Source organism: Fundulus heteroclitus, chromosome 15, assembly GCF_011125445.2.
Source record: "Fundulus heteroclitus isolate FHET01 chromosome 15, MU-UCD_Fhet_4.1, whole genome shotgun sequence".
NCBI lineage: Eukaryota > Metazoa > Chordata > Actinopteri > Cyprinodontiformes > Fundulidae > Fundulus > Fundulus heteroclitus.
The window spans coordinates 1852386-2140743 of record NC_046375.1 but is presented as its reverse complement, the minus strand read 5'-3'; the positions used below and the strand labels follow the sequence as shown (position 1 = coordinate 2140743).

The following is a 288358-nucleotide window of genomic DNA, read 5'->3' as shown; positions in this document are numbered from 1 at the left end:
TCTCTTTGAGGTCGGTTGTGTTTTTCTCTCCTCTCCAGCTCTTCGCCCACCCTACCCCTTCTCCTGCTTCTATGTCTTGTCTTGTCTTTGAGCACTTTCTTCATCTCACCCGAACTCTGAAAAACAATGGATCTGGTAGGCTGGTCTCTCAATGCTATTGATGAAATTCTTTCGACGGGTAGGCAGCGTAAGGGGGACCTGTCCGGTCCCGATTTGACTCTTTTCGTGGGATACACCCTATATTCTTGGATGGAAAACGGTGTGTCTTTCGACTTTGTCAATCCTGGACGTGGAGACGTATAGATGTTTGGATTCATGATACTTGGATTTCTACTTATTGGATTTGGTGGATTTTTGATGTATCGGCAAATACAGTGGATGTCGGTAGCCATTTAGCCTTGATCAGACTGCCGGCTGCATATGACGCTATCACTAAGGCGGTGAACGAACAGACCCGGAATGTTGGAGGAGCGGAGCCGAAAAGCTGGATGTGCTGGAACGCAGAATGGCTTCGGTGGTTGAACTCTAAGGGAGACGGGACAAAACCTGGAAGTGAAACGCGGAAAAGTCCAACTAATTTGGAATATTGGATCTCGCCATTTGGACCCAGCAGACCCAGCAAAGACTTAAAGCTGACGGGAAAGTCAGTGCAGCTTGTCCTCATAACAAATAAAGTACTTGGATTATGCCTCCCCTATCAATAATCACTCCCTGGTTGTTATGTCGAGAGAGCTCAGAACCCTCCCCCGCTCCCTCCTCCCCCGCTGACACCTACGAATGCTTTCTGAACTATTGGCCGGTTGATAACATCAAGGACAATGGCCTCTGGAGAGTGTTCACGAAAATATAAAGACTTCACCTAAACAGACACACATAACTGATGCCCACAACTTATGAACTTACACGCGACTAGTCTCCAATGTTAACCTCTGCTTATATGTGTCTCGTCATATTTGTGCTTCTCGTGCCAGAGGTTTTTGATATCTCAAACGGTATCCTGTTATTAAGATAAAGTGTGAAATATGTGTTTTTTCCTCCCCCTTCCTAATTGTGGTTACTATCTTTCCACAGAGTAATGGCAGCGCCCTGTGGGCGCCGTGTAAGGTGGTGTCCTTGGCAGCATGGCCTCAGTAAATAGTTTCCCCCTGAAATGTTTGTGATGTATGTTATGGCAATTGTACTGAAACAGTAATTTCCCTCTGGGATTATTAAAGTATATCTGATTCTGATTCAAAGCGCTTTTCATGAACACAAAAAGATCCTTGACTAGACTTCTTTAGTTTCACTGGAAGAAGCTTAAGTTCAGTCAAAGCTTAATTGTTTATAGCCATACAATAAACAAAATCACAATACTTAATTGTTTTTATTCATAAGAAATAAACTAGGTAAATACTTGGGTGTTCATTATTATTATCATCATCATCATCATCATCATCATCATCCACCATCAAGAAATAAAAGATCTTACAAGCACAATCAAAAACCTAAAGAGCTTTGCCGCAAAAACAGTCAAGCTGAAGGTGTTACAAGTACAATGTGCTTTATCGACACCAACTCCTTACAGACTGTCCAGTTGGTCATGAGTTGATGTGTAAAGTACATAAAACATCCAGCATGAGCAGAAAAAGTGGAAAAGTGTAATACAATCGGTCCTGGTATGATCCTAGAAGCAGATGCTGTAGTTTTAGTTCAGCATAACCCCAGAGCACAGCCTCTGCTGCTTACACCACCATGTTTTAACTCCAGTTAATACAATCCAGATAGCCAGGAGCGCTTAAAACCTGATTATCTTGCTCTGGCCTTCCGCAACACAGACTGCAAGTCTGATGCTAAGTAAACAAAGTGATTTGCTGCTGAATTAATATAGATGCTGGATAATCCAATTAGAAAATAGAGTGCAGTTACAATGGCTGTCAGACTCTGTTAGACTTCCTTGTCAGTGCTCCCTGGAGACCAGAAGAGGCAGGTCGCCAGAGGATGCAGAAGGATAGGCAATGTCGTTTTTTTTTTTTTTTTTTTTTTGGAGGTAAGGATGTAAATACGACACATTTACAGTTTTAATGTTATTAGGAAAGCTCTTTAGTATGTCACCACTTCTACATATCAAAGATAGTTGATTTTTAACCACGCTAAAGTTATACTGTTGCAAGACTATTACTGAAAATTATGATGACATTATGATTAACACTCATTTTCCTCACTCTTTTCTTTATCAATACAAAATGTCCCCACTTATGCCCTCAGCCTCTTGGCCGCTAAAAATCATACATTAAGTGTGACCATTAAGGGCAGTTAGATTCAAACCAATTGCTCAAATAGATCATTGTTATGTGTTATGATCGTGAATCAGGCAAACCCAGTATTCAAGCCAAACAAGTGAGGTTAAGGCAAAAAACAGGATTTTAATAATGAAAACAGGGACAGGCGGGCTCAATAGTCAAAAGGGCAGTTCAAAATCCGGTACACAAAAAGCAGTCCAAAATAGGCAGAGGTACAGACAGGGCAAAGCAAGCTCGGATAACCATGGGACAGAAACTAGTCGGTAAACCGGTAAATCAGTCAGACAGGGCAGGAAAAACAGATCAGGGAACAGGCTGGCTCAGAATCAAAAAAGGCTCTCGGGTTATCATCAACAGGTCAATCAGAATATAGAATGCTGGAACTAAACTCACCGTGGCTCGTTAATGATCTGGCGGAGAACTAAAGACCGAGGCAGAACTATATAGTGAAGTGCACAGGTGAAATGGAGTGAAAACTAATTACCGGGAAACAGCTGGAACTAATCAGAGGCAGAGAAGTGACTGACAGTGAACTGAACTGATAGGTTGGTGACTGCTGACAGGGGAGTGAGCTGGCAGGTGAACAGAACTGAGCTAAAAGCTTACAGAACCCTAACAGATAGTATAACACAAAGAACAAAATCAAACCACAACAAAACTCAAACTATTCCATGAATCAAAACTAAGACAGAACCTAAAATCATGACAGAACCCCCTCCTTAAGGCCGGATTCCAGACGGCCTAAAGCAAAAAAAAAAAAAAGACAGACTAGATCGGGTGGGTGGAGGGAGGTGCAGGACGGAGGGCTAGAATCAAACAAATGTCCAAATACAAACTAAAACAAAGCAAGACGAATCAAGTTCTCAGGCGGGCGTCCAGGAGGACGGCCCCGACGAGTCAGGTTCTCAGGCGGGCGTCCAGGAGGACGACCCCGGCGAGTCAGGTTCTCAGGCGGGCGTCCAGGAGGACGACCCAGCCGTGTCAGGTTCTCAGGCGGGCGTCCAGGAGGACGACCCAGCCGTGTCAGGTTCTCAGGCGGGCGTCCAGGAGGACGACCCAGGCGTGTCAGGTTCTCCGGCGGGCGTCCAGGAGGACGACCCAGGCGTGTCAGGTTCTCCGGCGGGCGTCCAGGAGGACGACCCAGGCGTGTCAGGTTCTCCGGCGGGCGTCCAGGAGGACGACCCAGGCGTGTCAGGTTGTCCGGCGGACGTCCCGAAGGACGGCCTCGGCGTGTCAGGTTGTCCGGCGGACGTCCCGAAGGACGGCCTCGGCGTGTCAGGTTGTCCGGCGGACGTCCCGAAGGACGGCCTCGGCGTGTCAGGTTGTCCGGCGGACGTCCTCGGCGTGTCAGGCTCTCCGGCGGACGTTCTCGGCGTGTCAGGCTCTCCGGCGGACGTCCCCGGCGTGTCAGGCTCTCCGGCGGACGTCCCCGGCGTGTCAGGCTCTCCGGCGGACGTCCTCGGCGTGTCAGGCTCTCCGGCGGACGTCCTAGGCGTGTCAGGTTCTCCGGCGGACGTCCCGGCGGACGACCCCTGTGAGACAGGTAATCCGGCGGGTGTCCTGTAGGACGGCCCCGGTTAGCAAAGATGTCCGGCGGCAGGTGGCGGAACAGGTCTCTCATAGACCGGCGGCGGAGCATGTCTCTCGGAGACCGGCGGCGGAGCATGTCTCTCGGAGACCGGCGGCGGAGCAGCAACCTCTGAGGCCGGCGGCAGAACAGGACCCTCAGGAACCGACGCCTGGAGAGAGAGAGAACAGAACCTGGCGCCGGACTAAGAGCTAGAAGAGACGCCTGGCTAAAGAGTTCAGGAGGCACCTGGCTACAGAGTTCAGGAGGCGCCTGGCTACAGAGTTCAGGAGGCGCCTGGCTACAGAGTTCAGGAGGCGCCTGGCTACAGAGTTCAGGAGGCGCCTGGCTACAGAGTTCAGGAGGCGCCTGGCTACAGAGTTCAGGAAGAGCCTGGCTACAGAGTTCAGGAGGAGTCTGGCTACAGGCTTCAGGTTCAGTCGGCCCCTGGCTACTGGCTTCAGGTTCAGTCGGCCCCTGGCTACTGGCTTCAGGTTCAGTCGGCCCCTGGCTACTGGCTTCAGGTTCAGTCGGCCCCTGGCTACTGGCTTCAGGTTCAGTCGGCCCCTGGCTACTGGCTTCAGGTTCAGTCGGCCCCTGGCTACTGGCTTCAGGTTCAGTCGGCCCCTGGCTACTGGCTTCAGGTTCAGTCGGCCCCTGGCTACTGGCTTCAGGTTCAGACGGCCCCTGGCTACAGGCTTCAGGTTCAGACGGCCCCTGGCTACAGGCTTCAGGTTCAGACGGCCCCTGGCTACAGGCTACAGGTTCAGACGGCCCCTGGCTACAGGCTACAGGTTCAGACGGGCCCTGGCTACAGGCTACAGGTTCAGACGGGACCTGGCTACAGGCTACAGGTTCAGACGGGACCTGGCTACAGGCTACAGGTTCAGATGGCCCCTGGCTACAGGCTACAGGTTCAGATGGCCCCTGGCTACAGGCTACAGGTTCAGACGGCCCCTGGCTACAGGCTACAGGTTCAGACGGCCCCTGGCTACAGGCTACAGGTTCAGACGGGGCCTGGCTACAGGCTACAGGTTCAGACGGGACCTGGCTACAGGCTACAGGTTCAGACGCTCCCAGACCCTTTAACACCCAGAACCTCATCAATAACCCTTCCAGAACCTCCGACAAAGACAGTTTGGTCAGCCACTTGGGAAATTGGCTGTCAAGCCAAAGATGAGGGGGTAAGAGCTTCAGAAGAGGTCCAGGGGCCTCTAAGTCTCCATGGGGCTCTGGGTGCTTGTCTTCTCGGCGAGGCCCCCGACGGAGCTTGTCGTTCGGGCGAGGGCCACGACGCCGCTTGTCGTCTGGGCGAGGGCCACGGCGCCGCTTGTCGTCTGGGCGAGGGCCACGGCGCCGCTTGTCGTCTGGGCGAGGGCCACGGCGCCGCTTGTCGTCTGGGCGAGGGCCACGGCGCCGCTTGTCGTCTGGGCGAGGGCCACGGCGCCCAATGTCCCGATGAGCCCCCGAGTTGCGGCCTGAAAGAGGGCTCGTCTGAACCCCCTCATCGTGGGCCAGTGGTAGACCCTCCTGGGTTCCCACGTCGCAGACTGGCGGCGGACCCTCCTGGGTTCCCACGTCGCAGACTGGCGGCGGACCCTCCTGGGTTCCCACGTCGCAGACTGGCGGCGGACCCTCCTGGGTTCCCACGTCGCAGACTGGCGGCGGACCCTCCTGGGTTCCCACGTCGCAGACTGGCGGCGGACCCTCCTGGGTTCCCACGTCGCGGGCCGGCGGCGGACCCTCCTGGGTTCTCACGTCGCGGGCCGGCGGCGGACCCTCCTGGGTTGCAGCGTCTCGGGCCGACTGCGGACCCTCCTGGGTTGCAGCGTCTCGGGCCGGCTGCGGACCCTCCTGGGTTGCAGCGTCTCGGGCCGGCTGCGGACCCTCCTGGGTTGCAGCGTCTCGGGCCGGCTGCGGACCCTCCTGGGTTGCAGCGTCTCGGGCCGGCTGCGGACCCTCCGGGGTTGCAGCGTCTCGGGCCGGCTGCGGACCCTCCGGGGTTGCAGCGTCTCGGGCCGGCTGCGGACCCTCCGGGGTTGCAGCGTCTCGGGCCGGCTGCGGAGCCTCCGGGGTTGCAGCGTCTCGGGCCGGCTGCGGAGCCTCCGGGGTTGCAACGTCTTGGGCCGGCTGCGGAGCCTCCGGGGTTGCAGCGTCTTGGGCCGGCTGCGGACCCTCCGGGGTTGCAGCGTCTTGGGCCGGCTGCGCAGACAGTGCTGCCTTATAGCTGCCGGAGGCCGGCACTGGAGCTGAGGTAGGAGGCGGGTCCTCTGGGACAGGTGCAGGTGCCGGGGCGTCGGCTGGACCCTTGGGGACAGGATTGAGTCCACTATAGAAACCCTGGAGAGCCGCTCTATAGTGCCCCTCGACCTCCTTTAATTTTGCCTCCAGCTCCTCTGAATACTGGCAGAAAAGAGCCTCCCTAAGGTCTTTAATAATAGGGGCAAAAGCTCTTAACTGGTCCTCCAGAGCCAGATCCTCAGCATCACGGGCGCCACCAGGAGGCGCTGTGGGCTGCTCAGCTCTGGGGAGCACCGGACTCCGATCCACTGGGCAGGAAGTGGCAACAGACGGGCGCGGTACTGACTCGCCTGTCGGCCGAACAGAACGGGTGAAGGAGCGACCCACAGGTTTCCGTCCCCTCCTCCGACGGCGGGACGGCAGGACTTGCTGGAGGTTTGATTCTGTCGGTAGAGCCGGGATCGGCGGAGCCCAAAGCGTTCCCTGCATCTCCTCCTCTGGAGGGAGAGAGAGAAAAAGATCCGGGCGAAGATCCCGCACCACCTCCGCTTCGACCTCCATAAACAAAGTTGGGTCTGGATAAAACCCATGGGCAGAGCCGACAGCGGTGTCGCTGGGTGAGTGATCCCCTCTATTCTGAGCAGAACCTGAATTAGTGACAAAAAGCCCTCCCAATCGTAAGCTCGGAGCAGGCAGCGGGTTACTGCTGCTGCGGCTGCTGGAGAGATGGCGTCTGGGACCGATACCAGGGGGACAGAACGCCAATCTGGAACCCTCCCAAGCCATAGCGTGTGGAGGGGAAAAAAAAAAAAAAACCTCTAAAAACTTGTTGGGCGATAGGTTTTAGTTTGGGCCAGATCATTCTGTTATGATCGTGAATCAGGCAAACCCAGTATTCAAGCCAAACAAGTGAGGTTAAGGCAAAAAACAGGATTTTAATAATGAAAACAGGGACAGGCGGGCTCAATAGTCAAAAGGGCAGTCCAAAATCCGGTACACAAAAAGCAGTCCAAAATAGGCAGAGGTACAGACAGGGCAAAGCAAGCTCGGATAACCATGGGACAGAAACTAGTCGGTAAACCGGTAAATCAGTCAGACAGGGCAGGAAAAACAGATCAGGGAACAGGCTGGCTCAGAATCAAAAAAGGCTCTCGGGTTATCATCAACAGGTCAATCAGAATATAGAATGCTGGAACTAAACTCACCGTGGCTCGTTAATGATCTGGCGGAGAACTAAAGACCGAGGCAGAACTATATAGTGAAGTGCACAGGTGAAATGGAGTGAAAACTAATTACCGGGAAACAGCTGGAACTAATCAGAGGCAGAGAAGTGACTGACAGTGAACTGAACTGATAGGTTGGTGACTGCTGACAGGGGAGTGAGCTGGCAGGTGAACAGAACTGAGCTAAAAGCTTACAGAACCCTAACAGATAGTATAACACAAAGAACAAAATCAAACCACAACAAAACTCAAACTATTCCATGAATCAAAACTAAGACAGAACCTAAAATCATGACAGTTATGTAGAAAAGGAATGCATGATGAAGATATAATCAAACAAATGCTGCATCCAAGCAGTCCTTTGCGACTGCACTGCAAAAAGGAAACTAAAAGTAGGTAAAATTTTCTAGAAAGTCTATTTTTCATTGAATTGAGCAGGTAAATAAGACTATTTGCCAATGGGATTAGTAGTTCCACCCCTGCAATAAGATAATTAGATAAACTGCACTTGAAAAATGATGGAGATGAATTGTTCCTACTTTAAGTGCAAAACTTTTATTCCATTGGCAAATAATCTTATTTACCTGCTCAAATCAAGAAAAAAATGCACTAATTTCAAGAAAAATTTACTTAATTTTAGTTCCCTTTTTGCAGTGTGCAATAACGCACACAAATAATGCAATAGGGATTGCGTTTCGGCATATAGTGCAACTCTAGTTTTAAAGTTTGCAGTTTGCTAAAATTAATCAACAACATATGGGCAAAAGCTGAGTGGGGTGCAGGCTACTAAAAAAATAAAAACATGCCAAGATTCGTTCTTGGGAAAGACCCATGGGCTGACAGAAAAAAATTGTGGAGCCATTAAAATAAGTTCAGAATTGACGAGATTTAGGAGTGTTACCAGGACTGATGGGTAAACAGCCAGGCTTAGGCATCATGAGAGGAGCAGCAGAAACCAGCAAGTAGTGGAGATGAAAGAAAGGAGTAAATCGACACAGAACAGGAAGATGTATAACTCTCGCCAGATGGATGTAGTTCCTCTGAGCTCCACACGGCTCCTCGCATCCATCTGGAATCGCTGCCATTGGGAGGGATTTCAATACCACATAAAATGGATGAGCCAATCAGGATCATCGGGTGGGATTTTCATAGATGCGATGTATCAGAGAAGCGACTGTTTGGATTCAGACAAGAATGGAGGCTCACAGCCAGGAAACAAGTGGTGACATTGATGCCATTTCATTAGCGCTGTCCAATCTATCTAATATTAATTATTTAAAAAAACACCAGAGAGCGACTTATTAGGCTTTTGTTCGTGGAAAGGATGTTTCGGTTTCAATGTGAGTGGTTCAAGTAGCACGTCAGTAAAGATGACGATTTATCCAATAACATACAAAGATTTTTGATAAAGGCCCCTCCTTCTGAAGCCCATCTCCAATGGTGAGAATCCCAGATGGACGGAACGAAGCCCATCTGGCGAGAGTCGGGTTATAAGATGCAGGGACCAGAGAAATATATATAATGTTAAAAAATAAACTCAATCAAAATGACAAAAACCTTAATTAACAGAAATACACAAAAAAAAAAAATAAATAAATAAATGAAAACCCAAATTCCAAAACTACCACTGGAGTATAAACTTGGCTTCATTTCGTGCATGCCTCCATAGCGAGCTGGAGATGGCATTCTGCGCTTTGACATCTATCCATTTTCAGGTTAGGTTAGTTAGCCTAGCATTCTGTTAGTTTATTTAGCATAAAATTACCTTGTTCAGCTGCAGCCTAGACCACGCTCAGCCCTCACCAGTCACACATTCCCGACCGGGTCCGGCAGGCATGGCGTCCTTTAGGTGCATTTTATGTTTATTAGAAGTAGGCGGACTAAGACTCTGGTGCGGGGATTAGATGGTGTTTAAGTAGTTAGTTGGCACAGCAGCCATTCTCAGTTGAAAGCATGAATAGTGATTTAAATGAGCAACTACATAATCATAATTCTAGGTTTCTGTTAAAAACTCATACAAAACCTTTTAGATAACTCAATCCTGCTGTTTTCTTTAATTGGAATTAGCTGGATTGCTTAAGACATCTGAGATGAAATTTTTGTCAACAGGCCCACTAGAAATAGGTTTACTGAGAAAATTAAGTTTGCTCAATATTTTTTTCTGCTGTATACCTTGAAAATTTGACCCACCAGAAAAAAAAATGCACAAAAAACAGAGACAAATGGTACACTTTATGGGCACTTTTAAGGCTGAGTGAGATGTACTAAAAATGTTGATATTTTAAGAATGAATGCCGATATACGATATCCATCTTGATACGTTTCTCTTTTCATAAAGTCATTAGAAAAAGGCGTCTCTGAATTAAAGCTTTATCCCAAAAGTCACATTTTTAACAAATAGCTCCAGATAAATGAGGGGAAAAAAACCTACAGGAATACATCAGAATAGACTGTGGATGCTTTTAAAGGTGGCCTTAAAACCCAGCGTTTAATTGAACTCTTGCCCTTTTACTTATTATCTTTGTTTATTTTGTCTTTTTTACTTTTTATTTTTCATGCTCTCCATGTGTTTTTATTTAGCACTTACCTGTTTTACTATGTAGCACTTTGGGATTTGTATAAATATAAAGTGCATTACAAATCCAATGAAGAATTATTATTATTATTATTAATTATTATTATTACTAATAATAATAATAATTCTAATGCAACATAGACCATCTTAATATATAGGATAGTCTCATCTTTTATCTATTTTTTTAATATATTTTTAAGATCTCGATATATTGCCCAGCCCTAGGCGCTGCATTTAGTCATTTCTACTTTCCAAATAAGTCTTCTGTTTGATCTTATACAAAAGCAAGCTAATGTTAATCCTCCTGCTTTCCAATTTGCCATCACAGAGATATTAGGGTCATTATCGGTTACTTCTCTTCACCAGTACCTTCAGGACAAAAAACAAAGATGTTGCTCTTCTCATTGACGCAGCAAACTTTTGACTTCTTCTTAAAAACATGCAAGGACACCTCTCGAGGTTTAAGGGCCGGCCGTGACAAGAATTTCATTAAGCCAGAAGAAAAGGCAATTACCCTGTGAGTGTAGGTAACACTACGTTTCCAAAGTCCTGCTTCTGAGGGCAGACTTCAACATGAAGACCATTGTGCTCATTAGTGTCCATCAGGGCAGTTTGTACTGCATCACATACAACCTTTACTGTTGTTTAAAATGCAGGGAAAGATGGGAGTTGTTCAGAGAAAATGGTAATACAGAGGAATATTTAAGTAGCACCCAGAGGTGATAAAACTCACTCACATTAATTCAGTGTTACGATGGCAGCTGTCTCAATCCAATCCAAGATCTACTGTAGTTAAACGGAGATGTGTGTTTCAAAGTATCAGCAATTCAGATTTTTATGTTGTGCTTCTATTACCCTTCTTTTTTTTCTTTTTTTTTAAACAGTGAATTTTTTAGAAACAGTCCAGATGAAGCATAAACACAAATGAAACGTGAATAACACTTTCAGACATTATCTGGCTACATGAGGCAGAGTTAAGTAATTTACCAGGACAGATTTTTGGGCCTTTTGTGCAAACTGTAGCATATTTCTTTAAATTCTCTTTCCAGAAATTTGCAACAATAATTCCTATTATAACTGGAAGGCGCAGACCTATTCAGCTTTAACAAAGTTAAACAGTGTAAGGTCAAGTAAACATAGTAACTACCACATATTAAATCAGCAGTGCTGTTCCTCCAGAACGTACTCATCGCTTCAGTTCTTCCCCTATTTTGTTTTGTTATGGAGTCATTCTGAGACCAACAAGGTTTTATTTCTTTAAAATATATCCAGATTGCTGCTCTGACACAGAAAAAAAAGATCTGGGTGGGTCTGATTTTTAATAATCAGGAACCAAAACGTGTGCAAGAAGCTCTGAAATAACATTTTAGCTACGTTATCCTCATCTGACACAGAAAACAGTTAAAACAATCGTAACTCCGTAGGCAGATTTCAGAAAGTAAAGCTGAACCTGCCCACAACATACTAAAAGTGCCTTGTATCCTCGAAGTGTGGCCACACAAAGTAAATGTTTGCTCAAAGAAAACCTGGCAAAGCTTTAAACGCTGTTCACAATCAACTTTTGCTCCATGCAAATATAAATAAATTGAGTAATAATGTGTCATTTCCCAGCATCCAGACCTTCAGGGTTCTGAACTGACCATACGGAAAGCCCTGGTAGAAAGAGCTTGCCGTCAGCACCGTTTCTCTTAAAGTCCACATTAGTTGGCACTTTCAGAACCACTGGCTCAAAACTAATTATTTGCATTGGTTTGTACTTAATCTGCCGTTTGCGGCTTTTTCCTGTGATTTCTTTCATCATATTGAGTCTAGCCCTAGGCATTTCCTTTCTCCAGTCAAGTGTGCTTGAGACCCAAGCAAGCGTTTTATTGGAGTTTGAGCAGAAGGGGGGGTGGTTTAAAAGAAATACATCCTAGATCATAAGGCCTCGGTGCCTCCCACCCAACATGTTTTCACCTTCTCTGGGGATCCTATGCTGTGAGATTTAAGACATACACCTGTAAACATCCAGCATCTTTGCCACCCACTGAGAGGAGCACATTCCACCGCCAAGGCTGGTTTGTCGTCCACCACCAGCAAAATAACCTCGTTAGTCTCTTTTCATTTTTCCTCCCACCTCCTTCTTTAAACCCCCAGTCATTACGTCTCAATGATCTCCTCTCAGTCCAATCGCTCCCCTCTCTCCTGCCCTCCCTGCCAAAACGTCTCTCTCTGCAACAGTAATTCTCATTAATTATCATTGCAGGCGTGTTGTGGTGCCAGATAGACCCAGGTGGTAAGCCCCCAGCTGACCCTCCCTGGTCCCTGTTGGTGAGTGGAACAAGCAGGAGGCTAGACACCCAGCAGCACAAAAACAAATAGTCTGAGAGAAGGGAACAGATTCACAGCTTGCTCTTCTGGGAAGATATAAGTCCAATTTACCGTCTCATCTTACCTATGGCTTCAAATCCTACAAGGATAAACAAAAAACTACTACAGAACTGTGAAAACAGTTTATGGCGCAACTTCCAATTTAAACTGGTCACACATTTTTTAAATCCTGCTTCAAGGTATGCCGGAATCGGTACAAAAGAACCATCATATACCCATTTCCTGACTGGTTTTCATACCTTTTTATGGTTTAACACCTTAATGTATACCTTGGTTTTCCAATTCTCAACCTAGCACTTCAAAACTCAAAAAGCTTGTTAAAGTATCACTCCCACGCCGAAGTGTTGTATAACCATGAATCATTTTTAAAAAAGAAACTTGGGGCTGATCTCTTTGTTCTTAGAGTTATATTTACAGCCAAATGTATCAGGTCCCTTCAAAGCAGAAAAGTCCATGTCCAATTTATCTCCAGGAGAGCATCTCTCTAACGAACATTAACCTCCTCCCTCTAGTACATATACGCCTCTCATTTCAATGTAAGATATTCTGCCTTAAGTAAATAATGCTGCAGAATGGCCTTCAGTAAACATCCAATACTGTAGCGTGCACCATTTAATCTTTAGCCAAGGTATTTCTGTTCATTCTAGCTTGTGTTTTCATTATATTGGCTTAGAACCCTTTTAACCTCTTAAGACCTGAGAATTTTGGTCCACTCATAAGCTTTTAGACACCTGAATAAGGCCTGGAAAAAGATCTTTGATCAGCTGTAAACCTCATTTACAAATCTGTCAGGAGAAAGAAAAACGTGTTTGAAGAGAAACTGATCATTTTAAAAAGGTATTGAAAAGCTTTTGTTTAGACTAAAATTCTTATGCCGGGTTGACAGCACAATAATTTGCCCCATTTGTGTGCCAATCTTCCCCTTTCGATATACCAATATAAAATAATATTAAAAGAGTGTATCAAGTTTTGATCTATTATTTTGTGCAATTCCCCACTTGAAAGGGACAGTCCCTCCACATGAAGATTTTAACAGGATTTCACTCAAACAGCCATGGGATCGGTTCTTTGTCTTTTATTTACCATTCTTTGGTTGGCAGTAAACAGGTGAAAAACCTCAAAAGAAAGATTACAAATACAAGTTATTATCTGAGTTACAGCCAAATTAAATGCACAAAGTCATTCACATATAACCTGGATAAACACATTACTTTCATTGTAACCGTACAACTAAATATGTTCTACCAAACAAAACAGTTGGTATTTTAATTTTCAAAATGTATACTTTATCTTTTAACCAAGTACCTTTAGCCAAATACCTTTTTTACCTTCAATTGGTTTAATATTCATGTTAATTAAATAGATCTCATTATATTTTAGCCAAACTATGTTTCAATCTTTTTTAGCCAAGTTACTAGATCTTACATTTCTTTTTAGCCAAAATTTCAGACTCTGAAGACTAAACTGAATTAAGAACTTGGTTTATTAAGATTTCTACAATGTTTAAATTACTTTTAACCATTTCAAACAGTCTTTATGAAACAATGAATTTGGCTCTTACTTATCCTTTGTACCCCACTTGTTTGATAAAACTAAACAACATTGGAAGTTACAAATACTACAGCAAAAAGTCCAATCAAAGTCAAAACATGGCCAATATGGCGCTTACCGGCTGTCCTTCACAGTTTTGTGGAGGGCTTGATCTTGCACAAATACCTTGATTTCAAAGATGAAGTTCCTTGGTTTTGTGGTGCTCTTTAATGCTCCTTCCACTGTCTAAAGACAACAGAGCCAGGTACTGGCATGCTCAGATTGCTTGGAAGATTTGTTCCACCTGGTTCACCACTGATTGAATGGGAGGAGCTCCCAGGCAGTTTGTCAGCACAGAGTGATTTGGTCCACTCGGTAGGACAAAGGACAAATGAGCACACAGCGCGTTGAATGTGATGTGTAGCCAATCAGAAAGCGAGGTGGGAGAAACAGAATAAAGAAGAACTAGGCTCGATCTGAATACCCTTCATAATAGCTTATAGCTCCTGCTCTGAGCTCCTGTTTCGTGACCTTTCATGGGGTCAATGATAAGAACTCTATCATGGGGAGGAAAGGAGCTCCGGACTGCTGTGCCGAATTCGGACAGCCTTTAACTGCGACGTCATTACGTGACGAAGCACACATGGATGATGTGAGTCCAATCAAGGCCTACAGCCTTCTGAGAAAGAACTACAAAATGCACTCCCTCTTCTCTCCAGAAATTTTCGTTGATTTACGTGACGAGTTGTGCTGATAGAAAGAGAGAAAGGATTGTGGGATACCTTAAGGCTTCTTAGCGCCGGTAAAGGATGTCGCCTGGGTTCCTAGGCTAAACTAAGGAATTATGTAGAAGGATTGCTTTTCCACAGAGCTTTATGTTAAATGCTATTTAAAAAAAAAGAGGACGGAGGTCTCTGTGTGCTGCCTCTAGAGGTGGAAGGGGGGCCTCTATACAGAAACTAATTGACAGATTATGACAGATTATGTAATGTATAACCTTCTCTTAGTGGAACATGAATTTCATTTTATGTTCTATTGTCCGTTGTACAGTCACCCAAGCAGTGTTTTTTTTTTTTTTTTGAAAAGAAAAAAGAAAAATACAGTAATCCAGATTTATTTTGGTTCGCGGAAGGGGAAATGTTGGGCTGGTAGGATGTGTAGGAGTCTTGATTCGCTGACTCCAGCCTCAGTCCTTTTGCTTATAAACCTCCCTAAGCATCCAAGGGTTATGTTACCTCTGTTGTTGCACTTTTTCTACAACACTTTTTCCTTCCACTCAGCTCTCTCTGAATATGCTTTGATACCGTACTTTGAACAACCACTTCTCTTGTTTGCAATTAACTTTTCTGGCCTACCCTCAGTGTGGAGGGTCCAAGTGACCGTCTTCTGGACATCTGTCAAGTCAGCAGTCTGCACAGTGCTTGTGTCATCTTCTGACCCAGACAGAGGCCATTTGGCGGCTCAGGAAACCTTTGCAGGTGTTTGGAGTTAATTAGCTGATGAGGCGGCGACACCATGAGTTTAAAGATTTTACTTTTTAACTGTGTTCTACTTCTCTCGGACACTAAGGTTTTCATTATCTGTAAAAATTACAAGAATGACTTGAAATATTTCAACTTTTAACGAATCTGTATGAGTTTTACATTTTGACATAATAAATATTAAAACCTTTTCATAATATTCAACTTTTTTGTTGCACTAAAGGGTTTCATTATCCTGCAAGCATGTACAATGGAGAGAAAGAACAATTTTCTGCACAAAGCACAACATTACTTATCTTTCATCATCTATTCAACACGTAGTGCGTTTGCCCGAGTGTCTACAGCGCCTCTAACAAATGTATCCTTCCAGACAAATGCACTTTAATACAACCGGACTGAACAAGTACAGAATATCTCTAAGGGCAAAATTGTATCAAGTGCGATAACAAGACTGCAGAAATCACACAAAGATTCCCCACAGACAAAAATGGAGAACACTGCAGATGTTTTCAGAAGAAAATAAAAACTGCTCTGGGATTAGAAATGATTAACTTTTGTGGAACGCATCACACTAAAAATATATTTCTTTAATGCCTTTATACCACTAATATCCCAAATTAAACATGAGCTGACAAACTGAACAGTGGTTGTTTTTTTTAATCCCATCTAACAGCACCATACTCAACATGGCTTATGACCGCCACCTGCTACCCAAAGGTCACCACAGTCTGCCCATTTTCTTTCCTGCAGACTTTAATTTTAGCAGATTCTGAACCGGCTGTTATGTTAAATAGAACCAAATTGTTCTGCATAACTATAGTGAGACCATCCCTGCGGTTTAATAAAATGGATTGCATAAATTTGAGCAGCACGACAGAGGAATTTTCCTCCTCTATGGATAAAAAAAAAATATCACTAATAAAAAATAATTAAAATGTATGGCCTGGAGGAGACTGTATTTTCTTGTAGATGTTCTGGAGCATCAGTGCATTTTAAGGAGGAAATGTGTGTTGAAGCAGCAAATGGAAATGCAGCTAACAGTGCAGGTGTTCAATTATTACATAAAGATGGGATGAGCAGCAGCAAAACATTGAACAAAACACAAGCCTACAGAAGGTTCAAGCAAAATCTGTATGTAATTAATAAAAGAGTTAAAGTGTAAAGTTAACTTTTGATCCCAATTTTTAAAATACTAAATTTAAAAAGTTTACTTTGAAAGACAATACATGTAGAATAACATTTTTCTTGTTGGCCACAATGTTCTCCTTTGCCATTTTTATTGGTGAAAATACAATTTACAGCAGACAGAAAATATTTATGGCCTCTATAAACCAATATTAATCCTTTAAAAAGGTCAGATATAGCATTTATCAAATCACATTTTATTAAAATTGACGGCAAATATCTAAAAAGAAATTCTCAAAGTTTGTGCTAAATACTCTAAGGTCACAACATTAGAGTATATGAAATATAAATTGTGCATAAAATGTTGGCTTTTAATTTTTTTCTTATTTCAAGACTGCATATGTTGGATGTTTATTTTACTGTTGTTTAAATGATTTATTTTGACAAAATTTAGGTAACGCACCTTTTAGCATAAACTATTTTACTGCCTTAAAAAACTTGCAACAGAGACTCCAAAGTCAACTCAATTTATTTTAAATTAAATTATCTAGATTACATATTTATCTATTAGTCTAACCCCACACCTAAAGAGTCCAAAACTGCCACTTGTGTAAAGCTAGAGAAAGGACTAAAAGCCTACCTGTGTTCACGTGATCCGGTCGCTGTCACGTGATTTCAGCTCCAATCAAATCCTTCCATTTTAACAGAGTTGTGCTGCTCAGCCTTCTCCCCACAAAGTCCATACAGAGCCTCTATAATTAAAACCATCTTCCAGCCTCCAGTATTTGCAGTTTTAGGGGATGTCGTTGTTGTTGGGCAATGCAAAAGCAAAAATGTCCCGTTAGCTATGCTAACAACACCGCCAGCCCCAATTAACAACATAAATTACACCTGAGCTTCTAGGCCACGGGGTCTCCAATCCGCGGGGACAGGGCCAAACGACTGACTCTGCCCTCAAGCCATTTTGATTGGATAGTCATTCTGACTCCGCCCACTCCGTCAAGCAGCCTCTAGGGATGTTCAACACTTGGCTCCAACAGCCTTGGCTAGACAAGACAGACAAGAGTCAATGAAATATTTTTAAAATACCTAAAAGATACAGGAACAATGAATAGGATTTAGTTGTAGAATTTAGTTTTTTTTTTGTTTTTTGTTTTTTTTTGGGGGGGGGGGGTTGTTTTTTTGTTTTTGTTTTTTTGTTTTGTTTGTTTTTATTATTTGCTGTTTTCATTGTGTAGTATTCCAAAATTGTGCACTTCACACTCCAGATCAGTAGGTTGCGGAAATGCACCTTTTACGTTGGCCTGCCAATCCGCCATAAAACAACAGAAGAAGAAGAAGAAGAACAGCCTTGGCTAAAAATGCTAAAGAATTTAACTATTTTTCCAAATGTAAAGGTCTATTTTTTTTAATGATAGCTAGCAGGTTTCCCCAGGGGTTTTAATTCAATATATACATAACCTTTCCACAAAGAATCATGCCTGTTTTTATCAAATCCTTGGAAATTAGTGACCTAATTTTCTTTAAAATTCAATATTACAGTTAGGAAAACGTATTAAAACTAAGCAACAAAAAAATGTTGTTCTGATCCATCACAGTAATCAGGGTAGAATAAAAAGAAATTTTAACTATATTTGTTTATTTTGTCAAATAGTGATCCTTCAATTTGAAAATTGTAACAAATTTCCTCTAATAGGTCTGGTAATAATAAAATATGTTAATTTGAAGATTCATGCTTTGGAGGCTTTAAGGGGGTCACTGTGAGTAAAGAAGTCGTCTTCTTTGTGGGTTCGATTCCAGCATCCTCCTGTCACGTATCAATGTGCCCTTTAGCAATTAAGTCACTTAACCACAAGTTGCGTATCAATCTGTCAATCGGTCGTATTGGTGTGGAACGTGTGTGTGTGTTAGTGAGATTGGGGGAATGTGTCTCTATTGTGAATCGTTTTCAGCGGTCAGAATGACTCTTTGGTTTGTAAAAGTTGCTGTCTGTGAGGTCCAAGTGGACCACACTGCTATGCATTCAAATATATGGCAAGACGCTTGTGTATTTCTACAAAATGCAGTCTATTAGTTTGCTACTATACAGCACTAGTTCAACATTTGACCATAATACCTCAACATGTTGTTGTGTTGGAGATTATGAGATTACTGGTCTACAAAGATGGTGGCTATGGAAATTACAGATAAATGGACTCTGTGTTGTTATGAGAACCCAGTACTGAATCTGTAAACATTCCTCTGTCTTTTAGATTAAATATGGTATAAATATGAGTATTTTTATTACTAAAGAAGTCTACAATAGAAACACCACATTACCAGATAAAAGAAACAGGGGAGACCGTGAACAGGTCTATAGTATAACAGTTGAACTTCATCAACTTTCACTAGTAACACTTTTTTGCCAACTAGTGACACATTTGGCCAGCTTGCAGGAGCTACAGTCCCTCTAGTAAGCCGAAAGGTAGCACTGGTAGCTCAAAGGTTCCTGCTTAGGCTTCTAGATGCTGCAGTAGACAATTAAGACGAGGTGAGAAGTTCATTTGCTGGGAAGAAGACCTCAGGGTGTCAAGAGTGTGTAGCAAGTGCCAGGATCGGCTACATCTGAGAAGAACGCTAAAGCTACGCTGTCACCTGTGCAATGCTTGCTAACCACTGGCAGCAGATTATCAAGAGTACATGACTGAGTTGAAGACAGTTTAGAATTAAAAAAAGCTTTGCATTGGAATCCAGTCAATATACAGCCTTCAAACTATTAATGGGGGAAAAAAAGCTGTGCTAATAAATCCACTATCAAGTTGTTTTGCATGTTTTAATTATTGGAGCAGAGTGCAGGGACAGTTCCTGCAGGGCTGACCTCAAAATCAGGAGAAAAAAAATAGCTAATGCTTTAATATGTTTTGTAAAAGCTGCCTTTATGTATTTATTTATTTATTTATTAGTTTCTGCTGTTTTCTCTTTTTCCTATATGATAATTTGAGCAGGAAAAAGCATTGGTCAGAACAGGTTTAATGCAACTAAATGGGCCTGCTGCTACTGCTATTGTTGCATATGTGACATGTACCACAGACACATAAATAAGCTAATAATTCAAATAAATAACTGGTAGATTTAAGGTATACTGAATCAGGTTGGAGGACGCCTGCAGTGATGGCTGTATTAATTCAAAATGCACATCTTATACATGTAATTAACTGCATTGATGACTGTATGAACAAATGCTGGAATTGTCTCTATAAAAGATTCAAGTTTTGAGATTTAAAAAGTATTTCAGCATGGGATCAGCAAGACTAGATAGTTCTTCTTATGTCTGCATTCTCCCATTAAGAGATAACAGTCTTGTTTGTATGCTCTGACTGAAACAGCTTGTTTTAATTTGTGATTACACAACATCACAATAGAGAAGCTCAGTGTGAGAACAGGAGGGAGATTAGATTAAGACCAAAGCTGAATTAATGTGTAGAAATGTTTCATTTTATGTTGGAAAAGCAGACCAATCTCTCAGCTTGTCCAAACTAACAAATACATATATTTACAGAGACTTTAAACACATCCCTTTAATTTATTTTAGGTTTAACTGATTTGAACTATATTAAGAGTGTTACCGTTACTGGCATCCCTTCTGTCGTTTATTTTCACAGCATGTTTTTCCAGCGGGACAGCACATATTGTGTTATTATAAGAGTTCAGACGGTTGGAGCAAACAGAGAGAGGAATCTCTGACCATTTCTCTGTGCATAATCCCTCCGGATCCTTTCGGTTCCTCTCTCTTGCTCTCTGTTGAGATTCCTCTGCAGGTTTTCTACAGGGTTTGGGTGTAGGGACTCAGAGGTTTTGTTTGCTGAGAGCTATTCCCGTGTTTATTTGGCTAGATGTTTATTTAAAGGTTATGTATCATTCCAAAGTAAACTATAGGCATATTTATATGATGAAATATTGCATTTACCTTTGACTGCAGTGTATTCAATTATGGTAAAATTGTAAATGGCTTGCACTGGTATAGCGCTATAACTAGTCTGACGACACCAAAGAGCTTTACATTACATCAGTTTTGACCCATTCACACCCTGACGGTGGTGAGCTAAGTTAGTAGCCACAGCTGCCCTGGGTCAGACTGACAGAAGCGAGGCTGCCATACACCGGCGCCACTGGACCCTCTGACCACCGCCAGCCATTTGTTATGAAATATTAGTTGTTTTCTGGTGCCAAACTGATGGGCCCCTGCTGGCTGGTTTGTGACGCTTTTGTGTATTTTACCTAAACTCCCAGTTCGACTTTTGTGTCCAGACTTGGGATTTAATAAACCTTTTTGTTTGGATCATAATCTGGTCAGGACTCCATAGTTTGTGTGTCTTATATAACGACATAAGGACCGTAACAACATCTGACTAGATGCAGCACCTCCAGGCAAATCCAACTGAAAAGTGAAATGTTTTCAACTGAACTGAAGTCCAGTTGTTTATTTATTTTTATTTTTTTAAACCTGTTTTTGGAGCTGGGTTGCATTGAATGTACAGTTCTGCAAATAAACTGCCAAGATCCGCAGGTGTTTCTATTCTGATTATTTTGGGGTTGTTTGTTTTGAGGTTCTCTACATTAGTTAATTTCTTGTTTTTAGTCATTTATTTATTTATGGTTTTCTGTTAGTGTTTTTTTTCTTGTTAAAGTTGTTCCCCTTTGTGTCTAGTTTAGCTCCCAGTTGTTTGTATTTATTAATCCAGTTCTTTCAGTGTCCCCTTCACAGCTGTTTAGCACTCTTTGACAATTATGCTCACCTGGTCTTAATGTCATTCTCCACCTTTTCCTCAGTAATTAAAGGTCCATGATTTTCATTGTTCCCTGCTGGTTCCTCCCATTGAATCAAGCCCGGTTCTAGTCCTGTTCTCCACATGGCCTTGCCGTAAGGTTCTGTCCTCTTTTATCATTGAAGCCTTTGTTTGTGTTTTGGCCATGGTAGAAGCTCACAATGACAATGAACTCTCACTGATTGTCTTGTAAAGTTACAGTTGTTTATCTCAGTTATCACAGATGCCGTTGCTTTAAATTCTTTTTTACTATTTCTCTGATTGCAGATAATGGGCAGGTTTAAGTAAGTAACTATTTTCTTGCTGCCATTTCATGACTCATGAAGATCGACAAACATCTGCCCTATTGGAAAAGCACAATCTCTTGTCTCTTCCATTTTGATGAGTGGCATAGAGAAATGTGCTTGTATGTCATGACCTATTTGCACCCCTGCAAAACAGGAAGTAATCGATTGTTAATTTAGATGTAAAATTGTGTAAATAGTAGTGGAAGGGCAATCATTTGTTGAGAGTAAAGTTTGAATTTGTGAGCATCATAGAGGCAGTGATTTTATACCAACATCAAATAAACAAGGAATTTTGTTGGTCTATCCTGTTATAAAAAGGTAAACAAGATGTGTTGGAAACCAGGTAAAACCTGCTAAAATATTGAATATTCAGACTGATTTTAGTTCTGCTGTTTGCAGCTGTACGAGCTACTGCTAAAAAGCTAAATGATTCATCACAATGTAATCAGCCTCAGCCTCAGCCTCAGGGGTTGTATTACAGCGAACGGCCATTACACTGCATAAGTGCAACAGTAACATCTTACCTCCTACAGTATGCTGATTGAAGCACTTTGGCCATAACAAGGCTATTTCCAAGGCGATTGCGGCTGATTTGTGGCATTCGAGGACATACTGTAAACAGATCTCGTCTGTTACTTAAGAAAAATGGGCTAAAATGGGTTTTTGTAATGAAAACACTGATGAGAACCCAGCCGGTGCCTCTCGGTTTGCAGAAAAACGAAAACAGGACAGACTTTGAGGCAAGCTTGTTTTTTTGAGCCCAATCTGAATTTCACTTTCAGCTCAAGCAGGTTACTCTATCACCATCAACGGTTAGAATTATATTGCTTTAGAATTGGTGCATGCTCGGTCTCTTAATGATAATCTGGGAGTAGAAGAGAAAAGTGATGAAGATGTACATGGTAAGGAATGTTTACTATATTCATGAATAACAAAAATACAAGTTTAATCGGGCACATTTTTTCCTTTGCGATATTTATGACAGCCTTATTTAATAATATGACCAAGCAGAGTCTAGTTAAATAAGTTTTACTGCACAAGAAAATGGGATTAACCAATAAGAATGGACATGATGATTCTGGAACCAGCACCAGAACCTTCCAGATATTTTAATCAATAATTTAAGTAGAATCATGACAACATGAGAAATAGGACAAAGAAGAACCAGATATAATCAATTTCCAATCATCTTCCCAGGAACATTTCCAGTTCCCAGCCCAGAAGACATAAAACTATATTTTCCCTCAGAGAACTCTGGGTTAATCCGTGTCTCCTAGGGGGACTTGCAAGGAAAACCTCCAAACGGAGGGATCCTCGTCAGATGCCTGAAACATCTCAACGGGCTCTTTTAATTGGAGAACATTGTTGGTTCTACTGCAAACTTCCTCTGGAAGAAAGAGCTCCTCACCCTATTGCTAAAGCTGAACCTGGCCAACAGTCTTTAAATCGCAGCTAAAATCATCTGTTCAGACAGGCCTTTCACTCCTAGCAGTTCAACTGTGGATAACATTTTCTTTTGTTTATTTTGTGGTTTTACTTTTCTATATAGCTCTTAAAACTGCTTTGAATTGTGGTGTTATGCACTTTTTTTTAGTTTTTATGTGATTATCCTGTTAATTTCTTATGCATTTTTATATTTTATCTATTTTGTCTTAGCATCTTTTTGATTTGATTTTAGGTTGTAAAGCACTTTGTGAACCATATGGATTGTTGTTAGTGTTATGTAAATAAACACACATATATATATAATGGACAAGCCCCCTCTTATGTTATGTCCCCACTCTGCTGGGTGGTGCGGGTTAAAGGAAGTAACATAGAAGCATTAAATGTGTCAAGTTGGCAAGTTGTTATGTGTACTACTGAAGAACCTGATATTCAGCCAAACACAGAGTACGAAACCTTAAAGAAAAGCTACTAAAATATACCTTCAGCCCCAAACAGAATACAGAAGCTCAGTGCGCTAAATACCAAGTCTAAAACAAACCAACTTTCCAAATCGTCAGAAGCCACTCAGAGGCTTGACTACTTTAGACAGAGAGAAAACAGAATCACAAACAGACTAGATGCACAGAACAAGCAATCAAAATGCACAATGGGGCAAACAGTGTGCACAGTTCAAGCTGCCCATAGAATAAGACTCCCTGAAAGCCTTTTGTAAGTGGTTGATTAGCAGCAGTGATTAGTCCAGTGTTTCAAGACCTGTCCAATGGGTGATATGCAGGAGGGAGGTGGACCCAGGGTCTTGAAGGTGTGCTGACACATTTGGATCTGCATGAGGAAGGCTTCCAATATCAGAGGCCGTAACATACCTTAATCTTCACGTCTACGTCTTGAAGTCCTGTCCTTGGACACCACAGACAGAATCAAAGACAAGAAGCAGCTCTGATGGATACTACTTTGTAGAATCTTGATGCAGCTCTTGCTTTGGGTATACGAGGGGAGACAGCCTTTAAAAGAAACCAAGATTTCCAATATTCTTACAGCACCATCACAGAATAACTTAGACTTGGACAACTTTATTGTCATTTTGTATGTACAGTGGGTTAGGGTGGAATAAGGCAACATTACAATACAAAGTGCAACAGTGATCAGATGTAACAGGGCAGGAGGAAAAACAGTGTGCAAGAACAGTGTGCAGAGAATGTTCAACCATTGTCTATGTGCAAAAATAATGGTGCAAAAAGGCATTTGTATGCAAAAGTATTGTGCAGTGCAAATAATATGTACAAAAATACCGTAAATGTTCAGTTGTACACATTTTAAATGGGTTACAAAAGTCCGGCAATGTTGGTAGTGCAAAATAAAGATTCAACTGTGATGCAGAGTCCAGTTCAGAGTTCAACAGTTTAACAGTCTGATGGCAGCAGGGAAAAAGCTTTTGCAGAACCTGGTGGACCTGCAGCGGAAGCTGCAAATCCTCTTCCCAGACGGCAGCAGGGAGAACAGTCCATGATGGGGGTGTGATGGGTCCCTGATGATGTTACGGGCTCAGGACACAGCGCTCTGATGAGATGTCCTTAATGGAGGGAAGAGGAGACCTGATGATCCCTTCTGCTGTCCTCACCACTCTCCTCACGTTCCTCCAGTCGGAGGTGCTGCAGCCTCCACACCACAGAGAGACAGCTGGTCAGAATGCTCTCTATGGTGCTTCTGTAGAAGGTCGTGAGGATGGGCAGGGGCAGGTGAGCTCTCCTCATCCTCTGCAGGAAGTACAAGCGCTTCTGTGCCCTCTTCACCAGTAACGTGGTGTTCATAGTCCAGGTGAGGTTGTCCGTGATGTGCACCCCCAGGAATTTGGTGCTGCTGACCACCTCCACAGCTGAGCTGTTGATGAGCAGTGGAGCGCGGCGAGGCCAGTTCTTCCTGAAGTCGAAGATGATCTCCTTCATTTTCTCCACATTCAGGATCAGGCTGTTGTCTCTGCACTGCAATAACTAATGGCCATGGTCATAAGCCTTCGCCACTTCCAGTGCACTGTTTCACAGCTGGTGTGGAAATCTCCTCACAGAACCAAGTTCGCCAGTCAGTCCTTTCTAACACCATGGAACAAATTTAGACACACTGAGAAGTGTTTTCCTTGGATTTTTAAGTGTGAGGTGCTACAATCCTAAAGGTTTTTCAAATCATTTGCAAAACCTTGTCCACACCAAGGTTAGGCAGATAATCCGGCTTTGAGGTCAGGCTTTCTATGGTTTTAACTGGATTTGACGTCACACTGTGTTCTACTATCTCAAAGGTCAGTGGGGACAAGAAAGTTCTCGCTTTCTTTTTTTTTTACCAAGGACAGAACTTATTGTGACTGTAAATAATTATAAAGCAATCAATGCAATGCAATTATATTTCTCAATTACTTATTGATTGTTTTTGGGGACAAAAACTGCTATTTCATTTAAAAAATGCTGCCATAACATTTCTATTTACTGCCAAACAATGAAATCGTCAATGTGAGTTATGAGTTGTTTTTTGTTTGTTTTTTGTTTGTTTTTAAGGGGGTGCACATCTAAATCCAGCCACCATTTTTCAAAGCTCGATAAGTAGCATTTTCCTGAGTTCTGATTTTTTAAAGATATATTTTTTTACTTCCTCATCTATGAACTTCACACTGGCTAAATCACTGTTTTTGTTTCAGTTCTCTTGTTGTGAATACTAACGCCAGCAAACCTTGAACACTGTTGCACATCCAATTTGTTGATTTTAAGGATTCTGTGGCCTTTATTCACAGTAATCAGACAGGAAATAGGCAGCGAGACAAGGTGGGGACGACACGCAGCAAAGGTCCCAAGGTCGAGAATTGAACCCAGGGCGGCTATCGTCTCTGTTTACAGGATGCCTGCTCTAACTCTGAGCCATGCGATATTTCTTAACGAATCGCAGAAGGGAAAGCATTTGCAATCTTGGTCCTATGATGCCTTGCAACATTATACAGAGAGACTGAAGCGTGACACTTGCTGCGGGCAAGTGGTCGTTGGTTTTTGTCGTGCTGCAGTGCTCTTAAAGCATAACTTCATTCTGCTTGTAAAGAATATGCAGCATGGCTTCCTCTCCCCAAAGTCAAAGAAAACTAATGAGGCTGTTCTGGGTCTGAAGACAGTTTGTGCATCTTAGCCAGAGGCACAATCTGCCGCTGTGAAGAAGAAAGCTGTCTCTGAACACTTGCTTTTACCTGAATTTCTGGCTCATCATGGTAAAGATCATGTCTATTTCTGGCTGTTTCTCTGGAAGTTTGAATTTTTTTATATAGCTTGGGATAGGGTTTGTTTAAAATCTTTTTCATAATTCATAACAGTCACTGTTGACATACATACATTGATCATCAGCCTGAATGTCACCTGTATTAATCTGAGGGTTAGGAAATATTTGAGCCTTTCTTCTTTGGGTTGAACTGATAGAGTGATATAGAACTTCAATTCAATTTTATTTATATAGCGCCAATTCATGAAACATGTCATCTCGAGGCACTTTACAAAGTCAAATTCAATCATATTATACAGATTGGTCAAAGATTTCCTATATAAGGGAACCAATTGATTGCTTCAATGTCCCGACAAGCAGCATTCACTCTTGGAGAAACGTAGAGCCACAGGGAGAGTCGTCTGCATTGTCCATGGCTTTGCTGCAATCCCTCATACTGAGCAAGCATGAAATGACAGTGGGAAGAAAAACTCCCCATTAACGGGAAGGAAAAACGTCCAGCAGAACCAGAACCAGGTTCAGTGTGAACGCTCATCTGCCTCGACCGACTGGGGGTTACAGAAGACAGAGCAACTTTAGTCTTTTATTTATTTTAGAAATAAGGACCAAAGACACAAGTTTCAAATTCATTCTTTCTCCAATCCACAGCATATGCAGGCTCAGATGTATACATATGCCAATCTAATGTTTAATGATTTAATGCCTCTTAGCCAGACCCTTGCTGAATAATTCGGTAGAGCTTATTTGAATTGGCCGGTTCTCTGACATGAACACAGTTTTTCAGCATCGATTCATATTTTGTGGGAAATTCCTGATGATGACAAGCAAGTGTGCAGGAGCAAACAACGCCGGCCTGTCCTTCAGGGAAACCCCCAGCTCCCTGACACACGGTGCAGAGGTTTCCAGTCCGACTGGGTTCTGTCCGAGTTAGATAATTTTTATCTCATGTGAAGTTGAAGATAGTCTCCTTTTTATTTATTTATCCTCTTGGTGCATTTCTATACCGAAGAAACAACCCCACAGTATGATGCTGCCATCGCCATGCTTGTCGTTGTGGCCAAACATCTCAACATTTGTCTCATCTATCCATAAAATGTTCCTAAATAATACATCTGGCTTGTCTATGTGGACAGCTGGCTGAAGTTGTCCATTCTGGGGACAATGTCCCATTCCAAGTCGATGTAAAACGTCAAGGCTGGGTTTTGTCTCGACAAATCCTACTTTGCAGTTGTTTGAACCGGTTGTTCCCACTCCTGTGTGTGAGATCTTTCCACAGATCCTTGGATTTTCGTTGTTGATGGTCAATTAAATGTGAAACAAGTCATTTCTTTTTCTTTCTTTTTTTTTTTACTTTTTATGGCAGGGACAATGTACCAGCTGGGCTACAGGCCGAGAAACAGATTAAAGGCACTTCAGATCTTTTAGCACCCATTAATTAATTATCAAAGTGGAGTTGCATTATTAACATGAAGAGTTAGAAACCAGTCCTTCTTTTACCCGGTCATTAAAAGAAGCACGTCCCGCAGTCGTTTTCCCCTCAGAACCGTGTTTTCCACGTGACGAACGGATCAGTCAAGCTGCCATTGTTCCCACGCCGCAGGCCGATACAGAAGCCTTGTGTTGTCAGGACGCCACCGTAGCTGCAGCCATTTCAAACCCCTAAAGCCGCTGCGTTGAGATTATTGGCAGCAGCATCACAGCGAGACCTGTCACTGCGGCTTAGGTGTCCTTCAGGGAGCCTGATCGCGCCGGACGACCTCATCCCTGACTCATGGCGGTGTGCAGCGAGGTTTATGTCATTCCAGCAGACAGCCAGCCGCGCTGCGGAGCATCACAGCAGCGCTGCTCGGTCTGAATGAGCACAGTTTATGCTCCCTCTTTTTCTGCTTCACGAAAGAGTTGTTCTTAAATGGCCCTGAGGCTGCCAGCAAGGCCGCACTCGCCTCCCCCTCAGCTTAGCGCCCTGTAAACATGCAGTCTGACTCAACGGTACAGATCCAGGAGAGTGTATGAACTTTTATGGGCTTAGAGCGGTAGATCCTGTTTAAAGCTATTTTGTCCAATAAATGGGGTTCCTGGTAAGCTATTGGGGTTATACTGGAGGTGATCCAGGTCAGGAGGAGGTTGGTAACAGAGCGAGTGTAGAGAGACACGGCTCTCAGGAATTTAAAGCGACGTTAACTTACATCACTTATTTAGAAGATCTGACTGTTTAATTTATGCTCAGTCACTCACACGCCACTAAGGACTCTTTGGCTCCTTTTAGGCTTTCAGCTGATACCTCAACTCCACATCTTTTCATTTAACCCTGGTTACCCAGCTGTATTTCTATTTTCACCTCAGTTTATTGTGTTTTGTAAAGTTAACTCTGGTGGCACCAACCCGATTGGTCCAAACTATTGTTTTGGCTCACGCTTCATCTAGGGATAAAAACTGTTGTGTTTAAACAGGTTAACCTTACAATAAAAATCTAATTTAAATATGAGATAAAAACAGGAAACCCTGGTATTAAAACATTAATGACAGAAGCAACCAGGAAATTAGAAATGTACCAGTGGAAAAGTCTGTGTCTGCAGAACTGAGGCTGGTTAACCAGAGTCACCAAGGTGCTGTGATGAAGTTTACATCCAGTTACAGAAATATTGTCACCACCGTCCATGTCAAGGGTGAGCAACCTTTGCAACCCTAAGAGCCATTTTTCCCTTTGGTTCAGCTAAACAAAATGTGTATAGAGTCACATCATGAAAACACCTTAGAAATAAAATGGTTTGTTTCTGTTATGCCTACTGTAGGGAATTTAGATTTGATATATTTTCTGCAAGGGGACAATCCATTTTTGTTGCAAATTACCTTAAACATTTTTAATATAGTTTACATCCTATTGACAAAAAAAAACACCCTTATTAGTAAAACTATAACTATTCTTTATGAAAACCGCAAGCATATACTTATTTCATAAATATGCCAAGAGCTTCCACTAACTTTTTTAAGCATTGCTGAACTCTTTAGCTTTTTTGGTCAAAGGTATTAAGACCCTCAGGGGAAGGTCGGTTCAGTTAAATTTTATTTATATAGCGCCAATTAACGATACAAAGTCAAATTCAATCAAATCAAACAGATTGTTTAAGAAGTTTCCAATCTAAGGAAACCCAGCAGATTGCATCCATTTACCATTTCATCCAGGAAATGGTAAATGGACTGAACTTATATAGCACATTTGTACGCTAGAGCCACATTCACCCAATCGCTCTTACTAACACACTGCAAAAAGGGAACTAAAAGTAAGTGAAATGTTCTTGAAATTAGTGTATTTTTCCTTGATTAGAGCAGTTAAATAAGGCTATTTGCCAATGGAATAAGATTTTTGCATTTAAAATAGGAACAATGCATCTCAATCATCTTATTTCAAGTGCAGGATATCTAATTATCTTATTTTGGGGGGTAGAAAATACTAATTCCATTGCCAAATAGTCTTATTTAGCTCCTCAAATCAAAGAAAAAAATTCACTTACTTATAGTTCCCTTTTTGCAGCGCATGCACACATTCATTTGCATATCAGTAGGGGATCAGAGGGTTAGGCAAGACAACTACTCAGCCCATCGAGCCGCAGTCGCCCCAATGAGGCATTGATGCGTTCTGAGAGGAAGTTTCAACACTGGACTATAAGTCGCATTTATTTTTAGATGTCTTTCAAACAATTCAACACTAAAAACTGACATTTAATCTGGTAAGGCATTTTATTCAATTAGACAACTGCAGCCTACTTCATGTTGTCAGACGGGTTCTGTCTTGGTTCTACAGCTGCAGCAGCAACCAAAGCCCCTCGAGAAATTGAAGGAAAATAATTTGATTAATCACAGCAAAGTCAAAATAGGTGATTACTTTTTTTTAAAACATAGGTACAGGCTGATTTAGAAAGCTTTTTCATTGTTTTAAAACATTTAGTGAGTCTCTTTGTCTCATTAAAAGAAAATTAAAACTCTACAAGCTTTAAATGTGACAAAATACAAAAAAAAAAACAGAACAGAGCTGTAGTAATTAACATATTTATATTTTTGTTATTGTGTACAACTCTGAAGAGAACAGTGAGCACGCAGCTGTCTTTTTAAACCAGAGTGAACAGATTTAAGCAAAAGTAGAGAGGAAGAGAAAACACATTTGTATGCAATGATGGCTGATGCCAACCCAAATCCCATTTAATGGCTGAAAATGTTAAAGCGCTTGTTATTTTCGGGCTTGACAAGTGCAATTACGATTTCCCATTGTTATTCCCACCCATTACCCTTGGAAACCGAAAGGCGAGGAGAATCTTGACACACGGTGCAGATGAAGAAGTGTAAGCCAGTCTCTCAAAAATACAAAAGATACCTGGAGTGCCGGCAGCTGCGCCACGCACTGCTGTGTTGAAAGCTCGGTGAAAACACCGCTGCACTTGACTACCAATCTAGCGCCGTCGGGAAGGGGTGTCGATGCTGAATGAGCCTGATATCGGCTGAATGAGAAGTAAATGCCCCGCTTAAGTACCTGTCAGCGATGCAAGCCGAGCGGCAGCTGCGTTACGATTCAGCCACGGCTTTTCGCTGCCACTCCAGATGCACGTGAGGGAAGAGGTCGCTCAGAGGAAATTAAGAGCTCACACGCTGCAGATATATGCGACATTTGGCTGATGGCGTCGAGAACAGGAAGCGAGATGACCCTCAACTGTGAATGACATGACAATCAGGGTGTAATGACTCTTTTATTTCATTTTAGATGCAGAGACACGGTGTGGGTGGCATATTTCACTGCCTGAATTTAAACAAAAGAGATGTTACATGAAATTATATGAAGTTGCAATATGCTACATAACAGAGGACCTACCAGTCACTTAACTCCTAACTACATTTTAATGCACCTTTAAGCCCAGCGTCCATTCCTCTAATGCCACTAAGCAACCAGGGCTGTCAGAGGCCATCCAATCAGCACGTAGAGTCCAACTGTGTGGCATTTAAGTAGAGATCTAGCTCCCTGAGGTTTGCTGGAGATCGTAATTTGTCTCAAGGCACAGGGAAAGGGGACTCAACATTCAAGACTCAACACATTGGTATAAAACCCAAAAACTCTTCATTACAGTCCGACGTTGACGCACTTAAAATCCAAGCAGACGTTTCAAAAACAGAGGCAGCTCCAAACGAAAACTCTGGTCTGAGTGACGGGGGGAATATCGGTACTAATAAACGCTGGAGCGCGTCACATAAAAGGGAAAAGATGAGCTGGTTAGAGGAAGGTGCAGATGGCGAGGTACAACAGAAGACGACGAGGAACAGGTGGGTGCTATTAGGGTGCGCCAGGGGCTGATTGCAGGTCGGAAACACAACCAGGAAGTAAAACCCCCTGACACAGGAGTAGATAACATATCTGTGAAATGTTTAAGCAGTGGAGCTGGACGTGACCTGGAGAACTACAGCAGAAGCTTAGATCGGGATTAGGTTATAAAAACATATTCATAGCTTTGGACAAACCAATAGAACCCGTTGTCCTCCACTTAAGCTGACAGTGGGGCAAAGACAGCATTTATCTGAGGAGGAAACACCAGGACAGGTGGAGTAAGAAGCTGGAGCTCCCAAAGAGCAAAGTAAGGCAAGACAGATTTGCTTGTATAGCACATTTCAGTACAGAGACAATGCAAAGTGCTTTACATGATTAAAATATAGGAAAATAAAACTGAATAAAAGCAAGCAGAAACAAAATAGAACATGGGAGAATAGAAATTAAAAGCCAACATTAAAAACAGTTTGACTACAAAGTTTAACTAATGACGTTTCAGTAAAACCGTTTCACTTGAACAGTCACAGGCAGTGCTAAACAAATGTGTTTTTAATCTTGATTTAAAGAAACTCAGGCTTTCAGCATTTTTACAGTTTTCTGGGAGTTTGCTCCAGATAAGCGGAGCATAGGAACTGCTTCTCCATGTTTAGTTCTGGTTCTGGTTCTGCAGAGCAGGCCGGAGCCAGAAGACCTGAGTGGTCTGTGATGTATTTAGGTGCTAATTCAGGGATTTATAGACTAACAGAAGGATTTTAAAGTCTATTCTCTGAGATCCAGGGAGACAGTGGGAGTAGCATGCAGACACTGGAACCAAACATCAGGGAAACAGGTGGAGTGACTTGGAGGTAATAAGTGGCAGCAGGTGGAGCTGATCAGGTGCTGGGAGGTGACTGAGCAGATTGGCTAGTGACCGATGGCTGAGAGAAGTGGAGCAAAGAGTGGAAAATCAGTCCAGAAAGTCCAAACAAAAACCTAAATCATGACAAACTGTGCATCCCGTAGAGTCAAACATTTTAAAAATAAATGTAAATGTTTTTAGCCTGATGTACTTAAAGGAGCCTTGGGTCTTATCTTTAGTCTGCCCAGAGTCGGACTGAGGCACGGTAACCTCTGCTTCTGAATTCAAACTGTTTTTTCTGGACTGTCTGCAACAATCACTTCAAACAGAGACGGAGCCCAAAATGTTCCAGGTTTCCAGGTAATGATTTCTGCCGGTGAACCCGATATTCAGCCGGACACAGAGTTATGTTGTTTTTCTGGATTTTTTAAAAAATTTTTAAGGTTTATTGTGAAGTAAGCAGACACAGGCGACTTTTAAAAGAAGAGTCCAGGTGGCTGAGCACATCACACCAAAGATGAGACGAGAAGAGACGTTCTGGCAGGGATGAGTTGCTGACGCAGGTATACAGGTGAGCCGAGTTGACTATTAGTGGAGCTGATGTAGAGTAAGGTGGTGGCTGGAGGGAGACTGAGCTGATTGGATGATGACTGGTGGCTCAGAGGTGACAGGCTGGTAGGAAAAGTCCAGAAAAGAGTCCAAAGCAAACCTAAATCAGGACATTTCTGAGTTTTCAGAACCTGCACAACAAAAAGGTAGTCTAACCTATGAAAGTCCTGTTGCCATGATCGCGCAACACGCGTTGATGGTACGACTCCCTCTTTACCTCGACTATCGGCTGAGATCTGCGTACGTTTGTGTCGAGTCATCGCTTCCTCGCCAGCTGCAGCACTTCCCTGAAAAGCAGCGACTGTCGCCGTTCATTGTCATGTCTGTTTGCATCTTCAGCAGCTGTCTCGTCTCTGTGTTAAAATATATCTGCCTCCTGCTTCTCTTAAAAGGAAAAAAAAAAAATCACCCAACTTGTTCCTCCTCTTCATCAACCTCTTTTCTTCTGCCCTTCATTTCTCCCTGCTTCTTCCTCTTCTCCCCCCCCCCCTCCTGTAAAGATCCTGTGAGCCCATATTCCTTCTCCTCCCTTTAATCAGCATTCATCATGGTGTGGCCTATCTGCTCTAATGAAGTGCTCTGGCGTTCAGAAATGTTTCAGCACCACTGCTGCCATGATTCTGGTTAGTTTTATATCAACGTGCTGAAAAATCCCCCACAAGTATTCGAGCTTGACCCTGAAAGTTTTCCTCCCGATGAAAGAAACCATGCAGTGATTAGAAGATATTTTGTTTTAATGCTTTGCTTTCGCTCCCGATGAACCGTAATAATAGCAATCAGTTCACGTTATGAACCAAACACGACTCTCTAAGTGCTTATAGCCTGTCAGGAGCTAGTCTATCATCAAATATGAACAAAAGAAGTTTTAAAAATAAGTTAAATATCTTTCTACAAACAGGGTATAAAACATTATGTAAATAATGTAGGATTTTCCATGTTTTAATTCATTTTTTTGTGCATTTAGATAATTTTACCCTCATATATGTTTTTCTTTTTTAAAGTAGTGCAATAATATCCCGTAATGTTCTGGAGGATTTTAAACGTAGCTATGATGAATAATAGGTTTAAAAAGCAGGAAGCACACAAACAACAACAACATGAAAGCAGAATAAAACAAGAAGGAATCAAAGTAAAAAAAAAATCTTTAAATATATTTAATTCAATTTACAATAAAAGTATTTTATAAAATGAAGTTTGTTTAATTTACTTTTGATAAATTAAAATATCATAAAACAAAGAAAGGCTTTTACTTTAAGAAAATGAATTTATATGGTACAATATATAACATAATACAATTTAAAATTTTTATTTTTTTATAACATAATTATATTTCACTTGATTTAACTGTATAATAAAGCAAAACCAAAATTTAATTAAATAAAACACATAAAAATTTGCTGCAGGGCAAAAAAGAAAAAAAAAGAAAAAACTTGAACAAAAAAACTTGAATTTCACCATGAAAATCATCAAAGTTTTCCAAATTCAGATCCTTTCCTGGACTTTAAAGCTCACAACGATGCTTTGTCTCATGCAATAATAAAAATAATTTGTAGGAGTCAATTATTATTAATGTTTTTCCACCAATAGCACATCACATTGGCTTTTGTCAGGTCCGTCTCTGCTGGTCAGGTGATTTGAAGTTGTGTATCTTTTTGAACTTCCTGTTTTATTTTTGGCACCAGTTTCCTGTCTCATTTGAACAGATGACATCACTTCCTGTAATCGCCCTCTGCCAGAACTCTAATGTTACCCACCTGTGTCTTTCTTTCTTTGTCTGCTTAAACCTAACCCTCAAACCGCGCATCAAGTTAAAACTGGAGAAACTCTCCTTTTGAGTTTTCTAAAGCTCGTCTTTGTAACGCCACATCTGGTGGTATCACTTCCACGCACAACTGAGCTTATGATTTAGGTTTGCAGATTGTATTGTAGCAGCTAGCTTAGCAGCAAAAGAGAATGGCGGGCGTTTATTTCGTATTTTCTAAATCAGGGGTGTCCAAACTGTGGCCCGGGGGCCATTTGTGGCCCCTGTGCTGATTTTTCAAGAAAGATTTGGCCGACCAGCGCTGGTGGCTTTTTGCAGATGGAAACTTCTTATTTTTAGTTGGGATAAATTCATTATAGACAAGTCAAAATCTTACAATTGAGTGTTTAATTGAATGTTCGGTACAACACAAAACATTTGTCTTTTAATAATTATTATTATTAATAACAATAATAAAATTAACATATATTCCAGTGAAATTTGTTCTCCGCATTTTAACCCATCCCCTTGGGGAGCAGTGGGCTGCCAGATTGCAGGGCCCAGGGCGAAGTAAAGGGTTAAGGGTCTTGTTCAGGGACACAGTTTTTAAGTTTGCTTTGATTTCCTTGTGAATAGGGCGACTTTTACTTAAATGCAGATTTTGGTGCATTAAAATCTGATTGGAATTCATTTAATAAAATAGGCTAAATACAGTTTAATATACTTTTCTTAAAATGATCATGTTCTGCAAGGCAGGGTTAGTATTTTTGGTTATGTTTTTTATTTTTAGTCATTTTTTGGCCCTCGAGCGCTTTCAATTTAACAACTTTAGCCAAATAGCCAAAATGTTTGGACACCGCTGTTTTAAATTATCCAAACTCATCTAATGCAGCAATACAGTTGGAGAAACGTTAACACGGTCATCATTATGAAGCTGCAGCAAATATAAACAGATATTTGTGAACCAATAACATCCGATAATAATCCATTAACATCACTGGATAATATTCAAGCGCATCCCTCCCCAGTAAAACATCAGCAGCAGCCTGTAGCTCACATACCGACTCTCTGTCATTCTTTATGACAACAGATGAAAACTATTAATAAGACTGGAGTCTCAGACCACGAGTCCAAGTCTGGTCTTTAAGGCACAAGTCTTTTATTTTTACAAAGTCAGACTCTTAAACTCCGAGTCGCCCTCTCTTACTCACAAACTACTTTGATTATCTCCACCAAGACAGATGTGACATTTGCACAAAGATTTGTAGTCGCTTGAAGGCTTGCAGGAAATCCCTCACAAGTCAGTATAGGTCAATGCACACAAATATATACACTTTCTGTTAGTGCTGACTCAGCTTATGTGCTTTTTTTTTTTTTTTTTTGCACAGCTTGTTTATTGGTTTGCCGACTCTGCATCTTTCAGACAAAATGAAGTAACTGTTCTACAAAATGTACAAACCTTCATATTAAAATCTCAAGAACTAAGCTTGACTGCTTAATACTGCCATCAGTGGAGCAATCTCCTACTTTGAGCGGTTTTGCTTAGATTTAATGTGCACACAAAAGGAAGGAAGGAAGTTTGGATTTGCCAAGCCTGTGTAACAGTGACTGCAGCACAATTTGGGATAAAAGGTGGAAGGAGATGAAGGGATGGCAGCATTTATGAGCTTTATAGGTCTGGACCGATCACTGAATTTAACTTTAATTTAGAAATGGTTTTAAGATTAGCAGTATAATGTGATTGCCTCCATTAAAGTGAAATAGTTGCAGTTTAAACCTGTTGTGCATTTTCAGTTTTTTAACTCTCCCCATCTTCTTTGGCCACAGTCTGGTTTTAAAATCAATTTTCCTAAAGTCTATCACGACGCAGTGACTTCCACTTTCTGTGCTTTTTTAACGTGAATCCTGCCTTGCTGCTCTGCAGCCACAGCCCGGCCCGCTCTGCGGATCATTCCTTCATGCATTATTTATCTGATCTCGCAAATAAACATCCACCTAAGTGCCCTATGCTGAAGCTGCATCTCCTGTTGGATCCATCCTTATTTATTTCCAGCATCGGATTTAAATGTTTGAACTCTTACTCATACCTGATTTTGTCCAATTAAACTACAGTGGCCTGCAAAACTAATTACCCCCTTGGCTTGTTTCATGCGTAGTTGCCTCCCAGCCTGGAATTAAAATAGATTTTTTTTTTTTTTCAGAGGTTGCACCATTTCATTTACAGAAGCTGCCAATAACTTGGAAGGTGTGTTTTTTTAATTGTGAAGCACACAATAAACAGGACAAAATAACAGAAAACCTAAGCGTGCAGAAGTGTTCGACCCAAGCAGAGCGTGGAGAAGGTGCTCAGCCAAGGTCCCGCTCCCTCCTCAGATAGTTGATCTAAACGCACAGCCTCAGACATGGAGCACTTTGTGGGGCTGTCAACTGCAATCAAGTTATTTTTTATCAAGTTATTTTAATGTGTTCCACATATGTGCTTTTACTTCTGATTTACACGTTTTATAAACTCCTCTCTCTGATTCTTTTCACAGTTTCTTAGTTTTTCTTCTCCATGGTTGCCATTTCACCATCATGTAAAAAAACAACTGACCCATTTTAATACCATTAACATGTGTTGCTTTGCATCAACCATTTATGGCTGAACCTGAGGCGGAACCAGGTACAGCTGTGATCAATAAAGGTGTGTATGTGCATGGTTTCATAAATCTAATTATTTTTAGGCCTACGCTACTTTCTTTTTGTTGGTGTACGTACACTTTTAGTGTGGTTTCCACGCAAAGTTTTATAAATGAGAGCCACGAACTGTTTCTTTTGAGAGCTCCCAGTCCTGGACTTTGGTCTTAAATCCAGCAGACTGTAGAGAGTCTCATTCTAATCAGCATTTTACAAGTGTGTGTGTGTGTGTGTGTATTGATCATGTTATTAAATTTGCTTAAAACAATAGGTTATTGATACTGTTTGTTTTCTGTACTTTCAGCTCCTCTGCAGAAAAGTGTGTGCGGTTTATATAGAACCATCAACAGAAAGTAACAGATAAAAACCACAATAACTACTCAAAACTAAAAAAAAGAATGATATCCATCCATCCATCCATCCATCTTCTCCCGCTTATCCGGGAGGCCCAGACGTACAGCGCCCGCTTCACAGCAGACGCTGCACCAATCCGCCTGTCGATCTCCCGCTCCATCTTCCCCTCATTCGTGAACAAGACCCCAAGATACTTGAACTCCTCCACTAGGGGCAGGACATCCTCCCCAACCCCGAGAAGGCACTCTACCCTTTTCCGGTTCAAGACCATGGTCTTGGATTTGGAGGCACTGATTTTCATCCCGGCCGCTTCGCACTCGGCTGCAAACCGCTCCAGTGAGAGCTGTAGATCACGCCCTGATGAAGCCAATAGGACCACGTCATCCGCGAATAGCAGAGACGCAATCCTAAGGCCACCAAAACGGATCCCCTCAACACCTTGGCTGCGCCTAGAAATTCTGTCCATAAAAGTTATGAACAGAATCGGTGACAAAGGGCAGCCTTGGCGGAGTCCAACTCTCACCGGAAACGAGTCCGACTTACTGCCGGCAATGCGGACCAGACTCTGACACCGGTCGTACAGAGACCTGACAGCCCTTATTAAAGGGTCCGGTACTCCATACTCCCGGAGTACCCCCCACAGGATCCCCCGGGGGACACGGTCGAATGCCTTCTCCAGATCCACAAAGCACATGTAGACTGGTTGGGCAAACTCCCATGCCTCCTCCAGGATCCTGCTGAGGGTGTAGAGCTCCAGTCTACCGTGTGTATATCTCTAGATTCTGTGTATATATCTATTTTGTCTGCACCATCAACACCAAGTCAAACTCCTTGTAAGTGTAAACCTACTTGGCAATAAACTTGACTCTGATTCTGATTCTGATTCTGACCAGGACAAAAACCACACAGCTCTTCCTGAGTCCGAGGTTTGACTATCCGATGTAACCTCCTCTCCAGAACTCCTGAATAAACCTTACCAGGTAGGCTTAAGAGCGAATAATAAAAAAGACTTAAAAATACAAAATAAAAATATAGTTGAAATACATGAAAACAAACAGCAGGTATGCCGTAATAAACCCTACTAAATAAAAAAAAAAAAGCATTTTTCCTGCTTAAGAGGAGAGATTGTGTCTGGGTACTGAGGATTGTTCATAACTCTAAATTTACATTTTTCTATTTACATTTTATGTCGATATAATTGATTGTTTTATTATCTCAATTCAGGGCTTTTTTTTGGTATTTTATTTTTTTAGATCCCATTGAGTTTGTTTTTGGTTTATTATAGTAACATGTGCCCGTTGTTTCTGTGTACAGCCCTTTGGTTCTGTGGGTGCGCTGTAAATAAAGCTGGTTTGGTCAAAGTTCATAAAACTTCTGAAACTAAGCAGTGGACAGCTGATCGACCAGGAACAAGACGTCCTCCTGTATAGTTTTAAACCCTGTGCACACGACAATGTTGTTGTTTTTTGGCAGGATTTGATCAGTGCAAATCAAGAAAGTGTTCACACTGCTTCATGTGTTTCATGCAAAACCTTAATTTTAACAAGCAGATGAAAAAAACACAAACACCACATATTTCCTTCCCTCTTTGGAAATATTTTTCGTGCAAAATCTCTTGCATTTGTGTTGCTTGACTTGTATTTCCTAATTGGGTCTCCTTGTTAAATAAAAGACACACGTTCAACGTGCGCATCGCCAAACGACGCAGGCGCTTGTGAGTGAAAACATAATGAACACATTGCACGGATTCGTCGACCCGTCACCGTTAAATCATCGACACGTCAACCAGACACACTCTGTCAGTCCTCTGCTGAAGACGTCGTGTGCGTCGTGTGTCATCTGGCCTTTATTCCCAACGTGACATCCATCATTTTCATCAGTGCAGTTAACTAAATGCGGCCCGGGCAGCCGAGTGTGAAAAGCTCTGCCTCATATCTGTGCAGCTGTTGTCACCAGATGACGGATGGCGGGGCCCTTAAGGCTGAAAGTGGCTGGACAACAACTAATGTTCACTAAATGCAGCAGCAGGAGCTTTTTTTTTTTTTTGCTTAAGGATGCAGAGGCTGTTTAAGAATGCATGGCTACACATCCATGTTGTCCCTGCTCAAGTTAACTGTAGTTAAATTAACATATCTGCAGAAACCTGCGTCAGGCTGCCAGGGGATGCAATCAGTGGGTTTGGGAGCGCTCGCAGTGGACAACAAAAAGGTTTTAAAGCATTTTCTATGAGACTTGAGCATGCAGCGCCTTGGATGAAGTCCCCGAGCAAAGATTGAGTGTGCTTGGGGCCGGAGATGTGTTGGTCTGTCTGATTTATTTACCATGAACTGGGTTAACATGGCCAAACATTATGATGTCAAGATCATAAAGGTCCTCTTTGGTTTTTACCCCAAGTTACCGATTACTGGTTTCAAACTGAAATACAAAGAAAACAGAAACATAGATGCAAACTAAATGTCACATTTCTGGTAATTGTTTATTTTTGATTATCATTTCCTGTGAGATCAGAGCTTTCTTGGTTTAATCAGTTTGTCTTCTCACCTGTCTCTGCAAATGCTGCACTTCCTCTTTTTACCTCACTATTTTAGATACCTAAATCATAGCATTTATATTTATAAATTAACTCAGATTAATCAGATTATTAACTTTAAGTCTAGAATATCTCATTACATAAAAAATGGACCCATTTGTTTTTACCTGTCTGTGGGGTTTTCACATCTCTGGACCCAACAACATAAGAGTTTGTTGTTATATGGACCTAAATTAATTCAAATATTCAAAAAAAAAAAAAAAAACATTCAATGAGCTATTAACCTAAATTAAACTTTGACAACGCAAGATCAAACGAGCAAAATGAGACCACAGAGTGCTCATGTTTTCTTTTCAGGACTGAGAACAAATGAGGCGACAGCATTCACTGGCGCTTATTGCTCAGACGAAATGCCAAATCTTTTCAGGTGCAGCAAAGATCCCGAGGTGTTGACTCCAACTGTCTGCAGGATTGGGATAATCCTGTTGGGTGTCTGTGGGACAGGAGGGAAAGCCTACCCTGTGCAAATAAGCCCCTGATGTCTTGTGTTGCCTGGTATAACAAGATGCTGACAATGTGTTTTCTCTAAGTTTCTCCCTGTAATTAAAACCCGTCCAGCTCCATCATGTTCTACTTATAGGAGATTAGGTCGTGTTTGTTCCCGGTAAAGCAGGGAAAGGCAGACAACTCTGTCACAGCAGCCTTCTCTGGTTCCTTCAGTGGTTTTTACCAATGAGTCCAGGATATGAAGACCGTCCTGTGAGTCCTGGGCCTGCTTCAGAGTCTCTCCTCAAAAAGTAGGACGCGGCCTACAAACCTCGAACGGGGAAGCGGCCTCACAAGAAGCCCAAACCACATCAGCTGCCTGCTTTGGATGAAGAGGAGCTGCAGCCCTACAGAGTAAGGTAGTTTAAGCCGGGATGCTGTATTTTTGGTTATGATCCAGATCACATGACCGTAGGACAGATGGACGACTCTTATCACAACAGAGGGGTGCAGCTCCTGCGTTACTGCAGGCAAATTCCTAATGCGTCAATTCATCTCAGACTCCGCCCTATCTTCCTGAACAAGAATGACAAGTCCCCACCTGGAGGGAGCAGATCACCCTTTTAAAGTCCTGTTTGGTCCCTGCGTAAACACCTCAAGAGAATCACATCATCTGCATAAAGCAGAGAGATAACCCATCGTCTCCATGTCTTCGCCTTCAGGTCCTGTCCGTGAACAACACCAACAGGATCAATAACAAATGGTCCCAGACGTCCAACAGATCCCACATGAGCTCATGCGTATAAAACCCAGACCCTAGACATGCAGACTCCCTCTACAAGTACCCGGTTCAATCCCCGGTCCTGGCACTCTGGGTCCCTGAGCAAGACCCTTAACCCCAGATTGCTCCCCGGGCGCCACACATGGCAGCCCGGGGAGCAATCTGTATGTTTCAATGACAATAAAGATGATATTACTATTATTACTCTTACTATTACAAATACAAAAGACTGGCTCGCGTTCAGAGGCGCGGTGGATTTAAGGTAGGCACCGTTATAAGATCCCGCCTGTGCTAAAGTCCAGTTTTGAAAATTTCTTGATGCTAAATACTCCACAGTCAGCTGTTATTTGTATTTTGACAAAGTAGGAGCATTTGGGAGCGACAGCCATTCAGTTATGAAGTGGGCTTTAGGGGGCACGAAGTGGTAAAGGTATAGAGGGCATGTTTCAATACTTTATAATGGTGTGAGATAGAATTGAAAAGTATATGGGGCACGAAGTGGTAAAGGTATAGGGGGCATGTTTCAATACTTTATAATGGCTATTTCACACCATAACCCTTATATCTTATACCACTTCATGCCCCCTATACTTTTCAATGCTATTTCACACCATTGTAAAATATTGAAAAGTGCCCCCTATACCTTTCAGTGCTATTCAACACTTTCTCCCACCACACCTTAATAAAGCACTGAAAAGTCCCCCGTATATCTTTTACCACTTCGTGCCCGTTGTACTTTTCAAAGCTATTTCATTGAGCAGGGTCAGCGGATGCTGCGTAGACAGCTGCAGAGCTCCAAACTTCATGTGACCTTTATGTTAGCTCAAGAATAGTGTGTAGAGAGCGTGGTGGAGCAGGCCGAGCAGCTGCATCCAAGCGTTACGTAGTCAAGTTTCAACCAGAAGCGCTGGATGCGGTGGTGGAAAGCACGACTGGACACTTGAGCAGTTGAGATTTGTTTGTTCTTTGGAGTTATGAATCAATCTGGCAACCCAATGGACAAGTCTTGGTTTGGTGTTTTGCCCCTGACTGGACTTAGATGAATCGAAGCATTGGTGCATAGAGGATTGTGGAGTGGGGGTGTTTTCCAGAAGCCGGCTTCAGCTGGGAACTCTTAAATGGTTCAATATACTATGACGAATCGGACAATTTAATGCCCCTAAATTTTGGGAACCAATTTAGACTTCCTGTTCCAACATCTCAGAGAACCAGTCCACTAAGCAAGGACCATAACAGGAGCCCGCGGGCACCAAGTAGCCCCTAAGGACCACATGTGGTGCCCACGAGCTTGTTATAAAAAAAACAAAAAACAATCACAAAAAATAGCACAATAAACCAGTGAGCTGCAGTTAAAAACTTACTTCCTGTTTATTCACACGTGCGTTTATATAGCTTTTAAAATGACAATATCTATAACAAGGGACCAGACTTAAACAAGGGCAAAAGGTGCTCCAAAAATTGGAAAAACTTCATTTCAATAATGTCAAAAATAGTCAACATTAGGTTAAACTTCAATAAAAAATAACTCAAATAATAAATAACGTGGATTTGGTCCCAACTCAACTGAGGCAAACTAAACAGAAACAGTAAACTGACCTTCAGACAAAGAACAGAGGCTGCTTAAATAGGGGTGAAATAACCCAAACTTTAAACATGAGGTAGGCACAACATAACAGAGGAATAACAAACCAAAACTATGAACACAAAAACTAGCATAAGCAGATAAAGCAAGGTCGTCTTTAACTTTACTTAAAATAAAATAACTAAAGTCAACTTCAACAAATAAAGTATGTCCCTGGCTTCCCCCTCCAGGTGATTTGTATTTGCAGGACCTCAAAAATAAAACAAGAGTAAGTAAACCATTCAGACAGATATTAACTAAAGTGCACCCATTAGAAAATATCTAAATAAAATAACTTAGCTTAACTCATGTATATTGTGTAATCTGGAACCAATAAATGTAAATTATGAAAAAACAATACTAACACTTGGTGGTAAAAGCATCCACCACACAAAGCAAAAATGTGTTTATTTTACATAAAGTTAACGTGAACTCTGACTCTTCTAGGTCAAAAGTCAGGACTGGTAGCCCTTCGTATGACACAACACAGATGAAGTAGCTCTCAGTTTTAAAAAGGTTTGTGACCCCTGGTCCATGATTACATGGATGAACAGGTTTGGCGTAGAAGAACTTGAGTGACCTGACCTCGCCCTTACAGAACAACGAAGACAATGCTCTCCTGGAAAAATGTCAAAAATTCTAACAAAAACACTTTTAAATTTGCAAGAATGTCCCTCAAGAATGTCAAACATTCTCACAAACAAACTTGTAAATCTCCAGGAAAAGAGGATCTGGATTTATCCAAGCCGCTGTAAAAAATTATCATTTAATTTCCGAAGACTTTGTTTTTTCAGGACCAACTTGAGGATCTAAGCCATACGTCCCAAACCACAAAGCTACATAAAACCATCCAAATAAAGACAAATAAATACATTATAAGTTAAAAACACAAACATGTCGTCTCTGGAATATTGGTTTGTTAAATAAGTAAATCTACAAAGCTTTTAACATTTTGCAACATCATACAGTGTCTATATCAGCTTTGTAGACCAAATAAAAACCTAATTTTCTCCCCAGCTGTAAGCACAAATTAATATTTTAGTCCAGCCAGACGTAATTCCACCATGAATCTCCTGTGATAGTTATTCAGGAGTTTAACAGCAGGGTTGTTCCTCCCCTCAATGGTTTCCCTGTCATCTTAACACTCCTGAGGTGTGGGACGGTAATGGCGAATGATGCACTGTTCGGCTGGGAATGTGTGTCTGCTAATCGCCTAATAATTGGAAGTGATGGCGGCGCGTAAGCTGCAGTGATGAATTACCGACAGCAGAGCAGCGCAGGTAGGTGGCGGATGCTGCAGGTGTTGAGATGCTGACTGCTTGGTCTCCTGCTGCTGTTACACAATATAAAGCCCACGGAAATGCAAAGACAATCGCCTCACGCTGGGCAATTAGAGCTTCCATGAAGGACTGTCATGTTTCGTCTCAGTGATTAAGGTGTTGAAATATCAGAAAGCAGTGTGAGCTAAAAGAGCAGCGCATCATGGCAGGAGATATTTCAGTTCAGACCGCCGAGGAAAGCCGGTCTCATCTTCAATCTCCCGCTCCATCAGATGCAGCATTTACGTAATATTGAAAGTAAATATATTACCAGAACCTATGGTGGTGTTTTCACAGACATATATACGAAGATGCCTCATTGGGCGCAGGTTTGCATGTAGATGTCACCGCCATATTGTATGTGGCAGAGAGTAGTGAAATATATATAGATTAGTTGAAAGAGATTGGCAGAACAGATAGCTATTAATCGATCTTCCTATATATAGATGTGCATATATAGATTTTGAAGTATTGTAAGTAAATAGGTGTGTTTATATATACAGGACTGTCTCAGAAAACTAGAATATTGTGTTAATGTTCTTTATTTTCTGTAATGCAATTAAAAAACATGAAATGTCATACATTCTGGATTCATTACAAATCAACTGAACTATCGCAAGCCTTTTATTGTTTTAATATCGCTGATTATGGCATACAGCTGAAGAAAACTCAAAAATCCTATCTCAAAATATTATGTATATATATATATATATATATGTATATATATATATATATATATATATATATATATATATATATATATATATATATATATATATATATATATATATATATATATTAGGGCTGGGCAACGATTAAAATATTTAATCGCGATTAATCGCATTGTATTTACAAACTCCAAGAATGAATTCAAAAGTAGTGTAAAATGCACTTTTATTTTAATGTTCTGCTGCCATATGAACAAAAGTGTTGTAACATTTGTAGCACTTATCAGTAACACATATTTAGTGTAAAGCTCAACTTAAACATGTAAAACAAAAAATAGCAATAATAATAAATTAAAGCTTATTGCCACTGACAGGGAATTCTCTTTATGGGGAAAAAATCTACCAAAAACAGGCAATTTCTGAGGTAACAGCAGGGAGCAGCATTACCATTTTATGTTCAATACCAAAGTTTAACTTGGCAGTGGTTACAACTAACTTGTTTCTGTCATATTCCATGCTGGAAGAACTTTAAACTGAAATGCTTGCTAACTCGATATGCTTGCGTTGCTTGCGTTTATTTGACGCTGACACGCGTTTTTTTGTTGTTGCTTTCTCGCGTGCATATAGTGAATGGCAGGGAAAAACAGGCAAAAATACATGGATACTTTGAAGCGAGAAGCGACTTCACCGACGGCGTCGATGCAGACCCCCCCGCTCCGCTCCGCACAAAACTTCTTCCGGCCGCCAACTCACCGCCTCGCCTAAGCAAATTCCTGCGGGAAACACCGCCTTCCGCATGTCGGCTTTGTTTTTTTCCGGCCAGCACCTTTCTTCCTCTTTGAATCCGAGGCTGGGCTGACAGCGAGGTTATTGGCGCATTATCGCCACCTACTGTTCTGATTCAAACCCCTACACCGCAGCAACAGACCTTCACAAAATAAAAGCATGTGAGCAACATGCGTTAATGCGCGTTAAAGAAAATATCGCCGTTAATAGTCTAATGAGTTAACGCGAAATTAACGCGTTAACTTGCCCAGCCCTAATATATATATATAAATATATATATATATATATATATATATATATATATATATATATATATATATATATATATATATATATATATATATTTCCTTAAACTGCAAAAAGGGAACTGAAAGTAAGTAAAAGTTTCTTGAAATTAGTGTATTTTTCCTTGATTTGGGGAGCTAAATAATCCTCATTCCATTTGCCAATGGAATGAGTATTTTTACCCCCAAGATAAGATATTTAGATATCCTGCACTTGAAATAAGATGATGGAGATGAATTGTTCCTGTTTTAAATGCAAAAATCTTATTCCATTGGCGGATAGTCTTATTTACCTGCTCTAATCAAGGAAAAATACACAAAAATTGTATTAAATATACATACATATATATATATATATATATATATATATATATATATATATATATATATATATATATATATATATATATATATATGTATATACAATTACTAATATAACAAAAAAGTCATAGGAGAATAAAGTAAAAAAAAAGACAAAAGTGGTAAAACGTCATATTACGAGAATTAAGGGGGAAAATTTCCAGAATAGTCACAGTTTGCAGAACTATCTTAGTCCTGGAGTAATAGGGCCAGGTTAGATTCTTATAATTATTTTTATTCTTTACGAGTATAAAGTCAGGAGTATGAAGCCAAATGGATACGAAAATAAACTCATAATATTACAAAAATAAAAATATTACGAATATAAAGTATATTCTGATATTAAAGTACCTCTGATACTGTTTAAGTGTCTGAGTCTAACAGCAGATTTGCCTCATTCAACATGGCGGACGCTCTGACGCATCGCAGCATAGGCAGAACCCGCCCAATAAGACGTCTACGGGTATTTTTGTTGGGAGCTATACCTAAAGACCGATATAATGCAGATGAGAGATATATACTGAGTTTTCTTTTAATGGTAGCAAAGAAAATGATAACCGTGCACTGGAGAGATGTGAAACCACCAACTATAAGTCAATGGGTCCAGAGACTGAAACGAGTCTTCACGATGGAGCGAATGACTGCAAACCTGCACCACAGACACTTTTGTACAAAGACGGACTTATATATCACAATATCTGTGTGTCTGATGGAGAGGATGATGGGATGAAATGTTGCTGGAAAGAGATGTCTGTTTGAATTCCTCTATGGAAAAATCCTACTTAGCCACAGATTACAGATTATACATGTCGTCTACTCTGCCTGTTGTCATAATTATCAAGACTTTTGTTATTTTATGTTTATTGAGCTGTCTCCTACTTGAATTTCTGTCGGGAAATGTTATGTAAAATTATTAAAATGGTTAAATAAAAAGTAAAGAAAAAAAAAGAAGCAGCATTTCTCTGTTAGTCGCCTCTGCAGAGCTCAAACGGGAAAGTGACTTTGTCCTTTCGTTTTCTTTTCGCTGCCGTCCTCAAATCGCTGAGTTTTTTTGTTTTGTTTGTTTCAGCCGTCATCCAGCAGATTCAAGCTCGGTTAAACTGATGAGAGGACCACTTGACTTTGAGCAGAATTGGGGGGATTTATTTCACAAGAAAGCTGCAGTGAATTGGTAATTAATGTCTGCCCTTTACCCCTCCTCCTTTGAAATAATTGTCTGTCCGTCTGAAGCTTTTTATTCTCATTCCCATAAAAGTGAGTATTGAAAGTAGCCCTAAAATTCAAATCATTCAACTTGAAACAGCAGAACACTTGACGACTACAAGTCTGGAAGGCCCTCAAGCGTCACAAAAGCCATTTTATCATTTTTAAAATCACACAAAAGGCCCTTACTGCAGGCTTTAGTGCCTCCTAATAAAGCCGCAGAATAAATTAAATATTCCTGAAGGACATTAAACTTTCAGTTTTAGGGAAGGACCTGTCACAAAATAATAAAAAAAACGATTTATACAATCAGCTTTCTATATATTTAAAAAAAATAGTTAAACGGGAATTATATTTATGCACATTAAATGGAGAATGTCATTCCCAGCTCTCCTTACCAGCTTACCTTCATCCTTTGTGCCACATTTCCAAATCTTTACTTCTAGTTTTGTTTTGCAGCTGTAGATTTCCCTTCTTTTTTTTTTTTATTATCAAAATCTAGTTTCTAAACAGAGGCAGGTCCTGGGCCATAACCTCGTTCTGCCCTCGCCTCTCAAGCTGCGCAGCGATGCGTAAAGCAGGTAAACCACCAAATCCCTCCTATAGTGCAGATGCACACAAGTAAAATAACAATTATTCAGAGTACAGCTAGGAAAGAACAAGATTCTCTTTGCTTTATCTCTCTTTACCTGGTAATCAGGTGCACCGCCCTTTCTGATGCCGCCCTGAGCTACTGCCGATAAAACATAAATATAGACCGTCCTGCATGTTTTTAGTGTATTTCCCTGCAGGCGGCTGCAGCACTGGATGACATCATTTCAATCAGTTGTGCTAAGGCTCAAAGGGCTGTGGAGGACCAGGGGTGAGAACCATTAGTTTGTCACAGCAAGAGGGTTGTGGGTTCAAATCCTGGTCCAGGACTCCAGCTACCCTCCCAGATACTGAAAACATGCATGTCAGGCAGTGTTGTAGTACTCAAGTCTGAGTCATTAGCTAAATTTAGAGACTCGTGACTTCACTTGGACTTGAGCACTGATGACTCAAACTTGGACTCGGACTCCTACATTCAGATCATTCTGACTCGGAAATTGAGAAAAAGACTCAACTTTTTTTTATATCATTAGGCTATAATTTTAATATGTCATTAGAATATTATTTGGTGTATGATTTTAATATCTAAATTATTAGTGCAATGTGGTGGAGTGTGGATTTTTTTTTTAGTTTAAAAACATGTAGGCTATGCTTACTTTAGTGCGGAACTTGGACTCGACTTGATCAATAAGGACTCGACTCGGACTTGACTCGGATTTTTTTTTAATGACTCGGACTTGAACACTGGAGACTCGAACCTGGACTCGGACTCGAGGCATAGTGACTTGACTACAACACTGATGGCAGGTCAAAAGGCCATTTTAGATTGTCCCTAGCTGTGATGGAGCAGTGCCCTGTCCACTTTGTGCTCTATATTTTACCAAATGATCACCACTATATGCCCAGATAGAAGGATGGATGGAACACTGCTGTGATACGATGAGATTTTCACATTTTGCTTCCTGTAAAGTGAAAAGAAATTCACATGTTCAGGTTTTTTTTGTTTGTTTTTTTGCTGTGGATGTGTTGCTTTGCTGCAGGGCTACTTGCTGCTATAGCCTGAAAAATCTGTTAAAGGATTCAAATTGTCGCTCCCAGACAGGATTTGGGGATGGAGAACATTTTGGAGATACCAGGAGAGGAGAGAGGCGTACGCCACAGGAGCCGGGAGGGATATGTTTAACAAAACCGTCTTTGAAACTTTTTAAGCTGCTGCTCACCCTAAACAAAACCCACTTTCATTTTCACTATTTTCTCAATAAATGATTCAGGGATTTTTTAACAGCTAGTCATAGCCTTAAAATGAGTCAGATATCCGGTTAGTTGCTTCACTATGACAAGCATTTGCTTTCTCTGCTATGTGAACATAGACGTTGGAGTGGTTGTTCCCTTCTAAGTGCATGAATTTGCACCCAAATACAAGAAATGTACCTGTGCAAAACAGAAGACATGAAATAGTCTCATCAGAATGACAAAACAAAGCTGAACTGGGACAGAACCAGCTGATGTTTTCCTCCAGAAAGCTGTGAAGACGTTCTTTTTCAGGTTTCCCCGACTCAGACCCCATAAAGACAGCAGGAAGATGTCATTTTGTGTGTTGGGGGTAGGATTCTACGACTAAAACGTCTCTCCTAGACATTCAATATATATTTGCTTTTCTTGTCTGGGTTGCAAATCGAATTATAACATGGAGAAATAAAGATGCATAAATGAAGGCAAGGATGTGCTTTGTGCAGATGCAAAAGGCGAAAAAGCTTGGTGATGAAGAGGAAACATTGTTGTAAATTATGAATATACAAGAATTAATTTGCATGAAATGTGCACCGTATTACCCAAATGCATCACTGAAAAGGGATTAGAATAGAACCCGCTGTCAGATGTAAGTTGTTAGGATGCTGCTTGTGGTTCTGGACCTTCAAAGAAGCATCAGAATTATCTCTATTGATAGCTTCAGCGTCTTTCAGCTCACTCTTTAGGCTTTGTGCTCTGAAACCGTTCAGTTTTGTTTTGTTCTCTTCTCACCCAGCAGTTACTTTTCTGGATGGGAGAGAAGACTTTGATCCATGCGCTACATTTCCAAATTTAAGTGGCTAAAAATAGACGGCGAGCTTGCTTGAGAGGCTAGCAAACGTAGAAGAGAACGGTGGCTGGAGACCAAAGCAAGCGTCATTATTTTACACCTGAGAACTCAAAAACCTGTCTTAATCATGAGAGATCAGATCACTTAGATATTTAACATATGTAGCAATAATCACTCCACTGTTGGAAGATCTGTTTTTGAAAAGAAAATCTACATAGTTATAGTTCAATCTACAGATCTTGTAGGTCCTGAAGAATATTCATAAATATGTTGGAAATTTAAAAATCAGAACTATGTTGTGAGATTGCCTTTGAGAAAAATAGATTTTATATTTATTTAGTCCTAATTCAAACAACAGATTTAACTACATTTGTAAAAAGTGACATTTTTAAGAAAGTTGGCTTCAGATAGACATAATTTATTATATATTTATCTACCAGACTTTGGTTATTCTGAAAAACTCCCTAAATGTAGATGCAATTGTCTTTTCCCTCTTTTTATTGTTTTCTAGTGACTTAATTAAGTAAAGATCTATTAGACTGATTTTTGTATCAGTCCAAACAGCGATTTTAGGTAAATTATGATGACATTTTGTGAGAATTACAGAGATTTTTTTTTATAAATTTGAACTTAAACTTTTGTTTTGTGAAATAAACTTAAACTTAGACAAACTTTATTGTCATTTTGTTGCATACGGCTTACAACAATGTAATGAGATTGCAAGTGAAATAAAATATTACAATATAAAGTGCAGCAGTGATAAGAATGTAACAATGCAGGAGAAAAACAGTTTTTTTAAAAAAAAAAAGTGTGCAGAAGGATGTTGTTCAATGTTGGCAATGCAAAATAATAATGGTGCAAAAATGCACAATGTCCAGTTGTGTACTTTAAATTTAACTGGATTATAAAAGTTCAGCAACTTTAAAGTCTCCTTTAAATTTTTATAAGAAACCACATTTTTGGTTTCTTATAAACAAACTTAGACCACATTTAAAGCAAATGTTAGAAATTTGACTGTCAGATTTAATTCGATTCAAATTTCTAGGTATTTTTCTGTAATCAAACGAAATCTTCAATAAATTTAAATTGAAATCTGTCTATTTAAATAGTCTTGCTGCTGTTCTCAGACTGTGAACAATTCTTCAACTTTTGTCTGAGAAATCTGTATTTGTAAACACATATTCAGATTTTTCCTGCAGGTTGTGTAAATTGCCCTTAAGATCAGTTACACATCATTTTTTTCACCCCATTTTCTTGCTGGCCATGTTCGGTCTGCCTTATCTCTCCCTGTTTAAACAGGAGAGATAAGGTTTCTGTCACAAACAGACTTTCTGTGTAAATGCAAAACATTTTCACAAAAATAGTCCTGAACAATTAAGAGGCCACAGTCTGTTTTTTTATTGCTTTGAAAGATACAAAGAGGTAGTTGTTAAATGTTCACACTGTTCCTAATTCAGCAGTAAAATCCAAGATCAAGACGTTTTTTTTACTTAAATTAATTCATTTTAAAAAAGGACTAATCAATGCGAGGTTTTCATCAACATATTGTTGACCAAACAGTTTTTATTGGATCTGAGCAGCAGATGAAATCTTTAATCAGTTTTTCTTGTTGGTATTCTCAGTTTTCCTTCATCCCTACCTGAGAATGTTCAATATGAACCAAACCATCAATATGAAGTGGTGACAGTCTTTATAACAAACTCAGATAAAGTTAGACGTTTCTCATATTTAGATTAAAACCAAAATGAGGAGCAGAATGTCTGAAGTGCTCACATCATAATTATGACCAAAGTATTCGTAGAGTCCTTTATTCTGGCGCTATTTTGTGAGAAACTCCCTTTCTTCCTGCTTCTTGCAGTCTCCTCTGTGTAAATTGACATATTTTCCTTCCCCTTATTAAAGAATTTCAAAATAATCTGATTTCTGTCAGGAACAAGCGGAAAGGATTGCAAGGGAGCTACAAGTCTCAACCCAATTAGTGACCTCGTTGGCTGAGCACATCTTGTCTTTTTCTCCCTGCTCTCTTCAGCACACTTTCCATTCACCACACCGCCCCTCACATCCCTCTATCCTCTGGACCCTTTCTTTTCTTCTCCTCTGGACCTTCTATCCTCAATCCTCCCTGCTTTGTCTCCTCTTTCTCCCCCCTCCGTCTGCACAAATGAGTCCATTTGGCCCGGGGGATGAGACCGTGGTGGTTAAATCAGATCGGGGCGAGGTTATATTTGGAGGGTTGCAGAAAAGAAAGAAAGAGAGAGAGAGAGAGAGGAGCAGAAGCATCAAACATCTGGGTGATCACTGCATGGCCTATTTTACATCAGAAAAATGCCTGACAGCTAATTTTGGGGGCAAAGTCAGTTGACAAAGTGACGAATATTAGCTCAGAAAACTCATGTGAAGCTTTCTCAGTCATTATTATCAACACGCATAGACAGAGGAGATTCACCGCTGACTTGTGACCCCCAGAGGATGGGCGATTTGGCATAATAATTAGTTTAATCATATAGCCGGAAGCGACCGTTTCTGGATTTTTTTTTTTGTGCTGCTTGATTTCAATGTCTCCCTTGTCCTTTAATTTGAATACAGGACATCGAGTGATTGAATAATTATTAGAAACTGGATCCCCATTTCAGAAAACTATACTCCAAATATCACTGATTCCATTCACATGAACAGAAGACATGATTGTAATGGCGTTAAAACGATCTTCATCAACATGTAGCTCAATGTGGATCTTGACACATGACGCTTGTAAAGATTACACCAAAAAAAAAAAAAGTGTATTTGCCGCTTTAAGATTTCTGCTGTATTTGCTTTTCGGTCACTCTTAAATGCTTTAGATCAGGGATGCCAAACTAATTTCTATATTGGGCCACTTTGACATCGTTAAAAGGGCCGTTTGCACCTGTATAGATGATACTTTTAAATTGATAATTTCATTTCAGTTTATATAGAAATATAAAACAAATGCACAATGACATAAAAGTAGCACCTTGGGCCCAGTTTATGCAGTTTATCTGCAAAAAAAAGTTCATATTGGGGTGAGTTACACTTTAAACTCATCATTCTGCATCACTTTTTCTCTTTCTGGACATTTCTGGGTTGTTTTTAATGTGTGGTGGGAAAACTAGTGGCAGGATGCTGTTACTACACAGTTAAAAAAAGCTCAACATTCACTACAGGAGGCACAGTTTTAGCCACTTTATACACTTTAAAAGGATATATGTGTCTACTTTATGACATGATATCCCTTTTTGGCTCTGGAGGGCCGGATAAATTGCCTTGACGGGCCGGATTCGGCCCGCGGGCCTTGAGTTTGGCACGTGTGCTTTAGATCATTAAACTAATTTTAAGATAAGACAAGCTGAGTGAAGACAAAAAGCAGTTCTAAAACAAGTTGATTTATTAAAGGGCTAAAAAGCAATCTCAGGTCCTGGTCCTACATGGAGGAGTAAAGTACCACCCAAACCTAAGAACTGGTACAATTGTCATTTAATAACTGGCAACACATCTTTTACAGTTCCCACTCATCTTTTAAAAGAACTGGTTGGTTCAGCCGTATTAAAGGGACTTTGACTAGGCCACTGCTAAACCTTTATTTTGTATTTCTGAGTCATTCCATCTCACCGGTCAACTGAAGGCTGTTCTAACCTGTCGCTGCTCCAGCGGACCTAGATGACAGCGATACCTCGTTAACATTTTATTAATTAATTTATCAATCGCTCCGAGGTTCAGAATCTCAAAATCGGACTTTGCTTGTGCGTTTGCGTCGGTAGTTGCGTTGCGTCTTGGAGTTTGGGGTTGAAGCCCTTCAACACTCAGTGTGCAGCTCTTTGTGGAAAATAAAAAAAAATAAAAATCAGTGGCTGCTAACCACCAAGTCTTGCTGCGGGTCTTGTGTAGTCAGTTGATGTTTTTTGACCAGGACTAGCTCCTGCAGCCACTATATTTTTATTTATTTTTTTACCCCTCTCAGCTGCTTCTCTCCTGCTCTTTGTCTCAGGTCTATTCTAATCTTTTGTTTCTTTTTTTCCATTTTAAATGTTTATTGATTATTGTCTGTACAGCACTTAAATAAAGTAGTAGCAGTAGTCTGTGCTATTTTTTGTACCCCTTACCCAGTTTGTGCAACACAATTGTCTCTTCGCTTAATTCACTTGACTTTGCATAATTTCTATAGTGAAATTAAACGTCACTGTTTGCAGTCCAGCTATTCAAGGTTTCAAGAGCTAATGAGACTCTTGATTGTGGTCATCAGGTGTATCTGAGATGAAGTGACCCAGCAGTAGTAACTGAAAGCAGGATCAAGTGTTGAATTTGGATCAAACACGTGTAATATCATAATTCTTAAGCTGCTGTTAGGGAATTTGTGTTTCTCAAACACCTGAGCAAATTCAAGTTTTGGTACTAAACTTAACTTGTAACAGGGATTGAATAGTTTTCGGCATCAAAGTGAACAGAAAAGGTAGCTTTTGTAAATGGTTTACAGGGATTACCCTTCAGGTTTTAACCAAACGTTTTTACATCCTGTGGCTGAACAGTATTGCTCATAAGGCCAGGCTGTCAACCTGCAAATTTCAGCTCCACATCTTGACATACACCCCCCCCTCCTCCCTCCGATCTTTTTCTTGCCCAGAGAGATATTTGTCTAAGCCCGCCACATTACCTACCGGAGTGATACTCTCCCATTTCATCACCAGCTCCACTCCTTCTCTGCAGCAGGATTCCCTGTGTGATGACTGGATGTTACGCAACAGGAGGGATGTTTTTACAGTCATTTTTGTGTTACGAAAGGGAGGAACCAGGTTGGGGTGTTTGCTTTGGGCGTGTTGACATCTCCAGAAACGTCTTTTACTGCTGAACTGCCTCGGATCGAAAAAAGGACCTTTCAGCTGTAGTTATTTTGGGGAGTAAATATTTTACCCTTAGCTTTGTTTGCACTGAGTCAACGGAGCTCCTTCTACAGCTTTTGGCATTTTTACCTGGCATTTTTCTCTGCTTGCATTTCCACATTAAGGGGTGTAAAATAAGAAAAAGTCTGAACGTTGACACAATGCCTTCTTTGGTGCAAAACAATTGTCCAGGACTCTGTTTGTGTTGTTTCTGATACCAAGGTAACAGGTTACAGGTCGGGGGTTTGCAACAATGCCAAACATTAGGGCTGCAAACTGGTTTTCTCAAGCACCTAAACAGGTTAATCTGCTGAGGATGGGGACTTTCCCCTGCTTGGGGTAGCTATCTGTGAGTGTATGGGACCAATGCATGCAGGTTAAAAAAAAAAAAAGATTAAAAGTAATAACATACTACATCAAAAGTTGCAATAATCTCAGATGGTGCATGGATCCGCACCATGTGAGCAACCGAGACCTTCATCATTACATTTTATGACGTTCAAAGCAAAAATGCAGAGGGTAAGAAGTAAAAGAATAATCTTTTCTATTCCAATAATTGTTTCTATTCCTTCTTTTAGGTGGCAAATTATCAGGAAGTCACACAGAAACCGAGAGGAAACTACATTAAAACATTGCCAGAGCGAAACTCTGAGGTCATTCAAGGCTGTAGCTGTACATGTAGAGTTGGACACGAGTTTGGAAAGAAATGAAAAGGCTATGATCAATTTTATGTCATGAGTGTCGGGATCCTGAAGCGGTATTTTGTGTATTTGTGAATCTTTTTCTTAAACAGAGGGTCCCTGCTGGTAGCCCTGCAGAGACAAGCCCTTTGTACTCTCGCTCTTATTCCTAGAGTTTTATTGCTGTTCCTGAGGGAAGGTCATCTGTCCCACTTACCTTCTGCTCCGTTGCCCTTGTGCTCTCCGTGCTCCCTGGTTCCTGGTCCTGGATCTCCTCAGCCACGCTGTGTGTGATAATGCTGGAACCTCATTTCTCTATGGTAGTCCCCTGCAGCTCCTGCCTGTGATTAATGAGTCCAGCTCCAAAGTCTTCACCAGCTTTGGCCCTCTAGGGAACCCCTTGGTCTTCATGGTCTGCAAAAGAAACCCCCAGAAACAGCTTGGAAGTTACCTCAAAGTGTGCCAATGAGTTTTGTGAACATTATAGGGTAATAAAGGGATATTTAGGTGGACCTGCAAGAACTTCATGTTTGCTAACATGAACAGAGACAGAGGACCCAGAATTCAGCCAGACGCAGTAGGTGACATTTGAAGGCCGTTTATTACCAAGAAAGGCGATGGATATTTTTTAATTTCTGAAATTAATTTGATTGTTTAATGTTCCAAAGCTTAAAATATTCATAACGTGTGGAACTGACTGAAGATCTGGTTGAATCTTTCTTTGTTCAGTGAATGAAGTAGTAAATGCAGGCATAGCAAATGCCTGGATGGATTATTAATGAAATACAACATACACTTTTGAATATGACTTTCCCCATATTGGAGAATAAAAACCTGTTTAAATCACTCAGGAGTTGTTTTGATATTTAGACAACCTAGTATCCCAGCCGTACCTGAACGCAGCATGCACACCAGTTGGGAAAATCCCCAAAAAATCAGCTGTATTTTATAATACCTGCAAAATTTGGGCTAATTGGTTGCTGCAAGTAGCCATTTAGACAGCAGCTGATTTTTCTCCATACCAGTGATATTTACATTCAGCTTTTTTCTGGTAATTTAATGAGGTGGAAAGCAGCTGTTTACCTTATTGCTGTCTGAAGATGCGTGCGCAGACTTAGAGTTTTGGTCTGGTCCACCTTTTTCTTCACTGCGTGAGAAACATCAATGCTCACAAACAGCAGAGTTTAGAGATAACTGGGGCACTCGTACCAAAGGAAAGTGAAGCCAATTAACCTAACAATGATGTTCTTGAAGTGTGGGAGGAAGTCAGACAAACAGAAAGACCGCATGCTGGGACTTGAACCCAGGACCTTCTTGCTGAAAGGCAAACGTGCTACTACCTGAACCCCTGCAGCCAATAACATGGAATGGGTTTTGTTAATGGATTTGTGATTCAAAAACTAACCTGTTGAGCACTTGCTCCAAGGCAGAATATTAAAGACACTGTTTTAGATTTTTTAGATGATATAATATTTCATTATAAACCTTACAATTAATGAGAGAGCGTTTCATTGTGGAGTCTGCAGTCCTTACCAACAGCTGCATCACAACAAAATATTGGGAGGTGGTAGAATTTGCACTAACAACTGGCGCAATAAACCTAAATTTATGGCATTGGAACAAAAACTACACGTGTAGTCGCTGCAGTTTTGGCACTTCATGTATTTAGCTTCTCTTAATAGTCGCATCAAAGGAGCTTATGAATTTAAAATCAGACATGCATTATGTAGAGAACAAATTTCTCACTTTCTCTAAGCCGGCTTACATTAGTGTGCTGGATAATTTAGTTTTTTATTAGAGGGGACTGCTGACATCAGCAGATTTACTCTGTGCCTCCAGCGTTGACGCAGGGTAGCAGTTTATGATGGGAAATGAGAAATACTGCTAAAATGCTCTGTGTCATAATTGTAATTGCTGTGTAAAGGCTGATGTGGACAGCTCCTCCTGCTGCTACTCAAAACAAAAGGTTGCAACTCCAAAATAAATCCCATCATGTCGGGGATTTAAGATCTGCATTAATGGTACAGTATGGAGAGGTTTTTTTTTTTTTTTGCTTTAAATGAGCTTTCAAGTCGCAAAGGAAATACAGTTATACTTTCATGGTCACCGGCTTCTTATTCAGGAAATGCATGCCACCGACAAAAAGGACACTTTCATGCAATGATGCAGAAAAGAATGTCAGCTCTAGGAGCTGTTTCCACAAGAGACTCCAGGTTCAGTGTTGAAATGCCGCACATTTCTTCCAAGATTTAATTTTCTGTTTGTGTCTCAGAAAGAAAAAACTAATTATACACGTCATCATTTAGAGAAGTTGTCATCCCAAAATTAGAGCATCAGTATGGCAGCATGCGTCTGCCACCCACAGATTAGGCTTTCCATCTGTATGCTTCTCCTCCCGCTGCTGGAGTTTAGGTGAGGTGCAAGATGTACGTGAGAAAGCTTGTGGTTCCAACAGCTCCCCTTTCAGAGATTCGGACTTGTTCGACAAGCAATTTCCTTGACAAAATGTTTACCAGCCAACAAATAAGTTTGCATTCCAGTCACACAGAGGATACAAATTCACTGGAGTGAAAGCAGAAGCACATGCCCATCAATAATAACACAGGAGATCTCCAAGATGGATGTGTTTCTCTCATTTGACTGCCTTTTATCTAAATCTGTATTCGGTTTTAAACGGTGTGCAAACAACCAACCATTGGTACAACTATCACACAGCCTTGCAGACAATTTTATCGATAAAACATGTATCTCTAAAACAAAGGTCACAGATTTTATTATTAATTTGGTCATCCATGCATGTCTAAACATTGTCAGGTCTTCTTGTGTTTTATTTACCGTTTAGTAAAGCTTGTGAACACTAAGTATTGCGCTAATGTCATGGAGGTTCTCAGCAGCAATCAGCTGTTTATTGTAGGCTCCCTTAGTTAGGCGGTTTTAAAAACCATTGCAAAGAAAAATGTTCACTAAATTAACATGACATTTTTAGTCTTTACCTGAAATAGACAATTATGCAATTTTAGATTTAAGTATTCCCAACACCTCTTTAACAAAATTTGTAATTTTGAATTACAGAGAATTAACCAAACAGTAGGAGGAAGACAGGGTACCTGGAGAGAACCATGCATGCACAGGAAGAACATGCAATCTCCAGGCAAGGGTTCAAATTTAGGACCTTCTTTCTGCAAGGCAACAGAGCTAAGAACTGCAGCCACTATATTTATCCTAACCTTAAACAAGAAAAAATTACCAATATTAGGTAAGTTAGGATTTCCAGAATGTTGCTGAATGCCAGAAAAATTAACAGCCTAATTTTAAAATCCTTTGTTTACTTTTTTCAGATTTCGACATTGATACATGTCTCCTAAGAATTTGGTAGAATCTAACAATTTCATTTGAGTGCCACAAGATTCTCACACTAGTTTATTATTTGAGTGCTGGCTTCTTCCTTGCTGAACGGCTTTTCAGTCCAGGTCCGCACAGGACTGGTTTCACAGAAGAGAGCGTCTATTAAGAGCTTCAGCCAACATCCTCACCATGTATTTAGCTTTTTTTCTGGGGTTGCTACTAATATTTCACACCAAAACACATTATTATCTGGCACACAGAACCCGTCAACTTCCTGATCGCTGGACCTTATAGTACAGTTTGTGTCTGAATATAATTGTTTGAGTATGGACCCTTCAGACATCTATAAAATATGCAAATAGAAATCCTTTTAGAAATGCTAACTGCCCTAAAACAAGATTTTCTAATTTATTGTCAGACCCTGAAGGATCTGGTTTCAACTTTATGGTTTAAGGATTCTCTATAAAAAGACAAAAATGTATGGACATGTTTACCATTTATTGTTTATTAAACTGTTAAAGTGAGGAAAGCTGTACAAGTAAGCCATGTGTATTTATAATTCATAGAAATATCTTTTGGGCAAAGATTACATGACTGTAAAAGTTCTGGAATTGATTGGTGAAACTGAGAAAATGCTGTTTCAAAAACATTGTTTTGTTGGACACACTGAAGAAATAGTTCGGTTTTTAAAATTTTGATACATTTTTCACAGCCATCTTGTATAAGCTTTTTAAATATTGATGGAAAAATATAAATGAGAAAGAGCAAGAACATTATGTTTTTTTTTTTTTTTTGTTGTTGTTGTTTTTTTTTGCTAATCTGCTGATTAATGAGTAACAGGCCAGAAAAACAAAAAAGAAATCAGCAAATCAGAGGACTGAAGGCTGCGCTGAGTCATGTGACATGGCCAAAGGGTAAGCCAATAAGGAATGCAGCTGAGAAGGGAAAATGTGCATTTGCCTTTTGTATCCATCCACTAATCAATGCGTATCAATAGGTTTTCTTTTTCTGTATATTGTGTTGGAAACAGTAATACTTCTAGAAGTGTATTTGTCTTTTTGCGACAAGTAAGCTGTCTCTGCATTTTCTGTAGCTCAGATTAAGGGATTGCTACAAAGTTAACTCCTGGATGTAACTGGTTGGACCTCATCAAATAAATATATTTTGGCAAATGGCATTAAGTAATGAATGGATGGATGGATGGATGGATGGATGGATGGATGGATGGATGGATGGATGGATGGATGGATGGATGGATGGATGGATGGATGGATGGATGGATGGATGGATGGATGGATGGATGGATTGATTTTTCTTTTATATATGGGTTATACAGGCAATTTTCCAGTGGGTGCATAAGCGCTACGGAAAAAAAATTAGCAGATTTTGCTAAACCTTCATCTAGGTTAACAATCCATGGATGTGCCAAATATTTCTTCTGTTGCATAAAAATAAAACTGAAGAAATCAAGGTCAGCTTTCTATCACCTGAAGAACATTTCCAGGATTAAAGGACTGATGTCTAAGAAGGATCTGGAAAAACTAATCCATGCATTTATCTGTAGTAGAATTGATTAGTGCAACAGTGTTTTTACAGGTCTGCCTAAAAAGTGGATCAGACAGCAGCAGCTGATCCAGAACGCTGCTGCCCGCGTCCTCACTAAGACTAAGAACGTAGAGAACATAACCCCAGTTCTAAAGTCCTTACACTGGCTCCCTGTATCTCAGAGAATAGACTTTAAAACACAAACTCCCAGAAGACTGTACAAGTGCTGAAACCCTGAATTCCTTTAAATCAGGGTTAAAAACCTATTTGATTAGAGCTGCCTTTGAATGGCAATGTTGCAGTTTGTTGTCCAACTTCTCTTATATCTTGGCTTACAGCTACTATTCCACTGCAATGTGCTTTCCTCTGTAACGTTTTCTTTCCTTATGTTCATGTGCAGCACTTTGAATTGTCTTGTTACTGAAATGTGCCATACAAATAAACTTGCCTTTGCTTTCCTTGCCTTACAAATGAGGCTCAAACGCATATCGGAAAATGGGCAACACACATGGGATTGTCCTCTATTAAAAAGACTGCCTTGATGGTATTTACATATGTAGCTTTGATGCATAGGCATTGTAGGTAAGAGGTGGGACCCTTGCAAGAAGTACATTGTGAGCCATGGCCTACTTGTATTCATCTAGACTGAGCCCCACATACAGATGTTGACTTAGAGGTTTCTGTCTGGAAACCATCTCCTTTTTAATTTGGTCTCAAAGACCCCTGGGTGCATGTTAACCCAGGAACTTTGGAAACAAAACAGTCCCACAGCATCCCACATGCTGAACCTTACACAACAATGTTACTTAGTGAGACTCCTAAAAAAACAAAACACTCATTCTGAAATAAGTTAGGAGGTCAGAGAACCGAAAGCTGCACTATAAGTCATAGGTTATGGGCCAGGGTTAAACCCTTTTGTTTTTAGAATCTTGTGTGTACATTTTTTGGTACCTACAAAATACAGATCAAGACTTTAAGAACTTTGTTGCACTATGAGACTAAAATAAATGCATAGGTGGGTAGTAAGTAGTTACATTTACTTGGTTCCATTTGCTTGAGTTTTACTGTGCTGTATGTCTTACTTTTACTTGAGTGAATATTATTAAAACTTATTGCTACTTTTACTTGTGTAAAATGTCTGGCTACTCTATCCACTGTGAGTAACTTCACTGAATAAAGAACAAACTTGTTTCAACCAAAAATGCACCAGAGAGACACGTCTGCAGTTGGTGGACGTGAGACTTCTTGTTTGTTACTCAAGCTTTGTTGTTGTAATGGTATTTACTATCTGCTGAGCTTATTGAACCATTCACAGGTCAATTAACCATACAATAAGCAGTAGATATTGTCATTGGAAGTACTTTGCACTGTCCTAAGTCCTAAGTACCCGAGTAGCCTTCTTACCAAATACTTTTTTACCCTTAGCAAGTTATTTCTTGGTTGGATACTTGAGTATAAATGTGTTGAAGTGGTGCTGCTCTTACTTGAGTAAGATTTCTGGCTACTCAACCCATCTCTGCATAAACAGTACATATTTACTTAACTTTTAATTCATATTAAAAATTATCAGGATATGCTGACCAAATGTGTGAAGATCACAAACACTTTGAAAGCTTGTGGATCATATCACCTGAAATAAATTTACACTGAGGATGGTGGTAAAACTTTAACTTTATGGTTTGAGGATTTTCTATAAAAACGCAGAAATGTATGGACATGTTTGCCATTTATAGTTTATTAAAATGTTAAATTGAGGAAAGCCGTATAAGTAAGCCATGTGTACTTATAGTGCATACAAAACATCTTTTAGATTAGATGACTGTAAAAGTTGCGGAATTGTTTCAGCGAAACAGAGAAAATGCTGTTTCAAAAAATATTTTGTTGGACGCCCTGTAGAAGTAGTTCGGCCTTTAAAAATGTTATAACTTTTTCATAATCATCTTATATAAGCTTTTCAAATATTATTATAAAAATATGTATGAGAAGGAGGATTAAAAATTTTTTGCTTAACTGCTGATTAATTATTAACAGGCCAGAAAAACAAAAAGAAATCAGGATATCAGAGGGCTGAAGGCTGCACTGAGTCATATGACATGGCCAAAGGGTAAGCCAATAAGGAATGCAGCTGAGTAGCGAACATGTGTGTTTGACTTTTGTATCCTTCCACTAATCAATGCGTATCAATAGATTTTCTTTTTCTCTATATTGTGTTGTTAATAGTAATATTTGTCTTTTTGCAACAAGTAAGCTGTCTCTGCATTTTATGTTGCTAAGATTAAGGGATTGCTACAAAGTTAACACCTGGATGTAACTGGTTGGACCTCATCAAATAAATATATTTTGACAAATGGCATTAAGTAATGAATGGATGGATGTATATATATATATATATATATATATATATATATATATATATATATATATGGGCCGTATAGGCAATTTTCCAGGGGGTGCATAAGCATTGGATAAACCATAAATTAAATTGTTAAAAAATATACTGCAATGATTTATAACAATAGTACCTCAAGTAATTTTTCTTAATATCCCTTAATAGTTTTTTTTCACCCCGTGTCGAATAAATACTGTAAAATAAAGGTGAATGTTTCTAAATTTTCAGCTTAAGAATCTTTCCCCTGCTGGAGGTGACTAACTTCACAATCTTTTCATTAATCATCGGTTGCTTTCCAGCTGTTTCCTATTCTGTGTTGACCACGCCCCTCGGACCTCCCGTCATTGACAGGTCGAAACCTAATTGGCTCGTCCCCGCTGTCAGTTCCGCCTGCGGCCACGCCCACCCAGCGCTGCTTCCTGTGTGTGTGAGAGAGCCGTTGGACTCGGTCTGTCTGCGGAGAGGCGGCGGTATGGACGGCAGCTTCTTCACGCAACTTTTCAACGGAGACTTTAAAGCGTCCTTTTTTCGCTCTAGTCCACTTATATGACTTAGGAATGGGGTTGTAAGAGGAGTACAGCAAAGTTGAGCCCGACGTGACCGCTTAAAATCTTTTTGTTTTCTTTTTAGTTCGACTTGTCAGAGGAGAAAGGGGGGGAAAAATGCCAGTTGCAACTCTTCTACCTTTCACCGCTCCGCCGAATAGGAAGTCCGCCAGCCCGACTTCTTTCAGGCTGACGGAGAAATTCATTCTGCTCCTGGTGTTCAGCGCTTTCATCACCCTCTGTTTCGGGGCTATCTTCTTCCTGCCGGACTCGTCGAAGCTCCTCAGCGGAGTTTTCTTCCGCTCCCCGGCCGTGGAGACCAACACCCGCACCGGTCCGGAGAGCAGCTACTCGGGCTCGGCGGCGAGCGACGACCGGGTCCTGGCCAAGATCAAGAAGGACCACGAAAAGGCGCTGCTGGAGGCCAAGGACACGCTGCAGAAGCGACCCGAGGAGATCGAGCGGGACATAATGAACGACAAGAAGAAGGTTAACAGCGCGGGTCAGGCCGGGGACGATGGGAATAAAATACCTTTCATTGAGTACCACCGCCCGCCCGGGGCGACGGGACACGAACCGCTGGACCCCGAAACTAAGGAGAGACGGGCGAAAATCAAAGAGGTAAGGACCTGTTTGGCTGTAGATTTAGCTGAGTTATGGAGGGGAGAAGGGGCTTTTTACGTGAACCCAGGGGCGCCTCTGTAAAGTTTCCAGATGTGGTGCCAGCAGCAGACTGGATGTCACCCTGAAGATGCAGCTGGACCTCCTTTCTAGCTGAGGAGCTGTTCTGGTTCAGACCTGTTAATTTGTTAAAGTTCAGACTACAAATGCCACTTTTCCAGGTTATACCTTCTTGGTTCTGGAGGTTCTGCTCCTCGTCCAGACATCAGCCTCATGCAGATGCTGCAGATGTTGTTTCCTGCTGTTCCTCCACAGCCCACAGGTGCTGTGATGCAGTGGAAACAGGCCCCTGACCCTGAAGTATTGGCTGGATGTACTGCTGGGTCATTAAAACCGGGCTACCACCATAACACTAATGACATCACCTGCTAAAATATGGATTTTTGTCTATTTGTGGAACCCTATATATCATAAGTTATATCTCAATACCACCAAACCTTTAGATTCATAACCCTATGTAGGGTCCTGACCCCGTCTTTAGAGACAATTGACCAAATGGATGAAGGTCTAGAGCAGGCATGTCAAACTCATTTCTATATTGGGCCACTTTGGCATCAGGAAGTCATTAAAAGGGCTGGTTGCACCTGTATATGATACATTTGATTTCATTATTTCATTCCAGTTCACGTAAAAATGTAAAATATTTCACAGTAACATAAAAGTAGTGCCTTAGGCCCAGTTTATATAGTTTATCTGAAAAAAAAAAGTTGATATTGGCGTGAGTTACACTTTAAACTCATCATACTGCATCACTTTTTTTTTTTTTGACATTTCTGGGTTGATTTAATGTGTTGTGAAAAAAACAGTGGCAGGATGCTGTTACTACACAGTTAAAAAAAATTCAACATTTGCAACAGAAGGCACTGTTTTAGCCACTTTATACACTTTAAAAGGATATATGCCTCTACTTTATAACATGATGCGCCTTTTTTGGCTCTTGAGAGCCAGATAAATTGCCTTGACGGGCCAGATTCGGCCCGCGGGCCTTCAGTTTGACACGTGTGGTCTAAAGACAGTGAAAGCCTCTGATCTCACCGCTAAGTTAATAAAAAAAGCAGGTAGAAGTAATTTGAGTGGTGCCTTATCCACCTGAAAGCCATCAGTAGGAGGGTGAAGGATGAAAATGGCCTAAGCTGAACTCACTGCTGGGGAAATATCCCCCATATCATTATACCGCCACCAGCAGCCTAAACTAGTTGATACCAGACAGGAAGGATCCATGCTTTCATGTTGTTTTACACCAAATTTGGACCCTACCATGAAGGTTTGTGTGGGTAAAAGCCTCGGCCACCTGTTCTTGTCTCACAGGAGGTGGGGTTTGCGTTGGATGATGTTCAGAGTCGCTTAAATCCAAATTCTTCAACATTCAGACATTAGTAAACGAGCTACTGAGCTGGTAGTTGAGTCGGATTCGTGTGGACCACAAAAAAAAAAGCGCATAGATGATTCAAAACATACAAGCTTAACGTTGGACTTGAATACAGTTTCACATAATTCTTAGTAAGTGATCTAAAATCGTTTTTTTAAGTTATGGTAATGCAATAATATAAATATATATTTTTTTATTGTGAGCTAAAAGTGAAAAATGGTGAGAAAAATGATAAATATGATCACGTATTTTATTTGTCTTGGTTCTTAAATAAAAGTTCTATAAATTTTCGGTGTTTATTTATCTGTAGACCCTTTAATCCAGGGGTGTCCAAAGTGCGGCCCGGGGGCCATTTGCAGCCCCTGGACTGACTTTGTGCGGACCCCCCAACTGCATTTTGTCAAATGATTTGGCTCCACCAGCAAAGGTTGTTAATTAGGGGGGAAAAATATTTTAAAAAATCTTCTTTCAATTGAAAACATTAAGTATAACATAAAGTATTTGTCTTTTAATCACTACACTTTTTACTTAATTTCATAGCAAATAGGACCACAACCATCCAATGACTTAAATGCAGAGTTTCGTGCACAAACTCTGCTTTTATTTGTTTATTAAAATTGGTTAAACACAGCAAGTCTTTTCAAAGAAAGGCCGATCCAAATCCTGTTCTTATTGCTGAGAATAGACAAAAAACATAAAATAAATAAAAAGTCAATCGATTCCAAAAGGCTTTGAGAACTGGATGACCGAATGTTAATTTGGCAAACGTGCAAAACTATTTGTAAGTTTTGGATCTATTTATGCATTCTATTTCCAGCAGAAAATCTGGCTAATTTAAGTAAAATGCGTCATGCACATATTTTAGTGGATTTTTGTTGTAATTTTAGCTTTTATATATTTACTTTTTTTGCTTTGTGGCTCTCATGTACTTCTGACTTTACTATTTTAGCCCACATGAAGGAACGTGCGGAACCTCCCTGAATTTACATGAATTTTTGAACGATAAACTGTCACTCGGAGGTATAACAAAATTTAATTGAGGCGTTAAAGCATTAAAATGGCATTAAAATGATGCCTAAGACTATGTAGGGGTGCATATGAGTAAATTGAAACATCATCAAAAACCAGCTTCAGTAACTTCAGTTTAAAGGTTAAACCCACGTGTTAGACTCATTACACACAGGCTGGCATTTAAGTGTTTATTTTTAAAGATTTTGATGATTATGTCCAACAGTTAATAAAATGTTTAATACAGAAATGCGACGCTATGGCCTCACAGTCGTGGGGGAGCTCTGAGGCCCAAAAGTAGCCTGTGACAAACTCTTATAGTTTAGGGTTTTACACCTGGGCCCAGTCTGGTGTTGCTCTGATTAATAGATCTGCTGACTTCTGGTACTTTTGGTACTAATTGACGTAATAGATCAATTGGTCGATGTTGTAAATTACTCATCCTGATAGTTGGATAGATGATAGTTTGAGATTTATCGACAAGCCACCCACATGGCCGCGTTCACCTCTTATTTCTCTGTAAATTTGCTTGTAATTATTCCCATAAATAAAAAAAAAAGTGACTCGTTTTTATGTTTGCTGCTCCCCATTTTGACTTTCTTCCAACCGAGGAGCGTTTTGTGCTCCAACAGCCGACGGGATTGTTGAGTAAAATCCTCCGTCGTGTTTCTTAGCCGGTTTACGTTTGCCAGAGGGTTTGAAAGTTTGGCTCGTTGGCGCAGATTTAGCCAGTTTGTCATCATGCTGAGACGTTTCGTCGTCTGGTCCTGGGTAAGGAATGCGGGAAGAACCCCCCCCCCCCCCCCCCCCCCCCCCCCCCCTTTCCCTCCAGGCTGCTCCGCCCGTTCCAGGGGTTTCCTCATACCAAGTCAGGCTGCTGTAAAACCAGTTCAGCTTTCCTTCCTGGCATGTACTGACATCAATCATCCGCTTTCACCACGAGCAGCGTGGCTCTCCAGCGCTCACACCGGCGGCGTGTTTATCCAGAGGATTGAGACGTGTGGTCTGATTATCTCGTCCTTCCTAAAAAGCCTTTCAGCGGGCGTAGCAGCCGTGTTGTGATGTCTCTGCAGACAGCGTTGGGGGAAACGAGTGGAAAGCCCTGCGCTGAAGTCCCAGGGGCGGTGTCAGGTGGCGGGCCCGTAATCTACAGCCGGCCTTCTCGTCCGGATGATTGTGATGAGCTTGTCCCTGATGCTGAGAAGCAGAGGGTCGAGTTTAGAGAAGTATTCTGGATTAGTTTTAATTGGAAAAGGGGATTTCTTGAGTGCGTTTCCTCTAAATATCCTCATTTGCATGGGCAGCTTATACGGGGTTGCTGAGCGAGTCCGAGATAAGAAGCTAACGACCGGACCGAGTCGCTAATGGACGTGTTCTGATGATCGCATTTTGTCCGTTTATGAAAGAATGAGTAAAACCCAGATATGGGTTGGCTTTTACGGCTCAGAGCTGCCGATGCGTTTGGAACATCTCTGACTCCACGTGTTACAGGGCTGGGCAATATATCGAGATTTAAAAAACATCAAGAGATTTTTTTTTTTAAAAGTGATATGGTAAGACTATATTGTTTATATTGAGATGGTCTATGCTGAGGTAAAATTATACTTTAATATATTCCAGTAGGTTATTTTTTAGCTCTTTCTCATATTTATCTACAGCTGTTGGGCCTTTGAGACATTTGGGATAAAGTTCTGTATGAACAGAAAAACATATCATGATAAATATCGTATATCGGCATTCGGCCCAAAAATATCAAGGTATTATTTTTGGTCCATATCGCGTAGCCCTGTATACAAAGCTACGGACAATTAACAAATAAAAATCTAAAAAGGGGCGTCTTAATTAGGGGTCGAGTATTTTCCTAGTGGAAATACCGTGTATATAATCCCTATTAAGTTTGAGTCTAAATGTCTGAGGTGTTCAGGAACTTTATATTTAGTTTCTTTATTTTTGGTGTTTATTTGCAATCTAGTTGAAAAAAATCAGTCTCTGAATAATGTTGCCATTGGAGGAGAGCTGGACTAAATTAAGTCAGCATAAAAACAACAAACTGTTTTAGCTGTAGTGTCAGAAAGGTCAGATCAGTCACCCCAAGCTTTAGCTTGATGAATAAAAACAATTAAGCTTTGGATTTAATGTATGAAAGAATTCTGGTTTTCCTTTGCCTGTAAGGTTTTTCTCTTGGTGCAGCACTTTGAATCGTCTTGTTACTGAAAAGTGATATATAAATAGACTTGCCTTGCCAGAAACGGTGTCGCTAATCGCTGCGACAGGTTGAATTGAAATGAATACGCAGCTTGTTTACATCTTTCCCTTCTTGTTGCCCCTTTAGGTCAGTATTTCTTCATCTAATTAGCCAGAATATATTGCTGGGACACAAAGTATAAAGGCACAAGACTTTCTGAAATAAATATCCACCAGTTTTTGTTGCAGTGACAGTTTTATTTTAAAAAAAGAGTTAAATTAGATTTACTTTTCTTCCTTTACATCACAGAAACCGTAGACTCCGACTTTCTTCTCTTGCTGATCTGTGCTCCTCCTAATTCATCACTTCCTGTCCTGTCCAGTTGTGCTTTGTCATCAGCCATTTTGGCCTTTTTGTGGGTTGGAAAATTTTTTCACCTTTTGTAAACTTACAACTCCAAATGTACCATTTTGATACAAATATTTCTGAGACCGACACCTCTGTCAGTATTTTTCTGAACATACAATTTACAACATACAAATGAACAGAGGTGGGTAGAGTAGCCAGAGATCTTAGTCAAATAAGAGCAGCACTAACTCAACATGTTTTTACTCAAGTCAAAGTAAAAAGTACCCAACTAAGAAATTACTCAAGAGTAAAAAACATTTGGTAAGAAGGCCACTCAAGTACTGAGTAAATATTTATAACAAATGATTTAATATTTTAAAATGATGTTGGTCAGGCAAAAATATTAAACAATACAAACAATAACAATTACAAAGTAACACATTCAGGCAGAAGAAACACACTTTTCTAAATAATGTTTTTCAACATAAAACTTTTATTTGTGTATATACAGTAAATCAGGACAGTGCAAATAACTTCCAATGACAACATCTACTGTTTACTGTATGGTTAATTGACCTGTGAATGGCTCAATGAGCTCAGCAGATAGAAAATACCATTAAAACAACAAAGCTTGTGTACAAACAAGGAGTCTCACCTTAGTACAAACTGTAGACGTGTCTCTCTGGTGTATTTATTGGTTAAAACAAGTTTGTTCTTTATTCAGTGAAGTTACTCAAAGTGGATAGAGTAGCCAGACATTGTACTCAAGTAAATGTAGCGATACTTTTTCATAGTATTTACTCAAGTAAAAGTAAGACATACAGTGCAGTAAAAGTACTCCTACAAGTACATTTTGTTTAAAACAAGAGTTTATTGAAGAGATGCTTTTGGCCAACAGCTAATTACTTGATTTATTTTATTTTTTTTAAAGTACATTAAACTACGTGTCCCCAAATATATTACAGGCATGCAGGAGCCTGAAGCATGGGACTCAAATAATTAGTATAGGAGAGCAGCAAAAAGTCAGTTTGGCGCTCAAGGTTTAAAAAAACAAAACTTGCAGGTCCTCGAATGTATATCAGTAATCAGTACCGTATATTAAATGTAAATATCCAACCCAACAAGATTCCCACAGGAGTCATAACAGGCGTAAATTTAATATACTGAGCAGCACTATGTCTGGGCTTTAAAATCCTGTCTTCATACGGCGTTGAACTACTTTTTTATGCAAATTCGATTACATATTTTCAAATTACATTACAGGCACTTTGAATCCTTGCTTTTCCCCCTGAATGATCAGTAATCCTCTTTGAGTTGACTTCAGAACCAGATCCAGTAACGCTGTAAACTATCCAAACCGTCCATGAGAACGAGACGTGGAGGTCACCCCCTCATCCGCGTCCCCTCTTTCACGTCGGGATCTACTCTCTAAAGAAATTAAACTGTGCGATTCGTTGTTGAACGAGAGGATCCGGAGCGTGTGGAGGTCACCTTGGGCGGCGTTCATTGCGCGACTTTTAATCTGTGTTTGATCAAAGTCAACACGGCGGCAGATGGAGAAGACAGGACTGTTGTCACTGAGATTAAAAGAGGACGGGAAAATAAATCTGCAAAGGGGCAGATAAACGTAGTCGCAGATTTTAAAATCATTTTCCCCGAATATCATGTGGACAAAAAAAAAATCTAAACGTGGCGTTAACCTGTGAGGGGAAAGTGTCTTTGACAAACCCGTTAGGCTTAGCAGGGGTATTGACACAAAGCCGTTGGTTGCGCCTCGTCTGATTTAAACGCCAACGTCAGTCGTGAGAAATTTCAGCAGCGGCTGCTTTTCATTTTTCTCCGTCAATATTCTTCAGTCAGAGCTATTGATCAGAAGCTCACAGCTGTGGCTGACAGTTGACAGGCTCTGTGAAATAACCTGTAACTACATATGTTCTGCCTGAATAGAGATAATTGGATATGCTGGGCCTGGTTTTAAGTATTCAGACGCTATTTTTTTTTTCCTCAGACGGGTAAACATCCTGTCCTGCAACCTGCCTTCATTTCAGCTTGACTGCCTTCTAAACTGATATCTTTCTTTATACTCGTTACATATTTTCCTTTGAAATGTTTGGTCTCTTCAATTCTGGAAGATATTGTGTTATATATTAAAGAGACACACTCTGCTGCCTGGTAGTTTAGTACCAGGCAGCAGTACTAAACTACCAGGCAGATTAGTAAACAATATTGAAAGATTATTTAAATTTTTTTTGGCTAAGATATGTAGTTGTTGGTTTTTGTAAATCTCTGACCTGTGAGTTCACATTTTTCTATCATAAACTATCATTAACAGTATAACTGGGAGATATGGATTTAAAAAAAATCAAGATTTTATTAAACAATATCCAATTAATGATTTTTTTTTATTATCTCCCCTCTTTTGTTTCACAAAAAGAAAAAAAATGATATTGAAAATGTGCTTTTATTTAAGGCATTTCATCTGGGAGTTGACCTGAATTCAAAGTGCAACTAAATACAAGCTGTGAAACATGCTTGTAAAACAAGACGGCGGCCCTGCTGTTGTAAACAATGAAAATATAACAAAATGTTTGCTGCTAGTGAGCTAAGAACAGGGTTCACTTCACGTGTGCAACTTCAAACTTACATGAAAAAAAGTGGAAGTTAATAAATTAAAGCGTCTTGGAATATGGTGAAAAAAAAGTTTTTACTTTACAATATTTTAACAATGAATTTTCCTAAACATATATTCACCATTGCTGCTATTCTCTTCATGTGCATTTGCAAAATAAAATCCCTATTTCCCAAAAATGAAATCTTAATAAATTGTAGATTCGAATTAATCGATTAAATTGATGTATTGACAGAGTTCAAAACATTTTTAAATGGTCATTAATTATTTGCTGCGATGTCTATTGGCAAAAAAGTAAAAAAAAATGTATGGAACACAAAAACTTAATTACAATGCTAACTGTATTTAGCATCTTAAACGAAGAAATTAGCTATGCTAACTTTGCTAATCATGCTAACAGTACGCAACACCAGTTTAAAGGTCAAAAACAGAAACCAGAGCAACTTTGTTGGTATCTAATGAAGTAAGCCAGTAAACAACAGACACAATTTCTCTCTTGCTCTCTGAATCTGAGGGCCACGTGAAGTTTGGAGGTCCGTCACGATAGACTCAGAAAGTTGGCGACCTCTGGTGCTTCTTTTTATACCCCTGTGGCCATGCAAGTGATTTATAAACCTGGTTTTCTTTTATATGGATGGGGGAGTGAATACTTTTGGCTGTAAACTTCCAATATATCCATGGAAACGTTTTTAATCTCAATCAGTTGGACTATATTAAAGAAGCTGCTGTTGGGGACGTTACTCGGTGTAAAATAATCAATGAACAAACAGATATGGTCTGTGCCAAAGTAAACTGCGTTATTTGTAATCTTTATTTTGGTTATTTTTCTGTATACGTGCAGTTGATCCGTGCTAAGACGAGACGTTCAGGCTCAGAGTAAACCTCTCTGCAAATCTTTCCTCTTGATCTCGCTGCCCTTTCTGTTTGGCTAACCAATAACCGTGTTGACCCAACACGGCTACACAAACCCTCTCTCATACGCTCGCCTTGATCTTTGCTGGCCCGCTGTTATTTAGAGATGGATCCTGTTTTTTTTAAAGGAATATTTGTCCATACAGCTGGAAGACGGCAGCTTCTTATTAAACCACGCCGTCACCAGATGACTCGCTTTACCAGGGACCTGTTCAGCGCTGCACGGTGCTCTGTTTGTCCGCATCGTGTTTGTTACCAGCGGAGGACAACGGGGCACCGTGTGAATGATTGAAAAGCTGGGCGTACGGGACCACCGCAGCTCTAGAATCGCTGGACTCAGAAATCAAAGGCTCCCTGGAGGATCCTGGCTCCCCGCGGTGCCGCCTGGTCGCTCTCCCAGAGGCTTTCCAGGCAACGGCAGCTGGGGGTAATAATGGAAACCGTTGGCTGATAAACAGAAGAAAAGTGGAGGTGGACGAGGCCGGTGCATGATGGTGGGAACAGCTGCGTTATTTAAACGGTTAAACTGCTTTTCAGCGCGGCAGTAACATGCTTTCTCACCACGTTGAGGCTGGACGAAATTGAAGGAACGTTGAATGAATCTCCGAGGTTACAGGGACAGAATGTTTAAACCTTAAATCCTGCTGAATAGGGTTTTTTTAGAAAGGAAAAATGGTTGCTAGAAAGATGATCCCTTTATTATTATTATTATTATAGTCTCTCTTTGTATCGAGTTCATTTCCATCTATAGAGTATTCACATAATGTTTAAAATTAGCAGCTGTGCTGCCTCTTCACCAACTGCAACAATCCTTGCAATGCTTATACATTTGGATCAGGGAACCGACAAACAGAAAACAGACTGCTGGGTTTCAAAAATAGCACAGCAACAATAAAAACATGTATTGCTTCAAAAACTTTTTGTCACACTGTTGTGGCTTTGTTTCTGGTATATATGGATGCATATAGTATGGTGCTGTGAAAAAGCATTGTTCCCCTTACAGATTTATTCTGCTTATAGTGTTTTCAAATGACTTCATTTATTATTGGAAAGCAACCATTGAATCCAACCTTGCTCCATGTAGAAATATAGTTTCCCCCTTTGTCAAACCATGAATTGACAGCAATTGACCAGTTTTTAGAAAGTAGAGTTCAGTCTGGCTTCACAAAAGCAGGCCTGATTACTGTTTGAATATGAAATCTAGAAATCACTTCAACAGAACTTGTCTGACAGCATGAAGTAGGCTCTTTATTTGATTATCGATGTTGACATTGTTTGTGATGCTCTGAAACATTTCAGTGTGAGGATGAGAGCAAATGTGTGCCTTGTTAACATGAGATTAGCTAATGTTATTATCATGAGATTAGCTAACGTTATTAGCATGAGATTAGCTAACGTTATTAGCATGACATTAGCTAACGTTATTAGCATGAGATTAGCTAACGTTATTAGCATGACATTAGCTAACGTTATTAGCATGAGATTAGCTAACGTTATTAGCATGAGATTAGCTAACGTTATTAGCATGAGATTAGCTAACGTTATTAGCATGAGATTAGCTAACGTTATTAGCATGACATTAGCTAACGTTATTAGCATGACATTAGCTAACGTTATTAGCATGAGATTAGCTAACGTTATTAGCATGAGATTAGCTAACGTGTTTAGCATGAGATTAGCTAACGTGTTTAGCATGAGATCGGCTAACGTTATTGGCATGAGCTATTAACATTAGCTGCGCTCATCATATATTATTAAAATGGCTGAGAGTCGCAACAAACTCTTAGCCATTAACTCTCAGAGACATAAGACTCTCAGGTCTTATTTCTTTCTTCTTTTTACAAACTTGTCAGATGGTGTATTTAGGAGATTGTTTCGCACAATCCCCCTGAGGAATGGAAAAGTAAGTCTTAAAATATGTGTGCAGTTTTTCAAAAAAACGCGTTTTTTACCTACATTTCCCGAAAAATCATCCATTGTACCTTTAAACCGTGAGTAGACCTCTGTCTGAATGTCAAAAACCCCAAAGCGACCCCCATGCACAGATAACAGAAGACATCTCACAGCAGTGCAGTGTTTACACAAATAATGGCGGAAGTAATTGTTACCAGAAGCGTCCAATAAAGCTTCGTTCAAAAACAAAAAAAACACCTAATGGCATATACCGCCGTCTCTGTGTAGTATGAGGTTGTTGAGTAATGGGAAGCTTTGGAAAGTTTCCTAAACACATTTGATTCAGTACCACAAGTGGAAGTGGCACAAATCAGATTTATTTTTTTTATTGAGGAAAAAGACCTGAATCGGGGCCATTCACACTGCCATGAAAAACACTGGTTGCGTTTGCATAGGTGTGAGTGCAGCCTAAGGCTTTTATTTTAGTTCAGAAACTGAATCGTTTTTCTCTATGAACAAAAATATTACTAACAAAAATGTAGCTTGTTGCCAGAACCTGTACAAACTTTGTTGTAGTAGTTTAAAAAGGCCACAAGTATTTTGTATAGGACTTCTTTGAGTTATTCTGCTGGGTTGTGTTTTACTGTCTGGATTAAATACAATGTCAGCTCACTTTATCACTTATAAGTGGGTCTTAAAGGTGCATGGCACAAATTTTGAAGTTAATATTGTCTTTCACATACATACCCTTACAATACATTAGACCCGACGTGTAAAATTAGTTATCTATTTACCGCAGTTGCCTCTATAGGCTGGATTAGTCAGTTCATGAGTGTGAATGCAGGCTGAATCTGCATTCACCCTGCTACTTTGAGCCTCCGCCATAATCGATGCATTGGTGAGAGAACATGGGCAAACATTAATATCTATAACCTTCCTACCTCAGAAGATATAGCGACTTGTGTTGTCACAGCGGCAGATGCTTTTCCTCTTCTCCCATGCACATGGACAACGCTGGTGTCATTTCAACTTGTCACCAGAGCAGGCAGACGTCTGCAAAAAACTCTGGAACTTCCACTATTCTCATTTTAAAGAGGGCAAATTTGGCTTCAGATGATTATTTTTGGTCTTTTTTTAAATCCATGAATGTAAATGCAAAAAAAAACGGTGAACAAATTGTCACATTTTCATATTCATTAAAGCTAATTGTGCCTTTTCATTTACATGAGAACATTTTTATGTAAAATACACGCAGGGCCGTTTTAAGAGGCCGGACTCAAGTGTATTACTTTGTATAGGATTATAATTGTTGCAATTTTGTTTTATGCTTCATTTGTTGGGCGCTAAACGCTAACTTGGTCATAAAAATCTAAAATGCATTGGAGCCCACAGAGCCCGGGTCCCTGCGCAGGGGACAGCTGTTGTCCTGTGTGACTCACCGTCCTGCTCCACGTTGGCTCCTGATGAAAGATGAAGTCTGATGAGGTGGAGCTTGTTGCTTTGCAAAACAGATGCAGATGAGCATGCTGCTTGCCGTAAGCAAAGCGTCTTGGCGTTATGTATTTTGAAGGTTGTCAGCCGCTGAACTCCCGTGGCACATTTTTAAAATGCACATAAAGAAACATGCACTGTTTCTTGTAAACAACCGTCTTACGGTTTAGAGGTAAGATGCTTGAGATGTTGGTAAAGGTGACTGGATGCTTCCTAAAGATGACAGCTGATGAAAGATGAAACATCTCATCCCCCCCTTCTCTCGCTCTCTCCGCCTGGTTGGACATGTTTTCTTTACCTCTCTCTGCTGATCTCTTCATGCGCCATTTGTTGCTTCTTAGATTCTCCACTTTAGATTTCTTCTTTCCCTTCTTTTTTAGCTAAAATAAAAAGTTCTACTCTTCTATTAGCGCACTCAGTTGTTTTCCACTCTTTGTGTTTTTCACACATGTGCTTCAAAGGCAAAACCTTTTTTTTTTTTTTGTACTTGGCAAACTTTTAGAGATCGATTTCAAACTTTTTTTTTTTTGTTTTGCTGCAGACTTGGTTGCCTCTAAGTCCTATTTCTATTTGAACTAATTGTCTCGGTTTCCCTGGTCCTGCTTTTTTCTTGGAGTGGAAACAACACCAAGCATTTTGTTTGTCAGGTAGAGTTACTGCCAGCCCTCTCTAGGTGCTCGTTTTAATTGCCCGAGAGGTATAATGGCTCTGACTCACAAACACCACCACTTATCCTTTCACGGGTATAGCTTTATTTACCGGATGCTTATGTCTTTTTAGGCCTGAAGGTAGGCCGTGACCCTTTTTTTGTGTTTTATCAAAAACGTTAATTAATTAATAGCTGTATTTAACTTAAATCTTTTGACTCTGTAAACAAGTAGAAGCCCAGTCTGGATAAAAATGCTTAAAAAGCTTAACTTGAATAATGCCAAAATAAAGGAGAACCTTTTAAAAATATCTGAAAAAGTAATGTGTAACTGGAAATGGGACATTTAAACTGCTCTCTGAAACCATTTTTCCTACTTTTATGGCCTTTTTTGTATTAGTCTCTCTTGGCATGCATGTCCGGAGTTTAATTATTAATGTCACATCTGCTTTGCTTGTAGCATGAGTTTTTTTTTTCCTAGCCCCAGAGAAAAAGCAAACTGACATCTGTTTGCTTTCCTTGTTTGTTTTTTCATGAAGACTAAATCAGCCAGAAATATGCACCTTGAATGTTTAACTGCATAACAAACCATAATTACCCTACTTACTCTACCTGCTGTGGAGATTCACCAGTCAAACTTTTGTTCTCTAACTAATTTCTGTTTTTTGTAAAGCTTTCACCAGCCAGTACCAATTATTATTATTATTTTTTTTTTACCAATTCTGATTTCTCTTTAATATAGATATAGGAACAATGTTCTGTACCGTCCTTTTTCCTTGCTTTCTCACATCAGTAGCAGACGTGACATCACACTTTGTGTGAAAGTAATCCCTGTAATAAAAGGTTTTAAGTGATACTTGAAAATAAAGACAAAAAGCTACTGGAGTCTTTAGCATGGCTAGTATAACTAAAACAGCGGTCTCTGTGTGTATTCCTTAGAAAGCTGATTGTCCTTTAACCCTAAGATTTCTGAAAGACACATTTCTGAGTCCAGCATCACTTAGAATGAAAAATAGCAACTTTGCTATGCTCTGTTGAGCCTTCCTGTTATCCCCTCAATGTCTTGTTTCTCTCACTTTCCCACAATATGAATGACCCAAACTTGTCTTGACTTGTTATAGAAAAAGTTTCCTTACAGGATGTTTCTTAAAACTCTATCCTTCCCCTGAATTTTTATGAACTAAGCTGATAATAAAAAAAAAAATAACTTTGTCTTCATTCAGTAACAACTTCCATTTTGAAGAGTGGCGTTACCGTTACCCATAGCACTCAGGCAATTTGCTTTCCTTCATCAGAAAAACGGCTGAGCCTCTACTCTGTTAGACACACACTGCATTGTTGTAGGGTTGTCACAATACTAACATTTCAAACCCTATATCGATACACAGGAAAATATTCGGTACCATTTTCAGTACCACGCGGATAAAATGACAAATAATTAAAGACATAAAAATGTTAAGTGTGGAAATAAATAACCCAAATATAACCAACACATGCGTAGTAGCATGCTAGCCATAGTTAATCACAGAACATTAATGCGGACCACCGGTCACGCTAACATCAGTAATACGTTTAATGTATTAAATTAAATTATGAACAGGAACTTTAATTCATTAACTTGTCAGATATCGTTATGAAGGTTAACTGTCCTTAAAGTGTTTGGCCAAGTTTGTTGTGCCGCTTGACTTCGTTGCCACCACTTTAAAGCACTGTTTGTTTTGGGGTTTCTCTTCTTCGTTTTCCTCATATGCATATTTTGTGTCGATCTCATGCCAAATTAGTATTTTATCCGGATACAGCATTAGAGTATTGATATTTTTGACAACCCTACATTGTTGCGGTTGTTCTCCAGGCTTTATGAAAAAGGTATCAAATCTGTTTTGATTGATAAGAAACACCTGCAAGGCTTACAGTTCTTCACCAAAAGAGAAGTGAAAGGCAGGTAGAGGTCTTCTATCACAACAGAACTTTTGAGTTTCTAGGTTTTTAATTAACATTAAACTAAATGCGACAAAATAAATATATGTGTAACAGAGAACTTTGTGACGTCAATCCGTATTTTAATGGTTGGATTTGGGTCAGAAAATTTTAATTGGTGCATCTTCACTAAGAATGCAGTCCTAATGGACAACCCCCAAGCTCTGGATAATTTAAATCCATACATCCAGTATGGATTTTTGCTGCAGGGCTCTCACAACGCAAATGCAGATTGATTAATTCATTGTCTGGCTTTCAGGCAATCTTCTAGTTAAAGCTGGGGTAAGGATAACTAAAATCCTTCTTCTGGATTTTATGTTCCTGGCCTGGTTGCTGGGCGATCATCTCAGGTGGGGCTGACTGATTCCTATTCCATTCACGCTCTGACCGTGCGCGTCTGTCAGTGTAAGTATGTGTACCGCAGCCTTCGTAATGTCCAGACGTAGCCCCAGGCGAGCCCCAGATGCTCACACACACCACATACCTGGATGGTATATAAAGCTTTATCTACTGTGGACTAACCATCTCAGAGGCACATTTAGCTCCTCACTGCTGTCGCTGGATTTACTCTCCCAGCTTCATTACTGCTCTCATAGTCACTGAACATTGATTTGGAAAGCTTAGGGCAACATAAATACGATGGATCACTAATGCTATCCAGTTTTTGCAATAAAGTTCAAACCATGAGGTAGCAGTAGGAGTGGAGAGGATCCTCCAGTGATAAATTGATAAGACCCAACTGTATTTTAGTCTACTAAATTAAATGAACTGCTCAGCTCTAAACTGGACCCTGCACCACTTTTTGCACATTTGCGCCTTTGCATCTCTATCTAGCATTACAAATGCTGCCGAACTTGCAGTTTCCAAATGAATTTTTGCACAAATGCCTTTTGCACCATTATTTCTGCACATACAAATGGTTTTCATTGTTCTCTTTTCCTGCTTTGTTTACATTTCAATAGTTTACTTTTTAATCACTGCTGCAATTTTCCTGCATTGTTTAAATTTCAATTGTTTACTTTTTAATTACAAGCTGTATGCAACGAAATTTCGTTCTGTATGCACTCTGTACATACAAAATGACAAAGATGTCTAAGTCTAAATGAACTCAGAGGTATTACTTTCACAACTGCTTTTATATTTAACATTTAAACTAGATGAAAGTTGAAATTGCATGGTATGTATTGAGTGAAAATACTTTGGAGTTGTGGCTTCAAGGTATTAACAAAACTAGACGATGTAACTCGTTTTATAAAACATAATAATACTTATTCCTAATGCTGCTATAGTGGTATAACAATAGCTGTGTTTCCATCCAATTCTCATGTGAGTTTTTTAGTGAACTTTTAAAATATAGCAAAAAAACCCCGCATCAGACGTGTTTCTAATTTACTGGTTTGTAGCGAATTAACCAGGCGACGCATAGCGTAATGTCGTCATACATTGACGTTGGCTGTAATGAACAGGAAGTAGAGGTTGTTGACTAGCACGGAGTACATCAGTAATGGACCGAGCCTTTAGTGAATGTGCAGTTTTACTTTTATTTTTAATTTTTTTACGGATGAGACTTAGAAATGCTCACGTCTCTTCGTCGGTCCACACGTACCTGTTGTGGCTTCCCGACCTGTTTTCAAGCGTTATGGGAATATCCGAGAAGACCCGGCAGCAAAAACAGCTGATCAGTCATGTGATGTAAACGTTTGATATGTCAGAACAAACATGTTTCCATCTCCTCTTTAGCGTATTTACCGTTTTTTGAAAAAGTCAAACACCACGTCCTCTTGTGCTGAACTCTTGCTATGGTTTCTGGAGTTTATTATTAATAATAATAATAATAATAATAATTTAACTTTATTGATCTCACAATGGAGAAATTCACTTCTGCATCTTAACCCACCCCCTTGGGGAGCAGTGGGCTGCCATGTGCGGCGCCCGGGGAGCAATTGGGGGTTAAGGGTCTTGCTCAGGGACCCAGAATGGCAGGCAGTGGGGATTGAACCAGGTACTTGCAACTTTCTAAGAGCGCAAGCGCACTGCTCTAACCACTAGGTCAACGTCTCCCCAACATTTCAGAGTGCTTGACAACAGCTATTTTGACCCGTTGTACACACAACATTGTCAATAAATTCCATAAAATCCCAGCGTCATTGCACCGTTTGCATCTAGTTAAATTTTTGTTTTTTTCTTTACCTTTGTAGGAAAGCAACTTGCAAGCTAGCTTGTTGTTAGCCCAGCCATGATGGCAGCAGACAGACTTTTATTGTGAAATTTTGTGAGTTAATTCGAATTTTGCCGCATAATTCCCCCCCCCCCCCCCCCCCCCCCCCCCATGCGATAAATCAAAATGGGCTTTAAAGACATTGGTGGAAACGCGACTAGTGAAGAGTACATTTACAAATGTTAACTATTAAATGCGTTTAATATTTTTGATTTAGACGTTGCCTAAAAGCGCTTACTAAATTCAACCCAATTTGTGAATCTTTTTTTTTTTTTGTACACAACAAAAAAAGCTTTCTTTCAGCTATCTGAGCAGCAGTGTGCAGCTACAGGTGGGGGAGGGGGAGAACACTTCTATTCTACGCTTCATACTGTCAGAGAAAACTCCAGTTCCTCCATCACTTTCTCCGCCGCTTTATTGAATGGAGTTAAACCGTAGGAAATTAATTAGTTAACCCTATGTTAAACCTTGTGATACCCAGGTACCTGGTAAATGCATGGAGAGGCATAAATAGTATTTGTATAATATTGAGAATCCTAAAATGCCCCAAGACGCTAATAGCAGTAACTACTTTTGGGCCTTATTTGGAGGAGTAATGATGACTTATATAGACTTTGACCTGTTGCTGATACTTTTTCGGATGTGGCTTTGAAATTGTGATTGATAAAAATATAACAGCATTTGAATGGGTTAAAATGTTACCTTTTGAAACTGTCAAATTAATTCAGCGGTGTTAAGTGGGATGACTCGGTTGTTTTTCTGACAAATCGTTATGAGTGACTCAGAAACTGTCAAAGTTTAAAAATAATATTCGGTGGTGTATGATTATGTTTTTCTTTCAGATATGTAGGCTGATGAAGTATCAGCTGGGTAATGAAGAATATATTTTCTTCCAAGATGATAAAAACAGCAACTGCTGCTTTGAAGTTTTTGACAGATTTTAATATAAATAGGGCATTAAAGTTGCAGTGATGAGGCTTGATTTAGTTTATTTCCACTTCTGTGTCATATTAGAGACAGAGGTTTTAATATAGGCTTCTCTTTTATTTTTGTCATGCTGGAGAGGGCACTCATCTACATCATTCATATTTTAAAATAGAAAAAATAGTTTATTTTAAAACATAATCAGAACATCACTTAGGTTAAATGAGGACCGGGGAAATGGCTTGACAGTTGTTTGTTATTCATTCTTAAAGGTATATAGCCACGTTATATGCTTACAAAAAAGACCAGAAACTGTTTGATCATGATAAAATAAAGTTACCTCCATCCTGATAATGTTTTGATGGTCCTTTTTGTGGATAAATATAGCCCCAGCACGGGGCGCGATCACCAGATATAAACAGATGTGGCGACATCTAGCGGCAGTACCGCAGAAGTATCATAGTGCCGGTTTGCTTAATTTATAAATCAAAATTAAATAATGCCGGACTGAGGTTGACCCTCTGCAATGCCTTGCAGTAAAGCAGCAGCTCAGCGTGATCGAAGACCAACCTTGATTAATTAAATAAACTGATCTACAGCAACTTTAAGAGCCTCATTTCAGAACATTTACTCACGTCAGTGAACTCTGCGGTCACATCTGAGCCTCGGCAGGTTTAGTGTCAGCTTCAGTGAACACCAACGTTCAGACTGGATTCCCAGAGACATTCCAGACTATTCCTTCTTGGAATCATATATTTTTTGTGTTTTTATTTTTTATTTTTCACTAGATCTTGGACAATTCTGCATTGTTTCGCTGGGAGATGCTAATAGTCATTAGCCGCTTCCTGGTTCGTTGCAGTGTTGTACTTCCTCTGTTATTAAAAATAAACACAAAAAGGCTTTATTTACTGACAAACTGAGCAAAAACAAAGCATAAAACACCAAAATAACAACTAATACACCAGCAGGACGCGATAATCTTTTATAAAAACTTTGTATACAACCAGAGTGAGCTACTGATGTATAAATTAAAAATAAGTCAAATAACATGGCTTTGCACCCTTAAGTACGGCACCATTGCAGTCTGCTGTGGGCCTCCTCACAAAGCTCTTCCATATGTCCCATCAACTGAAGTTGATGCTGTAATCTCAGGTCCGGTTCAAACGTTGTGCTGCAGCCGGAAAGAAAATGAGCAAACGTCTCTGAAAAAGAAATGTGGTGAAATCATGTCAACAAACAGGAAAACGTGAACGCAACAAATTAACGTGAGAACTCTGAGGAGCAGCTGAGTGGCTCATGTGACGTCACCTGAGGTCCCTGTCCATGACAGCTTGTTTTTGGGAAAGATATTTAAAGGAGCTATAAACTTACGTAAGATATTTACTGTAAAGTCTACCTAAATCATTCCCATTCGTCACCTGGGATAAGTAACATTCCCTATAAACAACCGGTGTCTCCATCAACGATGTATCAGTCACGTTTTTCTACTTTCAAACCTAGAGGTACGGTCCAGAACTACTTCGGTTCAGAGTGTAGTCCTTGTTTACTTCCTGGTTCCTGAGCCAATCACATGAGAGTTCCCAGGGTTTCCAACACAGAGCGCAGCATTTGGTATTTTATCTTGGCAAAAGAGCTGCAGCCTGCTAACATGGAAGACGGTAAGAGAGGCGGACCAGAAATGGAACAGAATACAACATCATATTCAGTAAAAATTCACAACAGCAACACACCGTTTAAAAACGGCATATTGGATTGTTGTGATTGAAAAGCTGTTGTACCGATTTGAGCCAAAAGGTGTCAGTATTACTTATAGCTCCTTTTAATGTTGATTTAAATAGCAAATTTACAGCAAAAAAAAGCAAAACTGATCTTGGCTTTGTTGTATAGAGCTAGGGCTGAACAATTTATCGCATTTTCAATATAATCGCGATTTACAAAACGCAATTTCCAAATCGCAGAGGTCTGCAATTTTTGGCTATGTAACAATTAGGGAATTAGACACGTCCTTTAGGTGTTGGTAAAATGTTTGAAGTGGGTTTACCTCCAAATGGAAGGGAAGACAGTTGCAGCAGTGAAATAATCTAACTTTTTTACTTGTTTTAGAGTTTATATAATCATACATAACATTAAGTTCTGGTCAATCAGTTTAATACATAGACTTGCTTGTTGGTTGAACTTTATGTTCAACAAGGATTGATGTCCAAATCAATTAAAAGCTGTTCTCTTGAATAATATTCTAATTTATAAATACATTAAAAGTTCTTGTTTTAAATAGTCCTTGTTTACAAACATTTTTATCAAGAGGCCATTTTTGTTGCTTGTGGTTAATGCAAAAAAAAGTCAAAATTGTAATTTTGGTTGAAATGTATTGTAGGCAGAACGCAATTATTTCTGCTCCAAGTTTAGATGCTGTGGGTCTTTTTAGCAACTAATCCGCACGGCGAGGAAACAAATTGATTTGTTGTTTTGTGTATGTTTAAAAAGACATGATAAATTAAACTGGGGGGAAAAAATTGCATTAAATCGCAATATTAAGAAAAAAAAATCGCAATTAGATTATTTTCCAAAATTGTTCAGCCCTATATAAAGCTACACTGAACAAGGTTTTTCCATATTTAAACAACAAGATCTGGCTCGTAGCTTTCAACTGGACCCCGAGATGACGCAGCAGTCGGTCAGCTGATCTTTCAGTGCCTTTTAGTTTCCACAAGACTAGAAGAAATGGGTGACTGGGGGAAAAAAAAAAAGTTGGCTAAATGAAACGTCAATAACAAGTCGTCAATAACCTTTCATGCTCCCTCAGCAAATCACTTTGTCCGACGCCTCAGTCGGCTTCACTCTCCTGCACTCAGCGCTCGCTTTTAAGCTTCTGTGGAGCTTGTTGCCCACCCGTCACAGCCAGACACAAACAGGCCCACATGCATTTGGTACGTTGGAGGGACGACTCCACGCAGGTGCATTGTTCACGGCTGGCCTTGTATAAGAAAAAAGAATCTAAAGTAGACTTAAAGGTCGCAGAAAAGGAAGTGTTGTAACGTTTCAATTTCTTCTCACTATCTCAGACCACCTCCTTGTATAGACTGACCTTTTTCAGTGAAAAATGAGCCGTTTTTTTTTTTTCAATACACCACAGGCTATGTGGTGTCCCTCTGTAGAAATGGATCTATTTCCCTTGTGGTTATATTTTTATGTTTGGTAAGTAAGTGAAGGTAAAACAGCTCTCTGAATTGTCTTTCACTCCCAAAATCTTTAAAATCTTTTGATTTTTCTTTTTAATCAGTGTCTCGGTTGGTCACAGTAGCTTAAAGCTGCTGAGGCTGTGCTTTTTACATCTTTAAATAGAGCATTTTTTTTAGTTTCTAAACTGGCTTTGATATTCTGCAACATCCTCATACGTCAAAATATGCACAGCTGTTCCCAGACAAGAACTGTTTTAATTATGATCTTAGTTATTTTAACACAAGAACATTACGCTGGAGCTATTTCCTCTTAAGATTAGGCCAAAAATAGATAGCATATATGGGAAAGATTTCCGGTTTGTTATTTATTAACGCTTTAATAGAGTGATTTGTGGTCTTTGAAAGCAGAAGTATAGAAACTGTTCAGTAACAATGAAGAGAAACCCCTGAGAAGCAGCCACAGAGGACCTATAGGTCCCAGATGGGAGGTGACGTGCATTTCTCTTTGGATCGGCACTCTGTGTTTGCAGGATTATTTGTGTCCTAGCTGCTGTGAACGGTGATATAAGCTGGGCAGTGCTGCCTTATATGGTTCTGAAGAGGATGCACAAATCCAACCAGTAAAGGCATTAATGAGCGCATGAAATTGTGGTGGCTCTTGGTTTAGAGTGGTCAGGGTGTGTAGTTGCATAAAGCTGCATCACCAGCAGCATTACATATGCATTAGTGTGTTAGTGGAAGAACAACCATGTTGTAAATGCATGAAATTGTAGCAACAGCTAAAAAATGTAACTTTGTGGGTTAGCTTTGTATTAGGAATCTAATCGGTGTTCAGCTGAAAATCAGAAAGTCCTACGTTTTTCCTAATCGGTAAATGCACCACACCAAGCAGGTCGCAGTAGAAACGACACTTTATGTGGAAGTTGTTACAAATCAAATTGTGCTCATCGTTTCTATACGATGCAGGAGAAAACGTGAATTCGGTAATTATTTTTACCTTGTTTTGAAGTATTATTGTAGTCGTGTGTAACAGCGTCTGCTCTCTGAAGTCCCCTCCTCAGTAAATGATTTAATATCTAACATTCCAACACTTAAATTTGAGCTGTAACACTATTATTTGTGTGTTTTGACAGTCTTGTTAAAGATATATTTAGTTTTATGGCGAACTTGTGCGAGAAGAAGTTGTTAGTGAGCTGTAATCCATTACAGGAGAAACAATGTACCCGTTTTAGTTAGATTATATTTGTAGATGCCTGTAAATTGGAGGATTTCATAGTATTTGTTACACTTCCAATGATATCTCTTTAACTTAGGGTGTTCTAGTGGAATTAATAGTTCTTTCAAATATTTTGTGGCAGTACTGAGCCACTTATAAGTTACAATAAGTTTTTTTTATATGAGTGAATATAATTTTTTTTCAGAAAGTAGAAAAAAGGATATTTTAAATGCTGTTGCTCGCTTCATGATAATTAAAATCTACAGTAAGTCTGTCACAAACAACTCCACCATTACCTGATTTATTTTCTATTTGTTCTACAACTGTTATCAATTTGTCAGTTTTGAGAACTCCTAAATATTTCTACAAAAAAAATTAAAATATTATGATCTGAATCTGAAAGCACAATCTAAATGTCTGTCATTGTAATTTCTGTGTGGAATTAATTGCTCAAATAATTTAGTTCATCATTATGAGGTTACTGGCTTCTCTGCTTTAGCCATACGACATTTACTATCCCAAGTCTAGGTTTTGGATTTTTACACATTTTAGTTAAAAAAAAACATATTAAGTTTGCAGTTTATTCACCAAGACATTTAAGAACACTTTATTTTATGTTTAAATGAGCTGCTTCACTTCCATGTGAAGGAAGTGATGTCTCAGGAAGTGATGTCTCAGGAAGTGATGTCTCCTGTGTACACGGTCTATTCTTGATCAGCTCTGGTTGGTCTTCGGCAGGTCAAATACAGAAAAATCAATTTTTTTTAATCTATTTAATTAAGGCATTTAAACCAAACATTCCCATAATGTTTGGCTGAATACAGCTAACAACATTCACTTGGTGCTTTTTTTTGTGAGCATCTAAAATCAAATATAGGTTAGAGGGATATGTGTTTACGTAATGGAGATAATCTTATGTGCCTTGGGGGGTAATCGCACTGCAAAACGGGAACTAAAAATAAGCAAAAATTTCTTGAAATGAGTGTATTTTACCTTGATTTGAACAGGTAGATAAGACTATTTGCCAATAGAATGAGATTTTTGCACTTAAAACAGGAACAACTCATCTCTAAAATAACACAATTAGACATCCTGCACTTGAAATAAGACGATGGAGATGAATTGTTCCTATTTTAAGTGCAAAAATCTTATTCCATTGGCAAATAGTCTTATTTACCTGCTCTAATCAAGGAAAATTACAATGATTTCAAGAAAATTTCACTTACTTTTAGTTCTGTTTTTGCAGTGCATATAATATCAAAGAACTTGTTGCAAATTTATTTTACTTGTTGAAGTTTTGTTTTGGCTAGAAAGGCCTGATTAAAGCTTCTGTACTATCATTTTGTCCAAATTTTGTAATATGTTATCTTTAAAAAGCCGTTTTTACTTTCAGCTGTATTCAAGCCTAACGTAGTCTGACGATGTGGAGATAATTGGGAAGACCCAAGAGAATCGGCTACAAATCACACAGATATCTACATATATAAATGCTCATTTGGATACAATAAAACAAAGGCGAATTGGGGAAACGATACCCTGCAGGTTGTTAAAGTTGAGTTGCTTATCCACTGGTATTAGGACCAGGAATTGGTGCTATAAGACGTTGGTTATATTGAGTAGGGCTGAACGATTTTGGAAAATAATCTAATTGCGATTTTTTTTCTTAATATTGCGATTCAATGCGATTTATTCTTTTTTTTTTTTCAGTTTAATTTATCATGCGTTTTAAAATGTATACAAAAACCAATCAATTTGTTTCCTCGCCATGTGGATTAGTTGCTAAAAGACCCGCAGCATCTAAACTCAGAGCAGAAATGATTGCGTTCTGCCTACAATATATTTCAACCAAAATTGCAATTTTGAATTTTCTTCGCATTAACCACAAGCAACAAAAATGGCCTCTAAATAAAGATGTTTGTAAACAAAGACTACTTTAAACATGAACTTTTAATGTTTCTATTGATCAGAATATTATTCAAGAGAACAGCTTTTAATTTAATTGGACATTAATCCTTGTTGAACATAAAGTCCAACCAACAAGTAAGTCTATGTTTTAAACTGATTGACCTGTACTTAATGCTATGTATGATTATATAAACTCTAAAAACGAGTAATAAAATTAGATTATCTCACTGCTGTAACTCTCTTCCCTTCCATGTGGAGGTAAACCCCTTTTGAACATTTTACTGACACCTAATGGACGTGTCTAATTCCATAATTATTACATAGCCAAAAATTGCAGACTCTGCGATTTGGAAATTGCGCTTTTTAAAATCACGATTATATTGAAAATGCGATTAATTGTTCAGCCCTAATATTGAGGCCTTCTTTGTTTACCGAAGACGGCTGAAGTCTCGCCTTACGCGCAGCAGATAAAAAGGTGTGGTACGTGGATGGATGAACACGGATATGTTACAGCCAGTGTTAACGGCCGCTGTAGGGAATATGATGAGCTTCCCTGCAGCACGGGAGGGTGGGGGGGGGGGAGCCCTGTGTAACATTAGCCGGCCGTATTCCTCCAGGGTTGGGTTTCAAAACAGCCGGGTCCGCTCCTGTTTCTGCAGTCTGTGTTGACGCCGACCCGCCTCTGCACGATCGATAATTAGAACGTGTTCAGAGGCGGCCGTATTCCAGTCCAACAGCTCATCTGCTCTTTCCTGGGAAATAACGTTTGAGCTGGTTTGGATATGAGAGCCCTCCAGTCGCTTTCTCCAGACGGGATATAGTATATTTACTAGCAGCGTTGTAGCCTTTTGAAGGGGAGCGCTCTTGGATATTCAGTATTGGCGTGTCTCAAGTGCTACAGGGGTTACGGTTGGCTGATTCTCTCCCCTAATCCAATTCAGTCTAATACCCAGAATCACAAGCTGTCAGTCACACACTCCATTTATTTTTCAATCTCCCCGTGCTTCCTGCTCGCCCTGCTCCACGCCGGGGCTGGAATTTTAAAACCACAACCTCTGCCATCTGGAATATTTGATCTTTCTCTCTTGTTTTTTTTTGTTTTTTTTTATCGGAAAAGGACTAAAGGCTCTGAAATTTAAGAGCAAGATTCAACAAATGCACTTTGTACGTCTGCGGGGGGGCTGAGAAGCTGAAGTCACAGTTGTGTTTGGAGCCGGTAGAGGAGCGGCGGCTGCTGAAGCAGCAGCTGATGTCGGCACCGTTTGGTTTGGACCTGGTTTACATAATTCTAATAATTAGGCTTCACGCTTTCATTTGTAATGGAAACCAGAACCAGAACCTCTCACGTCCGACCATAAGACACGTCTGTCTGATGGACAGGAAGCCGTGTCTGTCCTCTGAGACCAACGTGGACTGTCGTCTGTCAGAAGCAGCTCAGCTGATATTTACACGATGCCTGACGGGCTGGAAGAGTCCAGAAAAACTTGTTAGGTTTGGGAAATGGAAACAAGAGAGAGGAAAATATTTCATTATTTCCAGACTTTATTACCTACTCTGAACATTCCTTCCTTCCTTGTGTCCTTTCTTTCTATTTCTTATCCTTCCTTCTTTCCTTTCTTGTGTCCTTTCTTTCTATGTTTCATCCTTCCTTCCTTGTGTCCTTTCTTTTTTATTTATTATCCTTCCTTCCTTCTTTCCTTCCTTGTGTCCTTTCTTTCTATTTGTTATCCTTCCTTCTTTCCTTCCTTGTGTCCTTTCTTTCTATTTGTTATCCTTCCTTCTTTCCTTCCTTGTGTCCTTTCTTCTATTTGTTATCCTTCCTTCTTTCCTTCCTTGTGTCCTTTCTTTCTGTCTTTCATTCTTCCTTCCTTGTCCTTTCGTAGTTTCTTTTATCCTTCCTTTCTTCCTTCCTTCCTTGTCCTTTCTTGCTATCTCTTATCCTTCCTTGTGTCCTTTCTTGCTATCTCTTATCCTTCCTTGTGTCCTTTCTTGCTATCTCTTATCCTTCCTTCCTTGTGTCCTTTCTTTCTATCTCTCATCCTTCCTTCGTTGTGTCCTTTCTTAGTTTCTCTTATCCTTCCTTTCTTCCTTCCTTGTCCTTTCTTGCTATCACTTATCTTTCCTTCCTTGTGTCCTTGCTTGTGCCTATCCTTCCTTTCTTCCTTCCTTCCTTGTGTCCTTTCTTGCTGTCTCTTATCCTTCCTTCCTTTCTTCCTTCATTGCTTGTCCTTTCTTGCTATCTCTTATCCTTCCTTCCTTGTGTCCTTTCTTGCTGTCTCTTATCCTTCCTTCCTTGTGTCCTTTCTTGCTATCTCTTTTCCTTCCTTCCTTGTGTCCTTTCTTGCTGTCTCTTATCCATCCTTTCATTCCTTCTGTCCTTTCTTAGTTTCACTTATCCGTCCTTCCTTCCTTCCTTCCTTCCTTCCTTCCTTCCTTCCTTCCTTCCTTCCTTCCTTCCTTCCTTGAGGAATTGCTTCCTTTCTCTTCTCTGTCCTTCCTTCCTGTCATTTTTGTTCTTTCTATCTTTCTTTCCTTCCTCCCACCCTGGCTTTGTTTCCTCCCTCCCTCTCATTTCCTCCCCTTGCATCCTTCTTTGTGCTTTACCTCCCTTCTCACTGTCCTTCCTTATATCTTGTTTAATTGTCTAGCCTAAATTGATATTAAACTTTAGGATTTTAGATTTTAAAGGACTAAAAACATGTAAAGTATCTTATGATGTCTGTGAAAATGTGTTGTTTTAAGATGAGAAATGTGCATCAATTGTGTTTACCAGTAGACGGCAGACATTTGGACACAAACATGAGAAACAGCTTAAGTACAAGTATGTAAATCTCATCTTAAGGTGAGATTTACATACTTGTAAAAATAAAATAACCCATTCACTTTAATTGTGTTTGCAATTTTGTTTAATTAGCTTCTGATTTACTAAAGTTGTTGGTAATTACACATTAAGTAAATAGGATTGCCCTGTGGGTATGCACTGCAAGTGATTAGGAGCTGAAATGTTGCTTCACTGGGTTTCACTTTGTGAGACAAACAAGCTCAGAGGTATTGTGAAACAAGGCATTCCTGTTAAAAATAGTACGGAGAAAGGGTGAAATATGTATGATCACAGTTCACCTAATGAAGAAAGTAAATGTTAAGCCCCTCTGCCTCAGTTTAAATGTCCCACAAACTAAATGCACTTAGAGCCCAGCAGCTTTTAGGGCCACGTGGTTTTATCTTTTGGTTTTAGCCAAATTAAGTTTTAGCCGATTAATAAAAAAAACGGTTAATCTTTTCCCGCAGCGTTTCACTTCCTCAGAAGCACAGCTGACGTTGTCAAACTTTGTGTCCCCGAGATTCTTGTTCTTGTGCCGTGCTCGTTTATAGTTTTAGCAACTGCCTCTCCCCATCTACCTCAGACTTCCTGTGCTCAAGGAAGCGGGTTGTTTTGCACGTTATCTAAGCCAAAACGAGGCCTTTTTGGGCATTAATGTAAAGCTTGGAGCTCCACACTAATCCAGACATTTGAATTGAGAAAGCTTTCTGGATGGGAAGCGAAACATCTTCAAACTTGGGAAAAAAATTCAATTTAATTTTATTTATATAGCGCCAATTCATAAAAACATGTCATCTCAAGGCCATTTTCCAAAGACAAATTCAATCAGATTATACAGATTGGTCAAAACATTTCCTCTCTAAGGAAACCCAGCAGGTTGCATCAAGTCCTGACAAGCAGCATTCACTCCTCCTGAAGAAGCGTCCAGTTTTGTTTTTTTAAGTTTTTTTTTTTTTGGAATGACCGTGATCTGGATGACTGAAAATCTTCACCTGCAATATCGCGATTTATCACAGTTCACTTCGATAACAATAAAAAAGGGACGATAAACCCCACACACACACCACAGGGCTACTTCACACCCAGTTATATTGATGGTATAATTAGTGTTACGCTGATACCGATACCATCTGTTTGAAATTGTGTGTGTATATGAATAACTGCATACTACTTAGGGTAGTAGAACTTTTTATTGCCTACCTAGAATGGGTGACAATAGTTGAATAAACTTTTGGCTCTCAAAGGCCAAAATAGTGCAACATTGGTGAAATTATAACATGTATAATAGTAGTGCAACAGTAAGACAGTAAAATTACATTAATAATTAAATAATCTCTTTTAAACTCTGAGTTTCGGCTCTCAAATGCCAAAATAGTGCAACTTTCATGAACTTATATAACATGTATAATACTAGTCAGGAGAGAGAAGGCTGCGTTCAAGTGACATACAAACATTAAAATGGTATCGGTGCCTATTTGTTGGTACTCACCGATACCGATACCACCATTGTAGTGCTGGATCGGGGCCCTGTCCCATACTGGTATCGGTATAATCAATATCAAACTCCAAATTTCCCTAAAAGAGCATATATACCAGGGGTGTCAAACTCATTTTGGTTGAGGGGCCACATTCAGCTTAATCTGATCTCAAGAGGGCCACACGAGTAAACTCATTGCAAGATTAAATAGAACTAATAAAAGTGGACTTGTTGTTGATTTTTATATTAAGTTAATTTCACTTTTACACAATATATTATGAATAACCTCAGCGTTTTTAAGAAAAGTATGTGCAGTTTCAACAATACTTTTACTCTGTTAAACATTTACTTGTGCATTATGCATAAGAACTGATCACAGTGATTATACAATGTTGAAAAACATTTATTCACATTTTTTGGAACTAAAAAACACCGTCCTACATAACAAAATACATCAAACAGATAAAAATTAAGAAATGATTTAAATTTTTCCACACCTGAAGCTTAATCTGCTAATTAAAACACAGCGCCCCTCGTGGACAATATAGGAACTGCATATTTTCAATTAAACGAAGTACATGTTTTTTTTCAATAATTGTTTTATCATTCTCTTCCTTTTATCTTGTCCACTTGTGAAAGACAAATCTGATGAGCTCTTTGTGACGTTTTGCCACATTGCCAGACAGGACACTGGGGTTTGACACCTCTGATATGTACGTTGAAGATTAAGTGATAATAATAACATTATGGAGCGGCCGCGCCTTTGTACGTAGGTAACGGCGTTAAGATGCAGCCTGTGCCCACAAACCTGCACTGGCCTCCGTCTGTTGAGCTCGGAAGCTTTAACCATGTTTCACCGGTAGAAATACGGACAGCATCGTGCTGAAACCTGGTCTTTAAATTTCCGGTTTATCACTCAGGCTTCAACCACCTTTATTCCTGGTTTATGTGGCAACACTTTATCCAAATTAGCCTCCAAATGAGTGTGCTTCTTCAAAATGTTGACTTTTAAACATACTAAATGTGTTTTTTTTCCCTCTAATGTGAAGTTGCCTTCAACATACGAACCACCCCCCCCCCCCCCCCCCCTGTTTATTTCCCACCCGGTGCTTCTTCCCCAGTGGTTTAAACTCCAGTTAGTTGTGGTTTGTTTCCATGTTTGCTCCCAGATGCGAGCAGTGGCTCTTTGCAGCGATGTGCCTGTTTCAGTTTGCTGTGGGGAGAGGGAAGCCACGTACACAGACTAAATAATTCAGCCTGCATTCTGCAGCGAGCCTTTCACCATGCAGGAAGCAGAGCACTGTATCAATAGCTTTGGAACTTGTCTACGGTATAATAGATACTGATGGTTACAGGATGTTTTCCATATATCTGATGTAAATGCAGGTGATATGAGTACATTGAGTTATGCTTGTGTATAATAGTGTATATGTTGTTCATTTAAAGCATCAAGCTACATCATACACTTCATTACAAAAGTATTCTTCAACCTTATGGCTTTGGATATTTGTTTAAATCACAACATTTAACTTTGATGTATTTTGGCGGTCACTGAATGATACCTGATTTTTGTTTTTGATTTTTACATTTCTTCTCTTTATTATTATTATTATTATTATTATTATTATTATTATTATTATGAGAATCTGAAAAACATGGTGGGGCTTCTGTATTCTCCCATTTTATGACCCTTAAAACTTTTAAGGTGCTTTTTAATTAAATAGTTGGATATCATAACCATTTCTATTTTACATTATTATTTTTTTATTTCTTTTAAACAGTTGATTTGTTTTATTCATGCCTTCTGTGTGTGCTGTCTTTTTACCTATTGATCACTCTGTTCTTGCTGTGCAGCACTTTGGTGCAGCTTGTTTGTAAATATTGACGCACTGACCCGATACGATCGGATATCAGATGAAAGAGAACGAGCCAGTAATTTCTTTATTAATATCATACACAGCAATACGTTACAACAATATAGTCACTTCTTTGTTTACAACGCCTGGTTACGTCGCGCAGAGCACGCACAGCAGCTAGCGGTGAGCTAACACAAAGCAACATGGAGGAAGCGCCAAACCGAGCCAAGTTGGCTATTTGGAAACATTTTAAACTTCATACAACAACAAGTCCGACTGTAACATGCAGCATCTGCAACGCGTAAGTTATGAGGAGGTGGTGAAGTTGGTAGATTCAACACCACAAACGTAAATAAGCACCTCCAAAAGCAACATGCTAAAGTTTATTTTAAACAATGTTTATGTCAAGCCTGAAGCCTTCACTCACATTGCAAGGTATTCGATTCATCCATTTAACATTTACCATGTAACAGCCGTATCAGACTGATATACTCAGCCTAAGTATCGGATTGGATCAGAAAAAAAGCTGGATCTGTGCATCTCTACTGCGTGTGCAGTCAAGAGGCCCATGGTTACTTTGGAGGAGCCACAGCTCCAAAGCTCAGGTGGGGAAATCTGTCCACAGGACAACCGTCCATACCTCGGTCACTCCACATGTCCAGTCTTTGTGGAAGAAGCAACCAACATGTAAAGTGTGGCTTCATGATGCACTGAGTCAAAAGCTTTTTTGACAAATCTAAAAACACACCTACTGTATATTCATTATTATTTAGAGCTGCATGTATTCGATCCGTAAGTTCAATGGGGGGCCACATGCGTGGAAAAATTATTTAGAAATCCACACTGATAATGTTAAATATTACATTCATTTAAATGTTAAATTATTCTTTGGTAAACAACTTTTCTTAAAACTTTTAGACTTAGACTTAGACAACTTTATTTGTCATTTTGTATGCACAGAGTGCATACATAACAAAATTTCGTTGCATGCAGCTTTGTAAATTGCAGTAAAAGTTAAATTACAGTTTTAGGTGCAGCAGAGATTTAAAAGTAAACAATAGATTTAAAATACAATATAAAAACAATTGAGATGTAAACAGTGCAGGAGAGGGTCGCAGTATACAAACCATTGTATGTAAAGAATTGGATTGTGCAAGGGCATTTGTGCAAGAATGCATTTAAGGACTAAGAGTTCGGTAGTATTTATAATGCTAGATGGAGATTCAACGATGCAAAATGTGCAAATATGCAAATGTTGTGCAGAGTTTCTGGGTTGTAGTTCAGCCGTTCAACAGCAGTTCAACAGTCTGATGGCAGCAGGGAAAAAGCTTTTGCAGAACCTGGTGGACCTGCAGCGGATGCTGCAGGTGGGAGTGTGAGGGGTCCCTGATGATGTTTGAAAAACATGGAAATATTGTAATGGAGCGATAACTGGTAAAAGATCTGTGATCACCAGATTTAAACACTGGAATAACTCTGGCAACTTTAAAATCAGCAGGAATACGTCCAGCTTTCCCGGACAATATAAATATAAAGGTATAAATATGATGATATAAATTAGTAGCTTACTTAATGGAGTCGTAACCTCTTTAATTAATGAAGCGCTTATTCCATCATGGGAGCTGAATCTTTTTTAACTGTAATATAATATCACTAACTTAATGTCAGGAGGATTGAAATGATCTAAAGTTGGGAAGAAATTATTCTATAATTTAAAAGATTAACTTTTGTATTTATTATCCTACAGCCTTGACGGTATCTTTATAGTAAAATCTTGTTTTACAAAGTAGCGAAACGGGGAGATTGAATAGAAATGAGCACCGCTTTTGATTTTGATTAGCAAAGATTAACGAACCGTGGCTCTCGCTCCTTCACGTCTTTGTGTCAGTCTGTTAAATGAAATCCGGACGGTTATGGGTTTAACGTGGGCAAAAGAAGTGAAAACAGACGAGACGACGACCATCAAAACACGGCGTTGATAAAACGATGATGCTGCGCTCATTAACGCCGTTTACGGTTTAAGGCCTTTATCTGATCCTAACGGCCGTCAGCCACAAAAAAAGACTCTAAATCTGCTACGTAAAGCTCTTAAGGAAAATAAGTGCATTTATTTTCACGAACAATGTTCCCGTTTCTCCCCTGGCGTCCCAGAGGCTTGTGGGAGAACTTCAAAGGCCCGTTAAGTTGTTCTGATGACATGTGGTGGGCGAAGATCTGAGCCTCCTCTCATTTATCACCTGTTTGTTCCTTGTTGCCGCCGCTCCCTGGGATCAACACGGGTTTAGATGCTATAAGTGAATTTGTTAACATAAATATGCAGTAAATAAAAAACCACTTCTCCCTTTCACCTCAACATGATGTCCTTTCAAAGTTGTCTTTTAAAGCTTTTCTAATGTCAGCGAGCAGACATAACTCTTAATTCCTTTGATATCCGATGACCGTTTTGTGCAATTTCCAGATTTCCATCTAATTGCTGTTTGCGTTCAAAGTGTTTTTTTTGTTGTTGTTTTTTTTTTGGGTCAGATCATTTAAATGAAGCACTGGGTTGTATTTTCTGGCATTAGCTGCTGTTCAGTCCTCATCCCTGCCAAGCTGTTAAACAAATGAGTGATGAGCTCCGGCCCCGCCGCCGCTTCCTGCCGCATCAAAGCGGGCGATGGATCAGACGGAGGGGGAAAAAAAATCAATTCGCCTTTCAGAAAGTCTTCATTAGTTTGCCTTTTGTGAAGCAGCGAGGTCAGGCTGAGTTTGGCTGCTCCTTACAACCACCGTAAAGGTCAAGTCAATAAATGCATGCGTATGAATTTTGATAAAGCCGTACGAAGCCAGCCACGCACGCGGCTGGGAGGTTGGAAAAGGTTTGTGACATTAAAGTCACAGTGAAACGAAAAGGACGCTCTAAAAATCCTTGTCGGATCTTATAGACCTAAAAATGTTAAAGATGTTGTTTTGCTGTTTGCTCTGCAGAAGTCTTGCTGTCATCTAATGACAGAGGAAACAGTATTATGGATTTAAACAGAGTCACACATCCACATTTGAATCTATTTCTCACAGACTTTCTCTCTTTTTATCACTTATTCAAGTACTTCTTGTGTTCCTAACAAGATAATAATGTCCTCTTCATTCTGCGGGATCAATTCAGACCCTTTTTCCTGGATCAAAAGGAAAAAATTTTTTTTTTAAATAAACAGAATGTCATTTGTTACTATATTTGTCCTTTTTATCAGAAGGTGCATTACCGTGTACCAGAGGCAGTGAATTTTAACCCTTTTACCCTGAACACAAAATAAGTAAGAAAAGTCTGTTTTCTTTTTGCAAAAGCTTTCTATTTTCTACTAGTTGTCCAATTTAACGCAGCTCTTTCTTCCTAACCTACTTCCTTTCTACTTCACAATAAAAGCCTCAGACGTAGTGTCTATGCAGGGCCCAAATATAATTTTCTTCTGACTTCTACAGACAGAGTTACATGGTGACGGCGACCATGTGGCAGCTCGTAACACAGAGTTCCCTCTAAGAAATATTCACATTTCACATTCAATAAATTAGAATATTATCAAAAGTTCAGTTTATTTCAGTAACCCAAATAAGAGAACATAGGGCTGGATGATGTAGAAAAAAAGTATATCGATAAAATAGAATTCATATCGATCGATATCGATAATTATCAACAAATTAAAACATATATTTTAAGTTCACCTTTGCCATTTTATGCTGTTACTTAGCAACCTATTTTTAGATACAGAACATACAAACACTAAATTCAAACTCAAATCTTTATTCAACCAACTTTTTACCAAAGTTTTACAAAAGAAAAAAGTACTTGTGTTCTCTGAACCCTTTGAAGGGGGCGGGGCTTGGGGTGGGGCATTCCTGGGTCTGTGTTGTGATTGGTTGAGAGGATGTAATGACTGTAATATTAACCTACATGAGAGGCTAGAATGCAAAAGGAAGGAAAACTGTTACTCTATTGAACTTTTACTGAGCCTGGTTCTGGTTCTGCTGGAGGTTTTCCTCCCTGTTAAAGGGGAGTTTTCCTCTCCACTGTCGCTTCATGCATGCTCAGTATGAGGGATTGCTGCAAAGCCATCAACAATGCAGACGACTGTCCACTGTGGCTCTACGCTCTTTCAGGAGGAGTGAATGCTGCTTGGAGAGACTTGATGCAACCTGCTGGGTTTCCTTAGAGAGGAAACTTTCTGACCAATCTGTATAATCTGATTGAATTTGAATTTGTAAAGTGCCTTGAGATGACGTGTTTCATGAATTGGCGCTATATAAATAAAATTGAATTCAATTGAACTTTTTATTTACCATTTTTTTCTATCATCGATATACGTCTATTGATCGATGTATATTGTTATTGAATTGTCGTCAAGCTCTATGGAAACGCATAACAGACTGATGTTTTAAAGCCCTTATTTCTGTTAACGAGGATTTTTTTTTTTTTGCTTTCATAAAATGAAAACATGACATTTCAGATGAGAATATTTCATCATATTGATAAATATATTTTTAACACAGAATTGTGGTCTTAATACATTTTAATACTTGCTTAAGTTGGGTATTGTTATCATTAGGATATCTTTAATCTGATAAATGTGTGTTATTGGAACCCATATTCTAACTAGTTGAATATGACTAAATTACATCAAATTCTGACATTTAAAAAAGCCAGTAAGAGGTCCAGATTTACCACAGCAGGTCTATATTATCTGATTATGCTGTAAAATGGGACAAATTTGGAAAAATGTTGAGAATAACAAAACCAACCCAATTGTAGCATATTCTGCAGCCCTGCATTCCATTTCATTTTAAGATGTAAAATGTGATGTAAGATGTGTTCGTGTCACTTTATCCACCACTAGCTGGTTCACTTTGTAGCTGTAAGTTGAAGGACGTATGACTCGAAAGCAGATATTTCCATAAATGGTTAAAACCTTTAATCAGAAACTGTTGGATGTCTTATGCTCTGGTAAAAACATGATTAAAATCACGTTTAAGTTAAGTAAACTGGGTTGGAAAGTGCTAAAATCACCAGTCAGAGCTTAAGTTGACAGTTACATCGATACCCGTCAAATTGGGAGGCAAGTGGAACATAAATTGTTTTAATTTAACGTATAGAGCTTAAATCCTAACGTCCAAGAACAATCTTTAACATTTTAATTTAACTTGTGGTAATTTACAGAAGTGTTCTGGGAAGACGTTGGAGTAGCTTTCTACTTTTTGACCAGTTGGTGAAGCAGACAGGGGGGGCAGTCCCTCGCCGGGTTGCCAGGTCTGGCATAGTGTGCTGTGGGCACACAGAACAAAAAAAACTTCAGAGAACTGTTTGTTTATGGCGGTCGACTCATGGAAAATGTGAGCGTGTTTGTTTACGACCGCTGATTGCTTCATCGTGAGGTGTTTGAGGGCTCGCCGTTGATTGGGAGGCGTCTTGGTGCAGATTAAATAACCTTGTGAAGACGGTCCTCTGATGATCACTGCTTATTCTTTCAGAGCACCGATAGACCTCCGTTTTATTTTACCCGCATAGCAGAGATTTAATGGGCTGGTGTTAAAGTGTGATATATCCTTTACAGATGAACTAATAATCTGGAAAAAGGGGAAAAAATTAAGGAAAAGCAACCTTAAATGGATATTGATTAGAAGCTGCTTTTTATTCAGCTTAAGGAGCGCACTTGTCATCGATTATTGTGTGAATCTGGTTTACCGGTATTACAGTTGAGCTGTTTTGGGAGGATTTTCCTGATGTTTGCTCATTTAGCCAAAGCCATAGCGTGCAGTAGGGAGAAGTGACATGCACTTAAACGTCTCTCACAATATTTTGTGTCACTTATTGTGATGGCAATAAAGGGGACCATTAAAAACGTGGGACTCTAATTACTAAACTGCACAAATTAAAAGCATTTAATCATATGTACTTATTTATATACTTGTTTATTGAGCTTTCCCGCTGATCTCATGGAACTGACTATGGAGAGATTAATAAAAATAACATTCCTGACAATAAAGCCAGTTTAATAATAGTAATAGCAATTTAACGTTGCCATGATACACGGACATTATTATCGTAAGACATTTTTCAAGATAACGATAAACAACGCAATAAATGCTTGTCCCTAGAGGTCATAAAGTATTAAAACAATCTTATCAGAAGGCATCAGTCGGGAGAAATAAAGATGATTAGTATTATTAAGAACACTGTTCTGCTTCAATCAGAATATTAGAAATACCACATAATGTTTTTGTTTTTTATGATCTGACATCAAGCTGATCTGGTCACGCCTCTTACTAGTTAGTCCTGTCGTTTGTGCTTTCTGCCTGATAATGTGACTGTTGTGAAAAGCACAAATAGAGTAATAATGCTTTACCCACTGTGGAAATAAATATTGTCAGGTCTTTATGAATTGAGGCTCGTGGTCTGAAGGAAAAAAAAAAACTTTATTAAATGTGTTTTTCATTTGAAGTACCAGGAGAATCCCTGCGCTCATGAATGCATTATCACAGGCGCCGTGCTGTGGGTAGCATGTATTATCACTTAGCTGGTAAGATTTATTTTTACAAAGTGTTGCCAGCAGATTCGTTTCACAACAGGTAAATCTTTCCAGCTGATGCTAAAATACAATATGTGGCTATTTATGAACCGGGTGGTGTTGTAGATAAATATTTAACCAGGAACAGCAGAGTTAGGGGCGAGAGTGGATCATTGTTCCACTTTGGTCCAAATTAGGTCTGGGGTCTCCAATCTGCAGCTTTGGTGCCTCAGTTGGTTCTTTTTAACTTCCACGTTGGCTCTTAAAGAGTTCTGCTCAAAATAATAATAATAATAATAACCAATGTTTTTTTATATATATATATATGGACATTAGGATTTAGTACTTTATTTTCATTTTTCGGTGGAATATTGCATTTAATGGTATTAAAAGTACCACTAATATTTTTTAGATCTATTTTCTCCTAATTAGGTTGAAAACTGTGTGCTTCTTTTCCACAAATGGCAACATCACCTAAAAGAAAATGTATCCATCCTCTTTTTGCAAATGTTTTATGCCTTTTTTCTTTAGTTTCAAGCCTGCCTGTTTTTAAATCTGCTCTGAAAACCTAACTTTGCTCCTTAGTTTTTGATGTAGCATGAGAGAGCTCACCTTATTAATTAAATTCAAATTTCTTACATCTTTTACGTGTTTTATATTATGTTTTACTGAAGTCGCTTATTATACTTTTACGTGCCATTATGTATTATTTTACTGTTGTTGCTTGTAACTTCTTTTAGGTGTTAATCATGTCTGCTCATGTCAATTCACGAGAATGCGAGTGCGTTCTCGTGAATTGAGAAACAGCCTAAGACTTCCTGAAAAGACGAGAGTGTAGACTTCCCAGTAAATCCCGTTGTAATATAAAATATGACAGATTACTGGATTAAGGAAAGTTCTAGTATACTACATGCTATCACACATAACAATTTTTGAGAATTTGGAAACATTTGCTCTTTATTTCCCAAAGTTTTCGGGGGAAGAGAGGAGATAATGGATATTACAGATGTCTGAAAGACCCCGTTTATTTATTTTTATTTTACAATTTTGTAAACAGCTGCCGATTAAACTGAATGTTACAACCTTGACATGATTATAGGAGTTGTTTTACCGAGAAATCAATTAGAAGCGCCGTGAAAACGGCTGCAAAGCGCGCTCCCGAGACCGGGGGAACAGATTTTCACGGGGGAACAGAATTGCGCACAAAACCGGAAATGGGAAATATTTTAGAAAATATAGCCTGGCTTTGAGAGATTTCTACATAAATGTATATTTTTTTTGTTATGTTTCATTATGCGACTGAAATCTCCATGAAAACATCCTCTGACAATATAATATTTTCATCTCTGGTGGTGGAACATGTTTCTCAAACATAGATGGAAATCTTTGAACTCAGGACTTAACAGACAGCTGGCATTTGTGTGTTTATTCTGCTACTTATTACTGACTAAATTCTTTCCAATAGGTAATATTTTACACAGAAACGTGTAAGCGCAGCATCAGGCCACCGTCTGAAGCACACAGTCTCAATCGGCTCTCTAGTCAGCAGAAAACGTGGTGAAGCAGCATCCGTCCACATTGGGGGGGGGGGACTATTGTAGAAAATATCAGGCATTGAGAACGTGTGAGGTGGAAAACTGGTTAGGTTGTGAGTTCTGGTCCAAAACTCAACGGGTCAGAAAGCAGAAATGGTTACGGGTGTTTGTCCTGCTGGAGGTTTTCTTCTGCCGGAGAAGGAATTGCTGCAATAAAATCCCAGTTTTCTTTGAAAGCATACCGCAGTCGGCCCTCGGGGGAGCCGGGAGTAACAGTTTTATCTTTTCCCTCTGTCACAGCACACTTGTCATTTGGGTCAGTTTCGTGGGGATTTGTATTGACCATTGCCATGAAGCCAGAACTCTGCTTCAATAAGGCCAAAGTAAGGGTGTCTGTCTTGTAAAACAGGAAGTTATCTAAGTCGGTGACCCTTTATCTGCTCAACCAGCTGGCGTGGACAGTGTCCTGGTGTCTCTGAAGTCTGAAATCAGGGCCCAGAGCGGGGCGTTTATTAACTGATTTAATGGCTGATTCACACAGAGGCCGAAGCATTTATACCAGCAATAGCAGCTTTTCTCTATAAACTAATGACCGTGATTAAAGCTAATGCAACTTGGCCAGATTAAGGTAGAGCCGGTATGGACTGGAAAGGTTCCAGAAGATTTTCTCAGTCGACACTCAATTAGTGACTGATAGAAATTCAAATATTAGACACTACAATGAACTACATGAGTATTTAATAATTTTTTCATTTATGCAACAGCTGTTTGTCAGGAATACTTAGTTCTGTCCTTCAAATAACGATTAGGCACGTCTTGAGTCTCAGGTTCAAACAAAATCTAATTTATCATCCTTTTGCAGCACCCTGCAAATAGTATTCACACGTTGCAATCAGATAAATTTGTATTATTACAACCAGGAACCTAAATATATTTAAAGTCCTGCATTTGTTTTCAGCTGTAATAACCACTGAATAAAATCTGAGACATGGTGGTGGCAGCATCATGCTAAGGGAAAGTGGTTCCTCAGCAGGGACAGTGGAACGTGGAACGATATAAGTGTAAGCATGATTACATGTTAGAACGGCCTAGTCAAAGTCCACTCCTAATCTCTATCTATCTATCTATCTATCTATCTATCTATCTATCTATCTATCTATCTATCTATCTATCTATCTATCTATCTATCTATCTATCTATCTATCTATCTATCTATCTATCTATCTATCTATCTATCTATCTATCTATCTATCTATCTATCTATCTATCTATATATCTATCTATCTATCTATCTAGAATATATTACAATATATTTGTAAATGTTCAACAGGTATGCACATTTTTGCAAGCAACTGAGAATTGTATCAGATTTTTAGCAAATATTTTTAGCGATTTTTATATTCTGTTTTCACTTCAGTGAGTCTGAGCAGTCGATTCAACATGGAAACTGAAGCTGGAGACATTAAACACAAAAACACTCGAGCCTGATTTCATTCTGTCCAACCTCATCTGTCCTTTTCTGCTCATCGAGAACGATGAACATCAGTGTGTTCGTCTCAGACGAGTCCACAGTTAACTCTTCTACTAAAAGCGCATTATTTTGGTTATTTTGTGCTGATCGTGGTTAATTTTCTTACTGTGATCACGTTAAGGTGCAGGGAGGCATCTTCCTCTAAAGCTAGTACAGCCTGGCAGAGTTGAGAGCTGCTGCTTCGTTTTGATCTCAGAGCTGCCAATTCTCGTCTCCCAATCCTCCTAAAAGATTTCAGATTTATCTCTTTGTTTTTTCGAAATACGCCCATATCTCCTTTCTTCGCATAAAAGGCCATGTGTGCATCTGCAGCTGTGCACGGCCCGTGTAAAGTCACACAACTGCCTCTCTAAGATCTGGATGCAGTGAGATTTTTACAGATGGTCTGTTTTTCTTTCCCATCCCCACATGGAGGGTTTGGGGGGGTGGTTTATTAAATTCTGGGCAGCATAAACACTGACGTGCCTGGTAAACAACCCCCCAAGCAAATGCATCAAAATATCCAGTTCCACTTGACAAAGGAAAAGTTATACATGTTGTAAGAACAGGATAGTACCCACAGGGGAGCTGGATGATATCAGCAGGGTATTTCTTTCTGATTCTCACTGTTTCAAAGTGACGGTGATTAATCACTTTTGTTTTACTCAGTCTTCAACTATCCTCTCCTTTAATGGAAACACTTTGGAGTAGTTCAGTGTACAATTATACACCGTTTGCTGGTTCTCACTCTTCCCTGTACATAAACGCCACTAGCTGTTAGTCAGCTACGTTATTTAGCTTTTCTAATTCCTCATTTATTGCATGTCTTTAAGTAACGATTTTTTAAAGAATACTCACAAAAAAACAGATTTACTCCATCAATGTGTCTCAGAACTTTACATTTCATCTTTATCTTGTGAGAATCAACCCACATTATATTGAACAGGCCTACTTATGAGACTCCTGATCATTCTAAGTTCAGTTGATTTATGTCATGGGAATTCAGTAAACATGTCATCTTGACCCTTTAATCCCAGAGGGTTGTCCTAAAAAAAGGCAAGGCAAGGCAAATTTATTTATATAGCACAATTCAGTACAGAGACAATGCAAAGTGCTTTTACATGATTAAAATATAGGAAAATAAAACAGAATAAAAGCAAGTAGGGATAGTGTAGAAACAAAAAAGAACATTTGAAAACAGTAAAACATTTTAACTTGAACATTCAAAGGCAATTCTAAACAAATGTGTTTTTAATCTCGATTTAAAGGAACTCAGGCTTTCAGCACTTTTACAGTTTTCTGGAAGTCTGTTCCAGATCAGTGGAGCATAGGAACTAAATGCTGCTTCTCCTTGTTTAGTTCTGGTTCTGGTTCTGCAGAGCAGGCTGGAGCCAGAAGACCTTAGTGGTCTGGAGGGTTGATGCACTGATAACAAGTCTGTGATGTATTTAGGTGCTAAGCCATTCAGGGATTTATAGACTAACAGAAGTATTTTAAAGTCTATTCTCTGAGATACAGGGAGCCAGTGGAAGGACTTTAGAACTGGGGTGATGTGCTCTACTTTCTTAGTCTTAGTGAGGACGCGGGCAGCAGCGTTCTGGATCAGCTGCAGCTGTCTGATCCACTTTTTAGGCAGACCTGTGAAAACAATGTTGCAATAGTTAATTCTACTAAAAATAAACACAAGGATTAGTTTTTCAAGATCCGGCTGAGACATTAGTCCTTTAATCCTGGAAATGTTCTTCAGGTGATAGAAAGCCGACCTTGTAATTGTCTTTAGACGCTTTTGAAAAAGTGAGCTTTTCATTGGAAATAAAATCTAAGTACGTGAAGGTGGTTGTAGCAGTGGCTCAGTTAGTAGCTCTAAGAAATTAAAATGAATAGTAAATTGAGAAAAGCTGAGGCAGTAAATCTATAAGATTAAAAACAGAGTGCATACTGGTCTCATCAGCAACGTCTTCAGTGGCTCCGTCCAGAAAAGAGACGATTAAACTGTTGTTGTGTACTTGACTACTACATTAGTTCAAATACAGTTACTGGACCGCCTCCATCCTCTTTAGAAAAAGAAAAGAAGGAATATGAAGCTATTGGCAACAATAACTCAGTCAACGGTCCCTTCTAGAAAGGAAACGGGCAAATATAGAAACACTTGTCCATGTGTTGTATCTGTAAAAATGAATAAATAAAAACAGAACCGGAGTTAATGGCAGCAGAAACTGAAAAAAGTTGCATAAATGCTTAGAAGGTGAGTAGTAGGAAAAAGTAACAGAGTGAGGAAAGGTGCCTAAGCCAGAAGCACATCCACAGAAGTGGCTCAGAATACCCCTAAACCACTGTTACTATATGCTGTAATACAAAGTAACTCATTCCTGTTCTTCTTCATTCAAGGCAAATATACATAAAAAAAATTATTGCAATCTGATTGCCACGTTATGCTAAATGTAAAGAAAAAATTTTGTTTTAGAAAAGCTGACTTGCCGCTTTTTTTTCTTTCTACCTTATGACACATTTCTAACACTTGGTGTTATGAGTCTGCACCCGAATCTGTTTATTTATATAAATATATATATATATATATATATATATATATATATATATATATATATATATATATATATATATATATATATATATATATATATATATATATATATATATATATATATATATATATATATATATATATATATATATATCTCCATTCCCAGCTGAATTATTGAGTGAAAACCCTTTATTGGCCGTCTGGGTACTCTGCTTCTATAGCTCGTAAAACATCTCTCTTGTCTTCTGGTTTGTTCAGTTTCACTGATTGCCGTCCATTATGTTCACAGACTTGATTGTCTTTTGCGTCATTATCTTTGCACCAAGGAAAATGATGGTGTTCTTGTTTTATGAACAAATTAGGCACAGCGTATACTTGGTGCTACTTCTGCAGCCAAATGTTGCTGTGACCCTTTTTGTCACTTTCTTTTTCTTTTCTTTTTTTTTTAGAAGAATTAAACAATGTTATGTTTAGGTTATGTGCAGCTGCCATTACACATGTGGATAGATCCGACACAAACAAAAATGAGGAAGCTGAGCTCATATTAGCACTTACTTTAATAGACTTTTCATAGTTTTTTTTTTTAATTATGAGTGAAACCAGTGGAAGTGTCATTTTTTTCCCCACATGCAACTCCTTTTAAACAAGTCAGTAAATTCAGGGCTGAGTTGCATGAAGCGACTGAAACTGTTTTTTTTTATTTTTTACTCATTATTTCCTGTTTTATTGACATACCTAGAGATGAATCAGTCAAGCGTCTGTATTTTATCACAAAGCACACAGACTCCTGCTTTTTCAAAGAGACGTCTGTTCCCATGTTTGTGTTAGGAGTTGCGTCAATCTACTTACCAAATTATTGTCAGATCTCCTCTTTTTAGGAACGGCGTTGTCATCTCTCTGTTCTTTCTTCCTCCTACCCTGCCTCTTCTGGTCTCTGACACACCTACCTCCTATTTACATCTTCTCCATCTGTTCTCAGCCCGCTAAGCAGCTCTTTCCACCGAGAATCACTGTTGGAGTTTCCTAATTCTCTTTTTTTTTTTCTTTTTCTTTTTTTACACAAAAGCACATTTTCGCTTTTACTGTTTAACACTCATTTTCTTTCTTCTTTTTGTTTTTTTTACCCAAGATACCCTGAAAGAAAGTGTAGCCATTAGGCAAGCACGTTTTCCACTAGTTAATAATTTACCATCATTATAGTGTGCATGTACCTGCGTGTTCAAGCAGCGAGAACGTTGGGACTAAACCGGTGCCTGGTTTTTATTTTGAGCACAGTTTCTGTTTCATACCGCTTAGAAAATGTGGCATGAAACACATCACACATCCCTCCAGAGGTTTATTTCGTCAGTTATATTTATTTAAAAAAATAAAAAAACCTGCCGCTGAATTAAAGGACTCTTCTAGTTCTTCCTAATCTGTTTGTCAGCTTGTGTTGCATTAATAAAACATGGTCTAGGTAATTCACACCAGAGAGAAAAATGAAGAATAAGCAGCAAAGAGTCAGATTGTCGACTAGATCTCAGGAAATAAATTGGAGCTTTACCGTCTTTATGCATGCTCTGTGGCAGAATCTAAAGGCTGAAAAGGGCTGGATCTACATGACATAATCTGCCGTAGATCGGGCTGTTGCTGTTGAAGTCTCTGCCACCGAACCCTAATAATCCCTGAAAATCCTGAGCCATTAATCCAATTAGAGTCAACACGTAGCTGGCCTCTGCATTAAACCTGATACAGGTTAGCTCACATAAACACTGAAAACGTGTTCATCTGTGCTCAGATTACCGCCACTTACCCTATTTATTTATTTATTTACTCAACAGTTGTTTCAGAACTGTGGGATTCTTTAATGCTGCACGCTTACCAGAAGTTGTCAAGCAGGTTAAAATAGCCCTGATGTATATTTAGCAGGATTAAGATGTCAGTTCACTTGTTGGAGGTGGAGTCCACCGATTGGACGATGGGCTCGCTGAATAGGGAATGTCCCCATGATGTAACAGCGCAGTGCATTTATCCTTGGAAGGCTACGAGGTATGCCGCTGCAGCAGAGTAGTTTTATAGCAGAAAGGTGTTTACACATGCATACATAACCATCTATCATCTATACCAACAGTGCTGCCAACTGCACCACTGTGCAGCTCGCATATATAAATAACATGTCTATATAATGGTAAACACCAGGTCTGTGTATGTGCAGCTTATATATGGAGACCACGATTACACATTTCAAGCTTTTTTCACCTTTTTAATGAGACATTTAAGCCTTATAAGTAAAATAGAAAACAAACAGGTCTGTTAGAGAGGTAAAAAAAAAAAAAAAGATTTAACCTTGTTCCTTTGATTTAATGTCAGCATTCAGACAGGTTAACCTAATGTTCATATTTTGGTTTAACTATTGGATGGTAGCCTGCAGCACTCTGTGCTCTGAACACAAATGTCAAAATAACATTAGAATGAGGTAAAAAGCTGCTCACCATTTATTAAATGTGTTTGATCAGTTAAAATGTTTTTTTTTTTTTTTTGAGAAGTCTAAATATAATTTTAAATGTGCCATTCTAAAAAAACATGTAAAAAAAAAAGTTGATTATTTGACTGCTTATACTTTGTTATATTTTTCCTATCCTTACTACTTCTTGATTTAATGAAAATGCTTTTAAATCTAGAATTGCCCGAGTTAATAATAATTGTTTATAATTTTTTAACTTTACTCAGTGTTTATTGGATCACATTTGGGATCTGTTTTCATATGATCTATTCATTCAGCAGACTCAACTTCTGGAGATGAGTAACAATCAGAGCAAACAGTATTTTCATCACACATCTGGAAACGACCACAGAACTCGTTTACTCGTTGAGAACGTTATATATTCAAGTTTAAGACGTAATTCTCTTCATATTAGGCTAACTTTCTGTGGTATGTTAAAAAAAAAATCACGTAAATGTCATTTTCTGTTGTAGCCTACTAACAGATCAATGAGGAAACAACACTTTTCTTTCACTTTTTCATAAAAGTTCACCATCTCTACTTCCACATCTGGTTGTTTGAATATGAAAAATGTTAAACTTAGAAAGAAATTAATAAAGTTGGCAATTATAATGGATAATAAATAAGATTATTATTATTATTACAAAGGGGAATAAGGAAGCTAAGAGATCTATAAATGTGTTTCATTATATACTTTAATTACTGCTTACATTTATTTGCCGTACTCTTTGTATGCATATTTATTTATTGAGCATTTATTCATTTCTGTATTTATTTTTAAATTTGTCAGACAATCTTGAAAAATAGTTTTCCGGTGAACTTTAAAGCACTGTTACAGTAACGTTGGTATCCATCAAAACTCGTCCGTCTCTTGAATGGTTGCCAATGCTGTTGGATGAACGGCACAGGCAACCGGTGTTTTCTTTTAATAAACCTGAGTACCCAGCTGCAGGCACAATGGGTGCACCCCCCCAACCCCACCTGTATTTATTTAACAATGACTGTATTATTTGGGCTTTCCATGAACGTATCCTTGTTAATTATTACTCCACGATAAAAGTGTGCTATTTTTAAACTGTTTCTTTGCCTTTTTTTTCCGGGCTGATAATTCATGGTATTAATATTTTCACCTGCTCTGTCCTGAGCTTCAGTTTTGACATTCACAGCTGCCGTAGTCAAAGTTTATCAGTGTATGCCTAGACTTCATCTTAAATATGTAGACATCCTGGTGATTGATGGTCTGGGTCTCTGGAGGTCTAAAAAATGTCTTAAAAGGTCAAACGAAGGCTTTCATTTGATTTCCTGTCGACTCTGAGCTTCGCTCCGTGTTTGGAAGTGCGGGTGGCTTCATAACGGTTCACAGAGCGTCTTTTCAGGCTATTTTCCCGCTTGAATGACTTGCTAAATGGCCGTGCCGTTGTTTGACAGCTTTACTGGTTCGCTATAATAACTTTAGTTTCCCAGGCAACAAGTCCCGCCGAGTAACCGACTCGTTGACCTACTGGTTTACTGCCTGCTGTGACCATTTGTACCAGTCGTTACAAATAATTACCCCTAATTATTGTTGTTGCCAGCCTGTGTCTGTGCTTAAAAGAGGAACCTTGGACTGAGTCAGCAGCAGCGACTTAGCAGGACGCTGCAGGACGCGTCACGCTCTCACACCTGCACGGGCTGCAGCAATACCCCGACTCTCTGTTCGTCTGCGCGTCCACCGAGCCACGGTCAGGGTTCCCCCGATAACGCCAGAGACATAAGTTCTACTTCCACTAGCGTGCGTTTCTAAAAGGAGCTCCCGAGCAGTGAACTGTGAGGGAAGAGATCTGTGAGAAGGTGGAGGATAAAGGGATTTAGAGGCTAATCTGGATGCAGGTTCTAGAGGGCTTTGGGCTCGTGTTGTGTAACCTAGATTTTCCACAAGTGACTCGTGGGTTTGACGTCTGGGCCTGAAATGAGTGTCGGGATTCTTTTTGTTGGGAAGTTGTGTTCACAGTTCAATCAAACCTCGAACCAACAACGGATTTCAAGTTAAAAGAAATGCTGGGTGGAAATGGCTTCAACAGCACATTATGTGATCTAGCACTGAGGACAACAAATATGAAATGTAGGGAATATGACAATGGCCAAGTGCTGCTGGTATCTGACTTTTTAGACATTTAACAACCTGTTCTTAAAGTAAATTATGACTAGATTATGAAAATGTGCTGCAAATAAGTGATAAGAAGAAGCTGTGAAATGCAGATTTCGAGGGGTTTGTATAGCTGTCACCATCTATAGATGTCTGCCTCCTACATGGAAATGAAACCTACCCGTGATATTTCGCTGTCAGGTTGGGTAGCTTATGGGAGTCGGAGAGAGTTAATAAAGCAAAAAAAATAAATAAAAATCTTTTGGTTGGATCAGGACTTTGTGTCCTGTGTTCTTGTTTCTCCCATAAATGGCTTTAACTAGTCCAACAACACCAAAGCACTTTACACTACAGTAATTCGCCCATTCACACACCATTCACACCCTGACGGTGGTGAGCTATGTTAGTAGCCACAGCTGCTCTGGGCCAGACTGACAGAAGTGTAACATTGAATCAAAACAAATGGCGCCAAAACCAAAATCGATCTTGTCCAGTGAGGTGTTTGTGGGAATGGAGCGGCCTTGTTAAACGAGTCTTCTTTTAATCTTTAACAAATCTTTTCATTGTTTTGGTTTGTGGTTTCAGGGACATAAGAGTTTTTAGATCCTTCGTTTGAATCTTGTGTTCTTGAAGTATTTCTGACCTCTTGTCCCTTATTGATGTCAGTAAATTCGGTTTGATGTCGCCGGAGAAACTTATCTGCTGCTGCCTTGATTGGCTGTTTTGTTTGTTTAATTTTGTAAAGATATTAGTTTTATGGGGTTTAGGGAGCAAAGCATAACATATTTAGTTCTTTTAGGAGATAAAACGATAATCTACCTGCAGATAATGGTTAATCAGCTGCTTTGTTTAAATATTTGTTTTGAAATTTATAAAATAGCTTCTTCTTTTTTTTTTTTTACCCCTCACTGACATTAAATCAACCACATCCTTTTTTGTTAGGTTGCTTAGATTTTCTAAAAGTATTTTTTCCTAAATGTTAGAATAATAAGAGTTTATTTTTAAAGGATTTTGAATAGTTTTTTCAAGTTTAGAATTGTATATACAGGAATAGGTTACTATTCCTTTAAACATCCATGTGATGATGTCTTGGCTTTGTAAGCTTCCAGTTGGTTAATCCATTTCATTTTAGTGAAATGGTAGCAGATCTGTGTGAGTAAATTAAAACAGCACCCCACACATGCTGCTTCCTTGTCTGACATCGTGGTAAAACCCAAAGAAATTAGGCCGACCAGGAAGTCTGGCTCATCTTTGGGGCTAATTTTTCCTGATACCTGAAGGTGCCACATTCATCTGTTCAAAAAAATTAAATGTAATTATAAACGTCCCGACAGTGTCACGCTATCACGCTGTTCAGGAAGGAGGTGTGGCTTTGTGTCCCAAAAGTAAACATGTTTTGGTAGCAGACTGTCATTATCCACAGTGGAATAAGTTCTGTACTGTTCAAAGGCTACCAGGTGAGGGAGAATAATTTATTCCAGAAGCAAAAGCACAGCTAGCAGACACACCCTGGGGGGAAAAAAACACCTTCATGTTTTGCAGACATGTCCTCAGGTCTGATGAAACTAAGGCTAAGTTCGTCCTGCAAGTCATGCTGCTCAGTTCCGATTTTTTTATTTTATTTTTTTTTTGCTGAAATTGGATCTTTTTGAGGTGACCGTTCATACTGACGTCACAAAAACCTTTGAACCAATAGGAATATGGATTCAATGCAAGACCACTGTTTAACTCTAGGAAGGCAATACACTGACAATTTTAGACACAAAAGCAGAATTTTAACAAATATGTACTAATTTGTCAAAAATAATGTCCAGGATATGTAGATGGTTGTATAAGACAACCATGTTAGCAGTTTACTTGCAAAAAAAGTTGATTTGGGGTCTTTTATTGAGCGCTAACAGCTGCTGCTGGTTCTGGATGTGTAATAACAACCAGGACAGTGAGGTGAAAATATCCGATACATATACGAATTAGTACCACAATATGGAAGTGGCAAAAAATTTGATATTTTATTTAGTTTTTTGGGTGAAAAGATCAGAATTGTGCCGATCACACTGCCAAGAAAAAGACTCCACTGAGGACGTAGCCTAAGTTGACCCATAATGACCATTGTTACATTTGGGGAAAAAAGGGGGAAGCTTGCAATAATTAAAATATCATCCCGAGAAGATTGCGTGGAAATATTAAAGGAACTTCGAGCCAGGAGGGTAAAACGTTGAGACACGTTGGTCTTCTCGTCACAGAAAGTCTAAGTTGATTTCAGAATGTGAAGAAAGAGGATTCTTTCTGTGCAGTGGATGTAAATATCTGGTTTCAACACTATAAAACCCACGCCACCTAAGAAAAAAAAGTCAGAAAGCATGTTTTTAATACGTTCTTCTGTTTGTTGTCTAAAGTCTGGTTTATGCTTGATCCATCCGCGAGGCCACAGGTTTACCGCACCGGGCACCTGGGAATATTTCAAACATCCCAGACAGTCCCGCGCGAATAAAACATGGCGGACGAGCAAGCGCTTCTTCTGGCGGAGGTTCGTAAATATAGACGTGTTTGTTTCGGCCCAAAAAGATCACCGTGATCAACAAACTGTTATTAATTCCCAGACAGAAATAGCCGTCACTCTTGGAAAAAAGCAAGAGGCTTAAATGTTGGAAACAACTGTATTTTCTACTTCTATATGTAGTGGGTGTAGTACACTTGGCGTAGGAGCGCAACGCTGCCCCCTGGAGTCTAGGAGAAAAGTGCTACTTCAGAGGCAAAGCCGCATGGAGCTCCAATGCTTCAGACATTGTGTCCACATGGTCTCATTTCCGCATGGAATATACGTGCGTCAAGCGTAAAGGAACCTCAACAAGCACTGCCTTGTTTAAGTTACCATATGTGTAACAAAAATAAGCTGTTATTTTTAAGTTAAGTTTGATGGAGCTGCATGCCTGCAGGCTTTAAAGATCAGAACAGATTCTCATGTTACACCAGAAAAAAATCCAGAATGACAAATATTAGACCAACACAAAGATGGTCATTCATTAAGGTATAAACTGAAAGTGCACCAGGGTTAAGTTTGTATTTTTAAACATCTAATCTATAATTGATAGACATGTGAGGTGAATCATGGGTTTTTTGGAGATGTCTCCACCGAATATTAAAACGAATCGGTTGTTACAGCTCAGTATATCCTCTCCTGGTTAACTCTTTTTCTCTCTCTGCCCCCCCCCCCCCCCCCCCCCTTCCTTCCTTTCTCTCCCACCTGTCAGATGATGAAGCACGCCTGGGACAGCTACCAGCGCTACGCCTGGGGTTCCAATGAGCTGCGGCCGGTCTCCAAGCAGGGCCACTCCAGCAATCTATTTGGTGAGAGCGAGACCAGGAAACACACGAGCACGGACACACGTGGGATTGATCTCGCTCCCCGCCGCCGCCGCCAGCAGCCTTGGCCTTTAGATTAGCAGCCAAATTGGCCGCCACTTAGACCCATCCGTCTACGCGTACCTCTAAATGTCAGCTTTATCATATATTTATATTCTGTTTATGCATCTAACCAGTTGTCAGCAGCTGTGGCGCTAATGAGTGCGGCGGCGTTAGTAACTGTCAGCTTTTAGGTCGTGGAGCAGCGCAGCAGCAGCAGCGGCGGTTTAGATGGCTGCAGAGCCACGTTGTAAATATTGCAAACACATGTTCATGCAAACCGTGAGAGAGGCGTTTGGGACCGGTTTCAGGCTCGTGACTTTCTCTTGGGGACCTGTGCAGAAGCAGGGCATGTGTCAGTGCGGTGCTGCTGATAAGATGCCATCCATGCGTGAAGAAGGCAGGATAGCCTCAAACGCTGATAAGGAAGCACCGTAACACACCCACAAGTTTGGTCTGTGCTACTTTTTTTGTTCTTCTTCTTTTACATGTTGAATCCTAGCATCAATTTCTATTTTTTTTTATATATATATATATATATATATATATTGGCCTTCCTTTTTTCAAATGTGCATCACCCAGATATTTTCTAAGGGGGAAAATGGCTGTAATTTAGAGAAGCTTTGAGGATAAAATGGATCCATCAGCTGAATGGAGGGGGGATTGTGTTAGGATGTAGAAGATATTGATGGGCTTTGACCTCGCGGCAGCTGTGAAAGCTATAAACACAGACACTGACACATCACCGCCTTTTTTAAGTAAACCACAGTTAACATTTTGGTAACTGTTTACATATTCAGATGACAGCGCTGCCTTGCATAGCCAATGTTTAACTCCACTTTGTTTATTTTCTTGTGCAAAATTCAAATCCTCACTGGTTAAATATACCTTTATATTGATAAAACCCCTTCCAATGAACCTTTTTAGTCTGGAATATTTAAAAAATGTTATGTTTTTTTTTTTTAGTTGTTGAAAGAATGCATGTTTACTACTTCTCACATGTCTGACTTTAGACATTAATTTTGTAGCCTGGGTGTTATGTAAAGGTTTAAACCCCAGTCTGCCCTTCCTGTTGAGTTTAATAATAAAAAGGGAATGGCTAGGGCTGTCATAATACTAAGATAAGATACTGAGAAATATAATTGATATAATTTTGTTTATTCCACAGCAAAAATCTTATAAAGGCACAGGGTTCTGTTTAGTTAAGAGAAAAATAGGATAAATTACAATATGAAGATATTTCAAATGCATTAATCAGGATAAAACAAATAAGTGTGGAACGATTTAGCTCTTCTTTAGTAAAAAAAAAAAAATAATATCGCTTAAAAGTGTAATTTCCCCATTCAGCAAAATTGTAGACTAGATAACTTAAGTATTATCTTTTATTCAGTCATGCAATTATTTTATTATAACTGCTTATCTTTAGTTTACAGCTGTGTGGACAAATAAAGAGTCATAAGTATATTTAATGAGCTCCATCATTTGCTCTCATTTGTGTTAAGCTAATATTTGTTCAGCTAGCATTAGCTTACGTCATCCGGGAGATTTATTGTTCTGTTTAACTAGTGTTAGCGTTGTTAGCATGTAACATCTTTAACATTTCTTTCTTTCTGTCCGTCCTCTGAACAACGAGGGTTGCATGTGCTTTTCTTTTTTTTTTTTATTGGTTGTTTGCTTTTTTTTTTTATTATTGGATGTTGTCACCCTGTTAGCAGAGTTTAAACCTTCCAGCAGCAGATCGTTGTTTTGGTCAGCTGAGAAACTGAGTGTCTGTTATAGCCGCACTGCTGCTGGAAGGAGTTTGACAATTTGGGGAGCTGACACATGACGAATGGGTCAGCTTAGGCTAAAATGGGTATTTCTGAATAATTAATTTTCTTGGTACCAATCTGTCAAAAATAACAGTTTTGTTGACACCATTGTCTCTGACAGATGGCCTCATTTCCCCGTTCTATTGAAGAGACATTTACTTGTCAAAACATCTTTTATTAACCTCATTGTGAAAGTTAAAACATCCCTGAATACGTTTGATGCATTACCATTAGAGGCTAGGATAATAATTCAAAATGTTGCATTGCAAAAACTGAACTAAAATTAGTAATAATAAGTTAAATGTTCTTAAAATTAGTGTATTTGTCCTTGACTTGAGCAGAATAATAAGATGATTTGCCAATGGAATAAGATTTTTGCACTTAGTTAGACATCCTGCACTTGAAATAAGACGATGGAGATGAGTTGTTCCTATTTTATCTTATTTTAGGGGTCAAAATACTCATTCCATTGGCAGATAATCCTATTTACCTGCGCAAATCAAGGACAAATACACTAACTTTAGGAACATTTTACTTATTTTTTGATCCGTTTTTGCAGTGTGCCTTTGTGCATACTTTCTAAGGCTGCACAAGGTTAGGGAAACAAGCGGATTATTGTGATCAACACACAAAATTCTCACTTTTTTTTTGCTACGATGCGTTCCCTCATCGTAGAACCATGGCCTCTAAGATCTACTGTGCATCAGGTTTGAAAACACAGCGGGCTTTCATCCATCTGGTCTAACATATTTTAGTTATATTTTGGCCTTTATACTTTCAGTATTGCACACATTGATCACAGATTCTGATTCTACAGTCATGGTCAAAAATCTGGCACCCTTAAAATCTTTCCAGAAAACGACTGCACTTATGCACATGTTGTGTTTTATACGCGTTTATTTCCTGTGTGTGTTGGAACGGCACCAGAAAGCAGAGAAAAAAAGCCAAATTCTTCTCTTTCTGCTCCTCTATTCTTCCCCCTCTTGCTGTTCTGAGAAGTAAATAGGTTGTGGTCGGTTGTTACAGACCCACTTCCATCAGGAAAGAGGACATCTTGCCCTCAGGGCTTTCTCACCACCTTCTCCAGCTCCTGTGCAACACATTGCACGACTTTATGATCAGCCTACACTTTAATACTATACAATGAATCCCGTTTTCTAACCTGAGGCTGTTTGCATGAAGCAACATTAAATCTGACAGTCAAAATAAATTCAAAACATCATTTATTAAAAAAAAAAAAGCCACAAAATCTTCTTTGTATTAAGGATTCAAATATTTGATGCTGTGCTTTAGAAAGGGTCCTTTGGTCTTTCATGCAAATGTAAAGATTAAATATGTATAGACACATCATATCAATCAATTTGTGATAATTAAACTGAAAATTACCTTACCTATGAATTACAGGTGATGGTTTTGAGTGGGGGAGTGTTGCAAAACTATTATATTGCATATATCTTCTACAGTAACATCACAATCACTATTTTATCACAGTTAGCCTGTGGAACAACATAGCCTTCAAAAGGAAAAACAAAACAAAAAACAACATATGGAAGCAAGCCAAACTTTTGAAAACAGGTTTTCATATATTTGTGCAAGTTTGCCAACTTGTACCAAGTGAAAATTAATTTATTAAAACCCGAGGTGCATTGTCTCAACCTGTCTGTTTTATTTAAAAGGTAATGCACAGACCCCAGAACAATAACAGAGAATCGGTCTTTACACAAATCCATTTAAAATTGGTTTTAATTTCTCCAAATAACTATTTTTATTAATCAAAAATCAACAGTTTCTATGATCAATGTAAGAAATTAAAACATTTCAATAAAAATAACCCCACAGTTCTTGGTTTAATATTATTGTAAATGGTTATGCATATATATCTATTTAAAGTAAAAAACAGTAGATTACAGACTTCGTATTAGAGCATTGCACATGTGTCCTGGAGGTTCTGGGTTCAACTCCCACTGACTGCCTCTCTGAGTCCCTGAGCAAGACCCTTATCCCCAGAATGCCCCCCAGGTGCCTCACAGTGGCAGCCCACTGCTCCCCTAGGGATGGGTTAAATGCAGAGAACAAATGTCATTTGAATGTACGTCTGAATGACAATAAAGGTGATTATTATCATTATTAGTAGAATAAACTCTTGAGACATAAACTTAAATGATGGAGCAAAAAACTTGTAGCTAAAACATACAGAGTTGTTTTATCCATTTCTGACTGACTCACTGCAAAAAGAGAACTAAAAATGAGTAAAATTTTCTTGAAATTAATGTATTTGCCCTTGATTTGAGCAGGTAAATAAGATTATTTGCCAATGGAATGAATATTTTTACCCCTAAAATAAGATAATTAGATATATTGCACTTGAAATAAGATTATGGAGATGAATTGTTCCTATTTTAAGTGCAAAAATCTTATTCCATTGGCAAATAGTCCTATTTACCGGCTCAAATCAAGGAAAAATACATTCATTTCAAGAAAAAAAAATCTTATTTTTAGGTCTATTTTTGCAGTGCTCAGCACTCGTGGCCTTAGTCTTGTTATAATTATGGTCATGCTTTAACCACACATAACTGCATACAGTCATAATGCCATGATAAATATCTTTTATTATCATTATTATTTAGGTTTTTTGGTGCAGCAACGGCTAAATATCCTGAGGCGTTCACAAGTGAAAACGAAGAGAAAGAAAAGCTGAAAAAAATGTAGAGCGATGAAACCAGGAAATGTTTAATTTATAGAGATATACGTACTAAAATTATATCAGATTGAACTTCTTCTTCTTAAAAAGTACCTTTTTAAAAACGAGCATATGTTTCCTAGCCCGTTCATGGGCCGGTGCTGGATCGGTTCTGCTGGGAGTTCTGGCACGCCGCCCTCTTGGACGGGCTTTCTCCTGGCGTGTCCTGACGGCGCTCAGTCAGACGGCCGTCTGGAGGGTTTGGAGTTGCTCTCGCCGCCTCGAGCTGATGTTCTTCTTCTGGGCTGCTTCTCTTTTCTCTCTTTTTTTTGGCATGGCTGCACGGATTTTCCAGCCAACAGGGATGCATTCAAGGAGAAACGGGTTTGGGAACGTCCACATGACTGGAAGTGATTGAGATAAGTTGTTCTGCTGTCTTTAATTCAGCTGGTTGTCGGCTGAGCTGCTCTGCTGGACCAACCCTGCAGATGGGATGGACCGAGGGGATGAACGCGTCTCCTCTGCGGTCTTTCCCTGAAGGAGAGAAGCTCCTTGGTCTCCGGCAGCAGCTGCTCCATCAGCTGTTTCCCCTTTTAAGTGCGTCTGGCTGGAGTTTGGCTCTTCTCAGGGACGTCTTAATGCTGTATTAAACATATGTTGTGGTTTCTGGATATCCGCTGTTGTTCCCGCCGCTACAAAGCCAGGGACTCTTGGCTTTTCAAGTTTTGCTTATTAAAGAAAATGCGAGTGAAGAGATTTGGTGTTCACCTTCTGAGAGGTAAAATGTTTTGAGTTGGAGTCCAGAAATGGAAATATTTTGCTGAGAGGAAAAATGCTGCTTATTAGTTCAAAGCTTTTAGAAGTCTGGATAACACAATATTTAGGGCTGAACGATTTTGGAAAATAATCTAATTGCGATTTTTTTTTTTTTATCTTAATATTGCGATTGCGATTTAATGCGATTTTTTTTCTTCTCTTTAATTTCTAATGTCATACAAACAAACAACAAAGATATACAAAGATATACAAAGATATAAAGATATACAAACAACAAATCAATCTGTTTCATCACTGTGCAGATTTGCACTTGTTGAACATAAAGTGCAACAAGTGCAATTTATCCTGAAATTTACTGCAATTTACTTGTTTTTTTTTTTTTTTTCAAGCTGTATGCAAACAAAATTTTGTGCATACAAAATGACAAATAAAGTTGTCTAAGTCTAACAAGCAAGTCTACGTATTAAACTGATTGACCAGTACTTAATGCTGTGGAGAGATAACTGAAAGTTTCTGCTAAAACAGTGTGATTATATAAACTCTAAAACAAGTAATAAATTAGATTTTTTCACTGCTGCAGCTCTCTTTCCTTCCATGTGGAGTCAAACCCACTTTAAACATTTTACTGACACTTAAAGGACGTGTCTTATTCACTAATTGTTACATAGCCAAAAATTGCTGACCTCTACGATTTTCTTTTTTTTTTTTTTTTTTTTAAATTGTGATTATATTGCAAATGCGATTAATTGTTCAGCCCTAACAATATTTACCTAATTACCAGCTTTAAGTTGTAAATGTTTTTATTCCTTTTACCTCCGCAGAAGTTGTGTTTTTAAACAAATATCCTGAAAAGCTGACTAGACTGTTTCAGATCATTCCCCTGGAGACGCTGTAGATTCATCAGCTTTGCTAAAATTAAATACAGCTAGAGGCATAGACGGTATCCATCTCCCCGCCTGTCGCTTCGGCTCCTTCATCTCTTGGTTCCTCACCCTGACGTCTAGAACTGAAATATTTCTATTGAGGCTCTGGTACATCTTGAGTTTTAAAGTACTCGCTTGTAAACTTTCAAAGTGGTTGAGATCAGTGTGTTTTTATGCTTTCTTTGGGATGTAACAAGATCTTTTGGCACATGTGAGTGTAGCCTAAGATAGGAAGAGGGGCTTGGTGCACTGCTTTGTTTTAAGACTTACTTTGAGCTGGGAAAGGAAGTAGAATCAGATAAAGGGCTTGACATATTTCCATGTACGGTAGGGCTGCTGGGTTAGATTTTTTTTAAGCGAAAATAAGTCTTAAAATGTTGTAAATGTTCATATTAAAAACCCAAATATGGCAAACATTTTGTTCCATGTTTTAGACACGCCTCTCTCAGATTATGCTTAACAATTAAACCTCTTTAAATTAATGAAAATAACTGTTTGTTAACAATGATTACCTCTTTCAGAAATATACTAAAATTGAGCAAAATTAAAACAGGTAAACCATAAAAAACATTGAAAGAGATACAAAAGTGTCCTGTGACAAACATTTGCCAGTCAGGAGTTCAGGGAACAATTAATCGCATTTTCAATATAATCGCAATTTTAAAAAACGCAATTTCAAAATCGCAGAGTCTGCAATTTTTGGCTATGTAACAATTAGTGAATCAGACACGTCTTTTAGGTGTTGGTAAAATGTTTAAAGTGGGTTTACCTCCACATGGAAGGGAAGACAGTTGCAGCAGTGAGATAATCTAATTTTATTACTTGTTTTAGAGTTTATATAATCATACATAGCATTAAGTACAGGTCAATCAGTTTAATACATAGACTTGTTTGTTGACTGATGTCCAAATCAACTAAAAGCTGTTCTCTTGAATAATATTCTGATCAATAGAAACATTAAGTTCTTGTTTAAAATAGTCCTTGTTTACAAACATCTTTATTTAGAGGCCATTTTTGTTGCTTGTGTTTAATGCAGAGAAAAGTCAAAATTGCAATTTTGGTTGAAATATATTGTTGGCAGAACTCAATCATTTCTGCTCTGAGTTTAGATGCTGTGGCTCTTTTAGCACCTGATCTGCACAGCGAGGAAACAAATTGATTTGTTGTTTGTATATTGTTAAAATGTTTAAACTGGGGGAAAAAGAAAAATCGCATTAAATAGCAATATTAAGAAAAAAAAAATCGCAATTAGATTATTTTCCAAAATCGTTCAGCCCTAATGTACGGCAGCTGTTTTGACCTCAAGGAAGATGGGCTTCTTTTAACCCAGCTGAATAACGGGTGTCCAATCACTAAAGGGACGACAGTGGGCTGGTTTACACGGTGTCCTACAGAACTGAATAGGAAGAATAAGGTGAATTCCCACCAGACTGTCGGTGTATCCTTGTTCTCTCTGGGAACCCAGCAGATCCCTGCTGACTGCATTTCCTCATTGTTTTCTTCTTCTCCACGTGATCTGATGGGTTGTTTTCATCGGCTTTGCGCCACCCTCTGACCCAGGTCATTATTTCCCTGCTGGGGCTTAATGGCAACCCATGAAAATTACCTCACACCGGCTTTTCAGCCAATCAGACGGTAGAGCGAACTCATAGAGGTACGAATTAGACTTAATAAAGTCTCTTTATCGCCCTGGCTGGGGGAAGAAAAAAAGCTCTTTTAGAAACGTTCAAGGAGCATTGCTCACATTTAAAACATTTGCGTGGAAGTAGTCTGGGTATTTGGTAGAAATAAAGTTAATGCGCCATCCATATCTATCAGGTCTGTCATTTCTAATACTCAGGTCCAAACCGTACCAGGTTTTTATCTGCATACGTTTTGACAAGCAGGCCATCTATAAGTCCCTCTTAAAGCTAAATAATTGTGTATTTTGTCCAGATTTGGGCTTTAAAGCTCCCTCGCCTCTCTCATATTATGTTATGGTGGGATGTTGGACACCATCGTCCATCTAACCTGCTGAATATAAAGCTCTGGTGGAAGCAGACCTGGGAATATAGATGGCAATGAATAATGCATTTGACACAATGATATTGGAATGAGACTCTGGCTGCCCACAATATAACAAAATATCGCGATATCACTGGAAGCGATATACATGTCGCATACAATGGCTTGGACTACAATACGGACTAGCCAATTGTTTAGTCGTGGTGCCTTCAGGCTCTCTATGGCTGGAATATATTTGGGGTAACATGTTGAATGCTGGATATAAATATTTCAGAAGGTAAAGAGGTGAATAGGTGGTAAATCAGCAGCTTTAGCTACAACAATCTTTGTCAATAACGGCTCGTTGAGATGGAAATATTTTTGTTTCCGTACCTGGACAGACTTTTGTTTACCTAGGGTCTATGTTTGCTATAAATCCAAAGCAGGAGGACATTAACACCTTTTATTTGTGTATTTATCACCCATATTATCACATATCACACGTTTACCTTCTATCCTGCAGACATAAATGAGAATGCATTTTTAAAAAAAAACATGCCTGCATGCAGGGAGGCAGCGGCTTTAAGCCCTTTGTTTGAACCTGTATGTCGGATCTATGTGTCTGTATCTATATCATAGCTCTGCCTGTCTGTATAGTAAAGATCTGTCTGTATCTCTTAGTCTATCTATACCATAGATCTGTCTCTCTCTATTATAGATCTACTTGTCTGTCTGTATCTATATTATAGATCTACCTGTCTAACATAGATACAGACGGGTCTTTACTATACAGTCTATCTATACCATAGATCTATCTCTATTATAGATCTACCTGTCTGTATAGTAAAGACCCGTTTTTATCTGTTAGTCTATCTATACCATAGATCTGTCTCTCTCTATTATAGACCTACTTGTCTGTCTGTATCTATATTATAGATCTACCTGTCTGTATAGTAACCCATCTGTATCTGTTAGTCTATCTATACCATAGATCTATCTCTCTATTATAGATCTACTTGTCTGTCTGTATCTATATTATAGATCTACCTGTCTGTATATTAAAGACCCGTCTGTATCCATGTTAGTCTATCTATACCATAGATCTATCTCTCTATTATAGATCAACTTGTCTGTCTGTATCTATATTATAGATCTACCTGTCTGTATAGTAAAGACCCATCTGTATCTATGTTGGTCTATCTATACCATAGATCTGTCTCTCTATATTATAGATCTACTTGTCTGTATAGCATAGATCCTTCTATATTGATATAAATCCATCAGTCTGTTATAGATCCACCTATATTATAGATCTGTCTCTCTATATTTTAGATCCAGTTGTCTGTCTGTATCTATGTTATAGATCTACTTGTCTGTGTAGTATAGATCTGTCTATATTGATGTTATAGATTCATCAGTATGTGTTATAGATCCATCTATATCACAGATCTGTCTCTCTATATTATCAATCTTTGTCTGTATCTGTTATAGATCTGCCTGTGACAGTATAGAACTAGGTGTATTGATATCATAGGTCTATATAATAGAGCTGTCTGTCTATAGTGTGCATCTCTAATCAGGATCATTTTGGGCAGATTTCTGTTCAGAAGATGTAAATAAATGTCGTCCAACCAGCTTGTTAACCAACGTTTCATTGGGCAGCATCAAGATGGTGTTGATTAAACAAACATTAGATCATCACTCTCAGCATAAAACTGGCACTAAATCAGGAATTTGAGATTTATGCTAACTGGATAGTGATGTTAATTTTTTATAAATTGGGTGAATCTTGGCCAGATTGCGCTTTGACATTGTCCTGAATCTGCGGTTATTTCTGCGGACAGCGTGATGGATCTGTAGCTGCAGGCGGTGCGGCGGACGACCTGCACGTCCTCCTGAGACGGCGAGGCTTTGCACTGCAGGTTATCTGCTCGGCCCCGTCTGCAGTGCTTTAAAGAAAAGGCCCCCGGATGAATGGCAGGCTCGGCCACAGATGCTGCGAGGCTTTTCTCAGGCTCGCTTCGTTTTTCTCCCTGCTGTCTCCCATGTGTCAAAGCGGCAAGACTTTTTTTATTTCCCGTTTCCTGCAGCCGATGCTCAACAGTTTGTCTATCTTAATGACCAGGGTGTTTAACTATTCCTGCGCTTTGATTGTAGTGAACAGTCGAGAACATGTAGCGTTTTCACTCGGGTGTGCGGTGCCGTAAAAGCAGAACCGCTTTTTCCTTTAATCGTGTTCAGCTGTGGTCATTTGGAGTATGGCGCCTCTGTTTTCTATGGGCGATAAACTGCAATAAAAATGAAATCTGCTGTTTGAGAACCCAGACGAAGATAAATCAGCTTTTTTGATGTACTCAGCCAGAAACTGATTCAGGTTGTTGGTCTAAATCCAGCGCAGATGCTAATTTAGTCCAATGTACCAATAAATCTTCCCAGCTGGCTATTGGCTATCCTGTTTGTACTTTGCCCTTCATACGTGGGTTATAATAAACAGTGCAATAAAAAATAAAAAGATAAAAGATAAGCCCTAGTTAGGGTTTATCTTATATCTTTATTTTTAACTGGATGAAGAAGTTATATTTCAGGTTAAAGGTGGAAAAAGTCACGCCACTGAACTCCTGATTGCCAAATGTTTGTCACAGGACACTTTTGTATCTCTTTCAATGTTTTTTATGGTTTTACCTGTTTTAATTTAGCTCAAATTTAGTATATTTATAAAAGAGGTAATCATCGTTAACAAACAGTGATTTTCATTCATTTAAAGAGGTTTAATTGTTAAGCATAATCTGAGAGAGGTGAGTCTAAAACATGGAACAAACTGTTTGCCATATTGTGAGTTTTTAAAATGAACATTTACAACATTTTAAGACTTATTTTCAGTTAAAAAAATCTAACCCAGCAGTTTGCTGTGGGCTCCTCAGGGTAGTGAGTCCATCCAGTTTGTCCTGAAGTTTTATCTACATCTATTTTGATCGGAAGCCGTAGATCCAGACTTTTATTGACTTTTTTTTATCTAAAGGAGAATAGCTTTCTCCATCAGAACAGACCAGCTACAATTATAAGGAAAAGATTGTTTAATTTTCCCCCAGAATTTAATTTTATTTGTATTTATGGTATGGAAAATAAGGTTGTAAAAACTGGTGCATTTTCATAATTTCTTGCTTCCTTCTGGTCAGACCTTTTGTAGAAATATCTCTACTAAGCTCAGGTTTTAGCTTTTCTCTTTCTACCTTTTAAAATATAAAGGATTAGGGAACGCTGCAGCTGGAGATGTAGGACATTTGTTCATGAAAAGCTGTGTTGTAACATTTCGAGCTGGACGCCGAGCAGCATAAAAAGATTTCAGAGCCCAGAAGCAGCACGCCTCCCTCGGTCAGACGGCAGAGTCGATGCGGTCCGAGCTCACGTCGCTGACTTGCAGGTGAACAAGTCGGCTCCATGTGCCTCCAGGCCTCCGTCCTTTCAGCATCTCGTCCCTCGTCTGGTTCTGTTTTCCTGCCCGAGCCCTGCGCTGTCGCGACCAAGGCTAAAAATAATCTTATCCACCAGTCAAGAGGACTGATGTTTGTGGTGTCTTTCTATTCCGACAAGTCATTTAGTCGGTTATGTAATTTGACATTGACTCCTGGGCTGCAGCCTGGGCTCCCACGCAGCATTCAGTCTGCCTGTGCATCAGATATTCAATCTCTGTAATTGAAATGGATGGCGTAATTCTGCTGTGGCCTTCCCTCAGGTTTTCTCTGCTGTGGGTTGTGTGTGCATGTCGGCGCGGTGAGGAGGAGGAGGGAGTTGTGTTTGGTTATGTCTGAAGTGATGTAAATCTCCCTCAGCGCAGCTGTGGATGGGACTCTGATAAGGGGGGGGGGGGGGGGGGCTGCCGTCGTGACATGAATGAAACGCGCATCCTCGCACTTTAAATCCATGTGACGCTAAAATGCTTCTCCTGTGTTTCTGTTGGGACACCTTCAGCCTCTGAACACTTTTATTAATCATACGCACCCAACGTCGCAGAAACAAGGCGTCTCACCGGGGTTTTAATCTAGCTCCCAGGATCTGCAGCAGCACCACCCATCCTCTCATTGGCTCAGCTGGACTAGAAACACGGCCAAAGGCACCGTTTTGTACCCTGTTTACACTACCCCTGTTTTAACTGAGCCGAGACCGGTCCAAGCTACTGAAATAACTATCGAGTGTAAATGGAACGCAAACTGAACTGAACCGTGCCAGAAACAACCGAAACGCGCTAAATCTAGACCAGTTCGATAGGTGGGCTCGGTTCTCAGATAACAAAGAGCGCATGAGCAGACCGCCTCATCTCCTTACAGTCAGCTGACTAATTTTGTGGTTTCAGACCAGATTCATAAAAATACTAGCTTCCCTACCGTGCCACACGGTTTCCAGTGATGATTCTGCTTAGCAGTGTGATGAAACTCAGTGTCTGTTGTTGTTTTCTGCGTCTGTAAATCCTGATTAGACGTTCGTTTGTCTTATCCACATCCCAAAAGCCGACTCTGTCAAGTAAATTCACCAAAGTTTGCCTTCTTCGCCTGACTCTCCCCAAAAAGCAATTATAACCAAGCATAACTTCCTGAATGTTACTGGCGCCGCCATTTTGATTTTCTTGAGTCCCTCCTTCAATCCTAGAGTGAAGCAGTACCGTAGATCGTCACTAGGAGGCGAGGAACCGTGCTAGTGAGATGTGTAAATGGTCGTCAGAACCAAGCTCGGCACGGTTAACTGATCGAAGCAAGGTCCGACCTCGGCATGGATCGGTTTAACAAGGGTAGTGTAAATGGGGCTAGTCACAAAGGCCAACAATGACCCTAATGACTCCCCATTGCTAAGGGCTGGACCAGTTTGGTTTAATTTGCATGTTGTCTAAGCCATAACAAGGCCATTTTTGGGCAATTATAGGCCCGTTTACACTACACTTTTTTAGCCGAGCCGAGACCAGTCTGAGCTTGGATCAGTTAACCAAGCCAAGGCGGCCGTTTACACACCACACTATCCCGGTTCCTTGGTTGCTCCTCGCCTCCTAGTGACGATCTGCGGTACTGCTGCTCTCTGGGACTGAAGGCGGAAGCAGCAAAACAAAACGGCGGCGCCCGTAATATTCAGGATGTTATGGTTAGAGTTGGCTTTTGGGACACTGATAAGACAAACAAACATCTAATAAGGATTTACAGACGCAGGAAACAACGACAGACACTCAGGTTCATCACACTGCTAAGCAGAATCATCACTGGAAACCGTGTGGCACGGTAAGGAAGCTAGTATTATTATGAATGACTGAAATTTGTCTGAATGGAGTGTGAATCGGGACGTGCAGCCAGACACGGTGGAAAAACCGCGGACAGTCAGCTGACTGTAAGGGGATGACGCGGTCTGCTTATGCACTCTTCGTTATCAGAAACCGGGATAAAAAAAAAAAACGTCCGAGACCTACTCAGGAACTGGTCTGCAGTTAGTGCGGTCCGGTTCAGTCTGCTGACCATTTACACACAAGAGTTATCTCAGTTACCGAGCTCGGACTGGTCTCGGCTCGGTTAAAAAAGTGTGTAAACGGGCCTTAAATGGAACGCAAACTGAACTGAACCGTGCCAGACACAACCAGACCGCGCTAAATTTAGACCAGTTCGATAGGTGGGCTTGGCCTGGTTTTTCCCTGGCACGGTTCTCAGATAACAAAGAGCGCATGAGCAGACCGCCTCATCTCCTTACAGTCAGCTGACTAATTTTGCGGTTTCAGACATTCATAATAATACTAGCTTCCCTACCGTGCCACACGGTTTCCAGAGATGATTCTGCTTAGCAGTGTGATGAACCTCAGCGTCTGTCGTTGTTTCCTGCGTTTGTAAGCCTTGATTAGACGTTCGTTTGTCTTATCCACGGCCCAAAAGCCGACTCCATCAAGTAATATCAGCAAAGTTTGCCTTCTTCGCCTGACTCTCCCCAAAAAGCAATTATAACCAAGCATAACTTCCTGAATGTTACGGGCGCCGCCATTTGTATATGCTTGATTCCCTCCTTCAATCCTAGAGAGCAGTAGTATCGCAGATCGTCACTAGGAGGCGAGGAACCGTGCTAGGGTGATGTGTAAATGGTCGTCAGAACCAAGCTCAGCAGGTTAGGTTATAAAACCATATCCTAGACATCTCAGCGCTCTGTTCAATCCAGTAAGGTTATGGTGCAACTTATCAAGACCTGGAAGTCGAACCTAATCAGAGAAGCAGCCAAGCGCAACTCTGGGGGAGCTGCAGAGATGAACAGCTCAGGTTAATGACTCTGTCATCAGACTAGACCCACATTGATTATTGTCTCTGCTCTGTCTTCTCTAAGCCCCAGTGGGTCGAGGCAGATGAGCGTTCACACTGAGCCTGGTTCTGGTTCTGCTGGAGGTTCTCCTCCCTGTTAAAGGGGAGTTTTCCTCTCCACTGTCGCTTCATGCATGCTCAGTATGAGGGATTGCTGCAAAGCCATCAACAATGCAGACGACTGTCCACTGTGGCTCTACGCTCTTTCAGGAGGAGTGAATGCTGCTTGGAGAGACTTGATGCAACCTGCTGGGTTTCCTTAGAGAGGAAACTTTCTCACCAACCTGGAGGAATTAATAGAATTTGACTTTGGAAAGAGTGTTGAGATGACGTGTATCATGAACTGGTGCTATATAGATAAAATTTAATTGAATTGAACTGTTTTGTGTTGGCAGCGTAACGCTGTGGGGATGCTTGTCTTCAGAGTTGTGTTAAATTTAGCCGCTTCTCCTTGTCACGTTGTATGACCTGACAAAATGTATTCACTCCCCTGTTGCAGCTTTGTGAGGGGGAAGGGAAGTCATTAGCTGTGTTTCCGTCCAATTCACTTTTAAAATATCGCAAAAAAAATCCAGTAAACTGAGTTGGAGTGGCCGAAGGGAAAATTCACTACGGTGACAATAAAATCCTATTGACTAAAATCTTGAAAGAATCCATTGAGGTTGGCGGCTGTAACGTGAGTAAAAGTGTAAAAGCTGCAGGGATGTGAAAACTTTTGCAGTGCAGTTGAAATGACAGGAGCAGCAGGGCCAGAATAAACTAAAAAAGCAGAAATCTGGCTGGAATCAGCTGCTTGACATCTTGCTTTTCCCTCCCCGTCTTACTCCGGCTTTGCTTGAAATCCCTCCTATCTGTGTCAGCATCACATTTCCTGCGCACACAGAAACGACGCCCGGGTAATGCCTTTCACTGTAACCTTGACAAAAACAGTTGACGCTTGAATATGTGGCAGCCAGAGCCAAGAGGTTAACGCACTCTGGGATAGGTGTTAGTGCTTGTCCGTGCTATCTGCCCACAGTAACACGATTAGCCGCAGGCTTAGCCATCACTTTTCCTCCCCTCCTCTTTTTCGACCTCCTAAAAAAAAAAAAAAAGAAAGAAAGTGTTGAGATGGTTGTTGGGGCTAAATGGAATCACTATGCAGCCTGAATGTGCTGAGATCTGGATCAAATTGTGGGATTAGGGATTAAACCTTCAGTTTGTGTTGCGTAACATGTGGATAAGGGACAAACTTGGGCCGTTTGACGTTTCTTTGGTGAGAAAGGCAGCGAGCCGAGGAGATGCATTCAGGGGAGGATTTCTCTTTTAAAAGACCGAATTTTCATAAGAAGAGAGCAGCTTTCAGTGTTCTGTTTTTAACACCAGTCACTCTTTGGCTTCTCCCAGTCCTCCGAAGCCGGAGGCTGCCATTTCTATTTTTCCCCGGGAACGCTGCTGAGTCAGTGCGTCGCTCCCATATCCATTTAACTTCACTCGCAAAGCTGGCAAGAGGTTGAGTTTGCAGCCTTGTCTGTTTTCCGTCGCCTGCCTGGCTGACAGGATATTTCATGAAGTCGAGGGAATTTTCCAGCCCCTGTCAGCTCACCTTGTGTTTAGTTGCTGACAGGGAACATTGTTTTCACAAGTTATTTTGGTTGGCAAGTCCAGGAGGGGGGAGAGTGATATTAGGCAATTTATCTTCACTAGGCTGAAGAAAAACAAGATGATGTGCAGCAGAACGTCCAGAAACATCTAGGATACAAGCTGGATTGGCCTGAGCTGGTCGGAGGGTTCCTGAGTGCCTCTATTGGTGCTTTTCTCTGCTTTTAATCAGCTTTGTCCTCCACTGGGTGTTTTTTGTACTCTGTATGAACAAATATCTGAGACAGAAATGAGAACACTGCATTAATTTCTGGATATTTTGGCCATAATTAAACACATGGAAGTGGTTGTTAAACAGGGTCGAGGCAGATGCTCTTTACAGGACGGGTCAGAGTAGACGCTACCTGCTGAGGAGACTGAGGTCTTTTGGGGTGCAGGGGGCGCTCCTGAAGACCCTCAGGAAGGCCAGCTCTGTCCTGGGATGCATCCTCAACCAGGGTAGGTGGTGGGAGACAGAAGGCGATAAGTTCCACATACATTACAAGTATTCATTCACTTTAAGAACTTTTAAACCTTTTAAATGCCAGCTGTAAAAGTTACTTCTATTATTATTATTATTATTATTGTTATTATTATTATTATATTTTTTATGGGCAAAAGAGGACAGTGAAATGTTTTTAATGCCGGCAGCAACATCAATTTCATTAAAGCAGCTACAAATTGCTAGCCTCGTGAGACCATCCTGATCTCGCGAGCTTTCAAGGTTTCACTCGCAGATCAGTCCGGCTACTTTCCGTTAAAGACAATTTGGAGCCGTTCACCAAACGAACGTCCAATTAGCGTTGGCTTTGAGGCGGGTTGAGGTGTGACGCAACGAGGAGCGACAGTTCAGTCTAAAGAACATGGCGGCTTCAGCCGATAAAACTAGCGTTAGCGTGGCTATCGAGCAAGTTTTATCGGAATTACAGAGTATTTCTTTGCTGAGCTAACGAGCCTTTACCTGCAGCAGCAAGAGTAGCCTGGCTTGTGGTTGTGTTTTCGTCGTCGCTCTGTTACGAGCGACAACGAATCTGATTGGTTTATTTGGCCCGTCTATCACCAACATAGGCCAATCAGCTAACCAGTATTTTCGCCCCTTCCCAAAGTTACTTCAACGGAAGGTTTCCAGATGGATATGCGGAGCAAATCTATCTGGCGGAGTCAGGTAAACAAATTGCTCTATTTGGTTTAAAAGATTCATAAAAAGAAAAAAAAACATGATTAAAGTATAATGATTCCTCCAAAATCCACAACCTGGCCAAGACTTTTTAAGAAATGTTTTTACTATTTGCATAAATATGGCTAGAGTTATGTAAAAATGTAAAAATAGGGCTCTTAAATTGTCCACTGACCCAAAGTATAATCTCCTAGAGAGCTAGGCCTCAAGTTTCACTCTATTTTAGGCTTTTTTAAATTAAAATTGTAATTCCTGAGACAAAATTAGTTTTTTGCCCACATCCTTAAAGGAGCTATAAGTCAGACATTTACTGTAAAACCAACCAAAATCATTCTCATTCCCAGTCCTCTCCATCAACGATGTCTTAGTCACGTTTTTCTCCTTTCAAACCTAGAGGTACGGTCCAGAACTACTTCGGTACAGTGTGTAGCCCGTGTTTACTTCCTGGTTCCTGAGCCAATCACATGAGAGTTCCCAGGGTTCCCAGCACAGAGCATTTGGTATTTTATCTTGGAAAAAGAGCAACAGGCTGCAGTAAGAGAAGCGGACCGGAAATAGAACAGAACACAACATCATATTCATGTCCCGTGGAAGAAAAAATTCACAACAGCAACACACCGTTTAGAAACGCCATATTAGATTGTTGTGGTTGGCAAGCTGTTATACTGATTTGAGCCACAAGGTGTCAGTATTACATATAGCTCCTTTACCTTTTCTAAATAAACCCCTGAGTCAAGATCTTGTTAAAACTCTTAGTATACATCAACCTTTCTTTTGTAGCTACTTCACTACAGTTATGGATTCACAGGAAACAAAAGACAATTAGATTTTGTTCCATTTTGTTTGTTTATGTGTTCCATGCGGGCCGGTTGAGGAAGCCTGCAGGCTGTAAAAGTTTCAGGTCTGCTTTAGGATCTGCTTTAAAATGGTCTCTGGTGCTCTTCGGTCTGAAATGGGTCACCTTTGAGCTCCTCCTGGAAGGCTCATATCTAACAGCAGTGCGAAAAGCATGAAACCTTTCATGCTGACGTCAACAACTTCCCAGAGAACAGTTTACGATGACGGTTCAGAAGAGGCGGACTAGCCAAGAAAATGTATAAATCCATCCTGCACAACTGAAACCTGGTTCCAAGGTTGATTTATTCATCCTCAAAGGCACAGAGAGTAAATGTGCTTTAAGTTTGAATGCAGAGAGAAATGCTGCCCTGAGTAGGTCAGTGTAAAAGCTCTGTGGTAAAGGACACGGACTGAGTCGCCCTTTGTTTCCTGGACATGTCTGGAGCTGATTTTCTCATAGGCGGACATGTTTGCCGCTCAAAGCTGCTTAGCCTGGATGGAGCTCAGCGCAGGGATCTAAACAAAAGACGGGAGGAAGAGACGAGAAAGCCCTCAGTGTGACCCAGAGCTGTAGGATTCAGCTCACTATTTGTCGCCGGCGTGTGCAATAAGACTTTGTCCTTGTGAGTTTAGCTCGTTTCTTCTGCAAAGAAACCTACAGTGGATTTTTTTTTAATGTTAGACACATAACTGAAGATGTGGGAACATTGTGCGTCTTAATGATGGATTAAATTATTGAGGTTAATGTTGGTGATTATTCCATGAAAGCACTAGGAGTAGGATAAAATATTGATAGCTCTGTCATTAGAAGAGACGTGGTTGTTGGAAGAGGAAGGGACTAGATGGATTGTGTTTCGCAGGAAAAGAAGAAGAATGCTGGTTAATGACGTTTGGACCCCTTGTCTCTCGTTTTTCTGCCTTCCCTCCCTGCAATCTATTCTTGTGTCCTACCCCAGAACAGAACCGTAATGATTCTTGTCTTCTGGGGACACCGGCTTCCCCATTTTTCATCTCTCTGTCAATTTCCTCCCTACTTGTTGTTCTGTTCTTTCTGTTGGTAGCTTCAGCCGGGATACGAAGCAGGTTTGTCTGCCTTTGACAGAGCAGGGAGAGGTACAGCAGCATCCTTTAGAGATGCGGTAGAGGGACGGTGCTTGCTTTTGTCTCTCCACCAGCTTCGCACATGAAGGGAAGGAAATCTGAGCAAATGGAGCCCAGTCAGCATAGATGGAGGGCATCACAAAACATCTAAGTCTTGCCACAGAGTTTAATTGATGTCCGGACTTTGACTGGGCCGTTTTGAATAAAGGAAAATTATTTCATCTAAACCAGAATCTTCATTTTTAAACAGACTCAATGCCATCTATCATGTGTCTCTGCGCTTCATTTAAAATCTCACGTTCATCCATAAAGCTTTCCACTGTGTCTCAGCAGCCTCCTGTCTGTCAGCTACAAACATGGTTGCTTATTAACGTTCTCCGGGTTTCAACGCCGTTGTTCTGTCATGTTCTGTTCTGCATATATTTCTATTTTGTCTGCATCATCAACACCAAGTCAAATTCCTTGTAAGTGCAAACCTACTTGGCAATAATAAACTTGATTGTGATTCTGAAGAATCTTCAAAAATCTCTTAAATTGCAAACATTTCATATCTGTGACAGATTTCAAGAACATAATAACGGATGCAGTAAAGGTGAAATGTCTCTGATTTTGTTGGGAATTCACTGATCTTTAACTTTAATGTTTTATAGTGTGTGGTTGTTTTTGATTATATGTAAATTTTTACATGTTGATTTTAAGGCTGCTACCTTGGCCATGTCTCCTTGGCAAAAGAGAGTTTAATCTCAGTAGGACTTCCTGGTTATGTTGGTGAAGATTCTCAGTCCTCCAGGTCATAATCAGGAGGAGGAGGGATCAGGTTTCAACTTTCAAAACCCTACAACACTGCTAAAGGTTTGATTCCTGCTAAGTTTCACCCCTTTGCATACCTCCATGCATGTGAGCACAACATTCCTCCAGTGAGCCAGGCTAACGATGAGCCTAACGACTCTCCATTGTTGGGGGGGGGGGGGGATCAGTTCCAGGTGAATCTAAGCTCTAACGAGGCCTCACCAGCAGGTCTATAAAACTTTGGATTGGATGCCACACTCCTTTCAGAGCTGGGAAGCGAAACGTCTTCAGCTTCAGAATAGAAGTCCAGTTGTTTTCATTTGTACCTTTTTTTGGACTTCCTGGTTAAAGAAAGATAGATAAATAAATAAAGATTCCAGCGGGTCTCTCGGTGCACTCTTAGGTGATTTCTGCTGGAAGGTGAACCGCTGCCCCAATCTCAAGCGTTTGGCTGCCTCTAGCAGGATTTTCTTCCAGTCTTGTCCTATAGACGAGTTCATTGTTATTGTTTTGATGCGGGTTTTTCGCGCATGCGTGCCTGACTGGTAGGCAAAAGATGAACACAATGGCGGACGCAAACAGAGAAACTGACGAGTTCTCCACGTATTTTTCTTCTTTAGATAACGTACTACAAGATCGTTTTAAGAGTAAGTTGATGGTTGATGGTATCAGATTGCCAGATCCACACAGCAAAAGCCTGAAGGGACGGAGCGAGTCTGTGAAATGCTGCCAAGGGTTCCGTATCGCGACATACAGCTGCCGTATAAACACACAGGCCAGTACGGACAAGAGAGCACGAAAGCCCCTGAAACCACTGGACGGCTGCAATTATTTTATATCAGGAAAAAGGCTCCAGCAACGCCCGCGACGCCATGAGGGATTAAGCGTTCAGAAAATGGATGGATGGATGGATGGATGGATGGATGGATGTTGTTCACACGTTTATGCAACAGCACAAAGCGGCGTCGAACACAGACCGCGTCTCAGCAGAGAGGAAGACCCGCCCGGTAGGATAAAAAAAAAACATTGTTTACTACGGATTATTTTGTTGTTTTTGTCTTGTTAAAATGGGTGTTGGTGTCGGCGACATTGCAGCGTAAACACAGAAGTACTAGCGCCCGTGAACGGGGGCGTAATGGAGGAGTAGCAGGCTGCTGCTCCAGACAGCGGTAGCAGCAGCCGCTGCTGCTGCTACCGCTGTCTGGAGCAGCAGCCGCTTCTCCGGCCCGAGTAGTGATCGCCACCTCCCCTCCGCCGCTATTTAAGTACAACAATGACGAGAGCAGAATTAAGTTGTATTTACTGGAGATGAAGTGTAGACTGCAAATTCTGTCGTAGTATGAAAACTCCCCCAGTCCATTGGGAGTGTCTGCCTGCGCTCTTTTCATTGAAAATATCCATTTCTTTCTTCGTCTTTCCTCCTTCGGTAAACGACAGAAACGTACATCCAACGATTTAGAATGCCTCCCTGTGCAACCGGGAGCACAACAAGTCGTAGGCATTGCTTAGATTCCAGAAATAAACGACCTAAAAGTACGCTCTAAATCACCCGTTTAGTCATGTAGTAGACGAGAACAGCTCTGTTTTTTGCCAACCACCGTGCCCGGATGTAGCGCTGACGTCACGCGTGAACTACCCTATATCGGTTGTATTCATCCCCCCATTAACTCCTCTGTCCCTGCTAAAAGGAGCATCCCCACAGCATGATGCTGCCAGCACCGTGGTCTGTTCTGGGTGATCTGCAGTATTTTGCCTTTGGGCCAAGAAGTTAGATTTGGTGTTTCAGCTACATGGTTTATGACAAACTGGGCTGGTTGTCTGGCAATATTATGACTTTATTCTCTAAATTAAGCATGGCCCATTCCATCCCTCTCATTTCGGTTCGCACAAAATTAATTTATTTAGTGTGGGCTTGGGCAAAGTAATTAATCTATAGTTCTGAACATATTTAGTGTTTTTGTACTCCTACTTTTTTTCCCTTGCCAACCTTGATATTTGTCACTCCTTCAACCTGGATTCGCTCAAATATGCAAATCAGGCGATCTCTATCAACAGTGACTTCCTTTTTGCCAAAATCCACCAGTCTGTGGCTCTAACAGGACAAATCGTGGAAAAATGTAGATAAATATGATTAGCTCTGCAAGTGTACTGTAGTGATTATAGTTTGTATTTATCTTATGATCTTAAACGGGTACTATGGTCACATTGCCTACTAAATAGTTGCTTTTAAAATAGGCTAGAGTTTCAAATTTAGCACTTTTAATGAAGCAAATGTTGTAGAGGAGCTCAGAAAAGAAATCTTTGCAAAAATTATTTTCTATTTGTTGATGTAAGCAGAAACACGGCTGTGTGTTAATTTGTGCAAAAAATAAAGATGTGTGTATATATAGTAAAATTCTCCCACCCTAACAAGCTAACAGCAAATATCCCAGATCCTTTCCTCTCCTTAGGGGTTGCATGTCTTCTCATCCGCTGCTACTCATGTTGCAGGGAGGATTCAGACTCTTCCCTCTGCCCAACCATCTGCCGCCTCACCATGCACAAATCTCGATCGAAATCCTCAGTGCCGGCCGCGACCATCAGACAACCTCACAAACCCTTTTTATAGTCCATCCATCTGGACCGCGACACAATTCCTTGATCTGGTAGAAAGCTGATTTTAGACGGTTCTTCCTGACCTCCGGACCTAACTGACCCAGGACGGCACAGAGCTTTGCTCACAGATCAGCAACCATCTTAAAATATTACCCAGTGCTGCAGACAGACTATTATTTTTACCTTCTGGTTCTTTAATTTAGTGTATTAAACTGAAAACCTACAAAGTAACTGCGGCAAGGAAGTAAATTCCCAACATGAGCCAATTAAGAGCGTCAAACTAACCCGATAGTTTAGTATATGTTCAAGGAAGACTAATCAAAGCGGCACCATTGTTTTTCCTTTTCTTGATGTTTTAATTGGTGTTTTGAATAACTGCAAAGCCTTCTCTTCAGAATTCTTTTGTGCCTTTTTTAATGTCAGGTGGAAAAGCTTTTTCTCTGATAAACTACTAAAATACTTTGAGCGTTTATACATTCAAAGGGTTATTTAATGCAGATACGTGAGGCACAGCTTCCACTGCTTTTTCTTTTCTTTTGCAGACAGGCCATTAAGATGAAAGCTACTTTTGCTTGTGAAGAAATCTTCTGACAGATTTCTATGTGACAACAGTGCTGCGTATTTAAAAATGTAGATTTATTCTCCTATTTTAAACGGCATTCTCTCATTTCTGCCTCGGTGTGGTGGATGTCTCTCACTCGACTCCCACGTACAGTCAGACATATGCAGGAAGATCTGCACGAACGGAAGGAAGCTCAGGACTCTCAGGACATCAGGCTGGAGGGAAGCGATGTCCTCTTGCTGCTCTTCAGGCTTCATTAGACCCAACATGTAGGGTAGTTAAAAACAGGAAGAACAATAATCAGTCCCTCTATGGATTAAGCTTCACAAAGTATTACATTTTCAATTAAATCTTAAATATGTCATCTTACGCGTAAGAAATGCGTAATTTCACGTGTTTGAATATACTTGAATTCAATTAATGTCACCGTTTTGTGTGTCCTGATCTGTCATCAAGTATAATATATATGTTCAGACTTATATACACATCAAGCAGGCATAGGTCGGCATTAGGATGTCTACTGTGAATTAAAAAAAAAACATTTCACAGTATACAAAGAATTAAAGGGGACATATCATGCTTTTCAATGTCTTTCTTTTCACATTTAAACCACTCAGTTTTGGTCTCTATAAAGTGAAACTGCAATGCTTTGGTCCGAAATTCCTCGTTATTCACCCTTTTCAACCCTGTCCTGAGGTACATCTGTGAACAACTTGTTTTGGTGCCGTCTCTTTAAATGCAAATGAGGCACTTCACACCTGACCCCTCCACCCGGTCACAAAGCGTTCCACTCCATCTTGATCGGCCATTTTTGTTTTATGCTGGGCACGGTGTAGTGAATTGTGTGGGTTAATACACCCTACAACCGGACATTTTCGCTTATCCACCTGTAGTTTGGACATCCTTCAGCTTGGACTACAAAAACGCTACGAGGAATAAAAATGGCAGAGTTGGTTAGCAGGAACTATTTCTACAGCAAATACTGTAACATACTTAACCTGGATAGACGAAATTCTACTTTTCTGCACTCCTAGAGATTACCAAGTACACAACAAAATGTATTTAAGGGCTGAAAAAGTGAATTGTATCTAACATGTCCCATTTAAAGCGTTTAAAGCATGCACGTAGCTTTTAAACAGCATTCCTTAATTTCCTACATAAGGAAATATAAGATAAGATTGCTAGACGGCACACAATAACTGCATTTAATCACATCTTCTCAAGTTATGAATATGTATTGCTGCCCTCTTGGAAGCTACAGTGGAATAACGATACTTATAGTTTCTGTGTTGGCAAACATCATGTAGAGTTCATTGTTAAAAACTTAAAAAATAATAATAATAAAATAAAAACATTGAGATGGAACGATATGATGGAACATTTAGTGTCTAGAATCAGCCGGGTCAGTACTCCACATTGGGCTGAATTTAAACAATCATATTTTCAGAGCAGCCACAGCCTCATGGTGTTTAATGTCATTGATGGTTTTCTTGTGTAAAACATAATAAATGTCCTCATGCATCTCCTTTTAACTTTGGAGAAAGCTTCAAATCTGTTCCTCAACTTAAATCCTTTGAGATGTATTTCATCTTTAAGAAGCAAGGTGAAAAGAGAACATGTAGGAAATGTGGAAAAATGTCTGGAGAACGACAATAAAAATGTTCCACATTGTTTGATTAGCCCCACTGTCCTTCTCTTGGCTATACTTCCTTGTAGGCCTCCTTGCTTCCTTCTTTCCTTTCTGCCTTCCTCACTGCCTTACACTTCCCCTTCCTTCTTTGGTTCCTTTTGTCCTCCTTGCTTCCTCCTTTCTGTCTGTCCTTTGTTCCTCCCTACCTCCTTTCCTCCCGTTTCTTCTTCCTTCCTTGTTTTTTTTTGTTGGTCCTCCCTTCCTTCTGTTTGTCCCTCCTTTCTTATTTCCTTCTTTGATTCCATTTGGTCTTCCTTCCTTCCCTTCTCCCTCCCTCCCTCCCTCCCTCTCCTTTCCATCCTGTTGTTTATCTCTCCTTCCTTTCTTCCTTCCCGCCTTGTTTTCATTTGTCCTTCCTTTCCTCCTTCCCACGTTTGTTTGTCCTCCCTCCTTTCAGTCTGTCCCTTGTTCCTCCCTCCCTTCCTTCTTTCCTTACGTTTCTCTTCCTTTTTGGTTTCCATTTGTTCTGCCTTGCTTCCTTGTTTCTGTTTGTCCTTCCTTTCTTCTTTCCTTCCTTGATTGCATTTGTCCCTCCTTCACTGCCTCTCCTCCCTTCCATCCTTTTGTTTATCCCTCCTTTCTTTCTTTCTTTTTTTATTTGTTCTTGTTTTCATGTGCCCTTTCTTTCTTCTTTCCTTCTTTGATTCCTTGTTTCTGTTGGTACTTTATTCCTTTTTTATTTTTTTCTTTCTTTTTATTTTTTTCTTTCTTTCTTTTTCTTTCTTTTTTTTCTTGTTTTCATTTGTATTTCCTTTCTTCCTTCACTCATTGTGTTTGTCCTTCCTTCCCTGCTGCCTTTCTCTCCCCCTTCCTTCTGTTTCCTTCCTTCCTTGATTCCTTGTCTCTGTTGGTCCTTTATTTCTTTTTCTTTCTTTCTTTCTTTTTTCTTTCTTTCTTTTTCCTTTTTCTTTCTTTCATTCGTTCTTTCATTTTTCTTTTTCTTTTTTCTTTCTTTCTTTCTTTTGTTCTTGTTTTCATTTGTATTTCCTTTCTTCCTTCACTCATTTTCTTTGTCCTTCCTTCCCTGCTGCCCTTCTCTCCCCCCTTCCTTCCGTTTCTTTCCTTCCTTGATTCCTTCTCTGTCCTTCCTTGCCTCCTTCCAGTTTCATCTACCCACCAGCTGCAGACATATCAGCCAAAACCTTAAAGTGAATTTTATTATTCTGAATCGTAAAACAAACATGGAGGTGATGGGAAGAATGCTGAGTCAGGATCAGCGCTGAATTTTTCTTACATGAACACTTTGAGGAAATCCTGCTGTTGATGTTTTTTCCTCACACCGGAGCATTACTGCTTCTAGTGGCTCCAGTCGCTCTGTGCAACAAGATGATGAGTCAGCATTGTCTAATGAAACGCCCTTCGCTGCATTCCAGTCTCTCCGACCAGCACAAAGAGGGTTAATTAAAGAGAAAATCCACATTGTTGAGAAGCTGCATCCTTTCCTCTTTCATCTGGAGCGACTCTTTGCTCCAGATACGCGTTATATTCTCATTATCTCAGGGTTTGTTTTCCTCTTCCAGTGCTTCCTGCTCTGCCCTCCGCAGACCTCCCTGGTGTTGAGCTTCACCTCCCCATCAATGGCCTCTCACCTGTGGTCCCATGGCGTCTGCGTGTTAGCGTCGGTGTTCATAACAACCACCAGGCTTTGCAGAGTCCTCTGCAGGCGTCATGATTTATTGAGCTCCTTTGGCGCAGACCCAGACCTCGGCGCAGGACTTGTTAGTGGTTTTGGATAATGATGATCTGTGTCTTACCTCCTGCTACGATACTAATCACCGCAGATGAACGGAGCTCCTTCCGTTTCATCGGGTCCTCGGTACCGCTCACCATCTGCCCGCTGAATAATTAATTAGAGCTCTGTAACTTTAGCTGCTTTTTCAGTGCGTTGTTGTGATTTCAAGGCCGACATCTGGACTCGCATAAAACTAAGAAATGTTTCTGATGGAACTTTTTGCACTCTGTTGAATCTAAATCTAATACCGTTTCTGATAAAAATGCCGATTTATTACACGAGAACCTGCAAAAAGAAAAACTTTAATCCACTCTGTTATTGTGTTCTGTGTTTCCTCCAGGGAGTATAAAAGGCGCAACAATCGTGGATGCTCTGGACACCCTCTATATCATGGAGATGTTTGACGAGTTTGGTGTTGCTACAGAGTGGGTGGAGAAAAACCTGGACTTCAACATGGTAAGTTATGCCTTTGTTTATGAATTTATGTAAAGTCAGAGGTTAAGAGGCTCTTCAAAGAGTCTAAAATCTTTTAGATTTTTCTTAATTAAACATTCTAACCAGATTTATTAACCCAAGAAGTGTGCAGTTATGGAGTGAATTAAAAATGCTTTAGCAAATCATTATCCAAAGAAATTTATTTCAGTTTACTCTTATCTAACTTTAACACATAATAAAGTGCTGTCCTTCAGCATTTAGAGTCTTGAAGGACTTTAGCATTTTTGTGGTTCTTTGTTTAAAGAACAAAAAAATTGGAGATTTGACATCTATTAAATGAAAATGTTAATATAACAGAAATGCTGTCATTTTTGGGTTTTTTTGGAGGACAAAGAAAGGAATATCAGTTCAAAAATAAGTTGGTGATTTTTAGCATAATAGAGGCATTATTCTTGTGTAATAAAGATGAAATAGTTATGAAATAATAAACATGGTGAACAGAGTTTCTCTGTAAGGCTGGCATGAAGGAGATTTGAGGTTTAAACTCTTCTATGATTTCAGGATTTCAAGTTATCTTGGCTTGTCTTTCAAGGGTTTTTGTAAAAGTTTATTTTACGTTAATCATATTCTGGCCAGATTCCTTAAACTGTAAAATTTCCTTTTAGTTAGTTGTCAGTCAGAAGGATTCACATGTTTTCTCATAGTATCCACAGTGGATACCCACCCACCAGGACGGTGTCACAAGCAAATTTCCACAACAGGATTTTTAGTATTCGTAATTGTTTGTGTTCTCCAGGGGACTCAGTGTGAAGGCCAAGTACAGCATTGCAGCTCTGACGTTTTACTATAAAAATGTCTAAAAAATAAATGCATTACTAATTCTTGTCATTTTTTTTTTACTCGGGCTGGGCAATATGGCTTAAAAATAAAACCTCTGATTATATTATAGATAAACTTTATTCCAGACTCATGGTCCATTAAATAGATAAAATTAATAGATAAGGATAAAAAAAACAATACAAGTACCATTATCAATTAAATAGGAGCTTTGAGGAGACAGGAATACCAGTGTCTCCACAGCTTAGACTGGTATCGGTGTCAGTAAGTGACAAGATAACATCATTGCCAGATGCATTTAACCTACAGATAAATTTATACATTAACTTTCATAAAACGACATGTAAGATATTGACTCTTGCTGTGACAAACTTCTCACTCGCACTATTTCATCTTGGCTGTTTCAGAAGTACCCACAAAGCATCATTATAGGCCACCTCCAGCCTTAGCAGGTTGGTTTTCCTATATGTAGACCACAGGTGAGCAGTGTACAGAGAGGTACAATATGCATTAAATAGTTCCACTTTTACTTCATTATTATACCAATTAATCAAATTTTTTCCTCCTCCTTTTCATTTCACAAAAAGAAATTAAAGAAATTACTTTAAAAACTGTTGACTTGAATTCAAAGTGCCACTAAATACAAGCTGTGAAACATGCTTGTAAAAGAAGACGGCTGACCTGCCGTTGTAAACAATGAAAATATAGCAAAATGTTTGCTGCTAGTGGTATTACGCAATAAGTTTCATTTCAGCTGTGTAACTTCAAATCAAATCAACTTGCTTTTGCTTTATACTATTTTGACAATATATTTTCCCAAACATATATTCAGCATTGCTGCTATTCTCTTCATTGACTCCCAATGAATGCATTAGCAAATTAAAATCCCCATCTTCCCCAAATTTAATCTTAAAAAAATTTACATTTTGATTAATCGATTTAATCGATTTATCACCAGCCCTATTTTTTACACACTAATATAGAAATAATATGACTGATTTATGTTTTACATGATCGTAATGACTATGATTAACCTAAACAGAAAACAGGGAAAAAATACTTCTTTTATGAAATTATGAACCATAATGTAATGTTTTGATTAATTGATTCTTATTGAGGCATCAAAACATTACATTATGGTTTGTCTTTAGTAAAATTCAGTCACTAATGGAAGCGGACTAAAGCCATGAAAGCTTCTCTTATTACACACATTGAGTAAAACCTTTAAAAGAATAAAAACCTTAATTAATGAGTCCTTAATTGCTCCATATTGTCGCCAATAAAATCCAGAACCACTGAATGCAAATGGATCCACTAACTAATCAGGTCTGTGGGTTATTGTCAGTATTTTTACACACGGCTATCATAAGAGGATCTTTAAGAGTTAAAACCTCGAGTTTAGAATGTGGGTCTTGTTTGTGGTACTGAAAAGCAGCTGGTTAAAGGTTCTGCAGGTGAAAAAGGATTGTATATATTTGATTCTGCGTGGACTAATGAGCTCAGTGGCATGTGTTCCTGAAGATATGGACGTCAGAACACCACAGACAATTTGCCCCCCTTCTCCTTTGATGTTTTCCTTTTATTCTCGAGCCATCCTCATTATGATTAAGAGCTTCTCATTAAGGAGAGGCAGAAAAACCATTTTATTTTTACTTTAGTGTAGCCAGAACAGCGTCTATGGCTCAGTGTCGCATCCAGATTCATCTAAACAAGCCAAATATAATAGAGAAATCAGCTGCAACAGTTTTTCATTGTATTTAAAGTGAAAATATAATTTTTTTTCTGAATACAAATAACCACGTTTTTGTTCTTGTGGTTATAAAATGTAGTTTTCCTGCCGTCGCTGCGTTTTTGCATAATCCTTCCTGATTCCAGTAAGTGGCAGTTGACCTGTCAATCAAACTGGATTATATCAGCAGAGAGCCAATTGTTTTCTGCCGTAAACTTCTTATTTCCTGCAGAAGTAGAGAGGACGGCTTTCGCCACAGTTTGTGGAGACAATTTAGGATTCTATTATTCTAGCATGCTGCTGGTTCCTGAAGGATGGAAAGGATTAAGAATACGGCGACTCGGAGACGTTAGTCTGCTGTTAATGACTCACTTAGGTCGGAACTGCTCTACAAGTTACTTTAAAAAACACATATTTATACTTAAAATAATTCACTTCCATCCAGTTTATTCATATAGTGCCAATTCACAACAGATATGTCTCGATTCACCTTATTTAAAAAGATTAAAGGTCATTTAGTCCAATCATATAGCTTTAAAGTCAATTATATATATGTATATATATCTCAATATGATGCTAGTCATTTAAACTAATGCAATCAGATTCAATTTGTTATTCAAATTGGCTAAAAGGTTTTCCTGCGATCTGCAACCTGTGGCTCGGGGGCCAGAAGTGACTCTTTGGACCTTTTACAGTGGCTCTTACTGCAGGTTTTAGCTGTTTTCCATTGAATAATTCCATTAAATGTCCAGTTTTTTATTTATTTTTTGTCATTAGATTGAAAACTGCTTTATTTATTAGAATTGGCAACAAATATCAAAATCCCGTTAAAGAGTATCAATCCTCTTTTTGTATTTTTTTTTTCTTCTTTATTTTAAATTATATATAGAAATAAAGTGGTGGCTCTTTAAAAGGGACAACAAATGTCCTATAATAAGATATTTATTACAAATGACAAGTTCCGTTTTTTTTCACAAAGTCCTGTAATATTTGCGACTCTAACCAAGTTTTATTCAGCTTGTTTGAGGACAAAAATGGCTCTTTGGTTTGTAAAGGTTGCCAGACTTCTGTTCTAAAGAGTCCCAAACAATTGCATCAAATCACAGAGATGCATTCATCACTTCTCCTGGGTTAGCATCTAGCGACAGTCGCTTGCATATAGTCGTTAACTTTGCAGCAATCCCTCATACTGAGCCTGCCTGGATGCAACACACGGAGAAAGAACATTGTGTGCATGGCTAAAGGTTCTCCAAATATATTCCAGCTCATTACAAAATATTTCTTCGCCTGTCAAATATTTTTTTCAATTGGCAGCAGAGCCAAGAAAATGCAAGACAGAAGAATAAAGTGTTAATGGCTCCATTGTTGAAGCAATAGTGAGAATGTGGAAAGTGGTTAGAGGTGTGTATAAAATAATAGCAGTGTTTATAGAAGTCAAGTGTCTGATTCTACCGGTGTTTCCACTACATGTAATGGATGGTGGCGCACCGCCACACGTTTAGAATGAATTACATTTTTTTTAAAACAATATAAAGCACATATGATATACCATAATGTAGGCACTTATTCTAATCAAAATCAGAGTTTGAACGAATTTGTTAAAATGAATTTGAATATTGTATATTAACAATTTATTTTGAAAAACTAACACATCCGGCTAATGTCTGTCTTGGGAGTGAAGGAAAACTAGAAACGACGGTCCGGTGTCGCACACTTGGCGACTCCCATTTCGGACTTTTCAGACCCTTCTAGCAAGTTTTTTTTTTATTATTTAGCAAAAAACTAATTTAGTGACTTTTCTTTGTGTATTTTGGCGATTTAGCGACTTCACGTGAAAGCAGCAATCTTTCTATCGTTACTGTCTCCCAACAGCTGGATCTGCTTTTAGTTCTTCCCTACTCCCTCAGTGCTGTCTCACAGGCAGCTGTGTCGTCCTGAAAGCCTGCATGCAGTCAGAGCAAAGAGGAGATCAGCTCCGTTTCAACATTGCAAAAGGATAACGCATTAACAAAGCTGCCGTTGTTTCCTCCCTGGATTAGAAACGAGTGAATTTCTCCATTGTGAGATCAATAAAGACTATCTTATCTTATCTTATCTTAAAGCGGGACATAAATATAATGCTAATATAGTTATCTAGTCTCTTACTTTTTCTCTGAAACTGTGGCACTAAAATAACTGTTTACGACAGATTGAATCACTGATTCACCTTGTTTAACGCGCGTGACTGATTGCTGTCTGTATGCGGTGTGGATTCAGGCAGTGCATAAAAAAATCCTACATTATTTCATAAAGTAATCTTGCCATATGTTGCATTTTGGCTACAGTGACGTAATTAATTATTATAGTAATTAGGGTAACACCCTAAAATAACGCTGTACATGTCCATACTATAGTTGGCATCATGAGTGGACTCCAGCTGCCCCCAACCGAGACGCTACAGCTCACACAGTGTGGTGGAGACGTTCTGTAATCGTGAAGAATGACTAACATGAGAAAACCATAATGGAGAATGTTTTTTGATATTTCAGCCTTAAATTGAGTTGTAATTTCCCCGTTTTCTTCCACAACCCCTTTTGCTTTTGGTGTTAAAGCATTGTAGAGCCTTTCCTCCCCTCCCAAATCCAACCTGAACATTGTCTGGAATGATTTTACCACAACCACGCTGTACCGTAACCAGCTAGGACAACATTTGCTGCGTTTGCTGCCATCTGTTCACAGAATGAATGACCTCCACGACTGAACGCCGCATTGCTATTATTTTGAGCCTCCTTCATTTAGAGATTTAATTACACTGAATCAGCAGGGCGCATGTCATGATTGTTGGGTCTGCTGGTTTTGTCATTGTTAGCTTGGTAGCATCTGGACAGTTTAGTATGTACATTGTTTTTTAGTATTCTCTCTTGTGGCAGCCTCTCAAAACGCTCTAATCAAGTTTTGCTTTATAAAAGCAGGACCTATTGGGACTTTTTCAGTCAAACATCTCCCTTTTTTCCAGAAGACACCCCCCTTAGAGCCAAAGATTTTTACCCACTGGCTCTGGCTGAAGTCCTCGACTTGCTTGGAAGTGGCTCTGCTTAGTCAGTTTCCTGCATGCTCCATAATGGCCTAAATGTTGCAACATCAGGAGACTTGACTTTATCTCCCTGCCGAAAAGGTTGGCAAGCACAAAGTCATACAAACGCTGACTCACAGGGTCATTGCCCAACAGTTTAAAGCTGTAATAGGTGCTGAAGTCCAGCACATAAATCACTGCTCTAAATGCGAGTTAGCAAAATTAAAGAGCATAAAAGTATTTATCCAGTCATGGGCTTGAATAAATTAAATGAAAAACTCTGTTAGATGGCAGGCGATAAAAAAAATCCAGTTGTTCTTTTCCCATAGAGTAGAGTATGGAAGAGTAAATAATGCGGTTTTTAATCAAGACAAATTAACCATGCTGTCAACTTTTTCATTCAGTCGATCACGCTTGGAGAAAAATTAGTGTATATATATATATATATATATATATATATATATATATATATATATATATATATATATATATACAGGCCCTTTAGAGAAAAGCCTATTGTATCTGTGTTTGGCAGCAGCGGCTTATGAGAGCTGTCACTCGAGCTCAAAAACTTGATCTGACTCGGGAATCTGTGCAGAAAAACTCAATTATCTGCCCCTGTGACAAATACCATGACAACTGTTATTTTGGGACGTGATGTTATTCTTGTCTAGAAAGATGGACATTGTTATTTTGTAGATATGGTTCGGTTAATCTCTGTCATATAGAGCAGGATTTGATATCTGAAACAAGCTGTTTAAACAGACAGCCGTACATTTACCATGGTATAAACTGTTTTTTTGGCTTTTTTTTTCTTCATTTTTCCTTAAAAGATTATCTGCAGTTTAAAATGAGGTTTGAGAATTTCATGAACAGATGTTTTCCTCATGGAAACAGAACCACACTGGGCCACAACTATTTATGAAAATCATTAACTACTTTGGCTGAACACTACTTTTTTTTTTTTTTTTTACTTACATCCTTATTCCGAGGCAGACATCTACCCGTCTTACAGAAAGTCTTTCTGAACATGATTACCAGCTATAAACTCATCAAAGAGCTGTTTAAAGACAGGCAGGCTTCTTAACTTGAATTCAGAACAGAGGTTGTCACTAAACAGACACTTGACTCATTGTGCTGCACCGTTGCTATCTAACTCCATGAATTTTCTTTTTGTACTCTCTGCAATTTTGTTGTCTGCTAGCTTTTAAATAAGGCAGCTAATTAATGTATTTAAGGACAAGAGGCTTAAAGGACATGAGGTTCATGCATTTTTACATATTTTCTCATGATTCTTTTCAGTTTTACATAAAAGATGAAAGCTTGACTTGTTACTTTGAATTGTACATTTGGGTTCTGCAAATTACATTTATGATTTGATGCAGTAAAATAAGACTTTTTAAAAGGTAACAGACCATTGTAATAGTTTTTCTTTACATAATTGCTTTAATTGGATTGGATATCCAACCCTGAGCTGATTGGCCCCCTAGACAATTTAGCTGAAAAGCTCTGATTTATACCCTTACCTTACGTGACTTTACCAAATCCAGCATGTTCTGTAACACATAAAATGGAAGCCTAAAAGATCCAAACAGAGAAAATTGGCTCTAACTCAAATCTTTATGTCCAATTTTGGGCGTGCTTTCGATCCCATGCTGGAAGAGGAAACCACAGATTTGTTCTGAAGTGTTTTTAAATAGCTTCTCGCATCATGTTCTTCCTCTGACCTCGTGTTTGAGCACTCTACCGATGCTAAAAAAAACTTGCTAACTTTAAATCTTCGTCACTCAGTAACAGCGACCACACCGAAGAGTGTTGTCGTTACCCTCACCCGTTAGCACTTAGCTATGATGCATTCAATGACTGAGAAAACATCAGAATTTTTGGTGATCGCCCGTCGGACTGTAATTATTGTCTTTGTAATTACTGGCACCACTTACTGTTAAGGCGTTGAGATAGACACAACACAGTGAAAAATGCCAATCTGGAATTAAAAGTCATCTTTTGACTGGAGACTGACTCTAGTTTTTAACGGCTACCAAGCTAGACCCTCTCTCCTTCCCCCTACATAACAGAACATGATCAACAAGCCTTACCCACACACAGCTTTGATCAGTCCCACTTCTCAATTAATGGGAGGAATCGATGGTCTCCAGTTTGAAATGGCAGTGGCAGAAGCATTGATTGGAAATAATTACAGCAAAAAGTGACAAGAGTGAATATAGCCCCGAGATATTAGAAGTGATGTAATGATGGGTTTTACTTGGCTCTGTCTCACTCCCATTCCTCCTGAACAGGTCTAATTCCTTCCAGCTAGAAATAATAAACCTAAATGACCTTTATTCGTAACAGAGTCGGACGTTATTTCCTCCGGTTTGACTCATTTGTCGGAAAACACCTGGGAGCGATGTTCGGGAAGTTACGATTCAGGACCTCCGGGGTAACACTGTTGCTTCTGGCAGAGGCAGAAAAATCAAGTCTGCTTGTTTTAATCTGGGTTTCCTTTTAAAAATCAACTGAACTGTGATTTATTGTTGCATTTGAACCATTTCAGAGTCAGCAGCCAAATAAAACAAGTTAAAGTTAGAGCCAGAAAAAGTTACATTTGGGGTATAATGGTTGAAGTGTGGAAGGCTATCAGGTTTTCACACTTGTATTTCTATCACAGGAGCAATGCTACAAGTTTGGCTTTAGATGGCCTAAAATATAAAAATATGATCAAGTTTAATAACACACAAAAAACAAAAAATGCATCCAATCCCTGTAAAAATTCTCTTTTACAACAGATAAAAAAAAATCCATTTAAATTTTTGCCGTCTGATTTGTTTCTTTTTTCCCCTTTTTGTTGCAGAATGCAGAAGTGTCTGTGTTTGAGGTCAACATCAGGTTTGTTGGAGGTCTGCTGTCGGCCTACTACCTGTCTGGGAAAGAGGTAAGGGCTGTGCTCATTTCTCAATGTATTGGCTGGATTTGATGAAGTGTTGATTTTTTTTTTTTTTTTTTTTTTTTACTGGAATTACACCCATCCGATGGATGGAGGAAACATAAATAAATAAATAAAAAACACTTGGAAATGAACACTGTGGTTTAGGATTTTTTGATAAGACTTTCAGACATTTGATAATTAAAAAAAAAAGGTTTGAATCACTTTGGAGTTATCTTGATATTTAGGGAATCCAGTCCAGTTGTACTTGAAAGCCCAGAATAGTGCAGCTGTCGGGAAATCGCCCTCTGGTCAGAGGGGCTGGTTTTCTTGCGTTTTGGACCCGTTTGTGCTGCAGGAAGCTGGATTTGGACGTTGACTGATTATTCTCAAAATATATCTGTGATGTGATTCAGTTAGGTGCTGTTTAAAAACCAGATCTTTTTATTTTTGGTACCGAAACGTGTCCCGTTATAACCCCACAGTCGTTAATTAATGGAGTTAGAAGCAGAGACAGCGCCGTACTGTGTGAGAGAGAAAACAAACGCTGTGAAACATCTAAAACGTGGACAAAATGATAAATTTGGCCGTTTTTGTTGGAAAATGTTTTTAGCCTGGCTCCAGATAGATGAGCCCATCAACCACTGCTTACTCCTATTTTATACACGCACTTAGCAGCTATAAAGTTACACTCAATTTTTTAGTAGAAAAGGCTTTGATAGTTCAGGATTTTGATCAGCTGTAAAGGTTGATTATCAAATTGCTCCAAACTGATGTATAATTAATTTTAATTTAGATTTTCAAAAGACATTATTGTATATTCCTTATCCCTGATTTGGCTAAACCAGTGTTTTAGGCCTCATCCTTGAGAAGCACATTGCCTTGACTGAGAAAACTGTAGAAAATGACTATAAATCATCAATTTCTGAGTCGGTTAAACAAGGCGGCTTTTAACTGATGCATGTTTGGAACAAATTGTCACAAGGATGAAACAACTTTTCTTAAAAAAAACTCTAGTAAGAAATGACCAAAGGTGTGAATGGCGAACTGGAAATCTACTTGTTTTTTTTTATAGACTTGTGTTCAGGACTACGGTAAAGGCCTGGAAAGGATTTTTTTCTGTACTTATTTGGGAAAAGTGAAGAGCTGGCCCAGGACAGAAGCCAACTGGGGTGCTGCTTAGGGCCTCCACACCAGCAGGGGGCCTCCAAGAGCACTAGTAGTCACAGAAGTTGGGTTTATGGACGTACGATTAGGGAGTCAGTATCACAGACATCATATACGTAGATGCGTCATAGGGCACAGGTTCGCACGTCAACGTCACCGCCATATTGTATGTGGCAGAAAAAAAGTTGAGTTCTGTTATTGTGAACGTGAATCAGAGAAGATGCCTCATTCCTGTGCTACATGGAAATGTATTCTGGCTGATTTCACTACTTGTATTTGCCTTATATAATTTGTGTGTATGTTATGAATATAAGGATCAATTTGTTAAATATAAACATTGTGGTCTTCATTATTTTATAAAACTGTGTCACATGTGAACCTTTAGGAACAGACTTTTTGGGGGAGTATTAAAGAGCTACAATTAATATGAGAAAAAAAAGTCCTAGGTCAATAGAGTAAAAAACAAAACAAAAAAAAACACAAAAGTGATAATGTTATGATAAAAACGTCATATTATGAGAATTAAGGGGGAACATTTCCAGAATAGTCACAGTTTGCAGAATTATTTCACTCCTGGAGTAATAGGGCCAGGTTAGAATAATTTAAATATTTTTATTATTTAGGCAAAAAAATTCAGGAGAATGAAGCTAAAGGGATACGAAAATAAACTTGTAATATTACAAAAACAAAAATACTACGAATACAAAGTATATTCAGAGATTAAAGTCCCTCTAAAACTGTTTAAGTGACTGAGTAACTGCAGATTTGCCACATTTAAGATGGCGGACGCTCTGACGCATCGCAGCAAAGGCAGAACCCGCCCAATGACGCGTCTACGTATATAATGTTTATGGTCAGTATCACTTAAAACAAAACAAAAATCCTTCTCTCTAATGTTGATCCTCTGCTTTGGCAGGAATGACTTAAAAAACAAAACAAAGAAATATTCCAGATTCATAAAATTAGTTTGAAAACATGTTTCTGACAGGGCTGTAACGACCGTTGTGTTAAATTATTCTTTTTTTGTTTAGTTTCTTTCAATCATAACAACCTCAGATGTGTAACGCAGACATGAATTGAACTGTGCTGAGCAATCTTCAGTTTAGGGCCCCGTATAAAGTGGGACCGGCTCTGGCCAGGAACCTATCAAGATTAGAAAATATGACGCACTTGATCTAAAAAAAAACCAACGCCTCTTGATCATTTCTCTGCCGTCTTTTCGGGTCCCTAAATGAGATTCATTCATTTCAGGTCCGTTGTGCCTTTCATCAGAGCCCTGCACGGTCCCCTTCCTTCAGCGGCAGGTTAGGGTCCCCTGAAGGGGGGTGCAGGCAGATAAATGGCTGATGGGTAGCCTTGGAGGGCTGAGGGGTTTTGATTGAGAAGATGACGGAGTGCTGCTGGGTTTTCTGGCACTGAATGAAAGTCGACATGGGGCTGAAGGACTGCTGGGTTCTGCTGCGGGGGGTAAAAGGACATCAGTGTCGGTTGATTTCAGTAAAAGATTGGTTGGAGATGTTAAAGGAATGAAATGAGCTCATGCTGTGGTGGAGCCCTGGAAAACACTCTATCAAATTTAAAGCCACTGTTGAAGATTATTACAGTCACAAGTCAGGGAAGCTGGATAAAATAAAATCTACTAATTCATGGAAATACGACAGTTTGGCTCAACTACTGATACTGAAACTGACAGCCTGAGCTGATCGACGATAATTGACTAATCATGGCTTCTTAATTCTTTAAGAAAGCGTGATACAATGACTTCTGGGGGTGAAAACTTTTTTTTTTATAGAAATGGTCACATGCAGAAAATGGTATTAAAGAACAAGTAGGAAATAATGTAAAATATTATTGTTTTATTAGCTGAAACTTTGCCACTTTGCCTCTTATGATACTACAACAAACTGTTTCAGGGGTTTTAGAAATAAGTGGAAAACGTTGAATCCTTTTTAGATTTAATCCAACGCACATTGGGTCAGAATTAATAAATTAGAATATTATTGAAATCTTCATTTAGTTCAGTAACTCCATTGCTAATTAATTACACACAGCCTGTGTTTTATAGGCTTTATTTCTGGTCATTGTGATGATTCCTTGTGTCCTTTCTTTCCATCCCTCCATCTTTCCTTCCCTCCCTTCCCATGCACTGCCATCTTTCCTTCATTGTGTCCTTCTTTCCTTTTATCTTCCCTCTCTTGATTCCTTGAGTCCTTCTTCCCTCCTATCCTCCCTCCCTTGATTCCTTGTGTCCTCGTTCCCTTCTATCCTCCCTCCCTTGTTTCCTTGTGTCCTTTCATCTTCCCTCTCTTGATTCCTTGAGTCCTTCTTCCCTCCTATCCTCCCTCCCTTGATTCCTTGTGTCCTCGTTCCCTTCTATCCTCCCTCCCTTGTTTCCATGTGTCCTCGTTCCCTTCTGTCCTCCCTCCCTTGTTTCCTTGTGTCCTTCTTTCCTTTCATCTTCCCTCTCTTGATTCCTTGTGTCCTTCTTTCCTCCTATCCTCCCTCCCTTGATTCCTTGTGTCCTCGTTCCCTTCTATCCTCCCTCCCTTGTTTCCATGTGTCCTCGTTCCCTTCTATCCTCCCTCTCTTGATTCCTTGTGTCCTTCTTTCCTCCTATCCTCCCTCCCTTGATTCCTTGTGTCCTTGTTCCCTCCTATCCTCCCTCCCTTGTTTCCTTGTGTCCTCGTTCCCTTCTATCCTCCCTCCCTTGTTTCCTTGTGTCCTTGTTCCCTTCTATCCTTGTTTCCTTGTGTCCTTCTTCCCTTCCATCCTCCCTCATTTGATTCCTAGAGTCCTTCTTCCCTTCCATCCTCCCTCCCTTGATTCATTGTGTCCTCGTTCCCTTCTATCCTCCCTCCCTTGATTCCCTGAGTCCTTCTTCCCACCCATCCTCCCTCCCTTGATTCCTTGAGTCCTTGTTCCCTTCCATCCTCCCTCCCTTGATTCCTTGTGTCCTTGTTCACTTCCATCCTCCCTCCCTTGATTCCTTGTGTCCTCGTTCCCTTCTATCCTCCCTCCCTTGTTTCCTTGTGTCCTCGTTCCCTTCTGTCCTCCCTCCCTTGTTTCCTTGTGTCCTTCTTTCCTTTCATCTTCTCTCTCTTGATTCCTTGAGTCCTTCTTCCCTCCTATCCTCCCTCCCTTGATTCCTTGTGTCCTCGTTCCCTTCCATCCTCCCTCCCTTGATTACTACCTTCAGCCACCGTGCTGCTGTATTTATTTAGGCAGCTCCACTGCCGTCTCAGGCGTAATGAAACCACATAAGCAGCGATCTCTGACTGACTTTCCCATCAGTTGTGATTGTAAAGTTCTCCTACTTGATTCTTCTCCGGCTTATTTGGACCCTGCTGCATACTCAAAAAAAAAAAAAAAAAAAGCCTTTTTAACAGCTGCCATCAATCTTGACATCTCACAAGAAATGAATAGGCCGTGTCCCGCAGTTCAAACACTTCGATGAAAAGCAGAAATTAATGACAATTGTGCCCATGACGAGGAGGGTGGGGGGGATTTCTCAACAGAACTGTATTTTAATAACAGTTAATCAATTCAGGGGCATCGTGTCTCTTCCTATTAAACCCAGAATGTCCGCTGAGAAAAGAGACAAACTGAGAGGAGAAGTCTGCGACCTTAGAAAGTATTCAGCCTCTTGACATCGCCTGCATGTAGCTCAGAATTTAAATGACGTTCATCAGCGATGGGAGACTTGGCCGACGTTGGAGCCACTCGACATACTCGATAATGAGAGGCAGAAACAAAAGTATTGACATTCAAATTCTGTTTTATTGCATCCTGCAAATTATACTAATCAAACCTGAGTGGAGCAGGAGGTCTGTGCTTTGTGATCGCGCGGAGTGGAGAGCTGATTAATTTAATTGTGACAGTTTTAAAAGGATGGGGGCGTGGCCATCTGCGCGACCTGGTGGCGTTTTAGTGGGTTTAGAAAACGGTTTGCTGCTGGAAACTGTTTAACTGTTTTTCAGGTTTTAGAGATGAAAAAGACAGGAAGGTTAGGTCCAGTTATCAATTAGATTTTCACCACATTTATGATTTTATGCCATTAGATTTAAAACAGTCTTTTTTTTTTCTTGTTTTTAAATGGATACATCTATGAAAGTCCCATGTTTCGCTGGGGAGATAATTCATAGGATTCTCATCACCATAGGGCTGGCTGATTATAGAATAAAATCATATAGATGAAATAGAAATCATATTGATCGATGTCTATAATTATCAAAAAAATTCATAATATACATTTTTAAGTGCAGCCTTGGCCATTTTATGCTGTTGCTTGATGACCTATTTTTAAATAAATTGATTAAAACACAACCCTTTATTCAGCCATCTTTTTTACAAAAACTGTGTTAAAAAAGAAAAACGAACATGTGCTCTCTGAACTCTCTGAAGGCTGATGGAGCTTTTCTGGGTTTGTGATTGGTTGGGAGGATGCAATGACTGTAGTATTAACCTACATGATAGGCTAGAATAAACTGTTCTTTTATTGAACTTTTTACTGACCCCTGTATTTTATATTGAACCATATGTCTATTGATCGATATATATATCGTTATTGAATTATCGTCCAGCCCTACTTCACCCTATTGAATTTTAACACTGTCACGCAAAGGTATTCATCCCATTTAACCTTTTTCACATTTGTCATGTTAAACACAAAGTACCTGGGTATCATGTGACAGACCTCCACCAAATAGTGTGTAATTATAATGTAGACGGTGTTTATCTGAAGGGGACCAGTTTTGTGGATAAAACAATCCTGCTTCAATCATTATCACAATATGGTTTAAAATTAAAAGTTCTGTTTCAGTGCAAAAATAAAATGACATTCAATTCAGCCATAAAACATTTATAACTCCAGATTTATTTTCCTAAATGGTCCAATTAAACACAGAATGTCCTCAAGGAATGCAGGATTTTATGGATTGATTATGACGCTTAACAAATCAAATGCGTAGAGCTGTTTAAAAATGCAAATATGTTTGAGTACAACCAGGAAAAAAATGCCAAAAAAAGTTTTCACCTCTTCTCCTAAAAGTGCTTAAATGAACATGCTGCCTGTTCGGCCTCATATTGTCTGCCTTATTGGCTACAGTGACCTACTTTTATCATTGATCTTCTCCATCTCAAGATCAATTGTTGAAGATGTTTATTGGATGTTTAAAGGAGGAAAAAAAAGAAAAAAATGGAAAAAAGAGAGAAAAAAAATAAGAAAAAAAGGGGAAAAAAAGAAAAAGGGAAAAAAGAGGAAAAAAAGAAAAGAAAAAGGGAAAAAAAGAAAAGAAAAAGGAAAAAAAGGAAAAAAAGAGAGAGGAAAAAAAGACGTTTATAAGCCAACGCTGCCGTTTAAATTCATACATTGTGTTTTTAATAATATAATCATGTGTCGTATGTTTGTAGAACCTTTTTTTTGCTGATGTTTTGGGTTTTTTGGAGTACGTTCCTGTCTGCTCAGCATATCTAGAGACGGAAACGCTTGTTGACTTCCTTGTTGCTACATTTTTCAGTCAGATTGAGTTGGAGAGCATCAGTTCTCCAGACTATTTATCACCCCTAAAGGCAGCTGTTGGTGGAACCTCTGCAGTAAAGGCTGCTGAATGCAGAGACATGCCCCAGATGTGCAGACATCTGTTTGTAACAAGTTAAAATATCCTTTTTTCCTTCCACTTTCCAACACGACCTACTTTGTGTTTGGTCTATCACACAAACTCCTGCTGAAATACTTGAAGGTTTGTGGTTTTAATGCGATAAAATGCCAGGGAGCTTTAATCCGTCTGCTGATGTCGGCGTTGGCTTTCGATTGATCCCGGCTCTAATTTTCTCTGCTTGAAAGTTAGAATCATTTCAGCAACTTTGGTTATGTTACAGCGTGCCAGCAGCCCAGGCTGCAGGCCGGGAAGTCGGGAGGAAGAAATTATTTTTGTGAAGCAGGAAGTTGAAGGGGGGGGTGGAGAGAGACGAGCGAACTGCAGGAACAGGTATGGAATGAGACTCTCAGCCCAACTCCCCGTTGGTTGTAGTCTCGCTCAGACTGAAAAAAAAAAAATAAAAACGAAAAAGAAAAAGCCTGGTCCCTTTGATGAAAATTTGATCAGTAAGAGTACAGCTGGTACTGGCTGCATGCACCCTACTGGCAGGCTTTTAACGTCCCTCCCTGCGTCGGTCCAGATCCCAGCGTGCGTCCTCATCCTGTGAAAAATAGGACAGAAATGAGCGACGGTAGGGAGCAGGTAAAGTACGAGCGGGAATGATGAACTAACTACAAGCCTTCCAGTCATTCTGCTAATCAAAGCTAAGTGCTTCAAGGCGCCAAGGACGGAGAAAGGACGGACGGCGGTGAGAAGGAAAGGTAGCGGGCTGGAGTGGGACAGAAAAAGGAAGCGGTGCATGAAGGGAGAGATTGTACGGCGAAATGAGGGGAGACACCTGAAAGAAGTGGTGATGGATGGAGGCAATAAATTGATGGGCAGAATCAGCGAGGGAGGGGGGGGGGATCTGAAGGGAGAAGAAAACTGTGAAGCTTACACGTAAAAATCAGGCCCAGAGGATTTCACTGTGATAAAGGCAACGTGGGGAAGTCTGGATTTAATTTGCAGGTCTAGATAAACACAGAGAAAGAATAAAGATTCTGGAAAAAAGTTCCTACTTAATCCCTTATTATCTAAAGGTTGTCTTCCTTCCATCACTCCTTCCCTCCTTACTTCCTACCTTCCTTAGTCATTTACTGTCTTCCTCCTATAGATCCTTCCATCCTCATTGTGTACTTCCAGTTTTTTTTACTTGTTCTGTCCTTCTTCCCTTCCATCCTTCCCCTTAAATCCTTTTCTTCCATCCTCCCTCCTTTGATTCATTAAGTCCTTCTTCCCTTCCATCCTCCCTACCTTGATTCCTTGTGTCCTTTTTTCCATCCCTCCATCTTTCCTTCCCTCCCTTTCCATGCACTGCCATCTTTCCTTCATTGTGTCCTTCTTTCCTTCCATCTTTCCTCCCTTGATTTCTTGAGTCCTTCTTCCCTCCTATCCTCCCTCCCTTGATTACTTGTCTCCTTCTTCCCTTCCATCCTCCCTCCCTTGATTCCTTGTGTCCTTCTTCGCTTCCATCCTCCCTACCTTGATTCCTTGTGTCCTTCTTTCCTTCCATCTTCCCTCCCTTGATTCCCTGAGTCCTTCTTCCCTCTTATCCTCCCTCCCTTGATTCCTTGTGTCCTCGTTCCCTTCTATCCCCCTCCCTTGATTCCTTGAGTCCTTCTTCCCTTCCATCCTCCCTCCCTTGATTCCTTGTCTCCTTCTTCCCTTCCATCCTCCCCCGCTTGATTCCTTGTGTCCTTCTTCCCTTCCATCCTCCCTACCTTGATTCCTTGTGTCCTTCTTTCCTTCCATCTTCCCTCCCTTGATTCCCTGAGTCCTTCTTCCCTCCTATCCTCCCTCCCTTGATTCCTTGTGTCCTCATTCCCTCCTATCCTCCCTCCCTTGATTCCTTGTGTCCTCGTTCCCTTCTATCCCCCTCCCTTGATTCCTTGAGTCCTTCTTCCCTTCCATCCTCCCTCCCTTGATTCCTTGTGTCCTTCTTCCATCCTCCCTCCCTTGATTCCTTGTGTCCTCATTCCCTCCTATCCTCCCTCCCTTGATTCCTTGTGTCCTCGTTCCCTTCTATCCCCCTCCCTTGATTCCTTGAGTCCTTCTTCCCTTCCATCCTCCCTCCCTTGATTCCTTGTGTCCTTCTTCCATCCTCCCTCCCTTCCTCCCTTCCATCCTCCCTCCCTTGAGTCCTTGTGTCCTTCCTCCCTGCCATCCTCCCTCCCTTGATTCCTTGTGTCCTTCTTCCCTTCCATCCTCCCTCCCTTGATTCCTTGTGTCCTTCTTCCCTTCCATCCTCCCTCCCTTGATTCCTTGTGTCCTTCTTCCATCCTCCCTCCCTTCCTCCCTTCCATCCTCCCTCCCTTGAGTCCTTGTGTCCTTCCTCCCTGCCATCCTCCCTCCCTTGATTCCTTGTGTCCTTCTTCCCTTCCATCCTCCCTCCCTTGATTCCTTGTGTCCTTCTTCCCTTCCATCCTCCCTCCCTTGATTCCTTGTGTCCTTCTTCCATCCTCCCTCCCTTCCTCCCTTCCATCCTCCCTCCCTTGAGTCCTTGTGTCCTTCCTCCCTGCCATCCTCCCTCCCTTGATTCCTTGTGTCCTTCTTCCCTTCCATCCTCCCTCCCTTCCTCCCTTCCATCCTCCCTCCCTTGAGTCCTTGTGTCCTTCCTCCCTGCCATCCTCCCTCCCTTGATTCCTTGTGTCCTTCTTCCCTTCCATCCTCCCTCCCTTCCTCCCTCCCATCCTCCCTCCCTTGAGTCCTTGTGTCCTTCCTCCCTGCCATCCTCCCTCCCTTGATTCTTTGTGTCCTTCTTCCCTCCTACCATCTTTCGTTCCCTCCCATCCCATCCACGGCCATCTTTCCTTCATTGTGTCCTTCTTTCCTTCCATCCTCCCTCCCTTGATTCCTTGTGTCCTTCTTCCCTTCTATCCTCCCTTTTGTTCATTGTGTCATGTTGGACTGATGTTCCTTCATCGTGTCCTTCTTTCCTTCCTGTCTGTGGTTTTTCCACTTTCCATATTTAAAGTTTAAACACTGGAAATGTCTGCCATACATTTACTGTGAACTTTTTATATTTTACATAGAAATTGGCCTCAAATGCTGCAAGCGCTTCAGTTTTGAGTCTGGAAACATGCAAAACATTTACATGAAAGTTGTGCAGAAATCCTTGAAAGGGAAAATATCAGATATTCGAATTACAGTGCATATTATTTGAGTTGAAAATCAGCTTTAATGCTCAACATCTCTCGCTATAAAACATTTGTATTCCTTCCAAACCCTTCACTCCACAATGATTAAAATGTACAGAAATGATTGTGCTCGTCTGTGATGAAAGCTAATCCACATCTTAGTCATATCTGCCGCAGTAATCTGTTGAATGCAGGAATGAGTGTTTTTCTCATCCCTTAGATCAAACCTGATTAAAGCAAAACCGCCGTCGTCGTTAAACCCAAACAAAGCTGTGATTCTCACATGACCTCATTTAAAGGCAAAGATATGCAGTCAAAGGAGTCGATGGAGCGTTACCTTTATCACTCTGGCTTCCCAAACATTTCCCATAAATACATAAACATATCCACAGCACCTTGAAAAAGTATTCATGTAATTTTATCTCAGTATAAATATATAGCTGTTCTGTGACACTGAACAAAGGAGTCCTGTTTGCCGTTTCCCACGAGCCATGAAGGGGAGGCAGCTTACACATGGGAGCAGATGCTATGATCAGATGATCATAACATTTAAATTGTTTTCCCGACATGCAAAACGCTGTGGAGGAAACAAAAACTCTGAGCATTATCGTAGACATACTTTATCCCTACTGTAAAAAACAAAATAAAAAGAGGGAAAGGTGGTGGCAGCATCATGCTGTGGGGATGCTACTCCTCAGCAGAGACAGAGAAGGTGGTCATAGTTGAGAGGGAAATGGATGAAGCTAAATACAGGTAAAATCCCAGAAAAAATACATGCGAGACACTATAAATGACTTGAAACTTGGATGCATCACAATGACTTTACAACCTTCAGTCTAAAGAGCCATTTTGCCTACAGTCCACTTGAATTAAATTCGTTCAGAGCCGCAAATGCTGTCTTTTGAAAAAAGACAAGTTATAATTTGTGATAAACATCTACTCTAGGAAATATGTTGTTACCTTGAAAGAAAGGCTATTTTATGTTTATTTTGAGGTTTAAAAAAAAGGATAGGCGGGTTGTTGATATTTGTGGATAATGATCCACAAATATCCATTAGTTAAACTTTTTTAGTCGAACTGTTTTAATGTTCTATTTTGTTTCTACATTATATTCCTACTTGCTTTTATTCTGTTTTATTTCCCTATATTTTAATCATTTAAAGCACTTTGCATTGTCTCTTTACTGAATAGTGTATAAAAATAAATTTGCCTTGCCTTGCCATGATGTAAAGAAAATCATAGTTTCCAACATAATGAAAAAATATAGATTTTAAAATGAAATATTACTGGCACTTTTAGCATCGTTCTGTTGTGAAAATGAAAAGCAATTAGTCCAAGAAGAAATTGCTAAAACCTGCATTTATTATCATTATTATATTTAAATACCATAATAAAAATATAATTTGTAGCCAAAGTTATTAAGAGCCACTGTGGAAGGTCCAAAGAGCCACAGGTTTCAGAACCCTGGTCTAGTCAAAGTCCAGACATAAATCCAGTTCATCACCTATGACTTAAAAGCTCAAACCCATTCCATCCAGTTGAGTTTGAGTTGTTTTGCTTGGTAAATCCCCACTTATTACTTTTATACTCTTTTCAACTATTAAATGATCCAACCTGTTAAACTGACTGAGCTTTACTGTTCACAGCGGTTTCAACTGGGCAATCATCCTGGTTTCCTGGTTATTTAGCTAATATTCTAATTATAATTGACTTCTTTTCTTGAAATCAACACCAATAAACCCTGAGACGGTAAGGACCCAGACACTTGATTGGTTTTCTTTCTAAGGGCCTCAGCGCTGGAGGTTTAACAAATGAGCTGAACGTAGTTTCTTCTTGCCAGACCTTGAGTCATTTCCTGAAAGCTCCTATTATTTGTGATTGATCATATAGCTCAACAAGCTGGGCTCAGGATAGCACAGCAAGACGTTGCCAATCCCTCCACTGCTTTATTAGACTCCATTAAGGTAACTTTTCCAGAGTGTGCTCACAAATCTCAGCAACACTCTGCAGTCAGGGAAGCTTGTTCACTTTTCATACCCAGCCTTTTAAGAGCCAATCATAGAATTACTGATTACCAATACAGGTTCTAATTCGCTGTAAGTGGACCGCTGTGAGGGTTGTCAAAGCTTTCGCAACAATTTCTGGATTCAGTGTGTTGGAGGCCATTAAAGGATAATATCACGAGCCTCTTCACGATAATGTCTTTCACAGATGGTTGTGAAAACAGACTTTGCTTCATTACCGAGAAAACGAACTTACATGATATGATTAGCGTTTGTTTTCCGTTTATACAGTAGTCGTTAATTCAATTTAACTGGACTTTAGACATTTACTGGGTATCTATAACATTAAACTTGTGTTTTCTGCAGAAGCATTCTGAATAATGTTACAATTACTGCATTTCTGTGTTTACAGTCTTTAATATGAAGTAGAACTGCATAACATTTCAGGTTGCAATGAAAATTGAAGTATCGATGTGCATAATGCCAGTCTAGCTGAGGAGTGCTTATACTGCTTTTATTGCAGTATTTGCCATGTGATCATTATCTGCACGCAATTAATGTTCTTATGTAGTTGGGTGGACTCTCTCTGGCCTGTATGTCCGCACCCAATTTTAGATAATAGTAGCTATGAGGAAAATGTTGATTAATGGCAATACTCAAAACTTCTTGCAGTCGCATATGCAACCATACTGAAAAGAGAAACCCAAGAATTGTTGTAAGATTGTGTTGAAATATTCCACATTGATCCGATCTGATAGACTAGACAGAACGTCTAGTCTGTCTAGAAGCTAAGATTTGAACACTACACATAATTCTTAACATACTACCCCAATAGGGTAGTTCACGTGTGACGTCCCGCGTGACGTCAGCGCTACATCCGGGTCCCGCTGGTAGGCAGAAAACAGTACTGTTCTCGTCTACTACATGACAAAACGGGTGATTTAGAGCGTACTTTTACTTCGTTTATTTATGGAATCTAAGCAATGCCTACGACTTGTTGTGCTCCCGGTTGCACAGAGAGGCATTCCAAATCGCTGGATGTACGTTTCTGTCGTTTACCGAAGGAGGAAGGACGAAGAAAGAAATGGATATTTTCAATGAAAAGAGCGCAGGCAGATAATCCCAATGGACTGGGGGAGTGATCATACCACGACAGAATTTGCAGTCTACACTTCATCTCCGGTAAATACAACTTAATTCTGCTCTAGTCATTGTTCTACTTAAATAGCGGCGGAGGGTACACAGATCGCTACACGGGCCGGAGAAGCGGTAGCAGCAGCAGCCAAGCAGCAGCGGCGGAGCAGGCAGCGGCTGCTCTGCCAATTCACGGGCTGCGGCAGCAGCCAGCGGCTGCTGCGTAAACACTACACGGGCCGGCGCCGCCGGCTACACGGGCCGGCGGCGCCGGCCCGTGTAGCCGGCAGCGCCGGCCCGGCTACACGGGCCGGGCCGGGGCGGCTAGCAGCAGCTAGCAGCAGGGGCTACAGCAGCTGCTGCTGCCATTACGCCCCATTACGCCCCGGCGCTAGTACTTCTGTGTTTACGCTGCAATGTCGCCGACACCGCCACCCATTTTAACAAGACAAAAACACCTAAATAATCCGTAGTGAAATTTTTTTTTTTTTTAACCTACCGGGCCTCTGCTGAGACGCGGCCTGTGTCCGACGCCGCTTTGTGCTGTTGCACAAACATGTGTGAACAACATCCATCCATCCATCCATTTTCTGACCGATTAATCCCTCATGGCGTCGCGGGCGTTGCTGGAGCCTTTTTCCCGATTTAAAATAATTGTAGCCGTCCAGTGGTTTCATGGCTTTCGTGCTCTCTGTCTGTACTGGCCTGCCATGTTTATAAGGCAGCTGTAAATGTCGCGGTACGAAACCCTTGGCAGCATTTCACAGACTCGCTCCGTCCCTTCAGGCTTTTGCTGTGTGGATCTGGCAATCTGATACCATCAACCATCAACTTACTCTTAAAACGATCTTGTAGTACGTTATCTAAAGAAGAAAAATACGCGGAGAACTCGTCAGTTTCTCTGTTTGCGTCCGCCATTGTGTTCGCCTTTTGCCTACCAGTCCGGCGCGCATGCGCGAAAAACCCGCCTCAAAACAATAACAATGAACTACCCTATGGTGAAGTTACGGGGGGGCAGCATCATGCTGTGGGAATTCTTATTTTTAGCACCAACAGGGAAACTAATCAAAGTTTACGTGAAGATGGATTCTGTAAAAAACTGAAGAGATCCCCACTGAGGGCTGCAAGATACTTGAGACTTGAGGGAAGCTCACAATAACCCTGAACATGCGGCCAGGACTAACATGGAAGACTTTAGATCCGGGGTGCCTAAGTGGAAACTATAGAGTTCTACCTTTTTAAATAAGATATTACACGTGTTTGTCTGATGTGTCCCGGTGAAGTAATTTCAATGTGTAGCTGCGCTTACAAACCTGCCAGTCACTGCTGCTTTGTGCACAGAGGCTTTCCTCCGTGACTTTCCCAGAGCTGCAGACACCCGTGGCTCATTAAATATGTAAACTTCTGCAGCGCTGTTTTTTTCTCCCTCTGAACATCTATCCTTATAGTGGTGCGGAAGAGGGAAGTCAACAGCTCTAGAAGATATGTAAGAAGTTATGAGGCAAAAGGACACAATTCAGCCAATTTTCTCTTCATTTTATTGATATGATGTTATCCACAATGGTACATCTCATGAACAAAGGCTTTGCCATTTGCAAAACGAATATATCAGGACTTTTATTTTACCAAACTCCCTCTTAAGAGATGAAAAACACATTTGGCACAGTTTTGGCACATCTGGCTAAATTGTGCCAAAATCAAAGTTCCACCTGGCACACTGCCAACTAAAACCTTTGTGGAACAAATATACTTCAGCTGATTTAGTCCATATTTACTGCATTTATAGTCAAGATGTGGATTTATAAACTCACAGGCTCTGCTATATTTTCAAGAAGGTGTTTGTCGTTTTGCAATGTTTGTTTTAGAAATAAAAATTAGGCTTAATCACCTACAAATTAAACATGATGACATTTGCTGTAGTGGTTCCAATGGGAAAAAAATATTTTTTAATGCCTTCACACATATACCAAATGTTTGAATTTACACTTTATTGCTGTGGAGCTGTACTTGATTTATTTCAAGTATTAAATTTTAACGGAAATTACTCCTAAAGCCCTCAGGGCCTATTAGGATGCAGCTCCAGCACACCTGAATGAAATAGATTAAGTCCCTAATCAGCAGGGTCATTCAGCTCTACCAGAAGGCTGGTAAGGAGCCGTTGATTCAGGTGTTTTGGAGAGGAGAAGAAATAAAACATACAGGGTAGTAACTCTCCAGGACTGGGTTTGGGCACCCCTAGTTTAGAACAATGCAGGCTCCTGTGTTAAAATGGTCTAAGGGGGTCTGAATTCAAACACACATCAAACCTTGCTGTTTTTTTTATAAATAATTTGAAAAACTATGTATCTTTTCCACACTATTTCACAATTATGCACTACTCTGTGTTGGTTTATCACATACAATCCTAAAAAAAAAAATAATAATAATGAATCTAGTTGTTGATGTTTAGCAAGGGGTGTGAATACTTTGGCAAGGCTCTTTAACAGGCACACACCCAGGATCAGGGCGTAACAGACTCTCATCGGGGTAAACCAGAAGTGAAGATGGGAAGTAGCATGCAGTCCAGATGGTAACAACAATGTGTAGGATCTGGAGCCACGTGGCTGATCAGTTGTGAAATTTGATTTTTCTCATTGACTTCACATCAGTGATGGTTTTCTGAATATTTATGTGGGTGTGTGTGCGTGTGTGTGTGTGTGTGTGTGTGTGAATATTTCTAAACCAAACAACACAAGACGGTGTTTCTGTCAGCAACAGCACCACTCCTGAGGTACACAAATAAAAAAACCTTTTACATCACAGCAGTGCAGGCAAATTGTCACAAAGACAAAACTAACTGAGTGACCTGAGTGACATGAACCACTATCAACCTATAGCAATTATTAACAGCATTGTCGCAGTCTTTGAAAGTATTATTTTTAATCAACTGTCTTGATTATTTATTGGATAATAATCTCTTATCTCAGTTTCAACCTCTGCACTACTGAAATTCACTAATATCTTTTCTGGCTTTGATCATTTACTTACTGGTGCTTTATTTATTGATTTTTACCAACGTGCTCGACATGGTTGACCACTATCTCTTACTGGATAAATTATATTTGCTTGGGCTTGACAGGTCCTCTCTTCTTTAGTTTAACTAATTTTCTCCATCACCGCCAGCAGCTTCCTTCAACGGTAGTCATTCAGATTTCAGTATAGACAGAGGTGTGCCTCAGGGTTCCTCACTTGGTCCTCTTCTATGTTCAGTTTTCATTAACAACCTTCCTCATGCTTGCCCTGATGGTGATATTTAACTACATGTGGATGATACCACGGTTTAAAATCCAATATTGCTATGCTGACATTAGGCACTCAATTACACATGACTTTGACACAGTACAAGTGTGGATTCAAGCCCATAAATTGCTTCTTAACAGAACAGAATTGCATTCAATGTTAAGAAACACTCCATATCTGGCTGTGAGCTTCATCTTACAGGTCTGGATCCCACACCAATCACACCAGTTGAACAGTTTAAATGTTTAGGCCTCTGGCTTGACCCTTCACTTTCTTTCGCCTCTCATATACATCCTGTTACAAATAAAATTACATATCGTTTAAAACTACTTCATCAGACTTGCTCAATAAGGAAAATTATTGTAACACAAATATTACTGTCTATTTTATACTACTGTGATATAATTTATCAAAATACCACATCTACTAATCTCCAGCCTATTAATGCTGAGTATAACAGTTTGTGTGGGTTTATTCCTCAATGCCTTTTCAGAATCTGTCCTGGCTCACTCCATCCTGCAGATGACATTCTCACTGGTTATTTATATTTAAATGTTTTAATCATAGTTATCCTGACTATTGAAAACTATACCTGGTTAAATTTAGCTCCTCGTTTAGCCTTAGACATGTAACTCGAATGTTTTTTGCTGTTCTAAGAACCAATAAGGAAAATATAAAACCCATTTTGACTGGAACAATCCCCAATGCTCTCTCCACTCTATAACCTCTATTTGTTTAAGAAGGCCCTTGCTCAACATCCTCCAAATATTTGTAACTATTCTTTGACTCTTTTTGGTATAATAACTGTTATAATATGGTTTTATTGTTTAACAGAAACTTTATTGGAGAGCTTTGTGTGTTTTTAATGTATGGTGTGATTTCTTGTTTATGACCATTGGTATCTATATGTATTTTCCTGTATATACTTCTGCATCTGTCTGTTTGTTTTTTCTTCTATGGACCCCCTGAAAAAACCAGATGTTTTCATTCTCAAGGAGCGTAGACTTTCAAATTTTAAATAAAATAAAGTCCTCTCTATCATAGAAATATCTCCAAGACGGAGCAAAACTCAGAAAAATACCTGATGTGAGGTAATGAATGCAGAAAAGCGATTTACTTATTAGCCAAACAAAGGTTCTCATTGAGATCCAAGATTTACAACAGAGACCTCATTATATTAAGAATATTAATAAGCATATTTATCTAAACCATCTTGTTGTACCTCCTTTTGAACTGTTTAATGTGTAGACATTCCTCTAGCTCCACATTCAGCCTGTTCCAGAGTTTCAGCCCACACTCTGAAATACAGAAATTCTTCCTGTTAAAGTTTGACTCATATGTAAAATATTTAATGCGAGCCGGAGGCCGATGTGCCAGAAATAGTAAATATTAGCTTTGCCTAACAAATGGCTCCCTCATCTGAAATCAAGATTGGCCCATAACCAAAAGACAAAACTATGAAATGTATTCATTAAACTAGATGTATGCATAGAGTGATGTCTTTCCTAGCATACTAGCTTAGGTTTATTGTCTTATTTATGGAACATAGACTGTAAAAAAGCCACAACAGCAGGTCCAGGGTGATAACTGTTTGGGCGGCCAAACAAAAGCTAAAATCTTCCTGTCACAGTGAGTTTCATTTAGTACATTGTTGCCAATAATATCCCAGTAACACTGCAGGGAAAACATTTTCCAGAGCTGTATGCTGTTTTACACGTGTCACAGCTCAATTAGAAAAACACATCACATTTTAATTAAAATATGCCTAACACAAATAAACATATTTTCGATTTAAAAAAACAAGTCTTAGAGGAACACCCAGATACAACGATGGAAAAGTTAAATTACAGTACTGAGAATATCAAGAATAAGAAATGCTGTCCAGCTGTTCAGATAATGGAAAATTCAACCGAATGTGCCAATGAGTCTCTGTCTGGCATGAAAAATGGTTTTATATTGATGAGAGCAAAAAAAAATATGACTATAATGAGAAAAGAGCCAGGTGAGATTGGAATCTGCAGGACGGTAACATGCTGCCTTTCTTTATCTTAGTTTTATTTCTCTTTTATATTTTATTTCTCTTTTTCACTTGTTTTTCACCTCCAAAAGCTATGATTAAACACTGGAGACGGCGATGGATGCCTCACGGTGTGTTAGCAGAGCAGATTGTAGCGTTTATACCTGCATGCAGGGCCATATTTAACACAAACGCACATACATGCATGCAGGAACAGCAACAAAAACTACCAACCTCTTCAGATTCTGATATTCATTCAGACAAAACTCATCTGGATTAAATACCTTCTAACATTTCATTTTATTTTAGTGTTTTATTATCATTGCAGGTTGAGTAAGGTGTTTAATAAACATACGCCTGTTAAATGCTTTGCTACAAGTTGATGTAGACATGATGCTGTTACTTTAAATCGACATGAAAGCTGACAGCTGACATCTAATTGTCATAAAGTTATAACTAGAGGTATTGATAGACCACATACCCCTTCAGCCCTAAAAAGAAACCTCATTTTCACTAATTTGCTTCCAAATTAACCTTTTTCATTCAGTCTGGTTTGATAAAATTGTTGCTATCTGCTTTTATTTCTGCAGTTATTTTCCCCCAAGATGAGAGAAATTAATTAAAAGACAGAATGTAACAGTCTTTTTTTATCTTGATACAGACACAGCCTGTGTAACGTATCTGGATTTTCAGCCTACGGCACAGCTGGGTAGATCTATATTTCAACAGCTAAGACGTGGCATATATTCTTCTGTAAAATAACTAGAGCTGGACGATATAGTCAAAACATATCGTTTATCACAATACATTGTGATAAACGATACAAACGATATGTATCACAATACATTTCTTAATTTCGGTTGATGTAATATAATACGATATATTAGGGTTGTAAAGTTGCTGACCTTTGGACTGAGATAAGGCTATTAATAGGTTCTTTATTTAAACATTTTCACTTTATTGGCTGCTAAAAACTGACAGGGGTGGTAAAAAAGTAGGATTGCACATAATTGAACTTCTACGTTTAAACGTTTGAGGTTTTTCTACATATTAAGGCTGTTCTGTTTGTGTTTTAGAGGTCTTGACAGAATTTTTTTATGCCAGACATAATTGTTATTGCAGGATCAGGTATTTATTTGTATTATTCATCCCCTTCTGTAACTTTTCAAACCCAACCCCTGACATATAAATGTGTGCCCATCCCGAGCTTTGTAAAAGTTAAGACTTTGAGTCATTCCCTCACAGGCAGAGGCCGGTTCTGTTGTACGGAGACACCCGCGGTGTAATCCCATCACTGACCTCACGCCGTATAGGTCATCTTGACAACCTGCACTATTGATCAGTGACATATGAGACGCGCGCACGCAGAGCGCTGCTATGTGCTTGCTGAAGCCGGCGGACAGCTTCTACCTGCTGTCCTCGGGAAATCCATTTCACTCGGTGAGAAAATTGGCTTTGCTTGGGGGACGGAGAGAGAAAAACAGCCACGCCATCCCATTCCCCTCATGCCCCCCCTGCTGTGTTCAAGTAAAGCCCCTTACGTATCCGCTTAGATTCACACACTCACACAGTCAAGAAAAGGTTATTTACCAACCGTGGAGAATGAATTTTTCTGGATATCTATCTTAATCCCTTTTTAGACTGGTCTAATCTATTTTGAGGAAATCGAGCGGGGCTACAGAGGGAAGAAGGCTGTTTGAGGACACAGGAAAGTAAGACGAAGTGTCTGACAAATGTAATGCACTGCTCCGAGTCCGTTTCATTGGCTTTTGAAACCCTTGTGTAGGGTCGTTATTCATATTTTTTATCTCTTTCTTGTTCAGAAACCTGGAAGATGAGTTCGGTTCTTGGCTTATCAGAGATACGCCTTCACCAGTTTATGCATCATCTGCAATTTATCATAAAGATTTCTACAGTCTTATACCACTGAATGGGTTCTTGCAGGCATTTCAACACAATCTGCAACAAATCTCAGACTTTGAAGAGAATTTAGTAGCAATTAGAAATCTCTTATTTGCACACATTGCCATACATTGAAGAATACAGTTCCCATTTATTATTGGGATGTACTTAATTTCAATTTGGGGCTTCAATTGTTCATTTGGATCATATTTATTTTTTAAAGAACACTAGCAATAAAACACAGAACGTGAATCTATATTAAAAATAAGAAAAGGGTTTATTTGTCATTATCGTGATGTCAGTTTTATATGTAAAAGCTCAAATATACACAATCCTCCACTAATATTTGATGAAATGTCCTCTAACAGGCATTACCTTGACCATCAGCAGACCTCTGACTTATTGATATTGACCACTTTTCTTATCAGAACTGGTAGTTCTCATTAAAAACGACTTAGATTTTAAGCATGATCCACACATTTTCATGTAGGTTGAGATCAGGACCATTCTAGGAGCTCTCTGTTAGCCCATGTTGTTCATTCCTCAGCCATTTTAATATCTGTTTGGAATCTAGTTTGAGGTGAAGTTTGAGTATTTGCCGATAGTCCACTGGTGTAGATTCTCAGTAGTCCCAGAAATGGCAGCCTGTCTCAAAGACGGTTTGCCTCTCAATCGCCTAAAGCCTGTGAACACCATAACTGGGCCTAATGTTAAAGCTATAAGTGGTAATCCTATTCAGAAACACTTTTTGTTAATATGGGTGAAATCGTCCTTCAATCCTGAAAGTAATCAATACATTATGTATTCACAAAAAGGAGGTTCAAAAATTGTTCTCTGTGGGAGCTGCAGGTCTGTAAAAAGTACAACCAATTTGCTGTTTGGTCAGAAGGGCATGGATTTTTGAGAGTTTTGTTCCTGGTCTCGCCCATAAACATTATATACTCACCCCCCCCCCCCCCCCCCCCTCAGTCCCTCAAGTTCCAAGTGTATGACCTTATCAATTGGTTTTCCCACCAATCATTCTGACGCGCTCAGATAACGCCATTTCTGTGCTCTTTCCTTATTAGTTTCTGCTTGCTGGGTGCGCATGCTAATTTCTAGTGCTTATGTAGCCGGTTAGCTTAGTGGTTAGCTGTTTGTTGTAGCTCCACTGCTCTCACCGTAGACTTTGAACATGGTTGAGAGTCACAAGAAGCGAACTGTGTTCATGTTTATGAAAAGAAGAGGAAGGCCTCAATAGAAAGAAATAAGACCAGAGTGGATTTGAGAGATTAATTTCACGTGATCCCCCTGAAGAGTAGAACAACAAGGTAAGACGCTCTTGCGCATGCGCAGTTATTCAAAAAGAGACTTGGGGAAACTTCCGGATAAATCGCAGACTCTTGCTTCAAGGCCTCCAGGATTTCAAGGCTCAGTGAAGTCAGTCCACTGAAGGAGAAAGTATTTTCCCTAAAATATTTCATGGTGAATAAAAACTATAGTTCTTACTCTAGATATGCTGGGTTTTTAACATTGGGTGAAAAGGTTGTAGATTTTATTCCATTAGTTAATAATAGTGTAAGCTGCCATAGATGTGAGCTTCCAGCTCTACAGTAAACAAGAAAATGTACCTGAGCCACAGGTTGTTTTTTTTTTGGGAAGGTCTGGCCGTACTGAGCAGACATTTTAAAGCTTTGATGTGGTGTTTAGTTGTCGAACGTAACAACACACCAAACACCATAGATTCTAACTAGTAGAGAAATTGGCTTTATTATCATGTATTTCATCCCAGTTCATCCACCTCGTGGCATTATCACCACACACTCTTTTGTCCGTTAGGTTTGAAAAACCCACACAGCAGTGTGCAGCCTGACACCAAGAAAATTGGTTTGGTCTGCGGGGTCACACATGGGTGGTAACTTCTCCCTTTCCTGTGGTTTACTGAAACCTTTATCAGCCCTCCCTGCGTGTCCACCTAAAAGCTCGCTCCTAACTCAGACAACTGCGAGACGAGACTCTGTAGGATCCTAACGACTCCACACATGTTCGCTGTCAGAAAAGGATACAAGACTTTCCTCTCGCCATGCTTTGACACGCCGAGTAATTGCTCCACCATGTAGTTTTATTCCCCCCCATCACTCCCCTTTTGTCTTGTGTGGGTATACAGACAATGTGCAGGATGGTATACTGGTGTCTGTAAATCATTCACAGCAAGAAATTGTGAAGCCTTTTTTTTTTTTTTGTTATAAAATATATACTACAAGATGTTGCTGCACTAGACACCCCAACAAAATGAGAAGATTTTCTCCAAAGTTCATCTTAGAGGTCCCCAACAACCATCTCATCTCTTAATTTCAGAGGCCTTCGGTTAAAAGTAAGCCGGGTCAGAAAGATTCTGGGATCTGAACGTCGCAGTTTTAATAATGTAGCGTTTACCGCACGTATTCTCCGCAACATTTACTAAATGCTACGCAAATGTTTCAGCCATGACCCAATGTTAGTTAATCTAGTGCTACAAAAACACATGCAGACGCTCTGTCTGCATATATGAAGATTACTACCGTTACTTCAGCATGATGAATGCATGGAAGGGCTGAAATGGCAGTAGACCTGGCCCTTTGTTCTCAGAAATTCAACTCATAATCTATGGGCCCCCGGGGAGCTCAAAGACTGTATGTGAAGCATTGAACTTCCCGTCCAAGGTTGGCCGGTTATGTATCAAACCTGAAGCCTGAAACACAGGCTAAAAATAACTCTTCTGGAACAACTCTTCTCTGAATAAACCGGCTTTAAAGGAAAACGTCATGGGCACATCATGGAATACATTGTGTGTGACAGGACTAGATGTTTTATAAAACATGTCTTATTTTGAGACCAATGTAAAAAGCTGTTTGGACAGAGAAAAACACCTTGAGTGTTTCTATGTTGACTCAAACTTTTAACATGGATATGACAACTTTAATTTTGTTAAACTGCCTTGCGAAAGTGCAAGAGTGTGTGTGGTCTGGATAATTCATCTGGTTTATATCTCTGTGTAAAAAAAAGATTTCCCACCAAAGCATTAATAAAAAGCCAGGTTAGCATTGGAAAAATGTGTCTCCTGGCTTCTGTTTACTTTGAAATCAGCTATTAAAGAGCTTAAGAAGTTCAACGCACTGAATAGTGCTATGCTAACAGCTGCTAAATCTGCTTTTCTGAGTGACTTCTTTACTGGTGTCAATCTTCCAGTCTTGTCAGAGTGTTAATAAGTCTTCTTTCTAAACACTGTTTAACAACTTCTTACTGCGCTGCCTATGCCAGTAAGAGACACTAGTTGGTAAGAGTGGTGAAAGTTTACAAATGCATGCAAACCGTGTATAAACCTGGTGAAATTAGGACATATGGAGGGCCGCTGAGGCAGATGTTCGCAATTGTGTCACTACATATTGTTCCTTACTAAAAAATCTAAGATGTTCAAAATTAAAACAGGGTAACTTACAGGTGAGGAAACATTTAGAGGTTGAAAACATTCCTTTAGATTTTCATTACCAATCTGAGTAAGAATAAAACTTTATGTGGGTCTGGATCATGCTACCATGATCGTAATGCAGTTTGTAGCCTCAAATAAAAACTACGTATTCGATGGACACTTGAGCCTGATATCCTGAGAGCAGCAGTTCTGTGGGAGCAGCTGACAAAACAAAGTCATATTTATGATAAAATCGGTGCATGGACAATAAGACTCACATCAACGGGAGAATTATTTGTCAGCATAAAAGTAGCCGAATATACGTCCTGTATATTTCCCTTATGTCATTCTGCTTATGCATAATTCAACACATACACAATAAATCACTTTCATGTGTCGTGTAATCCTATTTCAGCATCATAACGGCAAAAAGACATTCGGCAGCAGAGTCAGAGGAGCAATAGTTCGCTCTCTGGTTCTTAAACCCAACACTCGACCCAAAAACACTCAAAGTTATCGCCCCAAAATTAGTTTCTTATGACAGTTTTATTTATCCTGAGAGTGTTGCAGTCTTTTTAATGTCCTAGGTCAAAGTGACCCAGACCCTGCAGAGGCACAGGACAGGAGACTGTTTGAATATCTTATCAGAGAGCTCCAGTCATCCTGAACGCAGCAGAGGATATTTTTCAGCCACAAAATAATAAAATGTTCAGTTAAGGATTAGGGTTGAGGAAATCGTGCTGTTCAATGCTGTTCAACATTAATGCTGCAGCACTTAAAGATGAAGGCAGACGTCTGCTGCAGGTGATAAAATTGTATAAACAGAGCTTTAGCATTCCTGTAAATCAGAATCGGAAAGATTTAACACTCAAGTTTAAACTGGGAAACATCCAAATTTGATTACCTCTTGAGTTTAAAGTTCATACGTTTACTCAGATCCAGGTTTTAGGCTTTTTTTTTGTTTATTTTTTGCTGAACTTCTGTACTCTATTTAAAGGATCCTCCAAATGTTGGTTTACCGAAGCTTATGCACAAATTGCTATATCATTGTTAAATAATGAGCCTGTTTCTCTGCTAGTGTTAGAGGTGGACAATAATTCAATATCAGTATATATCGTGATATAACTTACCCTATTTTTTGGACTATAAGTCACACTTATTCTTCATAGTTTGGCCAATCCTTCTACTTAGTCAGGTGTGACTATATCAATTTTAAATGGTAATTCGTACTAACCAAGATGAACCAAGTAGTAAAGATTACCGTCTAATAGCTGCAAGACGGAGCTCTAGGCCTGTGAAACTTCTTGATGTTCTTGTACTACTTAAAAATTAACTAAAACATTAACTTATAAACAACAAAGACTGTGTACATGTACATATGTTGTTTCACTGTTTCAGTCTGCATTCATGCAGCGGAGCGTTACGTGGTTTAGCTCATAGGAAACAGACCGCGACAGAACCCTGTTATTGAGCTGTCCGTGAAGCTAATAACAGCTAGCGCTAGCTGTTATTGGGCTGTCTGAGAAGCTAATAGCAGCTAGCGCTAGCTCACAGCTCTGTTGTACGGGTGGTTTATAACTTCACTGATGCACGTCAGCTTTATGTTGCTCTGAAACATCCGTATCGTATTGTTAGCTTAGCATGTAGCACCATTACGCTCACGCTCTAATTTCAGCATAATTGGACCAAAATGCTCTGATGAGAACTTTCCCGGTTGGAGTTGGTTGCTTGTTGTGCTAATTTACCCGATTCAACCTCTCAGGTATGTTCCATATCCTTCAGTGCAATTGAATAAATTACTAGATTAAATGTCAGTTTTTAGTCTTGGATTGTGTGGAATAAATTTCTAAATAAATGTGAGTTATATTCTGGTGCGACATGTTTTTTTTTTTTGTTTTCCTCTTTATGACGCATTTGCTTACTGATGCCACTTATGTTCCGGAGCGATTTATAGTCTGAAAAATATGGTCCCTCAATAACAGTGATGACATTTGGGACATTTCTATATACATTAAAGTCTATAATTACAGCATTTGTCATTTACTGACATTTCATGTTTTGTGTTTTATCTTTTAAGGCAAATATTTCAAAAATGTCATATTGGAGGAGATTTATAAGCATGGCAAAAATAATAGCCATAAGTTTGTACAGGCATGTGTTGTGGGCATTCTTGGCAGTTTTCTGAGGCTTTTTATTTTGTTTATTGATATCGTAATTATATTGTATCGCTTGAAATTAAAAAATGTATCATGAGGACTGTGCAGGAGGCCTTCCGGTCACCTGCACATTGCTCGTCTTCCGTTTGATAAAGCCCATAGTTTCTCTATGGTGTTTAGGTCAGACTAGTTTCCTGTCCAATCAAGCACAGTAAGAGCGCAGCCATTAAACCAACTATTGATACTTTTGACCTTGCGGCACATTTTCCTTCCACTTAACTTTCCATTAACATCCTTGGATACAGTTCTCTGTCAGCCACCGTCTTGGATGCTGACTTTTAGCAGCTTTCTTTTTTTCCTGGAAGGTGTTAGTGACCGTCTGCTGGACAACTGTCAACTCACCGGTCTCCCCATGATGATTATGTCTCTATTTTTTATTTGCCATATGTAATAATAGCGATTTATGAGACATTTTGGTGTAAGCCATAATCCTGTGTCGAATAGCTTTTATGTTTTTCTGTTGAATTTCTGAAAAAAAAAACGTTTAACTATTTTGCGATATTCACATTTTTGGAGACGCACCTGTGTGTGGGGCGGATGGGATAAGGCCAGGTTTTGTGGCCAGTTTTGGAGCTAATGCTAAAGCCCAAGCCGCTTGAAAGGTAAATAAACTAAAATAACAAATGAACTGCTTCTTCATTTGAGCAAAAATGGCGTGAAGTTATTTATTTATTTTTTATAGTATTGGAAAGTGAATCTGCAGGAATCCGAGGTCTAAATTGCAGAGATTGTGTTGAAATGATGTTAAGGTAGAGTTATTAATTGCAAAGGCTGAATATCAGGAGAGATTATTTGGTGGAAAATTCCCCGCTTGGTCTCTCCAGACTCCTGAATTAAGAGCATCAAAGGCTGATCTCTGTTTTATGTCCTAAATCCCCACAGTGTTTATGCTAAATAGCCATTGTTGCTCCAGAAAGATATCAGCTTACAGTCCGCCTACAAACAACAACATTACTTATTGAGTGCAACACCTAAAGTGCGTCGTATATTTCATGTCGGAGGAGTTAATATGGCTTTCCCTACCCTCCTGTAATTAAACGCCTGCATTCGCTCATGTAGGACGTTGCTTTAATCCTTGGTGTCGCTGACTGGCACATCTGCAGTCGGTCATTGTTAGAAAGCCTGAAATATCCCCAGAGTTCATGTCTGCTGCTTTGTTTCTTATTCCTGTCATCTGGCCTGAAGGGAGCCAAGCGGCTTTCCACTCCTGCTCTCATTGGACCTTATCTCTTCCCCCTGCAAGGAAGATAAGGGGAGGAAGCCATTTGCCTTGTTAATATACCAACGCACACACACACACACACTCACCCGCGCCTTTGAGTGACAGGAAGCAGAGAGAGTCTCCCTCTTTGCTCTCGCATTGGAGTATTATCAAGCCGAGGCGCTATCTAATCACAGATTAGCCGCTGACTCTGACATGCCTATTGTTCAGCTTTTTCTCACCACTCGTATCACCACCTTGTTCGCCTGTCACTCATTCTGGTGTCTTTTTTTGTCTTCTTTTACACTTCCCTCATTTCTCTCTCTCTCTCTCTCTGTTGTCTGTGTGTGAGATGCATGTTAGAGCAGGGGTGTCCAAACTTTTCGGTACGTGGGTCGAGATTGTCAAGTCAAAGGAACTCGAGGGCCAAAAAATTAATAAAAACATTTTAAACCAAAAAAAAATATGTTAATTTGCTTGCGCTACAAAATATGATCATTTTAAATACATAAATTAGTCCGTTGTAGGAAATAATGTGTAAATCACTCTATATCCAAAGTTTAAAAAAATACTTTTGCTTATTTGTCGTATTAAAAGATGGTCGTCCAGTTTGCAAATTATTTGAATAATTTAATTTGACCCTTTAACAATAATGAACTGTTTGTAATCTAGCAATATCAGAACAGTGTTTGGGTCGGTTGTTCTTTGAAAACACTTGCTGTAATTAGCCAATTTTAATAATTTAGTCCAAAGCAGATATTAATGCACAAAAGTCTGAATTTGAGTCATTAAATGTCATTGGACAGATGTTACTATGAAATTAAAGAGAATGACAGAAGGGTGTTTATTAAAAGATGAAAACTTTAACATTTTCAATTATAGGATTTTAACTTTTCTAGAGTAATTTTGCCCTAATTAAAAACTAAAATCTTCCATCTGCATCGGCCTGTGCTGGTGGACCAAATCTTTCTTGAAATGCAGTTAGAGGGCCACCCAAAATCAGCACAGGGGCCACAAATGGCCCCCGGGCCGCACTTTGGACACGCCTGTGTTAGAGGGGAAAATGTTTAATTTAGTTTCAGCTGGGTCAGTTTTAACCACCTGAGCTGTAAAGCTTTAGTTAGAAGGGTCTGTGCTTGTTTTTTTTTTGTTTTTTTTTGTTTGTTTTTTTTAATTACAGCCCAGGCGAGCGTCCTGTGCCTAAATGAGGAATTAGAATGCTGCGGGTCCTTTTTTTTTTTTTTTTTTTTTTGCTGCTCGGTGGCGTGAAAAGAGCAAAAGTTTCCTTGGGCTGGACTGCAGGGGAGCAGAACCGCTCGTTCTTCTGCGTGTCTGAGGAGAGCGAGGAACGGCGAGCTCACCGGAACCATGGATGATAGATGGACTCATGGTGCAATAAATACAGAAATAAAATAAATAAATAGTACTTTCTCTCTTCATTCCTTTCTTCATTCTCTCTATCTTCCTTCCTTGTTTCCTTCCTTAATTTCATCTTTCCTTTTCCATCTCTTCCTTGTTTGCTTCCTTCACTTCTCCCTCTTTGTTCCTTCCTTCTTCTCTCCCTTCTTTCTTCCATTCCTTCCCTCCTTCATTCTCCCTCTTTTCCTTCCTGCCTTCTCCCTCTCTTCTTTCCTTGCTTCCTTCTCCTTCTCTTTCTTCCTTTCTTCCTCCTTCCCTTCTCTCTTTCTTTCTTCATTGCTTCCTTTCCTTCCCCCTCTTTCTTCCTTGCTTCCTTCCCTTCTCCTTGTCTTTCTTCCTTGCCTTCTTCCTCTCTTTTTCTTGTTTTCTTTCCTTCTCCCTCTCTTTCTTCCTTACTTCCTTTCCTTCTCTGTCTCTTTCTTCCTTCCCTTGTCTCATTCTTCCTTTCTTCCTCCTTCCCTTCTCCCGCTTTCTTCCTTGCTTCCTTTCTTTCTCCTTCTCTTCTTTCCTTGCTTTCTTCCCTTCTTCTCTTTCTTCCTTCCCTTCTCCATTTTTCTTCCTTGCTTCCTTTCCTTATCCTTCTCTTCTTTCTTCCTTGCTTCCTTCCCAACTCCTTCTCTTTCTTCCTTCCCTTTTCTCAATTTTCCTTTCTTCCTCCTTCTCCCTCTCTTTCTTCCTTGCCTTCTTCCTCTCTTTTTTTCTTCCTTCCTTTCCTTCTCCCTCTCTTTTTTTCTTACTTCCTTTCCTACTCCCCCTCTTTCTTTCTTTCTTCCTTTCCTTCTCCCCCTCATCTTTCTTGCTTCCTTTCCTTCTCCCTCTTTGTTCCTTCCTTCTTCTCTCCCTTCCTTCTTCCATTCCTTCCCTCCTTCAATCTCCCTCTTTTCCTTTCTTGCCTTCTCCCTCTCTTCTTTCCTTGCTTCCTTCCCTTCTCCCTCTCTTTCTTTCTTCCTTGCTTCCTTCTCTTCTCCTTGTCTTTCTTCCTTCCCTTGTTTCAATTTTCCTTTCTTCCTCCTTCCCTTCTCCCTCACTTTCTTTCTTGCCTTCTTCCTCTCTTTTTTTCTTGCTTCCTTTCCTTCTCCCTCTTTGTTCCTTCCTTCTTCTCTCCCTTCCTTCTTCCATTCCTTCCCTCCTTCATTCTCCCTCTTTTCCTTTCTGCCTTCTCCCTCTCTTCTTTCCTTGCTTCCTTCCCTTCTCCCTCTCTTTCTTTCTTGCTTCCTTTCCTTCTCCCCCTCTTTCTTTCTTGCTTCCTTACCTTCTCGCTCGCTTTCTTCCTTGCTTCCTTTCCTTCTCCCTCTTTGTTCCTTCCTTCTTCTCTCCCTTCCTTCTTCCATTCCTTCCCTCCTTCATTCTCCCTCTATTTCTTTCTGCCTTCTCACTCTCTTCTTTCCTTGCTTCCTTCCCTTCTCCTTGTCTTTCTTCCTTCCCTTGTCTCAAATTTCTTTTCTTCCTCCTTCCCTTCTCCCTCACTGTATTCCTTCCCTTTTTCCTCTCTTTTTTTCTTGCTTCCTTTCCTTCTCCCTCTTTCTTTCTTTTCTTCCTTCCCTTCTCTCATTCTTCCTTTCTTCCTCCTTCCTATCTCCCTCTCTTTCTTATTTGCTTCCTTTCCTTCCTTCCTTCCTTCCTTCCTTCCTTCCTTCCCTTCTCTCATTCTTCCTTTCTTCCTCCTTCCTATCTCCCTCTCTTCCCTTCTCCCTCCTTTCCTTCCATAATTGAGGGACAGTACGGCTCTATCGCATAAACTCATAACGGGTTTTTAATGTTGCTGCTTTAAAAACAATCACATCACCGTGTCTGGGGGGGAAACTAAGGAAACCTGAGAAGAGAGGTTCTCCTGTTTTTCAGACCCAGCAGGTCTCGGCTCTGCTCTGCTGTCCTGCCACTGAAACATTTCCAGAAACATTTCCACAGAGGCAACCTGACCAGAAGCCCAGACCCACTCAGCTGATCCCCTGTAATGCAGAGGAGCAGCTCCGGGGTTCAGGTTGAGCTCGGCCACCTTTCAGCCGCTGGCATTCAGCGTCTTCTGATTTCCATCCATGTCTAGAGTTCTGAATGGGAGCTGGAGACGGTCTGCATCGCTTCCTGTCCATCTGCCACGTCATCCTGTTGTTACTTATTCCATAAACTGCTTTAGTGCTTAAACGCAGCAGGGAGTAAAAGCTTCTTGGAAAGGCAGCGAGTTGCAGCGTCGCCGCTCTGTTTATCTGACATCAATGTTTTCCCTTTTGCTTCAGATCCTTTGTTAGAGCATCAAAGACGTTTCCTTCTATTTATCGCAGGAGTCTTTGTCGTCATAAGCTCAAAGTTGCGCAGCTTTTCTCGTGGAGCTGCGTCCCGCGTTCTCCTCACATGAAGGTTGTCGAGGTCCGCTCCCCGTCCACTCTCACTCTGCACATATTGTTTCATCTGAGTTTGGAGGACTGAGGAGTGGGCGTTGGAGCTCCATGGCCTGCGGCGCCGCGCTCGCTATGAAAGCCTCCCAACTCCTCACCAGGCAGCTCGCTCGTCTCGTCTGTGGGACTTACAGTCCAATTACATCAGCTATCTCTCCGGCTTTGTTTCCGAGCCTCTCTGGATCTTTACATCTGTGTATGAGCAGCAGCCGAAGCCACTGCTGATGGTTTTTTATTTATGTTTTTTGTGATATTTTGGTGCTTTTAAGGCCCGGCGTGTGGATCTTGGCATGCGTGCTGTCGAGCTGTGAGGATCTGAAGCTTTGTTGGGTTTTTGCTTGCAGAGAGCAGTTTGGCAGGTAGCTTTGTTTACCACTTGGGCAACATTACGCCCCGAAGATCTTTGTTCTTTGCTCGGCTCGTCTCGCTCTTCCTTCTCAGTTGTTGTTTCTGCTTTTTCTGATAAATATTACCTGTACAAGTTATTGTTGCCTCTAGAAGTGACGGTTATTTTTTTTTGGTGGCTAAACATCTGTGGAGGAACTATTTTATCTCTGTCCACTCCATGGGAGATCCCATCAAAGATCTCATCAACCTGATCAGTAAATCTCTAAACTATTGTGCTGTCAGTCTTTTGTGCTTTTTTTTTGTTAACTGCAAGGCAGCAACCAACATGGAAGGAACAATGTTTACTTTGCAAAAAAGCTGCAAGCCCACCATTCCCATAAGGCTGGGAGGTGTGGCGAGAGAACGGAAACTTTACAGGAGATCGTGGATCTCTGGGATGTCTTTAGGGTTTATTTAGAGACTTGCAACTTGTAAACTTTGCTTATAAGATTGTTTTTAACTCGGTTTCGTTTGTCAGTTGAACAGAGTTAAGCCCAGAAAATAGTGGAAGTGTTAATTTTGGAGTTTGAGGGTAGAAAATCCTGTTAAACCTGATTTTTATAACTTTTTAGTTTTGTTTTGTCCATTTTGTCCACCCATCCATCGTCCTTTACTTATCCTAGATTCGGTTGGGGCAGGACTTTAATACTTTGACTTGACCAATATAATAATTTGTCTTGATAACTGGGTAGTTAAAGTACGTAATTGCTCAAATCTGTTAATTGTATCTAATATTTTCATGTTATATTACACCCAGTTTCCTTTAATTGTACTTCTGATTGTTTAGGCTTGTTAAATAGGACAGATGATGTTCACTGATCAAATGATGACCTCCTGCTCAGAAATGAGGGAAACTATTAGTAAATGGTAGAAAATTACTTTAAAACTTCAGTTGCAAAGGTGTAAATCAACCCAAAGTTGGTATATAAGATTGTTTTTAACTCGGTTTAGTTTGTCAGTTGAACAAAGCTAAGCTCAGAAATTAGTGGAAGTATTGATTTTGGAGTTTGAGGGTAGAAAATCCTGTTAAACCTGATTTTGACTATAACTTTTTAGTTTTTTTTTTTGTCCACCCATCCATCCATTGTCCTTCACTTATCCAGGATCGGGTTGGGGAAGGACTTTAATACTTTGACTTGACCAATATAAATAATTTGTCTTGATAATTGGGTAGTTAAATTATGTAATTGCTCAAATCTGTTAATTGTATCTAATATTTTCATGTTATATTACACCCAGTTTCCTTTAATTGTACTTCTGATTGTTTAGGCTTGTTAAATAGGACAGATGATGTTCACTGATCAAATGATGAACTCCTGCTCAGAAATGAGGGAAACTATTAGTAAATGGTAGAAAATTACTTTAAAACTTGGGTTGCAAAGGTGTAAATCAACCCAAAGTTGGTATAAAACACGGTCTGGACAGTAAGATGACGATTCTTTACCCATCTGAATAAAACAAAACACAAAACTACAAATGGGAGAGCCAACCAGCAGCATCAGTACACACTGAATAAAAGGGAAATGACACCTTTTGATTTATCTGCATGTTTTAGGAGTTTATTCCCAGACAGATCAGGGATGCTTCCACCATAAATGGCCCGATTCTCCTCCAGGAAGCCAGAGATTGTGCAGGAGGCGGTGAAAGCCTTGCTGTCGCTGGTTTAAACAGTTGTTTGCTTTGCCACGAGGGGGGCACTTCAGGGTCTTTAGCCTTCTTGAACTGTTGGAAAGAATCGTTGACATTTTCCTCCAGATGAAAGCCTTCCAGGGTTACAGCTCAGCCTTGTTTTTCTGCAACAGGGCCGACCCTCCACAGGGAGGCCTAAACGGTGCTTTACTCCGTCCTTATCACACATGCACTCTCTGGGATGTGCCGGGCCGCTTTTCATCTCTGCCTTCAGTTTGTTCTTTATCCTCATTAGCATCAGATCGTTTACTGTGGCATATATATATATATATATATATATATATATATATATATATATATATATATATATATATATATATATATATATATATATATATATATATATATATATATATATATATATGAGAGAGAGAGAGAGACCTGAGGTGCTTTTGACCAGCACAGCTTTAGAAATGTGTTTTTTATCCTCCAACAGAAGGTAAATGGCATCAGAATTTTTGCACAGTCATCAGTTCTACACATTATTATACCAAATGTTTGAAAATTGCATGCATTTACTAAAAAGTCTGTCTTAAAGGCAGATAGAGCTCCGGTAATGATGCCAGCGAAAGTTCAAGTTTATCAGCTGAGCATAATCGAGTTCAAGGTTCCCTAGAAAACTTGACGCCTTTGTATAAATTCGCTGTTAATTTCCACAGAAAAACTGTGTAGGAGATCCATCCACTCAGAAAAGCTAGTGTCTTCCTATACAGTCTGAAAAAGTGGGAAATTTGATTTAAATATTTTCTGTTCTGTAAGCATGGAAAAAGTTTAGTGTTTCTAGACTTTATACTCCATCCCATCCACCTATTAAGTTTTATATTATTACTGTAATAATAGTTTAAAAGGACAGGAAATATCTGGATTTTGGGGAGAAAAAAACATATGGCAACCCTATAAATTAATAAATATCTATAGGAAAACCCCAAAAAGCAGGACTTCAGAGTAAAACACCTTAATTATATCAATTAAATGTATTTATATTTATTTATATAGCGCCAATTCATGATACAAATCATCTCAAGGCTCTTTCCAAAGTCAAATTCCATCAAATCCTCCAGGTTGGTGAGAAAGTTTCCTCTCTAAGGAAACCCAGCAGGTTGCATCAAGTCTCTCCAAGCAGCATTCACTCCTCCTGAAAGAGCGTAGAGCCACAGTGGACAGTCGTCTGCATTGTTGATGGCTTTGCAGCAATCCCTCATACTGAGCATGCATGAAGCGACAGTGGAGAGGAAAACTCTCCTTTAACAGGGAGGAGAACCTCCAGCAGAACCAGAACCAGGCTCAGTGTGAACGCTCATCTGCCTCGACCCACTGGGGCTTAGAGAAGACAGAGCAGAGACACAGAAAGCACAGAAGCTCACATTGACCCAGGAGTACTTTCTATGTTAGATGGTAATAGAGGATGATCTGCCTCCCCTGGATGATGTCACAGCTAACAGAACGCCAGACCAGGTGTACCTTCTATGAAGAGAAAAATGACAGAGAACAAAAAGTTAAAAGATGAAATAACGAAAAGCAATGCAGATTGGAGAACAGTAGGAGAACTCAGCATAGTGAGAAAAATAGACCCTGATGTCCTCCAGCAGCCTAAGCCTATAGCAGCATAACTACAGAGATGCTGCTATATCAGTGGTGGGTCGGCTTGGCTGTTTATATAAATTAGGATTTACACTACGGCATTTATATTCCCATCATCACAATCAAATGCTGGGCTAGCTCCTGTATATGGAGAGCTTTCAGTGTTTCAGTAATAAACACTGGTTTGTCGTTGAAGTGCCCTGCAGGTAATCTACCTCTGTCAGTATTATGAGCAACGCTTTATGTCTTTTCTGACACGGCAGACACAAACTGCAGCGGCGCTTTAAATTTTCAGCTCGTTGCTCACGTTGCAGTTTTCCTCCCTTCAGCGGTGCCATTCAGGCCCCGTTTCTGTGACTTTCCCACGGCAGGTGTGCGATTTTTCTATGTAAATTCACCTTACCGTACCGTCCTTATTTCCATAGCGGCGCCGTCGAAAGGAGCCGACTGTCAAAAGGCTGCAGAGTCAGCACCGATCGTGCCACAGGACACAAGGGAACGTTTTATCGGCGGTTGATCTGCTTTGCTTATTCACACACATATGGCTGCATGTTGATGGTCGGGTTAGAGAGGCTAACGGCTGAAGCAATTGGATCTAAAAAAAAAAATTTTTTAAAAAAATCACTCCTCCAGCTGCACAACTAGCCCCAGAAAAAAAGTTGGTCTCTCAAATCCATCTGCCACCGTTTTCTAAAAAAGCTCGTCGTGTGACGCTGGTGTAAGAGCTGAGCTCAGACTCACAGCAAGCTAATTTATTCGCTCTTTTTTCCCCACCAGCTCATGTTACAGTTTCAAAATAGAGGAATCAGATTTACAGTGTGTTTAATTATCCTGCATGCGGAGGCTGTGGCTGTGACGGAGCTGCAGCTTGAAGGGCTAATTATAAAGTAAAGACCAGCGTGCTCCCAGCTGCTGGACTGCACCTCCAGGGCTGGTGTCTGGCCCCGGTTGTGGTGAATTAAGCGAATATATTGGCCGGCTCTCTGCAGCAGCAGCAGCATCATAGGTTTTTCTTCTTACAGAGCTGTGTTCAACTATTACCAAACAACTTAAAACATTCAGGCAGACTTTACTTCTGAGGGAGGCATTTGTTGGATGTATTATTGACCCAGTCGATCGTGTTTTAATGCGTGCATTTTTAATTTTCTTATTCTAGCACGTTTAAGTTGATTGTTTTGGGTAACCAGCAGTCTAAATGCACAGCTATTCACGATATAAATTATAAACCCAGTTGTTTTCTAGTCGGTTAATTACCCGATTGACTGATCAGCTCTGCGTAAAAGCGCCCAGACCACATGAGACACTTGTGTCTGTTTTATCATTCCTGACGCTGCTGAAACGCCTCCTTCTCTCTCTCAGTTGTTTATTCACCTCCATCTCTGTTTTTCCTCCATCTAGTTTCATCAAGCTTTCACCAGCGGTACCTCTGGTCCGCTTTGATGGTGCAACGTTTCTACTTCGTGTTAAAAAAACGGTTGGAATTTGATCTGAGACGTCTCAGGTGTAGATAAGTCTGGAAATTATTTTTATTTGTATTTGGGGACCTTATTCCCTGTCCAATAGCCTTGTGGGAAATAGATAAATTTCTAAAGATACATTTTCACAGAGTGCTTTTAAAGGTGCATAGCCACTTTATTTGACTTTTTTTAATTTATTTATTTATACGTCAGTAGCTCACTCTGGATGCATACAAAGTTTTATTAAAGATTATCACGTCCTGCTGGCGTATTAGTTGTTGTTTTGCCGTTTTATGTTTTGCTTTTGCTCAGTTTGTTAGTCAATAAATAATTTTGTGTTTATTCTTAAATAACAGAGGAAGTACGTCACAGAGCTTGCGCAACAGGGGCTAAACAAGGAAGCGGCTAACGGCTGTTAGCATCTCCCAGCGAAACAATGCAGAATGTTCCAAGATTCAGTAAAAAAAAAAAAAAAAAAATGTATAATTCCAAGAGGGAAAAGCCTGGACCACAGGGTTGAGTAAATGTTCTGATGTGAGGCTTTTAAAGTTGCTGTTAGATCGGTTTATTTAATTAATAACGTTGGTCTTCGATCACCCCAAGCTAGCACTTTACTTCAAGACATTGCAGAGGGTCAGGTTTTGTCCGGCATTGTTTACAAGTGATTTATTATTTAAGCAAACCGGTGTTATGGTAGTTCTACGATACTGTCTGTAGGTGGCGCCACGTCTGTTCTTACCTGTTCATCGTGTCCGTTGTGGGACTATATTTAGCCTCAAATCACTATCAAGATGGAGGCTTGGTGTATATAACCTTATTTTATCATGATCAAATGGTTTTTGGTCTGTTTTTATAAGCATATAACGTGGCTATATACCTTTAATGTTTGTTTTTATATTAAAGTCGCATGTCGCTTCCATATCTATGAGGGGTCAACGTATGAAAAATTAACACAAAATGCCGCTGCTGCTGTATTCTGATCTAGGCGAAGGGACAAAAATTACTCTGTAGACGCGAGGAATGATAGAATCGAGGCTGTGAATAAGAACCGGCAATGTTACATTTTATTACCTTTAATATTTTTAACATTAATATTCACCATAATATAATTTTAAGGACATAAAGTTTCACTGTGTCTAATTTTCATGGCACAATTTGAATCACATGTTGTTTTCTACAGCACTCGGTTTTACTATGTTCAGCATTTCACAACTTGTCAAGTCCAGTTTTACTGAAACATCCCATGTTTCACATAAATTTTTGTAACTTTGACAGCGAAAGGTAAGATCCCTCATTCTTCATCACAATATTTCACGCACATTTTCTGTCAGTGCACGGATTCATGTTCAGGTCATTTATCTTTAAATATGAATGTTTTACTCTGAGGCCTCCTGCTGAGAAATGTTTTACATCGGAGATATTTCCATCGCCATCCCCTCACACCTTTGGTGAATGCAAAAAAAAAAAACTATTTCCTGCTTAATGCAATGTACTGCAGAAACAAAAATCTGTTCTTTGGGTTGAATCACGTGCGTTCTTCATTCCTCTGTACTGTTATTCTATTATTTGCATATTATGCCAACACTTAAGTTAATAATCAGACTCATCCTCCTTTCCTTTCCTGCTCCTTCCTGCTCTTCATCGATTACAGATCCCGTTCCATAAGTAAATATTTCCCGCTCCCTTTCCTCGTGTTTCTTTCCCACTTCTAAAGCGATGTTTTAAACCCAGAAAGGCCGAGGGAAAGGCTCTGACAGAGCCGGGTGGAGTGGAGGACAAGAGCAACCATTCACACAACAGCAGGCTTCTTAACTACTGAAAGCTGTCACCTCCTCAGAGTGCTCTGTGTGTGTGTGTGTGTGTGTGTGTGTGTGTGTGTGTGTGTGTGTGTGTGTGTGTGTGTGTGTGTGTGTGTGTGTGTTGGCTAAGCCTCTCCAATACAGCTGTCAGAGCTGCAGCCTCCAAAGCGACCTCCTTCAGCTGACACTCACCAACAAAGTCGCTTGTTCTTCATCCAGGATTGCTTTGCATGGACCCAGTTTAACAAATACTGCAGCCTTTTTAATTTGCCCCTAGATTGGGTTATTTGGCCTCATTAAGCTTGGCAAAGACACTCGTATGTTGTTCATTAAGCGTTATAAAGGCGACGTCTTTGCAAGATCAGTCAGTATTTGTAAATAAATAACTGCGATATCTTTACTGGGCAACATATTGATCATGAATTTTATGTAAAATCAAGGAATGCTACGAAGTGGGGGTGCAGACAACTGATCGTCTTGCGATTGTTTTACTTGTTTTGTCTATTCACTCAGTATTTAATACAGGTGACACAATAAACTTTTAGAAATATATATTTAAAATTCAGCATATTTTTAAAGTTATGGAAAGACCCTCTTGATAAAACTAGGGTTTTAAAGAAAATTAACGCTCATTAATTAACGGCCAGTCGATCGATAAGATCAATCCACTTTAGATAAACTCAGTCGATAACTTGTATCTCAACTAGGAAGGAAAACTGACTGGTGTTTTTGTTTTTTTGCGCAAAAGCAATTTCTTCAATGATTTGTTTTGCTTTTAAATGAGCCTGTTTGTCTTTCAGTCCACTAATTTAAATTAATTTTATCTATATTTCACTAATCCTTAACAAATATCAACTCAAGGCAGTTAACGAGGCAAACAGATCCATTAATTTCATGTACGTATATAAAATTCTATTGATATCACTTAACTGCAGAACAATTCAGTCTTAAATATAGATTCAAATTCAGTTAAAATGGTCAAGATTAGTTGTTATAATACAACGTGGTCAAATTCAGTTTAATATTTTGAGTCACTTAGTAAAACAAAACTCATTGATCCATCCGACAGAGTCGTTGATACAATGAATATTTATTGAATCTGCTTTAACAGGATTATCATTCCAGCAAATCCAAAACCAGGTTCAATATGCATCACAAAGACCAACCAAAGGGTTTTACAGGCAGAATAGAGACCGAAAAACACGAGGACTCTGGACAAGAACTACCTTCTATGGAGAACAAAAAAGTAAATTTCAGCTACATTTGCATCAGAGACTCCATCTAAGAAAAAGACACTGTTAAACAAGATCCAGGAATATTTTATCACATACTACCTATGGAAAGGGAAACTAAAGAAAAAGGCATAAAGAGCTCTGGTTGTGACTCTGTCCAGGATAGAAACAGCTTTAGACACAGAAGTACTGAGCCAGGGGTACTTTCTATGGGTGAGTTAGGATAACTTTATTTATATAGATCACAATGTGCTGTATGGAAGAAAACTAAATAAAAAAAATGTAAATGACAGCATCCTAATAGTTAATCAAAAGCATTAAAAAAGATGAGTTTCTAGTTCTTTTTAAAAACAAGAACAAAGTTGAAGGCATGTGAACAATAAGGTAACAAAGTTCTGTTCATTAACTAACACTGTTTCTGTCAACTACGCTATTAAAAAAGACATATCTTAACACATTGACACTGAGCTAAGAGCGCTTTCTATTTAAAAACAACAACAAAACAAACTTTAAACAAACATTAAACTTCAAAAATGTTTATGAGCCAAATATTTTGAACTTGTGTCGTTAAAAAAAAAAAAAAGGTATTGAAGCCTCTCAAACCGAATCTTTTGGGGGGACTTTTGTTCTTTCAAATCAAAAGGAATCGGAGCAAATGGTGTTTGACATAATTTAAAATTGCTTCCTTGTTAAATTGCAACTGTTTTTGTATGAAGACAAAACAGTTGTTCATCTTTTCTTGCTTAATATTGATCGGCTTCACAAACACATTTTCTCTAAAAAATAAAGAACGCAACTAATGTCTTGAGAAAAGCATCCCAGAATACTACATTAACAGATAAAAAAAGAAAGAAAATTAGTGGTTATATTTCAAGCACGAAAGATAGTTTGATGAATAGAACGGTAGATAAGATTTTCAATTTTGTGTCTAAGAACTGGAAGATGGCCCTTCAGATGGGAGAATAGAATTAAATCATGAGATGCCTGAGTTTTATAAATGAACAAACAGAAGTGAAAACCGAAGAACAAAGCCAGAATGAGAAAAAGGAGAGGTGACACAGTAAATCTTGAGTAAAACGTGAACATCGGGGACATGAGGAGGAAAGACGAGGGAGGAGTTGACACAGGGGGAGGAGACGGGTCCAGGAGGGACACACAGGCAGCAGGAGCTGTCGAGACGGGGGTCTCACTTCATCCCACCGACGCTGCTATAATCTGGGGCACATGTCCCACTAGGCCTGCTGGTCACACAGAGGCCAGCCCCAATGATTCATCTTGGTTAGGAAGCTGTCTACACGACTCTCCCTGGACTGCAACACAATCATACAGGCAGCAACACAGAGCCGGATAAACACACAACCTTTACAGGTTTCTGTGGACCTTCCACCGATGTCTCCTAAACTAAATCACATCTTAACCTTCCCACTGTACACAGAGTTGATTTCTTTATTGCTGCAAGGCTCATTCCTTAATATAAACCTCTCTGCTTCGCTGATTATAAGAAAACGGGAAGCTTACGGCTGTAGCTCGTCTTTTCTGAAACAGAAGAGTTCAAAATGAAATAGAAATATTTCTTAATCCGCTGCTATTATCCATTGATTGAGTTGTTGGCTTTACATTTCTAGGTCATATGGAGAATGAAAACTGACATTGTTATCATCACTTGTTTGTTTTTCACCTCTTTTCTGAAGTTACCAAAAGCAGCTAATCGTTTGGTGCATTCTTAGGTGAAGAGGAAGGCTGTGCACATTATATGGAAAGCACGTAAATGTGAAACTATTGTTGAATATTTTCATACTTTTTCATCATTACAATGTCTCCACACTTTGCTCTGAGCTTTACTGTCTCAGCCACAAAAATACACTTATGGTGCAGGCATCAAGGCTAGTTTGAGTCCCTTAAAATACCTAATACATCATTGTGGTACTTGAAATGTCCTATAAGCGTCACATTAAACCAGTTTACTGTGATTGCATTATTGACACGCTCTTTTTGATCGTAAAGCATCTCTCTGTCATTCCTATTTTGCCACGTATGCTGACGTATTCACAAACACGAGGTACACTGTTCTAAACATGAGGAAATAAAGGATCTTTTTTTTCTTTTGAAACATCAAATCTTGTCGTGTCTTTGAAATATATTTGTCACTTGTGACAAATAGTGCTGAATAGTGCATGTTTATTGGGATCAATAGTGGAATTCACTGTATTCTGCTCTGCAGCAGGATAGGGTATGTTTATATATATATATATATATATATATATATATATATATATATATATATATATATATATATATATATATATATATATATATATAATATAACTCGCCTAAGGGTCGGGGAACAAAATACAGTGCTTTGTGAGTGTCTGTTTTAAGCGTCCAGCATGCTGATGAGAGTGACTCAGAAAAAGCTGAGCCAAAAGATGAAGTTCTTGATTTAAGAACAAGATCCTGTATGCAAGTGGTAGAGATGAACTCACTGTGGGATGGTTGGAGTCCGCCTTAGATGTTGAGGGAGGAACGCTGGAGTAGAGCTTCCTTACTCTGATGATTGACCTGCAGAGAGCTGCGACTAAACTAATAAATGCTACCATCAGCTACGCCAAGAGGGACTGAAATCCTGCAGTACCAGGTGTGGCCCCCTGCTTCAGCCAGTACTGGTCCAGGCCTGTCTGAAGTTTCCCAAAGAGCATGTGGATGATCCAGGACAGGATTGGGAGAATATCATGCAGTCAGATGAAACCAAATTTGGCACAATCTCAATTCGTTGTGTTTGGAGGAAGAAAAATGCTGAGTTCCCAAGAAGACCATAGTACTGCGAAGCATGGGGGTGGAAGCATCATGCTCTGAGGCTGTTTTCTACATAGGGGACAGGGCGACTGATCCGTGTGAACGGGGGAATGAACGGGGCAATGTATCGTGAGATTTTAAGACTAAACCTCCTTACATTGGTGAGAACACCTGAAGATGGAACATGTCTGATGTCTTCCAGCATCACAGTGATCCCAGACACAACGCATGGGCAGCGAAGGAGTGACTCCGTAGCCAGTCTCCAGACCTCAACCCCATAAAAAATTTGTAGAGGGGGTTGAACGTCAGTGTTGCCCTAAAAACATCACTGCCCCAGTGAATGCAGGAATGGGCCAAAACACCAGCTGTAAACCTGGTAAAGACTTACAGGAAACGTTTCACCTCCGTCATTACTAACAAAGGTTATGCTACAAAGTACTGAGTTGAATGTTTCTTTTCCACCATAACTTGCAAATAAATTCTTTAAAAATCCTACAATGTGATTTCCTGGATATTCTTTTCTGATTTTGTCTCTCATAGACAAATTACAGACCTGTCAACTTGCTAAACAGGAGAACTTGTGTGGTCAATGACTGACTAAATACGTTCTTGCCCTGCTGGGAATGCTAGAATAATCCTCTACAATAAGAAAGGGGGTCAGGAAATAGGGTTTCCCTTGTGCAATCTGATATGGGATGGATGCATAGACAGAGTAAAGCACCATCATCCAAGCACACTGCAAAAACTGAACTAAAATAAGTAAAATGTTCTTAAAATTAGTGTATTTTTCCTTAATTTGACCAGGTAAATAAAATGATCTGCCAATAGAATAAGATTTTTGCACTTAAAATAGGAACAATTCATCTCCATGATCTTATTTCAAGTGCAGTATAACTAATTATCTTATTTTATGGGTAAGAATACTCATTACATTGGCAAATAATCTTATTTACCTGCTCAAATCTAGGACAAAAACACTAATTTTAAGCACATTTTACTTATTTTTAGATCCGTTTTTGCAGTGCAAATTGATAATCTTCATCCCTCTAGCAGAATTACGTACAGTTGTAAACTGAAGACCAGGACACACATTATTACTGATCTGACTGATCCATTTAGCAGTTTATGTCTAATTTGATCTAGATGTTAAAAGGAGCAATGCAATATCGCCCACTGTTTGAAACATGTTACCTGCAGCAAAATCTCCGTTGTCGAGAGCTGATGTAGACGATTGTTGCACCATGTTTTCAGGTTGGCCTTTTGCACAAGTTCCCGTCTTTCTTTTTCCGCTCATGAACATTTATTGTGCATCTGAAGCAGCCATCTGAGGTCTTGGGGGGGGGGGGGGGGACTTTCTGAATTGTCACGTACTGTTAACTAATTTATCTATTAACCAGGATTAACTCAGAGAAACAAACACACTGTTGTGCAGCAGTAAATCTTCCTGATGGATATTGTGTCACAGGCACTGAGGTATGAAATGCGATTATCAACATTAGCCTTTCCTAACGGCATCAGCCTCTGGTTTTTTTGAGCGTGTTCTGCAGGTTCTGTATGATTCACTTGCTTATTAAAGCTTGTTGTCAGCTTGCTTGATGGCCTCGGACTCGGGCTGTGTGTAATTCATTCGTCTGTGCGTCTCTGGGACTTTCCTTCCCCTCAGTGTGCTTCCAGCATTATTAAAGACATTAATCTCTGGCATCTGATGCCTTGTTACGACACAGCGCTGCTCCCATTTGTGCAGCATAAAACAGAGATGTATTCACACATAATCTGGTGTCAGCAATGCCATCCTGCATTCTAGCCTTAACATACTGTGCCTTGAAAGCCCAGAATTACACAAGGAAAATCGGATTTAGGCTCAGTGTACAATATTTTCCGCTTATTGTTTGGCTTTTTCTTGATCTAATTTTAACATCGTTTGGCTCGTTCTTGCTGTGGTCTGGGAAACTTAGTGAATGTGATGACGTGTTTGCAAATGTATTTAATGATAGCCGGTGGGCTTAAGAAGATGCACTCTGACTTTGCAGCAGTGCACTGCAAAAATGGATCTAAAAATAAGTAAAATGTTCTTAACGTTAGTGTATTTGTCCTTAATTTGAGCAGGTAAATAAGATTATTTGCCAATGGAATGAGTATTTTGACCCCTAATATAAGATAATTAGACATCCTGCACTTGAAATAAGATGATGGAGATGAGTTGTTCCTATTTTAAGTGCAAAATTCTTATTCCATTGGCAAATTATCTTATTTACCTGCTCAAATTAAGGACAAATACACAAATTTAAAGAACATTTTACTTATTTCTAGTTCCGTTTTTGCAGTGTGAGTTCTCCTTGTTTGAAACGTTGCACTGCAAAAACGGAACTTAAAATAAGTAAAATGTTCTAAAAATTAGTGTATTTGTCCTTGATTTAAGCAGGTAAATAGGACTATTTGCCAATGGAATAAGATATTTGCACTTAAAATAGGAACAACTCATCTCCATCACCTTATTTCAAGTGCAGGATGTCTAAATATCTTATTTTAGGGGTAAAAATACTTATTCCATTGGCAAATAATCTTTTTTACCTGCTTAAATCAAGGACAAATACACTAACTTTAAGAACATTTTACTTATTTTTAAATCCGTTTTTGCAGTGTGGTGCTTTTTTCTGTGTTGTCTGTGCTTGTGGATTGAATCTTTATGATCCGATTAGCACGTGAAACGTTGATTTACATCAGCATGGAGCAGCGGCAACACAGTACACTGGTAAAAAAAAAAGTATTCGCTCATCATTTCCAAATAATCAAAGCCAGTTGTTCCATAATTTCCACGGCTTGTGTAAAGTCAAGCGTCAGGCATGCAGACTGTTTCTGCAAACATGTTGTAAAAGAAAGGAATGGGTTGCTCTCAGAAGCTGAGAATCCCTGCATGGTTCTGTAATAAGTCTGGTCGTAAAACATCCCCCCAGTCAACTATCAGTGGTTTTATGGCAAAGTGGAAGTGATTGGGAGCGACAGCAGCACAGCCATGAAGTGGTCGGCCATGTAAATGGAGTCGGGGCTGCGGATGCTGAGTCGCATGGTGTGCATAGGTCTCCAACTTTCTGCAGATTATACAATCGTTACAGACCTCCCAAACTTCATACGGCCTTTAGATGAGCTCAGAAACGGTGCATAGAGAGCGGCTGCATCCAAGCTATACATTAGGGCTGAACGATTTTGTAAAATAATCTAATTGCGATTTTTTTTTTCTTAATATTGTAATTTAATGCGATTTTTTTTTTTTCCCAGTTTAATTTATCATGTGTTTCAAAATATATACAAACAACAAATCAATTTGTTTCATCGCCATGTGGATTAGTTGCTAAAAGACCCACAGCATCTTAACTGGGAGCAGAAATGATTGCGTTCTGCCGACAATATATTTCAACCAAAATTGCAATTCTGAATTTTCTCCGCATTAACCACAAGCAACAAAAATGTTCTCTAAATAAAGATGTTTTCAAACAAGGACTATTATAAATATGAACTTTTAATGTTTCTATTAATCAGAATATTATTCAAGAGAACAGCTTTTAATTTAATTGGACATCAATCCTTGTTGAGGATAAAGTTCAAAGTCCAACCAACAAGCAAGTCTATGTATTAAACTGATTGACCAGAACTTAATGCTTTGTATGATTATACAAACTCTAAAACAAGTAATAAAATTAGATTATCTCACTGCTGAAACTGTCTTCCCTTCCATGTGGAGGCAAAGCCACTTCAAACATTTTACCAACACCTAATGGACGTGTCTAATTCTCTAATTGTTACATAGCCAGACCTCTGCGATTTGGAAATTGCGTTATTTTAAATCACAATTATATTGAAACTGCGATTAATTGTTCAGCCCTACTATACATCACTAAGTGCAATGCATGCCGCCACTGGACTCTAGAGCAGTTTGTTCAGAAAATAAAACATTTGAAACTGGGGGGGGGGAAAAGAGATTACCGATCGATACCAAACATTTTTTTTTTTAAACTTTTTTGGCATGGGGGCTCAGATAACATTATTTAAAGTCTTACAGTCCTTGTGGATTCTGCATATTGCCGATTTCGTCTCGTCAACGCGTGCACATGAAAGCCTCATCCCTGTTGCAGCCGCGGCAACGTGTGATTTCAGAGAAAAGCCGTGACGTTGCCTCATTGTTTTGACACGCGGGCCCCTCTTGAGCTTTTGTTTTTAGCAGAAAACGTGTCCTCCCGCCTGCCCCCCCCCCCCCCCCCCTCTCAGACTCTGCTGAGTGGTCCGTCCCTGGGGCTGATAGCTGCCAGTTTAGTCTCTGCTACTTCACACCTCTGAGTGCGTCTGTGTGAAAGATGGAGAACAGAGAAAAAGAGAGAGAGAGAGAGACAGGTCACAGGGCGTCATGTTTGTTTTTCTCTACTCGAAATATGAAAAAGGAAAACCGCTTTCAAATAGTTTATTTTGCCGGCTGGAGCACTAAATAAGAAGCTTTGTTGATTCTACTGCCAAATGAAAGGATTTGAATGTTAGCGTGAAGTTTAAAAAGGAGTAATTTTATCTCACGGTAGCGGTCAGCTGCAGCAGCACGACGAGAAGCTGCCGAATTGCGCGACATCTGTGTCCAACTGTCTCCTGCATGTTAGGGCAGAACTCACTACATCCTGACATTTTCACCGGCTCAGTGCCTTGAGCTAAATATAAAACGTCGCGCTGAGAAAGAGACACTGAGACCCTTCGCCTAACACCGCTCCAAAGTCTGTACAGCAGGTCCTTCTCCGGGAGAGAAATCTGGTTTGATTGCTGCTGACAGTACAGAGCTCTCCACACTTATTGGTGCCCCTGGAAAAGGGATGTGTGAAAAGCTTTAAAATAATCTTTTACTACAGCTCTGAGAGGCGGAAAAAAACCCCGTTAAGAAGTAATATATACTTAATCTAAGTCACCAGTGCCACATTCTTTGGCACCCCTCTTCAGCGCCCCCATTTTTTTAAATAAGATTTAGAACGGCAGGTTCTAAAGTTTTGGATTACTATCCTGCTGAAACACCTGGTAATGACCATATTGTTTTAAATTTTCAAAAGAGTTTATGATTACCCTAACCCCACAGCATCATAGGCCCTCCACCGTACTTAGCAGTTTGCTTTTACATATATATCATCTTTTTTTTTTTACTCTAGACCCACCTGTAGATTTATGTTGCCGGGAATCTCAATCTCACTCTGAGTTTCAGAGTTGTTCTAACATCTCTGAAGCTTTTTAACAAACATCCCAGGTTTACATTCGAAGGACGAGGTTTTTACCGGGCAGATGGTGCTTAATGGTTGTTACGAAGATTCTGTGACCGCCACATGAATGCAAGCTTTAGAGATTCAGTTTTTATTGTGTTACTAACCTCATTGTACGTGGTGGCAAACCTGGCATCCTAGAACAGTTGTTTCAGACGTTGGTGGTGAAGATTCTCAGTCATCCAGGTCATGGTCATTCCAAAAAAAAAAGTAAAAAAAAAAACAAAGCAACTGGACTGTTTTCTCCAGGGAGCTTTCTCAATAGGGGGTTTTCACTGACGTCACTGGCCAACTTCCGGTCCGCCATATTGGGTGGCACACTTCCTTATCTCTAGTTGTCTTACACGTATTATCGTATCGCGAATGGATAAGTATGCCAGCGGGCTAGAGCGACCAGATAAGGACGTATATCTGAGGAAATGTTCCGTGATCGACCATATGGACCCGTATGCCCTCCACGGTGCCTTGTTTAGCCGTAATCCAGATGCATTACCTGGTGTTCGGTGAAAACCCTCTGCACACTCTTGAGGAAATGAGAGCTTACAAGGGTCTAGAGGCTCACAACCAGTTCACATCTGGTTATGTACATCAAGGAAATCGCCATCATACGTGGACGGGTGAGTTTTAATAAGATGGTAAAAATGTAAACAATCCGACGCAAATGTGTCGCATGCTTCTGCGGTGGCTGGCGGCCGGCGGTGTGCGAAGGCACTTGGCTGCAAGGCCGATCGACGCCGCTCGCGGCTTTAATTATTTAAGCAGAACAATGACCAGCGCAAAATTAAGTTGTATTTACCGTATTGGCGCCGGTAGGAGCTGCAGATCATAAAGCCAGCAAACAGTGGGAACACAGCAACTCGTTCAAAGGTAAGCTGCGCTCAGACGGGTTAGCACATGCTAACCGTTAGCGCTAACAACCACTCGCGCATGTAATGTACTTTTAACTAGCTGCTATGTGTTTCAAACGTTTAGAACAGACTCTCATTGACATCGGGATACTGTGGAAAGTTATGTTCGGTCGACTTACAGCCGCGATCCAAGCGAGCCGACGACTCTTTGTTATTGCTAACAGTTGTTCTCCGTGGTTGCGCCTCCAGGCAGGAAAGCGGTGGAAAATTAATCTGTTTCTATGTTTTTCCCATGGCGATCATGTGTTGCGCTGTTACAGCCCACAATACAGCAACGGTTTACCATGGTTGAAATCAAGTTAAGGTGAAATTAATCAAATTAAAACACGGCTGAGAGAGGGAGTACAGTACGTGGTAGTAATAGGCAGTAGAGGCGGCGGAGGCAGTCAACATGACGCCCAAGCCCTATTATTAATATATTCTTCTTACGTGTTTTAAATACTTAACAGTTAATTACCTGTGACAAAGTGAGCACCGCAGACTCTGGCGTATTCCAGCTTAACACCGTCCAAATCGGACCTGGATATCCGTGTCAGCCATAGGTGACGGCGTTGTTCAGACAGCTGTTTTGTTTTTTTCACACTGATTCACTATTACGGCTGGTAGGCGATAGAAAGAGCGTTGATCTCCACCTCCACGGGCCGTGCAACCAACCATTAAACACGTTTTCCCCATTGTTCACTTCCAATACTGCCTAAGGCGTCATACAATGCAGGTCAACGGTGCGAAACGACTGCCACCCAATATGGCGGACGCGCTGAGTAGTCACGTGAGCGTGACGTCAGCTGAAAACCCCCTATTCAAAAAGTCTGGAGTAATGTGCAGTACCAAGCTTTATACTACTGCCAAACAAAGGCCTTGTAATGGCTTTGTTAGGCAGTTGTTTCAGACTTATATATAGCTCCCAGTGGTAGACAATGAACAAGTTTAGGCCATATATATATATATATATATATATATATATATATATATATATATATATATATATATATATATATATATATATATATACTTTATTGCTGCCACGTTCTGACGTGACGATTAGCACATCATTGCATGTTTTCTTCTGCTTCCCATTTTGAAGAGTGGCTAATAAAAAAAGGTCCTGTGTGCCCTATTTATACATCTGTGAGAAATTATTTGCTAATTAACTGTCATGTGCACACTGAGGAGGACATGAGTAAATAAAGCTCTCATTTAAAAAGTTGCTTTAATCGCAATTCATTCATTATTAGGTGACTCAGTGATTTAGGATTTAGTTAGAAGTAGTTTGTTTTTGTTTTTTTTACATGGTTTGCGTTTGTCATAATAATATGTCATAATAATAAAGGATGATTTTTTTTTTCACTTAACTGTTATAATGGGAGATTATCTTACTGTAATAAAAGATAACATGTCTTTTGGTGGGGTGCTAATAAGCGTTAAAGCTGCTTTATGATGTTTGCACCCTATCTGAAATCAATAAGGATATTATGACGTCTTTAAAATAGGGGCAAATTGCCACCACTGCTTTATTCTGGTTAGTAACATGAATTTATAGCAATATTCAAATCTAAATGGTTTTGAAATGGACAATAACAATTTAAAGTCAGATCAGCCTGGATGTTTCTTTAAGACCTGTTTTTTTTTTTTAGTTTATATATTGTGGAAGCGAGCCCCATTTAGAGCAGTAGAAAGTGGATTATACACATGATCATAGTAGGACACCGTCACCCAGTCATAGCGCAGATCCAGGTCTCATTTTGCTCTCATTTCATTTGTTAAATATTCATGAAGTTATTTAAAGCAACACAGCGTCCCTGCAGACGGCCCTGAATCGGCGCTGAAGGTTACTCCACATGAACATTTAACTTTATCGCCTCTAAAACTGTGCAAAGTGATGTGAGTGCAGGTAAACATTGCAGCACGGCGGTGTTTGGTAGCTCTGCAGCGGGACGTCTAAATGTAAAAGACAGCAAAGGCATCCAAAAACAAACCTTTTCTCAGATAAGGTGTCTGCCTGGAGACGACTTTTTCATTTTTTTTTACTTGAAGTGATAGATTCACTAGATAATTTGGATGAACAGGAAGATATGCTTTAAATAACCAAAAGTCGAGGTTTGTATCTATTATCAGGCAACGTCAGTGTCCCTAGTTACATGTAAGCCGATTCCACTAATCAGATATTTCTGGTCCTTTTTCCTTTAAAGTAATTTCACAGTACTTGAATGTCATGTTCTCTGGTTTTTCCCATTTTGAAGAGTGGCTTAAAGAGATGGGCCTCTCCTTCATATCGTATTTATATACTACAAGACAGAGAGATGCTTTCTTGTCTTTCTCATTTTAAAGTGCTAATTATTGCAGTTGTTAACAACTCTTCAGCTAATATTATTCTATATAGTATAATAGTTTTATGTTTTAAACACAGACCGTAACCCATTAATGAATCGGCTTAAGGCTACACTGCAAAAAGGGAACTAAAAGTAAGTGCAATTTTCTTGAAATTAGTAAATTTTTCCTTGATTTGAACAGCTAAATAAGACTATTTGCCAATGGAATGAGTATGTTTACCCCTAAAATAAGATAATTAGACATCCTGCACTTGAAATAAGATGATGGAGATGAATTGTTTTTATTTTAAGTGCAAAAATCTTATTGCATTGGCAAATGGTCTTATTTATGTGCTCAAATCAAAGAAAAATATACAAATTTCAAGAAAATTGCACTTACTTTTAGATCCCTTTTTGCAGTGTAAAGCTCATCCACAGGCGCAACCACTTATTAAGACAATCAAAAACCATCTCGTTATGTGGCGATAACGCTGTTATCTTTATTTTTTTCCAACAAAACTGTAAAACATTTCCCCTGGATAGCGAAATGAAGCTTTTTTTTTTCTCAAGTTAACTAAAGGGTTTATATTCACAGAGCTGTGATTGGGCTCTATCAGCTTTTTAATGTTGCCATTTCAATTATTTTCACCTTTTAATTTGAGGTGTGAAGGTATTTTTTTTAAATATTGTTGGAAAAAATACAAATTTGTCTCTTGGCGAGACCCTTGGATAATAATTTTTTTTTTTTATTATTATTCTCAGGTGTTCCGTAGGAAGGCGGTGGAGTTGGGTGAAAAGCTGCTGCCAGCCTTCAAAACGCCCACAGGCATCCCCTGGGCTCTGCTCAACCTCAAGAGGTGAGACACTCACACAGACACGCACTCCTCCTCTCGCAGCGGTCCACTCCGGCGCTACTCCAGACAGAGCCTCTGTTTTGATGGTTTGACGCTTTCAAAGGGCTCTGTGGTCTGTGGCTCGCTGCACGCCCGCTGAACACGAGCTCTCTCTCCGCTGCGCTCGCTCGCTGAGATGTTTTAGCTTTACATGACAGAGCCCCCCCCCCCCCACACACACACACACACACGCCTTGCTATTTTCCCCCGAGTGCTCTCGGAAGGTTATAAACCTGAGGGAGTCTTTATTAATACGCCATGAAACGCTGACGCAGAGCTTTTCCCAGGTTTCAGCACATTTGCACAGACGTCTAGAAATAAAGATGGAGATGTGGAGCGTCGTTTTGTTGTTGGAGGTCTTCCATCACCGAGATGTTTCGCTTTACGTCTTGTGGTTTGCTTAACTTCAATAATAGATTAAACATTCAAAAAAAACAAAAAAAAGTCTTCCCTCAATGTCCATGAACTGTTTGTCAAACATGCATAGCCTATTAAATCCCTACTATCCCAACTACAGTCAGCCTTCAAAATTGATATTAATAGAAGCAGGAAATTTATCAGGGAGGCTGCTGTGGTCTTGAGAGTAAAACTAAGAGCAGCAGAGATTTTTGTCTAGATCAGGGGTCGGCAATCTTTGATGCCTCTGATGCGGCTCAGTTGTTGAAAACAATTATGTCGCGGAGCTGCGTACCTCATGCAGGCAGTCGTCAATGCTGGCTGACGAACACTCCTCACCAGTTGGTGGCAGTAATGCGCACTGAAAAGATGTTTGCCAGCTGCCAATAAACTCAAGAAGAAGAAATAATGCTTGTTGAGTGGCTGCAGAGCGAAATATACACAGTGAGCGCAGAGAAGGCGGCATTTTCAGATGCTGTTTTTTTGTAGTAAATTCTACAAATGACAAGGGGACCACGGTGACACGGGACCTAAAATAACATGGAGTCATTGATGAGAGTGAAGAGAGCTAAACAGCAGGGTAAGAGTCGTTTCTATATCTGACGTTTGGTCGTTTTCAAAGTGGGGAAAAGCGAACAGCGCTTGGCTCGAGTCCTGCGCGGCTGAAGTCGAGCTTCAGGTGCCGCCTGAACGTCTGATAGCTCGTCTAATGTAGCTGTTAGCTGGTTAATGCCAGGAGCTCGTTTACGTGCGCAACTTTCCCGGATGTGATTAAAATGCGTTCGGATTAAAAGAAAAGTATTCTGAAAGGGATGAAAATCAAATAATCCAACCATGACGTGCGTTTACTCGCACCATGCTTTATTCAAAATAAAAACTCTGACATTAGCAGAGTTGATGATTTCCATAAAACAACAGTAGAAGTTTTGTACTTCGTATGGGAAAAAAAAAAAAAAAAAAGAGGCAAAGATGCGTTGGTTCTGCTCCCGGTCCATTCTGTCGCAAAAAAATGTTATATGCAGTGTGATTTAATTTAAAATTTCAAAAGGGTTTTATGGCTCCCAGTGTTTTCTTTACTGTGTGAAACGGGTCCAAATGGCTCTTTGAGTGGTAAAGGTTGCCGACCCCTGATCTAGACTGTGGCGTCTCTAGATTAGAGCCAGTGGAGCTCTTTCCTCTCTTAAAGTAATCAGTGAAACAGGTTTTTTATATATATATATATATATATATATATATATATATATATATATATATATATATATATATATATATATATTAGGGCTGGGCAAGTTAACGCGTTAATTTCGCGTTAACTCATTAGACTATTAACGGCGATATTTTCTTTAACGCGCGTTAACGCATGTTGCTCACATGCTTTTATTTTGTGAAGGTCTGTTGCTGCGGTGTAGGGGTTTGAATCAGAACAGTAGGTGGCGATAATGCGCCAATAACCTCGCTGTCAGCCCAGCCTCAGATTCAAAGAGGAAGAAAGGTGCTGGCCGGAAAAAAACACAGCTGACATGCGGAAGGCGGTGTTTCCCGCAGGTACCGCGAGCGAGCTTAGGCGGGGCGAGGCGAGGCGGTGAGTTGGCGGCCGGAACAAGTTTTGTGCGGAGCGGGGGGGTTTGCATCGACGCCGTCGGTGAAGTCGCTTCTCGTTTCAAAGTATCCATGTATTTTTGCCTGTTTTTCCCCTGCCATTCACTATATGCGCGCGAGAAAGCAACAACAAAAAACCGCGTGTCAACGTCAAATAAACGCAAGCATATCGAGTTAGCAAGCATTTCAATTTAAAGTTCTTCCAGCATGGAATATGACAGAAACAAGTTAGTTGGAACCACTGCCAAGTTAAACTTTGGTATTGAACATAAAATGGTAATGCTGCTCCCTGCTGTTACCTCAGAAATTGCCTGTTTTTGGTAGATTTTTTCCCCATAAAGAGAATTCCCTGTCAGTGGCAATAAGCTTTAATTTATTATTATTGCTATTTTTTGTTTTACATGTTTAAGTTGAGCTTTACACTAAATATGTGTTACTGATAAGTGCTACAAATGTTACAACACTTTTGTTCATATGGCAGCAGAACATTAAAATAAAAGTGCTCTTTACACTACTTTTGAATTCATTCTTGGAGTTTGTAAATACAATGCGATTAATCGCGATTAATCGCGATTAATCAGTGCGATTAATCGCGATTAAATATTTTAATCGTTGCCCAGCCCTAATATATATATATATATATGCCTCCATCCGACTACTTCCATTGGTTAAAGTCTCTTCAGCCAAAGCTGAAGTGCATCAGCGGTCGCCACCATAATGCTGCGTTCAGATCAAAAGATTTTTGAGCGGCAAAAAGGCGTCCAACGCCTCAACTTAGACGATTGTGCAGATAAAAGTCAGACGTGCTGTTTAGAGCTGGAGAACGTCGTCCTCGGACGCCTCTGTGCCGTGTCTGGGTTCTCCAGATAAGTTTCACCACCTTTTAGCGCCATTTACATCTCACCCGAGCCCAGTTTGACAACTTGCTGACCTCGGTGCATTTATCACTGGTAAGAAGTAAAAACATATTTTTTTCCTGTCTAAAAATCCACCACGGTGTCACATAGAGGGGTCTCTCTGATTGGTTGACACGCCGTATCCAGCTAACCTGACTCTAGCCAGATTGGTATCGCTCCGCCTAGCTTCACTCACATCCACCTGGGACTTCTCCCATAGAAAGTGATTTCTTCACCAATTTTATTGTCCAGCCAATCAGGACGCAGGGCTGGAGTTTCATAGATGTGACGTAGTGGAGAAGCGACCGTGAGACAGTTTTCATTCAGACAATGGCGGCTCGCATCGAGGAAGCAAGCGTTAACATTGATGCTGCTATTTCTTCCGTGTTGTCCAATCTACCTAATATTGTTTCATTAAAAGAACATCAGAGAACGGCTCTGAAGGCTTTTGTTGGTGGAAACCATGTTTTCGCCCTTCTCCCGACCGGTTTTGTTTTCCGGGGAGCGGTTAGCGTGAACCATGTTAGGAGGCCTTTAGTCCTCAACGCGGTCGGCCCGGGATCGACTCCGACCCGCGGCGCTTTGCCGCCTGTCTTCCCCCCTCTTCCTGTTAGCTCACTGTCAATAAAACGCGTGCCACTAGAGCCGCAAACACATTTAAAAAAAAAAAATTTTGTTTTTTCCTGCGTCGCTCTCATCAGCGTCACGGGTTAGCTTCGGTGTGAGTGGTTGAAATAGCACGTCGATAAAGATGACAGACAAGTGGCTTATCCAATCATATGCAAGGATTTTTGATAAGCCCCAGCCTTTAATAAAGACAATTCCTATGGAGAGGTCCCAGATGGATGTGTGGAGCTAGGCGGAGCGACATACATCTGGCTAGAGTCAGGTTAGTATCCGGCTGCAAAAGTTCAGATTTTTCGACTCTACCGTCGGCTGCTACAGAGGCGCTTAATGCGCATCAAACCAAACGTGCTAAAAGAGGTCTCAAAGCCCCTTGAGGCGTGTCCACCATAGACTTTGCATGTAAACCAGATGCCCTTGATGCTCAGAGCACGTTCGGTCTGAATGCAGCATGAAGTGATGTCTGAAGGAAGGAGGCAGGAAACGGAGCCTGTATGCTTCCTCTCATTGCTAATTTAGCCTAGGAACCTTCCGATGTCCCTTACAGGCGCAAAGGAGCTATAAGGAATCCCACAATCCTTTGCATCGCATCAGCACAGCTCACTTTATTGTTAATTTTCAGAAGGCTGAAGGCCCAGCTGTGACTAAAATCATCCATGTGCATTTCCGTCACGTAATGGCGTAGAAGTTAAAGGCTGTTTGAATTCAGTACAGCAGTCTGAAGGAACGGGGGGTAGGGACTATAATAAAGCGTATATGGATGGAGCCTAATATTGTAATAAGGACTGTTTCTTTTACCAACAGGATTCTGTTTTTTTTTTTTTTTTTAAACTTTATTTATCAATTTTCACAGCATATTCTTTACAGCATTCATGTTTTATACAGCGCTGCCTTACTTAACATATATAACCCTTACACAAAACACACATACCCAAAAAATAAAAAGTAAAAAATAAAGTAAAAACAATACAATAAATAGATAAATAATAAAGGACAAAAACACAAAAATTTGTTCATAGCTGACTAAAAGAATATAACAGTAGTTTAGTTATGATAAAATACTCATTTTAAATGTTTCCATGTATAGTAAAAATGGCTGCCAAGTTTTGAAAAATTTAGCAGTTGAACCTGCCAGTGTACACCTCATCTTTTCTAAATGTAAGAACCTCATGAGCTCTGAGAGCCACTGTTCATGTGTGGGTGGGGCCTTCTGTTTCCACCTCAATAGTATCAGGCGTCTCGCAATCAACGTAGCAAAAGCTATTGCATTTGAATTATATTTGGAGAGTAAACTATTGGGGGGTATGATTCCAAAAATTGCAGTTAGAGCAGAAGGTTCAAATGCAACATTGTATATTTCTGAGAATGTATTGAATATAGCCAACCAATAGGTGTGAAGTTTTGAACATGCCCAGAAAGTGTGAATAAGGGAGCCGACCTCTGACCTGCATCGATTACATAAGGGATCAGTCCCTGGATAAAACTTAGCTAGCTTTTCATTAGAGAAATGCAACCGGTGCAAGACTTTGAACTGAAGGAGTCCATGTCTAGCGCATATTGAAGAAGAGTGAACCCTGTGAAGAATGGATTGCCAGAGCTCATCTGTTAATGTAATTGCAAGGTCTTTCTCCCAATGCGACTTAATAATAGAGAGAGAAGGAGATTGTAGATCTAGCAGTATGGTATAAATCTTTTTAATCGCCCCCCTTTGATGGATGTCTATACCTATGATTTTATCCAGAGCTGTTTCTTCAGGCAGTTCAGGAAATGTGGGATATCTATTTTTCACAAAATGCCGCAGTTGTAAATAGCGGAAAAAGTGTGTATGCGGAATATTAAACTGTTCCATGAGTTGTGTGAACGAAGCAAAAATCCCATCAATGAAAAGGTGTTTAACTTCACTGAGTCCATTTCTTTTCCAGATTTTAAAGGCAGAATCAGACATAGAGGGTGGGAATATATGATTTGAACAGATAGGAGTTTTAATTGACATAAAATGTTGTCCTAATTTTTTCCTGCACTGCACCCAGATTCTCAGGGAATTATATAGCAGAGGATTGCATTTATAGGTACAAACCTCTAACGGGAGAGCAGAGGTCAACAAAGCAGGTAAACTAGTCTGACCACAATAAGACGACTCAATTTGAAGCCAAGACGGGGTTTCTGTAGAAAAGTCACTCATCCAATATAGCATGTTTCGTATATTTGCTGCCCAGTAATAAGATTGAAAATTTGGCAAAGCTAAACCGCCTATAGGTCTAGGTCTCTGCATAAAATCTTTACGAATTCTGGGGGATTTGCTATTCCAAATAAAAGCTGAAACGTGTTTATCTAGTGTCACAAAGAATTCCTTTGGGATGTAACATGGAATACACTGAAATAAATAAAGGAACTTGGGCAGTATGTTCATTTTTATAGAGTTGACACGGCCCATTACCGATAGTGGCAGATCACTCCACCTCCGAAAATCTAGTTTAGTATGCTCAAGAAGTGGTATAAAATTTTTTTAAAGAGATCTTTATATTTGCGAGTAACTTTGACCCCCAAATAGGTCACGTAATCCGATTTAACTTTAAAAGGGAACTTTACAAATGAAATATTCCTGGCTTTAGAGTTTATACTAAATAGTTCACTTTTATGTAAATTTAATTTATAACCCGAGATAGTGCCGAATTGTTCAAGTATGGTAAGAGCATGGGGAAGAGAGCTCAGAGGATCTGAAATATACAGCAGGAGGTCATCAGCATATAAAGATAATTTGTGCTCCTGATCAGCTCTGTAGATGCCCTTAACCTTATCTTCTGCTCGCAGCTTAATCGCCAACGGTTCAATTGCTAACGCAAATAAAAGAGGGGATAAAGGGCACCCCTGTCTTGTCCCACGATGGAGTGGGAAGTAACAGGAATATAATGAATTTGTTCGAACACACGCCATAGGTGAGGAGTAAAGTACACGAACCCAAGAGATGAATTTAGGGCCAAATCCAAATTTATTTAGTAAGTAAAATAAGTAGTCCCACTCCACCCGATCAAAAGCCTTTTCCGCGTCAAGTGACACGGCGACTTCAGGGGTTGCAGTTGACTCCGTGTATAATATGTTCACAAATCTACGCAAGTTAAAAAAGCCATGTCTTCCCTTTACAAATCCTGTTTGATCAGAAGAAATAATATGAGGTAAACATCGTTCTAGTCTGTGAGCCAGGATCTTAGATAATATTTTTAAATCCACATTTAACAGCGATATTGGACGATATGATGAACATTCAGTTGGATCCTTATTTGGCTTTAATAACAAAGAAATAGTGGCTTGACGAAGAGGATTCTGTTTTAAACATTTGTGCATTAATATTCAAACTTTGATCATCCAGTTGATAAAATGGGATTACACACGTTCTGTTGGATGGTGTGCAGCTTTACTAGCGTTGGTTATCCTTCCTAGCTCATGGATTATTAGACAGAAGAGTTATGAAAAGTTTTTCCGGTTAAAAGCTCAACACACACACTGCAAAAACGGATCTAAAAATAAATAAAATGCTTTTAAAGTTAGTGTTTTTGTCCTTCATTTGAGCAGGTAAATAATATTATCTGCCAATGGAATGAGTATTTTGACCCCTAAAATAAGATATTTAGACATCCTGCACTTGAAATAAGATGATGGAGATGAATTGTTCCTATTCTAAGTGCAAAAATCTTATTCCATTGGCAAATCATCTTATTTACCTGCTCAAATCAAGGACAAATACACTAATTTTAAAGAATATTTTACTTATTTTTAGTTCTGTTTTTGTAGTGCATCTTTTCTGTCCAAGAACTGACCAATATGAGTGACGCTTCGTATCTAATTTTAGTTTGAAATACCTTTGGCCGATATGACAAATTGCTATTTTATCTGTTTAATTTAAAATTGATCAACCTCAGGAGGCAGCACTGAAGAATTAGTTGCTGATAATGGGTGTGGTCCCTTTAAATGTCAGTTTTTAGTCTTGGATTGTGTGAAATACATTCCTAAATAAATGTGACTTATATGTTTGTTTTTTTTCCTCTTTATGACGCATTTTTTTGACTGATGTGACCGTAAAATATAGTAAATTGTTAGTTTTAGGAGCTAAAATAATTTTTCTAACATATAAACGTCCATTATTTAAACCAACAAATGTTCTGTCACACATCAATATGTCATAAGAGACGCAATTTTGTTTGAATTTCTGAATCGATTCCCAACAGCAAGCACGATTAGCAAATAAAAATCTCATTTTCATGACCTTGTCTTAAATAAACTACATTCATAATTCTGCCGCCATGTTTAACTCGAGTCATTCTTCATCCTGCAGTCACCTATGATGAGAGAAAACAGTTCTTCTTCCAGTTTTCCTCTTTTCTCTGGAGAAAGACGCGACACTCTGCTGTTTGTCAGCTTTTAATTAAAAGGCAGGTTGTCATGACTATAAATGCGCTGTGACAAATTAATTTTCATTGTGTCTGCCTGGCTGAATAGACCCCCCAACCCTCGTCTTTCTTCCTGAAGAGACATAAAACCTCGAGGGGGAGAGGTGTGTAGGTGTTTGCGTGGTTCTGGTTGGAGCGGATCGCTGTAGATGATCACTGAGCTGTGATGTCCTGGACTCACACATTCCTGCACACATGTAGTCCCATGCAGCGGTTACACACATGCATGTGACACGAAATGGTTTTTAATCCGTAAACCTGAATCAGAAATTAATGCTTATTCATTCTGTCAGGAGTATTCAACTGCAAAACGTTCTGCATCTGCATTTTTAGGCCTCAGTCTAGCAGAAGGTGGTTCTTCTATGGCCTAGAATCGGCTGACTTTTCTGAAATGAACATATTTATGTCAACAATAAGATAATCAATGGTAATCTGAGCTGTCAGTGATAGATTGTCGTGCCGTGCTCCTTATCTAGCCTGGAAAATCTGGAGTTTTGGCAGGTCTGGATAAGTTTAGGAGCAATATCTGTACTTCATAACCTGATTCTCTTGTAATTACATAAAATATCCATCCACTATCATTTATCCATCCATCACTCCATGCATCCATCTATCTTTCATTTATCCAGCCATGCATCAATTCATCCATCTTACGGTCATCCATCCACTATCATAGGTCTGCTATCCATCACTCCATTCATCCATCTATCTTTCCTTCTTTGTCATCCTTGCATCCATCACCCCATCTGAAGGCTCCATCCATTTAGACTTTATCCATCCATCCATTTATTTCTTATGTATCATCCCTCCATGATCCTGTGTTTAACTTTTTTGTCCATCATCCATCCACCAGCATTTAACCGTCCGTCCGTGTGTCTTTCCCTTTGTCCATAATATATAATTTATTTTGTCACTACCCATCTTTTTTTGTCTATCCATCTTTTTTTGTCTACCTGTTTCATATTGAAAGCGGGACCATCTGCTATAGTCATAGTGATATCTATAAAAAATAGACTAAATAGAACTTGGATCTCTGGACAATCCAAAAAAAGTAAAAAAACAAAGCAACTGGACTTGTTTTCTGTAGTTGAAGACGTTTCGCTTCCTCTCCAGGAAGCTTTCTCAATTCAAAAAGTCTGGAGTAATGTGGAGTAACAAGCTTTATACCATTGCCAAACAAAGGCCTTGTGATGGCTTAGATAACATGCAAATTCAACCGAAACAGGTCCACCCCTTAGTGGTTTGGAATGACCATGACCTTAGTGACTGAGAATCTTCACAAGCATTTTGGAACTATGGAGATGTGAAAATATATACGGTGGGATTTTTGAAAAAAAAAAAATACATTTGTGGATCCATTTAAATGGTTGTTACCTTTTAACAAGTAGGTTACATGTTTGTTTTTGTTGATTTAAACATTTTCTACTGTGAAAATATCGATTCTGCCACATTAAGCCTGTTTAGGTTTCAATCGATACTTAGATGGACGTTATTAAAAATGTTTTAAAGAAAACAATTTACAGTAGATGGTTTGAAGCTGAAATACTTTGTGTAACCTTGAAACTGGAGTGATAATTTGTTTTTTCACTACCCATCTTTTTTTGTCTATCCATCTTTTTTTGTCTACCTGTTTCATATTAAAAGCCGGACCATCTGCTATAGTCATAGTGATATCTATAAAAAAAATAGACTAAATAGAACTTGGATCTCTGGACAATCCAAAAAAAGTAAAAAACAAAGCAACTGGACTTGTTTTCCGTAGTTGAAGACGTTTTGCTTCCTCTCCAGGAAGCTTTCTCAATTCAAAAAGTCTGGAGTAATGTGGAGTACCAAGCTTTATACCATTGCCAAACAAAGGCCTTGTAATGGCTTAGATAACATGCAAATTCAACCGAAACAGGTCCACCCCTTAGTAATTTGGAATGACCATGACCTGGATGACTGAGAATCTTCACAAGCATTTTGGAACTATGGAGATGTGAAAATATATACGGTGGGATTTAAAAAAAAAAAAAAAAAAAAAGACATTTGTGGATCCATTTAAATGGTTGTTACCTTTTAACAAGTAGGTTACATGTTTGTTTTTGTTGATTTAAACATTTTCTACTGTGAAAATATCGATTCTGCCACATTAAGCCTGTTTAGGTTTCAATCGATACTTAGATGGACGTTATTAAAAATGTTTTAAAGAAAACAATTCACAGTAGATGGTTTGAAGCTGAAATACTTTGTGTAACCTTGAAACTGGAGTGATAATTTGTTTTTTCACTACCCATCTTTTTTTGTCTATCCATCTTTTTTGTCTACCTGTTTCATATTGAAAGCCGGACCATCTGCTATAGTCATAGTGATATCTATAAAAAATAGACTAAATAGAACTTGGAACTCTGGACAATCAAAAAAAAAAGTAAATAACAAAACAGCTGGACTTGTTTTCCGTAGTAGAAAACGTTTATCTTCCTCTCCAGGAAGCTTTCTCAATTCAAAAAGTCTGGAGTAATGATGAGTAACAAGCTTTATACCATTGCCAAACAAAGTCCTTGTAATGGCTTAGATAACATGCAAATTCAACTGAAACAGGTCCACCCCTTAGTGGTTTAGAATGACAATGACCTTAGTGACTGAGAATCTTCACCAGCATATTGGAACTCTGGAGATGTGAAAATAGATACGGTGGGATTTTGAAAAAAAGAAACTTGTGGATCCATTTAAATGATTGTTACCTTTTAACAAGTAGGTTAAATGTTTGTTTGGTTGATTTAAACATTTTCTACTGTGAAAATATCAATTCTGCCACATTAAGCCTGTTTAGGTTTCAATCGATACGTAAATGGACGTTATTAAAAATGTTTTAAAGAAAACAATTCACAGTAGATGGTTTGAAGGTGAAATACTTTGTGTAACCTTGACACTGGAGTGAGTCAGTAAAAGAAACATGGACGCCGACTGTTTTATCTCTCCTCTCTGCGAACGTCACTTCTTCACCTTCTCAAACCTCTTTTGTCCTTGCTCTCCTCCTCTCCATGAGGTCAAGACGAACTGCAGTGGTCTGCCCTCTCCAACTTTCTCCATGTTACTCTAACTACTGAAATCAGTGTTTATGACCAGGTGTTTTTTTTTTTTTTTTACTGTAATGCTTGGTTTTATGTCCCGTAGAAATCAAACATTCCCTGTGATTGTCATCTTTCTTGCGCTCGGCAGACGGCTGCTGCTCTCTGATTACAGGTTTAACCTCTGAGCGAACTGGGCCTCAGTGATTGGTGCAGTTAGAGACGAGCTCTGCTGGATGGACCGCTGGCTGTTCCCAGCTCTCTTCCTCTTGCTTCCTGAAATACAGTGCCGCCAAAAAATTATTTCATTTCCTCTGTTGTTGGTTTTTTTTGTGCCACATTTAAATTGAGTTCAAATCGTCAAACAAATTTTTATATTGGATGAAAATAACCTGAAGAAGTAAGAAAAATAAAATTTATTAAATTTTTTTGTGCACGTTACTTTCACTTTACAATCGATCTGAACTGATCTAGCCCAATGTGAGAATTCAATTGTCCAGTCGTCAAATCACTAATTATCTGTAATCAAGTCTTATTTTTTTATTGATTATTGCTAGAACCTGTCTGAAAGCACGAAGTAGACAAAAAGGTCCTAAAAATGTATGGAGTGAATTTTGTTACAATATTGCAAAGCAAAAACACATTTTGTAAATGAAAATAAAATTTAAAAAAAATCCAATTCACTAATTAAACTTTGAAGAACTTCTTTTTTTATTTTGTTATTATTATTATTATTATTAACTTCTCAAAAAAAGGTTTTGAGTGTAACTTTGCTGTTTTCTCAGATTATATTTGATCAAAAAATTATTTTTAAAACAAAATTTCCAAAGAAAAATTAAAAATGTTTTTTTTTTTTTTTACAGTTTTACAGTTATGTTTTATTGTTTTTTTTTTTTTCTTTCTTTTTCAGATTGAGTTTTACAAATTGTATTCTTTTCAAAGAATGTGAAGACCCATTTCTGTTGGACATTGTTCGTGTCCAACGAAGAGAATGTGATCTGCACAATGCAACTTGTAAAGAATGCAATTTGTAAAACTGAATCTGAAAGAGAAATTTGAAAATATAAAATCTGTTAAGAAGAATAATAAATCAAAGAAAACGATCAAGTTACTCTCAAAACCTTCTTTGTTTAAGAAGTTTTGCAAAGTAAAAATTATATTTTTTGAATTTCCATTTACAAAACATGTTCTTTGCTTGCAACAATAATGGAACAAAATTCACTCTATAAAAAAAGCGTCACACATCATGCCGTAAACAGAGATGAAAACAAAGTTACACTGCAAAAAGAGGAAAAAAAAGAAGTAAAATGTTCTTGAAATTAATGTATTTGTCCTTGATTTGAGCAGGTAAATAGGGTTATTTGCCAATGGAATGAGTATTTTGACCCCTAAAATAAGACAATTAGATAGACTGCACTTGAAAAAAAATGATGGAGATGAATTGTTCCTATTTTAAGTGTAACAATCTTATTCCACTGGGAAATAATGTTATTTACCTGCTCAAATCAAAGAAAAATACTCTCATTTCAAGAAATATTTTCTTATTTTTAGTTCTATTTTTGCAGTGTATTGAGACCCGTCAGTCTGGCAACGGTTGCAGGACCGTTTCTGAGGCTTTGGAACTCCAGAGAACCGTCAACGGTTCATCCAGGAAGTAACCACAAAGGAACCCAGATGGGAAGACAATGATCTGAAGTCCACCAAACAAAATTAAGCTTTAGGAGGAGCTTCGTCAAAGTCGAGACTCAAATCAGACGTAAACGCTGTGGCGTGACCTTTAACAGTCCGTTTATGCTTGAAAAATCTCCAATATGGCTAAAATAAAACAGGTCTGCAACAAAGATTGGGCTCTATATTGTTCCTCCACTCCCTCGCAGCACTTTCAAGTCAGTAAATATTTAACAAGCCGCATTTATGTGATCATAAACCCAGAAAATAAACTTTCTGCTGTATATCTATATACTTTACTGCTTTAATAAGTAGTATGTAGTGTGTTTATTTATCTGCAGAGATAAAAACTGATCTGATGACCTTGTGCTGCTGAGAATGGGGAGTAAACAACCCAGCTATAGGATCTTATCAGGGGGATCAAAATTGGTTGTAGAAGTTTAAAAAAATAAGGTTAGGGAGTTATTTTTAGAGATTAGAAATCTCAACTCTGTGTCCAGTTGATTTATCGGCTGGATTCCCCAAAAACGGGTCCGGGTCGGCCCCTCGGAGAGCAGCGATAAATCAAGGTTACCTCATAAAGCGAGGCCCCGTGTTCCCACACCCAGCAGACTTTTACTTTCCATTGCTCTCCGACTCGCCCGCTTGCCTTTCATCTGTTTATGGACCCATTGATTCCTGCTGGCGGGCGGAGCGGAGCGGAAAATGCCGCTGAGATCCACTGGATTTGTCCCAGATGATCTGCCCCAGACTCGCTGGCTCATTAGAGCACATCTAGAAGCACTAAAGCCAGACGGACGAAGCTGAAACTCTCCCCGGCTTAAGTTTCCTCCGCACTGTCCAGACTGCTGTAGTTTGGGCAAAGAAATTCCTGCATTTCTTTTCTTTATTAACGCCTTTGTTAAATCTTGACATTAAGGGTTTGTGGCTATCTTAAATAGCTGGTAGCTGCTCTAGTTTTAGACAGTTATTTTGTAATTACTTGTTTTTTCTTTATAGATAACCATGTTTTTTTCACTTTAATCAGCTTTTTTTAACTCCCCTTTCTCTCAGTCTTTCACCCACAGACACACACCAGCTCCACAGCTGCTATCAGATCTGGCCACCATGTCCCGCTGCTCTTCCATTAACATCCAGACTGATAAAGCCTTTGCAAATCACTCCCGCCACACCGCATACTGACCGGCCGTAATGAGATGGGCTATTGTGTTCCTGTGTGTTTATACAAGGCGGCGGGCTCTGTTGGCTTTTGTTCAGGTGTGTTCGGGTCTCTGCGTCGCACAGAAACGAGCTTCTCCAGCAGGAACGAAGCTGATGATTGTAATCTCGTTACGTGTTTTCAGACTGTACTGAAAATGTTGATATTTAAAAACAGTCATGGATTTTAGTTTCTCCAGCGAATCCAAAGGGTGTATAAAGTATAAACGTCTGCGGCTGATTACTCTGTAGGACGTCGGCGACCAACACTTCTGTTGCTGTCGTTCCTAAAAGCTTCAGCTTTGTTGTAATATCGCTGTCTGGAATAATAATAAATTAATTGAACTTTATTGATCTCACAATGGAGAAATTCACTTCTGCATCTTAACCCATCCCCTTGGGGAGCAGTGGGCTGCCACTGTGCGGCGCCTGGGGAGCAATTGGGGGTTAAGGGTCTTGCTCGGGGACCAGAATGGCAGTTTGTGGTAGTTGAACTCAGAACCTCTGGGACTGAAACTCTGTGCTCTAACCACTAGGCCACCTCTCCACACAATAATTTATTATGCACACATTTCATAGCTGGACCTTTGGCACAGTTTGCCTCCTGTTATGGTACAACCCTAGGGCTGGACGATATATATATATATATATATATATATATATATATATATATATATATATAGATATATATATATATATATATATATATATATATATATATATATCTCTATATATATATATCTATATATATAGATATATATCTATATATATATATATCTCTATATATATCTCTCTCTCTCTCTATCTCTATATCTCGCTCTCGCTATAGATCTCGCTATAGAGATAGAGCTCTAGCGCTATCGCTCTATCTCTCTCGCTCTCTCTCGCTATCGATCTCGCTCTATAGATATAGATATAGATAGATATATATAGATATAGATAGATATATATATATATAGATATATATATATATATATATATATATATATATATATATATATATATATATATATATATATATATAAACATATTGATAAAATAGAAATCATATTAATCGATATTGATGATTATCAACAAATTCAAAACATATCTTTTAAGTGCAGCCCTGCCCATTTTATGCTGTTGCTTGGCAACAAACGGGGAGGATGTAGCAACTGTTATATTAATCTAAATGGTTAAAATGCGTAAGGAAGGAGAACTTTTATTCCATTGAACTTTTTATTGACCCTTTTTTCTATCACCGATATACTTGTATCGATCGATATATATCGTTATTGAATTATCGTCCAGCCCTAGTACCACCCTAGAACTCACTGAGAGCGACCCGTTTTTGAGCTTTTTATAGCAGCAGTCTGCACTTTTACACCTGTGGCCGCAGAAGTGACTGGAACACCTGATTTCAATAATTTGGCTGGATGACCAATAGGCCTGTTGCTATAATCAACACATCAATTAATAATATCAATTATATATCTATTTTGTCCACACCATCAACACCAAATTCCTTGTAAGTGCAAACCTACTTGGCAATAAACTTGTTTCTGATTCTGATAATCGCACGATAAATTTTAATCACATGATTAATTGAAATGAGCACGGTAATTTGCGTACGCATGCTTGCTCATTTCCCCTTTTTTTACGCTATCCTGAGACGGGATAGCAAAAGGTTTTCAGTACGATGCATCGGAGTCTGCTCACCCGTCGCTTCTCGTTTCTCGGCTTATAATGCGGTGGGTGGAAACCCAGCTTGGGTCAGGGAGGCACGTCCTTAACGTTAAAACCAGAGCCTGATGAGGGAGAGCCAGAGAAACGCTGGTTTGGAAAGAAATTCAGTTGCCAAAGCCAAACAGGACCGCTGCAGGGTGGAAGTTTTTGGGATTTAAACCAAATGACGCTCCCCACTTAATTTGTCTGAGCCGGTAAGTCGAGAGGATATACTTGCATTATTATGCCGTTATGATATTAATTGAAAAAGATCTCCAAATGACAATATGATTTATCTCAGAAAAATTCACCTGCCGGCAAAATTTGTTATCATGACAGGCTTGGTGACCAATATGTTTGGCAGCATGGGGTGCGTTTCTGCGTCTGTGAACATCAAATGTCTGATCCTGCAGCAGATTCTGCATTAGCTCTGGACCACACTGCAAAAACAGAACTAGAAATAAGTAAAATGTTCTTAAAATGAGTGTATTTGTCCTTGATTTGAGCACGTAAATAAGATGATTTGCCAATGGAATAAGATTTTTGCACTTAAAATAGGAACAACTCATCTTCATCATCTTATTTCAAGTGCAGGATGTCTAAGTATCTTATTTTAGGGGTCAAAATACTCATTCCATTGGCAAATAATCCATTTTACCTACTCAAATCATGGATAAATACACTAACTTTAAGAACATTTTACTTATTTTTTAGATCCATTTTTGCAGTGCAGGGGTCTGCAACCTGTGGCTCTGGAGCCACAAGTGGCTCTTTGGACCTTCCACAGTGGCTCTTAATATCTTTGGCTACAAATTATATTTTTATTATGGTATTTAAATGTAATAATGATAATAAATAGAGGTTTTAGCAGTTTTTTCTTGAAATAATTGCTTTTAATTTTCACAACAGAATGATGGTGAAAGTGCCAGTAATATTTTATTTTAAATCAATATTTTTTCATTATGTTGGAAACTATGATTTATTTTAGTCGTTATCCACGAATATCAACATCCCATCAATCCTCTTTTTTTAAACCTCCAAATAGACATAAAAGGGCATTTCTTTAACAATGACAAAATATTTCCTACAGTAGATCTTTATCAAAAATTATAACTTGTCCTTTTTCAAAAGGCCAGGCAACATTTGTGGCTCTGAACGAGTTTAATTCAAGTGGACTGTAGGCAAAATGGCTCTTTAGACTGTAAAGGTTGCAGGTCCTTGCTCTAGACTGTTGACCTGGCCAAACACATGGACATATAAAAATGTACGTTTGGATCCAGCCTGACCAAAACATCTTTTACATGTTTGCTGCGTCCCTAAACGACTTGCCAGCAAACAGGAGATGGGTCCCAATTTTTCAGATCTTTGTCTGTAGCCGTCACAGATAATCATCTATAATTGTTTTTCCACGTTGCACTTTTTTCATTATTCTTTTGTTGACCTTTAACGTAAAGATCCCTATAAAACACATTGTTGTTAATTTTTAATTAAAAATGTAAACGCATTGAGCTTGTTTCAGCCCCGCTGGATTCTTTCCTTTTTTTATAATTTTTGTTTCTCCATCGTGTTGTCTCACTCACCATTAGCTACACAAATAGCAGTAATTTATGGAAACTTTGTCAATGAAATGGAGCCAACACCAGGTATAATATTAATGAAAACAATGGAAGGTTAGCCCACACTGCAAAAACGGATTTAAAAATAAGTAAAATGTTCATAAAGTTAGTGTTTTTGTCCTTTATTTGAGCAGGTAAAGAAGATTATCCGCCAATGGAATGAGTATTTCAACCCCTAAAATAAGATAATTACACATCCTGCGCTTGAAATAAGATGATTGAGATGAGTTGTTCCTATTTTAAGGGCAAAAATCTTATTGCATTGGCAAGTCATCTTATTTACCTGCTCAAATCAAGGACAAATACACTCATTTTAAGAACATTTTACATATTTTTAAATCCGTTTTTGCAGTGCAGCTCTTTTCCCCCCTGCTTTGTTTCTTATCCATTTGATGTGACGTGTTTTTATTTGTTCCTGTTCGGGACGGATTTGCATCTGTGGTCAGATCGGGAACGGATGTGTTTGGCAGCTGAAGGACGTTTTCTTTACTGCTGACCTCCTACTGGCCCACTCTGTCGTGGAGAATTTTCTCCATGATGTTAAAAGGAAATCTAGTTGTTAGTTCATGCAGTCTGGCTCAGCAAAGGCTGATGACCGAAAGAAACTGTTTATCTGAGTTGATAATTAGGGTTTTAATTAAGATGTGTTTATGTGTGGAGAACAATGTTTAGGAAGACACTGTATTATGACCATGATCGATTTCCTGCTTGAAAAGATTAAACATTTCACTGAATACTCGCTTTGATTTTTGCAGAAGCACACATTTGCTTTCTGTAATGTGTTGTAATATGAAAATAAGACTTGGTGGCAAAGTGCATTAGTTGCGTTTGCAGATCCAGTCAATAAATGGGCAGAGCAGTGTGTTGGTGAAAGCTTCAGGACTCTGCAAACTAATTAAGCCTAATTTAAACACTAAGAGCAAAAACTGCCTGTCAACAGGAGAGATGCTGCAGGAGAAGCTGTGAACAAGATCCGGAGACTTATTCTGTAAATGCTGCAATAGAATATCTTTTTTACTTAAAAAGGATAAAATGAGAAAAAGCATTTCTGTGTTCTATTCTGTGTTTTTTGTGATTTTATTTGAACAGTTCTCTTTTCAGGATGGCAACATCGTACAACAAACAATTTAGATAATCTTTAAAATCAAGAATCAGGTTTTTTCTAGTTTTTTTCAAATCTTCATTGGGTTAAAGTTATTTTAATGGATCAAATGGTACACAGATAGCTGAGTTTATTGCAGCCATCAGAATGGTGTCTGCACTGCAAAAACGGATCTAAATAAAATCGGATACAAGTTAAAATGTATCAAAGATTCTTAAAATCTATTCCAGGAAACCTTCAAATTAGGATGAAACCTTCTGATTTGGGTCAAGAGAAGCGGTCAGCCAGCCAAATTATTAAGGGAAAACGTTGATCCAAACCAACCCTGGCCCTGTGTGAAAAAGGATCTCCCCCCTAATATTAACCATTTTGTTCAACCTTGGTGGCAGTGATTGGCTTCAACTCTTTGCATCAGCTGGTACGCTGCAAAAACGGATCTAAAAATAAGTAAAATGTTCTTAAAATTAGTGTATTTATCCTTGATTTGAGCAGGTAAATAAGACTATTTGCCAATGGAATAAGAATTTTGCTCTTAAAATAGGAACAATTCATCTCAATCATCTTATTTCAAGTGCAGTATGTCTAATTATCTTATTTTAGGGGTCAAAATACTCATTCCATTGGCAGATAATATCATTTACCTGCTCAAATCAAGGATAAATACATTAATTTTAAGAACATTTTACTTATTTTTAGATCCGTTTTTGCAGTGTGTATAATTTTGGCTGGCTGACCGCTCCTCTTGACCCAATCAGAAGGTTTCATCTTAATTTGAAGGTTTCCTGGAATAGATTTTAAGAATCTTTGATACATTTTAACTTGTATCCCATTTTATTTAGCCCGTTTTGAAGTATTTATGTATTGTTTTCCTATCCAAACACTCGGCCGTGTTCATTCTTCTATCGTCTAGCTGTGGGTTTGAGTTGAAGTTGAAGAATCTGGAGGTAGGCCGGGCTTTCTCAGTCGCCATTTCCTCCACCCTGTGCAATGCACCCCAGCCCCACAGCATGATGCTGCCAGCACTGTGCTTTATTTATACCGTATGTTTCGCACCATAAGATGCTCCGGATTATAAGGCGCATTAAATATTCTTCCCAAGTGTGTAATATCACTCCTCCACGTCCACAGCTCTCTATCCGTCTCTGTCAGGAGGACAGAGTAGCTGGACTACACTGCCCTGTTTCTAACATAAGGCCAAAATAAACATAACTTTTATATTGAATAAACTTACTAGGTTTATTGTTCTTGCCTCCTAGAAGTTTATAGTGTGACACGTACCTGTATGCGCGCCTTAAGTACACGCAGACCTCCATGGAGTGAACTACGCCCGAGTATGATGGGGCCTTTACATGAATGCACTTCTAGTTTAGACATTACAGTCAGGCAGTCTTGTAGACAGCTCAGGGGTCCTATCAGGTAGTGACACAGTGTACCGTAATGCTCTGAATATCCATTGAGCGAAGCGGCTTCATTGCTAACCAAAGTCGTACTTACACATATTGACAGATTTTTGAGCGCATTGTATCACAAATAATCAGCCAGTAAGCACAACAAGTATAGTAATTAACAAATTATAACAGGGGTGTCAAACTCATTTTGGTTTAGGGGCCGCATTCAGCTTAATCTGATCTCAAGAGGGCCACACGAGTTAACTCATTGCAAGATTAAATAGAACTAATAAAAGTGGACTTTTTGTTGATTTTTATATTAAATGAATTTCACTTTAACACAATATATTATGACTAACCTCATCGTTTTTAAGAAAAGTATGTGCAATTTCAACAATACTTTTACTCAGTTAAACATTTACTTAAGTGCATTATGCATAAGAACTGATCACAGTGATTGTACAATGTTGGAAAACATTTATTCACATTTTTTGGAACTTAAAAACACTTTCCTGCATGACAAAATACATCAAACAGATAAAAATTAAGAAATTATTTAAAATCAATTTTCCACATCTGAAGCTCAGTGCTACCATCTGATGATTAAAACACAGCGCCCCTCGTGGACAATATAGGAACTGCAGATTTTCAATTAAATTACATGTTTTTTTCAATAATTGTTTTATCATTCTCTTCCTTTTATCTCCTCTTTCTTTCACTTTTTCTTTTTTCTTCTTGTTCTTCCTTTCCTCTCCTACTTTCCCATTGTAGTGTCCATATCATTTGAGATATTCCCCGCATGAATCATAATAAAACTATTCACATTTATAAATCAAGCGGAGCACTATGGCAAAAGCAGTACTGCACCACTTGTGAAAGTCAAATCTGATGAGCTCTTTTTGGCATTAAGACAACAATTCTTATTGCCACATTGCCAGACAGAATACTGTCCAGCAAACAAAACCAGCTTTATTTTATTTCCAGTTGCTACGTTTTTTTTTTTTTTTTTTTTTTTTTTGGTTTAGAAAGAACATTTTGCTCAGTATATTGCTCTGTCATCAGGTTAGTAGAGCGTTCACTAATATTTTCCTTATGGCCTTTTCACCTTCAGGCCAAATAGTTTTTCGGGGTGTTGATGATGGGCTTCTGAGACCATTTCTATTCATTTTGCTTAACTTTCAAAGGAATTTTTTTTTTTTTTTACCACAATCAATACAGATAGGTTGCGGTCAGACAGCTGTAGTAGAGGTAGAAACCTATCACAGCCCTGAACCCTTTTATTTAATAAGAAATAAACTCCTTAGCTTCAGGTGACACCAATTTGTTTTGGGGAACACGCAACACAAATCTCCTCGGCAGTAACCTCAGGCAGTCTGAGGCAGCCTTGATTTAAGGTCTCTAATTAAGTCGCTAGCTCTGAAACTATCACAATCCACAGTTTGTCTGCGCCCCGGAGCAGGAGAGCTGCAGCAGATTTTAATACAGGAGCAAAAAATAAACTGGAGGGGGAAGAGAGGTCGAGGCCTCCTGTTGAGGCTGAGGACAATAAAAGGGTTTTCTGAGAAGGCAAAAGAAATATATTATTTTGTTTCCTGATGAATTCAAAGAGAGGGCACATCTTGGCGGAGCGTGACCGTCATACGAAAACAGAAAGTCGTTTTTTTTTTTGTTTTTTTTTTAAATATGTCGTCGGTGAAGAAATAGCAGGTTGTGATTTGGTGACTTTGCATGTGGCTGTAAGTGTGAGCGACTGAGAGAAATGAAGACTCGACATCTTGGAAAGAGGCTCCTGTCCTCTACTGGGAACTAATTTAAATCGCAGCAGCATCAATCTGTGATGACCCGGTTTTTCTGCTCGTCAGGCCTCTCCCACCTTCCCGCCTGTAATGAAGAGGTCTTCATTCAGTTTTTAGGAAAAGTAACTGGTATTGCACTTTAAGAATACTTTTACTCTGTAAACTTGCACCTTAATTAGCACTTTGTTTAGCACAGCACTTTAAGCATGAGCACTTCATGCACACAAGAAGTTTTAACTATTTATTGAATATTTATTGGATATTTTAATAATTAGCATGTAGCCTTTTGTTCAGGCTCTGCACAGCTGCTCCTCATCGGGAAATGGTGTGGCCTCTGTGAAAAGAAGAATTGTTATTTGGAGCTAAGGTCTACTGTCTGGAAACTTAAGCAAATGGTATAGAATCTGTGAAAAGTGAGATGAGACAGAGTGTTGACTTACCTGTTTTCTATGTCCTCTCCAGAGTGTTTGGACAAATGCTTCCCCGGGGGTCCAGACATAGACATAATATAAGAGTAGACGCGTCATTGGGCGGGTTCTGCCTATGCTGCGATGCGTCAGAGCGTCCGCCATCTTAAATGTGGCAAATCTGCAGTTACTCAGTCACTTAAACAGTATCAGAGGGACTTTAATCTCTGAATATACTTTGTATTCGTAGTATTTCTTTTTTGTAATATTACAAGTTTATTTTCGTATCCCTTTAGCTTCATTCTCCTGAATTTATTCTCCTAAAGAATAAAAATAATTAAAATAATCTAACCTGGCCCTATTACTCAAGGAGTGAAATAATTCTGCAAACTGTGATTATTCTGGAAATGTTCCCCCTTAATTCTCATAATATGATGTTTTTATCATAAGATTATCACTTTTGTGTTTGTTAGTTTATTTTTACTTTAGGACTTTTTTTTTTCCATATTATTAATTTTACCTCTTTAATACTCACCCAAAAAGTCTGTTCCTAAAGGTTCACATGTGACACGGTTTTATGAAATAATGAAGACCACAATGTTTAGATTTAACAAATTGATCCTTATATTCATAACACATAAACACACACACACACATATATAAATATATATAAATATATATATGTGTGTGTGTGTGTGTGTGTGTGTGTTTATTGCAGCACAGGAATGATCATCTTCTCTGATCCACGTTCACAATAACAGAACTTAACTTTTTTCTGCCACATACAATATGGCGGTGACTTTGACGTGCGAACCTGCGCCCAACGACGCGTCTACGTATATATGTCTGTCGGTCCAGACACCATTAATAGGTTCCGGGAGAGACCATGGGAAAAGCAGGGGGAAACTTTTGCACGTGTGTTTCAAGGGGTTTTTAGGTGTGGGTTTAAAAGATAAAATATTTATAAAAAAAAATAGGTGGGAATGTGTATATGTGTATTTGTATTATGTAAATATTGTATTTTATAGGTAAAGTTAGTAGTAAATTATTTAGTGCAGAATGGTTTAACCCTTAATCAGCAGAGGGTATTTAAGGCAGTGATTGTGTCTGTAAAACAGGTTGGTTGTCAGAGTGAATGCTGCTACCAACAAATTAATATATTACTACTTCCACATGCTGCGGCTTCGTCATCATTCCTGCTGAAACTCCAGCCTTAAAAGGCCACGAACCGACACCGCCTATTTTCATGGACACCTTGAACCCGTTGGGTTTGCTTTAACCGAGGTTGCTGATTGCGAAGGTGAACCGGAAAGCCTCGATCTAATGTTTGCTTGATTGTCAATGTGGAATACAGCAAAGTGTGGGACAGGCGGATAAATCCTCACTGTTTCAAACAAAAAAGGGCATCTTATCGCTTCAGTCAGAGGTGGATAATGTTTGCTGATCTCTGGATTCATAATGAAGGTTCAGTATCAGCCTTCGTACATTAGTGGAAGCCCTTTCGTAATCTCCTGATAATGCTGCGGTTCTAGGTCAGTGTAATATTTGGAAACATTTCCTGCGTGGCTTAAACAGGAGAATTAGTACGTTTTTAATTTTTTGGCGGACTGCAATAACAGCTTCAGCATTGCTTTAAAAGACACCACCATGATAAATAAAAATTAAAGACTCTCCTACAACAGTGGTGGAAACTATTCAACATCTCAAGGCTTTCTTCATTTCAGGTTTCGTTATCAGTGTTCGTCGTACTAATGGCTAAATGAGAATACACGGCTATGATTCACGTAATTCCCCGATGATTCTTTAAAAAGCTAAACTCAGAGACATCCATTTAGACATTAACAGCTCTTTGAATAGGATCGCTCCACTTTCTGTAATGCAACAGGACATTAACCAAACAATACTCTTAGTAATTCCCCTTCCCCACTCTGTGGAGCACACAGCTGTTATAAAGGAGCTTTGAAAACTGGGCCAGTGGGCCACGTACACAAACGCTGCCGCTGACCCAGGTGGGCCAGTGTAAGGTCTATTGTTGGGTACTTCAACAGATTACAGCCTTTTTTCCCTGGATGGGAGTTGAGTGTAGCAACAAGGAGCTTTCATAAAACTGGTGTAACTTTTGGAAACTGGAGCAGAACGAGAGCTCTGCCCCAGAGCCACTGAATTTACCTACTTTCTGGTCTCTTCACTGCAAACAAGGAACTAGATGCAAGTAAGATTTTCTTTAAAAGAATGTATTTGAGCAGGTAGGTTTAAATAATCTGTGATTGGAATAGGATCTTTGCACTTAAAATAGGAACAACTCATCTCCATCATCCTATTTCAACTGCAGTATATCTAATTATCTCATTTTGGGGGTAAAAATACTAATTCCATTGGCAGATAATCTTATTTACCAACTCAAATCAAGGACAAATACACTCGTTTCAAGAAAACTTGACTTACTTTTAGTTCCCTTTTTGCAGAGTTTTCCACCCTAAATAAACTTTACATCCAGCCCCAGGGAGGAGTTAGACTTTGGTTTATAAGCATGTTTTTTCTTTTTTTATATATATATAATTTTTATTTTTAAACGTTTTGTCACAGTATATGTCACAGTATCAAGACATATATAAACACAAACATAAACATACGGGAAGCATGCCAATATTCACAAGACAAGGTTTTAAGTACAGAAACGTATCCTTCATACAAAATCTGACCGTAAGGGTTTTATGTACTCAGTCCATTTAGTCCAGATTTTGTAAAACATGTCCTTTTGCATCCTGAGGGAAAAAGACAACTTTTCCTTGACATATATTTCATGTATTATATTAATCCAATCCTCAATAGTTTGAGATTCCACTCTCAGCCACTTTCTTGTGGTGGCCTTTTTACTTGCAATAAGTAACACACCAAGTAATCTTTTATCATTGTTATTCCAATTTGTCACATGAACATCACCCAAATACAGTGTTTCACATTTAAGGGGAATTTTAGTACCAAATACATTATTAACATGTTCACCTATCTGTGTCCAATAATTACTTATAACGTGACATTCCCAAAGAATATGGAAGTGGTTGGCACCAGTGACCCCACATAGTCTCCAACATGCATCCCCACCATCTTGATGACGTTTCTGGATAGGCGTAATAAAATACCTGATCATGTTCTTCCAACTGAACTCTCGCCATCTATTCAACCCTGTTATTGTCCACTGAAACTGACATATATTGGCCCAACTGTCAAGTGAGATAACCATATTTCCCTTCTTTTCCCACCTCTTCTTTATACCTTCTGTGCTGACTTGTTTACATTGCTGAATGACCTTATATAATCTAGGAATTAAATTATTCTAAGAATGAGACCTGGTTAGAATTAAGAATATCTGTAAGAAACCTAAATCTTGCTTTTCATATACTGTTTTTAAATTTTGGTGGAAATAATGTCTAAAATACCTGTAAAAATCATCTTGACCTAAACCATATTTAGTCTGTAGGGTCTCGAAACTCGAGAATGTCCCGTTGTGGATGAAAGAATAATAGGTTGTTAACCCCTTAGATACCCATCTCTTAAACCGATCATCATATTTATTTGGCACAAACTCAGTCGTAGGCGCACCACCTCGAAATATTGGACAGTTCACCCAGTTTACACCTTTTAATGATTTGATTCATAAGCATGTTTTTCCATCAACAATGCAGACGACTGTCCACTGTGGCTCTACGCTCTTTCAGGAGGAGTGAATGCTGCTTGGAGAGACTTGATGCAACCTGCTGGGTTTCCTTAGAGAGGAAACTTTCTGACCAACCTGGAGGATCTGATTGAATTTGACTTTGTAAAGAGCCTTGAGATGACGTGTGTTGTGAATTGGCATTATACAAATAAATTGAATTGAATTGTCTTAACCCCACCCTCCAACCTCCAAACCCTTTTAGTGTTTAGTCAAACTAGCTCACTGTGACAACCGAATTAACATTTCTAATGAAGCTCCAGCCATCTGTACAGATCCTGATCACATTATCACTGCACTGAACTTATGTCTGCAGTTCAGTGCAGTGAAGAATGTTCTGATCTTTATATTGGAGAAACCAAACAACCTCTCCACAGACGCATGGCTCAACACAGGAGAGCTACCTCCTCAGGACAAAACTCTACTGTCCACCTACACCAAAAGGACAAAGGACACTCTTTTGACCAAAATGTCCACATTTTGGTCAAAGAAGACAGATAGTTTGAAAAGGGGTGTGAAGGAAGCCATCTACGTTAAAAGAGAAAAACCAACCTTAAACAGAGGAGGAGGCCTTAGGTTCCAACTCTCAAAAACTTACAACACAGATATAGGATTCCGGCCAATCATCACCTTAACTCTCACCCTCATTCGGGTGATTAAAACATTGTTCCTTTAAGCCAGGCCAATAACAACCCTAACGACTCCTCGTTACAGAGGAGTGGACCAGTTTCGGTTCAATCTGCTGGCTTAATGGCTTTAACGACCGCCCATTACTAAGGAGTGGACCTGTTTCTGTTGTATTTGCATGTTATCTAAGTCATTACAAGGTCTTTGTTTGGGCAATGGTATAAAGCTTGTTACTCCACATTACTCCAGACTTTTTGAATTGAGAAAGCTTCCTGGAGAGGAAGCAAAACGTCTTCAACTACAGAAAACAAGTCCAGTTGCTTTACTTTTTTACTTTTTTTGGAATATATTTCAGTCAGTTTCAGTTTAGGCAGCTGCTTTCTCTGCTGTTGGTTTTTTGTCTGCTCTGTCGGTGGTTCAACGTTTCCTGCAGCGTGGCTTCAAAAGGGATTTTGGTGGACGTGGCTGATTTGTTCAGGCGTGCGCTCAGACCCTACCACCATTAAGCGACGGGATCATGTTGATCATCACTGGGTTTATAAGAGGATCGGGAAAAAGATGGACCGACAGATGTTGGTATACAGAGTGAGGTGGAGGCAGAGGTTAGAGTTGGAGAGGCATTGTTTATGATTGTAGCTGGATCTCTTAAATACGGAGTCATTAAAGGTGGATTAAATCATGAAAATGGCAGCGTTCAGCTCTACTCAACAGTTTATTGCAAAGCCTAAAGAAACTCGCAGCTCCTAGATGAATCAGGGTCTCTGTCGATGGGATTTCTCTTTCTCAGCAGCGACCCTGATGTGTCGCTCCGCTCTCCGTCTGCTGCTCCCCTGGTCCTCTCTCTGTTTGGTTGACTTGATTAAATCCAGGGTGTAATGGGAAACAAATTACGCCTTGTGCAGCACGATGACTTGAAAGGGGAGGATAATTAGTATGTTCATCCACGTCCTTAAAGGGATCTGTGCGAGTGTGGCTCCTCTCCCAATTCACAGATCTCTTCTGCTTCTTTCTCTGAGTTGTTGGATCTCTTCCCTGAATGTGGCCGTGATGGTGCGCTTCATGTTGCACTGACAGTGAAGTAAATAGCCAATATGTATTCATGAGTGCTCACTTGAGGCATTGTCATCAGAGTCATCAGTCCTTGGCCTGAAATTGTCTCATCAGTGCCTTTAATGATGTTGCAGACACACTGTTGCAAAGTCTTTTGTACTTGTCAAAGGAAGCCAGGTTGCTCTCACATGTGGCCCTGAGAGCAGAAAAGGAGAAATGCGCTCGTTTGGTGACGTCTTGTCTATTTTAGGAACCCTTTTTATTTAAAATCACAAAAACAAAAGATGAAGAATGCAATTTTTTTGCTAAAATATCCTCTGAGTCAAACAAGCAGCTCAGTTTTGAAGCCTTGGCAACTCCTATCAGCTGAGATTTAGTGGAGACCATTATGATTATGGTCCCAACTATGAATTCATCTGATAAATGCCCCTCTGATTGTCTCTAAACAGACATTATTGGGTATAACTCTTCCCGCTTTGACAGCTTCACCTTTGTACCGTCTCCTTTTCTCACATCAGAAGTCTGCTTCTTTTCAATCACAGTTCATAGAGAGACTGAAAGTCTGGAAAAGTTTGCACTTTGTTTAAAGGGTTTTTAGTTCTGGATCTCCCTGGAAACGTCAAACTGGGGAAAATATATTTCCCTGTTGCTGAATGTTCCACCCATTTCTAAATGCCTCTGTTTTGTCCGGCCCTGTCTTTGTAAATTCATTATTTCTTGTCTGAGCCAAGGTTTCCCTCTGTCTAACAAAATCCTCAGCCTCATTCTGAGGAATCCAAAGGCATTCCCAGATAAAAGGGGTTATTTAGTCCCTCCACTGAGTTCTGGGTCTTCCCCAGGATCTCCTCCCAGTGAAACATGCCCAGAAACCTCCAAAGGGATGCCAAAACCACCTCAACTGACTCCCTTCACTGTCAAGAAACAGCACCTCACCTTTTTTCAGTTGTAAATAACTTATTTTGTGTGCATCCATTTCTTAAACTCTGGTTTTCCATACATGTTTCTGTCTGTCCATCAGTCCGTTCATCCATCCACTTAACCAAGGGGTGTCAAACTCATTTCTACGGCGGGCCACTTTGGCATCATGAAGTCATTAAAAGGGCTGGTTGCACCTGTATTGATGATACTTTTGATTTCATAATTTCATTCCAGTTCACAAAAAATGTTAAAACAAATTCACATTAACATAAAATTAGCACCCTTAGACCCAGTTTATACAGTTAATCTGCAAAACAAGTTGATATTAGGGTGAGTTACACTTTAAACTATACATTCTGCATCACTTCTTCTCTTTTTGGACATTTCTGTGTTGTTTTAAAGGCATACTATGCAACATTTTTCAGTTAATTAATGTGTTCCATACCGTTTTGGATGACTAAATGAGTCATTTCAGGTCGAACAAAGGTTTTCTCGGCCGCCCTGGTGGTCTGTGGGGGAAATACCGTACTTGAAATTGCAAGAGCCCTCGGCCCGCACACACAGGCTCAGAAGTCTCGTGCATCGCGAGAGTCGGTCTTGCTTTACGGCGAGAACTCCATGTGTTTTTGCCCTGCTATTCACTATATGCACGCGCGAAAGCAACAACAAAGAACCGCGTGTTAACGTCAAATAAACATGCAAGCATATCGAGTTTTATTATTATTATTATTATTATTTATTATTTATTTATTTTTTATGTTGGCGAGGCGGTAGCGCTATCTCGCCAAGATAGCGCTGCGGGAAGCTTGATGTTCATACTTTCACTGTTAGTCATTGTTTGTACTGCCGTTTTTTCCACTTTTCGTTGCGTTCGCCTGTCTGCTAAGCTCAAAACAACCGCGCCTGGCTTGATGGAGAAACCAGAACAGCTGAGCATCTTTACGACAGTGCACTTTTACTTTCGCCCTCTGGGGGGAGCCTCGCTGGAAAATCAACCCCGGTTGCATAGTATACCTTTATTGTGTTGTGGGAAAACTGACACCTAGTGGCAGGATGCTGTTACTACATAGTTAGAAAAAAAATCAACATTCACTACAGGAGGCACAGTTTTAGCCACTTTATACACTTCAAAAGGATATATACCTCTAATTTATGACATGATATGCCTTTTCCGTCTCTAGAGGGCCGGATAAATTGCCTGGACGGGCCAGATTCGGCCCGCGGGCCTTGAGTTTGACACGTGTGACTTAACCAGTCTTCCTTGTCCCTCTGCTTGTGTCCGTCCAGCGGTGTTGGCAGAAACTGGCCTTGGGCCTCAGGGGGGAGCAGCATCCTGGCAGAATACGGCACCCTGCATCTGGAGTTCATGCATCTCAGCAAACTCTCCGGAAATCCAGAGTTTGCTCAAAAGGTAACAAGACACAAAAACGAGAAACAGGAAGATGAATATCTGTACAAAACAGACATTTTATTTAAAGTTTTCCTTTGTGTTTCTGTCTCTTTAGGTCATGAACATCAGGAAAGTGCTGAATCGTCTGGAGAAACCTCAGGGACTTTATCCCAACTACCTGAATCCAAACAGCGGCCAGTGGGGCCAACGTAAGTTCTCCATACGCCACATGTTTGACTCAACAGCAGAAACCTCATTATTTTTTGGCCTTTGATGATTTATTTAAACATTTGTTTTACACAGTAGACTGATGCAATTTACAACTGTGTTAGAATTTAATTATTAAGTCTTTCGGGGCCCTGTTTAGCATGCAGTTAAAGGAGCTGTGCACACGTGGCTGATCGGCCATGTGCACCAGTAGGCAAATAAAACTCATTATCCGTACTGGCTCTGATATATTCCTGCATCCCTACTAATGTTTAGATAAATCTCTTTTAGCAAATTTCTGAGACACAACGTTTATTTTATATCAAGACAAAACACAACTACATTAGGTTTTATACTCTTTCAGGAGTTTATTATTATTATTATTATTATTATTATTATTCATCCACAGACATCTATGGGTGGACAATAATTCAATATTAATATATATCACAATATAATTTTATTCAATCAAGATGTGACATTTCTGATATTTCATTATACGTGACAGTCTATGGTTACAGCATCTGTCACTGACTGACTTTCCGGGTTTTATGTAGTTTTATGTGTTTTATTTTTTAAAGTAACTGTTTCTAAAATGTTATACTGGAGGAGTTTTATAAACATGGCAAAATAATTGTCATGAGTTTGTAAAAGGATCTGTTTTGGGCGTTCTTTGAAGTCCTTCTGAGGCTTTTATTTTATTTATTTCGACATCATAATAATTATATCGTATTGACCGAAATTAAGAAATATATCGTCCAGCCCTACAGATATCCATGGCTACATTACCTCAATGTAGAGAAGCCGTTACTCTGAGGAGTACCCAGAATCCTTTGCTACTCATACTACTGACTGCAGCTCCATACCAAACAGCAGATGGCGCTGTTGTCCCATTCATCACCACCCCTGTCATGCCTTCACATCCCCCTAGGGGGCGCTACAGGTTGAGAACTGCTGTCCGACTCACACACTTTAAAGCACATTTTTAAACTCAAAACATAAAAAAAGTCAAACCTGAAGCTTCCCCTATAAAATGAGGGATAAACTGACCTCTGACCCTGCTGCAGTTAGCATTTAGGCGCTCATCATGTGGACTTACATTAGAAATCTGAATTTATCGCCTCATAAACTTCATCAAGGTTTGAACATCACAACTGTAGCCCTAATTCATGCAAATTGCAGCTTCAGTGTGCAGCACATTATATCCATCTTTCAAAGAATATATGAATATATATATTTAGTTTTTTTAGCCGATAATTGTTCCATTTTAAATGAGGAGAGCCTATATTCGCTCGTTCTCCTGCTGAAATCATTAAACTGTCTGTGAATCAGACTGAAAACGTCAAGGCTGTAAATTACCCGTTTCATTTGTCTTACAGAGACCCTGTTGCTGACCTTAAATAAAGCAAATTTTTTAGGTCACTTATGCAATACTTTGTAAAAACAAGATTTAAAACGATAATTGTTGTTATTGCAACTGGATGTATTCCTTTAGAAATAAGATTTTTAACCAGAAAACTTGAATTTTTTCCCTCTGTCATTCCAGTTTTTCTTCTTTTCTAAATGTCACAGTGAAACAATCATGGTCAATACAGATTATTACTGACGATCATTATTACCGAGCGTCCCTACATTAGTTCACAAGTAGGTTTACTAGCAGATTAGTGCTGTAATGTCATGCTTGTCTGTGTTTTTTTAAAATGTCTCATCACACCCGTCGTTTGAACCTTGTTGGATAACTTCCCGTCATCTTTGCCCGCTCTTTGCCCACGTCGCCGTCGAGTATTTTCCTCCTCGGTGCAGCGTGTTCTCATGTCCGTTTTGATGCTTTCATGTTTCTGATAGGGTGTAATTTTAGATCCATTAGCTGACTCTTAAAACCATGGAGCTAAACAGGTAATGATGATAATGATGGAGGCGGTCAGACGCAAGGAGAAGAGAACGGACGGGTCTAGAACAAAGAATGTGATGATGATGACGACGATGGCTTTCTCCTGTCTCTCCTCTTTTTACAGTTGAATGTTTCAGATCATCGTATATCATTTTATATGAGACAAAGATAATCTAAATAAATGAAAGTCATTTTTTTTATATAAATGATGACTTATTAAGGGAAAACGTTGATCCAAACCAACCCTGGCCCTGTGTGAAAAAGGATCTCCCCCCTAATATTAACCATTTTCTTCAACCTTGGTGGCAGCGATTGGCTTCAACTCTTTGCATCAGCTGGTACACTGCAAAAATGGATCTAAAAATAAGTAAAATGTTCTTAAAGTTAGAGTATTTATCCTTCATTTGGGCAGGTAAATAATATTATCTGCCAATGGAACGAGCATTTTTACCCCTAAAATAAGATCATTAGACATCCTGCACTTGAAATAAGATGATGGAGATAAATTGTTCCTATTCTAAGTGCAAAAACCTCATTCCATTGGCAAATCATCTTATTTACCGGCTCAAATCAAGGACAAATACACTAATTTTAAGAACATTTAATTATTTCTAGTTCTCTTTTTGCAGTGTAATCATGAATTTGGGTCCAGACTTTGATTAGACCACTCCAAAACCTTCCTTTCTTTAGCTTTTTCAGCAGTGGACTTGTTTGTGTTCTTTGGATAATTGTCCTGCTGCATGACCCCCCCATATGCTGGAGGTTAAAAGCTGATGATCGGGTCTTTTGCTTCAGGATTCCTTTGATTTACAGCAGAAATTATGGTTCTTTCAATTATGGCAAATTGTGCATCCATACTGCACTGCAAAAAACGGAACTAAAAATAAGTAAAATTTTCTTAAAAATGAGTGCATCTGTCCTTGATCTGAGCAGGTAAATAAGATGATCTGCCAGTGGAATAAGATTTTTGCACTTAAAATAGCAACAACTCATCTCCATCATCTTATTTCAAGTGCAGGATGTCTAATTATCTTGTTTTAGGGGTCAAAATGCTCGTTCCATTGGCAGACAATATTATTTACCTGCTCAAATCTGGGACAAAAATACTAATTTTAAGAACATTTTACTTATTTTTAGGTCTGTTTTTGCAGTGTACCACCGCCATGTTGGATTCTTGCTATAATCTTTTTCTGAAATTTATTTATGACCTAACAAAGGGCCAGGCTGGTTTGGACATGTTTTTTCCCTCCCTAAATCAATAAAATATATAAAAAACACTTCTTATGGTTATATCTCTGTCTGATTTTAGAATTTATTATATTACCTGAAACATTTGAAGCAATAGCTTTGGGGGATATACTCTGTATAAGAGCCCTTTTTAAATATGCTCAAAGGTATAATACGAATAACCCTTAATGTTGGTAAAGGCCCCCAGCTGTTGTTTAGCTGTTTGCCTGAAAACAGCTGCAACTACATTACAGCTATAGATCTACTAAAATTTGATATTAAAAATAAATGTTAAAATAAACTGCAACAGCTTAAGCCAGACATCTGAAGATAAGAGCTGCAAGATGCTTTCAGACGAGTTTATCGTTCTTATAAACATCAGTGACCTCATTAAACACACCAGATACTTTTTAGCATTTTAAATTTAATATACATAAAACGCTGCATATCCTTGAACCAATTCTACATCATTTTTGTTCTGTAACTTTTACTGTTTTCAGTAAAACTTTTGCTTTTCCCGGGAAGAAAGAGACATTAAAGCGGAAATCTGGTTTTATCATTTTGTTTTTATATCCACTGATATGCTTTCAGCTTTTATTGAAGCTCTGTCAGGTGTTGTTTTACTGCGCAGCGTTTTATTGAAAGGCTGCAACTGTCTCAGACGGATAAATATGGATCTGTTCCTCTAGACCGTGCGGAAATGCTCAGTTAAAAAAACATTTAAACACATGAACAGTTATGATAGTACTGATGTAACGCCGTTAAACAGAGCTAATAACAGAGTTTTTCAGGCTAGCATTTTATTAGATGACGCATGAAAGTAAAATTGCTGTTTGGATAAAATAAAGAGGAAGACATGCAAAAAAAGACATCTTTTTATATTTTTGTGTTCTTTTATGGTTGTTTTTAGAATCAGAATAAGACATACTTTAATAATCCCAGAGGGAAGTTAGTTTTGTTACACGCTCCAGATATACAAACATTTATATATAGATAGATAGAGATAGATAGATAGATAGATAGATATATATATAGATATATATATAGATATATATATATATATATAGATATATATATATATATATATATATATATATATATATATATATATATATAGATAGATAGATATATAGAGATATAGATAGATATATAGATATATAGATATAGATAGATATATAGATATAGATATAGATAGATATATATAGATAGATATAGATATAGATATGTATATGTGTGTATAACTAGAAATCCAAGTAAAGTAAAAGTGTAAAGTTGTGCAAGAACAGTTATTGTGAAGTACTGTGAAAGGTGCTATATAAATAGTTTATTTACTTACATTAGGTTGTTTATCCATGATATGACAGTGTTTGTGATGCTTATTTTGAATAAAAACAAGCCTTCCAGAAACATTTCTATTCGACCTTCAGGCTGGAGTTTTATCCAGTCGACTTTGACCTTAACTCGTGAGTCTGAAAATGCTCGGAATATAACTTAAATGCAACATAAACGTATTATCGGAGCGTTTGGTCTGACGGCCCTGCGCTCTTCTTCTTTAACATCGAAGTCACAGAAGAGCAGGTAGGTTTATTGGCTGGGAAACCAAACCCTCCTCGTCACCGTCCTCCTCCCCTCTTCGCTTCAGGATGATCACAGCTGACATTTAATCTGTGCTCTTCACAAACACGGCTGGACCGCGTTAATGACACATGCATATGGATGAGCCCGCGCCGCCTATCAGCAGGACCACGACTAAAATACGGCCCGGCCGCCTGGCAGGGCTCGTGCGATAACGACCTACAGTAAAATAATGTCGCGGTGTCTGCACAGCGGCCCGGCAGACTTACCGGAGCCGCGCCGTTCTGATTTATGTGCCTTTTCCCAATCTTTGCTGCAGATCACGTGTCTGTGGGCGGCCTCGGCGACAGTTTCTATGAGTATCTGCTCAAAGCCTGGCTGATGTCAGACAAGACGGACGAGGAAGGAAAGAAGATGTACTATGACGCCCTCCAGGTGAGGCAAACACACACACGCTGGATTAACAGCTCAAAGGTGTCACAAAGACTAAATATGTCTTTGTCTGAGACTTTTGTTTAACTTCAAGATGTCAAACTGAATGCAAGGTTGGCTCAACATGCCTTTTTTTTTATATAGATTTTCCAAATATCTTATGAAAGAACTGACAGATCAAACTGTTACCTGTACTGGATTCTGTGAATTAAACTGAGCTGCTGTCTGATCTCCTGTGGCTTAGCAAGAAATTATTTAGTCAGTGTTGAAAAATTCACTCCAGCAAGTTTACACCACCTCCACATCTATCTGGAGGAAGGAAAAAAACATGTAAAACGGCGTAAAAATGAACTTTTGTTTTACGCCAGCAGCATAATGTCCAACCTTAAACATAAAAGAAACATAACATAAATGCACCTTTTTTTTAACAAATTATGTAACTTTTATGGTTCTGATTCCCTTGGGAGTTTACACATGACGAGTATCATAAAAATAATGCAGTTCTTTATTAGATATATCAGACCAGAGCTCACTGATGGCGCATGTTCTCATTCTATGGGTTTTAACGTTTTAGTGAATAACCTGAGATTCACAGACTTGATATTTCTGTCTTGGTGAGCTCTGTCATGTAGAAGAGGATGTTTATGGTTTTTAGGGTTTACCACATGGGGCTTTACTTCCATTTTTTCTTAATAAGCAGAGGCTAATGGAAGTTGTTTGCTACTTTTTTTTTTTTTATTAAAACGGTTCTTTTTTTCTAAACAGAGATATTCAAAAAGTCAGGTTTTTTTTATTTCCTACTTGTCCAGAATAAAAAGTTTTTCCCCCAACAAAACAATGGAGGACCAACTCTGTCATATTTAAAAATAAATTCATGCTCAATAAGTAAATAAGCATGAAACAAATGCAGAAAATAAAATAAAGTGTGGAACTACAGCATTGTTTTCAAATCCAATTCAATTCAATTTTATTTATATAGCGCCAAATCATGAAACATGTCATCTCAAGGCACTTTACAAAGTCAAGTTCAATCATATTATACAGATTGGGTCAGATTATACAGATTGGTCAAAAATGTCCTATATAAGGAAACCAGTTGATTGCATCAAAGTCCCGACAAGCAGCATTCACTCCTGGGGAACCGTAGAGCCACAGGGAGAGTCATCTGCATTGTACATGGCTTTGCTGCAATCCCTCATACTGAGCAAGCATGAAGCGACAGTGGGAAGAAAAACCACCCATTAACGGGAAGGAAAAACCTCCGGCAGAACCGGGCTCAGTATGAACGGTCATCTGCCTGAAATCGATTAACTAAATGCCTTAGCTCACTGACATTGTGACAGCGGCCGGTAGCAGCAGGGTGTAGTTTCTACCTGCAGAAGGCCGATGCTAACCAACCAATAGGGAGGAGTTGTACCCCTAAGACCACGCCCTCCTCATTTACATAATGAGGCTGAAATTCCTAAAAAGATGTGGAAAAATGGACAGAAATAAATAGAGTTGAAAAGTAAATGAGGTAAAAATATATAAAACATGAAAAAAACAAAACAAATATTATAGCATACACAGAAGTTAATACATTTAAAGACAACGTAATAATAAAGTTGACAATTCTAGTGATAAATTATTAAAAAGAGGAATAAATAAATAAGCTAATGAAGAGATATTTAAATTTGTCTCATTGTATAATTTAATTACTGCTTTCATTTATTTATTTGCTGTATTTTTGTGCATCTATGTCATGTTTATTTATTTATTGAACATGTATTTATTTCTATTTCTAATTATGTCAGGATTGGTCCTCCATAAAATATGCCACTGTTTCAAGAATATGCAAGTTTAAGTGTTTTTTATTTATTTTTTGTTGCTTTTCAACTCAACGATAATCTCACGGACACAAGACCTGTCATAAAACGGAAGATGTTCCCTGTTAGTTGAGTTATATTATATATAAATAAAGTAGAAAGATAAGTGTAAAAGTACTGCCGTAATTATATTAATAATATTGATAAAAAAAATGCATTTTGGGCAATCTGTTAACAATATTGAAATTCATTAATTACTTGGCTGGTTTTGCACAAATATTTAGTTTTATTTCCAGTTTTTAACTGTTTATCATGTTCCTGAAAGCCCACTTGTTTGCCCTTTTTATAAAAAAAAAAATAAGACAATCAAAACAGCAAACTGATCACCCAGGACAGCCGTCGGTGCGAAGTCCGCCCAGAGAATATGCAGCTATGTCCCGTTAGTTGTTCATTTTTCCCCCCCAATATGTACTCAAACCAACTAAACTTCATAATCCTGGGGATATTACATAAACTGCACAGTGAGTGGAAGTCTAATTTCCGCTTGTTCCCACTAAGTGGACAACAGCGGCGTTTGTTTACAGCTGCTGAAGTGTTGCCGTTTACTCCACGGGGCTTAAATCCCTCATGCACCCTCTGAGTCATCATAAATCACGCTGGATAATGGCGGACAACAACAGCAAGGTCAGCGGTGGGTAATAAAACGCAGTCGTGCTGCGGTATGTTTTGGTTTTTTGTTTTTTTCCCCCCCATCTGCAGACATTCCAGAAGTCCATTTGCTCAAATGGCCTCACGACGAGGCGCTGGTAGAGAAAATGTGCATATGTAACATAAAAAAAAAAACACCAGTGTGGGAAATGCGTGACTCTGCGGTGAGGAAGCAAAGCTTTCATCCATTCTAACAAATCATCAAGTTAAGTTGTGGTGACAAGCGATGGGTCTCAGCTGGAGAAAGTCTCAGCGTGTCGCGCTTAAAGACAAAAAAAATATTAGATGGCGGCTAAAATACTGAGTTAAAGCTGCTGCATATGTCCACCCACAATCCCCTGGGAGGATTATAGACGTTCTTGTTTTCTTTGTCAGAACGAGGCCGCAGGCAGAATAACAGTCTGGGTTGTAGGAAAAGGGTCAGTTTGCCTTAAAAATTGTAGACGTTTGCTCGGGTCTGACGAGCCGATTCCCATCATGCCTTGCAGGCGATAGAAACCAACCTGATGAGGAAGTCGAGCGGCGGGCTGACCTACATAGCCGAGTGGAAGGGAGGTCTGCTGGAGCACAAGATGGGCCACCTGACGTGTTTCGCCGGCGGCATGATCGCTCTGGGCGCCGACGGGGCCCCCGACGACAAGACGGGCCACCAGATGGAGCAGGCGGCGGAGATCGCACGCACCTGCCACGAGTCCTACGCCCGGACAGGTAACCACGTGTGGAGCCGTTCGTCAAACCTGCCAAACTATGATAATTCAAAGAATCCACTGGAACAATCTCACAATGAACCACGTTCATTTTAAGGCAATTAGGAAGTAAAAGTTCTACCTGAAAAATCTATCCTAACTATTTCTATCTCAATAAATACTCCCTGACACGGAGACAAAGATTTATATGTTGCAATATAATACATTTTATTCATAAGCGCCTTTCAAAGCACCTGGAGACACTGGATATTTTTAGTAAAACAAGTAAACGAGTCAGATTTTTATAGAAAAGGAAACGATAAATCCTTACGGATCAAACTTTTGTTTTTATGCTGGATTTTCCTCCATTTTTAATTCAATTCAATTAAATTTTATTTATATAGCGCCAATTCATGAAACATGTCATCTCAAGGCACTTAACAAAGTCAAATTCCATCAAATTATACAGATTGGAAACCCAGCAGGTTGCATCAAGTCTCTCCAAGCAGCATTCACTCCTCCTTAAAGAGCGTAGAGCCACAGTGGACAGTCGTCTGCATTGTTGATGGCTTTGCAGCAATCCCTCATACTGAGCAAGCATGAAGCGACAGTGGAAAGAAAAACTCCCCATTAACAAACAATTAAATTTGTTAAATCTGTTATTTTGAAAATGCTTCTTCTATTTTATGAAGTTTAATAAGTGGAACTGCTTTTGAGTAAAAAGTAATGGGTTGATTCTGCTCTTGTTTAAACCACATCTTCCGATTTAAATGAAAGCAAAAAGCTTGGTTAGTATAAAAAAAAAACTTAATATTTAGTCTTGTGCTTAACACGCTAAGATTTAAGATTTTATTAGTCTTCAAAATGTTACCAACCAATAAAAAAAACAAAGTTTATGCATCAAAACAATGATGGTGAGCTCGAAATTGTACCATTGTTGAACCGCAGGTCATGAAAGGACGCTGGATTTATGCTTTCCATCTTTTTTTGAAAACCTGCCATTCTGACCTGGTGGTGTCCAGAATTATGGCTATTTTTATTTGTTTTGTTTTGTTTTTATTTGTTCTGCTTTAAAATATTTAATCTTTGTAGCATTTTTGAAAACATGTTCCTTTATACCTCAAACCTAAAAGCAAGCAACTTATATTACCTCATAATTAGATTAATGACATCCATATTAATATTATTATTATTATTAAATTTGTCTCAGTATCAGTAATATTTTTCATAATAGCTCATAATTCAAATACTGCTGTTTTATTATTGTGATTTTATTTTAATTCTATTAAATACAGGAAACAATTATCCATCCGTTTATTATTCATACCCGCTCATCCATGCAGGATTGTGTGTGTGTGTGGGGGGGGGGGGGTTGCTGATGTCTATCATCATCATCATTAACTTTATTTATAAAGCGCTTTAACACCAGCCAATGCTGACACAAAGTGCTGAACTTCAAAAGCAATAAAATTATACTAAGGATAAAATGGAAAAACTTAGCACAAAATAATAAATTAGTAATCATCTTGCTACAAAGCACAATAAAATGATGTAAATACAGATCAGAACGATCCCAATATTGATTAAGTAAACTCAAAGTTGAGTTTTTTAAGACCCTAAAAACAAACATAAATGAACTTATAACACATTATCTCCAGCGGTCATTGGGTGAGAGGCTGGGGACACCCTGGGCAGGGAAATTATTATAAGGATGTTATTTATTTTTATTTTTATATGTATATTTTCCTCTATTTATGTTTTTTTTAACAAGTCGCCATGATTCGCTGCAGTTCTGGAGAATTACAACCATGAGCAAAAATGGAAATATGAGTTTTATGGTGGCGTTTTTTCACCACACCAGCATACATAGTTTAACCTGAATGATAATCGGTGGATCGTCTCTGTAGCAAACCTGCACACAATGCAAATAAAACATGTGATCTGTGTCTTAAAACTGCATTCTGTGCCCTCCCTGAAGCTTTGAAGCTGGGTCCGGAGGCTTTCCGTTTCGACGGCGGAGTGGAGGCCATCGCCACGCGGCAGAATGAGAAATACTTCATCCTTCGCCCGGAGGTGATCGAGACCTACATGTACATGTGGAGATTCACCCACGACCCCAAGTACAGAGAGTGGGGCTGGGAGGCCGTCCAGGTAAAAGCGCCTCCTATTTAAAATGTTCTGGTCAATTTGGTCAATATGAAGCAAAAAAAAACAAACAGCTTTAGGGTTCAGTGATATTTAAAGTGCACAAAGAGCTCTATGCATGTCGCCTTCACCCTGTCCCCTTGCTGTCCGTCCCTGTTACCGTCTCATCCAGGCCTTGGAGCGCCACTGCAGAGTAGAGGGAGGCTACAGCGGCGTCAGAGACGTCTACGCCTCGTCTCCGAACCACGACGACGTGCAGCAGAGCTTTTACCTGGCCGAGACGCTAAAGTAAGACCAGACTGAACACTCCTGTGATTGTCGTAGTCGTTGAGCCTGACGGAGGGTCCGGGGCCCCGCAGGCCCTGAGCTGTGTGTCTGGCACACAAGCTGAAAGCTGTCGTTCACTCCGGCTTCATAGAGAGGCTTAGGCTCCTGGCAAGGTCAATTCACTCAGAGGCTCGATGCGGCGCTTTGCAAAAGAAAGTATCAATAACGCTTGACCTCTTTTAGTGTTTTGCCACATTTACAGCCGCAAACTTCAAGGTATTTTGTTTAGATTTTATCTGATAGATCAACAAATGCTGCAAAAACTGTGAAGTGGAAGTAAAATGATGCATGTTAGGTTTTTTTTTTTAATATATAAATCTGCATTTACACTGCAAAAAGGGAACTAAAAGTAGGTAAACTCCTCTTGAAATTAGTGTCTTTTTCATTGATTTGAGCTGGTAAATCGGATTAAGATTTTTGCACTTAAAATAAGAACAATTCATCTCCATCATCTTATTTCAAGTGCAAGATGTCTAATTATCTTATTTTAGGGGTAGAAATTCTCATTCCATTGGCAAATAGTCCTATGTTCAGGGGCAGTAACATAAAAATGTGTCCAGAGACATGAGTGCAACAAAAATGGTGATTTATTACAAAAAGAATGGGTTTTAACAAACACAAAACAATACAACCCAGTTTAACACAAAATAAAGGTCTGAGTATCAGAGACACAACAAGAGAGACATAGAAAGCACAGAAGCACACATTGATCTAGTAATCTGTTCTACATTAGATGGTAGTAGCGGGTGAGCCGTCTTCTCTGGATGATGTCACAGTTAACAGAACGCCAGACCAGGTGTACCTACTATGAAGAAAAAAGAGAGAGAACAGAAAGTTAAAGCAGAAATGACAACACATAATGCATAATTGAAGAACAGTAGAACTCAATATAGTGAGAAAATTAGATCCTGATATACTCCAGTAACCTAAGCCTATAGCAGTAAAACTATAGAGGTAGCTCAGGGTAACCTAAGCCACTCTAGTTATAAGCTTTGTCAAAAAGGAAAGTTTTAAGATTAGTCTTAAAAGTAGACAGGGTGTCTGCCTCACGGACCAAAACTGGGAGTTGGTTCCACAGGAGAGGAGCCTGATAGCTAAAGGATCTGCCTCCCATTCTACTTTTAGAGACTCTAGGAACCACCAGCAGACCTGCAGTCTGAGAGTGAAGTGCTCTGTTAGGAACATACGGGGTAATCAGAGCTCTGATATATGATGGAGCTTGATTATTAAGGGCTTTATACGTTAGAAGGAGAATTTTAAATTCTATTCTTGATTTAACAGGAAGCCAATGAAGGGAAGCTAAAATTGGAGAAATATGATCCCGCTTGTTGATTTTCATCAGAACTCTTGCTGCAGCATTTTGGATCAGCTGAAGGCTTTGAACTGCATTTTGTGGAATTCCTGATAGTAAAGAATTACATATCGTTATTGAATTATCGTCCAGCCCTAATAGGAGATACATTGTTTTAACATAAATAAAATAAAAACTTAATTTTGAAGGTGTGGCGGCTTTTATTTTGCCGCGGCGGTGCACCATGATTAGTTATGTGCAGCGGAAACCCTGGCCCCACACAGACACCAGTCCCCCCTCCACTCCAGCCCCCTGGATAGACGACCCTGGCTTAGCTCCAGGAGTTTGATGTTTCCCTCAGTTGTGGCAGACGCAGGCCTCCCTCCATGCTGCACATAGCAAGTGAAACTGGCGTTGGAGCCTTAAAGCTCCTCAGACTCCCACTGAGCTCCTGTTGCGGACTAAAAAACCTGATTGTCAGGTGGCAATTCTCCCAACCCTGCTCCTATGTGAGGTTCAGAGGCATGGGAAAGCTACGTTTAAATAAACCAGAGAAGCCCGAGCTGTCAAGTTCTGATGGCATCAAGTCTCTCTGAATGATAACTAGCTGGGAAGAAAGAGAAAACAGGGGAAGTGGGACACCCTGTTTGTCTGTTTCACCATTTCTGGTTGCAGATTTATAAACTCCACAGATTTATACACTGAGTCTCCTATCAGACGAGTGAGCGTTGAAGTTGAGAGCTGCTGCAGAAGTGTTTTTTTTTTTTTTTTGTTGCCCAGATAGGATCCTCTGATCAGTCAGCGCTCTGCGCTCTTATCACATCTCTGTTTACCAACAGCTTCCGCTGAGGAAGCACCAGAAACCAATCTAAAAATCTACAAACTATCTGGGCCAGACCGGAAAACGTCTCCTCGTGGAGATGAGGAACGGAAGCATATAATTTACCTTCAGTAATTACCTGAACCACAGATATGTCAACGAGGCGATGTCTCACTACATAACATTTCTGCAAAATAGTAGAGAGAGAAACTGTGAGGAAACAGAAAAATGTGTCAGGTCTTCACAGCACAGCAATAGCCTCACACTAGAGCTGAACGATTATGGAAAATAATCTAATTGCGTTTTTTTTTTTCTTAATATTGCGATTTAATGCGGTTTATTCTTTTTTTATCCAGTTTAATTTATCATGTGTTTTAAAATATATACAAAAACCAGTCAATTTGTTTCCTCGCCATGTGGATTAGTTGCTAAAAGACCCACAGCATCTAAACTCGGAGAAAAAAATCTAAACTCAGAAATTATTGAGTTCTGACTACGATATATTTCAACCAAAATTGCAATTTTGACTTTTCTCCGCATTAACCACAAGCAACAAAAATGCCCTCTAAATAAAGATGTTTGTAAACAAGGACTATTTAAAACAAGAACTTTTAATGTTTCTATTGATCAGAATATTATTCAAGAGAACAGCTTTTAATTTAATTGGACATCAAACCTTGTTGAACATAAAGTCCAACCAACAAGCAAGTCTATGTATTAAACTGATTAACCAGTACTTAATGCTATGTATGATTATATAAACTCTAAAACAAGTAATAAAGTTAGATTATCTCACTGCTGCAACTGTCTTCCCTTCCATGTGGAGGCAAACCCACTTCAAACATTTTACTGACACCTAATAGACGCGTCTAATTCCCTGATTGTTACATAGCCAAAAATTGCTGACTCTGCGATTTGGAAATTGTGTTTGTTTTTTTTAAATCACGATTATATTGAAAATGCGATTAATTGTTCAGCCCTACCTCACACTTTGGTCTAATAGTTGCCTGTTCCTCCTGTGTAACCGATGATTTCTGCAGGTTTTAGCATGTTTGTGTTAATGTTTGGCCGATTTGGCAGCTTTGTTGCAGTTGCCTAAATCTCGCGTATAAAAATGAGATCAAACTGGCTGCAGGTTTTCCCACTTTTAACGAGCTCAACGGCCGCATCAGTTAAGTAAAATGTTCTTAAAATTAGTGCATTTGTCCTTGATTTGAGCAGATAAATAAGATGATTTGCCAATTAAATAAGATTTTTGCACTTAAAATAGGAACAATTCATCTCCATCATCTTATTTCAAGTGCAGGATGTCTAATTATGTTATTTTGGGGGTTAAAATACTCATTACATTGGCAGATAATCTTATTTACCTGCTCAAATCATGGATAAATACACTAACTTTAAAGAACATTTTACTTATTTTTAGATCCGTTTTTGCAGTGTAGATCCTCCTCTTCCTCTCTTCCTCTTCGTCTCCTTCTTCCTTTTACCCATGGACCCCGGAGGAGCTGCTGAAAGCCCGTCAAGGTTAGCCAAACACAGAGCGAGGAGCTAAGTCATCGTCTCCGACTCTGATTAAACAGACTCAGAGGCACATCAGATTAGTTTGTGTTCAGATCATCATGCTGGGATTTTGGTTTTAGAAGTGAGTTATGGACATTTTTAATCAACGAAAGCTTCTCAACCCGAGAAAAAACCTCCATGTGACTGACGACCAGCGCGGTCATCACCCCATCAGTCGAGAATAACTTGTGTATCTCACTTAGAGGCAGGAGATATGAATCCATTTCAGCAGCGGTCCCATAAAGTCCAATCCTGGTAATGTTCCTCTGGGATCCTGGCATCACGCAGAGCCGCTTCCAGTATTCATCTTACCTCCGCTGCCAAGGACACGGCCATACTTCACCCCGCCGTCTGCCCTCCATCGCTCACCGCTGCCTGCCAGGAGAGGAGGCGAGCTCCAGCCGCAGCGTTCCCGGTTCTTCCTGCAGCTGCAAAAAACAGACTCAACTAAACTAAAAATACGTTAAAATTATCTTGAAATTAGTTTATTTGTCCTTGATTTGAGCAGGTAAATAAGACAACCTGCCAATAGAATGAGATTTTTGCACTTAAAATAGGAACAATTCATCTCCATCAACTTATTTTAAGTGCATTATATCTGATTATCTTATTTTAAGGGGAAAATTACTCATTCCATTGGCAGATAATCTTATTTACCTGCTCAAATCAAGGACAAATACTCTTATTTCAAGAAAATGTTACTTATTTTTAGTTCTGTTGTTCATCTATGAAATCAATAAAAACAAAACAACTGAAATCATTTGCATTGTCCTTTTCTCAGCTCTTAATGTTGGAATCGGGACAGTAAATTCTTTTATTTGCTTACTTTTAAGCAGCTCTTTTGATGAATTATTCTGTGTAAAGAGTTTCTTGTCTTATCTGACGACAACGAAAAGCAACTTTTCATCACTGGTCTGAGTTTAAAATAAATAAATAAACTTCATGTTAGCTCCTCTTACACTGCAAAAACAGAACTAAAAATAACTAAAATGTTCTTAAAATTAGTGTATTTGTCCTTGATTTCAGCAGGTAAATAAGATGATTTGCCAATAGAATAAGATTTTTGCGCTTAAAACAGGAGCAACTCATCTCCGTCATCTTATTTCAAGTGCATTATATCTAATTATCTTATTTTAGGGGTAAAAATACTAATTCTATTGGCAGATAATTTTATTTACCTGCTCAAATTAAGGATAAACGCACTAATTTCAAGAAATTTTTACTTTTTTTAGTTCTGTTGTTCATCTATGAAATAAAAAAAAAAACAACTGAAATCATTTGCATTGACCTTTTCTCAGCTCTTAATGTTGGAATCGGGGCAGTAAATTATTTTATTTGCTTACTTTTGAGCAGCTCTTTTGATGAATTATTCTGTGTAAAGAGTTTCTCGTCTTATCTGACGACAACAAAAAGCAACATTTCATCGCTGGTCTGAGTTTAAAATAAATAAATAAACTCCGTGTTAGATCCTCTTATCCAGAACTGAAACCTAAACAGACTCTAAAACTTTGGATGAAACTCCCGTCACACATCAGGAGGTTTTATAACTACGTTAGGGATGTAGTCCCTATTGTTTATAAGAAGAAACAGAAAAAACGAGCAGGTCTTTAGCTGCCATGAAGGTCGGCGTGTTTCCTGCCTGATTGTGCACTGCAAAAAGGGAACTAAAAATAAGTAAAAAATTTCTTGAAATTAGTATATTTTTCCTTGATTTGAGCAGGTAGATAAGACTATTTGCCAATAGAATGAGATTTTTACACTTAAAACAAGAACAATTCATCATTAAAATAACATAATTAGACATCCTGCACTTGAAATAAGATGATGGAAATGAATTGTTCCTATTTTTAAGTGCAAAAATCTTATTACATTGGCAAATAGTCTTATTTACCAGCTCTAATCAAGGAAAAATTCACTTACTTTTAGTTCTGTTTTTGCAGTGTGATGTGTGGGCAACAAGCTGGCCAAAACTAAATAAAAAAAAACCTCTACATCCAGCTGTTTCATTGTGTAAATTATAAGAAACACCAATCGTATTTTAATCCTTTAATAATGTTGAAAATTCAAGTTTTAAGAACCACTCAGCAAGTTAAAAAGATTTTTAGTGATACAGACAGAAATTTCAGTATATATTGAAACCTTTTTTTTTTATTTCTTTGTTTCGTTGTTTATTTTTTTATGTTTTATTTTCTTGGCCTACTTCGTGTTGTCAGACGGGTCCTATTTAAATTATTTCCTGGGATTTGTGTCAGTACACTGCATTGTGTCAGTACACTGCATTGTGTCAGTACACTGCAAAAACAGATCTAAAAATAAGTAAAATGTTCATAAAGTTAGTGTATTTGTACTTGATTTGAGCAGGAAAATAAGATTATTTGCCAATGGAATGAGTGTAAAAATACTCATAATATAAGATAATTAGATATAATGCACTTGAAATAAGATGATGGAGATGAGTTGTTCCTATTTTAAGTGCAAAAATCTTATTCCATTGGCAAATTACCTTATTTACCTTCTCAAATCAAGGACAAATGCATTAATTTTAAGAACATTTTACTTATTTTAAGTTCTGTTTTTGCAGTGTACCTCTCTGGTCGAGGCAGTCGCTCCATTTCTGGCATTCGATCCAGACCCAGAGATGACCGTAGGCTCTCCTAAATTGACTGACTACCATCTAAACTCACTGACTTAATGAGCTCCAATCCAATAGATGAGATTGAGACCTTTTTATCTGCTTAAATCAAATTTCATTATGGAGAGGAAACCCTCCAGGGGGTTTTAAATCATTCTGGAAATTAGGTTTCCGGACTTTCCTTGTGTGTTTTTACTAGGAGTTTTTATTACAATCTCGAGAATTGAGTAAAAGTTGCAGGAGTTGTAGCTAAAAATAAGTGTATTAAAGCCTTGTTTTCTGTGCCCTGAAGGTACCTTTACCTGCTCTTCTCTGACGACGACCACCTACCCTTCGAGCACTGGGTCTTCAACACCGAGGCTCACCCTCTGCCCATCATCAGGAAGGAGAAAATGGACACGCACAACGAAGTGGAGTAGCGGAGGCCTCAGAGACGAGTGTGAGAACCTCTGATCCTGTACATCTGAGCCTCCTGCTGAGCCCAAAGTGGCGACAGGTTCCTCCTAATCGGATTATATTTTAGGTTTTTGTTTTTTAAAGATCTGTTTAAGACTGGGGTTTATCTGTCGGTCCTGATTGAATTATTTTTGTTTTGTATCTTTCTTTTTTTTTTGCTCAATGTTCTCCGGTTGAGCGTAAAGCAGATCTGGAGCAGCTTCTTTAAAACCGGATGATGTGACGGTTGATGAAAACTTCCTGTTTGGATTAGAAACTGCAGAGATAATCAGCTGCTGACCATCCCGTCAGCTGTCACATTATTTATCAGGATCTTTGTTGTTTTGGGTGTTTTTTTTTTTGTTTGTTTTCTGTGAGGGTGAAATCGTTCGGCTCGGTGAATTAAAGACACCTGGGCGCTGAAATCCCTCAGCTCTGACTGACAGGGGATGTAGTGACAAGACTATCGGTTTATTTTTGTTTCTTCTTCGTTTCCTTTTCGCTGCTTCGTCGTCTGATTAAGGATCGGTTCTGTTGGAGAAACACTGGGATTTAGCTTTTTTTCCTCTAGCTGCTCCTTCCTCTGCGACCAATCCTGCCTCCTTCCTACCTGCCAGTGATTTTTTCGCCTTCCCCTCGTTTACGCTGCTTTCTCCTCCTCTGCTGTCCTCCAGCTTTTGGATTTTACATTGGTCTCACATTTCCACCAGAGTTTGACCTAACAGGGATTTTAAAGTGCATATTTCTTTTCTAACTTGCTTGTTTGTTTGTTTTTTGCCTTCTTTTTATTTCTGTAAAAGTTGGTTAATTTTGTGGGGGGTTTTCTGGATCTCAGACTTGAATATTTTCTTAAACTGGTTGACTGAAATGAAGAAATGAAGACGGATTAATTTAGCAGTTTAAATTATGTCAGGGACCTTTATTTAGTTGCAGATGTTTGAAAGGCTTTTGAAAGACGACAACTTTTAATGCGCGATATATCGTCATTAACATCGGTATCGGCTCGTTACGGGAAACTTATTGTTTATGTTTATTTCCATAGTGTTGCCGTTTGTGTGGTTGGGGGGCCGTGTGTTGGTCATGTGACGCAGAAATCTCTTTTTTTAACTCACCGGAAAGGTTTAGGAGATATATTAAACATAATATCGGTAAAATATATACATAATATTATCGATATCGGCCAAAATTTTTATTTTTTTCCCTTCAATCAGTAAAAGAATTTATCTGCATAAAACCTGAACCTTTAGATGCTGAATATCACTCTTAAACTTCAAAGTTTACGTCCGCTCATCTGATTATGATCATTTTTGAGTATTTAAGATTGATTTAAACCACTCCTTTTCCAGGGAAAGAAGCGTTATACGGCGTAGAACATTAATGATCTTTAAAATAAAGAATCATTGTGCATTTTCTGTAGGAGTCCCACATTGACAGTAAGTTTCCTGCATAATTCTGGCTGCATTTTGCGTCGCTCTCATTGTCAGAAGCTGCAGATTTAAATTGTTTTTTAAGGAAAGACGACAAACCGGATGGGGTAGAAGCATAAAAGCTTCTCCATGACGTGTTTCTGGCTTCATTTTCCTGTTGAAACAGTATTATGTCCACGTTTTGACTCTCTAGTTGTTGATTTGAGGCAAAATTGAAGACGCTTTAGCATTTTATGCGATGATGCTACCACCAGCGTCCTGCACAGTCGCCTTTTGTCTGGTTCGAAAGGCTTTGCAGTCTGATCTCATCTGACACTAACGCCGTTCTCTTGGTGTCGCCTCACTGCGGAGATACTCGGTTGTTCCTGAAAATCGTAGCTGATAATCGGTTCATCCAGGAGGATCATCAGGAGGTCAGAGGCTGTAAACGTGGCCACTGCCTGGCAGAATGATCCCAAAACTTAAATAAAAACTGTTTTTCAATGGAGTCCATTACAAGGACGAATTGTTTGTTTGACGGCTACAAAAAAAAAAACTTCAGTTTAAGGGCCGTCTTGCCCTGAGTGAGGATCAAACAGCTCTTAGTGGACGGTGTATGTACAGGACTGTCTCAGAAAATTAGAATATTGTGATAAAGTTCTTTATTTTCTGTAATGCAATTAAAAAAACATGAAATGTCATACATTCTGGATTCATTACAAATCAACTTAAATATCTCAAGCCTTTTATTGTTTTAATATCGCTGATTATGGCGTACAGCTGAAGAAACCTCAAAAATCCTATCTCATAATATTAGAATATTTCTTCAGACCAAGTAAAAAAAAAAAATTATAACAGCAAAACAAAATCAAACATTTGAAAATGTCCATTAGTGCACTCAGTACTTGGTTGGGAATCGTTTTGCACAGATTGCTGCATCAATGCGGCGTGGCATGGAGGCAATCAGCCTGTGGCATTGCTGAGGTGTTATGGATGCCCAGGATGCTTCAATAGCGGCCTTTAGCTCATTTGCATTGTTGGCTCTGGTGTCTTTCAGCTTCTTCTTCACAATAGCCCACAAATTCTCTACGGGGTTCAGGTCAGGGGAATTGGCAGGCCAATCAAGGACAGTAATGCCATGGTCAGTACACCAGTTACTGTGAGAATCTTATGTCGTCTCTTAACCACTACCATACTTGTGATTTAGTTTACTGAACCAAGCTGAGTGTTTTTCAAGGCTCAGGAAACCCTGCAGTGTTTCCAGTTAATTAGACGATTCAAGTGATTAGTTGAATAGCCTACTAGTATACTTTTTCACCATATTCTAATATTTTGAGATAGGATTTTTGAGTTTTCTTCAGCTGTACGCCATAATCAGCGATATTAAAACAATAAAAGGCTTGCGATATTTCAGTTGATTTGTAATGAATCCAGAATGTATGACATTTCATGTTTTTTTTAATTGCATTACAGAAAATAAAGAACTTTATCACAATATTCTAATTTTCTGAGACAGTCCTGTATATATTTGAGTCTACATGGGTAAGAAGGAACCCACAGTACCTTAAAATAGTCCTTGTTTTTAGCCATCATTAATGTTAGCTGGCTTATAATCATCTTCTCCTGCAAAACAATTCTTTAAATGTGTTGTTCACGTCTGACCTGAGGCATCAGAGGGTCATTCGAACCCTCTCCTCTTCCTCCTCCTCTTCCTCCACTCCTTGTTTCCATCAGGCGTACTGCAGGATCTTCTCTCCTCTGTGAGGACATGCAGGAACTCAACTTTTCTCCACAAGCTCCACCTTCACAGACACACAAAGCCATAGCGACGTCTGGCAGCTTCACCCTCCCCGCCACACTCAGCCTGACTGACTGTCGTTCCCCAGATTTCAGATTTCTCCCCAGAACCACATAGATGTAGCCAGATCCCAGTTTAGTCCTTAATTTAGTGCCTTCGCTGTTTAAAACAGGGGAGTCCGAAACAGGGGATCAGCTCACACCAACACAAAGGAGGGGATTTTTAGAAGAGACTCGCAGCTTTAAGCATGTTCCGATCCTTTTGCTGAAGACTTACCCAAAACTGGACATGAATAAAAGGATTACGACCGCGGTCTGAGGAAAACCTATCTGAAGTAGGAGATCAGAGGCATTATCCCTCCAGAGCGTGGTTTTCCTTTACAGCAGTGACATCTAGTGGTGGCAGACTGTTCCTACACGCCCTAAAACTTAGGCCAGATGACTGCAGACTGTGAAATTAGCTGCATTACAAGGTAATTACCAATCACAATGAGCAAGATCTTTTTCTCGTCCTGCCAGATGATGATGATGCTGATGGAAGCGGCGGATCACATTCATCAGCCAAGATTTAAAGCGGACGCACATCAGATGGCGTTAAAAAAAAAAAAAAAAAAACTGCGTCACTGCCTGGATTATTTATCACTTAGCTCCCCATAAAAATAAATCTGTTTGTTCTTTCAATTTTGAGCAAAATATTCAGAAGAAATTAACAAATGCTGAATACATTTGGCTGGAATACATGGAAAAAAAATGAAGGAATCTGTGTTAAAGGAGGATTATTGATTTTGCTCTCCGAAAAAGAATAAAAACAGTAGAATTCAAGGGAGAGTAACTTTACATTTTTATCGTCCTTTTTTTAGCATATTTAAGATTTATTAATTTTAACTACAACCACCTAAATCTATTCTAGCAAAGGTCACATAAATAGAATAAAGATCAATAAAATAAAATATAAGTTTAATGTATTTTTTCCAGGCCAGTATCAAACAGCAGGAGTCACTAAGTGGGGGAAATCTGATTTTTTATATATATATATATATATATATATATATATATATATATATATATATATATATAAATTAAATAAATAAATGTTTCTGGATCAAATTTTGAGTTTCATAAAATTTCCATTTTCCAAGTAGCTTTAATTTCTACCTACAGGGAAAGTTTTGGTTTGATTTAGATTTCTTATCTAATATGAAATTAAACTAAAATCTTATGCTTTTGTAAAAAAATAAATAAAAATTAAGTTTGCCTTTTTTCTTGTCCGAGTTCTCTGAGCTATGATATTTTCCCTTTTTTTTTTTCTTTACGATTGTTTTAATTATCAAAGTTCATCCGACTGTGTCTCTCTGAAACTGTAACGGCTGATTATGCTAATTTATCTCTAGTAGAGGTCCTAGGTCATGCTGGTACTGGAAGGTGGCCTGAAGGGGGCGCTGTGAGACAATAAAATGAACTGCAGGGGATGCAGAAAATCAAACAGCTGCTTAATGTTCTGCCAAAAAAAAAAGTTATTTTCCCAATTTTCAAGCGACAGAAAGACGAGGAAACAAACAGCTAACGGGAGGACGGGAGCTGAATGAATGTACCGTCAAATGTGAAGTTCTTTTGGTTTATTTTGCTCGTTATTTGTCTTAGAAAGCACAAAAAGGATTTTTAATCGAGAGGTGAAAACTGGTGAATGAGAAGCAACCCGAGGATGTGACGCAAATGCAGGAAATCAAGAAGCAGAGGGAGGCGGCGTCTGAAACTTGAATCATTTCGCTTCAGGAGGAAATGTTTTGCTCACATCCTCTTTTAGAACAAGCTTTTATTGTTTGTTTTGTTGTTTGTTGTTTTTTTTTTCTTTTTTGCGGCATAATTGGATGTAATTCAACCCAGAACCAGTGAAATATTTTATTGTTTTTGGCCTAAAAGTTGATGAATCAAAGCTTCTTTCATAACTTCCGCTTTCATCTTTTTATTTTCATTTTACAGTCATGACTTCAAGAACTTAATTACTCATCATTTCATCATTTTCTACGTTAAATATACAATTTAGTCATATAAATAAATCCATGATGTTTGGTTTTTAATCATATAAACAATTTTTAAAATATTTATAAATTCAAATCAATGAATTTGATTCCATTTAGTGAGAGACTAAGGATTCAAAGAGATTTAAAACTCATAAAGGATAATTTTTTATTAGACATTGTGGCAGTGAGATGCTGCTGCTTTGTAGGTTGGATTGTTATTATTTAATTCAGAAGTTTTATGTCGTATGTTTTCATTTTCAGGAAGTAGGGCTGGGCGATATGGACCAAAAATAATATATCGATATTTTTAGGATGAACGCTGATATATATATGATATTGATTTATCTTAATATGATTTTCTTTTCATAAATTATTTATAAATAAAGCCTCCCTGAATCAAAGCTTTATTCTGATGTCTCACAGGCACATTTTTTAACAAACAGTGAAAAATAACACAACATAGACCATCTAGATATAAACCATAAAGTATAAACGATCTTATTTCTCTTTTTAAAAAAACTCGATATATTGCCCAGCCCTATCAGTAAATATGAGATTAGCTGTTAAACTGTTTGCAGATGATATTTTGGAGGATTATTGGGTTTTTTGACTCTTTAAAGGGCTGATATGTGGCATTTTTTTTCTAATTATGACCATTTATTTTGTCTCCCGCAGCATTAAAATGCAGAAAAGTGTCGAATGTATTTTGGATTCATCACATTCAGATTCTAATTATGTCCATAAACGCGGTCGGATCACGCTTGATGATTTTTCTGAGTATTGTGTTGTGTGTCGATGCCTGTCTGTCTGTCAGTGGATGTTAAAGGAGAGTTTCACTCGTTTCAGGCGTTCAGCGTCACGCCGACATGGACTCCTATTTCACCTCCAACCGTACATCAGCCAGACAGCCGACGTTCTCCTTTCACAGCTTCCAATGTGTGAAAACAGCCTCAGAAATGTAAAAAAAGAAAAAAAAAGAAACGAGGAAAAACTCGTTTGCTCAATCATTTCATTTCACGTTCGTATGCGGTGTTTTAATTTCATGGGGAAATTTGATTTATTGTGGTAAATATAATTATTGTTGATATGAAATGTAAATATTGCATTGCGGCGGATCAGCCGTTTAGCATTTATATAAAGATTCTTCTGAAGTTATGGAATAAAATGATATTGAACAGCAGACTTTTTAAATAAACTATATTTGTTACACTTCTATTGTGAATAAAACATCTTTTAATAAGTGTTGCGTTTCCCTTGGTGTGTTTTTAACCACCAGAGCTTCGATTGCTGTGATAAATTGCTTCAGTTTTACACCAAAAGCAGCCGATGTCCAAAGAAAAAGCCAAAATATTGATCAATATCCTTCTTGAAAAAAGATTACAGGTAGGCTTGGCTGCTTCAAAGGAAAATATGATGGATATATTTTTTATTTCATTTCACCTAGCTCTTAACATTTTTCACACAGTTGTCAACATTTTGGGCTTATTTTGTGTCTGTGAATGATTGAGTAAAAAGTTTTCTAAGGAAATAGACCAAATATCTGGAAGGAACTTGTATATCCAGTCCTGATTCTGTTTTATAACTTCGGTAGTTCCTTCTGACCTGCTGGATATTATCTTAACACGGATAATATCCATCTTTTCATTTTATTTATCTTATTTTATTTTTTTTTGCACAAAAGTTTCTCCTTTGCCGACCTTCTTGTCACAAGGCTGTTTACTGAATGTTTCGACCTCGCCATGCAAGCAGGTGCCCTCACACTCGCCTGCTGCCAGCGTTGAGGAGGCTCTGCACTGGTGGCAACACGACCAAGCAGCGCCCTCATCAGGAGGGAGGTGGCCTTCGCACCTGCCAGACGTTCTGAAGCGTTCTTCTCTGCAGCTGAAGCTTACCTGGAGGTTCTTAAGCCACAAACCTGTGCTTTGAGCTGAGATGTTTTTGTGCTAAAGTATTACTGAAAAATCCATTTTATAATACAATTTTAAGCCAATTGCATTCTTTACAGTGAGGTAAATTGTGAAGATTTGCATTAAAACTGCAGCTGGAATGCTTTCCGTCATTTTGGATCTTGTTTTCTTTCTTCTCCATCTTCTCTACCTCCTAGAAAGCAGGTAGGACAAAGCTCTGTTTAGCCCAGCGGTGTCCAAAGTGTGGCCCGGGGGCCATTTCTGGTCCATAATTGTTGAACTGCAACAATTCAACAATTATTAGACGCATCGGCACATCTGAGTAATGAAGATGGAGACTTTTTATCCGTATTTAGGGCAAAATTGTTAGAAATAAGTTAACATTTTCTTAAAATCAAAAATGTTAGGTACGACACATGAAATATCTTAAATTTCATAGTATAAACAGGACGTTTGTTCGATGAGTTTTACTCAAATGCAGACTTTAGTCCACCAAAATACTTTTAATTTTTATTTTTTTTTGCTAAATACTGTGACTGTTTTCAAAGAGACTGACTTAAGTCCTCTTTCTATTGCAGGGAAAAGACCAAAAAAAAAGTATTAAACAAATGAGATTTTGAAAAATCTCATTTGTTTAATTAAAATAGTGCATGATCGTAATTTGTGGAGCTGGTAAAAGAAAATATCCAATTTTTTTGGGAATGTTTGCTTTTTATTTCCATTTTTTGGCCCTCGAGTAATTTTGACATGACAATTTTGGCCCACATGATGAAAAGTTTGGACACACTTGGTTTAGCCTGAGAAGCAACAGTTTATTTCACTTTTTTCTAAAGGAGCAGAAGTTTAGTTAAATGATGCATTTGTGGAAGTTTGAGCTGTTTCCAGCAAAGGATGATGGTCTGCATAGACTTCATCAGCTCTTCTGTTAAAAGGATGTTTTATTCGTCTCATCAGACTTTTACAACTGGTGCATAATTTAAAAAAAAGAATCTTTGTCCTATTTTACAAAACTAAAGGACAAATTGAACCCATATATTTACGTAAACTGCTATCAACAGACGGAAAGCCTTTTTTTTCTTGCTGTCTGACAATAAATCAGATTAAAGTTAACATGTTTTTGCCCAGTTAGGATACCTTTACTAAATTCCAGAGTAAACCTAAGTTTTAAAGAATTTCAGAAAGCTTGAGTGAGGATGTCGTGGCCCTGTAAGCTTCTGATTGGTTAATTGACAGCATTTGAGTTAATTACAGGCACACCTGTGGATGTAATTTAAGGGATGTCCTATTCTGATGAAACTAAGGTTTGTACCGTTGTTTTGAAAATAAAAGGGGAAACCTGCAACCCAGAGGAAAACTGAAGTACGGAGAAGGTAGCGTCATGTCATGAGGGTGTTTTTGCTGCAGGAGGGACTGGTGCACTTCACTAAATAGTTTTTGTGGCGAGGAAAGAACATTTTTTGGAAATGTCAAAGCAACTTTAAGAGATCGGCCAGGAAGTTGAAGTTTGAACGCGAATGGGTCATCCAGAGAGTACGATCTTAAGTACACCAGCAAATTGGTTTCTATGTAGTTTAAGACAGAAAAGTCAATTTTTGGAGTGTACATTAAAAAAAGTCCTGATTTCAGCCCAACTGCAGATTTGAATGGGGCTGAAAAGGTGAGTGAGACCAAGGCGGCCTACAAACCCGACTCGTTTGCACCAGTTCTGTCAGGAGGGATGGGCCAGAAACTCAGCAAACTGCTGGGAGATGCTTGTGGGAGAAAACCCAGAATGTTTAAAGGCATTTTTACCAAATACCGACAAAATTAATGGAAACTTTATCTTTTGAAGAAAATTACAATAAATTTTCCTTTGTGTCAAAGTATAAATTTTGTTCATCTTAACTGAGCTATAGCAGGAACAATCTTTGCCTTATTTGATGTTAGACAGTGAGGAACAAATGGCTTCATTAGATTTTTTTTTTATGCTGTTCATGTATATGTGGGTTTAGCTACATCAACCATCTGCTGAGATTAAGACAGAGGAGTCAGTTAATTTCTATATTGGTCCACTTTGGCATCATAAAATCGGTAAAAGGGCCAGTTGCACCTGTATAGATGATACTTTTGATTGCATAATTTAATTTCAGTTCACATAGGAATATTACAAAATGCACAGTAACATAAAGTAGCACTTCAGGCCCAGTTTATACAGTTTATCTGCAAAAAAAGTTGATATCTGGGTGAGTTAAACTCATTCTGCATCACTTTTTCTCTTTTTGGACATTTCTGGGTTGTTTAATTTTCTATGGGAAAACTGACATCTAGTGGCAGGATGCTGTTACTACATCGTTAACAAGATCAACATTCACTACAGGAGGCACAGTTTTAGCCACTTTATACACTTTAAAAGGATATCTGCCTTTACTTTATGACATGATATGCCTTTTTGGCTCTTGAGGGCCGTATTCGGCCCGCAGACCTTGAGTATGACACATGTGGATTAAGGTGTCTGTGAAGGTCCGTTCTACAAACTGAAGGATAAGCTGCTTTATCAATTTAGAAACCATTTTTTAATATGGTTTGGGATCATTAATGGGGGGTTGATGAAAACCCTTTACTCCAGCGGGCATTTGGCTTGTCCTTGTCAGCAGATGGAAATTTAAGTCACGTTTGACGTTACTGATTTTGTAGCTGGGGCGTCTTGCAGTGTCTCTGCTCTGATACTGCCGTCCAGCTGTTTCCACTTTATGAAGGCGGTTGCTTGGTAAAATGTGTTCTTCTCTAGACCCTTATAGCATTTCAGTATAACATTGTCTTTTCCTGGTTCTATGAATCATTCTAACTGAATTGATTGATAAGTCGAACATTTAAAGGATTTCTAGATCAAAATGTTTTCATCTGAATCCAACTTGCTCTCACTGGTTTAAAATGTCTCATACACTTAAATACTTTTATTTGGATTTCTGGGCGCTTGGTTTTTTTTTTATTGTTTTTTTTTAGGCCACCAGATGGCAGCAGAAGACCACGTGTGTGTCAGTAAAGCAGTTTTTGCCTTTAACTCTTAATATCTTGCTTTTCTTTATATTATTATTTGCTTACGTCATCATGCAGGGGTCTGAAGCCCGTCTCTCTACCCCTCCCTAAAGCAACATTACCATTTAAACCAGATGACTAAAAGCTCAGAGGAGTCAGAGAAATTAACCCTCAGTGGTGCAGAAAGTAAGTCATACAGATTCATTGAAGAGATTTAAACTATAAAATGTATTGACATTTTACTCAAAATTTTGACGTTATTTTTTAAAATTCACTAATTATACCATTAATTGTCAGAATTTGCCTTTGTTACCTGAGTCATCTAAACCAGCTTCCTCACATGTTCCCTCACTCCCCAATTAACTCAGATATTTTTTTCTGTGTTAGTCACTTGTGGGCATCAGATGTTCTTCTCTCTGCTGGGACGTCCCTCCTCCGCTTCTCGTCAGCCACCATCATGGCTGGTTTGTTGGCCAACAGCAGATTGTTGTTCACAAACTAGAAGTCCCACAGGAGCGTAGCTCCACTTTCTTTATTGTGTCCTACTGGGAACTGTGGATGTCTGACCCAGATTCTGCACAGATGTTCCTCTGTAGTGTTTCTGCCGCTTGGTTGGGTCTTTGAGATGCTTGTGCTAAAGTGGTGCAAAAAGGTGTAATTTGTTAGGTCTTAGCACAATAACATTTAATAATTCAGTTTATTTATATAGCACCAATTCACAACACGTGTCATCTCAAGACACTTTACATTAAATTTCATGGAATCAGACAGATTGGTTAAAAAGTTTATCTCAGGAAACCCTGATGATCTTATCAGATTGCTGACTTGCTGCATTTACTTTACTAAAAGTGCTCATGGTCACAGTGGACAGTCGTTTGCATTGTGTCGCAGACTTTGCGACAATCCCTTGTTAATTTAGTTTATGTAGTGACAGTGGAGAGGAAAACCAAGCTATAATTACCAAATGTTGGCATTAATGTAAATCAGTTCCTAAAGCTACTACTTGTTCAGCACCATGGACAGAGACACTAATGCATTTCTACAGTTTTTGGCTGCATTTTCCTTATTCTTAGTCTGGTTTTGGACAGAGTTGTAAAACCCAATTCTGAACACAATCTAATCTAATTTCCCCGATCATCTGACACAATTTTGGTGGATTTGAAGTATACTGCTAGGCATTTTCAAGGGTCTTTTATGGGCTTACTTAAAAGAAATTAATCCGTTTTCGTCTGAAGAAAGCAGAAAACTTCAAGAGCAAAAACAAAATCAGATCCTCGGGCACTTGGTTACAAGTAGCGTGTCACAAAGACACAATTTGTTCCCATTTCTTTATTGTAATCCATGGAAAGTTTAAAAAATATAACAGTTTGACTGACTTAAATAGGATTTTAACCACAGCAATGTGATACCCAAAGAGCTACTAGCAGTAAATGATCTACTAAAGGATGAAGAATCTCTCTGCTCCCGTTTTCTGGTCTTTCATGGATCTGTGCATTACATATAGTATAAGTACACACCTTTGGGTAGCATTCACTCTGTAAGTGGATTGTTACTGCCTTGATATTTTTACTTTTGCCCTCTACTTGTCCACTTACCTCAGTTTGATGTTGTTTTACTCAGATAAAAGGGATAAAAAGTCCCAAAAAATATTGACCTTTAAAAAAGCCTGGAACAGTTTAGAAAAGAGTACAGTAAAGTGCAGTATGTTCAAGGGAATTTCAAAAGAAAATGATTTGAGGTTGTTTTCACAAACCAATGACTGAGTTTTAAAAAGAGAGAGAAAAATAAAGCATTTAAGCTTGATAGAAAGTTTGACCTTCTGCTGACTTTATTGTTCCTCACTCAGTTGTAAAGCTGCCTGTGAAAAATATAACCAGAGTCAAGATCTGGTCTACAGCTCAAACCGAACCTTACATGTCTTCTTAAAATTAAGATAAGGATAAATAATCCATCCATGCTCACGGGCATGCACAAATCCAACAGTTTGTTGTTTCAAATAGTTTCTTTGAATTTAAAACCCGACCTTAACGTGGATATGCAAATATATTTTGCATTTCCACTTCACAAATGTCACAAATTAACAGAGAAATTTTTATTTCTGAATGAAAGAATTAGAAATTTGTGCATAAATGAGACTGAGCTCGGTGAATGGGTTTTTTGCTCTCCTGCGGTAATTCTTGTTGCCATAGGAACAAGTAAAGCAAAGCTCCGACCCTGTGGTCCATCTCCCTGTGAGTTTTCTAAAGTCTGCTTTTATTTTTCTCTCTCAGTCAACCTTCACAGCTGTGATATGGTCAAAAATCGTATTTCTTGTTCTATATTTCAGAAACCGCAACATATGATGCACAATGAATGACTTTATAAATATAAAACGACTTACCACAGTTTTATATCGTAGTTTCTGCATACAGTAGATTGGGTATGTAAATGATGAATAATCTTGTTTGCCTTGATGTCTCAAGTTGACGAGTTAATTCTGTGTCTCAGATTTGTTTAATTGGTGGCATAAAGTACGAGGAGCAGCATGTAATTAATCCACATAATAATGTTGATAGCTGTTAATTTGGCTCAACCAGCAGAGAGATGATGCACAACCTGTGTGTGAATACAGTGTACAGTAAAGCAGGGAGCAGGCGTCGTGCTTGTAGTATGAAACTGCAGAAAGGTCATCTATATATTTTTCCCATTTTCTGAAGATCCATCTAAAGAGATTTTCTGGCAGTCTTTCAAAGTGGTCTGCATCATTAGTAGGGTACTGTCTGCTTAATTATGGGATTTTTCAAATATTTATTTGGATTTTAGCAAATTTTACACATGTTCTGTTTTTTTTAGTTGTTTTTTTTTTGTTTTTTTTTTACATAAGTGACATGAGTCCGGTGTAGTTCAAGTATAAAAACATCACTAACTTAAAGTGATTAATCCCATTGTTGACACATAGATACTTTCAATCTGTAAATCACACAATTTTTTTCCCACTTCTTAAGTTAATTTATGAAAAATACCAAAGATAACACAGTTTAACAAACAGATAATGAAATTTCAACAACAACAAACTATTTGCTGGTCTGAAATTTGGATTTTTTTTTTAATCACAGCCAACTATTTGCCAAGTTTACCCCACAAGCTATGATTGTGTTAAAATCACTTTACGTGAGGCTTTTATCCTTGATGTGTGTCTTTTTGAAAATGTAAATCTTGAAAGTCAATATTGTTGTTCAGCAGACAAATGAGTTCCCAGAGAACTCCACGAGTCAGAGCCACAGTCTTTCAACTGGTTGTTTTCCCCTGTTCTCTTTAGTCAGTGTTCCCTGAACATTGGAACCATAGCTAAGTTTCCCTGCACATCACCAAAAACATACTAGCAAATATTCCCTTCATATACTGGAGAGATAGCTGTAGCATTTAGTCAGTATTCTCTGAAACTAACTGGTTAAATGATACCGGAAGGTTAGCTTCAGGATGTAGCCAACATTTCATAAACTTTTCAAAGTCAAAGGAAAGTTAGCTGCTGCTTGATCTGTCCCAGAACACTGGCTAAAGGATACTGGAGAGTTAGCTGTAGCATTTAGCTAATATTCCCTGAAACTGGCGAAAGGATGCCAGAGGTTAGCTTTAGGATTTACCCAACATTCCCTAAAACTGGCTAAAAGATATCAAAAGTAAGCTGTGGCATTTAGCTAACATTTCCTAAATCTGGTTAAAGTCAATGGAAAGTTAGCCATAGCATGTAGCTAACAGTCCCAGAACACTGGCTAAAGGATACTTGAGAGTTAGCTATAGCATTTAGCCAATATTACCTGAAACTGGCAAAAGGATACGGTAGGTTAGCTTTAGGATTTACGCAACATTCCTTAAACTGGCTAAAAATACAGAAAGTAAGGCTGTAGCTTTTAGGTAATATTCCTAAATCTGGTTAAAGTCAATGGAAAGTTAGCCATAGCGTGTAGCTAACAGTCCCAGAACAACCGGCTAAAGGATACTGGAAAAATTAGCTGTACCATTTAGCTAATATTTCATTAGCGTGTAGCTAACAGTCCCAGAACACTGGCTACAGGATACTGGAGAGTTAGCTAGAGCATTTAGCCAATATTCCCTGAAACTGGCAAAAGGATACGGGAGGTTAGCTTTAGGATTTACCCAACATTCCTGAAACTGGCTAAAAAATACAGAAAGTAGGCTGTAGCATTTAGGTAATATTTCCTAAATCTGGTTAAAGTCAATGGAAAGTTAGCCATAGCATGTAGCTAACAGTCACAGAACACCGGCTAAAGGATACTGGAAAATTAGCTGTACCATTTACCTAATATTCCTGCTGCTAAAAAATATCGGAATTAATATTTTGCAAACATTATCTAGCTGCCTAGTGGATTAAAAAAGTGCAGATTGTTCAACATTAGAATAACTTTGGGGGAATCAGACTTTTTCCCCCCAAAAGCTGACTCTTTCCAAAATGACAAGTGAAAACATTTGCTAATAGTCACCAGTTTAATTAAACTTTTAGTGAACATTTAATGAGCTTTAAATGTACTCCCTTGTTATATTGATACATCTTATTGTTTTGAATTGTTTGTTATTGCCAAAGAAATGCTGTGATTGTGTGGAAGATTTTGGTGATTGATGCAGTAAAGTCACAAGCATGATGTCTACCAAAATGGTCCGTAGGCTGCTCAAAATATCGCCCTTTGGTTGTGAAGTTGGAAAAAAAAAATATGTTTTAAGAATGTGAGCTTTAAATGGCAAGTAGTAGAAGCTAAAGCACCCTTTTCTTCTCTTCATCATGTTTCTTTTTGGAAACATGATGGTTATGTATTGTGAAAAGTTACAACTCTGAGGCAGTCAGTGAAACAGCTATAAGGAAACAATGTCAACACAGAATAAGAAGAATAGGACAGAAAGGTTAGATCATTAGTCAGAAGGTTCCTGTGATCTAAACGCAGAGACAGCTAAAACACTCAGTGCCATGCCACCATGTCACGTTGAGCCTCGTCAGAGCCATTTTAAAGTAAGAAAATGTTGTTGAAAGCTTGGATCGTCCAGAAGCTGTGGCTCGGTTTAATTTTTATCTAATTAACTTCCACTGTTCTACCAAAAATAAATTCCCTTCCTTCACCTTTTCCAGTCGCTTCCTTTTGTCTTACCTGCAGAACAACTGAGCGCTCTGCTGCGGCACATTGCAGAAATAGGAGATGTGTTCCTGGCAACTCCTTCACTCGTAAATCTGTTGAGCCACAACAACCCTGAAGGAGGAGCTGTCTTTGTCTCCCCCCTTTGTTCAGTTTTCATTGAGTAACTGAGACAAGAACGACTTAGGAAGTGTTTCTGACATTTAGACCTTTTCACTTCTCCATCTTTATTCTTGGATAAAAATCTTGTTTTCATTGCAAACATCTTGATGGTGGGTCTTGCCCACACTGCAAAAACGGATCTAAAAATAAGTAAAATGTTCTTAAAATGTGTGTTTTTTGTCCTAGATTTGAGCAGGTAAATATTATCTGCCAATGGAATGAGTATTTTGACCCCTATAATAAGATAATTAGACATCCTGCACTTGAAATAAGATGATAGAGATGAGTTGTTCCCATTTTAAGTGCAAAAGTCTTATTCCATTGGCAGATCGTCTTATTTGCCTGCTCAAATCAAGCACAGATACACTAATTTTAAGAAAATATTACTTATTTTTAGTTACGTTTTTGCAGTGCAATATTCATGCTGCTGATGTGTCTGAATCTAATCTGCTCGCTGGCGTATAAATGGATCAGGAATCCATTTATTGAGGGTTGATTATAGGCTGTTTCATTATTAAAGAAATTGTTTCATTTCAGCAGAATCCTGAGCTAAATCCATCTCTATACATCTTATCTGACCAGATTGTAGATTTCACTGATACCTATAAAGCAGGCCTTATGGGCTGCATCTCAAACACTTTTTGCAGAGATCAATGAGCTTCTGGCATAATTCAGTCAGGATATTTGACTCTTATTCCTGGCAGAATTGTTAGTTAATTTAAACTGGTTGCCTTCCTGGCACAGTGCTTGTTTTGCAGCATCAAAAGGTTGTGATCTGAAAATTTCTAGAGGCTAAACGTTAGATTTATCCACTACAAAACCAATTTTGATATTTGTTTGGGCTCAGCTTCCTGTTGGAACACCTCTAATTCTCAAATCTGTGTCCTCTGTTTTTATTGAACCCGAAGAACACAAGGATCATGGTTTTGTCTGTGAGACTGGCTGCAACATCGACACAGAAACCTTTTAAAGCCCTGCAGGCCCTCAGATTTAATGTGCATCAGGGAGTGTTTTCTGAACACCACGTGGACTCCTTTGTCTTTGCAGATTATGATCTACGAGATTATTCATTATGTAACTATTATCTTTGTCTCTGGTATACATGGAAGCTTAGAGAATACAAAGACTGATAATATGATATGCATTAAATCAGCTGCAATATAAAGCTGCTTGCATTTGTGTCTAATAAATCAACTTCATTTTAATGCACCTATTTGAAGAGTCCTTCATCTCCTGGATTGATTTTCTTTTATTTATCAGAGCTTGATTCAAACCATCTCCAATCCCTTTTATAAATAGTGTCTTTATGAGACGTTATGTTTACTTTGAAATTATTTTTCCTGCAGTCGTCTTCAAATGATCAGACATCAGTGTGATAATTTGAAACCGCTCCCACACAAAGACGATGACATTCGCACGGCGTCATCTCCAATAACAAAGCACGCCTACGTCACCAGCCCTCACTGGCACCGTCTCGTCATTTTAAGGCTTTTGAATGAAAATTTACCTGCAGAACCAAAAAAGGGAGAAAACCCGTCAAAGAAATTATATCAGTGTTCGTTTAGGAATTAACTGGAACATCTTACTCCTAAGAAAGCATTTCACCTGGATGAAAATAAAACGTGCATCTTACAATGATTTTTTTTATGAATTTAAAAAGGTTTAAATCCAAAATGACGCTTTGATCCTTTATTTGTGACAGAATTACTGAAAGAGGATCAACTATTTATGCCGAAGTAGTGAGGAATATACCACGACCAATCATGTTAAAACAAACACAGCTTTTCTTGAACGGCTTCTTTTATCCTTTGTGTCCAGTTTTCTGCTTTTAAAGGAACAATGTGGGATAAATACTTATAATGCCATCTATTGGTCTAATTGGAAATTACTTCCATAGATCTGGTAAATTACTTTTTGTGGGTTTAAATTAACTCCTGTTGAGAAAATAATAAACTACTGGGATTTGTTTATATGCACAAACACCTGCTAAACATTCTGAAAGTAAGGCGCGAATAAAGAAAACAATATAGAGTTTTATAATATCCAGTATAATTACTAAAATCTTAATAAAGAAATATCCTGAATTAATACCATTTGGAATTTAATTCATTGGGAAGATACCAACTTTAAGCAGCATTTAAGATCCACGACTAAGTGGCACAAACTGCACTGCAAAAACAGAACTAAAAATAGGTAAAATTTTCTTGAAATTAGTGTATTTGTCCTAGATTGGAGCAGGTAAATAAGACTATTTGCCAATGGAATAAGATTTTTCCACTTAAAATAGGAACAATTCATCTCCATCATCTCATTTCAAGTGCAGGATGTCTAATTATCTTATTTTAGGGGTAAATATACTCATTCCATTGGCAGATAATCTTATTTACTGGCTCAAATCAAGGACACATATACTAACTTTAAGAACATTTTACTTGTTTTTAGATCCGTTTTTTGCAGTGTGGGATTATTGGAAACTCAATTTTTATTTTATTTTTTATCTTTAAATTAAATATATAATCCTCTGAAGCACAGTGGACATTATAGATCAGCGATAAAAGCACTTTTTTCCTGATCTATCATCTGTTTTTCATAATATTTGCAGGACTCATTCGTTGTGGCCTGAGAAACAATGTCGATCATTTGTTTGTTCCTCCTTAATTTGCGGTATTGCTCTGATGTTTCGTGACCCATTTCTTAGAAAGCACACGGACTTCACCAGAGAATATCTTTGCACTGAAGCTAGCGAGATAAATGTAGCCCTGGGGTGTGCTGGGATGTCAGCACAAGAGGAACGTATTCAAGTTCAACTAGTGAGATAAGTATTGGCCTGGAGGAAGGACAAGTCGCTCAAAAAGACCTTTGCAGACTAGACTATAGAGCTTTTATCCTCTACTCCACATTAGATCCTGTGAATTTAGATCAAAGTCCCGCTCTGTTTCTGCCTGAATCGACAAACTAAACTCTTACGTGTCCCTACTCTGACTTCACATGGAGACCTGCTTCTCTCTCCATTATCCTGTCAGGATATCTAAAAAACTCCTGGATAAATACTTCAGTACGTATTAACCCTCACACTACATAAAACGAGTCATAAAGAGGTAGAGAGCCCTTTCCCAAAGTTTTTATAGCCTCCATAGTTCATAGTATCCGTCGCATATTACTCATTTTATGGTTTCCTGGCCCAGTTAAGTCAAGTCATTGTGTCAAAATGATGCGGTTCACATAGTCGGAGCGGTAAAAGCACATTTTGTCCTTTCTCGGAGGTTCTTGAGCTGAAAATGCATCATAAATTTTCCTTCCACAGCTATTTGTGTTTGACAGCAGCCCCTAGAGACTCTCTTTTCAGTGCTGGTAATAAAATTCAACTCCAAACCTGAAAAAACACCTACTCCTCTAAAGTTACATGTTTGTTTGCTTGTTTGTTTGTTTTTTTCACACTTAAATTTTTCAAGTCCTCAAATGTTCATGTCAGACAAAAGTAGTGGGTAAATCTCTTTTTCCTCATACAGCTAGGTGTGCCTGCTTAGCCTTTTTGAGTATTTGAATTCAACACTTTGAACTGCATTTTGTATTTATGTATGAAACGTTGGCCTGCTCTAAGTATTATTATTATTATTATTATTATTATTATTATTATTATTTGTTCAGCAGTATTTAACCTGCGTTTAGCGTTTTTTATCTCACTGGATTGCATTGAAAGAGATGCTGCTGCTCATTGACTCTGCCTCTTTACGTTTTCTATACTCAGAAAGTTAGCTTTGCTCATACGTTGTACGTTTATCTGTCTCTTACCTGGGCTGAGTCACTGACATACCTGTTGCTGTCATTTACTTGGACTACTGTGTCATAGAAAGCTTCCCTGGCACCTTGTTTCAGTTTTTTTGCATTCTTTTCCGTGAGGATACACTGCAAAAACGGATCTAAAAATAAGTAAAATGTTCTTAAAGTTAGTCTATTTATTCTTGATTTGGGCAGGTAAATAAGATTATCTGCCAATGGGATGAGTATTTTGACCCCTAAAATAAGATAATGAGACATCGTGCACTTCAAATAAGATGATGAAGATGAATTGTTCCTGTTTTAAGTGCAAAAATCTTATTCCATTGGCAAATCATCTTATTTACCTGCTCAAATCAAGGATAAATAGACTAACTTTAGGAACATTTTACTTATTTCTAGTTCCGTTTTTGCAGTGTAGCAATTGAGGGTTGGCTTTAAGTTTGTGTACGCTGGTTTTTCTTTCACATAGAAAGTACTACTGGTGCTGTAATTCTGTCTGTCTTACCTGGATTGAGCCATTAACAGATATGGTGATGTCTGCTTTGTGTTTCCTTTCTCATAAGATCTCCTGACCCCATGCTTCTGTTTTTAGCTGTAACTTTTACCCTCAATGTAGCCATTGATGGTGTTTTATTAGCCGTGTCTTTTTTTGTCTTCATAGCTAATGATTCCAAATTTGTCATTGGCTATTTATGCACTTCTTCCTTTCCATAGATAGTAGCTCAATGCCTATTTCTCAAGTTGTTTACTTTGAGCACAGCTATTAATATAAATTTTCCTAAAATTACCTCTAATTACGTTATTTTTTCCCCTTTCTAATAGAAAGTATTGCTGACTCCTGTGTCTAGCTGTCTTTTTTTCTGAATGAAGGCTTAACTAAAGCTATATAAGTTTATTGTACTGTTTATTATTATTATTATTGTTTTCATTTGGACTGAATTTAATTGATAGACTGGATCTGGATCTCATGTCTTATAGTGGAAGGGCATAAACTCTATTGAGTTAAAATTAATTTAGATGAAATAAATGGAGGTGAATTGGATTTTTTTTTATCCTGTAGTCTTATATTTATTGTGTACTGAATTCACCTTTATTATATAAGCTGGGTTATATAATTTTATTCTAAATAGATAGTTCTACCAATTACAAATCCAGGAGGATGCTGCAGTTCTGGTTTCTGCACCGTTTCTGCACCGTTCCCACAAAATCTCCTCCAGATATGTATCTGATGACGCAAATCTGGAAGTCTAAACTTCAGAGGGAGACTAAATGTGGATTTACATCACAGCGTCCTCCATAGGTTGGCAGGTGAGCAGAGGGATGACAGCCGCGACACGCCGCCATCACAAACGTCTCCACACACGCGGAGCATGAAGAAGAACGCCTGCTGAATCCCTGAGCAGTCCTTACATCCATATGTATGCGTGTTTAGCATTTTCTGTCAGTGAAGTTTCACCTGAAAGGGGAAGAGTGGAACGGTGCCACACACCATCTGGATTAACTTTTATTCTGTCAATTAAAATGCGTCAAAATATTCAGATTTTAATGGACATCAATATGCTTTAAAAGAAATGGCACTGGCCACTCTTTTAAGGTGTGACCATCGATAATTTTATAAGAAAAATGTTGGCCTAATAAGTTCTATTTGTTAAATATCAGAAAACTTAAAGAATCTTTAAGAAGATTTTTTAGAACTTTCTTCGACTCAGAGATTTCTACAGAATTTGATTACAGCTATTTCTAAAAGGCCAGATGATGACGTCTAGGCTTTGTAAAGTTTCTATTGGTTGATTCACAACATTTAAGTAAAATAAAAGCCCTCCAGCGTAAACAGTTTAAGGCAAACTCTCCAACTTTGTTGTTTTTTTTCCTAGTTTGACGACTTGGAAAAAGAAAAGGACTTCCCACGTTCCCGGGAAGAGAACTGTGGACGTCTGGATCATCCCTGGATCCAGATGCCTGAAGCTGCTACAACCGGCTGCATGCAGGCGACACCGTGGGGGGGGGGGGGGGCCGAACGTCTCACCATTCAGGAAGGAGACGGATTCTGTCCCAGAAATGAACGTGCTTTGGTGTGAAATGTGTGTAACGACCCCAAAATAAAAAGCAAAAGACATCATAAAGACGTGTGTAAGAATGCGTCATTATCCACAGTGGGGGGGGATCCCTGAGCCAACAAAGGCTGAAAGACAACTCTGTAAAGAAGAAGCTCTTTCTCCAAAAGAAAAAGACCGTGGTCACATTAAATGTTAACTTTTGGACAGATGTGTCCCGATCCCCAGGTGTTTGATTAGTTTTAATTTTATAAGGATCACGCATTCTGTCCGCTTTTCACTTTTTAATATCGTTTCTTAATTTGTAAATTTTGTTCTTTCCTCCAGTGTTTCCTGACTTTATTCAGTATTCTGTTCATTATAGATTTAGTTAGTTCTTGTTTCTGTTAGATCTTTGTTTTCCTCTCTGCTTGTCTCCTGTCTTTAGTTCAGTCATTACTGGCTTCATTTAGTTATAGTTTATTTATTTATTGTTTTTTATCACCATCATGTCATTCACCTGTGCCAATTCCTCTCACCTGCTTTCCCCTCTGTCTCCTTCCCCATTTAAACTGCTGGTTCCTCTCCTTTGCCTGGTCTCCTCTTTGTTGCTCCTCGTCTGTCTCCTCACTAAGTTTTGTTGCCTTCATTTATTAATAAATCACTTTTCACTTCATCATACTGCTCCCAAGAGAACCCTCTGAACAGTTTTAATACTTGATACTTAAGGAGTATATCAAGTATCAAGTTTTATACTACTGTGCTGGCCAGTATTAAAACTTGATACTCCACATTACTCCAGACTTTTTGAATTGAGAAAGCTTCCTGTAGAGGAAGCGAAACGTCTTCAAACTACGGAAAACAAGTCCAGTTGCTTTGTTTTTTTACTTTTTTTGGAATGATTTTGCACATCAACAGTGGTTGTATAGATTAGTTTAAATAATGAGTTCATGTAATTAATTGTAATGTGATGTAATTACTCCTTACTAGATGTTTTTTTCTCTTTCTGAAATGAAATATTCTAGTTTCTGGAGTTGTTCTTGTACCAATGGCTTGGCGGCTCATCCAGAGACACTTCAGTCAGCCTCCCTGTAATGTCGCAGGTTTGCTTCCAGCCCAGGAACGATGTAGCATGTCACACGTCTCTCTTTAATCCCCCCCCGTCCAATGAACGCAGGCCCGACGCGTACAGGACTGGAGACGTTTGCCACTTTTCCTTCTCATCAGTCTACAGCCGTGTCAGCTCCACTGACGGTGATAAATGCAGAGGCGCTCCTGCTGCATTTGGACCTTTTTAAGGTTGTTGTCGAGCAATTTAAAATATACTTTTGATTTTGGCTCTTCCCGGCACAGAGTTATATTTGGAAGTCCCGACATGCCGGCTGTTGGTTTTTATTATACTTGTTGAAAATGGTTTTTTGGAGGAAAAGCAGAACTTTCTCACTGATAGCGGTGTGACGAACGTTACATTTATTTTTGTTGTTTTCTGTGCAGGGAGTTATTTCAGGCAGTCGGCAAGAAGCTGATGGACCATGCCAGTAAACACCTGAGGCAAGGATTGGATTGATCTGCATGCTTTACTTTTTAATATGCTGTGTAACTCAACAGTATATTGATCAAGTCCAACTTCCAGGTTTATGAAAGGCCAGTGGCAGAACATTTGGCTTCATTAAAATCTTAGTCATCATTTTACGACTCGATTAGGGTCGTTGCTCATCTGTAGTCTGCAACATCATCTTATTATCTTATTCATCTGACTGAATATTAATGCAAATTTTACTCATTAAACCTGGACACCAGTTTATGTTGAAAGGTATTGCTTTTCTTTATGAACCTTTTTTTTTTCCCATCATTGTTTCAACCAAACCTAATCTGTCCCCTGTTCTAACCTTGAGGCTTTCAAACTACGCACTAGATGAGGAAAATTCCTCTTTTTCTCCAGCATTATGTCTTCTTTTCTTTGGCCTTTTTCACTTGTAGCTAGCCTTGAGCTGCATATTTGTGAAGCTTAAGGCTAATTTAATAGTTTTGGGCTCTGCTGTAGCTTGTGTTCTGATGGGTGAATTGGGCTTGTAAGAATAAAAGCACTTTGAGTGGTCAGTAAGCCCAGAAATTATCGGTACAAGTGCAGCCCGTTTATCATGAAAAGTCTGACAGGCACACTCAATTAAATCGACTATGGAAAGTTTATTTTTAAGGAACTAAATTTAATAGGTGAAACATTTTATTCAGGCTGGTGTTTTCAAGCCTTTATTTCTGTTAATGAGGATTTTTCTGCACACAGCTAACACGACATTTTATGTAAGAATGTTATATCACATCAATTAAAATCATAAATTTGGGCTTAATGAAAATGATGTTTAGTACCTGCATGAAGGTTGTTATTTTGAAAAAGTATTTTTGATCTGACTACAACAAGTCTGCCTGGCAGCTGCTTCGCCCCCTACGCTCTTTCAAGAGGAGTGTTGTTCTGGCTTAGATAACATGTAAATTAAAGCATTAAAGCATGTACAGTGGCTGATTCTGCACTTAATTATTCACCCGAAACGTCAAACGCTGAATGTAAACATCACTGGTGCAGGAGAAAAATCAGCTGATGTCCAAATGACTACCGATCAGCTCAAACTCTGCATATCCATAAAAAAAAAAAAAACAGGAGTCAGAGGAATCCACCCGTCTGAGATCAGGTTGCAGGAGGAAAACACAGCCATCCCTCCAAAGGGAGGCGCCCGGGGGGAATCATGATCAGACGCCTAAATGACTCCCTTCAAAGCGGAGAAGCAGCAGCTCTACTTAGATACCAGAGCTCCTCTCCCCCTCTCTGAGGCTGAGCCCAGCCTCCCTGTGGAACAAACTCATTTCAGGGGATTTTCCCAGCAGCTGCTGCATTCAGGTAAGCTGGCTGGTCCCGCTACTGACAGGAAACCGGTACGTATAATTTTGTTCCTGTGTGGATGGAGAAAAATCCAGAATAAATTTAGCTTTGAGCGACTAATTCCCGTTTTAAAAATAAGAGATTACTACAAATTTAATGTTGTATTATTAGCTCACGCTTTAAATCAAATCACGAGAAAAGGCCAAATTTAATGCAACATTCATGTGTGAAGTGTTCATTTAAATGATCGAGGCGCTTATAGTTAGACATTTTTAATTCAGAAAGCTTCTTCTTTAACCCCCAGTGGGTGGAGGCAGATGAGCGTTCACACTGAGCCTGGTTCTGGTTCTACTGGAGGTTCTCCTCCCTGTTAAAGGGGAGTTTTCCTCTCCACTGTCGCTTCATGCATGCTCGGTATGAGGGATTGCTGCAAAGCCATCAACAATGCAGACGACTGTCCACTGTGGCTCTACGCTCTTTCAGGAGGAGTGAATGCTGCTTGGAGAGACTTGATGCAACCTGCTGGGTTTCCTTAGAGAGGAAACTTTCTGACCAATCCTGGAGGATCTGACATGTATCATGAATTGGCGCTATATAAATAAAATTGAATTAAAGTCTCCCCCCCCCCCCCCCCCCCCCACCCCTTCACCTGGTCCCTTCCTGTGACCTCAGCTCTAACACGAAGCTATAATTACAGGAAGTGAGGCAACGCTTCCTCCTGAAACACAGATAAGTAACATAGGTTCACCAAAATAAAATGCACAAGTTAAATGAACAATAAATATAATCTGGAATTGTGAATTGATTTAAACCACGATGTTATAGTAAATGATCTGTAGAAGTGCAAAACATAAACAAATAGTATGCATTTGCAGACTATAGACTAATTAACATATTGCTAAATCAAGCAAACAAGAATGCTACCTAAAAATATATAAATGAGGCAAATGGTGTTCTCACCCACTTTGTCACAAACATCCACATGTTTCCGTACCTAACATCGTATAGTTAATGCACACGTCGTCGTTTTTCTGACGGTCACAGTTTCCCCGTGTGTTTCTGACACCGGCACGTTTCGGGAAGGAGACAACTGTTGATGAGGACGGTTTGAAAATAGGTCACATCCTCATTTAACTTGCTCTCAGTGAATAATGAAGAGGAAGTCGCTGCATAGGCCCGGCCCTGGCTGTCTGGATCTGCTTCTTTCCCACAAAGCAGAGCTAATGAAGATTTATCCCGGGTTTGAATCTGTGTTATGACCCACAGAAAGGATTACCGTGGAGGAACAACATTAGGCTGAACGCAGGTACTTTAAGGAAATCTAAATATAGGGAGCGCTGGGGGACTATGATTTGCATTGGGGAGCAATAAAATCATGAACTTGTTTCTGTTCTTTTGTTGCGCAGAGAGCATACACACCCGTACGGATGCATTTGTTCCCCATCCATCTGCGTTTCTGCTTCTAGTGTTTTAAAATTAAGGTTTTCTTCACCTCCTCTTTCTGGAGCTTAATAATTTGGATATTTTTGTACATTTGAGCTTCCTCCTGCTGAGGGAATACTAGGCTAGCACAATCCAATTAGAAGAGCCCGATGGCACAACCAAAACGTGATGAAGTTGACAACATAATAACCGCAACAATCTAATCTCTCTGCTCAGAGAAATATACAGAGAACGTTGTTAACACTAGAGGCCAAACAATCAAACCCAAAGATAATTGGATAACTCCAGAGGTTATTAGGCGAACAACTTTTTCTTTTTGTTTCTTTTTTTTCTAAACCGAAACAGCACAGCATGGGATCAGTCCAAAGAACACAATTTAAATTATATCTGCTGTGGCTTTTAACGCTAATGGATGCAGAGTTTCTGCAGATCTGAAGCTGCAGTTAAACTCCGACATCCACCTTCAGTCCGGAAACATTCGCCTGCATCTGTCTCAGCGTGTTAGCGTAGGTTGTAGCAAAGCCTGCTAGCTCCATAACACAAACCTGAGGGCAAATGTTTCCTCCCCCAAGCCTTAGTGAGTCCTTAACCTGTGAGTCTTCAGGTTCAGAACAAGAAAAGGAGTCTTCATCCACTGAAAACACCTCTGGGTTCTAGTAACCTAAACTTCTTTAGGCTAGCAAACCGTTTTAAACTTTGTTTATATGCTAGCTAAGCAGATGCTTGCACATGTTCACTCTTAAATGATGTATTGTTCCAAACTTATATATGACTGCACAAAAATGATACTTGGGTTATGTTGGACGTGTTAAACCAGTTTTTAGCTGCAAAAAATCTTTTTATACGGTCTATGTCTGAATAAAATCATTTGCTTCTACTACTGCGATGAATATAGGTGTTGTTTCTTACCAGTTAATCTGGGTTTATGTATAAGATTAGTTGCACAGCTATGACCACATTTTAGCCTCCTGAGACCATCCTGATCTCGCGAGCTTTCAAGGTTTCACTCTCAGATCAGTCTGGCTACTCTCCGTTAAAGTAAATTTGGAGCCGTTCACCAAACGAACGTCCAATCAGCGTTGGCTTTGAGGCGGGTTGAGGTGTGACGCAACGAGAAGCGCGACAGTTCAGTCTAAAGAACATGGCGGCTTCAGCCGATGAAACTAGCGTTAGCGTGGCTATCGAGCAAGTTTTATCGGAATTACAGAATATTTCTTCACTGAAAGAAGAGCAAAACACTGCTCTGGAGGCTTTTCTCAGAGGAAAAGATGTTTTTGCTCTTCTCCCGACTGGTTTCAGCAAGAGCTTGTGGTTGTGTTTTCGTCGTCGCTGTTAGTACGTCATATGCTTTGTTGATCTGATTGATTTATTTGGCTATCACCAACATAGGCCAATCAGCTAACCAGTATTTTCGCCCCTTCCCAAAATTACTTCAACGGAAGGTTTCCAGATGGATATGCGGACCAAATCCATCTGGCGGAGTCAGGTTAGTCCACATTTGGCCCAAACACAAAATCTTGTGGAACATCTCAGCTAATTCAGGCTCCAGCAGACGTTATTGTTTCCATTTTTATCTATTAAACAAATGTAAATTTGGCCAGCCAGACAGGGATCACTGAACTCATACTCGTCATCTTCCATTTATCAGGGAACGGGTCGCAGGGGCAGCCGAATCAGCTATCCAGGGGTAGGTGCCTCAGATTTGACCCTGTTTGCTGTTGAGATCGCCTGAATAACTGAGAATTTGCACAGGCATACTAATTTGGATCCATATTTTCCAAAGCAACCGCAGTCTGAACAGTCATATCGCATTTTTTCCCGTCTTTTACGTCACTGTCCTGGTTCTCACTGCACATCTACACACAGTAGTAGCAGCTTGCTGTACTGCTTTCTTCTTATCTTCATCTTACTATGATGTTGTCTTAATATGGTCGGTTCCCATTGCTCAACAGCTTTCTAATAATAACAAGTGGAGATCCTGGCCTGTGTAACAAATTTTTCATTTTTTGTAGGTTTTTTTTTTTGAACGAAACTTTATTGAACACTTCTAGAAACAATTACATTCACCGTTACTTTAATAAACAGCGCACTGCAGTGTAACGTCTCCTTCTGTTATCTGAGCTAGCAGGTCGCTTTGTGGTTTTGAGCCGTTTAAACAGCAGTATGATGCCGGTCGCCACTACCACTAAAAAAATAAAAAATCTGATTTAAACCAAAAATCGAAATTGAGCATCAAGGCCTGCAAAATGAACGTAGCCATAATCTCAAACTCCTAACCCTGTCTCTGAGGGAATACCCGGCCACCCTGCGGGGGAAGGGTTTTTCTTTTCATCCGTTTGTATCCGCGCTCTCGTTCTTTCGGTCATTACCCAGTTTTCGTGACCACAGGCGAGGGTAGGAACGTAGACCGATCTGTTAATCGAGGACTTCGCCTTTTGGCTCAGCTCTCTCTTCACCACAATAGATCGGTGCAGCGTACATATTACTGCGGCGGTCGCACCACTTTGTCTGTCAATGCTCCGCTTTATTCTCCCCTCACTGTTAAACAAGATCCTAAGATACTTAAACTTCATCACTTGAGGCAGGAACTTCCCCTCAAACCAAAGAAGGCACAACCATAATCACTTAATTCCTCCAACATAATAGTACTTGACGTTTTTTTTTTTCTATTTACACACAAGAATGAAAAGAAATCTTATTCGTTCCTGTGCATCTCTCCTGGGCTAAATGGCCAACAGAACCGAGTCCAGTCTTAAAATTCACATTTTTTAACTTCGACAGAACGGATCCAGGCAGAATTTGAACCTTTAGCTCCTTCTTGCTATGAGACAAAAGGACTTACTGATGCCACCATGCCACCCCAAAGTCAGCATATACAGACTCTGATATTAGTTTGGTTGAAGCACATTTGATTGTGGGGGCAAAATAAAAATTAACAGTTTAATTGTATTAACACTTAGTTCCTTATTTGGGCTTTCATTAATGCTAAAATTTAATAACAGTTGTAATTTCTAAAACATAAAGCTCTCGGTAACCAGTAGTGACGTAAAAATGTGTTTCTGTCGGAGGCGTTTGTCTGAACTCCAGCAGAAAAAAAGCCCTTAGGTAATTTTTATTTCCTTGGAAACACTTTCCTGCATTGACACCTGAAAACAAATGCAGTGCATGCCCCCAGAGTTGTGAAAATAACAACAAAAAGAAATAAATAAAATCCAGTTGAAACCATAAATAGGATGCAGAAGACGGGCTGTTTGCGTCATCCCGGCTGTGATTATGACTGTGAGAGAGACCGCCTGCAGCTGCCGTTCCAGTCAGTTTGAATTTTTTATTTTTATCGCCACCCTCCACGCTTTGATAGATGAAGTGACGTCATCTGGATGCCGTCATGTTCCTCGGCAGAATCGTGACTTCCTCAGATAAAGATGGCAGTTAATTTGTTTTAGTTTCAACGTCTATTTAAACTATACAGCTAAATGTTAGGTTAGACCAACTTCATCTTTTTTTCTATATTTAAAGAACCTCCCAAACACATTTGTGGAAGGACTACATGTTCTGATCTTTATATTCATACAGCAGAATATGCAAACACTAAGATCTTTTTATTCAACTGAAAATTACTTCAGTTGTTCAATGTGTATATTGTTAATAAGAGCTACAGTGGCCAAAGGGAAGTGACAATAGTCTAATTTCACACCTTTTCTAGGTGTGAAAACTGAACAAACCAACAGCAGATTCATTAAGTTTCAACATTATTGAGAAATTTCCAGTAATGCTTTATCTGATGAAGTCAAATTAAGCATTATGTTACATTTTTACCCCATGTTTACAGTCATTTTTGACTTTGTTAAAACCGCTGCTTTATGGCTGACGGGGGAGTGATCAATAGTTGCTCAACGGCTGTGGAAGTGGATGTAATTGACCTCAGCTGATTAAATTGACCCTAGGAGGGTTAATAGTTTTGATCCCATTTAAAAATAAAAAATCACAACACCTAAAGCAGATTTAGTGAACTTGCAGAAATTCCCTTTAGTGTTTCCGAGTTTCTACAATATAGTATGAAAACATACACTGAATATTTCTTTTTATAAAGCTCCAACATTTAATAACTAACATTTATTCTTATTTTATTTCATAAACACGGAGGACTTACTCAGTGTGGAAAAGTCTGAAATTGAATTTAAATATTTTCTGGGTATGGAGAGGAAAGACCAAGAAAATTATGTCAAGAAGAATATTTCTATTTACAGATTTTATTCCTAATCCCATTGTCTAAAATGTTGTTTTATTCATCCATCCATCTATGAATGAATCAATAAATAATGAATGAATGAATCATTGTGTGCATGAATGAACAAATGAATGAATGAATGAATGAATGAATGAATGAATGAATGAATGGGGTATGTGAGTGTGTGTGAATGAATGCATTTATGAATGAATGACCAGGATTATTGCATGAATTAATGAATAAATGCATGGATGAATGAATTGTGTGAATGAATGAATGAATGAAGTGTGTGGGTGCATGAATGAATGAATGAATGAATGAATGAATGCAATAATGAATGAATGACGGTGTGTGCATGGACTAATGAACGTGTAAGTGAATGAATGAATCAATCTGTGTGTGCACAGAAATTAATGAATTATGTGTGAGTGCATGAATGAATGAATATATGTGTGCATGGATTAATGAATGAATGTGAGAATGAATGAATGAATTAATGAATTAATCAATCAATGGTCTGTCTGTGTATTGAATTAATGTGTGTGTGGTTGTGCAGGAATTAATGAGTTTGTGTGAATGAATGAATAAATGTGTGTGTGTGTGTGTGTGTGTGTGCGCGCACGAATGAATGAATGTATCAAAGAATGAATGGAGTGAAGGAAGGAAGTGTATTAGAGCATTAATGAATGAATGCATTAATGAATGAATGACTGTGTATGTATGTATGAATGAAGGAATGAATGAATGAATGAATACGTAAATGAATGAATGAAGTGTATGAAGGAAGGAAGGAAAGAAGTGTATGAGGGCATGAATGAATGAATGAATGAATGCATGCATTATTGAATGGATGATTGTGTGTATGCATCAATGAAGTGAATGAATTAGAGAAGGAAGGAAGGAAGTGTATGAGAGCATGAATGAATGCATTAATGAATGAATGAGGTGTATGAAGGCATGAAGGAAGGAAGAAATGAAGTGTATGAGGCCTTGAATGAATGAATTAATGGATGAAGCGTGTGAGAGCATGGATGAATGAATTAATGAATAAAGTGTATGAGGGCATGAATGAATGAATTAATGGATGAAGTGTGTGAGAGCATGAATGAATTAATTAATGAATGAAGTGTATGAGGGCATGAATGAATGAATTAATGGATGAAGTGTGTGAGAGCATGGATGAATGAATTAATAGATGAAGTGTGTGAGAGCATGAATGAATTAATTAATTAATGAAGTGTATGAGGGCATGAATGAATTAATTAATGAATGAAGTGTATGAGGGCATGAATGAATGAATTAATGGATGAAGTGTGTGAGGGCATGAATGAATGAATGCTCTGGAAAGGTGAGTGTTATTCTACATTGAAAGGGAACCGTGTATTTACTCTGGTAGCTCAGGCTGATATTCTCCCTTTAGAACAGCTTGCTCTACATTTTCTCTTATCTTTGAATCATTTTTTTACTCTAAGAAATGAAAAATCTTTATTACTTCTGAGAAAGGCTTTCCTTTTAACCCGTGCCAAAAAATAATGGAACCGGCTGTCAAAAAAATACACGAAAAGTTGAACATTCAGGCTTTGGAAAACATTCATCCAAAACTTAAAAATGCAGAGCTAATTAATGGCAGATTTTTTTTATTTTTTCAAATCTAGTTTATTAATTATGGAAACACAAAATAATTGGCTAAAACTCCTTCAAGGAAAACAATGTTAAAAAAAAGGAACATTGCTGAAGGGAAACATGTTGACCAAAGACATTAAATCACCAGAGCTTAAAGCTTCAAGCCAAAGATTGTGAAAATACAAAATGTGCAATAAAAGAAAAGGAGTGAATGTTAGTGACTTAACTATAAGAAAACCGTTATAAATCGGCCGGTAAGTCAGATGAGCTCCTTGTTATGGTTGGATGTTCTCATTCTGACTGAAAGCTTATGGTAGAATATGTTTGGCGAAGCTCCATCCTGCAGAGTGAATCCACTTTTTTGCCAGGAGTCGTAAATACTCCTGTTTGTCTCTATATTTACTGAGCAGCTGAGCTCAAGCTCATAGCTGCCATCGCTATATTACTTGTTTTTGTATGTGTTGGGAAATTGTGCATAAAATGCACAATTTCCTTGGTTCCTGCATGGAATTACCCACCAGGATATATGCTGAGACACGAAATAAAAGCTGTTTATCTTCCCCCTGTTTTGGATCCATTTAACTAAATATTTCTTGTGTTGACAGGAACAAAGATGGATCACTCCCAAAAGCTATACACCGAATCCAACTTCCAGTTTTATATGTCGCATAAAATGTCCACTTATAATTGGCAAAAGTCTCATTGAATTCTAGTGCTACTAAATGTATTTTCTCCTGAGAGCTTTTTGTATTTGGAATAACACACCATCTCTTTTTTTTTTGTCACACTTCAATGTTTTAGATCTTCAAACAAATGTGATGTCAGAAAAAGATAACCTGATTAAATACAAAAAGCACTTTTCAGATTATGCTTTTATTTATTAGGGCGTAAATGTTATCCTAACCAAAACGGCCCGATGTGGAAATATGACCTCCGCCACTGTTAAATCATACACTTCCTGTAAATAACCACATTCTTGGTTCAGTTTCATTAACCAGACCAATTTTCTTTATTACCACCCGGTTTGTAAAACCAAAAGATGTCATAAAAATCTATTTGATAAAAGTGGGCTAAGAAATATAATAAAAAAGAACTCATAACACCCCCCAAGATCTAAATAGATTTAAGAACGTAAGAAATACGGTATATTAATTATACCTTTCAGTCTGGGAAAAATAACAAAGCCATTTCTAAAGGTTTGGGACTCCAAAGAACCACATGGAGAACAAATACATTGAGTGGAGAAAACATGGAAAAGGCCTCAACAATAAGAAAATGGCCAAAGATAGCTAAACTGTCTGCTGACCAATTACAGCATAAAGACCATTTGCATATTTGCAAATAAAAAAAATAACATCTTGATGATCCAAAGCTTTTGAAAAAAAAAAAAAAAATTATGTTGGACTGATGAGACAAAAGAGGAAGTTTATGTGAGGTGTGACTTCCATTACATCATGGGAAAAACAAACCACGCTAACAGTATTTCATAAAAAAAATAAATCCTCATATCGACAGTAAAACATGATGGTGGCGGTACGATTATCTCAGGACTGCTTTGCTGCTTTCAGGGTCTTGAAAGCGTGTTGTAATTAATGGAACCGTGCAGAAAATCCTACCGCAGAATCCCAGATTATCGGTTTGTGAGCTTAAACTCAACCGTTCCTGGGTTATGAGGCCGGACTACGATCCAAACCAAACAGCAAGTCCACACAGGTAGTAATGATAAAAAAGAAAGAAAAAGATTCAGAGAGGCCTGATCAAACTCTGGACTTTATATTTCATATTTCATGGCATGACCTTAAAATGTAATGTTGTATAAAAACCACCCAGTGTTGCTCAGTTAAACCTATTTTGCAGAGAAGGGGGGTTTAAAATAGCTCCCCGTTCATCTAAAGGCCGATTCCCTTTTATTGTGTTTTATCACAGTTGTTGCTGCCTAGGGTGGCACAACCAGCTGTTTTTCTTTTAAAAACTGCTCATCTCTTTACTTTTTACTTGATATCCAAATTAGTTGAAGATCTGAAACACGTTTTAAGTGTGGCAAAAACAAAATGCATTTTTCACTTTACTGCATTATAGATAATTAATATTGTTAACAGTGCTCACTATGTACAAAAGGCACAAGCATCATGAGCAGTTATTCAAAAAGGGACGTGGGGAAACTTCCGGATAAATCGCGGACCCTAGCTTTAACTGATTAAATTACATTAAAATGGGAATCATGGATTGGTTTTTACACCAGTTTTGAATTTGATGAACAGGTGGGTGCAGTTATCCAGTCTAGCGTTTAACATTTTATGTTAATTAGCTGAATCAAACCCTATGTGACCTTGAAAGGGTGATACAGGCTCTCATTACCAGCAGACTAGACTACTGCAACCCTCTCCATCCTGGGTTGGAAAACTCCCCTCTACTTTGCCTGCAACTGGCCCTAAACGCTGCTGCCCGTCAGCTAACAGGTACAAGCAACATGAGCACATTACCCCCACACTTTCCTGGTTGTTTTTGAGATTTTAGTTTGGCTTTCTACTGTTAAAGTGGTTATGCATCTCCTCATCCAACAGAGATCTAACACTAGTGTGACCGTCGTTCTTCTGCGTGGTGTGTGATGATTAAAAGATAAACAAGACACCGGGAGTGTGTTTGAAAGTGCTTTCCATTTATTAGCCCTGAAAATCAAAATATGTTAACATTAGCATTAGCAAGTGCCACGGATCTCCACTCCAATCTATATGAAACAATATTCCGAGTTATATCGCACATTGTGGTTGTAACAAAGTTGAGCAATTGGCACATCAAGTGTAATAACTGTGTAATGATGACTCAAGTGCCAATCTTCAAAGGCTCATCATTAATAAAGAGTAGGAAAATAAACAATTAGACAATGGAAATAAGAGGATTGCGGTGGCTTGTAAAACTCGCCTCTTCCCAGAGGGACAAAAAAGGGAAGAGGAAATGGAATATACAGAATTTATAGTGGTCCAAGAGAACACTGGACAAAAGAAGAAGAAGAAAGCAGGACATAGCTGGAGGACCAAATCTTGAATACAAAAGACACCCAGGAACACAGGAACAGTCAGGTGTGAACAACTAATAATTACATTAAATTGTAAAATTTTGTGCAATTATACAAAAAATCAGTAAAGACACAAGTTACACTTGCACCTTCCCAGAAGACGTTTGAGGTCAGAACTCCTGTTGCTTTTAGGCAATGCAAATTTATTTGTAACAAAGACAACGCAAAGAGCTTTACATGATTAAAATACAGGAAAATAAAAACAAAATGAAAGAAAGTTGGAATAACATGTTTCAAGAAAATTTAAACAAAATAAAACATGGGAAAATGGAAACTAAAAGCAAATATTAAAAACAATGGACTACAAACTTAAACTAATGATGTTTCAGTAAAACAGTTGAGGTAGAACAGTCAAAGGCAATTTTAAACAAATGTGTTTTTAATCTTGATTTAAAGGAACTCAGGCTTTCAGCACTTTTACAGTTTTCTGGAAGTTTGTTCCAGATCAGTGGAGCATAGGAACTAAATGCTGCTTCTCCGTGTTTAGTTCTGGTTCTGGTTCTGCAGAGCAGGCTGGAGCCAGAAGACCTGAGTGGTCTGGATGGTTGATACACTGATAACAAGTCTGTGATGTATTTAGGTGCTAAGCCATTTAAGGATTTATAGACTAACAGAAGTATTTTAAAGTCTATTCTCTGAGATACAGGGAGCCAGTGTAAGGACTTTAGAACTGGGGTGATGTGCTCTACTTTCTTAGTCTTAGTGAGGACGCGGGCAGCAGCGTTCTGGATCAGCTGCAGCTGTCTGATCCACTTTTTAGGCAGACCTGTGAAAACACCGTAGCAGTAATCAATTCTACTAAAAATAAACGCATGGACTAGTTTTTCCAGATCATTCTGAGACATCAGTCCTTTAATCCTGGAAATGTTCCTCAGGTGATAGAAAGCCAACCTTGTAAATGTCTTTAGATGCTTTTGGAGGTTCAGGTCTGAGTCCATCACTACTCCCAGGTTTATCAGGTCTGATCAGTGGTTTCTAGCTGAAGCGACTGAAGCTGTGTGATAACTTTTGATCTCTCCTGTATCGGCCCAAAAATTAGTGAGAATGCTTATACAGCATTCTCACTTATCGTTTTCCTGTTTTTCTTTATTATTATTATTCCGTACGTTTTTCGGCGTCTAACTACTCCTGCATACATAACCGATTTCAACAATTTTGGTATCAAAACGTTCAGCTCGTTCACGACATTACTGCTATATCTTATGGTTATGCTAACTTCAAAATCTTTACATGTTCAAATATCCTTCAACTATCTTCAACTAGTTCAGCTTTTTCATAATCTTATAATCTTTCAGCTGTTGTCTTTTCATGTTCAAACTGATTCTTCTTTGATTTTAATATGTTTTTCAGCTAGTTTTTCCCTCTTCTTCGGAGATGTTCTGCATCTTCTGCTCAAATCGCTCTGCCAAATAGCATTCTCACTTGCAGTTACGCAGGCACAGCGTTTTCTAGTTACTGTGAATGCAGTAGGCATTCACAGTTCTTGAGATCCTGTTTCTCTTTATTACTGTGAATGCAGTAGGCATTCACAGTTCTTGAGATCCTGTTTCTCTTTATTCTTTATTCTTCTTCTTCTTCTTCTTCTTAGTGTTTATTCTTCCTAATGCGTTTTTACTGTTTAAAGTTTGATTCGCTTCTCCTCCTACAATTTTTCTCCGATTTCAACCATTCAACTTTTAAACTATTCAGCTTCTTCTGGAATCGATGGCTATATCTTTTTGTACTTTTAACTCTTCAACTTTTTAAAATATTCAGCTTTTTCTGCAAATTTTCAGCTTTTTTTCTCCCATAGGAAATGAATGTAATTCACTATAATTCCGCTCATTTCAGCTGCTTTTTGACAGCTTACTGCTTCAGTCTACTTTCAGCTAGAAACGCCATTCAACTTTTAAAATGTAGTGATATCTTTCAGCTATTATGGTCTATTTCAGCTTTTTCATATCTTTTACCATTTTCATATAGTACCTCCTTAAAATAATTTTGGCTTTTCAAGAAATTCAGCAAATAACATGCGTTGCTATGGTCGTCAAGGAGGCAGTTATAGAGTGCGCACTCTAGAAATTCAACAAATTCTTCTTCTCCGAACAACTTCTTCTCACTCGCTCAATTTTAAACCTATCCACATAAATTATACATCAAAACGTAGGAATTTTTGTCAGGATTCGGGAAATGTAACCTTCATTGGTGTAGCATTTATAGATTTTTCGCAAATCACCTCAGAGCGACACAAACCCGAAACCTCCCCCATTCATTTCCTATGGAGCGCTTTTGAAAAATGACGTCTGAAAATCCAAAACATCACACGTTTTCGCATCGTCGCTACTCCTAAACCGTTTGATGTACAGGCATGAGACTTTCACATATGAATGTCCCAACCCTTCTGGCACTCACAAAAAAGGAATTTTGTGGATAACTGTTACGGTTTTTCCGCAGGAACAATTTGTTCGGGAGTAGCGAATTTGCAAAATCCTGAAGACGCTTTGGACCTCCATCACCCCAAATGATCCACTTTTTTACATCGTCGCTGTGCCTACACCGATTTTTGTACAAACATAAAAATGAGCAACATAGTCCTCAAATGCCTGCTGATACTCACAGTGAAATAATTGTTTTGATATCTCTTATACTTTTTCAGCTAGAGCGATTTCTTCGGGACTGTTTTTAGAGGATTTTGCAAATTCCTTAAAAAACCCCTTTAGATCATAATGTTTTAAGCCTTTATTAACGTATTTCCAGCAAAAAACGATAGCTTTTCTTCTTCCCCTATCCGTTACGAACTAAACGCAGAAAAAATTACGTCTCTACCATTTAGGGATCAGGAGATATGAAGCGTTGTTCGGGGCAAACTTCTCCATTATAATCCAATGGGACTTATTGTGAGCAAAGTCTCTGCACTTCGGTAGACTGGCAGCTGTAGGTGTGTCAGTGAGTTACCATGACGACGGAACTCTGAGGGCCAGAGGGAGAGGATCAATTGAGATACAATGGCAACTTTCGACGCTCACCGCAGTTGCTGTGAATAACGTAGGAATCTGAAATTCGCACAGTCACTTCCTCTTGACATTTTAAAATTTTCAAGTGACTTTCAGCTATGTGTCATTTTTCTATCCCATTTTGGATTTGACATGCTTTCCTATTGGGCCTTTGCTTCCAACAGGACCTGGCATGATGCCCAGACACGACCCAATTGGCCAATACAGCACCACCCACCTGTGGGAAATGGCGCTACTAACCATTTTGGTCAAATATTGAGTTCTGGGCCCAGATGTGGTGAGGCTGAGTTGCTAAAAGAGGCCAATCTGACCCATGAACTTTGGTGACGTTTGGCGACATTAAGTATTGGCACCCCTATTTGAGGCACTTCCCAGTACAGGATTTGGACCAAACTGACAGAGTACAATCACCCGGTGATCCTGAGCACAACCATGTTAGCGGCTAATGGTAAGCATGTTGCTAATTGGAAGTAGCTCTAGGAAGCTCGGACAAACCTGTGCTTTACAGAGTCTGTACCTCCTTTATACAGAATGCTCCACAATAGGTTTGGGCCTCGTCACGTAAAGCATCTCCAAGTTAGGAGGTGTCAAACATCCAATGCTTTTCAATGGGGGCGAAACACCTTATACTCCCTAGAAATGCAGGCCCACATATGGCTACAGTATATTAAAGTTTGAAATTCTACTTCTGCTTTGTTAAACGATTCAGTGTTTAGAATGAGTTAGAAAATGTTTGGTGCCTTTCCCTCAGTTTTTTCTTTCTTCTAATCATTCAGCTATTGTTCTTTCATGTTCAAATTCTTCAACTTTTTCAACTTCTTCAACTTTTTCAACTTCTTCAATGCTTTTCAGCTATTTTTTCTCTTCTTCAAAGATCTTCTGCATCTTTTGCTTAATCATTCAGCTATCTGCATTCACAGTGCATTTTCGCAGGAAATGCAAATTTTTCTAGTTCTTTATTCTTCTTCTTCTTCTTCTTCTTCTTAGTGTTTATTCTTCCTAATGCGTTTTTACTGTTTAAAGTTTGATTCGCTTCTCCTCCTACAATTTTTCTCCGATTTCAACCATTCAACTTTTAAACTATTCAGCTTCTTCTGGAATGGATGGCTATGTCTTTTTGTACTTTTAACTCTTCAACTTTTTAAAATATTCAGCTTTTTCTGCAAATTTTCAGCTTTTTTTCTCCCATAGGAAATGAATGTAATTCACTAAAATTCCGCTCATTTCAGCTGCTTTTTGACAGCTTACTGCTTCAGCCTACTTTCAGCTAGAAACGCCATTCAACTTTTAAAATGTAGTGATATCTTTCAGCTATTATGGTCTATTTCAGCTTTTTCATATCTTTTACCATTTTCATATAGTACCTCCTTAAAATAATTTTGGCTTTTCAAGAAATTCAGCAAATAACATGCGTTGCTATGGTCGTCAAGGAGGCAGTTATAGAGTGCGCACTCTAGAAATTCAACAAATTCTTCATCTCCGAACAACTTCTTCTCACTCGCTCAATTTTCAACCTATCCACATAAATTATACATCAAAACGTAGGAATTTTTGTCTGGATTCAGGAAATGTAACCGTCATTGGTGTAGCATCTATAGATTTTTCGCAAATCACCTCAGAGCGACACAAACCCGAAACCTCCCCCATTCATTTCCTATGGAGCGGTTTGGAAAAATGACGTCTGAAAATCCAAAACATCACACGTTTTCGCATCGTCGCTACTCCTAAACCGTTTGATGTACAGGCATGAGACTTTCACATATGAATGTCCCAACCCTTCTGGCACTCACAAAAAAGGAATTTTGTGGATAACTGTTACGGTTTTTCCGCAGGAACAATTTGTTCGGGAGTAGCGAATGTGCAAAATCCTGAAGATGCTTTGGACCTCCATCACCCCAAATGATCAACTTTTTTACATCGTCGCTGTGCCTACACCGATTTTTGTACAAACATAAAAATGAGCAACATAGTCCTCAAAAGCCTGCTGATACTCACAGTGAAAGAATTATTTTGATATCTCTTATACTTTTTCAACTAGAGCGATTT

At 39.3% G+C, this 288358-nt stretch overlaps 1 protein-coding gene across 2 annotated transcripts; it reads left to right on the top strand.

Moving 5' to 3' along the window:
* The first annotated feature begins 63705 nt into the window (after positions 1-63705).
* man1a1 (mannosidase, alpha, class 1A, member 1) lies at positions 63706-270041 on the top strand. 2 transcript variants are annotated; one of them, XM_021323925.2, is made up of 13 exons: positions 63706-64427; positions 114520-114616; positions 141602-141717; positions 150166-150246; positions 201368-201462; positions 230984-231107; positions 231202-231295; positions 236306-236421; positions 239420-239639; positions 241596-241768; positions 241935-242050; positions 248688-248834; positions 269916-270041. In XM_021323925.2, the coding sequence occupies exons 1-12, from the start codon at positions 63924-63926 to the stop codon at positions 248812-248814; spliced, it is 1863 nt and encodes a 620-aa protein (XP_021179600.2). In that variant the 5' UTR covers positions 63706-63923; the 3' UTR covers positions 248815-248834; positions 269916-270041. The 2 variants fall into 2 exon arrangements, with proteins under 2 accessions (XP_021179600.2, XP_012732829.2); XM_012877375.3 differs by lacking the exon at positions 269916-270041 and adding an exon at positions 254901-255296.
* Positions 270042-288358: the final 18317 nt, after the last annotated feature.

Coding starts and splice junctions, on each gene's coding strand:
- man1a1 (XM_021323925.2), top strand. CDS start 63,924: ATGCCAGTTGCAACTCTTCTACCTTTCACCGCTCCGCCGAATAGGAAG. Junction 231,108..231,201: donor ATCCAGAGTTTGCTCAAAAG/GTAACAAGACAC, acceptor CTGTCTCTTTAG/GTCATGAACATCAGGAAAGT. Junction 242,051..248,687: donor TACCTGGCCGAGACGCTAAA/GTAAGACCAGAC, acceptor TGTGCCCTGAAG/GTACCTTTACCTGCTCTTCT.